Consider the following 202443-nt stretch of genomic DNA (forward strand, 5'->3'; position numbering starts at 1 on the left):
TTAGCTTTCTCACCGAATTTTGCCTTCCAATTGGACTAATTCGTGCGCTAGATTGTTCTTGCATTTTTCCGTCAATTCCTTTGGCATATTGTACAAATCTGAATTTGGGTCGCAAAACCACTTTCCAGTTTAGGATTTTCTTTGTTCTCTCTTCCCTAACTTCCATCGCACTCTTCATCTTCAAACCCTCTAAAAAAAGAGAGTGTGTTTGGATAAAGTATTATTTAAAATAATTATTATAATATTTTTTGTTATGTGATGTATTTGAAATAAAAATATAAAAAGATAGATTGAAAAATATGTTTATGGTACAAATAAAATATTATTTGGGATAATTTAGCAATCCAAACACACTAATGAAATCGTTGAACCCCCCCTCCCCCACCTCCAAAAAAAATAAAAAAAAACCCATTAAGTCTTGATCTTTTTTCTTTTTGCTTTAATTTTTGGCTCTTTTTTCTGTAATTTTGGGGACAAAATATGGGTTTTAAGTAACTAAAAAACAAACTCAAACCCCTTGTTTTGTGAGAAATAGGAGAACTGGGAACAAGACAAAAAAGCATGAAGGCGGTTGTGACTACTGTAGGTTTGGTGGAGATCGATCTAACCCCCACTTTCATTGGAACCAACCCGTAAGGATTTGATCTAGCGAACTGGAAAGAAATCAATAGCACCCCAAATATGAAAATTGGAGGAGGAGGCGGTCAAAAATCAAAATGGAACCCCGACTGGTAGGTTGAGGTTTGGCCAGTGTAGCCTTCCCGGGTAATAAAAAGGGCATGCGGAGTGAATTCTGGATTATGAATAATTAATGGGTAGCAATGACGTGGTGAGTGTTATACTGCCCGGTCTACAGGTGGCCCGTACACAGAGTCTACTCAAGTTTTTTTCCTATTGATTTATTGTGGATGCAAGAAATTTCACGCACACCTGGCTTTTGTTGGACCCTTTAGTTTTTCTTCTGCGGTCCCCAGTCCAGATATCTTTGTTTTTTTTTATTTATTAATAATGTGAATTATCCAATTCTTTTTTTTTTATCATAATAATATAATTTCTATAATCTAATCTAGCATAATCTAAGAAAGAAGGGGATTGAATGTGAGTAGAAACTCCGTCTAATTCACTCGACGCCAACTATCTAATTCACTCTAGAACAAAAGATGCAAAAGTCATGAATTTTGACACGTAACTACGTAAGTTGAATGGTGGTGCAGTGCAGAGACGCGTACGCTATGCCGCATTTCGCCATTCTTTTTTTTTTTTTTCCTAACGCATTTCGCTATTTACTGAACGGAACTTTTCAAGGGAGTATAACTAACGACATTTTTTCCCCTCGAATCAATTGCAAGAATTTTGTCCTGAATTTGATAGTGAAAATGTCTTGAATTTGCTACTAAGGCGTGGGGCCTGTTTGGAACCTTGGTTTTTTACCAAATTTGTATAAAATTAATTTTTTAACAACTTATACTACAAGAACCCAAAAAACTTATCAAAATTTTTAACATACACACCCATCTAATACACAAAAAATTTCCCTTCAATTTTTCTTCTTTTCCCTCCCTCACCCAATCTACCATGTCCTCCTGCGCAAACCACCGCCTCCACCACCGCTCCCGGCGACGGTCAACAATTCCGGCACTGCCTTCCTCTTTTTTTTTCCTCTCCTTCTCCCTCACCTCCTCTCCTCCTCCCCTCCCCTCTTCCCCTCTCCCTTCCCCTCCACTCTCCCTTTCCCGCGACCAAATCGCAAAAGTGGAAGGGAAGGGGGGCTGCAATCTGGTCGCGCGACCAGATCGTAGTTAAGGGAGAGGGAGAGAGAAGGGGAAGGGGTAACGGGCAAAAGCTAAAAAAAAAAATCCATGGCTTCTATTACTCTGGCGTGTGGCTGCTGAGGGCGACGGGGATGGGGGAGGGGGGAGAAAAACAGGTGGCGGGCAGAAAGGGGTGACGGGAGAGGGAGCGGGAGGGGAAAGGTGGCGGGGGAGGGAGAAAAGGAGTGGCGGGGGAAGGAAGGGGAAGGGGCAGAGGGGCGACGGGAGAGGGAGGGGGAGAAGGGAGGAAATGGGGTGGCAGGGAGGAAGAAGAGGAGTGGCAGGGGAAGGAAGGAGAAGGGGCAGAGGGGTGACGGGAGAGGGAGGGGGAGGGATGGCGGGGAAGAGGGGAGGAAAATGGGTGACGGGAGAGGGAGAAGAGGTGTCGCAGGGGAAGGGGAAGGAAGGAAAAGAAAAAAGAAAGAAAGAAAAAAAAGAAAAGGAAAGAAAGAAAAGAAAAAGGAAAAAAAAAATTTTATCTCACAAAAGTTTTTCTACAACTTCTACAGTAATTTACAGTAAAGTTTTATACAAACACTAAAAAAACTCACCTTCCAAACGGGTGGTTTCTCCAAATTCATATGAGTGTATAGTATGCTTGTCTAATTTGATTATGATTTTGTTTTCAATTTTTCAAATGCCGAGTTAAATTACTTTTAAAATAAGAGTAGAGTTGACGTGGCGGATTGAAAAAAAAAAGACTAATTCTAGAAAGGCTCATACAACTAATAAACCAAAAATCAGGCGAGTTGATATTATTTTGCTATGACAGACTTTAATTTGGCATGTTGCAATGGCATTGAGAGTCGCCCTATTGCGTTGCGTTTCGAGACCGCTTGCCATTCATAGTTACTAAACATGTGAATTATGACGCTCCAACATCGCTGCTTCTTACTCCAAAATGAGAAAAAAGTTTGGATGTGATAAGTTATCTTAATCTTCATGAATCAAGACAGACCTCGAGTTCGAGATGGTAGCTTATTTATGGAGTTTACAACACAGGACTTTGATTAAAAGAGTGACTCAACTTTATCAATTGATCGAATTTGGATTGGTTTAAAATTAAGTATACTTCTTCGTATCTCTAGCTATCAATAGTAAGTATACTTCTTCTTTTTTTCTTTTTTTTAACAAATGACAATATCATTAGATATATTAACATTTAAAAATATCTATATCTATATCTATATAAATTTGAGAAGGGATTTTTAGCAACAAACCTCCACGCACCTTCCCACCATCAATTTTATTTTTCTAGCATTTTAAATTTAATTTATTTCATAAAATACAACATGTCCATATGTGAAACACACCATCATGTTTCCATCAAATAAAAATTCCACTCCAACTAACATTCCTCCCCTCACATACCTTCATACTCCAATTAATACTCCTCTAATTAACAATTCCACTCCGACTAAAATTCCTCCAACCCAATAATAAAAGATAACAACATAATCGTGGACAACCATGTCAATCTCATTTTTGAAAATAGTGTATATCCATTGCAATGCGTAGTCGACACTATTGTCAAGTGATTATTTTCATATATCTTTAATTTTAATTATATTTTTTATTTTATATCACAATTTCTTCTTAACAAATACAATGTTAACATACAAGTTAGAGATCCCGGTGGTACCCTATATCTCGCTCTTCAAGACAGGCATGAATGATTCATATTTCGTTATAATTCTTCTTATCTTAGAGATTTAAAAGGGAAGGTATAAATTATTTATACGTATATATTTTTATACAATATTATTTACAAACTTTCTAAAACAAATGATAATTATAAATTCCGTATGCTCTTAATTGTTAGGAAAATGGAGGTACATTGTTTGACCAACACATTATTCATGTAAAAATCGTGCATTCTCATTTATAGTACGAGATTCACAAAATTCAACAGAATTAATTAAACCCCCAATACTGGCATTCGTACTCAGAGTTGATTAGTGCGAAGAATGTTCCTACCTTCATGAAAGATTATCAAATCAAAGGCAAGATATTTGTAAGTATTTCATTTACTTATCAAATTAAATATTCAGTTGCATTTAATTGAACCCTTATGTTGCTCAATTTATGATATAGATTTCTACTTCTTTTTTTTTCAAGATCCAACTTCCATCAATGTGGTAGTTTAAAAATAATGAGAATGTTTTTATCATTTATTGAATTATTGCTACAAAATCTCATTTTTTAACTATACTTTTGTGTACCCTAAATTATACGAACAATTACATACATTGATTACTCTTTTCAAATTCCTCCCTCGATTATAATTTTTTTCCAAAAAAATGATTTACTGTGCGTAGCACAGGTTTTTAGACTAGTTTATATAAATTTGAGAAGGGATTTTTAGTAATAAGCCTTCACAATCCTTCCCACTCTCAACTCTATTTTTCTAGCATTTTACATTTAATTTATTTTGTAAAAAATATTATGAGCACATCACATCCCCACGTTTCCCTCAAATAAGAAGTTAACTCCAACTAACACTCCCACGTTTTCCTCAAATAAGAACTTAACTCCAACTAACACTCCTCACACACCTTCACACTACAATTAAACCTCTTCCAATCCAATTCCATGATAAGATTGAGCAAGATCTCTTTTCCACTTGCTGTTGGTATCCTTATTAGCCTGCGTGAGTCAGATGATCGTCATGCCACTACTGATTCCCATAAAAGTAATTCAATTTATTTTCACTTTATTTTATTTAATTTTTATAGTTTATCAATAAATATAGCACATTGTGCAGGATCGTTACTTTATACTATTCGAGCAAGCAAATTGTATGTCAATTACTACTTGAATTTTGCTCAATACCTACACAGTTGGTAAGTTTTACAAATATCAAAATATTAAATTATTAATAATATTTCATACCCTTACGAATATGTATTTGAAAAATTTGCAGGTTTGAGAATGATAAATGTGCTCAGAAATTAGTGACGTGGCTGCGATAATGCAGTTTTACAATGTTCCAAGCATTGTTGATATCAAATGTTAAGAAAATATGGATATCCGAATATGCAGTTATATCTACGATACAATTCCTCTAAATTAATTAAGTAAAGAACAAGTATCTACATGTAGTTTCGAATTAATAATTGTAATCTATACATTCTTTGGATTGTTTTAGGTTAAATATTTTTGGATACTTGCTTACATTCAAAGTATCAACATAGACAATATGTTTCATGAGTTATGCAAAAATTGCGTACAACCATGTCAATCTCATTTTGCAAAAATGGTTTGTATCCATTGTAATGACGTAGTTGACATTATTGTCAGGTAATTATTTTCATATATTTTGAATTTTAATATAATTTGTTACATCATACATCACAATTTCTTCTTAACAGATACAATGTTAACATAGAAGTTAGAGATTTCAGTGGTAACCTATACCTCGCTCTTCAAGACAGACATGCACGATTCATGTTTCGTTATGATGTTTCATATCTTAGAGATTTAAAAATAAATGTATACATTATTTATATGTATATATTTTTATACAATATTATTTACAACCTGTCTAAAACAAAAGATAATTTTGAATTATGTATGCTTTTAATTGTCAGGAAAATGAAGGTGCATTGTTCGACCAACACATTAATTCATGCAAAAATCGTGCATTCTCATTTATAGTACGAATTCCACAAAAATCAACAGAATTAATTAAACCCCTAATACTGGCGTTCGTACTCAGAGTTGATTAGTGTGAAAAATGTTCACACCTTCGTAGAAGATTATCAAATCGAAGGCAAAATGTTTGTAAGTATTTCATTTATTTATCAAATTAAATATTCAATTATATTTAATTGGACCCTTATGTCGCTCAATTTATAATATAGATTTCTATTTTTTTCAGGATCCAGCCTTCATCAAAGTGATAGTTTATAAATAATAGAGATGTTTTTATCATATATTGAATTATTGTTACAAAGTTTCATTTTTTTAAATATACTTTCATGTGTCCGTGATTATAACATTTTACTATTTTTAAATTCCTCTATAGATTGTAATTTTTTTCAAAAATGTAATTTAGCACGGGTATTTATACTAGTAAGAGTTAATTACAAAAGGGGTATTCACTCTCTCATCCTTCCTAACTGCTTCAATCAACCAAGTTGGAAAATCATTTACTCACTCTATGTCATTAACTATTTTTATTGCAAAATGTGTAAGCATATGACTTGTTACCTGAACTGTTCTAGATACAAAAGAAATCGTGCATTGCTCGAAATATTGTGTTAAATCATCAATGTCCTCCAAGATAACCCCTTTTTTTGTAAAAATAAAAATAAAAATTTGTTATATTATAAATATATTTTTCGCTCAACTCTTTCATCTTACACAAACAACCACATTATAAAAATGTTGTTTGATTTTTTTTCTTAGAATAATCTTATATCCAAACACACATTAATACCAAAACAACCCATCATATGATTTTCTAAGTTGGAACTTTAAAGCATGCATTGTTTACATAAAACTCACTTACTAATATAGTAAGAAATTAGGATGATCTCTATTTAGAGTATAAAAAGCTAAAAGATATTTCCCGACTCTTTTTTTTTTTTTTTTTTAAAGTTTTTGAACTAAGATGTTTGATTTTTATTCTATATTTCACGAAATTTATTTTTAGATTTTGATATACTAGCTTTCATTTAAATTTTTTTTATTTTTTTGATAGTACTAAGATGTTCAATTTTAGGTGGAATTGACTTCTGAATTGTTGTCATAAGCATCCCTTTACCATTCTAACATCATGAAGTTCCATTTACTACCATTTTTAAAACAAACTTTTTCTCTCGAAACTTGAAGTTAATCCACAAAAAGCATGTAATTGATACAAAAATTAATAATCACCATGCTTTGAAAATTATTAGCCACATGATTTATAAAAATCCAAACTAGACGTGACCAAATTAAGCATCATCTCTACATGTGGAAGGGTTGGAAGGTTGTTCGGTTATACCAAAGGTTTGGGGTACGTTGATCTGATCTCTTCCTATAATTGGAACCCGGACTAGGGCACATTGATCTCTTCCAACAGGTCTCAACATTGCCCCAAAAGGGCTCTCTCTACCTCTACGCACAAGCTTTTCATTCTGATGCTTGCATTGCATCAAAGCTTCTTCTTCGGTTAGTCTTGTCAGAACATTTAAAGAATTCGATTAGCTGTTTCTCTGTTTTCATCAGTAATAATAACATTCGAGTGATTTGAACTACGAAATATGATCGTAGCTTAATGTTCTGACTATTTCAGGTGATGGGTTCCGATGGTCTTTGCTGTTTGAGGTATATTTGCTTTATTCAGACACAAGTTTTCGAAGCTTGATTTGTTTTTTGCAAGTTAATTCAAGTTTGTATTGTGGGCATTTAAGTTTGATGGAAACTGAGGGTTTGTTTAGTTGATTTTACCGTTTCCTTTTAATATGCTTGTGTTGTGTGTGGGAGCTATTACTGGAAGTTTACAGCAGTCCAGTTCGAGAAATCCGTGAAGGTTATGACTTGACTTTCTTAACTTTTAGTTTTCTTTGTTAATTGTTGTTGCTCTTTTATTATATTTGTTGAGTTCTTTGTGAATCTTGACCAGTTTTGTGGATTGATACTCAGAATTTGGCGATATGCATATTTACACGTGTATGTATTGCAGATTGCAATGTTTTATTGTCTACCATTTAGGCATATGTGGGTCTGTAGGTATGTACGTAATTGTGGTCATGTTGGTATCAACTATTTGCTTTTTGCTCCATGATTCGATTATGAATGGGGGTTTCTATACGAAATTCACTCTATCAAGGACATGGGCTTGTTTTCCTTGTTTATATATTTGTTTATTTTTTTCAAATAGCGATCAAATGAGGTTTTTGCCCCTCTCTTTTCTCCCATGTTCCTTCAGAAATGTTTTCGTCAATGTCCTTGACAATTTTGTGTTGTCTGATTCATATAGTCGTTACATCACCCATATGTAGAAATGCCATCTTTAGAGATGTGATTTAGCATGGGTAGCTTCATTGTGCAAAAATTTTTGGCCTAACATTTCTGGGACAGTTTTCCATATTAGCATACAAATGTTATTTCATAAAGTTCTGATTGTAAGTTGAATCAAGTAGTTTATGACTTTTCGGTTTATAATGCTCACTCAAATTGTCATAACATATAAATAGTTTCACTGTCCTCTTCTGCACATATTGTAGGTGAAGAGAGTTCAATCTCGTATCCAAAACTGATGTTAATCTCTGTTACTTGGAATGGATAGTTCAACTGTCCGTGAGCTCATTTTACCACTATTTATCACGTTTAGCATCTGACAAATCCAGACCCTTCTAATAGATACATGATTTAACTTTTCAGTTTTTCTTTTGCCATTAATTGTTGGCATCTGCATTTTGACTTGCTTTTTAACATCCACAGATTGTTTAGTTTATGATAGCTATAACTTCTGACCCCTATTATCTATTGAGAAATGCTGGTATCCCTAGTAGGGAACCTTGCTGTTTCATCCTTTGGCTGTATTTTCTCATCTGAAGACTTTATTTGTGACCTTAACTTTGAAAAGATTCATGCGATGAATATATCTTGCTCAGATGCGCCCATATCTGTGGTCATTATAGATTTTATTAAAAGGACAATTACTGGACTTAAAATTGTCTTTTAGTGACTTCAGTTATGCATGTGTGTTTGTCTTTCAGTGTATATATCTCATTTTTTGTTGCTGGGAGAGATCATATTTCCTGAATTGCAGAAAAGTATAATGAGGTTTGAAAATGCCATTATTATAAGTGGTGAACAAATAAAAGTACTGTTCCTCAGAAGTTCATCTGTTGAATTGCTTTTGATGCTATGATGAGGACTGTGCGATTAAGTATTTATTAAATATTATAGCTATTATACTCAATAGAACAAGGAATATTTGCTTTTGGTAGCATTGACAGTCTAATTATGTTATTTCTGATATTAGCTCCGAAAATTCACATATTGACATGCTGACAACTCAGGTTATAATTACATCCCTTTTGTGACGTTTCTAGTTTCAATTGTTCATTATTTTCAGATGAAGACATTCTCCATATCTAGGTTTCAACTATAGATGCAGGGGAATTGTGATGACATACATAAACCTGGTAAAGGGGCACAATCAACACCCACAAAATGCTGTTAGATGACTGCTCTTGCCAGAGACTACCTGTGCCTAAAAGGTGGGCATCCCAATTGGAAACCCCCTAAAAAACAAAGGTACAGACTGGAGAATGGAAAATAGTGCTTCCTCATATTAAATATTTCACTTATTCATTGTCAAAGAAAATATTTGACAAGATCTGCGTGCTTCTTTCAGTGTCAATCTTTTTCTACTACTGTATGGCACTTCATCACTCAATGTACTAGGTCTAGTTAGGAAAGGAATTATAATCAGATATTAACCACAGGAATGTCTACATATAGCTATTAAAATTCCTTAGTCTGGTCTTCTCTGATTTGTTTGCTTAGTGTCTAACGCTGAACTTCTAATGCTACTTTTTGTATAAAAATTGCATGTCTTTTTCACATTGCCCCTTGTAGTGGAAAAGAGAAAAGGTTCCTAGTAAGACAGGACAGACGTCATAACAGTAGCATGCTTGACCATCCTCTGTCCGGGAAATGAAATGATGAGGACCAAATTGTAACTGTGATAGTAAAAAATGCAAAAGGTACATTAACTAGATACAAATAAGCATTTACTTGTAAGGCTCACTCTTTGAATTTCTGTTCAAAGTCCACTTTTTGACTTTGAAATACAAACTTTTTAGTTTATATGTTCATAGGCCTTGGAATATTTTGAATTTAGCAAGTATTTATATTTTGTGTGCATGAATCTGTCCAAAAGTTCTTGGCTCGTTTTCCTCGTGAGGAGCTCTACTTGAAGTTTAACTTTAGTATACAGTCAATTTGTCTAATCCTGCATACAGTTGGTAGCGCAAGGTCATTTAAGTTCTCAGTGATTCAGGAAGCAAAAGATGTTTAAACATTCTGATAATGTTCCCCTAGTTGTTATTCCCCACTTGCAGTACTTATAATTGTCTTCCTTCTATGATAGAGGGAATGCTAGCTGCTTGATTTATAGCATTAAAGAACTCAAATACTTTTTTTAAGGAGGCTGTTCCTAAGCTGCTTGTTGGCATGATCTTTTCAATGTCAATGCAGGATCTGGGTGAGAAAACTGTATGGAGAAGTCTTTTTCTGGGAGTAAATAACAATGCCTCAAAGTTATGTGCCTTACTTAAGGTATGGAGAGTTTTTTATAAGTCAAAACTTGAGTTCTTACGTTATTTGTTTCCATTGTGTTAATATTCTAAATGCGTGATTAATTTAGTTTTTGGATTCCTTGAGTGTGTCTGTTGACCTTTATTTCATGCTAAAAGGAGATTGACTAGTGCACAGTATGTTGGGATGAAAAATGCAGTTTAAATTGGGATCATGCTCGAAAATTTTCTCCTAGCGCTCATAGTAGGAGGATGACTATCATAAAAAGACTAAAGATTACAGCCTTCTGAAGCAAGCCATAGTTTGTTTATTTAAGTGCTTAATAGCATGCAAGATTTTATGGGATTCATGTTGTAAGTCATTTCCTTGGTTCTTGAAGCAGGTTCTTGAGAAGTCTGAAGATGTATGTTCAGAGTAGCAGCATATCTGAGGCCAGATTGTGATCATGGTATCATGCTCCTTTGAAGAAGAATTACAGAGTCGTAAGATTCTCAAAGTCCTGTATAAGGTTCTGCCTGGCTAATTGAGTATTATTTCATTTGACTGTAGACCTTTTTTTTTATTGGGATAGATCATATTTCATGGTTGACTTTTCTCTTTTGGTAGGTATTCTCGTATTGGTTAACCTTATACAAATAAAATTTGACGTTGCATGCCAGCCAAGTCCATGGCCAGGTTTGCTCAAAAGGTTAGCATGTTCGGTTAGTTTGACTGAAGAATGTAATTGGAAATGGTGAGCAAAAGGTAAGGCATTCATGAACTAAATTTAACTATTGACTGTTGTTCCTCTTAAGAAGTGGGATCTATATGTATATTGCAGTAGCAATGCCTGCCGAAGCAATGGTAAATGTTCAAGGTGGATGATTTCATATTTCTCTATCTTTGTTTGAAATTGCTTTCGCATTTTTACTGGTCTTTCTGCTAAAGTTTAATCAGGAGAGCATGCAAGTTCTTAAGAATTGTCTTTTATGTAGATAAATTTTTTTTTTTTTTTGCATACAAATTATTCAAAATGTAAATATGGCATTGGTTGAGAAGAACGCAAAGTAAATCTAAGTGTCTTAATGCAAGGGGGGACAATAAATACAAGTTGTGCATTTACATCGTAAATTGTGTATTAACAAAATGCCTCTTGGATGTCCCTTTAAATTTCGTAACATTCGCATAGACCTGTCTTCTCTTACAATTCACTTATTTGATGTTCTAAATAAAACGGAATGGCAAGCCGACGAGCTTAGTAACTCCACTGTGTTGCATTCTTTTAACCTGGCCAATAACCGTTAAAAGTTTACCATTTTCATATTGTACTCGCATGGGTCCGTTCGGATTGCTATTTGTTAGGAGTGTTTTGGCAAAAAAATATACTATAGGGATTTGATGTATGTGAAGTAAAAAGGTAATTGGAAATTTTGTAGCTTCGCCTTTCTTTGGCCCTCTACGCTCACATTTGTGAAGTGTATTAGTGGTAGGAATTGATTTGATCTATTAAGTTGGATGAATGGGATGAACTCTAGACCAGAATTCAACTTGTATTGGTGGTAGAATTTGTTGTGTTTTTGTAAGTTGTTGTTGTTATAATATTTACATTTGTTATTTTGGTGGCTATATATATTGTGTTAATGCATACACTATTCTGTGCATTATGATTTGTGAATGGCAGTCAGTGGTAGAACTTCCTCATATATATATATACACATACACGCACATACATACACATATTTTTGGGGTAGGTAGGCGGGTAGGTTTACTTCTGGCAAATTAATTTAATGTTGCATAATAAAAGTAGCTCACTCTTATATGGCATATCTAATTGAAAAGAATTAACGGGTTATGGGTCACTTGGGTTTTACGCATATTAAATTCTATTTGGATTATATTATATCTATTTAGATTATATTATATGTTTAAAAATTATCTTTAATTTTAATATAACTAATCTTATCTTAATAATATTGCTTTTACAACCAACTAATCTTATCTTGATGATTCTGTTTTCTATCAAATTATTACATATAGAACTATAGTAAAACCTTTTTTAAACACAATTATTAAAATTTTACATATCCCAAATTATTTCCTATACCAAATTATTTCTTTTCATCATCATATTGTTGATTAGTATTCAAATTGTTCATCATTTCTTCCCTGAATTTTGAATTAACTTAATTCAAAAAGAGAATTAACTAATTGTTGGAAAAAGAGAATCACCGATAGATTTATGAATATTGTTGGAAATTGAATATTTATAGATGAAGAAAAATGAATTACTGGATTTTTTCTACTTAATTAAATATGAATGTATAGTTTTAAATTTATGATCATTATAACAATTTAAATTATCTAAAAAAATATTTGTAAAAAAAGAATATTTATCAAGTTTTTGATATGGGGTACATGATTTGATATATATTATCATATTATAGAGAAAATACGTAAACAAATTTTTGAAAATTAGTAAATAGTTGACGTTTAAAATACATTAATTTTTTAAAGTTAATATAGATGAATATGCAGGATTGTTGTTAATTTTTGTATTTAAATTATTTATATTTTTATAAATTCACAATAAATAAGAAAAAAGACCGTGCTAATGCAGGGGTAAAATTTTTAGTTAGGTCATGATTTAGAATACTGTTAAGTGGAGTTCGAGTTCTAATTTTTTTTTTAAAAAATAAATAAACAAATCCAAGAGGTATTCGAATGCAAGAGAAATAATGAAAGTGAGTGTATACAACATAGATCGAAAATAGTAGTACAAACCTTTTCCAAATTTTTTGTAAATTACTTTTATTTTTTTGCAAAAATTTTTCCTTTCTTGTCTATGTTGGGTGTGCCTTTGCTTTTTGATTATTTTGTGTTTTATTTCGTGATCCTGAATTCCCGGATAATGTAATATAATATGTTCCTCCCCGGTGTAGATTTTAATTCATTTCAAGAAAAGAACCAATACAATGAATTTTCGCCAACTCTATCCTTTTGGCTGAAAAAATATTTTAAAATATCCTATTTAGGCGGAGAAATTGTTGCCGCCTTTTCCACTACTGACTCCGTAACCGATTGCGCGCTCTCCCTCCCTCCCGCCCAGTCTCTCTCTCTCTCTCTCTCTCTGCTCTTTTTTTTTTTCGTTTTTCTTTTTTGGATTGGGCACGACCAATTTTAAAATAAAAGAAAACATCGGTTTCCCTTTCATAAGAAGACTCTAATCTCCTCAACCACCTAAAGGTTTAATCCCAAATATCATTTGGCGCGTCGGGACAATTTGGTCATTTTGTTATATATATATATTTGTATAGGCCAAAGAAAGTATTGAATCCTAAAATATCAGCACTTATTGGTCTTTGTTTCTCTATGTAAGAAAGAAGAAGAGGGGGAAGCTGAAACGTCCACCTACACCTATACCTGGGTCCATCCAACCTTTTTCTGGGGCGTCATCACTAAAATCTTAACCGCCTGATTTTTTAATCCAACGGTCCACACTTGCCTGCTAGTAGTTACACTTCTCTTTCAGTGGTTTATTTTGATAAACCCTAGAAACTCTCACACCCCAACTCTCCTCCTCCTCCTCCGATTCCGCCTCCGCCTCCGCCACAGCTCTACCCCTCACCCTGCAACTCAATCTGAACAGAAGAGACATCCGTTTTTTCCCCTAAATAAGAGGAAAAAATTAGCAAAAGTTCAGATCTTTAGACTTCTGTAGATCTTTAACAGATGGCGGATTGAAAAGAGTTTCACTTACTTTTCGACTCTCTTATTTCCGGGTAATATTTACTGGTTTCTCTAATTTATTTTTGTTGGTGAGGATAAAGTTTCTATCTTTTGAGCCGTTTCTGTAGATTAGATGATATTATATCTGGGTTTTGTGTGGTTTTTGGCGGTGGTGAAGACCCTCATGCAGTGAAGTATCTTGGTGTTTGGGACGAGTTAGACCGGGTTTGTAACCGAGTCTTGGGGGTTCTTGACCGAGTTTGGCTGGGGAAGAGCATTAATTGAACGGGTTTACGGGTCCCCCCCACCCTTCTTATACTACGGGGTAGCTTTGACGATTGATCTGGGTCGGATGAGTCCGTGACTGAGTTGGGGCTGGGGATACGGACTGACCTTAGTTAGGATGACTGGATTTTGCGGATTCTTGATTTTATGACTGCTAAAAGTTGTGTGGGCCTATTCAGACTGAGTGAGGAGTGAGTGGGTCAATGATTGATTTGAGTTTGGAAAACTGGATTGGAGTGGAGAAATTGCTTAGTTTTCAGTTCAAAGATAAACCTTGGTTGGGTTTTGGTTTTGGAATATCAAAGATTTAGCATGCACCTAGTCTGTATCAAGATTTGAACTTTGTGACACTCTGAAATTCTATCCTGGATATCAAGTTTAGTTGGGTGGGATAGAATACTGAGGTAGGTTTTTGGTCTTTAAAGTGCTCAGTGTTTTGGTTTTGGCCAATTTTGGTCAAAGTATCATTGAATTGGTGCAGAGAGAAGATTGATTCAGTTTTGCCTTGTAAAAATAACGTTCCGATGCCTTCTGTGGGAATGAGAAGGACTACCAGGGTTTTCGGAGCGAGGGTGTTGAGATCAGGAAGGCGTCTATGGACAGGGACAGGGACAGGGGATGGGAAGTACACGAAGAGTGCCAATGGGGACGAGTGGATTGAGCTTCTTGAAAATTCTGGGGATGGTGGAGGTGGTGCCAATCAACGCAAAGAACGTGGCAGGCATGGAAATGAGGCTGCTGCTAAGCAGGAAGTCAGGGGAATGGATGTTGACGTAAAAGTAGTGAAATCTGCTCCAGAGAAAGTTTTGCATGAGGGTTTGGATGCAGAGAACCATGTTGGCAAGAGGTGGGGAGTTGTATATACAAGAAAGCGGAAGTGTGTAGATTCTAGTCTTGTTGAATCTTCAGCTAATGGTAATAAGAAAAGGAGCATAGATGACAAGAGGTATGGGAGGCAGTTTTTTAGAAAGCAGTGGAGGAAGAAAACCATACAGACGGAGTTGGCTGAACCAGGTGATTCAAATATGGCTTTGATGGCACAAGAAGAATCACTAGATAATGCCAGAGGTCATTTCCTTTTGGTAGTTTTTGACTCTTCCTGTTGTAGCTGGTATATGGCTGCATCTTTTCTGAATTCTATTTTGAGGTATATGAGGCAGGCAAGAGTTGGTATCCAGCAGCTATTTGCATTCCTTCACTCCAAGGCAATTGCGCTTGTATACTCTTCTTGTGGCATCCGTTTTCTGCAGGTAATGTAGTATTTCCTGTTTTGCTGTTTCTCAGGTACTTGATTTGGCTAAATTCGTTCTTGCTGCAAATCTCAGAATTTCTTTACCCATTTCATTTTCTCAGGGCTCTAATGTAGTTGCTGAGCGTGGAGTTTGCGTGATATGGGGTACCAGTTGTTTGGTACCGGTTTTTGCTGTGGATTATTCTGCAGTTCCTTATTGTTTCATGTATTTGCATTCAAGAATGCTACTCCATTTTGCTCATCTGATGTATTCTGTTGAACGATGTTTAGTGGGTATAGATGATAAAAATGATAATTTATCAACACTGTCCATGCTTACTGAAAGCGTCCAAGCTTCCGATGCGTTGGCAGCCTCCAGAAATGATTACTCTGGGAAGACGGAGGTGTCAGTGTCAGTGTCAGTGTCAGTGTCAAATGTTGCTCCTACTAAATTAACTGGTCGAAACCTGCAACTGAGGAATGGTCGTAACATTCAGAGAAGTTCATTTAGATCAAAGAGGGGCAGACGGCCTTCCTCTTTTGGTGCCCGAAAAGCTAATGGAGCTTTGGCTTCTAATCTACTTAGCTTTAGACATAATAGCAATCAACTTTCCCCAATAACACCAAGACATGAGCTTAGGAGTTGGACTGTCAGGCATTCTGTCACAAATATCAAACAAGTCAAGTCTTCCCTGGGGGGATTGAAACAGGATATTGATCCCACTAGCTGTTTTGCAAATATACTGGTTATAGACTCTGACAAGTGTTATAGGGAAGGAGGAGCTATTGTCACATTAGAAGTTTCTGCTGAAAAACAGTGGCATCTTGCAATCAAGAGAGATGGAGTGAAGAGGTACAGTATCATCACTCAGAGTCTTATGAGAGCATGTAATTGTAATCGCTTCACTCATGCCATGATGTGGGGTATGGATAGTGGTTGGAAGCTAGAGTTCACTGATAAGCAGAACTGGTCGATTTTCAGAGACCTGTACAAGAAGTGTTCAGATCGCAATGCACAGGTTCCTGTGGAGAGTTTCATTCCTGTTCCTGGGGTGCATGAAGTGTCTGGTTATGTGAACAGCGGCAATTATGTAAGGCCTGCTACATATATAAGTGTAAAAGATGATGAACTGAGTAGGGCGTTAGCAAGGAGAACAGCAAACTATGATATGGACTCTGATGATGAGCAGTGGCTAAATAAGAATGAGTTTCATAAACTTTTGTCTGCGGAGGAGTTTGAGTTGGTAATTGATGCTTTTGAGAGAGGTTTTCACAGCAATCCAGATGATTTCTCTGATGAAACAACAATTCCTAACATATGCCTGAATGTGGAAAGGAGTGTTTTAGAGGCTGTGCACAGCTTCTGGGTTAATAAACGGAAGCAGAGACGCGCATCCTTGATCAGGATTTTTCAGGTATGATTAGAGGCTTCGATAAAAGCATGTAGTCAAACTATTTATATCATTTTCATATGATATTAGAATGTGGAATTGTATGTCGGAAGTTGTCATTTTGGTTTTATCATCGACTTACAGTGGAAAAGTAACTTCTACATGTATGATGATGGCTAGCAAAATATTTAGTGAGATGTTTTTGTAGCATTTCTCTTCATCTTTAGAAACTTTATGCATCATTTTGTTAAGTTTTTGGTGTTTTCTTAATCTATCATGGTAGAATTAGTCTATCTTTTTCCCACCCAAAAAAAATTACAGTTACTCTATTTTAGCAAATAAATTATTTTGATTGAATCCTGCCTCTTGTACCCTTTTTTTCCCTTTTTTTTTTGGCTCTGTTATCAGTGAGTGGATTATGTGAAGTTCCAATTCTATCTTTGCAGTTGTATCAGCCAAGGAGAACCCAAATGATACCAAATTCTGTCCTCCGCAAGAAAAGGTCATTCAAACGACAGGGAAGCCAAATTGGAAGAGGGAAACAGCGTCCTTTTCTTAAAGGTGTAAAGTCTTTAAAACCCAATGAGTTAAGATTTTGGACTTGCGATTTTCTGTGTTTATTATCTTTTAGAGAGTTTTGTCAGTGGCAGAAAGTTGTGTATGTGCAATACCCTGAGTTTGCAACATTGCTGATTGTTTTAAGTTGTCTGTCTACATTTGGAGTCAATTAGGCATGTCCTTTTGAGGGTCTGGAGGTTAAGATGAGATGCTCCAGGTGATTTGCATGGCAGCCTTGAATGTCTGTACTTGGGGTCTCTTTGTCCTCGTGCCATCATTAATTTTAAGTTGTTCCTGGATGGCATTTCAATTTTGTTGTATGGTTTAGTTAAGGCGTTTAATTGAGGACAAAGCTAAATTAATTTTTATCTGCTGAAGTAATTCTAGCTTTTCTAGTGTTTTGCTGGCTTCATATCTTTGAATTTGTAGTTCTGCTTAATTGACGGGTTGGATGAAATCTTTATTGCAAAGGGAGTTAATTGGATGTCAAAAGCATCCGCTTGAAGCTTTGTAACATGAAAGAAAGTCAGTTTTTAAATTCAGACTTGAAGAGTTTTTGAATTTGACTCTGGCAGTAATGGCGGCTGAGCAAGATGCTGAGGAACAACAAAATGCCGTTTTGAAGGTGGAAGAAGCCAAAGCTGCAGCAAACAGGTCAGAAGGGTTGGCAGTTCTTAAGCGTCAAAGAGCTCAGCAGCTCATGGAAAATGCTGATTTGGCATCTTACAAAGCTGCCATGGCACTTAAAATTGCTGAATTGGCTCAAATTGCGGAATCGACAGATAACGCTGATCTCCTTCTCCCAGTCGGGTAACTGGATTTGTTTCCGGAGACCGGAGCTCAAATTGCTGAGAGTACCCATGGCGGCCTTTTTGAGAATGCCTTGGAGGTGGTTCAACCTTTGACAGTAGTATCATTGTTGTAATTTTGTATAGATTCTGATTGGGATGTACATTCTGTATTATGACGTCATACCGGATTTCTACAAGAACTTTGAAAGTTTAAAAGAAAACGCAGGAAAATAGAGAAAATAGTGTTTTTTTTTTTAAGACTCCATTACTGCACTCGTGCTGAATCTGCACTAGTGCTTTTGTTGCTTTTAAGTGGTTTCAGGAGCGATGGAGGCCTGGATACCACAAATGAATTGCAAATGTGTTTAGGAAGTTGGAGCAGAGTCTGGGAGACGGGTTGACTCAGTGGGAAAGTGTCATGAAGTACGATACTGAGGCTTTCGTCCCCAAAAAAAAATGAAAAAAGGGTGTGGGTCTAAATGGGGTCACAGGATAGTTGGGCCGAGAATCATTCTTTGCCTGCTTGGTTCAGTCCTGTTTTTGTAGCATCTAGTATTTAGTTTAGGCACATCATTAGTGCAAAACGATCTCATTTTTTTGACCGAGTTCGTTAGTCAGGTGGCTGTGAGATTTTTGATTTGATTCTCAATTTCTTCTCCTTTAAAATGCTTAAGAGTCTACCGTTGGAGAGGAGTAAAAAAAAAAAGAAAAAGAAAAAATCTATTAGCGGTGTTTGTTCTTTACAGTCTCTTAAAGATGTTTTGAGGCAATGTATTTAGGCTTTAAGTATAGATTTAGAAAAGCTTAATTGAAATTATACCTAGACGGACGGGGTTGACCAGTTTATGTCATGGCTCAATATTTATTTATTTATTTTTCCTTTTGAGAATAAGTCAACTTCTTTGTCCAGTTTGACTTTTGAGTTAGAGGATACTTATGAGCGAATGAAGAGGAATTGGGTGCATCGTTGAATGACGGTTTTGAGTCAATTGCGGGGTAATCCAACCAAAGCTGAAATTGAAAATTAAATAACAGATAAATTATTTTTGGGTTAGTGGGTATATCAGGGAGAAGGATGAATTGGGTGGTTGGAGGAGCGAGTACAAGTGACAAGCCTGGATCGTCATATCAAAAAAAAAATTTCAAGAAATTGTGGCGTTTGAAATGCATAGCCACCGAGATTGAAGACATGTAAACGCTTTTGTTGGTCGCTACGCTCAAGTGGGCGTAGAAATTGGGAGTCCTGCGAATTTCCCATGTCACTTCTGGTCCATTGTGAAGTCAAATCCTTCTCTGCCCATCATCACAATGATCACAAATAGTAGTCGTAGTTTGTTTGCGGACATCGTGTATTTTCACAAGAAGTTAAAAGCATGATGGTGGTTAAACTCTAGAGGACTTGACAAATGAGCTTTGTGGACCAGATATAAACAGTGCACTTATAATTTGACTGCTGGGCATGTGTGTTTTTGGTACATTTCACCTTTCTTTTTGGAACGATTTTGTTAGGCGTGAGATGACCAACATTTTTCATTCAGAACAAAAAAAAGATCATGAGTGATATGTAATATTTTTCGAGGAATAGTGCATTGATCATGAGCTATAGCATGTATAAATTCTAGTAATTATATATTCAACTACATGTGCCTCCAAGATACAAGCAATATATGTTGCATAATAATTTAGTTTTTGTATTGCAATGGGTTATCTATTATTATCTTTCCAAAAGAAATTGGTATTTTTTTTTCCTACTAGTCTTTTTTGCATAGAAAAGTCTAATTTACTGCACCCCATCATTATTGTACTTGTCCATTAGAAAGATTACTTTGAAGCTTTATTATAGCATCGTGTTGTACTTTATTAGGACAGAAAGAGAAACAAAGGGAACAAAAGGCAAATGAAAAGAAAAGTGTGACTCATCTTTGTTCCCCAAAGTTTAAGAAAGGGCAAAGTGATGATAAACCACTACTAGGAGGCAAAATAATAAAAAGCATATAAATGTAAAAGGATAAGCATATAATTTATAGTTGACAACCTGGAGTTTGGTGTGCCTGAGCGTAGTTTAACTTTTCCCCTGTAAATGTCTATTGTTGAAAAAAAAACCTAGAGTTTGACAAATCTGTATGTTGAGTGACTTCTCAACATATCATCAGATCATTTTCAGTTGAATGCTTCAGTTTTGAGGTTGTTTCTCGGTTGTTTCTCTTGTTATGTGTAATGAAAACTTTTCTAAAATTTATGACTTTTTTTTCAAAATTGTTTGGTTGGGTAAAGGGATTACAAAAGTGACTCAAACCCTGTCGTATTTTTAACAAGATTATATATGATCCACAATTATAGAATCAACCACATAAATTACACCTTATTCAAACTACTACTCATCCAAAACAAATTGCGAGACTTGAAAACAAAGCCTCTGAATCCTAGAGTTTCAACGTTGACATTCGCGACTAAATCATCTCGCTTGTTGCTAAGCCATAAAAGTAGAATTAGTAGCGTACTGCAGCTTCTTCCCAAATCTGTCACTATAACAACTCCAAACCCTACTGGAGAAACCCATAATTTCTGACTTCAAAGTCACTCAAAAATACTTTGTCAGGTTTGGCGTCCTGACAATCTCAACAACCTACACCGCAGGAATTCGTTCTGTACTATACACATCTCACTGGGCATGCATGGGACGGCGTCGACTTTTTTTGGCCCTGAAGTCTTTGTTTCCCTTTGCTATACGATCACTAGCTAGCACATTTGGAGCTTTAATTTGGTAAAATGGGGACCGAGTCAAAATGGTACTACTCAATTGAGTTCATTTTAGAACGCACTATGTTCTCACAATCCGATTAGTTTGAAAGCGATTGAACAAGTAGGTACAGCACAGGAAATTCAAGCATATAACAGTTTCTGAAAATTCTTGTATAGAAAAATATACTGTAACAATTTGATATATATATAAAGTAAAAAAGTGATTGAAAAATGTGTTCACTAAAAATATAAAAAAAAAAATTCTGTGAAAAATTACAATCCAAACAAGACCGTAAGATAGAAGCAATATATAGCATACCTCGTACACACACATATATATATATATATATATATATATATATGTGGATCTTTAATGAAGTCAAAAAGAAATGAACGACTTTTTAACACATTTAACAATAACACTTAATATGGCATCTGTTATTTTACAATGGTAACAAATTTTTAAAAACATGCAAAAAAAAAAAAAACACTAACCCGAAGTCAGCGTGGACTAGTATGTCAGCATGATCGCCCTTTATTGGAAAGTCGGTGAAATCTCAGCTTCCATTATATGCATGCCTCCGAGGTTAAGACAACTCCAAGTGTTGCAAGATCATCTCGAGTGCCAACTACTCTTGCGGCTATTTTTTTAAATTTTTTTTTCTAGCGAGAGAGGAGTGGAATGGAATTTAACAAGTGGAATGGGAAAAAGGGGGGTTTGATTCCAGGACAATATCGGGGGCCTCAACTACTCTTGCGGCGACCTTTTTATCAATTCTGAACGTGTCGAAAAGCTCGCCACAAGAAGTAACAATTCTGACCCTTGAATCTATCTTGCTGTATGAATTTGTGTTTACTACATAGTTGACTTTGTTTACAATAAAAATTAAAAACATTTCAAGTTTTCACCTTCTAAAAAAGAAAAAAAAAATGACTGCTTTTGTTCTTCGCATGAATTCCTTCCACGCGGCCCTACTCTTTAATTACCCCAAGGTCAAGTAAGATAAGAAACTTACCCGGTTTAAAATTTTTTATTTTTTAAAATTTTTATAAAAACATGTACTGTATCAATTTAATGCATCTAAAATAAAAAAATAATTAAAAAATATATAGGCTTTTGTTAGAAAATTGTGATCCAAACAACACTTAATCAAGGGTAAAAGTTAGAAGACCCGAAAATATGTAATGAAGTGACGAATCAGAACTTGAACTACGCCTCCTTGATTGTACACGCCATCCTCCGTCGTAGAATCTTTGGTACTTATCCGGCATATGCCAATTTTTTGTCCCTTTTTTGTCCTCATGACGGACAAAAGACATTATCAAAATTTACGCTTTTTTTTTTTAAAAAAACCACCCGACAAGCTGATTGTTCTCTTGTATATACATGGAAACATCATACCCACAAAAACGAAGTAACAATGGTCAAAGATGAGAAAAAAAAAAAATTGCGGCCGAATTTTGGCCTGGCGCCCAGAGAACCCTGTAGCGATAATGATAAACGAATATAAAAAATAAAAATGTGAATTTTTTCTAGCGGAGGTCTATTGGACACTTATCACTCGTTAATATAATGAAATTTTACCTAACATATTAGGTATATACACGTACTAACAATTATTACCTTCTCTTGCATGTATACATATTAGGTATATCTTAACGAGTGCCTAGTAGACACCCATTAAACAGACCTAAAAATGTTATAAAATTAATGAATAATTAGTGTAGATGTCCATGCATCCCCTACAATGTTTCTACTGACTGCTCCACTATCTTCATAGGCACCTACTCTATCCTAATCCAGGGAGGAGGGGGAGCCTAAAGAGCCTGTGGTAGGGGGTTAGTAAGTATACAAACTCAACTAGATCAAGGGAGTGTTATGAGTTATGACACAACTCTTAGATTTTTTTCGCTGCAGTTGAGATTTGAATCCTCACCTACAGCTCAAAGAGGGACTTAAGCCCCTCGCTGATGGCCACTGAACCATTGGCCAAGTGATTAACTTCATTCCCTACTTGGAGCAGCTTATTTTATCAGTTTTACGACAAAAAGTTACGGTCAGCAGCGATTAGCGAGTAGTGTTATCTTCATCTTCACTTTTTCCGTTTGGGTAGGCGAATCCATTCAATCAAAAGCAAGTTCGATTAACATAATGATTGATATCGTGAATGCCACCTGGAGATTTGAATTAATCAGATGTGCCCACTGCACAAAGTTTCTTGCACGACCGGGACAGCATGAATCTATCGTAATTGCCAACCCTCGACTTCATCCTTCTACGGGGCTTGCTGAATCTTGATTGGTAGTATTTCCTTCTCAAGACTTTTAACAGAGGAGAAAGGATCGTTATTTTAGACTCCATTTTCACGGCATCTTGACGTCTTTAGCCGTTTATCGTGTCCCCCACCAGCCCTGAAAAAGAGGTGAGGTGAGCGTTTCAGAGCCAAGTCAAGTCAAATCAAATGCGACTTGGAATGGCTGAAAATTAGTGCGAATACATGTCATAGTTCCAATGTATATCAATCTTCATAACTGATAAATGCTTACTGCTTGTCTATACGCTGGATACTTCTCTGCCTACAGGTCACATTTATGCATGCACGCTTCTAGAGTTCGATCCAAGAGGTCTCTGCGTAAGGTCGACTTTTATTTTATGAAGAGGAAAAACAGACAAAAAAAAAAAAAAGAGTCACTAAAGTATTTATAGTTTATAGGGAGGTAAACGAATCTAATCAATCAAAACACATTAATGTTTAAAAATTTGTTTGATTATTTTGACGGGTTTGAAATTTTATTCAAATTTGAGTTGTTTATTTGTTAAATCGAATTTGAACGAAGCTTTTTTTTTTATCTAGTTTAAATGTTATCGAATATAAAACATTATTCAATTGTGACTTGATTGGCTGGTGAGCCGCCGAACTCAAATTAACTTTTACTAAATTGAGCTCGATTAGAATATTGAATAGCTTCTTTTTGCTATTCAATATATGAGTTTGCAATCGTATTTCGTGAACATACTTTTATATTTATTCAGCATCATTTAGCAAAACAAAACATTTTGAAAGAATAAATGGGTGAACATGGGGAAAAGAAGTTTTATTTTTGATGACGCCAGACTCTCTAGAAATAGTTATGGGATACAGGACTTGTTCTGAAACAAGTTATTTTATAATAAATAAATTTCCACGTGTTTTTTTTAAGGAACAAAAATATTATTGTTATCAAAACTTACATTTTTCCTCCTCAGATTCAACCATCTAAGCTTATACGTCCATCAAAATCGGTACAAATGCTTAATAACGAATTCAAGCCAACCCGTCTATAGAACTCAATAATTCTCTTATGTCTCGGGATTCATGCAAAGATTATACTAATTAGGAGCAAAGCATCATAATTAAATTATACAGAAATTCTAAAAATTTTTTATAACGACCCATACAAGAAAGATAATTAATTAGCCGAATAAGTGGTTTAAGAAAAATCACTTGTGAAATTCCGTACTTAATCCGGTCGCAACGCCTATTGAGATGGAAAATTGAGTACTACAATTATCGTGCCTGCCTTACCCTGCAATCGAGGATAAGAATGAATTTAAATGGCAAATTGAAATATGTAACAAAAGCTGTTTTTTTTAGGGTAAATATGTAACAAAGACACTTAAATTAGGGAAAATCGTCCAAAACGTCCCTCACATTTTGTAAAATAACTTTTTTCGTCCCTTACTTTTAAAAGTATAATTTTATGTCCCTTACATATTCACATCGGTCAAATTTAATCCCTAACTAGGTTTCAGATCATTTTTTGGCCGGAATCCATCATGTGCAAGGCACGTGATCATTTTTGAAAGGTAAATTTGTCAAATTATATATTACATAATCTGATCTATAGTCCTCCACATTTTATAAAATAAATTTTTTCGTCCCTCACATTTCACAAAATGAATTTTTCCATCCCTCACATTTCAAAAAATGAATTTTTCATTTCTCACTAATTATGTGTGTGAATACATTTTTTTTTAAACACATGTATATGTCTATTTGATTTTGCTTAATAATAATAGCATAAACACATGTATGTAATTGGGTCCAACTTGTGGGCTATCTTCTCTTTTTGTATGATTATGACTAATATTTATCAATAGAACCTTAATTTGCATATTCTTATTGTATTTTGACCGAAAATAGCTTTATTGGCTAACTTGACAATGAATGCAAGATTTTTTACTAGCTAATACCAGATAAAATCAAATGATCACGTATAATACATGGTATTCGTATTGTTAAGTGAAATCAAATAGACACATACATATATTTATATTATTCGTATTATTAAGCAAAATCAAATAGACATATACATGTGTTTAAACAAAATGTATTCACACATTTTTTTTTAGGGTTTTCCTCACACACATAATTAGTGAGGGATGGAGAAATTTAATTTTTGAAATGTGAGGGATGGAGAAATTCATTTTGTGAAATGTGAGGGACGAAAAAAATTTGTTTTATAAAATGTGGAGGACTATAGATTAGATTATGTAAAATATAATTTGACAAATTTACCCTTAAAAATGATCACGGGTCTTGCACGTGATGGATTCCGGCCAAAAAATGATCCGAAACCTAATTAGGGACTAAATGTTGACCTTGGTTGATCAGTCCTTGGTTTTGATGATTAACAAACCAAAATATAGATTTGAACTAATATTTTTATGTGAGAAATTTGTTAGAACAGGTCATTGATCCAAAAGAGAATCGAAAAGATTTGAATCAAAGAGAAGTTAAGAAATATGAAGGTTCGGACGTAGAGGATCGGACGCTCGATAGAAGATCGGTCGTCCGACTGATGACGATACTCTTCGGACGCTTGGATCGGACGCTCATTCATTGCTTCGGCCGTCCGACACAAAAAGAATGAACGTTGAACATTCTGACTTCTATCGGACGCAGGGTTCGGATGCAGAACAAATGGTTCGGACATCCGATATGTGGTTCGGACGCATGGTTCGGACGCAGAGCAAATGGTTCGGACGTCCGACAGGCCAACGGCTAGTTTCGACAACATTTAATATTTGACCGTTGGAGAGCCTTTTGGAGCCATTTCTCACCTTCTATAAATATCCCAAAGCACAAGAAGACACAGACTTTTGGCCAACACTAAATACAAGTTTACAAGTGAGATCTTTGAGTAGAAATATTCTTTGTTGGCTGTATAAGGGGTTGGAAAAGTTGGATTGTGAGGTTGCTCAAGTGACGGTTACTCTCTAGGAGGAGTAAAACCTTGGTGAAGGTGAACCTATCACTTGGAGTGGTAAAACCTTGATAAAGGTTGCCTCACTTGTATAAAGTAGTTCTTAATTGAATGGGTAAGCTTTCAATTGTAGCTAGTTGAGGGTTTACTTGGAGAGTAGTAAAATTTCTTTGCTCAACCAAAGTATGTTTGGGGTGAGTAAGGAGTGAGCCTTCACTTGTACAAGTTGGTTAGCACTACCATCAATTGAAGAAACTATTTGGTGGATTCAACTCCAAGTTTGGAAGAAGTTTGGGAGTTTGATTGGTTTGAATTTCTTTTACTTTATTGTTACTCTATTTTTGTGCTTTAAAATTGCTTATATTCTTTGTCATTATATTTACTTGACTACTTGTCTGGTTGAGTATTTTGGTTGTATTTGGTTGTATCGGGGCTTATAATTGGCATCAGAGCTTGGTCTCCTAGAGATTAAGCTTAACCGCTTAGAGTAAAGATCATGACAATCATAAATGTTTCTTTTTTAGAAGGACAATCTATTGATCGACCACCTATGTTTAATGGTTCTCATTTTAGCATGTGAAAACAAAGAATGATGATTTTCTTACAATCCGTTTATATTGAATTATGGTATGTGGTAGAAGATGGTCCTTATGAAACTAGAATAGTTGACTCTACCACTAATTTGAGTAGATTAAAGACTAGACAAGAATTGAATGAAAAAGACAAGAGATACCTTTCTTTGAATGCCAAGGCCATGTATATATTGTGCAATTCATTAGATGTAAATGAATCTAGTAGAATTAAAGGTTATAAATCAGCTAAAGATATTTGGGATAAATTGTGTGAATTTCATGAAGGTAATCAAGATATTAAAGAACAAAAGAAATCTTTGCTTGTTTCTCAATATGAATTTTTCAAAATGCATCCTCTTGAAAATGTTGATAAGATGTGTAGTAGATTTTGTGACATTATTCAAGATCTTAAATTGCTTGGAAAAGAATATTCTTTGGGTGAGAAAAATAGAAAGATTTTGAATGTCTTGCCAAAAGAATGAGAAAACAAAATAAATGTTATAGAAGAGGCAAAGGATTTAAATTCTATGTCCATTGAATCTCTTGTGAATTCCCTAACCTCTTATGAATTAAAGCTGAAATTCAAAGTGCAAGAGGAAGAAAATGCAAGAATGTATAAGAGAGGCATAGCTTTTAAAGCATCTCAAGTGGGGGATAACCCATCCTTCATAGGTAATGAAAACATGAAAGTGGACAATGATATAACTCCTCACATCAAAAGTTTCAAGAAGATCTTCAACAAGAGAAGTTCAAGAGGAGATTGTAAAATTACATGGGATGAATGCAATTCAAAAAGAGAAAAAGAAGAGTTGACCCAAATGGCACTAATGGCCTTTGGAGAAGATGAGGTAAATTATTATCACTCTTCTAGTGATGAAGATAATGAAGATGATGATGTGCAAATTCTTATGATTAAAATGCATAAAAGCTTGAGAGAATCTTATGCTAAAAATAAAGATTTGAAAACAAAAATAAATGATTTGTTGGAAGAAAACTCCAAACTTTTTCAAGAAAACAAATGTTTGAGAATGGAAAATGATGATTTAAAAAATCAAAAAGGTGTTTTTGATTGCAAAAATAATTTGAAAAGGAAGTTGGAAGAGAAAACAAAGTTTTATGAAAAAATGTTGGAGGAACAAAATTTGTTAAAGAAAAGAATTAATGACTTGAACGAGTTTCTCCAAAATGAAAAACAAAAGTTTTCTCAAACAAAAGAAAACAAATCTTTTCAAGGCACAAATAAGTTTGTTATGATAAGAAATAAGAAAATTAGTTGCATTAAATCCACTTATGTGCAAAATACTTCTATCATGTGTCACTTTTGTTGCCAATTTGGACATATGCAAAATGATTGCTATGTAAAGAAAAATATGAGAAAAGGTATGAAATCCATGTGGATTGCTAGATCCTGTTGTACTAACTCCCAAGGACCCTATAAAAAATTACAATTGATATTTTGAAAGCTTTGACATTCTATATAGTCTTGATTTGAAAAATAAAGGGGGAGTTTGCTTTTTGATTGATGCCAAAAGGGGGAGTAGGATTTATTGAAATTTCTTTGTATGTTGACATTTTCTAAGGGGGAGTTTTATTTGAATTTATATGATCAAAGAAATCTTCATTTTGTTTGTCATCATAAAAAAGGGGGAGATTGTTGACCTTGGTTGATCAGCCCTTGGTTTTGATGATTAACAAACCAAAATGTAGATTTGGACTAATGTTTTTATGTGAGAAATTTGTTAGAACCGGTCATTGATCCAAAACAGAATCGAAAAGATTTGAATCAAAGAGAAGTTAAGAAATATGAAGGTTCGGACGTAGAGGATCGGACGCTCGATAGAGGATCGGTCGTCCGACTGACGACGATACTCTTCGGACGCTTGGATCGGACGCTCATTCATTGTTTCGGCCGTCCGACACAAAAAGAATGAACGTTGAACATTCTGACTTCTATCGGACGCAGGGTTCGGATGCAGAACAAATGGTTCGGACGTCCGATAGGTGGTTCGGACGCAGAGCAAATGGTTCGGACATCCGACAGGCCAACGGCTAGTTTCGACAGCATTTAATATTTGACCGTTGGAGAGTCTTTTGGAGCCATTTCTCACATTCTATAAATACCCCAAAGCACAAGAAGACACAGACTTTTGGCCAACACTAAATACAAGCTTACAAGTGAGATCTTTGAGTAGAAATATTCTTTGTTGGCTGTATAAGGGGTTGGGAAAGTTGGGTTGTGAGGTTGCTCAAGTGAAGGTTACTCTCTAGGAGGAGTAAAACCTTGGTGAAGGTGAACCTATCACTTGGAGTGGTAAAATCTTGATAAAGGTTGCCTCACTTGTATAAAGTAGTTCTTAATTGAATGGGTAAGCTTTCAATTGTAGCTAATTGAGGGTTTACTTGGAGAGTAGTAAAATTCCTTTATTCAACCAAAAGTATGTTTGGGATGAGGAAGGAGTGAGCCTTTACTTGTACAAGTTGGTTAGCACTACCATCAATTGAAGAAACTATTTGGTGGATTCAACTCCAAGTTTGGAAGAAGCTTGGGAGTTTGATTGGTTTGAATTTCTTTTACTTTTTTGTTACTCTATTTTTGTGCTTTAAAATTGCTTATATTCTTTGTCATTGTATTTACTTGACTACTTGTCTGGTTGAGTATTTTGGTTGTATTTGGTTGTATCGGGGCTTACACTAAATTTGACCGATGTGAATATATAAGGGATATAAAATTACACTTTTAAAAATAAGGGACGAAAAAAGTCATTTTACAAAATGTGAGAGACGTTTAGGACGATTTTCCCCTTAAATTAATACAAGTCGTTCTTCTTGACTTCTCGACCAACCAATACGCTGTCACCGTTAGTATATTGTGTATGACAAAGTATCTACAGCATCATCAGTGCATAAAAGAGATTGATCCAAAACCTTTTTTCTCTTCTCCGACATTTAGTAAAGTCTTTTGACTTTATGGATGGTATCTTTAAATAAAGCCACCAATTTTCAAACGATTTAAATCCTAATCAAAGAGTGGGCAACATTAGAGAGTTGCGTTTATGAGACGTAAGAAGGTTCTAAAACCCTTTTGGTTCCGTCTACGATGACAATTTCAGAAAAAGCCGTAATCGAAATCAAGTTAGGTGGAGAAAGATAACCACACGTAAGTAGATTTTTAATGTCCTTAAATTGTCCTTTTTACTACGAGTCCAAAATACCGGTAATTCTCCTTTACGGCTTTCCGTTCAAAAACCCAACTTTTCGTATGACACTTACTGTCACTTGCGTGATAAGTATGAAAATTTATTGTCAAAATTTCATGTATTATTGCACCGTTGGACCGTTTTCACATTTTGCCACCTAATTTTTAATGTTCATTTCATGTTCAGGGGCGAGGAATTTATTCGGCAAGCAACGCCGCCGCAATTACAAGAAGCCAAAAATCATTGGGTTACCGGTCAGTTAACTGTTAGTATCTCTCCCTTTGCTGTACCTTCATTGACGGAGACTCGACGCCAACCTCATTTATGAGCCGGGACCTCCGACTGCTTTTCCTTTGGCCCTTTTCTTTCTCAATTGCTTGCTGCTCGCTCTTTACATCTCTTCTACCCAGAACTAACAGTTGAAGATATTAAAAAACCGAACTTTTTGATGGTTCTTTTTTATATGCTTGGGTTAATTTTTTTTTCTTCTTTTTAAAAAAGTTTTGTGAATTTTGACTTCACATAAGTAGTCCACAAATCAAGAAAACAAATTCTAGATAATTCAAAACCCTTTCGTGCTATCACAAATTCTAGAGCGAATATTGTATTGAAACATGAGATATAAAAAATTAATACAACAATATGCAAATATTACAATATATGTTTGCCCTTTTTCATAATTTGTACCTCAAACTCAATCTTAACCCTTTAATTTGAAATTAACCAATCTCTCGCAATGAAATTTACCTTGCAATCACTAATATTAGTAGCTCTTTTTTTTTTTTTTTAAAAAAAAAAAAATACCCCTCCAACCAGTGATGGGCATAAAAAATAATTGAATGTCTCCATCTCGGGTCCATCCATTTAATGCTTTTGAGTTCAGACGCTATCGCAATTCACCAGACGCCATTTCAGCACCATCAAGAATGATTGGTTCCCAACTCAGAACCCATTTTTTTGGATCAGCACTTCTCAAAAAATCTCAAACACTCTTTTTCCCTTTTTTTTTTTGCATTAGAAATGAGAGGTTTAAAGAGTGTTTTCCGAAAAATACTAGTGGATTGCTGCAAACATACTCGTACTTATAGTTGGGGAAACAATTTAAGGCCACAAAAAACACCACCGTTAGTGGCAAATAGGAATTACCAAAAAATGAAAAGAAAATTAATAATGAACTATATACCACCATGTCCTTGTCCTTCCAAAATAAGAGCAGTAAAAGAGTATTTAATTCCTATCTTTCTAGGCCACTCTATCAAATAGAGTAATAATTAGGTAGTGGACCACTGATAAAATATCTGTCCACCTAAAAAGTTTTGCATTTCTTGCGGATGTGATTTTTAATTAGGTCCAAACGAATTAACAGAATACTGCACGTGGTCTCTAGTTTTCCCAGCTAATTTACGTTTATTGGTTCGGAGCCAATGCACTAGAAGGCCGTATTCTTACCATTTTACCCATGGTTTAAGTAATTCCTTTTTTTTTTTTTTGGGATGATGGTTAAAGTAATTCCTAAGCAAGAAAAGTGATAGTAGTGTAATTCATAGTAGGAGTAACAATAATGTCCCCCGTTCCTTAAACTAGGGAAATACGTATACTCTTTCCAAAGTTGGGGTTTTTCTTAATTACCAAAATTAAAATATATGTTTGAATCCTAACGAAAGTTAATCTAAAAGATACATTTGAATCGACTAAGAAAATATACACTAAGAGATAAGTTTGGATCCTAAAATTAACTTTGAATCTCAACAAAATGCACCACTTCCCGTAAAACCACGCAGGTACGCATCTCTTCCTTCCCTAACGCAATACTCGTGAATACGATACATTTTGAGCGTATTCGAATTCGTTTAGATTCAAACGACAATTTGAAATTTTTATTAATTATACTTTACAAATTAAAAAATCTACTTACAAATAAATATAAATAAAAATCTACAAAAATTTAAAAAAAAGGGTTGTCGAGGTTGGAGCTCTGTAAACGGTTTAAACCAAAAATTCCATGAAGAATTTGTACATACATACATATATACATATAAATTTCTAGCAGGATCGTTTAAGTTAAGGGCGTCGACAGCACAGAATAGAAAAACAATTTTCAACCATTCTTCCTCTAGAAGCTCATGCTAGTGATGCTACTTTTTTTTTTCGGTCAAAATAGTGATGCTACTTTCGGATCACATATTTCTTTTGTTCTCATCAATTATCTAGTCGTCTGAAATCTGATACCTATTAATTTTTCTACGACTTTATAAATTAATTAAAACCTCTTAAATTGCGTTTTTGTTTGTCTTATTTATGAGGTGGTCTAAGATAGAAAAAAAAAATTGTAGTGTCAGCCACCACACCACAAATGGTATGACAATTGTCAATATTTAACACTACTATTTGTCTAATTTTAGACAAATATCAAGTTTAGAAATTAACAAAAAAAAGGGGGAAAATTTCAGTCTATTTTAGTAATTGCTCTGTAATAGCAATAATTCTCTTACACATTTTCTCATCTTTTCTGGCTAATAAAAAAATAGGTCCGGTTATTCCTTTTCATCTAATTTCCTGAGAAACTGTTTCCACAAAATACCCGTAAATGACAAAGACGCGAAACAAAATGTCAACTGCGCAGCGCGTAAACACAAAGAAAAAGTTGGCTGTACAAAAGAATTGTGTAGTATCTGAGGAAGGAAGAGTGCAAGTACAACTCTGTCCTCATCTGCTAAATCATTATCTTAATCAGTTCATCAGCAGATTCTTTGAGAGTATAAAATGAAAAAGAGAGCTTGTCGGTTTTACTAGCTGAAATTTTGTTCAAGGCCATTGTCATGTTCTAAGATTTGAAGCCATCCACCCTCCCTCCAGAGTCCCCCCAACAGGTCCGGAAGCTCTTCTGCTGCTTAAATACTACTCACTAATTGGATCGCCCCATTCGGGCAAAGAAAAAAAAAAAGGACACAAACTGGCTGTCGTCCTTGGGAGTGTCTTTTCCAACAGTTTTGCTCTGCTCCTCATAATCCACAGTTTTTGACTTGGCTTTACATATCTGCCCATCTTTCTTGCCTTTTTGGCTTTTTACGAGTATTATTCGCATGCAATTATTTGATTCAAGAAGAATCTGTGTAGTAAAAGTAATAGTAACAGTAATAGCAAGAGCAAGAGTAGTAGGAGTACTGCTTCTGCCAACCGCCTAACCATGCTTATTTATTTAGCTTAAGTCATGGTAGAGGGTCCCCAGTCGCCATAATTTCCAATATACATCTTTATCCACTACGAACTCTGCACTTGCAACTCCCTTATTCAGTTTACTCCGCTGTGAAAAACTACCAAGCTTATCAAATATGGGCTCCCTGCGGTTCTTGAATCTTCACATTGGTTGATTCAATCGAATACAATTCAATTCATTCATCTTCTCACTTTTATGTGAGTTCCTAACTCAAATCCATTAGCAATTGGTTTATGTGCTTGTGCTTATTGTTTTTCATTATCTTCTGTTTTTTTTTTTCCCTTACTTTTCCCTGCAACCATGCTGATATTTTACTTAGGACATGCATGTGCTGTTTTGGTTGATACACAAGTTATTTTGGTCATTTCATTGATCTGAATTATAAAAACTAACTCCTCCTCGTTTTTCATTTGTCTCCTTCAGTTACATCTGTGCAGACAGTTTCTCAACTGTTAGAGCAGGCAATCCCAAGAAAAATAAAGTTCCGCTTTACTGGGATTCTGATTTAATCTGTAACTATTAAAACTAATCATTAACTTGCTATGCAACTACGTTCTTTTTGTTTCTTTTCTCGGCAATTCGATTGAATGGCTGATATGGACAGGTTTATTGCATTTTATGTCTCTGAATCCTCTTCAGTTTTAGCTTAGGACTAATATTTAGAGAATTTTGGTATTTGAAGGTTTCAAGGTGGGAAGAGATCTTGGTGTGAAGGGAAGAATTAGTTGTTCTGTGTTTTAGTCTTTGCAAAGGATAGAAATGGCTACACTCGGCAGAGATGACCTTACGAGGTCCATCAGCAGAGGGTCTACGAGTAGAAGGTTGAGCTTGTCAATCAGCTCAAGAAGTTGGACTTCAGCCAGTGTTAAGGAAGTATTTGCCGGGCCTGGTGGAGATGTATTCCAGAGAAGTAGGAGGGAAGATGATGAAGAAGAGTTGAAGTGGGCTGCAATTGAGAGACTTCCGACATATGATCGATTAAGAAAAGGGATGCTGAAGCAAGTGTTAGATGATGGGACAGTCGTTCGAGAGGAGGTTGATGTTGCCAATCTTGGTATGCAAGATAGGAAGCAACTCATGGAAAGTATCCTGAAAGTTGTGGAAGAAGATAATGAGAGGTTCCTTCAAAGACTCAGAGACAGGACTGACAGGTGAGGCACTTCATACTTTCAAGTTATTAGACTTCTTAATTTGTTATTTTTTATGCTTTGAAAGTGCATGAGGAGATAGTTTATCTGTCTGTCCTACTGCTAGGTCACACATTTTAGTATAAACGAATCTCACTTTTGTTAAATAGGGTGGGTATTGACATCCCCAAAATTGAAGTACGATATGAGCATTTGTCGATTGAAGGAGATGCATATGTAGGATCCAGGGCTCTTCCTACTCTGCTAAATGCTTCATTCAATGTGGTTGAGGTAGGTAGTAACCTTCGGGGTGAGATTGTCTAATGGAATAGAGAAAATGCTAAAGTATAACATAGTGCTTTTATCATTGCAGCGTTTTGACACATATTGTGATAATATGAATTACTATTTTTACCTTAATCTTTCTCCGAATTTTTTCCCAATTAATAGGGCATTCTTGAAAAATTGAGGGTTTTTCCGTCAAAGAAAAGGGTTGTGAAGATACTTCACGATGTAAGCGGAGTTGTAAAGCCATCCAGGTTGGTCTTTGGAATTGAATTGAATGCTTAACTCTCAGTTTGGCAAAACAGTTTTATGAACGAGAATTTTTTCTCTTTGGGCACTTCTATGGAAGTGATCAGAGACCAAAAGTCTCTATATTGTTTCTGTATCAACTGTTGCATGAGAAAAATTAGAATTCTCCAACCCTGTGCACTGGGCTGGTTCATACCATCTGAAATTTAGGATTGCCAGTTATGATATGTTTTATACGTCTTATTACAGTCATCTTGTCAATTTTTTTTGTTTAGGATGACACTACTTCTTGGACCACCAGGCTCTGGGAAAACTACTTTGCTGAAGGCCCTTGCTGGAGCCCTGGACAAGGATCTTAGGGTTTGTGATTTTCATTCTTCTTGCTCCACGTTATGCAAAATTTGGATGTCTTTCTGGCGTGTAATCCAACTCAATTGTTTTCTGCAACTATTGTGGACAGGTCACTGGAAAAATCACTTATTGTGGTCATGAAATGTCAGAGTTTATTCCTCAAAGGACTTGTGCCTATATTAGCCAGCATGATCTGCATCATGGAGAGCTGACTGTCAGGGAGACATTGGACTTTTCGGGGCGATGCTTAGGTGTTGGAACCAGATTTGACCTTCTTGCAGAGCTTTCAAGGAGAGAAAAAGATGCTGGAATAAAGCCTGACCCTGAGATAGATACGTTCATGAAAGCCACAGCGGTGGCAGGCCAAGAATCTAGTCTTGTCACAGATTATGTTCTTAAGGTTTGTTTACTTGCATGCTATAATGAATTTTTAAAGTCAAATCAAATTGAACATATGAACTGATGATTGAAGTGATAAAACAGATTCTTGGATTAGATATTTGTGCCGATATTATGGTAGGTAATGAGATGAGGAGGGGCATCTCAGGTGGACAGAAAAAGCGGCTTACTACTGGTAAGTAGAATCATATCAGACAAGGTCCAAAGATCAATTCTCTAATTCTTCCTTTTCTTAATTTACCAAGGTGCCTGGGAGCCATGCTAAATTTTGCTAGTGCATTACATCAGTGCAATGACAATTGGTCTGTTGGCTAAATGCAGGAGAAATGCTTGTTGGCCCTGCAAAGGTCTTTTTCATGGATGAGATCTCAACGGGTCTTGATAGTTCCACCACTTATCAGATAGTCAAGTTCATGAGGCAGATGGTCCATATCATGGATGTGACAATGATAATTTCACTTCTCCAACCTGCTCCAGAAACTTATGATCTCTTTGATGATATCATTTTGCTTTCAGAGGGACAGATTGTCTACCAAGGTCCAACTGAGCATGTTTTAGAGTTCTTTGAGAGTGTTGGTTTTAGGTGCCCAGAAAGGAAAGGGGTCGCCGACTTTTTACAAGAGGTTACATCTATGAAGGACCAAGAGCAATACTGGTTCAGGAAAAACGAACCTTACCATTACGTTTCTGTTCCTGAATTTGTAGACCGCTTCAGTTCTTTCCATATTGGACAGAAAATTTTTGATGAAATTGCTATTCCATATGACAAAGCTAAAATTCATCCTGCTGCATTAGTCACTGAAAAGTATGGTATCTCCAGTATGGAACTTCTTAAAGCATGTTTAGCAAGGGAATGGCTACTGATGAAACGCAACTCTTTCTTATACATATTTAAGACCACTCAGATCACTATCATGTCAATCATTGCTTTTACAGTGTTTTTTAGGACAGAAATGAAGGTTGGTCAGTTTCAGGATGGAGGCAAATTTTATGGTGCCCTATTTTTCAGCCTTGTCAATGTGATGTTTAATGGTACAGCAGAGCTTGCTCTGACAATTTTCAGGCTTCCCGTGTTCTTCAAACAGAGGAATTCTCTTTTCTTTCCTGCATGGGCTTTTGCTATGCCAATCTGGATTCTCAGGATACCGCTTTCACTAATGGAATCATTGATATGGATAGTTCTTACTTATTATACTATAGGCTTCGCTCCTGCTGCTAGTAGGTATTTTCTGCAACTTACCCTAAACATATATCTGGATATTGTTGATTATATCTAGGTTTATCATAAGAGATCCAGTATTACATGCTTACTACGTGAAAGAGTTACTGACATACGTCATCTAACCCTGAAACTACTCAGGTTCTTCCGCCAATTGTTGGCCTTTTTTGCTTTGCATCAGATGGCTTTGTCACTCTTTCGATTTATTGCCGCACTTGGAAGAGTGCAAGTTGTTGCTAACACTCTTGGTACCTTCGCTTTGCTTATGGTTTTTGTTCTTGGTGGTTTTATCATTGCTAAAGGTTAGTATATTTTAGCTCATTGCAGTTTGAACGTTTTTGAACTAAAGCGAATCAATTTCCTAAAGGATCTTGATAATTTTTATGTTTAGTTAATCATTAAATAGATTTTAAAATCCATGTCACTCATGCAGATGACATCAAACCGTGGATGATATGGGGCTACTATGTATCTCCTATGTCGTATGGACAAAATGCCATAGTCATCAATGAGTTTCTGGATAAAAGATGGAGTACCGTAAGCTCTTTTGACAGTTTATTACTAACAATTTTTATCTCCTCAAACAGCTGTAATCGTCACTGCTTAGCTCAAAGTCCTTTTTCTTTTCTAGCCATACAATGGCACAGGATTTCTTGAAACCACCGTGGGGAAGGTTCTTCTCAAGTCCAGGGGCATGTATACAACAGAGTCTATGTATTGGATATGTGTTATTGCACTCTTTGCGTTCTCACTGCTCTTCAATGTCTGCTTTATTCTCGCGCTGACTTACTTGAATCGTAAGTTTGTGACTGTTTGTTTAACATGGAAGTCATTGTCCCTAATTCAACGTTTGACAACTTTCTTTAATCTGATCGCAGCTTTTGGGGATTCTAAAACTATTATTGCGGATGTGAATGATAAACAAGATAAAAAGAAGCACTCCTCTAACTTAAGAATTCCCACAGAAAGTACCTCAGCATCTACTGCTCCAGTATTTGAAGGTTTGGGATCAGACTTCTTTTCATCTTTTGCTAGTGTCAATTTATTTTTTGGAACTGTTTATTTTCATGCATGTCTATGGTGTCATTCAGGCCTCGTTCCTATCATGGAGGGAGCAATTTAAACAGTTATCTGTCCATGTTCTGCAAATATATCATTTTCTTAGAATCCAGAGTAGCTTTTCTCAGAGGAAAGTTCGGAGAGACCGTGCCTTTCAGAATCCTAGCGAGCATCTCTTTTCCCGTTACTTTCACTCTTAAATCCTGCCGCTATGCACATCTGTTCTTTGCAAAACTCACATTTCTTGAATGAACAAACTAATTGTTGCCCATCTGGATATTGTTTGTAGTGATTCTAAGATCTTTTTCTTGTCCTTAATTATGGTAAATGACGGCAATCCTTGAATTACAATTTTCTTTAGTTAACTCAAACTTGTACATAAGACTCAACATTCGCAGGGGCTAAGAAGATGCTCATTATCATTTAGATATGCAGATAGGCTGCATTTGAAACATCACTACAGTGAGTACTATCACTGTTATTGTGCCCCTGCACGACTGCCTTTAGTTTTTGTATCTCATGCTAAGGCTAAACTGATGTGCTTCCATAAGTTCCTGTTCTAGCCCCACCAAAAACAAACACAATATAACTGGTGTAGGTGAAATTGCTTGTGTAAGGGTCTTTCCTGGCATGCCAAGTGTTGGTTGGCCATGTGATGATGTTGAGTTTCCTTTAATTTTTGGCAACACATTTCTGCTAAATCCTTTAGTTTAAATAGATAATTTTGAATCCTTAAGTTTAATTATATACTTTTGAGACCTTAACTTTCTGGTAGATAATGAATTCAGTATGTAAAATATGTTCCCTCTTACTGTCAGAGAATATAATACAACAATAGCTTTTCTGTTTGGTTTCTTATGGTTTAAATGCTTACAGGTATAGATATGGCAGTAAGACCTGCACCACAGCGGAGCAACTTAAGTGTTGAAGAGAATGGAAACAAGAAGAGAGGAATGGTGCTACCATTCCAGCCCTTGTCACTTGCGTTCAATCACATCAACTATTATGTTGATATGCCAGATGTGAGTCATCTCATCTGAAACTTATGCAACACATCTCAGCGTATGTTATCCTCTACTTGTGGTGCAAAATTAGAGAAAAATCATATTACTCCTAAGGATTACTCATGCCCTGTCATCCTCTAATTGGAAAGGGTAGTTAAATCTGTGGTTGTGAAACATTAGCTATTGATCTCAGTAACCATATTCATATCTTAGTTATAGTCCATTGATATACCATTAGCTTAGGTTGTTGAACTATTTGAAACTGGCATATGCAGGCACATTCCATAAATTATCCTATCAGCATTAAGTCCTTTTAGTAATTTGGAACTGCCACTGTCAATCTGATATGAGATTATGGTTTGTCTATCAGGAAATGAAAAAGCAAGGAATTGAAGAGACGCGCCTCCAATTGTTGCGAGATGTTAGCGGTGCTTTTCGTCCTGGTGTTTTAACAGCATTGGTTGGTGTTAGTGGTGCTGGAAAGACCACTCTGATGGATGTTTTAGCAGGAAGAAAAACTGGGGGATACATTGAAGGAAGTATAAGCATTTCTGGTTACCCCAAAAACCAATCAACTTTTGCTCGCGTCAGCGGCTACTGTGAACAGAATGACATACATTCTCCACATGTTACTGTCTATGAGTCTGTTGTGTACTCGGCCTGGTTGCGTCTTTCTCCAGATATAGATAAGCAAACACGGAAGGTATGTTGTCTTTTGGCTCTTAACTTGATTTAATACCTCTTTTTGGTTGCTTTCAATGTTCTGAGGATGCGTCTATAGACTGTCCAAATGTTTTCCTCTGCTCTTTTCCTCCACCATCTTATCATCCTTGCCTTGCACAATGAGTAGAGTTGAATTTCAGTTTATGTTAAGTATTAACCGTCTTCACTTTGTTTTTTAGATGTTTGTTGATGAAGTCATGGACTTGATTGAGTTAAATTCTCTAAGGAATAGTTTAGTTGGCCTTCCTGGGGTAGACGGATTGTCAACTGAACAAAGGAAGAGGCTCACAATAGCAGTGGAACTCGTGGCTAATCCATCAATAATATTTATGGATGAGCCCACATCTGGTCTCGATGCTAGAGCTGCTGCTATTGTGATGCGCACTGTGAGGAACACCGTAGACACGGGACGAACAGTAGTCTGTACAATTCACCAACCAAGTATAGATATATTTGAAGCATTTGATGAGGTATTGCCTGGTAGTGTAACAGAGATAATTTATTGTATGATCAAGGAATTTCCCTTCTAATTTGAGGTGTTTCTTCTCAACTGAATTATCTTTGCTGTATAGCTATTGCTGATGAAGAGAGGAGGGCAAGTCATCTATGGCGGACCACTTGGCCAACGTTCTCATCTCATGATAGAATATTTTGAGGTATCAGTTTAGTGCAGATTGCTCTTTTCGCTTCCCTGCTAAAATTTTTTTTGCTGATCCAAGATTTAACAAAGAAAAAAGTAGCTTTTTCACTTTAACTAGTGCAAACGATTCATATATTAAAGCTTTCAAAGTTCCCCCATTACTAACACTACTTTATGATAACTACATCATTGGTTTGAAAAGCATTAGTAGCATTTTTGCACACGGGAGACTAGTAAATACACTATTTGTAAAAATCAACTTAAGTTGACAGTAACCATTTCAAAAACCCTTTCTTCCATTAACATATGCTATGTTTTTGCAGTCTGTACCTGGGGTAACCAAGATTAGAGAAGGATATAATCCTGCTACATGGATGTTGGATATCAGCACTCCCTCAGTCGAGGCTCAGCTCAATGTGGACTTCGCTGAAATTTATGCTAATTCTGATGTTTATAGGTACTTCAGAATGAGAATCAAATCCCATCAATCCTGATTTTTTTTTTTGTCCTATCCCCTAATTTTGCACTCTTGCATCTTGCCCCATCTCAGGAGAAATCAAGAACTTATCAAACAACTCAGCACCCCACCACCTGGGTCCCAGGATCTTTATTTCCCTACTAAATATTCTCAATCATTCTTCAACCAATGCAAGGCTTGTTTCTGGAAACACCAATTATCCTACTGGAGGAATCCAAAATACAATGCTATAAGATTTTTCATGACAACAATTATAGGTATCATATTTGGCGTTATCTTTTGGAGAAAAGGGCACAAGATGTGAGTCTCTCTGCCTTAGTTTTGGCAACATTGAGCAATGAATTCCTATTTTGTTTTTGCAATATTTGGATGCTCATCTTACATTGGATCCTCACTCTAACAGGTATAAACAGCAAGACCTATTAAACCTAGTCGGAGCTATGTATGCTGCTGTTATGTTTCTTGGTGGAACGAATACTTCTGCTGTCCAGTCCGTTGTAGCAGTGGAAAGAACGGTATTCTATCGTGAAAAAGCAGCAGGAATGTATTCAGCACTGCCTTATGCTTTTGCTCAGGTAATACAATGACAACGAGTCGCTAGTTTATTTCTCTCTTTCAATGGAAAGTAAAACTGACCCGGAAAACTAATTTCCAATTCATTATGCCTGCAGGTGGCCACTGAGGTTATCTATGTTGCTCTGCAGACTTTTATTTACAGCCTCCTCCTTTACTCGATGATTGGATTCCACTGGCAAGTTGATAAGTTCTTATTGTTCTATTACTTCGTCTTTATGTGCTTCGTCTACTTCGGATTGTACGGGATGATGCTTGTGGCACTCACCCCAAATTACCAGATAGCTGCCATCGGCATGTCCTTCTTCCTCAACTTTTGGAACTTATTCTCTGGTTTTATGATCCCTAGAACGGTAAGCATTTCAGGGAGAAATAGAAGAAATTAAGCTCTTGGTCTATCTGATGTTTATCATTCATAGATGTAAATATGCTACTAATTAAGGTCTCAATTATCATTCTTTGATTCTTGGCCGTTCCTCTACATGGGAAGAAAAGTTTGTCTAATATTCGAGAAAATATATGCAGCAAATTCCTGTATGGTGGCGGTGGTATTACTGGGGATCTCCTGTTGCATGGACAATATATGGGCTTGTGACATCTCAAGTTGGTGACATGACCGAACCTGTTGCAATACCAGGCTTGGGTGAACTACCAATGAAGGAGTACTTGAAACAATATTTGGGATACAAACATGATTTTCTTGGAGTTGTTGCTGTTGTCCATCTTGGTTGGGTAGTGCTCTTCTGCTTCGTCTTTGCCTACGCCATCAAGTTTTTGAACTTCCAGAAAAGATAATTGAGACACCAGACTTCGTTTATACAATTTTTTGTCGCTAGACAGGTTAATGTACATAACCGAAGAAGAAAAAGAGAGCTTGTTTGGAATTCATTGTAGTCAGTTATTACACAAATGTCAGATGTTAGAGAAAAAAAAGTGTCTTGCACATCAGTGAAGATGCTATGCTGTGCTTAGATCTTATTATTTTATTTTGATAAATATCTCTAATAATTTCTGCACACTACATCTCTTTTCCGATTTTTATAATTGTACTTTCCACTAGTTTCCACTGTTACTTCCAAACTGGCTGCTTCATTTTTTTCTCCTAATTATTCATGTTAATCCCATCTTTCTTTTCAATGCGTTTTTACAACTTTAAAAAATATCACTACTGTGTAAACGAAAAGTTTGAGAGTAAGCATTACACAATCTCCAAGATAATTTTTGGACAAAACAAAGAGAATAGATCCTCCGTTTTTCTAACACATGTACTATTTGGATTTTTATGGGATTTCCAAAACCATTACTAGAAAATCAACCACGAGAATTCTTGATCTCTCTCAATTCGGGATCGAACATCAATTGCTACGATTCGAAAGACAGCGCATTGAGATAGATGTAAATGAACAGGAACGGAATAAAAAGGAATAATTGCAAAGGAAAAGAAATCTTTTTTGGAATATTTATAGCATCCTTTTTATATAAACCCCCCTACTCCTCTTTACAAAATTTTTACAGAACCCTATGATTCTTAAGCTGTGAAGTTGAAATTTCTAAGTTTTCTTTTCCAGAAATTTGAAGGACTGATTTTTCAAAATCTCATGATCGATGTTCCATTGAGGTAATCTATTTTTTTTCTTTTAAATTCGTTGCTGTCTTTTGACGGATGAAGAATCAACTCTATCATGGTTAAGTAACGCTAAGTTATCATCCAATGTATGTTCAACTCAATGGTGAAGCTGCTTTCCCAACTTTGAGCCAACTTAATAACAGCATCCTGGATGACTAATCATACCACACCGCATTCTCGGAATGCAAACGATAAGTTTCATCTTCGATCAATTCGATCCACTTTGATCAAATTTTCTAGCAAAAAGAACTTGCGCAAAAATCCGCAGGAAGAAGAAAGTCTGATTACCATGCATCTTTCGGCCAACTTCTAGCCTCCTTGGTTTCTTGGAGCGGACTAAGGGACGGGTAGCACAGGAATATTCATTTGTCGTCCATTGACAATGCCTGGACTTGCCTTCCAGCTGAACCCTGATCAAGGAATCAGAGATTTAAACTCACCGGTGGCAGAGATTAAGTCAAGAGTCTTTGAAAATGATTGCACAGGAAGGTGGATAAATGAAAAGTTCTAACACATAGTTACTAATTCAGGACAACTTCACATCACCTTCAAATTCGAGATTCTATTATTAGTAAAAGAATGATGTCCGAGGCTCTGTGATTGTTGCTTTGAAATTTTGAACTCTTTTTTTTATTTGGAAATTTCGAACTTAAGGAGGGAGAATATGCGATAGATGTACATACGATCAAGTCCCCGCTGTTTGTCTCTCTTTAGCTATTTGATTTCGACTTTGCATTCAAGAATAGTTCATAATTAAGGATAGATGCCAGAATTCGGAATATAAAAGCCTGCAAGTTCTCATCTTTCCATAACTAAAACTCTAATAGGCTTTTCAACCGTTTCAAGAAGCTGGACACATGGGACAAAAGAAGGAATACTTTGTGGACTTTATCTTTAACCTGAACAGGCAGGATTATGTTGACAAAAGTTAGAATATAGTCCCTTGAAAGCTCAGTAATCCTCAATTTTGTCGCACTCTGCAAACCTATTCTGATCATCCCATGCATATATATACGTTCTGGGACCCTACACTCCTATTCAACCACTTCATATCTGTACTCGAAAAACACAGCACCTTGTAAACTCTGAAAATATAGTAGTGATAGATCTTCTTGTATATTCAACATTCTTTCTGTTCATTATTAGTTATCATTTTTCAAGATTTGAATTCGTGAGTAGACTTTTGAAAAGTTGAAGTTGTTAACATCCCGTGTGATTGATATTTGATATATCTACTGCTCCATTTGAGACTCCTGACGTTGAGGTGTTCCTGAGTTCTCTTTAGTGGTTGAAAATGGCAGCACCAGTGACACCGGATGACTTGAGGAGGTCCATGAGTAGGCGGGGGAGTATTGCATCAGCAAGCAGGAGAGGTTGGGCTTCAGCAAGTATTCGCGAGGTGTTAGCTGCACCAGGTGGTGATGTTTTTCAGAAAAGTGGGAGACATGATGATGAGGAGGAGCTCAAATGGGCTGCAATCGAAAGGCTTCCCACTTATGATCGGATGAGGAAGGGAATGCTAACACAAGTTTTGGACAATGGAAGAGTTATTCATGAAGAAGTTGATGTTGCTCATCTTGGTATTGACGACAAGAAGAATCTCATGGACAATATACTGAAAACTGTTGAAGAAGATAATGAAAGGTTCCTAATGAGGCTTCGTGATCGAACTGACAGGTGAAACAAACACTCTGATGAATTGCTGATAAATCAACAATTCTTCCTTTTATACTTATGCCATTTTATACTGAAGATCACATGCATGGAATAAGAACTCTCATAAACTTGATTTTGGTTTGATACAGGGTTGGGATCGATATCCCAAAAGTTGAAATTAGATATGAAAATTTATCTGTTGAAGGAAATGCATTTATTGGAAGTAGAGCACTTCCAACTCTTCTCAATTCTACTGTAAATTCAATTGAGGTATTTCTTGCGTTCCTTAAACTTTTGCGCTCCTCAGTATTTGATGGTTTCTAGATTCGACGTATACCTTTTGCAACTTATTTTTCTGTGCGGTAAATAGGGACTTCTTGGAGTCCTCAAGCTTTTCCCATCTAAGAAGAAGGCTGTCAAAATACTTGATGAAGCAAGTGGAATAGTAAAACCATCAAGGTACTTATATTGTTTATAGTTACTTGTATATTGACTCGAATGTTGGCATCTGACTAAGTTATATTTGTAAAAGTTCATTACTGAAAATTTTCTTAGTTCTGAGTGCCCGGTACTCTCTGTGTTATATAACATTGCTGCAATGTATTGTTATCATTGCAACTTGTTACTTTAAAAATCCCACATTTTTGCTGTATAAATTTGCCATTTTCAGGATGACACTACTTTTGGGACCTCCAGCATCAGGGAAGACTACATTGTTGAAGGCTCTAGCAGGAAAGCTGGAGGATGATCTCCAAGTACGCACTTTCACCTATTTAACAATAGCATTTTCTGAAACATGTAAGCCTTAATTCTAGAAGGCCTAAATCAACTTCAATACCTTTTAATGTTGCTTTTTGTATCAGGTAAGTGGAAAGATCACATACTGTGGTCATGAATTGAAAGAATTTATACCTCAGAGAACCTGTGCTTATATCAGCCAAAATGATCTTCACCATGGTGAGATGACCGTCAGAGAAACATTGGACTTCTCTGGGCGATGCCTAGGTGTTGGCACCAGGTATGACCTTCTGGCTGAAATGTCAAGACGAGAAATACAGGCAGGAATTAAACCAGACCCTGAGATTGATGCATTCATGAAATCCACCGCAATGGCTGGACAAAAGACTAGTTTGGTCACCGATTATGTTCTGAAGGTTTGTTTTACCTTAACACAGCAAGATGCTAATAAACCCAACTAATTATGCTTGTGAAGTAACTCCTACAATGGATGCATACAGATACTTGGAATAGATATTTGTGCTGATACATTGGTAGGTGATGACATGAGAAGGGGAATTTCTGGTGGACAAAAGAAGCGCGTTACAACTGGTATGTTAAAGGAACTGCCAGTTTTTACTTCCAAGAGATTCAATGCAGTCAATCCTAATAGCTATTCATCTTCTGTATGAATGCAGGAGAAATGTTGGTTGGTCCAGCAAAGGTTTTTTTCATGGATGAAATCTCTACTGGTCTTGACAGCTCTACCACATTTCAAATTATCAAGTACATGAGGCAGATGGTTCACATTATGGATGTTACCATGATAATATCTCTTCTCCAACCAGCACCTGAAACTTTTGATTTGTTTGATGACATCATTTTGCTATCAGAAGGACAAATTGTCTACCACGGTCCTCATGAAAATGTACTTGAGTTTTTTGAGGATGTTGGCTTCAAATGCCCAGAGAGGAAAGGAGTTGCAGATTTTCTGCAAGAGGTTACTTCCAAGAAGGATCAGGAGCAGTATTGGTTCAGAAAGAATGAACCATACAGATATGTATCAGTATCAGAGTTTGCTGACCATTTTAGATCCTTCTACATTGGACAGAAGCTTTTCAGTGAGCTTCAAGTTTCATATGACAGAACTAAAGCACATCCCGCAGCATTAGTAAGAGAGAAGTATGGAATTTCCAACAAAGATCTCTTCAAGGCATGCTTGGCAAGGGAGTGGTTATTGATGAAGAGAAATTCATTTGTTTACATATTCAAGACTGTTCAAATTACAATCATGGCTGTATTTACTTTTACCGTGTTCTTTAGAACACAGATGAAGCATGGTGAGATAGAAGATGGAGGCAAATTTTACGGTGCGCTATTCTTCAGTCTTCTAACTGTGATGTTCAATGGAATGGCTGAGCTTGCGATGACTATTTTCAGGCTCCCTGTGTTCTTTAAACAGAGAGACTCTCTATTCTACCCTGCATGGGCTTTTGCTCTCCCAATTTGGCTTCTGAGAATCCCCGTCTCAGTGATGGATTCATTAATCTGGATCATCCTTACATATTACACCATAGGATTTGCTCCATCTGCTAGTAGGTATGATCTTCAACCTCCAATTTTGGCATTTAAGAAGCTGCTGTAATGGGATTTAAAGCAGCCAGCATGGTGTTGGTTGATTCCAGCATGAAGTTTTATTGCTACAATGACCTTATACAAACGGTTTATCATTTTGTATCAGGTTCTTCATGCAGTTATTGGCATATATTGGTATACATCAGATGGCATTGGGTCTATTCCGATTTGTTGCAGCCCTTGGAAGAACACAGGTCGTGGCAAACACGTTTGGCACCTTCACTCTGCTCTTGGTTTTTGTCCTAGGTGGATTTATCATTGCTAAGAGTAAGTAGTTATCCAGTAAAATTTGATACTTCCCTACAATGCTACGCACTTTTAACCAGATCTTTTTGTATTTGCAACGTGTGATGAAAATTTCTCGTAAGCAGACATGATTGTAACATTATTCTAACTCCAATAAAATCATCATCTCTCCGCAGATGACCTTCAACCTTGGATGAAATGGGCTTATTATATCTCCCCAATGTCCTATGGTCAGAATGCCATCGTTCTTGTTGAATTTCTTGACAAAAGGTGGAATCTGGTGAGCCTTTTGAATAGTTGCAGCAAAAAATTTCTCTTCATCAATGCTTTAAGTATTTCTGTTTTATTAATACTCTTGCATGCCATGCTATCCCAGCCTAATGTTGATTCAAGATTTCCTGGAAGTACTGCTGGGAAAGAACTTCTTGCATCCAGGGGAATGTTTACAGAAGAACGTTACTACTGGATTTGTGTCATTGCGCTCTTCGCTTTTTCTCTGTTTTTCAATCTCTGCTTTGTTGCTGCTCTCACATACTTAAACCGTAAGCAGATGCCTTTTTTTTTTTACTGGTTCGACAATTTGATATTAGATAATTTGATATATCTGATCATGACGCTTTCTTGAAACTGAAATCCAGCATTTGGAGATTCCAAATCTTTAAATGCAAATGAGGAGGAAGAAGACAAGAAAAATAAACCGCCATTCTCTAATGCTAAGGCAATATCAGGTAGAAGTTCAGCATCTACCACCCAAATGGTTGAAGGTGAAAATCTTTACTCCTTCATTTTAATCTTCTTTCCATTATTCCAGAATGTTCAAAGCCTACAGATAAATTAGCCATAGTTCTGCTGATTTCATGCTTTTTTTTTCTTACACTGACGATTCTTTACAAGAGCCAAATCATCATTCACTTACAAGAGCAGAGTGATTTTGTACTGATAGGAAATGGATTTCAAAAGGAACTGAGTGATCAAACATGCTTACTAGTGGATGCACAAACCCACTTGCACTTGAATGCGTGCAATCAAAACCAAAATACAGTACAACTAACATCAAAATTCCTCCTCCCATCTATAAGAAAATAGCTATTCACATGAATCCAGTTTCTCCAGTAAGCTTGTTAAGGGTTTTTTCCTTTATAAACCAGAACCTGCCATCTCGTTCTAGTATATTTTATACAATGCTCATATTCTCTAGGCAATGCATTTAGTTTAAGGGTTCCTGATATGGTTAGATTGAAATGAGCTCTTGTGAAATATGCCATAAAATTCGTGCTTCTTTCATTAGCCACTGACAAAATTGAAATGCTTTCATGTATTGATATGACAGTGAAGGGAACTCCTCATAATCCAACTTTAACTGTTGCAGGCAAGGCAACTAATAGAAAAGGAATGGTGCTACCTTTCCAACCCTTGTCACTTACATTTGATCGAGTTAGTTACTATGTTGACATGCCTGCAGTAAGTATCTATCCCAACTACTTTAGACTATAATTGCTTGTTTTTACTTAGCATGAAGGTCTAGCATACCAAATTGTTGAAGATTAAATGTTTAAAGTCACATATATTTGTATAAAAATAAAAAATGAAACTGTCAAGGAGCGACAATGCAACCCATTCCACCAACTGGACACTTACTAAGACGAGTCACTTGAATGGTCTAGGCGTGCATGATGAAACCTGCTGCAGCTGCTTGAGTGGCATGATGAATTCTATTAGCTGTTGCAAATAGACATAAAATAAACTAGATTCTAAAGGACGTGTATTGTACTCAAAAAATGGTAATTAAAATTCCACAAAATTTCTCCCATGAAACTTGTTAATTGGCATTAATTGTTGCTCTTATATCAGGAAATGAAAAGCCAAGGAATTGAAGAAACACGACTCCAACTACTACGAGAAGTAAGTGGTGCTTTCAGGCCTGGGGTTTTGACAGCATTGATGGGGGTTAGCGGTGCTGGAAAGACTACCTTGATGGATGTTTTAGCTGGTAGAAAAACCGGTGGATACATTGAAGGAAATATCAGTATATCTGGTTACCCAAAGAATCAAGAGACTTTTGCTCGCGTGAGTGGCTACTGTGAGCAAAATGATATACACTCTCCACATGTTACTGTCTATGAGTCACTTCTTTACTCTGCCTGGTTACGTCTTCCTGCTGAAGTAAACACAGAAACACGAAAGGTGTGTTTTGTTGCTGCTGTTTTCTTTCCAGTTTTATCTTCTTCCTGTTAGAACATTATAGGCTTGCTGCTTGTCATAGAAAGGAAAACGTCTTGACTTTCTTCCACTTTAAAAAGTTCATCTTTCTTATTTATGTAGTTTAAATTATTAGAGTATCTAATGTTTTCGATGCAGATGTTTGTGGAGGAAGTTATGGAGTTGGTTGAGTTGAATGTACTGAGAGACTCTTTAGTTGGCCTTCCGGGAGTAGATGGTTTATCAACGGAACAGAGAAAAAGGCTGACCATAGCTGTTGAATTGGTTGCTAATCCTTCCATCATCTTCATGGATGAGCCGACATCAGGCCTAGATGCTAGAGCTGCTGCAATTGTTATGCGAGCGGTGAGGAACACTGTGGATACAGGTCGAACTGTTGTGTGCACAATTCACCAGCCCAGCATAGACATTTTTGAAGCATTCGATGAGGTGCTTCTCTACGTTAACTTGTGCATTTGGTAATGTGAATTCTATGGTCAAAATGGTGCCACTTGACCCTTTTTGTATCTTTTTTGCAGCTCTTTTTGATGAAGAGAGGAGGACAAACTATTTATGCTGGACCTCTAGGCCACCGATCTCAACATCTAATTGAATACTTTGAAGTGAGTTCCATTTATAACTTGGAAATTGCCTCAGAATAATACACGCTTTTATCACGACATGCTAATGGAACGGTGAGGCTCAATTAACTCGTGCTTTTTGTATGCTATAGTCTGTTCCAGGGGTTACTAAGATAAGAGATGGATTCAATCCTGCTACATGGATGCTAGAAGTTAGTTCCAATGCAATTGAAAATCAACTCGGGGTAGACTTTGGAGAAATTTATTCAACCTCTGATCTGCACAGGTGTGCCAAAAAGGCTATGCAAAATCTAGCAAGTACCTTTTCGTTCCCAGATTCCCAGTGAAGTTGATGCTAACTTCTCTTCAACACATTCCTGAATGCAGGACGAATGAAGAACTCATTAAAGAGCTAAGTAACCCAGCACCAGGATCTAAGGACTTGAACTTTCCCACCAAATACTCCCAACCCTCCATTACTCAGTTCAAGGCATGTTTCTGGAAACAGCACTGGTCTTACTGGAGGAATCCGCAATACAATGTCATCAGATTCTTTATGACAACTGTTATTGGAATTATATTTGGAGTAATTTTCTGGGACAAGGGAGGCCAAATGTAAGCCACATGCTTCCAATTTAAAATAGACTGTGCTATCTTTCCTTCTCTTCATTTGGCAAATCTTCAACGAAGTGCTTTCCAACAGGCGCAAACAACAAGATTTGAGTAATCTACTCGGAGCAATGTATGCTGCCGTTCTCTTCTTGGGAGGAACAAACACTTCTGCAGTACAATCTGTTGTTGCCATCGAAAGGACAGTCTTTTATCGCGAGAAAGCAGCAGGAATGTTTTCAGCTTTGCCTTATGCATTTGCTCAGGTAAATGAAGTTAAAAGTTCTCTCCACAATGAAGTCTTAAATGTCAATGATGCAATAACTAATTCTCAAACAATCTTAACCTTTGCAGGTGGCTGTTGAAACTATGTATGTCGGCGTCCAAACTTTTGTTTATAGTCTCCTCCTTTACTCAATGATTGGATTCCAGTGGGAAGCAGCCAAGTTCTTCTGGTTCTACTACTACGTATTTATGTGCTTCGTGTACTTTACCCTCTACGGAATGATGCTTGTAGCACTCACTCCAAGTTACGAGATAGCTGCTATTCTCATGTCATTCTTCCTAAGCTTCTGGAACCTATTCTCTGGTTTCCTCATTCCCAGAATGGTAAGCATACCTTGGAAGTTTGAGCATTCTGTACTCGTTCTTAGTATGGAACTGCATTTTCAAAATCTCCAAGGAAAGAAAGTACCTGACTTTTTGCAACACTACTCTAAATTTGTAGGCAATTCCAGTGTGGTGGAGGTGGTACTACTGGGGTTCTCCAGTGGCATGGACTATATATGGCCTCATTACATCTCAGCTTGGTGATGTAGTGGACCCCGTTCATGTCCCTGACCACGGAGATCTTCCAGTGAAAGTTTACCTCAAGGAGTATCTGGGCTATGAACATGACTTCCTTGGAGCAGTTGCTGCTGCACATCTTGGTTGGGTACTACTCTTCTTCTTTGTCTTTGTTTATGGCATCAGAGCCCTCAACTTCCAAAAGAGATAGACCAAACATCGAGCTGGAAGTTGGAAGTGAGGAAATTTTGCCATACATCAATTGCCTCAGCTCTTGGAGAATAGAGGAATTTAAAAACTGCTAATTGCATTTCTGTTTTTTCATTTAAGAACTTGTACATCAGTTTATTCTTTTCATACTTTTATAGTTTTATGATTCGTAATTCAACATTCATGAATAAAAGTTCCCTTGTTCTTTTACATTTCCATGCCTCATTCCAGTTTTCCTTTCTTTGGCTTGATCTCTACCTTTCTTTATGTCCATGTTTCTATGGGAGCGGAAGATCGGAACTTGGTCTTGTCTATTCATCTAATTTACCTTAACTAGTGAGACTTGTTGGATTCTATTTTCTGCACTAAAAAGTAAAAACGGAAGAAAAAAAATGATGGTACAAAAAAATTGACTGAATAATCCTAGCATCCTTCTATTTACCACATTTGCCACCCAACCCTTTACAGCGGCTTTTGTAAGTTCCAACCTTCTTTACTTCATAAATTTTGCATATACCTATCACCTCAGCGTGACAAACCATGTAACCTTTAACTCTATTTTTAATTACCTTAAGGTAATTGCTGACCAGCTAAATAGTTGAAACGTTGAAACTAGGCCATTATTCTTGATAGTTAAACTATAGAGCATAGCTGTTCTATTTCATTTTGGTTCCTGTGATTAGGTTTCACGATTTTTCATTCTATCAAGACAGATCTGACAATTTTTGAGGTGCACTACGAAATTTCCAAAAGCGAATTCATTGTGAAAAAATACAGCGGACAAACGCATCCAACTAGTCAAGTTTCGATGTGAAAACAAATGCAAGCACAAGCGGATACCAACCATGGAAAGAAAGAGAGAGTTCTATGTCCTTGAGAGCTCCACGAAAATAAGCATGTTGGGCTCCGAACCATCAATAGAAAATGCAACCAATGGAATTCCAAAGCTTACCAAGTAGTAATTGTTAACATTTACTACTTTCGGATATTTGTCAGATAACTTTAAACTGCTAAAAATTCCCCTGAACAAAAGCAGGCAACAAAAGATTTAAGAGAGAAAGGTGGTACATCCAATTTGCCATTATTTGCCAAATGCATCATCCGCATATTACGGAAAGTCAGCAATAACAAGGGACTTAAAGACAGCTAAAACTATACCTGATTTCTTCATCATGCAAATCGCAAGTAAGATAGCAGCAGTCATATTAGCTAAAAACCTATTTAGAGCTTGAGAGGCTCCTCAGCAATATCTTCAATCTCCCTCTTGCTCCTCACAGAACATTTTCTCTTGGTCTCAAAATCAACTTTATCCAAGTCCTCAGATATTGCCATGTAGCCGCAGAGTACATATTCCTCAAATTTGTCTGCCTGCATTATTTCCTTCTTTTTGTTGTTGTCTTTACCCTTAACCAAAGACATTTGCTCAAAATCTATTCTCCCGTGCTTGTCATCCAAAAAGTACTTGTGAAGCTTTTCAGCATCTCGCAAACCTGGAAAAGTACCCAAGAACTTTACCACCATTATGTTGTTTGCTGACATCCCCTGGCACACCTTGATTTTTCCGACACTGAAACCCTTACCTGTCAATAGAAATTTTTTAAAAAAATGGAGCAAAGATACATATTCTTGTTAACTAATTCCAAATAAGATCACAATCGCCAAAGATATAATATCATAAACCAGCTTAAGTACTTTGCAAGTAATCCATATATGGGCTTTGGATTGTCAGTGATGCAAGTTGCCAAAAGTAAGTGAACACAGTATGAAAACTTCTCTTACAGTTGATTTAGAAAAGGAAAAGACTAGTAGTTGTACACAATTAGAAATTGAAACTTATTTTAAAGGGGATTAGGAGAAGGAAGTGGAAATGAACAGCACCACTTATTAGTCAAAGTAACTCTCTCCTTTCATGATGTTCTCATGCTAAAACAACTAGGTACTTAGTAAGTCACCTCTGAGGAAATCCTCCACTGCTTCTTCAGTGAAGACCTTTTGTCCCTTTGGAAGACCAGCTGACATAGAAATGCTATGAATAATGACAACTGGTGGCCAGAGTATGAGGTCTTCCTTCTGGGCTAAAGCTTCAGAACTAGAAATAGCTTGTGGAGTGAATGTAATAACATCTGCACCCACCACAGTGCTCCAACCCAGCAGAACACAAATTGCCTTGTGAAGTCCCAGGTGCTGTGCTCTCAATCCAGCCTTTTTTGACATAAAGCAATGTGTAGCCAGGCCTTGTGTGGCCTTGAACTCTTTTGATAGACTGCACTCAAAAGGGACCATTTTAGCATTCGCAACTGAGAAACCTATGCAGGTAAAATGCTAACTGGCAACAAATTCTAAGCATTTTGCCAATTGATAAATGTAACTCCAGGGAGAGGTAGGGTGACAAAGTGCTACCTGAATACCACTAATACAAAAAATCTTAACTCAAATTACCTACGCAATTAAAATGTACATTTATCTTAGATTACATTTAACTCTTAAATAAATATTAAAAGAAGATGAACAAAAAAACTTGTCCAGCCTAGTAGATTTTGAGACTCAAAGTTTAAAATGAATACATAAGATTGAAAGGTGACCACAAAAACCACTCCATCAGAACATAGGCATGAAGAGTTAAACCATCTCAAACACCTTTTTCAAGTTTAAGTAGCCATCAAGTTTTGGCAGATATGAAAAGCATGCTTGTATTGATACCAGCCCCTTGACAGCATTCACAATCTCTTCAAGCAGCAAGTAAGAGTTGATAAATAAATAAATAAATATATATATATAATGCATCGGATTAAACTTAAAAACCTCTCAAACTAAAGATAAATGATCGTCCTGATCTCCATCGCTTTGTGAAACTATCTTTCAATACCTCAAGTGGGTAAGAGCTCAAATATAAGACACCACTCTACGTACAGAGAGTTTTAGCTGTCCTGTATCTATGAAACATATTCAACTCTCAACTGTTTAAGGATTCTCAGAAGCATGTAGAGCTGTACAATGATACAACTCCATTTGGCCGGAGAATTCCAGTTATGAAAATCTCTGTTTTTTCTCAAAAACAAGAGGAGCCACATGGCCTACTTATCCCTAGCACTTCGCAGTAGCTGTCAATGAGCAAAAGTCATCATGAAAGTTTCATCACAAGGGCTACAAGATCCTGAGCACCATGAACCAGAGCATGGAAAATCTTTCTGTTCTTAAAGCAGGCATATTCCATGGTTAACAAAACACGCCTTGGTGAAAAGAGAACCAACAAAAACAAAGCACAGATCTGCTGGCCTAACACTCCAATACAGAGAAATCCCTGCCCTATGTCCAAGTATGACATTCAGAGTTTCCAAGGGTCCTAATGCCATCTCCTAATAAGCTATCTAAACAAAAACCAACAATCATCTTAAGCGTTACAGCCAAACTCATTACATGTTAAGACCACAAAAAGTTAACTTCAATTTGTCCTTTCAAATGAAAGGATATTGTACTTTCACTTTGCTAACAAGCTGCATAGCATATAGTATTTTTTTTTTTTTTGCCCCAAACAACAAATAGCTTAGCATTTTTTTTTTTTGGTGGCAGAACAACTAAGCGTTTCATTTTACCACTAAACATACCTCAAAGTTATCATCAAACCAATGCCAAAATAATTGTAAATAGATGAAAACTGGTTATTGTACTAAAAGATAATTTGATGCTACTAATGCCAACATAATTCTTCTGGGGTCAAAGCTTCTCTTTTTATCAACAAAAAACAAATTTTATCATCCCAACAAAAAAGAAATGCCACCAGTACCTACTTTGTGAAGGCAGATTGACAATTGAATTGGTAATTTTAATTTCTCTATCCAGTATGAGCACCTTAGAAAGGTACAATGGGCGATTTCAAGCTAGACACATCCGTAACTGCTTCCTGTTTTCAAATAAAGTAACTTCCCAATAACATCTTCATAACAGGGAGAATACAGACCTTTTGCCACAAACGATGCAGAACAAGCTACCAGCCCGCCCTTGTTCTTTGTACCTATTTCGAGTACCTAATTTTTCATTCAGTATCTTACTGAAAGATAGGAAGAATGCCTGCACCAGTTCCTTAAACTCCTTGGACTCCTCTAGCGGACCAGACTCAGAAGAACTCACCCAATTTTTTGATTCCTGTGTTTCAAATGCAGACTCATCTAGCTCTTTGCTGTTCTTACCTCTTAACCAGACATTTTGTGTAAGAGAACATCTTTTGTTCAAAGTCTTTGAGTTATCAGAGTCCAAAAAACCATGTCTTGGTCGACCTTTTAGAATTCTTTTTCCAGGTTTAAATGGTTTGCCAGAATACTCTTGCTTGTAATCCACTGGATCACAATACAACCACTGATCATCAGATATCATATCTCCTCCGTAGTCTACAAAATCAACTTTTCTTCCTGCCCCTCTATAATCGTTGTGATTGTATTTCAAAGTTTTGGATGGTAATACATTCATGGCATCTTGATGATTCTGCTCTTCATCTCTTTGATTTTGATATTCTGAATTATTCTGATAATAGGTGCTACCTAATAATGTATCTCTAGTTCTATGCCTACTCCATTCTTCATCAATATCATGCTTCCGCTTCAATGACCTTCTTGGAGGGTCATAGCCATCAAGCTCATCCAAAGAGATGGCTTTCCTCCTTAAGTCCTGCATTTCCATCTGATATTGATTATCAGATGATGACCTCATGCTTTCTGCGCCATCTCTGTTAGAAGTACAAGTAGTTCTTTGTGACAAACCATCATTAGGAGCAAAATTCAGCATGGAAAATTCTGTTTCTCCTAAAAATCTATGATCAAATTCAACATTAGCACTCTCAGGTTCCACGCGAAGTCTAACTAGTTCATCTACTGCTGGTAATGATCTGTTGGGAAAACGGTACTTGGAGGCCAATTGACCTTGTGAAGATGGATTGTTCCAAGAATTGCTGCTTCTAAGGCCTCTCTGAGAATTGGCATGAACCACATCTTGCCTGTTTGGCTCCATGACACTTGAATTTATGACATCTCGTTGGTAGTAGGCCACATCAGCGTGATGACGCCTTCTTCCATACAACTCTTCTGATGGATAAATATAATCATCATTCTCTTGAAAACCATTTTTAGAATATAGGTAATCCTGTTCCCTACCCTCAACAACTGAAGGACTAAATGCAGCCCTCTTGTAGCGTAGCAAATTGTCATGATTTGCTTTAGAATTTCTTCGAGTACCTAAACTATGCCTTTGGTGGACTTCAGCAAAAGTATACTGTTCTACTGGTTGGGCTGAGCTGCTTGGGTGAACTTCCATAGGCAATGACCTGTTATCATGGTAAGAGCCCATCATATTTTCCCTTAAGCTTCTCGAAGAAGTAGCAGCAAATTCCTTAAACTGGGAGTTATCTTTGGAATGAGATGCTGATCCTTTGGAATAAGAAGCATCTTCCAGAGCCAACAACTTTTCAAGCAGAAAAGGGTCAGGATACCCAATGCTTTCATCATTAGATCTAGCATTTTCTAGATTTCTTGACGACAGTGAAGACCTTCCAGCATCTTCAGCATGTCTTGAGATGTATTCTACGTCTGACTGGGACCTATATTCTTTGTGATATGTACTCCCTAAAACCCTCGGTTTTCCACTCGATAGCTGATCACGGGCATTGTGCAAAACTCTTTCTCGATCAACATTATCTCTGAAACTACTATGGTCCAAACCAGGATCAAATTCATCTCTGTAATCCAAAACATCACAAAAATGGTAATTTCTTCTCAACTCATCCCTGCTGGAAAGCCTCTCATCATAATTGCGCCGCTCCTCATACATTCTGCCAAAACGGGGTGAGTGGGAGCCAAAATTCTCGCTTTCAGCTCCAATGTTCCAACCACCCACTTGCCAACCCAAATCCCTACCCTCCTCAAATGACCCACCTCTCCTCTCTCCACCTCCCCCCACTTTACCAGGTGGGCTTAAACTCCTCCGAGGTCGAGGGGACCTTTCCATTACCTCCCTACTAGGCATCAAATAAGGGTTGATATCCGTTGGGTCCTTCAACCTAGCTGCCCTAGATGACCTTGTTCCATGGTCTTCCTCCCTTCTAGATTGCATTTTTCCTTCCCTAAATATTTTGCAAAATAGGGCTTGACCCAGTTGTCAAGCCGCCTTCTAAATTCCAATTCCAACCTTAAAAAGTCCAAAAGACGGTAAATACTGATTATAATTAACAAAAACTAGACGGTTTCAATACTTTCTTTTTCCTGATGGCAAATACATGAATCTGCAAAGAGTATTTGAGAGAGTAAATTATAAAGTGAGATAAGAATTTTAGAAAACGCAAGAAAAGGAACCTTTTGGACGGAGGCCAACATCGATGATTTCCATCCCCAACAACAGATGTTGCCTGTCCTCTGGCTGTCTAATCTTAGTCCAAGTTGTGAGCTATAAAAAAAGAACCCTCAACGGCTGAACCCATCTAGTTCCATATATGCTCGTATTCTACAAATCCCGTACAGGAAAGTGTGAGGGTTTCAACTTTCATGCGTCAACTTTCAAGAATGCGACAAGCTTCTTGGAGAATCGGTTCGGGATAGAATTTTGTTCAACACGTAATATGGGAGACTAAATTGCTTGATGATCCAAAAAATCGCACATAGGAAATATCGAATAGTTAGTTCAATCAAAATAGTTAAGTAAAGTGTGTCGAAAATTGAATGCGTCTTTTCAAGGAGAAAAAAAATGAATGCGTCAAAATAAGAACAAGGGCTAATTATAAAAATTCTCCTAAGGTTTAACTAATTTTACACTTTCTCACCTAATATTAATTTTTTTCACTTTACCCCATAAATTGTTAATCAACTCTAACGTTATATAATAAAAATGTCAATATCTATAAGGGTTAATTACAGTAAATCTCCTTAAGTATAGCGCATTTTGTACTTTGTCTTATAATATTATTATTTTCTTAATTTATCTATTTGTCTCTATAATCGTTAGTCAACTCCAATTCATTTGTACCATTCAAGACAAATAATATTTAAAAAAAATAAATATTCCTAACAAAATAATTAAAATAATTATATATTTATGGATGTAGCTTAAATTTTATCCCTATAATTACAAGTTTTTTAGATAAAGAAAAATATCCAACTCATTTTATGTGATAAGAGGAAAAATTTACTAGTGCAAAATTAAAGTATTAAAATATTATTAAAGATCTATCGATTAGGTTGTTTGGATTGAAGATTATTTGAAATTTTTTTTTAGAATAATAGCACTTTTGCCATTTGATATTTGCAAGATAAAAAAATGATTGAAAAATAAAAAAAATGATTGAAAATATATTTATGACGTAACAAATTTTTTTCAAAAGAATTAGCAATCCACATAAATTTTAATTGCATCTAAATATGGTATATTAAAAGAATAACCCTAGAAATTTTGAAATCCAAATCAATGATGTTTCTATCTTCTTTTAGTATAACCAACAATATATATATACTAGGCTTGGTGTCCCGCGGTTCCGCGGGATGTCCATTATTGAGTATCTTGGGGTAATATAAGATTTATTTACTAACATAGACTTAGAGTATTTTGTATGATAATAGAATTGGAATAGTAGATAGAAGAGTGATATATTGGATTGATTTATTTATGAATAGATATAGTAAAATTGATGTGATTTGTATTGTGTTTTTTTAAATTAATATGATCTGAAAATTTGATAGGTAATATTGGTTTCAAAAAATTTTGTTTTTTGATTTTAATTTAGTGACAAGTAAATATTATCTAAATTAATGGAATAAATATTTTATTTTTTAAAGTTGATAGGATGAAAAATTAGGTGGAGAATTACATTAAGAGTGTTATAATTTATTGTACTTTGGGCATTGGTAGTTTATGTATTTTAGGATAATGATATTTTCATAATTTGGATAGCTAGGATGAGAGTGTGCATTGTTGCAGTGGAAAAGTCTATGGAAAGGATATAAAAGAATGAGAAGTTTGTTAAAAATTAAATGGATAATAGATATTTTTTTTGGCAAATTTTGATATAGTTTTGGTGTTGTGTGATGAGATAAATTAATAATTTGATATTATAGCTTGGTAAAATATGTGTTTATTAATTAAGTAGGTTTTTTTCGATAAGTAAAAATGATATTGATTTAGTAGTTCTGAATGAATGTGATTGAAATAGATGGAAGTTGTATTTTTTTTAATTAATAGAATCTGAATAAGTAAAGAATAATATTAATTTTGAGAGCTAGGAGATTTTATATTAATAGTTTATTGATAAATGGATATTATTGAAAGTAAGGTGATGTGTATAAATTTTTTTTATAAGAAATAGAAATGATTGAACATGAAAATTATAGAGTTTAATCACTATAATTTGCAGTAGAATTTTTAAATATTTATTGCTTGATGTTTATGTGACTTATTTTAGGTTACTCAAAGTTGTAGTGAATTTTGTATTAATATATAGATATACACATACAATATATTTTGTAATATGTATGTGTATATATATATATGCGTGTGTGTGTGTGTTTAGTATTTTATTTTACGTGACATAGTGGTTTAATTTTTTTAGTGTTTATATATTTTGTGGTTTTGTTTGTTTGTTATATTTTTATTATTTATTTATTTATATGTGGGTATATATATATGTATATTCAATATTTTATTTGAGCTTTTATGATTGTTTAATATTGTTTTAGCATGTCTATCTTTTCTAGTTTTGTTTGTTTGTTGTATTTGTGGCATTCCTATTTGTCTTGTGATTCATGTGTCAATATGATTTTTTTTTTTGAGTTGCATCATGTATATTTTTGTCTATATATATATATATATATATATATATATATATATATAGGGGTGTGGTTTTAAGTCTTTGTATGTAAATTTCTAGTTGTTTGGTTATCTTTATTATAGTTTTAGAGAAAATTTTGTCTTTTTATTTTGGTTTTAAGTGGTATATTTTCTAATTTTTTAATTTTTGAAATATTATCGAAGTAACATTTTTTAAATTTACAAAAAATATCCTATATTTTAAAAAACAATTAGTCGTATTAATGCAAGCTAATATGAAGCGTACAATTGATTTATACTTATAATCAATATTTTTGTAGATATATATATTTTGCAAAAAATGAATATATATATAAAAGGGCACACAATTAATTATCACTTTGTATTGACCACATTTATGTTATGTTGCTCAATCTTAAAATGCAAAACCTTTAAATTAATAATTCATTAGTTAACAAATATTATGGAAGTTACATTTTTTAAATAGAGGGAAATTATCCTATATTTTTAAAAACCATTGATCGTATTAATGGAAGCTAATCAAAGTGGCACAATTGATTTATATTTATTAGATACACACAAAATTTCTGTCGATATATATATTTTCTAGAAAATCATTATTTTTGTCGACATATATATTTTGGAGAAAATGAATATATATATATATATATATATATATAAAGGCACACAAATAGGATGCAAGAATATATATAGATTTGTATAGCCCAAAAAATTCGCGTCTACATTCAGGAATGTAAGGCAGCGGCTGCACAGTTACAACAAACAAAAGTAAAGAAACAATAATTAAGAGAGAATATCATCGAAGCGACATCTTTGAAATAGAGGGAAACTATCCTATATTTTTTAAAGCAAGCATCTAATTAATCGTCATTTTTATAGAGAATAAAAGTGATGTCCTAAAGAAATACTGTCAAATTAACATTTTTGAAATAGAGGAAAATTATCCTACATTTTTCAAAACAGGCATGTAATTAATCATCAGTTTTATAGAGAAGCATCCATTTTTATTCGTTTATAGACAAGTATCTAATTAACTATCACTTTGTATTCACTACATCTATGTTACATCACTCAATCTTAAAATGTAAAAGCTTTAAGGTAATAATTAAATAATTAACAAATATTGTTGAAGTAGCATTTTTATATCAATGTAAGCAAATACAAAGTGACACAATTGATTTATATTTATTAGGCACACAGGAAATTTTCGTCCATATATTTATTTTGTTGAGAAAATGAATATTTTTATAGACACAAAATTTTCGTCCATATATTTATCTTGCCGAGAAAATCAATATTTTTATTGATATATAAATTTTGCAAAAAATTAATATATATAAAAATGGACACAACTAATATATCTAGATTTGAATAGCCAAAAAAATTTGCGCGCTCATCTGGGAATTTAAGGTAGCAGCTGCGGGCCTAAAAAACAAAAGCAAAGAAACAATAATAAAGAGATAGGACAAGCTAAAGACCACAAAGTGCAAATTTGAGATATTAATTACAAAGAAACTAGGACAAAAGGGCATAATCAGAATATAAGGTGATAAAATCCAAAATGAGGACAGCAGCAACAGCGGACAATCAACTCCATAGCCGGCTCAAAAGACACAAAAGTCCAAAATCAGCCACACAATTGCATTGAAACCAGGACAATTAACTGTAGATGGAGTTTTGCAGCTTTATGTGGTTTAAGAAAGATAAGATAACACTTATTATATGTTAATACAAAGCGGTATAGTTGATTTAGATTTATTAGATATGCATAGAATTTTTGTTCATTTATATATATTACATGCACATAGGGTTTTCATTGATTTGCATGTTAATACAAAGTAGTACTATTGATTTATATTGATTAGATACACATAGAATTTTCATTGATTTGTATATATCACATTGATTGATCTATAAGGAAAATTTAAATTATGATTATTTGATATGAATAACACTTATTATACGTTAATATGAAGCAGTACAATCGATTTATATTTATCAGATACGCATAGAATTTTGTTCATTTGTATATATTACATACACATAGGATTTTCATTGATTTGCATGTTAATACAAAGTAGTACAATTGATTTATATTGATTAGATACACATAGAACTTTCATTGATTTGTATATATTAGATACACACAGAATTTTCACTTATTTGTATATTTTTTAGAAAATTTTAGAAAATCAATATTTTGGTCAATGTACACATTTTGGAGAGAGCTAATAAATATAAAAGGGTACGGAAAATTATAAACATAAAAACGCAGACAAAGAAAGTGACTGAAGATAGCAACAGCAGCAGTCAAAGATACAAGAAACAAAAGGACAAAATTGACTGCAAAATTACAACGAAACCAGGACAAGGGCACAATCGGAAGAAGGGAACAAAAGCAGAAATGAGGAAAAGCGCACCAGGAACCAAAGCCGCTGCATGGAGCCTTCCAAAAGACCAAAAAGGACGAAATGAGCCGCAAAATCACAGCGAAACCGGCACAATCAACTGTAGATGAAGCTTCCTCGCTTTATGTAGTTTAGATTTAGATATACACACACACACTCCCATATAAAAGAAATATCTAGCTATTAAAAGAAAAGTTTACCTATATGCACATTCACAAACAAAAATTGATAATATCTCAGTCATTTTTAAAATTTTAAATATATTTTATATTTTTATTTTTTTAATAACAATTTTTATTTTTCATTATTATGTCAAATTAGGGAGATATTTTCCTCAATCCAAAAAAGTGTAACTATTGAATGAAATTTAACTATGAGAAAAGAATAATGTTAAGGATGAAATGTAATAGTGACTATGCCTTAGGGAGAGTTTTTGTGAACAATGTTAGAGTTAATTAATAATTTAAAAAATAAAGTGAGAAAAAATAACATTAAAGGATGAAGTGCAAACGTCACCATACTGAGTTTTACTTACTAGCACGTTGAGCAGACTAAAACAAAACAACTATGTGTGAAAAGTTAAACTCCACAGTAACGGCAAAAAGTTCATTAATTTGATCACGAAAAATGTACCATAAACAAATGTTAGGGTGATGTGTAAATCTTTAGATCTGAAAGGGCGTCATTTTAATTAAAAACTAAAATTTCTTTTTCCTTTTACTCCCAATAAAGAAAAGAAAAGAAAAGAAAATCTCATGATCTTAATTACTACACAGTAGTGACATATAAATTCCCGGTTTTTCCTTTTTCCCCCCTCTTTCGCAAAACCCAGCAAGATTGACTCATAATTCCCTGTTTTCCACAAAGCTGAGCCATCCCACGTACATCCATGGAGACACGATCCCAGTTGAAAACCCATTACTGGGTTCGAGCTTCTCCGTCAGATTTTGGTGGCACACTTCCCCAACCCCGCAGGCAATGTTCCCTCTCTAATTTTCTTTAATGTTACATGGAATACTTGTAACACATGAATGGAAAAACTCAACTAGTCTTTGTTTGAAAATTTTTCAGTGGGCATACAGCTGTGAACATTGGGAAATCAAAGATTGTGGTGTTCGGAGGCTTAGTCGACAGGAAATTCCTCAGCGACCTCTTTGTTTATGATATCGGTATAATTACAAATTATGCTGTTCATGTTTTAGTTCAATTTCTTGATTTCCAACTGTTTCTTTGCCCCCTTTATTCTTTAAGTCTTGTGCAACTGCATAGCTAAATTGAGGCTCTCGATGATGTATATGTCTGGAATTTCCAGGGCTGTATAATGTACGAATGTATGCTTTTTAGTTCAACAAAAACTGGACGTTTATGCGAAATTTAACAAGGGTAATGGGTAAACGTGAAAGTAGTTCAAACCTCGTGTGGCTCGGCGATTGCGTGCCTATTTTATTAGTCAGGCTTTTAATGGGTTTACTAATTTATCAGTATACTTGTGGTTATACAAATTTTGATAGTTCATGTGGATGCAATGTCTGTGCACCTTTGACGCTAAATAGTAGTTTTGTGCTCGAATTTACTTGTCCAACTAAGAGTAAGATAGGGCTTTGGCTCACAAACCAATCTGGATGCGGATGCTACTGTTTGAGCTGATTAAGGCATTCATGGTTGGTGTAATTGCTTATCATGTGTATTTCAAACACTTTACATGGGGCTTTACTAGCATAGTGATGTGATGAAAGAGAGGTTTTCAAGTGTTAATGTTGAAAGATGGTCATTGTGAATATGTCAGAGAACAAATTGTGGTTTCAACCAGAGTGTACAGGCACTGGTTCTGATGGGCAAGTGGGTCCCAGACCACGAGCATTTCATATTGCCGTTGCAATTGACTGCCATATGTTCATCTTTGGTGGGAGGTCTGGAGGTAAAAGGTCAGCACCTCAATGCCTTTTTGTTGCTTGTCTATACATCTGTCTGTTGGTAAACCATATGTGGATGTAGTCTCTTAATCCATTAAATTATTGGATTTGCAGGCTGGGCGATTTTTGGGTCCTAGACACTGGTAAGTATTTTCATTTTGTAAATTTGATTGATTTTTGAGACCTATCTCTTCTTGTAACTTGTGAATGTATTCGAAAGTAAAACACCATGATTCCATATCTCTCTATTTTTTGAGTGTTGTAGATATTTGGCAATGGTCAGAACTTACCAGCTTTGGTGACTTGCCTTCGCCGAGGGATTTTGCTGCTGCTTCAGCCATTGGCAATCGTAAAATTGTAATGTTAGTTTCAGCTAACTACTTAAGTCAAGTGATTATTGTGTTAAATTGAGCTGTGGGCCTTGAGCAGGCTTAAAAAATGTGCAGGTATGGCGGCTGGGATGGTAAAAAATGGTTGTCAGACGTCTACGTTTTAGACACAAGTAATGTCTCAATTTAGCATTCTTAGTCCATTTTATTTCTTAGCATGCAAGGAGTAAGTGATGTAGCAACATGTTTAGTTCATTTGAAGGCATAAAGTGGTTTTTTTGCAGTTTCACTTGAGTGGATGGAGTTATCAGTTTCTGGAGTTTTACCCCCTCCAAGATGTGGACATACAGCCACTATGGTAGAGAAACGGTTGCTTGTCTATGGTGGCAGAGGTAATGGAGAATTGAGGACAATAGACCTTAAAACGCACATCTGGTGCTTGGAATTAGTTAATTCTTTCACTTTCACTATTTTGCATCAATTGTGTCCTATTTTGGATGTCAAATAGATTAACAATATGAGAGGGGTAATTACACAGAACTCCCCTGTGGTATAGTGACCAATAATGGAATAGTAACAATAGTGGGTTATTTAGTTTTGTTGCCTTTGATAATGTCATTAATGTGAGAAATTTATTTTAAGTTGTAGGAAGTAAAAGTTAACTCTGAAGGTCAGAGTTTTGCATCAGTTGTATCCTATTTGGATGTCAAATAGATTAACAATACGAGAGGGTAATTACACAAAACCCCCCTGTGTATAGTGACCAATAATGGAATAGTAACAATAGTGGGTTATTTAGTTTTGTTGCCTTCGACAATGTCATTAATGTGAGAAATTTATTTCAAGTTGTAGGAAGTAAAAGTTAACTCTGAAGGTCAGAGTTTAATTTTAAGTTCAAATAGTTCATCTTTAACTTCTGATACTGGCGCTGCATGCGGGTTTGCCGCTGATTTCCTTTTATTTTACCAAGTAGACTGTTAGATCAATTTCATTCTGTCCAGGTTGAGATTGTGCTTAGATGTGTATGATGTACCCATGGTCAAATGGTTATGTATTGGCTGTAATCCAACATATAGATTAGCGAACTGCTCTTATTTTTTATGCCTAGATTTTTCGTCTTGTACAATTTTATGCATTATTTTCTCATAGTGAAACAAATTCTTATCATTATACGTTTGAAAAAAGTTCCTCTACAGTCTTCTGCTTTATTTATTGTTTGAGATCTTTCGTAACATGATAGTACTGCTTTTATTCTAGCTGGGCTTGTCGATATAGTTCCTTGTTTAGTCATGCATACCAGAGTGACATCTTTGTTCTGATAACTAAGGTGTCTTCTGAACCACTTATTGGTGGTTTGTAAATGACAGTAGTCATTTTTGTCTCTGGTAGGTGGTGGAGGACCAATCATGGGTGATCTATGGGCTTTAAAGGGTCTTATTGAAGACGGTACCTCCTGTTTTCCTACTTAATGGTTTTTTTTTTCTTTTGTAGCTTTACTTTGTTGCTTCTCTTGTGAGTTAATCCTTTTCTCAGTGCTTGTGCTTTTTTTTTTCTTTTTTTTCCTTGAAGGTGGGGGGAAGATTTCCTCCATATTCTGTGTTAAGGGGCATATTTTCTGTTTTTGGTTTTTGTTATGAAATCATTGTGAAGTTTACATTCATCATTTCTGTGCCAAGTTTCTTAAATGTGATGTTACTTTCAAAATAAACAAAAATCACATTTTGGTCCCCCCTGTCCCCTTACCTTCCCCTTTTGAGTAACCGTCTTTGATGTATGGGGTCTTACTACACCACAAGCAGAGGAAATAAAATAACTATGTGACTTATCGAAGAGTTGTTCATCTTCCAACTACTTTACAAAAGGATTAGAGAGTGAGCAATTTCACATATGTGACTTAAAGTTTGTTACAGTCCAGGTTGGAGTAGGCATTTAATGCTTACACTTCTTTTAGGGGAGGAATATAAAGCATTTGCTGCAATTTACTTGAAATAAAATGCCAAATTGAAATACCTTTGCCATTTGTATCTCTTGAGTTCTTTATTTTTTCCTTTCGACTTGAATTTACTATTCATAGTATTCACAGTGTATGTTTGTTTTTCTCACATCTTGTATTCCATGCCTGTTAAGGCTTAATGGTACATAATTCCTTTGATATTGCTCTATCACTATAAGCAGTTGCAAAGAAAAGCAATCAATTAATTTATTTGGAACAATCACCTGAGCTTCTGCACTTGTCCTGCTGACACCTGGTAAACTTTACTGGGGTTTCTAGGAATAAACAAGAAGGAAGTTATAACGAGTTAGGAAAGCTTAAAAAAAAGTAGACATGGAAATGGAAGTAAATGACACATTGTCTTTTCGTGAATAAAATTTTGTTTGTCTGATGCCTTGCTATATACCATCACATGTTTGATCCGTTGTGCTTGTCAATTTAAACTGATTAATGTGGAAAACAAAAAGAAGCAAGTCTTTTTGGATGTATTCAACAATCTTTTAGTTTATAATTTATGACGTAGGCAATTGTATGTACCATTTCAGTAGATTGTTAGTTGTATTTTTGTGGCAGCATATTAATTTCTAGGTGATATAACATGTCGCCTTAGGTGGTTATTATCCCTTGTTGTATATTCTTAATCTGTAAAACGAGTCAGTGGACATATTTGTCTTTTCTTGCTTGAATTGCTTTGAAGCTGGTTTTTGGGTGTGCATCAGTGCTTGAACGTGTGTCATTTGGGCCCTTTGTATTTGAAAGATCACATTAACAGTTGCTTCTATATTGACACTGTGTTCTAGTTTTCTTGGCATTATTTAATCATCTCTGTTAGGCTTCACAGGATATATTTTGAAATTGAAGGCTTACTAAGTTGTGTTGTGTCTTTTATTGTGGAAGGAAGAGAATGAAAGTCCAGGTTGGACTCAATTGAAGCTTCCTGGTCAAGCTCCTGCAGCCAGTTGCGGGCATACTGTCACATCTGGGGGGCCTAATGTAATTACCTCTGAATATTTGAAATTGTAGACGCTCTCTTAGCCCTGGTGAACTTGCTTTATAATTTCTTTTGATGTGTAATCTGGATATGAAACAGAAATTCTATGAAGTTTGAATGATCTGTCAAGTTGCATAAATTTTCTTAGACATACCACAGCTTTTGATGCCTTCACAATTACCAAGAGAGGCTACACTTGAATATTTTAATTTTGGAGGGGATTACTTATATGATTAGTTGAAGTTAAGATAATGTCCAACATGAGGGCCTTTTGATTGATTAATATTTTCATGTTGAACTGTTGAAATAGAATCTCTCCTGTACTGTGTCAATTACCAAGGTTGATCAAGTTTGAGTCCCTAATATCTTTCCGTTTCCACTAAGTAAATGCAGAGTTTTTTTTTTTTTTTGGCCAAGTTGCTACAGCAGAATTTGCTTTACTCAGTTATTGGACATTTATATTTAATTTTTGCTTTATAAGACTATCAAATAGGCAAGCTTTTTGAAAATCAAACTCGTGCTTTTAGCTTGAAAATACAAAAGCAGTGGATGCTTTTCTTCCTTTTATATAATGTATAACTTTATAGGAGAATTGTAGAATGCTTGGTTTTTGATGTACTGCAAACATGTTCTGCTTTGGGTGTCTTAGTTAGCCAGCAAATCAAGCATTAGGCCCCAATTATTCATGCCATTTGGGTGTAAGTTATATCTGCCTCCTTAATGACCAGTTCTGGAGTTTTAGTTTCTCCAGTGTGGGAACAATAGGCATATGTTTATTTTTTTGCCTTCGAGTTGTAAATCTATGTGTAGTTTAATCTCTTGTCATCCCATAGACATTTATGTATTTATAGCCATATTACTTTAATATGAACAGTTTCTCCTTGTTTAGACATCTTGATTTGATTACTTGCTTGGCTGTCAGATTAAGGTTGTGTTTGTGGTACTTTGTTTTAAACCTAAAACATCCTCTTTGCAGCTTTTATTATTTGGAGGGCATGCAACTGGTGGCTGGTTGAGTCGCTATGACGTTTACCACAATGATTGTGTTGTTTTAGACAGGGGTTAGTTACATTTTATCAAATTTTTGGATCAGGGGAGGTTTCCATTTCCTTGCTCAACCAATTTTGAGCTTTGTTTTGTTGAATGCATCCTTGTCCTCTCTATCAATCTCTCTCTGTCTCTCATTGATGTTTGTCTTATGCTCTTCTGGCTGTCTGCTTTTAGTGTCTGTACAATGGAGACGCCTACCAACTAACAATGATCGACCAGCTGCTCGAGCGTATCATTCCATGACTTGTATTGGTTCACGATATTTACTATTTGGTGGGTTTGATGGAAAATCAACCTATGGTGATATTTGGTGGTTGGTTCCAGAAGGTACTGTGAATATTAACATCAGGAATATATCTCAGCTCAAATTGTTTAATAAACTACTCTGTTGTCTGTTTCCTGGTTCAATTGATTCAAGTCAATCACGCTGAATAAGAGAAACTTTCAAAGAGGGATATTGATTTTTTTCAAGTCCAGTTTGTAAAATGGTTTTGGTCTGTCTTGACTATTTTGACTGGTCATTGACTTGGATGATCTGAAGATCATGTTAAGTTCTAACAGCACTTTTTCTTTTAACAGTCTTTTATGGTTCAGATTTTTCTAATGCCATCCACAAAAAATTGAAAGAGGTCTATTTGGCTGCTCTATGTTTTGATAGCTGCAATTTAATTCTTTTCTGGTGGTCAGATCACAGATGATCTGGATATTTTGTGTCTTCTGTGTTAGTGTTTCTGTAGGATAATATGGATTGCTAACAAAGAAGATTGATGCTCTTTAATCCATCAAACGATATGGCATTTCTTCAGGTCCTATTTCTTCCTGGTCCGTACTCTTTCATTCAGCGAACATAGATAGGCTGGAATTAGATAACTTTTGAGTAGGTGACGGGACTTGACACTGACGTGAGTGGATTCCTTAATCATAGAAATTTGGATATAATCTGAAAAGAAAGCATCAACAAGAATGAACTGTACATGCAATAGCATAGTTGAGTCTTGACGTGGTTTTGAAAAATGAGATGAAATTGTGGAAAGAGGAATAGACTAATATTTCAGCTTCATGAGATAAATGTTCTTGATTGCCTTTTGATTATTTTCCAGTTGTTTTTATATTTGGAATTCAACTTTCCTGTTTGTTTCTGCTTTCTTTGCTTTGCAGAGGATCCTATTGCAAAGCGTTTGACAATGTCCTTGCCTGCAGTTATTCCTGAAAATAAAAATGCTTCAATAGCAAATGATAGCTTCATCTCCCAAGACAAGGTAACTATCCAAAAGTGGTGGCGTACACCATCCTTGACTATGCTCTTTATTGGTCAATTCTTTTTGCCAAGTTTCAAGTTGTAGAATCGGTTTGAGAGTTTGTTGCTTTTCAAGGATTCAATTGGACAAATGATGGAAGATATGTTCTCTATTCTTGTTTGCATCAGTTGAGAGTGCTTGATTGGCTCCAGTGCCTCATTCATCCAAAGAAGATGCCAGTATAACTCTTCTTACCATCAAGTGTAGGTTGGGGAATTGGATTGGAAAAATAGATAAAAATTAAAAAAAGCCACTGGATAGTAACAACTACGCATACATGTAAAGCCTACTTGATAAGCTCTTCTTGCATTTGGTTGGTGAGGACCATTTACATGTGATGTGTTTAAGATGTTATTTACATTAGTTGGAGTCATTTGAACTTGCTCCTATTTGAAAATGGCAAAAACTTGGGTAGACCTGGTCTTGTAGACCACGTGGCCCAAATTTTGCCACAACATCAGACCAGGTCTGCCCAAGTGTTTGCCTTTGAAAATTATGCATACTTTGCATGAAGTGGTAGAAATGCAGAGAAGGCCTTCGAGGTTCGCTGCTAAATTTGCATTACTATCTTACAAGATGCTATTGATTTTTCAAAGGAATGCGATTTCACCAACTTCCAAGCTGGAAGTTTCGTGTATCAAGCTTAAATATTGACTGTCTTGTTATTTTGGGTTTCATACAGGAAGGCCAAACTGAAGGATCTATATTCTCAGAATTGCATAGAAAGTTAGAAGTTTCTGTTTCGCTTAATCATCATAAGCTAATCATGGATGAGCTGGAGGACAGAGAATTTGCTGAACTGGCTTCACAAGTTAATGGAGAAAAGTTTCCCAGCAATGTACAGGTTAAAGATAGTTTGATTGTATGATTTGCATCATAGTTGGTTACATCTTCGAAAACATGTGTTGGCTATGCACGACTTAAACTTTGTTGGTTTGGCTGTGCAGGCACTTCGTCACCATTGGAAAATGTCCTCACCAGAGTCTATACAACTGAAAGAGCTTAGTCCCTTACTTCGTGACTACCAACGCCTAATTATCCGTCATCATCTGTAAGAATAAGCAATTGCATATTGTTACTCGTTGGTCTAACATCAATTGCAAGTCTTTAGAATGATTTGTTTCTACTTATTTTTTGCATGCTTTGCAAAGTAAATTCCTGAAAGTATTTTTCTCTTCAAAGTTCGCTGTACAACAGTACAATAACTAGTCAGAAAGGTAAAAAATGTTTAGAGAATAGGATTAAGATTTGGTTACTTTGTCTATTTTTCCCTGCTTTTGCGAGAGAGAATGCCTGCTTGGTCTACTTTGGTTGGCCTAATGAGAAATATGACTATGTCAAGAAGAGAGACCTGCTTTGCTACAGTGGGGCTAATTCATTCAATAAGAGTGATTTTTTCGTCTTTTTCATATTTTAGCTTTATGACTAGGAATAAATGCTTCAATTTACTTAAATTTAACATATTGATCTAATTGAAGTAGAACCTAGTCAATTACTTCTCCTTCTGTATTAATTCTACATGAATCAGAAGCCAGCCACTAACATATCTCTTTTGGGTACCATGCTATCTTTTGTATCCTTTTATAACTTACCAATTGGGAATTGTGAAGAACCTAAACAGACCCAAGTACAATAATAATTGGCATAATTGATCTGTCTTGCGGTAAGGGTTTACTTCATTATTCTCCTTGAAAAGCTTTCTTTTCCCTCCCCCTGATAGTGCACACCATGTAAGCTGTCCTTTTTACATGACAAAAATGCTCTTTTTTTAAATTTACTCATTAGGTTCAGGTAATAGTTGCTTTAATGATTGTGGATTTATCGAAGAGACAACTGCAGGACTTCTAAAGGAAAAGAGAGAACAATTCAGCAACTAATGATTAAATTTCTAACTACCATGTTGTCTTCATATGAGAGTTACCCTTGCTGGGTAACCATTTTTTTTATTCTTTTTTTTTTGGTGGAAAAAAAATTCTTACTTTTAAGCAATAAATAGAAAAGACGAGAAAAAATAACTTGAAGTGAAGTTGGGATGGTGATTGTTTCTGCTTGTCGATAGTAGACCCTTCATCAGGGCTGACCTTGTCATCAATTATAAACTAATGCCCCAAATCTTCTATGGACTTTTTCAACATTGTGGATTAAAAATCTGTTCTGTGAAGCTGATATAAATGCTCTGGTTCTTCACATGAATGACTGGTCTTTCTACCTTTTCTCTTTGACAGAAACAAAGTTGATTTGAAGTCACAGCCTGTGGAATCTGGCTTTCCTGAAAGAGAGACTTTCCGGTACTATCATATTAGAAATGCTATGCAGGTATTAGTTTCTTAAAGCTTTCTCCTGCTAGTCAAATTTGTCGTATGCAGCATTTGAGTCCTGATGGCTTCCATTCATTGCTGCATTTGAGGGGGGTCTGTCTTCAGCTGCCTTCCACAGAAAATCCTTCATAGGACCAGTGTTTTGTAAAGTTTTCTATGGCAAATGACTACAGTATGTATTCGTTTATAATTCCTAAGGAGGCAGAAAGCATGGGTTTAATGCACCATATTAAAAACTGAACTTCATTCCTTGTTGAAAACCAAAAAGAAAACTATGCAGATTAAGAAGAAAATTCAAGAAAGAGAAGCACCCTTAAAAGCTACACCCAGTTTTGTCCTTTGCAAAGTCTTGTGTAGTGTATGCATAGGCTCAGATAGTGTGTCTGCCTTTTGTTTAAGTATTTGAAATAGATGAAGGAGAGGACAGTGGCAAAGCCTCACAGCCGCTTAAGAAAATTGGAATATCAGGTAGGGGCACCGTGGCAAAGGTAACATAATTATTTTACTTCTGGTAAATTTCGCGGCACAATCGAACTGAAGAAATTTGATTGACATATTGTTGTCTGGCTGAAATTGATTTTTGTAAACATAGCATATTAGCACAAACCTTTTGATCCTCTCCAAATTGCAAGAAAATTGGTGAAGACCGTCCTAGTTTCAGAATTGTGGTATCTTATATTATAAGAAGTATAAAGAGTATAGTACTCCATACAGCTTCGTCTGGTTGAAGAATTACTTTGACACAGATTTGGTTTGCATGATTTATTATCTATCTATTGGAGTCTGTTTAGAAAATTTTCAAACGGAACTGGGCCCGGATCTTTTTATGGCCTTAAGGATGTTATTATCAGAAAATTGTGAATTGGAGAAATGGGTCTAAATGCCTGAAGTGATCACTTATCAACATGGAGAATATAGCTGTGAATATTATCAAGGGCCTTCGATTGAATGTGTCCTTTCTGTCTCTTTTTTCTGCTGATAGATGCTGTATTTTACTTAATCACACGCATTAAGAAGTTCACATACATGGAGTCCACAACTTACACAAGCTCACACTTTCTCAAGTTGGTGCATTCCCAGGCAATGAGCTTCTTTCTCTGCTCAGTCTCATTAATATTTTCTTTTTGAATTCTTTGCAGCTGCGCATTGATGATATCCCAAGTTTACTGGCAGAGTACAAGGAGCTGTTATCATATGTAAAAGAAAACTGAAAGCTTAAACAGAATTCTGTGAAGCATTGTGAATTGGATCTTTCATTTTCTAATTGCCTTGTTAAGGTATTAGATAGCTGTTCATTCCCAAGTGCCTGACGATGTCTGTTTTCTTCAGCTTAAACAGGCAACTACATATTATACCTATTTGTGAACTGGCGGAGCAGACTACGAGTTAATGGATCTTCTCTTTGTGCAACATTTCATTTGTTTTAGACTAGCGAGGATAGAAAAGTCAATGCAAAAGTAACGTTAAAAAAAAAAACTTGTTCTGCGAGTCTCTTTTATTTTGGATAAGGTTCTGTGACTCTGTTGAATCTCATTTTCTGGGTGGAATTCAGGATTGCAAATGCCAACTATGTATCTTGATTTGTTGGAAGTTTGTATTAGAAGCTTCAGACTGGCTTTATTTCCTTCTCCTTCACGGTGATGTGGTTCGGGCGTTGCATAGTTCACAACACTCCACTCACTTTTGGCTACAACAACCTTGAAGAAAATCAGCTTCCTCAATGTAGTTGTTGAGGCCAGATTTGCTTATGCAAAACTGGATTCGTGACTAGAATTCTTTACAGCACACAGCCTACACAAACACACATACACTGGCAGCACTCAAGCGTTTCAGTACTTGTTATTATGTACCCATTAATGCAGTGTTCTTCTAGTAATAGTTAGCAAGATGCTTCCTCATAAAACAAGAAAAGGAAAAAAGGGAACACAAGTTGGCGCCAATACATAATACTTTACAGAAACTCTTTATGGCAGAATTTGACCAGTATTAGCGGGCAGTGCTGACAAATTTGCTGAGCTCCTCAAGCTTTCTCATTCTCAGTTTCTCGCTTTCGTTCACCAGCTGCAACGTCATGAGGCGGGGAGGAAACAGCAGAAAGGAATTAGGATTAGATCAACAAGGACTTGTAAAACTGGAAAAGGGTGGATGAATATACAGTGCCTCCAAATGGAGACTGGCTCGAATTCGAAATCGATATTCACCTCCATTAACGTGGTCGTTAGTTGGGTTTTTTCGTTGCTTTTCTCTTGGAAAATATCCAAAACTTCCTTGTATTCTTTCTCCTGTTGAGCGTTTCACACCACTCGTTATATGATGCACCAAAACAATATGATGGATTATAATATATACATGGCTGATGCTCAATTTACCTTCTTTTGGCAGGCCTGTCCTAGTGATTTCAGTTCTCGATTGACCAAGTCGATTCTTTTGCGGGCAGCTGCCACTTCCTTCTTCATGGGATCCGTCAAAACCTCAAGCTCCTGCTAGTTAACAATTACCAAGAAATAGATGATTTCGTGCTAGATATTTTAAATCCAATCATGAATCACAAAAGTAGGTCGAGTTTCTTATGAGTTCTCCACATGAATTTTTTGTTACCTCCCATATCTGTGCCAAACGCCTAGTTTCTTCCTCAGCACGGTTGAGCTGAGACTCCACCCTCTCTTTCATCTCCATCTTCTTCCTCTCGATCTCTTCTTCTCTAGCTTGAAATGATGCAATTGCCATCTTCGCTATCTCCTCATCATCATGATCGTCCATCGATGACCTCCCGCTGCTTCCTATACTTGCAATGTTCTTCATTCTCCGAGTACTGTAGCACCAGTTCGGTTTCTTTCCAGGCAAACTGGACACGCCCGCAAGAATTAAGACATGAGAATCATCAGTTGGTTTCTACAGCCATGGGTTTCTTTCCTTTTGTAGAGCGTCCTCTTTATCTACTTTTGCTTTCGCTTTAAAACTTTCTATCTGTCTATCTCTGATCTCTTGCTTACACTTGAAACTATTTGGGTAAAAGCAAGCTCTTTTGTGATTCTCATCATCTTTAAAAACATTTGTAACTGTGTTGAGGAGGACCAACATGGACGCTTAATCTGCTGCCGGAGAATTATGTACAGATTTTGGAAAACCACGAGAAATACATGATTTTTTGTCCTGCTATATACTACATATTTGTTGCATAAATGAGCTTAACTATTGGCCATACCTGCAAATATATTAGTAATATCCCAAAGTTTGCTTGAAGCATGGGAAAGTTCGTTGAAGGCCAACCAGCTTGTGATTTTATCGGAATCAGTGTGACCATATATCAGGTAAAGAGGCTTTGTACCTTGGCTCAAAAGCTAAGGCAGGTTAAAGAACAAAAGAATAGGAATCCAACTTTTTATTGCGACGAACGAGTTTAACTTTGGTGCAGGAGTGGTAATACAGGGTTACTCGCACCAACTTTGTCGGTACTATTAATGTGTTCTTCCATCCTTCACAAGGCAAATTCTTTGGTGCCCCGTAAGGCATGGTTCAAAGAATCAGCCGAGTGATCATCGAAATGAAGCTTTTCATTTTGATATCGGGACAAGATGACTTCGAAATGCATGAATCGCCGAGAACTCAGTCAAGAAGTCACCGACAAGGATAAAGACGGTCGAATCGTTTCGAGTCATTTCGAATCAAGTCAAATCCAATCAAAAAAGTATATTTTACAGATTTTCTTTTGCTAATTTTTCTTATTTTTTTTAGCATATTTTTTTATATTATTCACAATTTTTAGAATATTAAATGCTTCAAAATTTACTTCTCGCTGAAATCGCAACCGATATGTCGAGACCGATGTGAAACGGTTGGGGCCGTGACCATGATTTTGAACCATGCTACGAGGGTACCTTGCTTTTCCAGTTTTTCGCATGCGCTGACTAGTAACAAAAGTTAAGAAATGAGTGTCAAAAAATGTTAAATTGGTACTCACTAAAGGATATAGTGCTTATGTGACAATTAGTGATTTAATTTCTGCATTGTCGAATTCATGTGTACTAGGACTCTTTTTGTTATACTGCTACAAGTTTGGTAGATTGGGGCGTTGGAACAATTTAGATGTAGCACTATATGGGCGCACAATCAACTTGTGTTCTAACTTGAGCAAAGCATGTACAAATGCAAGCTCACCTTGTGTGAATTGCTATTTTTTGAAAAAAGAAATTATATTTTTTGTGAATATATTTTTTAATTAATTTTTTTATTTTACATTCATTAAATTATTATAATATATTTTCTACAAAAATTTTAGAAAATAACAATTCAAGCGGGGTCCACTGCACACAAGGAAGGCGTGCAATTTTAGTTAACCTGAACCATACAAATTTGGAATTCGGATTGGTGATCCAATCGGGATAGCGAGTCAGCGATTCTCCTCTAACCGTTTAAAGAGGCGCAAATTGTTTGTGCACCTCTTCAATGGATCAACAACAATAGACTTTTGGTCCAGTGGCCCAGTATCGTACCCCTTTCAGTATTTTGTGTACATTTCAAGATTATACATGTACATTAAAATTTTATATTCAGGCCTACAAGCAATATAATTCTTTTTTTTTTTGTATTTATTTGTAAAATTATATGAATGTACGCTAAATTAAATTAAAAAATATATATAACAACAACCACGACAATGACACCTGAATCTTAATCGTACTTGCCCAAGGATGTTTGGTTAATTAACAACTTGCCTTCAGCAGAGAAAACCTATTGACATGAGTAAATTAACTTTTTTTTTTTAATCTTTTGCAGCAATAATCCCTGGTATATTGATTATCCAATACATACAAAGACATTATTTTATCGTCATCTTAGTCCAAAATTAAACAACAAATTCAGTGCAATGAATCATGAGACTAAGATTTTTGGAAAGCTTATAGAAAATTATTTTAGAAGGAAAATATTCGATGCTGTGAGTCATGACACTAAGATTTAGCAATGGTCAATGGGTTAAACGGTTTGACAAAACAACAAATAGGAGCAACTCAAGGGCAGCAGGAAGCGTCTTCCTTGTAATAGAATAGGATTTTCCTTTCTCCCGTAACTCCTCCTTGTAATAGAATAGGATTTCAAAGAAAATAAAATTGACACTAAGATTTTTGGAAAGATTATAGAAAATTATTTTAGAAGTAAAATTATTCTTTTATCAGCGACTAAACTTTCGCTGATTGTTTTAGTAAGTAAAATTCTTCCATAACCGACTAAAATTTACTGACCGTCAGCGAAGGCTACAGGGAATAGAGATAAGACATGTCAGCTAGTGCTGCACAAACGAATTTCCTGTGATGATGTTTGACAGGATAGAAATGCTAAAAAAACCCCCCCTTAGTTACTTTTTCCAAGTCTAACACAATAATGATATCCACTATTACAACTTGTAGTTTGCCCAAATTTTTACCTTCTCTAACCCAAGGGAAAAAAAAATTACAACCAAAAAAGGAAAAAATATTATTTGCAAATATCTATCTTCCTCCTACTCAAAAAGAAAAAAAATGTGAGATGTATCCTTCTAAATCTAAATATAAAAAGGGAAATTGTTCAAAATGTCACTCATATTCTATTAAATGAATTTTTTTTCGTTTTAGAAATTGTTAAGTTTACCTCCCTTCTAAATTTAAGTTAGCGAATTTTAGTTCCAACGCAAGTTTTCAACCATGTTTTAACCTGAAAGCACCAGGTGACAACATGCAGTCACATATATCATGCGACTCAAATTTTGCGTTGATTAGATGGTGTGACAAAATTTGAGTCACATGCTTCCCATAAACCGGATCTATCCTAGTATTTTCAGTGGAGTAATGGTACAAAGGTTTAAAAAAAATGGCAAAAACTTGAGTAGATTTGATCTTGTTGACCATGTGATCCAATTTTGCCACATTTTGTATACAGGGTTTATCTAAGTATTTTCAACAAGGCAATGGCACGGAGGTTTCAAAAAACGGCAAAAACTTGGGTAGACTTGGTCTTCTAGACTATGTATACCAATTTTGCAACATTTTAATTCTTGAATTGGTGACATAGTATAATAAAATTTGGGTCACATGATCTGCACCAGATTGAATTTATCCAAGTATTTTTAGTGGGATAATAACACAAAGGTTTCAAAAAATACGTACCACTGTGTTTGACCATCTAGTCATATGTTTCTCCTAGGAGATAAGAAAAAATGTAAAATAAATAAACACCTATTTTCCTGTGGCCGATGAGTGACGCCTGATCGAGTTTTGAAACCGGCATCTACCTTTCCGATAATACCCTTAGCACATTCACATATTCACCCATTTAGCCTTCTCCCAATTTACTTGTTGCACATAAGACAAACCCTATTACATTTCACAAATCCAAATAATTTTTCCTTAATTTTCTCTTTGGAGAGAGAAATTAAAATTCTCAAACAACGAATCTGCAGCTCCATCGATCAGAATATTGCTTCAATTTCAAGGTAAGGTAATCCAATTGTTTTTTTGGGGGCAAATTTCGGAGTTTTGATATTAAACCCTAATTTCTTAATTAGGTCTCGTTTGACTATCTTGTTTAAGCATTTAATTTCTTCTTCGTTAGTCTATAATGGGTGAACCATATGGGATTTTCTGGTGTTTTTCCTGTATTAAGCTCCTGCTTCTCTAGGATGAGTTCCCCTTTTAACCTTGAACATAAGTTGATAAAAATTTTAAATTGATCATTTTTTAAAATCTAAGACAAAGGGTTTTGATGGATTCTTGGAGTAAAGTTATGTGCATATGTGGAAATGGTATTCCTTTTTTATTTTGGATTTTGATTGTTGTAGGGGTTGGGGATTTGATTGTGGTTTATGTGCTGAATTTGGTAATTTTTGGCATCTACTTGAAATCTCGGTTTAATCCTTCAATATTTGGAATTGTTTACTTGAAACCCTGATCCTTGTTAGATGGAGGAAATGTTTAGAAGATAAAGATTTTAACTTCTATAGTTGGGTTTAGAAATGAAGAATGTATGGTAAGTTAGTTATTTAAGACCTTTCCCTGTTTTCGGCAGACGAAGAATCAATAGCTTTCTAGTAACTTGTCCTTTTCGCATAGTTTCAAGAAATTATGCATCAGAAGCCATTCTCTAGTCTTTTAGTCAAAGTCTTGTCATCCAAATTGTAGCTGTGGTTTGTCAAGCGATAAGGGAAAACATGTTATTAGTTACAATGTCAGATTTCTTAGTATAATAGCTTAGGGGTGATAATGATAAACAATGTCTCTGTTACTTATGTTTGACCATTATTTGACTCGCAGGGTTGTGCAACTTGTGGGCATATGAGATCTTACAGGCCATCTACTTTGAATGCTCATTATAAGATGCGTTTTGAGGCTATGCGAACGAAAGAAAAGAGTAAACCTGAGAGAAGAGTACATGGCGTAGCCATCCACGATGATGCTGGACGGAAGGACTTCTGTGATATCTCTTTGAGGATGCTGAAGAGAGCATCCCCCTATAGCTCAACTGTTTTGGATGCATATACTGGAACACAGAATGTTAATGCTGTAGGTAGGGAAGGTAAGAGACAAAGAGTGGATCAAGCCACTTTCAGGAGAAAGGTAGATGCTTTTGCTTACCCGGGAGTTAGTCCCATTGAGAAATGCACACACAATACCTTTTACAAAGGAGTAAGTGGATATTATGACTTGAACAGAGCTAAAGTCAATACTGCTGTTACTGGCTCTAATATTGCTGCGAGTTCAGAAGATAATGATTTTGATTGTGATGCTTCTTCTGTCGGGAGTTGTAGTGCTAGCAGTATGAGGGCAGATAAGTTTTCTAATTTTGCTGTAGCAGTTCCTTTCCTAGGTACAGATATGCTTTCCACTGATGCTGAATCTTATTGCCGTTCCTTTGATGAAGTGGAGAATCTCTCTCATTGTTCCGAAGAAAGTGTAGAAGTAAGTATTCATAAGTTAGAGTTGCATGCTTATCGCTGCACTCTGGAGGCATTATATGCTTCTGGCCCATTAAGTTGGGATAAAGAACTATTATTGACTAATCTCCGCATTATGCTCCATATTTCCAATGATGAACATTTGACAGAGCTGAAGAACCTTATTCCGTCTGGTAGTACTCAATAGCCTCTCCAGATATTATTCTTTCTATCGACAGAGGATCTTATATTGTCCCTTTTCTTTACTCAACTGTATGTCAAGCAAGATAACTTAATGTACTTGGTTTATCCTTCTTGGATAATCAAATTTGGTCCATCTATAGAGTTCCTGACAATGTAATTAGGTGTCAACAATTTTCAAAGAAGTGAATGTATTTAGATTGGTTCTTGTTTACTCCTTTTTTGTTTTTAGCAGGTTATGCTTGATATACTTACTGTAATTGAGATGCATATCAGGTGATGGAACAATTTTTTTAAGCTTTAAGCTTAAAGCAGTAGAAGACCTGGTGCAGGTTATTGAAATCATAGTGTCTGATCTAGTGTTACTACTGCAGATTAAACATATGATCCATGATTATTCTTGCAGATAAGATAGAATACTTTTTTAGCATTTCCATTTTTCCTTAAAGATGAATTGAATCATGCAGCTTCCAAGAACTATGTCTGTAATTCAAGTATGTTCATTTTTCTTTGAAACTAGGTTTTAGCACCTTATTTTTTGTTTGGTCCGTTGCATCCATTGTCAATGCCAATTCAGAAACTAACTGAATTGAACAGCTAGTTCAAAACTGTTCATTGGTATATTTTGGGAAAGGGAAGCTTCAGTTGACTACCGGCCTTGTGGCCTACAATTGAATAGAACTCTCAGACATTTGTTTAATAAGTTAATACTTGCTGTGTGCTAAACCTCCTTGGATTGTATTCAATGTTGAATATTGGCCACTTTTGTAAGTATGGTGAGCTTCAGAGTCTTTGCAGTCCACAGCATTTGCGGATGTTTAATAAGCATCAAATGTATGAGATATTCTGTGCAGTTTAGCTTGATTCAATCTAATTGTTTGATAATGTGTGTATGATCTTTTTGATATGTTATTGACAGTACTCTTTCCCAGGGCTGCATTCTGAAGCATGCATCCCCTGCCTAGTTGCTTCCAAAGTTTTGATGGTGATGCAGGCATTTGGCTAATCAACCTCATTAAATTGTTCTGCCCAACCTTACCTATTTTTGTGATAGCATCAACATTTTTTCTGCTGAGGGAAGTTAATGATTGTTATCTGCTACTCCTCCCTGATTGTATATATATTGTTAGTTTGGCTAATTATTGGTTTCTTTGCATGTGTTTGCTTAGATGCATTAAAGTTCATTTTGTCTTTTATTTTCATTCGACTATTGGATTTCTACTATAACACTAACGGCTTAAATTTGCTTTTGACTATTAACAAGTGAGGAAGTGACCTTGCTTCCATGTTCATGGTGCTGTGGAAAGCAATTAAACTAAGCTTTTCAGAATGGAAATGATTTGAATTGCCTTGTACATTGTCCATCGATTTTCCGGTTTTCTTCAAAGGCGAGAGAGATGAAATACTTTAGTAAATCATTTGAAATGCCTTGCATATGTTTGCTTCTATTGCTTTCAAAAGTGGTCTTTTTCAGTTGAGAGATCTATTGTGTACTGCTCGTGCTGTAGTTGAGGAGAATTTAATTCATTGTGTAATACAAAGACACGAAGTTATGTGAAACATGGGGTTAGGGTTGGGATCTTCAACTATAAGAGGTCCCCTGCACTTGCAATTTGGCCAGATTTATTATTCCATTGCAGAATCGGGCTAGTCATGTGTTTCTGTTGTTTTTGTTTTGAAATTTAAGTAGTTGGTGGTTTGCAACCATCTTTTGCAAAAATCCCTTGAATAATGTTTAAAGTGCTCTCTTTGTGAAGTGCCTAGAAACTAGGGTTGAAACGAATTGATCTTTTTGGCATACTGGTGTTCGCCTTTTCCTTTTTCTTGTTTTGTTGGCAAATGACTCGGCAGACATTTAACTATTGGTGCTGATTATGCTTCTGGAAATTGGATGCTTTTGATAACCTTGAATATGAGCAGATCTTAGCACGATTGATGTGTTTTCTAGGGGTGGAATGAATTTTTCTATCTTCTTGTTCAACTGTACTGATTAAGGGTTTCCTTATATCAGGGCAGGAAAGTTGAAAAGTTCAAAGGTTTGAATGAGGCTTATAAGGAGTTGAGCATCTCCAGTTTCTTTTTGTCCCGAACGAAGAGAACCAATGGCAGAACTGCTCAATTCTCTTGCAGCTGCTTGGTGATTTTCTGCTTTTGTTGAATAGTACAGTTTCGTGTGCCTTTAGAATTTCTTTCTATTCATACTCAACCCTCGTGCATTTGTTTTCCAGTTTTGCGATTCACTAGCACGATTAAAGTTGGAGACTTGAAGGCTGACAGCATGTTGCCTCTTGGAAGATCTGGATGTGCCCAGGTGCAATGTAGCTGTCAGTCTTCATTTGTACGACTTTTCATAGAATAATTGTTTCGCGTTCACTTTCGCAATTGTGAATATTGGCAGTTTAGTCCCCACGAAGAGCTGTGACATCCTGGACAGACATTAACCTATTAACTTCTATCTTTTAGTTCAGCAACTAATATTAGCTCTGGCTTGTATAATCAGCAAGATAGACTATCCTGATGGCTTGCAATCACAAGGAAGTTAAAAACTAATAAAGACGCCTAATTTTGGGTACCTTCATTGATAGAAAGATTATTACGTTCTTAAATTGAAGTGAGGAACTTGTGGATTTCTGCTGCTACTCTATGCCCGTGTCGAATATTCGTCCATAAGGTACCATGTGTAGTACCTGAGCAATCAAGATAGCAGAAAGCAATAAACAATAGTCAAAGATGGCTTCTCTGAGCTTTGTGCCTTTACTATTGAATAACTTCGCATAAACAGTTTCCGATGGATTGTTTCACAACTTAAAGAAGCGATCTTATACTTTGGTTCGATGATAGTCTCGAGGACTGCGTTCCTCGTATTCCAAACTAGTGTCATTTCTAGTGAACTCGATGCATTCACAGACAAGTTTTATTCGTTTTATTTATCCACAAGACAGTCGGGAATTGAGTTATTCATCATCACCACCTGTTGAATTTTCGAAGACCCGATTCCAGCGGCCCAGGGCATCCAGAAGAGAATCTGAACACACATGTAAAGGGGATGTGATCCAGTGCTAGAACAGCATATCTACTGAGTTATACCTGTCTACCCTCCTGCAAAGTTCTACCATCTCTTCAACCACATCATCTATCTCTTCTTCTTGTCCTTTTTCTCTCATTTTCTCACTCAATTCTCTTACTTTTCCTCTGAATCTTTCACCAGTGGTGCTCTTTTCGTCGACCACCTTCCTTATCACGCTTGACACCTGTTCCTTTTCAAGAATTCCTTGCTTGTTTCTCACAACCTCTTCACCTATGCCTATCTCCTCCACCAGCCTAGCATTCAGTGGCTGGTCAAGGTGCATTGGCACCGCTACTATTGGAACTCCGAACTTGATGCCTTCCATTACTGAGCTCCATCCGCAGTGGCTCACGAATCCCCCGATGCTGGGGTGCTTGAGGATCCTTCCCTGTGGTGCCCATCCCTTCAGCACCATTGCTCGGTGTCCTACTCTCTCAAGAAATCCCTTTGGCAAGGCCTCTTTGAGGCTAATATCCTCTCCTACAGGGAACCTAATAACCCATATGAAATTAACATTGCTGAGCTCCAATCCAAGAGCAATCTTTTCCATATCTTCTCTGGACAAGAAATATTCACTGCCAAAGGAAGCAAATAGTGTGGAACCACGATTCTTCTTGCTAAGCCATTCGATGATTTTCGTGGGCGCGTCTTCAATTGCTGGCGCCTGAACGAGGGGACCAACAGGGACAATCTTTTTTTTTGACAAACGGGAAAGATAGTCGATGTATTTTCCCTCTATCTCTCTGCATGTCTTGATCAAAATCATACCAGATGACTGCTCCACACAATTAATAACTCCGTCTGAATCTTTGATGCCACTAGCAGTTGCATCAGCCATTCCAGTTAGCTTATTATTTTCATATTCTCTATAATATATGGAGGAAAAAGGATACTCCGAATCCGGGTTTAACTTATAGTGGACGACGTAGGAAAATGATGCTGCACCAGTAGAAATAAACGACACAGCTGGAATATTCTGGGCTGACGCCAATGCTGGTACCCATGGCAGGAGGAAATCATACAAAACCATGTCTGGCTTTAGAGTTCTGAGGATGTTATGGAAGCTAGGTTTGGCCATATCTACAGCTTCTTTGAGAGTGGGCATGAGGTTGGGTGGGAGGCCTTTGGTTGTGTGGTGGTGAGGAGGAAGTTCTGGCAAAGTAGGAACTTGAAGCTTTACTAATTTTATGGAAATGGAGTCCTTTTCAGAAAGATTCTGTTTGAGGGAACTGTGGTTGACTGGTGTAGAACAGACATAGATGTAGAAGTTTCTCTTTGTAAGTGCTTTGGCTAGCTCTAGAAAAGGAGATATGTGACCATGAGCTAACCATGGCAGCATTAAAATCCTGAAACTTCTCCTCCTTGTATCCATGAAACTGGAAACTTTTCTCAACTCTCTCCTTTCTTCAATATAATTATGAAAACATGTGCATGGAATTGGCTGCTTGCATATGATTTTATATTAACATATTCAAGAGGTAGAACTCTATTTTGTTGTTTTCTTTCTGCATGCATCCAAGCGATGTAGGGAAACGTGGCATAGAACATAGCAAAACATGATAACGTGGTGGCCTGGCGAGGGGTAAATTGAGAAGCTGGCTAGGGATCGGGATGGATTCCTTCTGCTGACTCCAAAGCTGAGACGTGGAAGAAGAGAAGCTGGCTAGGGATCCGGATGGAGTTCTTCTGCTGACGTATTTTAAACCTATGCATCCATCATTAATAGCCTTAAAGATAAGCTAGTATTAATGGCAATCTTTAATTGCTACTCCATTTTTATCGGGAAGATCTTTAGGTGACTGCTCTTGACAAAATTTTTCACATTTTGCTAGGATATCTAGTCCAAACTGATAGGATATGGTTAATTGGTTTTCATTACAAAGCTAAAATTTATTTTTCTATGGTACAAGAGTTCAGTTCATTATTCGTCAACCTATTTATGATTCTCTTCAAGAATATTTACGAGTCCATTTTTGTTTCGAGGGTTTTATCTGCTGGATTCAGTTTCAATTGATGGGAAATGGAAGCCTTAGCCAACTCCACTGATTTCCAACTAGTTCTCAGATGGAAGCTCAGATTTTTTATCTACTCTAAATGGTGATCATATCCGAATTCATATCAACATACTCGTAACATTTGAATAACTGAGAGCATACAAATGAGAATTTTCTGGAGCGTATGCATACACAAATGTAGATTAACCTTCCCACGTACACTATTGCATCAAAATTTTATATTTATATACTTGAATCCAAAATTTGTAGATTCTTGTACGTAGAGTACATGTAAATTTTATAGTGCAAACTTTCGTTTTCTCTCTTTGCAGTATCAGCACTTGCGTATAGCTCTTGTTAAACTCCATTTACACAAGTATTCATCTCTAAAAATAAACAAAAATCAACAAATTGTTTTTTTTTACCTCACATCTCTCACATTGATGAATCGTTATAATTGAAGCAATTTTCGGAAGCCATTGACCAGCAGCATCATCAGCAATTTCTCGCATGAGCCAAGGTTACGATGCCACATTAGTTTATGCCGATCAAAATAATCTGTAAATCTGTTAGATTTTCTCCATTTGCAGTTCCAGTAAAAAATAATCCTACAAAGGGCAAGGGGACAGGACTAAAACCTACCACTACATATAGCACAACCAAAAACTATGACAAAGAAGAGAGTATTAGCTTAAGTTTGTTGGAAAATTCTACTTGTGTGCTCGACTGAAACAGAAGAGAATCATTGAATATGAATCACAAAAATATCAAGATCCTGATGTTTCCATGGCTAGCTCATGGTCACATATCTCCCTTCTTGGAGCTAGCGACGAACTTAGCAAAAAGAAACTTTAGTGTCCAATTTTGTTCCAACCCGACAAATTTGAGCTCCATCAAGAAAAAACTTGCTGTTGATGGAAGTGAAAAATTTTCACAATCTATGCAACTGGTAGAATTCCATCTCCCAAACTTGCCCGAACTTCCACCCCATTACTACACAACCAAAAGCTTTCCTCCCCGTCTCATGCCCACATTGGAAAAGGCCTTTGAGATGGCAGAGCCGGACTTCTCTAACCACCTGAAACAACTGAAGCCAGATTCAGTCATAAATGATATCATCCAACCATGGGTTCCAGAAACTGCTTTGCAGCATAACATTCCAGCAGTTGAGTTCGTAAGCACAGGTGGAGCAATGACTTCTTCCATGTTTCATGCAATAAAAAAATCCAGGTGCAGATTTCCCTTTGCCAGAAATTTATGTTCATGATTATGAGAAATCCCAGATTGCTCATTTGATGGAATCAGCTTTGGACCCGGAGAAAGACAAAGACCGTCCGATTGAATGCTTGGAAAGGTCTTGTGACATCATTTTGATCAACAATTAAAGAACTTGAAGGGAAGTATTTTGATTATCTTTCTGTTTCTGATTTACTGGAGAAAAAGATTGTACCTGTTGGATCGCTTGTAGAAGATATTGTTGTTGAAGACCATCAGGAGATCAATACAAATACTGGTAGTACCTTAGATTGGCTCAATCAGAGAGACAAATATTCGACTGTTTTTGTTTGTCTTGGAAGTGAGTTGTTTTTGTCCAAAGAGGGAATGGAAGAGGTAGCCATTGGTTTGGAGCCGAGTGATGTTAATTTTATTTGGGTGGTTAGGCTTCCAAAAGGAGAGGAAATAAGGGTTGAAGAAGTATTGCCTGAAGGTTTTCTTGAAAGGGTTGGAGAGAACGGAATGGTGGTGTGAGGATGGGCTCCTCAGGCAAAGATTTTAAAGCATGAAAATATTGGCGGTTTTGTTAGTCATTGTGGATGGAGTTCTGTGATGGAGGCTATGAAGTCTGGTGTTCCAATTATAGCTGTACCATTGGTAAATGATCAGCCTGTAAATGCTAGAGTGTTGGAGAATGTTGGTGCAGGGTTGGAGGTTGTGAAAGATGAGTATGGCAGAATTCAAAGAGAAAAGTTGGCAGAAGCAATTAAACATGTCATGGGAGAGGAAACTGGAGAAACTCTGAGGAGGAAAGCAAGATCACTGAGTCAGAAAATAAGAAGCAAAGGTGAGGAAGAAATTGATGGGGTTGTAGAGGAGTTGGCGAAGGCTTGCAATAAATGAAAGAAATAAAGAAGCCTGGTAACTTAAACTTGGCTTCCAGACTTCCCCGTTGATCTCAATCCGTGTAAGATGGCTCAAAATCTAGCAGCCAGTATGCACCAGCCTAAGAAAAATTGCAGTATCATATTAAAGTAATGACTAGGAAATTTTAGTTAGAGACTGACTTAATTATTTATAATTAGATAGTCTAGCATTGCATTTTGTACTCAGTTCGTATCTCAAATTTCTGTTAGAGATGGAAATTGTGGTAATAGTTCCAATTTCAATTCTAATTTTGAGATTCAGCGCAGAGGAAAATATGATCAAATTTTTAGAGGAGGGAAAGACAGTAGTGATTCAAGAAGGGGAAATTAACTAGTTATTTATACTATTACGGAAATACTAGTAAAACTTTTTGAGTAATAATCCATCAACTAATATCTCAAATTAGCCACTAAAAACTTCTTGAAAGCAAAACTTGGGAACCTCATATATACTACTACAAGGCCCCCATAACAACCAAAACGAATAAACTCTCGATCAATCAGAAGTTTTTTACGTCCTTCATCTTTTTCTCGAGACAAAGCTGGACCAATTCATCCACCACTACATCAATCTCTTCGTCTCCTTTCACTTCAATCTTGTTTGACAGACTTCGAGCGCGTTCCCTTACAAGTTGGCCAATTTCTTCATGCATCACTTGTTTGATGACTGCAGCAACTTTCTCTCGCCCAAGAGTTCCATCATCCTCTCTCAGAACCTCCACACCAGCACCAACCTCTTCGATCAGCCTAGCATTGACTGGTTGGTCGAGGTGCATGGGAATGGCTACAATTGGGACGCCAGATTTCATACTCTCCATGACTGAATTCCACCCACAATGGCTCACAAATCCACCAACACTAGAATGGCCCAAAATTTTTGCCTGTGGTACCCATCCATCCACAACCATTCCCCTCTCTCCTACCCTGGCCAGAAACCCTTTTGGCAACGCTTCCTCAAGTTGAAGATTCTCTCCTTTTGGATACCTAATAGCCCATATAAAGTTAACGTTGCTAAGCTCGAGCCCGTGAGCTATTTCTTCCCTGTCTTCCTTGGACAGAAAATACTCAGTTCCAAAGCAAACAAAAACTGTTGATTTCTTTTCTTTTTTGTCAAGCCATTCCATGATCTCCAAATTATCATCACTATTACCATGGGTACTACTAGGGTCCTGAACAAGTGGACCAACCGGTACTACTTTCTTGCCAGATAACAGGGAAAGATAATCAATATATTTACCCTCAATCTCCTTGAAACTCTTGATCAAAATAATTTTGGAAGAGAGTTGGAGGCTTTGGACAACACGATTTATCTCTTTAGAACGAAATTTGACATCATCGTGCAACTTGTTGGCAAGAATAGCCTCAAGATCTCCGTGGAAAATATTCGAGAAGGGAAACTTGGTACCTGGATTGTTCTTGAGGACATGCAACATGAAGGAAGTCATCGTTGTACTACTGCTAATGAACTCAACAGCAGGGATATTAAGGGCTGATGCAGCCGTTGGTGCCCATGGCTGGAGCATATCATATACGAGCAAATCAGGCTCTATGGCTTCCAAAATCTTGATGAAGTTAGGACTTGCCATGTCAAAGGCCTGTTTTAGAGTGGCCATGAGATGGCTTGGAAGACCATTGGTTGTGTGGTACTCAGGAGGAAGGCCTGGCAAAGTTGGAAGATGGAGTTCTACTAGTTGAATTGACGCAGAAAAATTTTCAGCAAGTTTTGGCTTGATTGAAACCAGGCATGCTGGCGTAGAGCACAAGTAAACCTTGAAGTTTCTCTGGCTAAGCTTTTTGGCTAGTTCTAGGAAAGGGGAGATGTGTCCATGTGCCAACCATGGGAACATGAGAACACTGAAGGAGTCTTGGTGATATTCCATGATTCGGCTAGCTGTAGAACAATAACAGGAGAAGCTTAGTTGATTTCTTCCCGAGGGTTTTCTTGCTGCAGTGGAGAAAGTAATTTCGGTGCTTCGAAGGAGAGGGAAGGGACATATTTATCAAGGCTTTGGGCATTGCATAAATGGAAGTTTCTTCATTGATGGTAGATTTTTAATTATAGGAATAGAAATATTTTGTGTAATTTTCAGAATCAGAATGTTAATGGCAATACAGTCATGAATATGTCAAGTTTCCTTCCACGCGATAGATACTAAATTCTCCCCCTATTTGTGCAAACATATGCTGAAATTGAAGAAGGTTTTGAAGAGGCCGTTACTGAGATGGAAGAGAGACTAGAGGCTGTTTTCTTTCGAAAGAAGAAATTACCATTGAAGATCTTTGGAACGTGCATGGAAGCGCCAATCTTTTCGGTTGCATTGATTTTATTTTCCATTTTGATTCTTGGTAGTTATACAGACGTTGGAATCTTTTTGCTAATGGTAATTTTCAATATGTTACACGTGGCATGAAAGTTAGGGTTTCTTTGTAGGGTAAAAAAGGCAAAAACTGTGTTAAAAATTTGATTAGCACAACCAATAATAACCAAGTACGTTTGTCGTACAAACCGGTGTTGTGAAAAAAGAGTTTTGTCCGGAATCAATTATTATTTAACAAGATCGATCGTCATTGACTAATAAAAATACTTCAGTGGCAAGGGAAGGAGCGTGGGGAGGAGTGGGAATATATATATATATATAAATGGAGTTCTTATTTGTCCAATTGATGATATTTCATTGGTCAAAAAACTAACTACTAAACTTGTCCAGTTTTTGGTTCATATCCTGATAAAATTTGCCGTGACTATTGTCATTAATTTGGAGATCAGCCCTTTTAATATATAGAACAGTAAGCCCTTTTGCTTTTTTTTCTTTTGGAGCTTAATAGAGGACATGTTTTTAAGTAGCCATGTTTAGTTTAGGAGAGGAAGTAATAATGATATATCCGAATAAATCATTTCAAATACAAAATATAATTCTTATGAAATAGAAAAAAAAAAAAAAAACTTCCTCAAGTTTGGGAGCTTTCTAGAAGACTTACATTTCATTTATGAATGTAGAGGCAGCTATCTTGATTATGAATGAAGAAGCATGCATTGAATTTGTGAAGCAGACTTGCAAAATTGTAACAGCTAGAGCGTCTATTGGTTCTCTAAAAAGTTAGAGCAATCTTACGGAAAATTGATGAAATCTTACAGAGTATTTAGGAAACTTAATTTCTGTTACAGGATATTGATGTGCATTGATTAATCAAATCTTGCACTTTTGGAACTGTCAACTTTGGAAATCTTAAAAACTATGCTGTTGCAAGTACTATTGGTAACCAACTACTTTTTTTTTTTAATAGTTGGTCACCAAAAGAGTTTTAAAATTCTACTTAGGTGTAGGTCAAGGGATCAAATCTCCTTACTTATATTCTAAAAATCCCCTCTGAATTATCCTTGGATCTCTTCAGATTCTCACTAGCTGCCAATCTTTTCATTTTCTTATTCATATCTTTCGTTTTCTCCCTCGTTACTTTCCTTGCATCTCGCGAAATACCGCATCTTCCTTAATCACTTCTGCCATCTCTGGCCCTTTGAAATTTTGATTTTTCATCTCTCATAAGTAACTTCTGCAGCAACTCCAGTATCCACCATCAACCTAGCATCGGATCCTTGAACAATTCTCCCTCCATCCTTCACTCTCTCAAGAAATCAATCCCTCAGGTAAAATCATATTAATTCCACTTGATAGTTCCTATCCTTTTGGAAACTTTAGGACCCAAATAAAGTTAGCATTACTAAGCTCCAATCCTAAAGCAATCTCTTGATCTCTTCCTTATGCAAAACACATTCACTGCCAAAAGAAACAAAAACAGTTGAACGTGCATTTTTTTTTTGGGGTAGTTGATAGAAGTAGCGAAATGATCCAGAGATATACATACATATATATATATATATGGGACAGAATTTATGATAAGACTTGCATTGAAAATGCTAAAATTTAACCGATGGAATGTTGGGAGAAGGTATTATTCCGATAGTAGTTAACGCAAAATTGCACATCACCAAATCAGGCTTTAGAGCCTGTATATATAACGCTGTCCATTTGAGGTTGGGACAATTTAAGGGCCTTCATGAGGATAGTAAAAGAGATGACGTAGTCGGGTTCGAAACCCATAGGAATGGAAAAAATGACGTTGGGAGAGTTACCCCCTATGGGACCTGACCCGGCTCGAACAGGATTAGTCGCAGACCGTAAAACGGATGCGGACACCTGTGGATTATACCAAAAAAAAAAAAGAGATGACGTAGTAAAAAGGTTGTGTGTGATTGGTAAGGTGGCAATTCAGCCAAGTTTCGCTGATGAATTCCACCAATTTAATAGATTGAGAGTTCTAGTTTGTCGATGAATTGATGATTCGACTAGTTCTAGGAGTTTTAGTTTAAAATTTTCGTTCTTTTTATTTTTACTGATCAATTAGTTAGCAAGTGAGTTATTAGTTCTTAAATTTGTTATTTAAAACTAGCTACTATTTTACATTTTTATTTTGAAACTTAATTTAGTGGACACATACATGACTAGACGTTGCTAAATTCTATCGGTAATTGAAAAAAATTCTCCAAATGTCCTGAATCTGTTTTAAATTGGATCAAATTTGTTCTTATCAAAACTTTAGTGACTAAACATTGAGATCCATATTTACTTTTGTCAAGACTTTGAGGAGAAAAATCATGCAGGGACTAAACAACGCATTTTACTTATAATAAAAGATTTTTTTAAAAAAAATGGTATGACAATATGGCACGTTCATCAAAGTATTTGTTTATTATGAGTAATGGACAAATAACGGAATCGAGTCCACAACGTCCAGGTAAAAGGAAGAGTCGCAAATTGCTGCCGCATACGTTTCTGGGTGAAGGCGACAGAGTAGGGCGACATCGCTTTCACTTTTCAGATGAAGGTGGAATTTCCTAGACGAAGACCGTCGGCAAATTCTATAAGCCCCGTATACTGGTACAATCAAGAATTTGACAAAAAAACTATTCAAATTTATGGCAAGCAGAAATAGGGAAAATAGAAGGTGCACATTTTGGACCGATTTCTTCAAAGTACTACTTTCTTCTCGTGCTTTATTATGTCATGCTTTTCTTTTGAAAATTTCATAAACATTTGAAACTACACTAGTGGAATGGCGTTTTTTTTCCACCCTTCGTGACACCATGTCATCACTAAGTGTTTCAAAGATAGTCTATGTTTTTTGGGAAGAAAGGAAAGTAGAATAATGGCATATCTTCTTTTCCTTGTAATAATGTCAACGTCAAGTATAAGATATTGATCTGACTACAAATTAAGAGTTCAAATCTCTAAACCTATGATAAAATTTAAAAAGTGTGCAGTAGTGCACTCATTTAGTTTAGAGGTAGTGTTAGTTTACTCTTCTAATCCCATTGACTTAGTTGAATCCTTTTGAACGTAAATTAAAATAGGAATAGGAGTAGGATTTGATCGATTGACCGAAAAACAAATGTAATAACGTGGATGTTACTTGGATGAAGTCTCCTCTTAGTGGGAGCTTTCGGAGACCGAATGCCATATCTACCCTTAGTACCGACTTCCTATCAACAACTTCCAATTAAGTTACTCTAAAATTTTTTTTTTTTTTTGAAGACGAAACAAAAAGGAAAAAAAGGATTTGTCATTTTTCTTGTCCTGGGAGGTGCGAGAGAGTTGATGTTCCGCGCTTTGAATATAGAGTATCACTAAAATATTGAGATCAGTAGAACTCAAATTAATAACCAGAGACGCAGTAGCTATAGTACAAGAATTTGAAGCCAATCACGTGCATTTGTCACAAAAGATGAAACTGTATGGGCTAGCAAACAAATGTAGTACTATTACTTCCCAGAGTTAGTAAATGATCGATGGTTACAATTCCCAACTTTAAACTTATCCCACGCCCCAAGAAAAATGAAAAATGAAAAGGGAGAGAAAGGAACAAACTCTAAAAATTCCATAGAGCAGTATTTTTTATTTCATATTTTGGAATTCATAGAGCAGTTCAAATATTTCCAGAAAAGTACTAGTAAAATCAATTCGAAGACTGACTATTTTCCTTCACAAGCTGAGTTAGCAATTCCGCAACTTCATCCAACTCCTGTTTCTCCTTCAATTTTATTTTCTGGAAGCATTTTCCCTCTCACATTTTCACCCATCTTCTCCGCCACCACATCTTTGATTACTCTTGCTATCTCCTTTCTATCAAACTTGCCATTCTCATCTCTCACAACTTCCATGCCTGCACCAATTTCCACCACCAACCTGGCATTGAGTGGCTGGTCAAGCTGTACGGGCATGGCTATAATTGGAACACCAAACTCTATACTTTCCACAACCGAATTCCAACCACAGTGACAAACAAAACCTGCTGTACCTGGATGTGCCAATACTTTTGCCTGTGGTGCCCATCCTTCCACAATTCTTCCCCTATCTCCCACCCTCTCCAAGAACCCCTCAGGAAGAGCCTCTTCAGGCCCTGTTTTGTGACCCAGAGGAAATCTTACAACCCATATGAAATTGACATCGCTAAGCTCCAACCCGTATGCTATCTCTTCCATCTCTTCTTTAGTCAAGAAATACTCGGTCCCAAACGAAACAAAAACAGTGGACCGCTCGCTCTTTGTCCCAAGCCATTGGATTAACTCGTCGTTGTTATCGCCTTGATCATCCTTAATAGGTTCTTCTAACAGGGTACCTACAGGCAACATCTTCAGCTTCGTAAGATCAAACAGATAATCTATATATTTCCCTTCTATTGCTCTCGAGCTTTTTGTGAGGAAGATGCGGTCACAATCTCGGTTTGGCCTTTCCGCCGCAGGATCACTTTCTTCATAATCAGCTCTTGCCTCTTGGGCTGTTATCCGAAACTTGGTCCACTCGGGATCGGACAGATAGATGGCTGGAAAAGGGAATTCAAGGTCCGGTTTCATAAACGAATGGGAGAAGTATGCCATCATGGACACAGTTGAAGTTAAAAATTTAACTGCTGGAATGTTATGGGCTGCAGTCAATGCACCGGTCCACGTCTGGGTGACATCGTAGATCACCAAATCAGGCTTCAGAGTCTTCAAGATACTGGACAGTTCCGGTTTGGCTCTGTTCAGGGCTCTTTTCAGGGTGGACATGAGATGGGGTGGGAGACCATTGGTGGTGTGGTAGTGAGAAGGGAGTTCAGGAGTGTCTGGAAGATGAAGTTCCACTGGTTTAATAGTGGCAGAGTGTTTTCCGGTGATCTTTTGCTTGATGAATCCAAGATTGATAGGAGTTGAACAGATGTATATGGCAAATCCTCTATCCGTTAGCCTCTTGGCTAGTTCCAGGCTGGGAGATATATGGCCATAAGCCAGCCATGGAAACATGAGAACCTTGACCTGAGAAGTAACAGCAACTGGTTCTGTGCCCATAAATCCTCTGTTTTCTGTAAGTGCTTTGTGTCTTGGCGTTGAGTGCTTTGGTTTTTGGGAGGGGAAAATGGAAGTGGGGGATGGGCAAAGGTTTTAGTCTTGAAAGGGAATTTTAAACGATATCTAGAAAGACAGGGGTCTGAATTTTCTAACCGAGTTTGCTGTTATCTGTCAAATACTCATATGCTTGACCTTCGACCTTGCTAATTGAAAGATCCATTGGTCGGCAGCAAGAATTAACAAATTATGAATAAATCCACCTACACCAGGACGAAATGAGATTTGAACAAAATTAATCACCTTTGCCCTGTATATTTGGGACTTGCAGTTCACGTGGACTCCTGGCGTATAGCAAAGAAAACTGTTCTTTTGCAACTGAAAAGGCCATGTGGAGATTTTTCCTAAGAATTTCATTAATTTGGACTGTATGAGTAGATTACAAACAAATTCATAGACGAAAAACCATAAACATGGGCACCCTATCAATATTTTATAGTACTATATGGAAGACAAAAAAAGCACATTGGTCAAGTTGGGTACGTGGGAGTTGCCGGAATCACGGTGCAGGGTCTAGTTTTCCACGAAACGACTTGAAACAATGATTGGTACCAGGAATTCATTCAACCATGCCGTCTGATTTTGTTGTTTGATGGAAATACCGACCGGCACATAACAGCCAGGGGACTGCTGTTTTGGTCATTGTCTTGAGACTTTCTTATAATCCCAAATAAAAAATGTCACAATTAGCAAACCATATCCAATAATACCAATTGTATTCCGTCCCTTCTAAACCAATTAGTATATGGTTTTTCTCTTCAATTGAATGCTGCAATTTTCTTTTGCTCTTACGATTATTACACGTTAGTAATTTGAATCTTCACAACACTACAATATTTCATTGCCTTTCCTGTCTAAGCTCGGAATTATATGCTGATTCATTGGATTGAAAGATTACATTATTAGAGTAGTAGAGACACTATCAATATCTCTAAACCCTCATTTATTTTAGCGCATACCACATATCTCGATTACTCAATAAACCCCTGAACACCAGCTGAGGAACGCCTTCGGAGAAGTCCAGTTTTAAGTCCCAAGTCCTCCTGCAATATTGGGATCTTGACCTGAGTTTTTCTTAGAAAGTTGGGCGATCAATGTTAAAAGTTCATCCAGATTGTCTTCTTCACTTGATTTGATCTTCTTCCTCAAATCTTTCATTTTCTGCCTCATGGTTTCCCCTGCACCCCCAATTACCACATGGTTGATCATTTTTGCTATCTCTGCCCCCTTGAGTCTACCATTTTCATCTCTCATGACTTCCACAGCCACACCATTTTCCACCAACACCCTTCCATTAAGGGGCTGTTCCAAATTCATAGGCATTGCTATTATCGGAACACCAAATTCTATGCCTTCGGATAAAGATATCCAACCACAGTGGGATAAAAATCCACCAATGCTCGAATGGCCAAGAATCATTGCCTGCGGCGCCCATCCTTGAACAATTCTCCCTCTACCTCTCACTCTCTCAAGAAATCCCGTTGGTAGAATCTCTTCAAGTCTACTTTCGTCACCGTCTGGAGATCTTAAAGCCCAGATGAAATTTACATTGCTCAGCTCCAATCCGTGAGCAATCTCTTTGATCTCTTCCTCACTTGGGAAATACATAGTGCCAAAGGAAGTAAACACAGTTGAATTTACATCCTTCTGTCCAAGCCAATTCATGAGCTCGATATCCTCCTCACCTAATTCAGCAGCAGCAATAGGACCAGTGGGAATTAGTCTTCATGTTGGTCAAACCAGCAATGTGGTCCAAGGATTTCCCTTCCATCGCTCTACTAGTATTAACCAGCATAGGAAAGGAGCAAACTTCACCAGCAACCGGAGTTTTATCTCCAGTGGCAGCAAGAAGTTTGTGAAACTCAAAATCCCAAAAATAAATGGCTGGAAAGGGATATTCTGAGCAGGAGTTGACTAACAAATGAAGTGTGTATGACAAGAAGGCTGCGCTCGTAATTTGGAACCAAACCGATGGAAAAGTGCTTAAAGGAGTTACTGAAAGCCAAGATAGTATTGTATCGTAGATCACCAAGTCTAGCTTCAGAGATTTTATGATGTTGTGTATCTCAGAGTTGGACAATTTCAGGGCTTCGAAGAGGACTGGTTGGAGATGAGCTGGGAGGCCATTGGTTGTGTGGTAGTGAGGAGGAAGTTCACGCAATTCTGGAAGATGAAACTCCACGAGTCGAATGGATTGAGAGTAGTTGCCCTTGATTTCCTTGGAAATGGAACTTAAATTGATGGCTGTAGAACAAAGACAGATGTGAATTCCTCTATCGGTGAGTTTCCTGGCTAGCTCCAGGAATGGAGATATGTGACCATGCGCCAAAAACGGTAACATGAGAACCCTTTGAGAAGTGCTACTGACTTATTCTGTACTACTAGCTTGCAATTGCATGGCCGTAGTTTGCATGGAAAGCTTGTCTCTGTAATTTGGCTTAATTAGTTCCCTTTTGTCTATATGGAGAAAAATCTTCATGTAATTCTCAACAAAGCTGATACCTATATATACATGGTAAGAAGGCAATGCTCGATTGAGCACATCGAGCAATCGAACTCCTATTTTTCTGCTCGAGCTCTAATAGAATACATAAATGAGTAGCTCAAACTCGACTCAAGTTCGATCAACAGAAAACTCGAGTCCAGTAGTTGATCCAACTACCTGTGAGTTCAAGTCGAGGAGCTTGATTCTCTTGCACCCTACTTGTGACTTTCTCAACTACAAAAAAAACTGGGGTAAAATATAGAAAAATCTCTTGAGGTTAAGTGAATATACAGAAAAATCTCCTATAATTTCAAAACATACACTCCAGTACCTCATGGTTTGAACTAATTTATAAATGCAATAAAAATCGTCTGAATTAATGGGTTTGAAATACACACGGTTCTTTTATGAATATTTGTACTACAAACAAATAAATTTTTAGTTGATATACCTATTACACCTTTAGAGTTATAATACAGAAAAGCCTCTTGTGACTAAGCAAACCTATAGAAAAAGTCCTTTACAATTTCAAATCATGCAATCCAGTACCTCATGGTTTGAACTAATGTGAAATCGACAGAAATCATTTAAATTAACGAGTTTGAGGTTGCTTGACATTGAAAATAATTTTTTAATTCAAATTTTTAGCTGATATACCGATTAAACCCCTTAGAACTCATAAAATTTCAAAAAAAATAACCCAAAACTCCCAAATACAACTCATCTTATTTCTATACATAAAATAAATAAATAAATACTTTCAAATATAACTTACCTTATTCCTATGCACAAAATAAATAAATAAAAGTAACATATAACCCTAGGGGGCTTTTCCATGTGTTGGCTTAACTATAGGGAATTTTTCCGTAAGTTTGCTTAATAGGATGGTTGTTAGAAGGTTTTTTATTGCTTATATGTATTAGGGTAATTGTGTTATTTCATATGTTTTCGATAGTTTTGATGATTTTTGTTGCGGTTTAAATTAGTTCAAACAGTGAGAAATCAAAATATATGATTTGAAACTATAAGAGACTTTTTCGTAAATTAGCTTAATCATAGGGGATTTTTTTGCACTTTACCCAAAAAACTGATGTATCTTTCTTACATGGATGAAGGGCCTCACAATTGCAGAGTTCAATGGATTGCCTGCATCTGTGCCATAGTAGCTCAAGCCTGCTATTTGAGTTATTCGATTCATTATACTTATAATTCATTTTTTTTTTGGGTTATTCAATTTATTTAGCTGGATACTTGTTAACACATCTAAAAGTCACATAATTACACATATTACAATTATTATTCTCTCTTATATTTATTTACTTTCTCTAATTAATCTTACATTTTAAAAAATATGACACATAAAATATATCTTAACATGAGACGGACCCTATTTTTTATTTATGTACCACATTAGCACGGCTATTTTGAGCCATTAATTTTAAATTGTAACTAGACTTGCTTAACGTAAAGCCTCACGATTTCCTGCCACCGGTCATGCAGAGGTGAATGTTGACAAATCATAAGAGACGTCGAATGAGTCAAGAACTACGGACGCTAAAACAGGCAATAGAAGTACCAAGTCATGGATTAGGACATTGTGTATGCCCATGATCCTCACCTTTTTTTTTTTTTTTTGGGTTTGAAGGAGAATCAAAGCTTGACAAAGAAAAGGGGGAAAACAGGAGTGCATGAAATGAAAGTCAGAACAAAGAATTTCATGCTTACTTCGATGGTATCTCTAGCTTCTAGTTGACTCAGGGTTTGAGAATATTATGGTTTCACTTAGTCTAGTACTCCTTTTGTAATGGAGCAGATTAAATGATGGATTTTCCAAGAAATGTATGTGCTCGAAACCTTCTCTAAGAGATGAAAATAGTGAAGAGCTCATTGGAAATATAGCATAGTGAACGTGAACGATATGGTCATACAATCAATCAACCAAATTACTTATAAAATGGAGACTAATTAGAATAACATCCAGCAAATTAACGAACAAATCATCTTCCTTAACCCGGAAGAACAATCAAAAGATTTAACAGCACCCGTTATTCTTTTGGCAAAGTTGTACTACCTCCTCGACAAGGTTATCAATCTCTTCCTTGTCACCTCTCATTCCCATTTGTTCACTCAATTCCTTAGCTTTCCTCCTCACATTTTTTCCACTTTCCTCCACCAAAACCTTTCTGATCACTTTGGCAATCTCCTCACTTTGAAGATTTCCCTTCTCGTCTCGCAAGGGTTCCAATCCCACTCCGACTGCTTCAATCAATCTAGCATTCAAAGGTTGGTCAATATGCATAGGCAGAGCTATCATTGGAACACCAAATTTCATACTCTCCATCATAGAACTCCATCCACAATGGCTCAAAAAAGCACCAGTATTCGCATGCTTCAAAATTCTTGCCTGAGGAGCCCATCCATCCACAAATTTTCCTCTATCTCCCACTCTCTCAAGAAACCCTTCGGGTAATGCTTTTTCCACAGTTATTTTCCCTCCGAAAGGGAACCTAATAACCCATATAAAGTTAACATTGCTGAGCTCAAGACCACGAGCAATTTCGCTTCTTTCGTCCTCAGTCAAGAAATACTCACTGCCAAAAGAGACAAACACCACTGAAGCGTTTTCCTTTTGGTCAAGCCAATTAATGATTTCCATTTCCTCATCTTGAATGTCACCAAGACTGATGTCTTGGACAAGAGGGCCAACGGGGACCACCTTTTTACCAGATGCAACAGAGAGAAAATCCATGAATCTTTCTTCAATTTCTTTGAATGACTTAACCAACAAAATCTTACACGACAGGTCCAGACCTTGTAGGAATCTTTGTCCATCACTAACATCATTAACTCGAGCGTCCCTTGACCGAACCTTGACTATCTCATAGTCCCGGATATAAATTTCTGGGTAGGGGAGTTCTTTTCCTGGATATTTGATCATGTATAGACCGAAAGCAGTCATTGATGCTCCAAACGGGAGAAATTGAACAGCTGGGATATTTTGAGAAGAAGCAATTTCTGCTGCCCAAGGCTGATTGAAGTCGTACATAACCAAGTCAGGATGCAGAGTGGTGAGGATATTAGAAAAGTTGGGAGCTGACATTTCATAGGCTGTTTTGAGGGTGGTCATGAGATGGGGTGGGAGGCCATTGGTGGTGTGGTAATGAGGAGGAAGGTCAGGCAAGCATGGAAGTTGTAACTCAACTGGTTCTATAGAATCGGAATATTTTCCAGTAATTTGGTTCTTGATGGAGCTGAGATTCACAGTGGTGGAACACAAGTAGATGTGGAAGTTTTTCTTTGCTAGTCTCTTGGCTAGCTCTAAGAAAGGGGACATGTGACCATGAGCTAACCATGGCAACATTAGTATCTTCATTCTGCTTAATTTGCTTGTTTTTTCAGTTGCATAGATTGGTGGTAATAACAAAGATGTTGAAGGTTGGCACCAAGGACTACAAAGACAAAGATGATGCGTAGATTTATGTGTTTTTAGTTAATTTATACAAAAGTCGGTTCTTCCGGCCTGGACTGATCCAATCCACCGATTGTATTCGTTGCAGTTGCATCAGCAGAACTGGTGTTCTGATGCTTACATTTTCCTAATTTCCATTTTGGGTCAAGGTGCTGCAATAAGATATTTACGTACCTCACGACTGCTAATGAAGACAATAAGACACTACTATTCTTTTTAAATAGTACATGCACAATTGGGCGGCATTATTTGTTTTTCCCCGTACGTAATCTGGGATGGATTCAGAGCTTGTAAGTTCGGGAACCACAAATTTCAGTTGCACTCGTCTTTTTGATGTAACGTACAAGTACACGACTCTGAAAGTCCAGAAGTCGCTCGGAGGAGTATATATATATATTCGAAGAAAAATAGCAAAAAGTTAAAGAGGGGTTTCAGCTTCAATTTCGATCTCTATTTCAATCATTAGTACAAGTTCGTTTATAGAAGTACTCATAAATCACCCACTGATTATACAATTTTTATATTATCCACGGACGAAATTCACACACACAATTTTTTTTTTTTCAAAAATTGATCTAAGTCTATGCCTCATTCTCCACCAGTCATATTGCATTGTGTTGTGCATACTATTATTGGCAAGCGGGCAGCTTTCTTTAACAAATTTTAGGCTCCCTCCCTCTTCCCTACCCGGTGCTCATTTGGCATGGTTGGTACTTTTTAATTATTTTTATATTTCACATACATTATATTACAAAATGCATTATAATAGTCATTCTAAATAATATTTCAAATAATCTCTATCCAAACATAGTTATTTATATTTACCATAAATACTCGAACGACCCAGAAGTCTTTCCTTTCCTTTTTTTTTTTTTTTTTTTTTGCTTTATGTCGATTATATATTTCTATCTCAACAAGTTTCGTGTTCATGCAGTTCAGGAATACTCGTTACTAGAGTCTTCGAACAAAATGACGGTGATATGTTGGCATCGACATTATTCCTAACTAACAAGCACAAAAGCACCAAAAAGGCCTAACGATTAAAAAGATCTAATCCAAGTTCTAACTTCCATTTATGTCTATGTATGCCCACTAAGATTAGGGATGGCAATGGGGCAGGGGACCCCTCCCCCGTCCCCCGCCCCGCTGCCTACAAACTTCCCCCGCCCCAGCCCCCGCCCCCGTCCCGCTTCCCCCGCAGGACTAATAAAAAATTGTTATATAATTTTATTATGGTTAAATTTTAGCAAATAATCAAGTACTAAAATATTAACACATCATCAAATTATTATTCATTGTAATTTTACAATTGAAACTTATAAAAACAATCAAATAAAAATTATTTGAATACAATCCAACGTGATGAAATAAATATAACTAAAGTAGTCAAGTTTTCACTTTTGGCACAAATACAATCACTAATTCATTATTGTGCTTGTACTTTTTTTTAAGAAAAAAATGTTATTGTATTAAGTATAATTAGGGATTTAGTATAAATGTATTAGTAAATTTAGTATAACCAATTAATAATTTACATTAGTACACATATATAATTATTAATATAATTAATAATATCAATTATATTATATATACTAATAGACATTATATAATACATATAACTAATAATATCATTATCATAAGTTTGTAACTAATTAAATTATATATTATATATATAATTATATACATATATTTTTTATATCCCCCGTTTCTAAGCGGGGGGAAAAAAATTCCCCCCGTCCCTGCCCCACCCCCCGCCCCAACCCCCTCCCCATTAGCCCCCCGCAGGGCGGGTGCTCGCGGTCACCCGCCCCCATTGCCATCCCTAACTAAGATAAAGAAAGATAATATGTCATGGACTAGAAAATTGGACATAAAGGGGAATACAACACATGGACCGTAAGTCTTATTAAGAGCTGTTAATCGAGCCGAGTATTTGACTTCCGAGCTCGATTTGAGCTTAACTCGAGCCAAGCTCGAGCTTGCTCGACTAGGGGACGAGCTTTAAAATGTGTTCGGACTCGACTCGTCAAATGGACATGTGAGCTCGAGCTCGACTCGTTTGTGACATGTGGGCTCGAACTCGACTCGTTTATCACAAACAAGTCGAGCTTGCACAAGCTCGAGCTCAAACTCGTGTAAATTAACTCTAATAAAAACCTATAATTTTCAATTTTTATACTTTTGAATTGTGAAATGACATATATAACCTTTCTTATCGAGCCTAATCGAGCTACTCGAATAACAAACGAGTCGAGCTTACTCGACTTGTTAATTAAACGAGCATATCTCAAGCTCAACCTTGACTCGTTTACCACAATTAACGAGTCGAGTTCAATCAAGTTTTCGAGCTGCTCGTTTCATTTAACAGCTCTAGTCTTATTTCATTGTTTTAATTGACGAATGGAATTCGAACAGAGCGTTTCTTAGATATTTTCACTTAGAAAGTATTTTTCAACTTTTCTTTTATTTTCTTTTAATTATGCTTATTAAAAACCGGTAATTTTTTCCTAAAATTATCCCAAAAAAGAACCATATAAACCTAGTCACGATCTTTAAATTGACATATTCTGTGCCTGGGAAAAATTCTGTATTTGGGTTCCTTATAAAATGGCTAAATTGTACGCCTAGCTTACCCCTTTGTGTGCTTTTACAGCTCACAAAGAAAGACATCTATCCACTTTTCCTTCGCTGTCTGTCGCAAAATCTAAAACCCTTGGCATCAATTGCTTATCGAGTTATATAAAAAGTTTCTTAGAAGCAAGCCCAAAATAAATACCTCATATTATGAGCATATACTCTTAAATTGAAAAAATAAGCCTTTTTTCAAATTAACCATAGTCTTAATAAAAATAAACACTCGTCACTGGATACTCATTAGACAAACCTTCTCAACTAAACTACCGAAACACGAGGTTAGGAAATTGCATTAGCGAGATGGCTCCACACCTCCACAATTAGTGGACATGGGTTGCGAACAGCTCAATAAACTTTAGCAGGCTAGAAAGCAGTGATGCACATGACATGGGTTACAAGTTTGCAACACATGCGGCCCACTAACAAGGAGTAGTCTCTAGTCAATGTAAATGGACCAGAAGAAGATGCCATGTCCATGGACAAATCCTAATTAATTCGAAATTCATGGCCGACAACATGACAGAAAAATGTGCTTGGATTAATTGCGAGGAACCATCACAACTCTAAAGTCAACGACTTGGTCTTCCCGATGAGTAATGGGCCTCTATGGAAGAGCCCATCAAATTAGAGCCGGGGCTTAGCGGCGAGACCAATTGAAGACTAAAGAGGCAAAAAATGCAACCTCAGCCCATCAGAAACTCCTACGTTTCTGCATCCAAAAATACATGTGTGTATATATTCCAAAAATATATAATTCAGAGCCCATCAGAAACTCTACGTGTGTGTATATATTCCAAAAATATATAATTAATTAGTTTTTAAAATTTTTTTTAGTGCAAATGAGAGGATTCGAACCCGATCCAAGATCTCGTACTTATACTTCCTCCTAGGGGTGAGCAAATTCGGTTCTTACCGAATTCATAACCGATTTCAAATTCAATTCGGTAATTTGAAATCGGAAATTTGGTAATTTGGTACAAATTCGGTACGTACCAAATTCACCGAATTCTAATATGGTATGAAATAGGTAATGAGATTATGAATTAGGTAATAACCGATTTTGTATTTAAATTCGGTAATTGAAATCGGGTACCGCATTACCGCATTCGAATTACCAAATTGGTATATAAAATTATATAATATATAGATAAATGCTATTTAGTATTAGTATATACTACTAATACTTTATTATATTATATAGGTAAATGCTATTAATAATAATTAGTATATGGTATTATCAATTTATCATCATATCATATACTTATAATAATAATAATATATAATAATGTACAATATATTATTTTAGTATTTGTTAATTGTTATATGACTATAATAATACAAATATATAGTAATACATAACAATATAAGATAACTATAATACTTATTATTTTATACATGAGTAACATGACTAGAATTAGAGAATAATTAACACATATATGTATAATACTAAATATTAAACAATAAACATAATTAGTAATTAAATTTAGATATTGGTAATTTGATACATCATTCATGTTTGAATTATTGAATATTTGAATGCGTAATCTCTAACTTGCAAGTATTAGTGTACTCTACATATTTAACATAAAAATTCATATTAACTATTCACTAATCTTAATTCTTAAGACTTTAAGTATAGATAAGACAACTAAGTAGTTAGCAGTGTAAGTGAATGCATATGAATTGCAAATCAATGTACTAGTGTATTGACTTTCACAATAATATATGTAAGTAAATAAGTTTTATTTTGATTTGAAATAAATTATAAGTTTGTAAGTAATATAACTTATCATTACTCATTGTAATTTGTAAGTTTGTAACTAATATTACTTATTATTAATCATTGTAAATTATAAATTCATAAATTATCACTAATCATTGTACAGTCTAAGGTTTATTCTAGTTTAAATTAATCACTTTTTATGTGTTCCTTAAATCATAGACTAATGATTTTAGGCATAAGTTATCAAATAAGTTAAAATTCATATTATCTATTTACTAATCTTAGACTAAGGATTATAGGTATAAGTGATCAAATAAATGCCAATTAAACCACAAAATGATTAGAACATAAGTAATGTGTTCAATTATGAATAAATTTGGGGATCAAATCAGTAATAATTTATAAATCATTGAGGAGTATAATGAATGTATTATAATTTAGGAGCCCCAATTTGTAAATTAAAAATTACACATTTAGGAGCATAATGAATCTAATAATTTGGATGTTGATTTCCTTTGAATTGGTGTTGTAGGCTACTAGGCTTGTAGCCTGTAAGTTTGCTATTAGAATTAGTTTGCAATTAGCCTCATAGCCTGTAAGGTGTACGGAAGCAGCGTTGCAAACTTAAGCTGATAACAGGGTATTTTTATCTTTTTTTTTTTAATAGATGAATTCGGTTAAACCGAATTCATTACTGTTTTCGAATTTGAAATCGGTTGCGAAATGAATTCGGTTATGCCCAATTCGAAATTGAAAACGGTTTAAATTTTTACAGGTAGAATAACCGAATTCACCGAATTCAGTGCACCGAATTACCGAATTTGCACCGAATGCACACCCCTACTTCCTCCTTCCAAACCATCTGACCCGTGCCCCATAATTAGTTGTTTCTTCAAAGCTATTATATGTAGAATCATGTCAGAGTGTGTGTGCTTTTTTAAAAATCTATAAATGCTTCTTTTTCTTTAGGAGGTTATTGTATACTATTTAACATCATCGTAAAGGGGATCTGAATAGTTGTACTTAAAATCATGATAATAAAATGAGGTAATTCGAGTAGTTTAAAAATTAACTTTAAAGGGTTTTTTAAGTATAACATTAAGTGACATGAATAGTTTACACCAAACAAGGTTCTCTCATTATATGTAGTATAGGAAAAAGAAATTTAGTCATGTTTGTTCTTTGTAGCTTGTTCATCTAAAGATTTAAAAGAGCCAATTTATGAAATTGGTTCCAAGTCTTTGTTGTTTTTTGCTTGCATCACACACATATTTTCCTATCTTTTTTTTATATCTTTCTAACCACTTTTGTTTTTCACATACATTATATTGAAAAAAATACTATAATAATTATTTAAATAATATTTCAAATAATCTTTTATTTTAAATGATATTTCAAATAATAGTTAAAAAATTAAGAAGGCTTTATTGCTTGGTTAATTGAACAAACATAAATGACAGTGTTTGGATAGTGTATTATTTGGAATAATTACTGTAGCACTTTTTGTGATGTGATGTATGTGAGATAAAAATGTGGTTGGAAATATAAAAAGGTGGGTTGGAAAATGTGTCTATGATACAAGCGAAATATTATTTAGGATAATTGAGATATCCAAACAAACCTGTACTACTTTCTTGAAAAAAAAAATAACTTCATTCATATACATCATAAACATATTCCTCAGTCTAATACATCACCCATTGTATTGCCTAGGACTTGACTTTTTCAATCACAAACATATTACCCCTGTTATGTCTTTGATTTACTAAGTTGGTCAATTTATTTTGCTCAAACTTAACTTCAATATTGGAAGACGTGTATTCAAACAAATTCTTTTAGTAATTAGCATTGTATAATGTATAAATTTGTCTCAAATTGTATATATCGCAATTTCCATTTTCTCACTGGTTCCAGACCTCTCAAGTCTCAACCAAGCAAAAAGAGTACAATTTTTTTTTTTAAAAAAATTTATTAGCTAAAAAAGATTTTACCGGATATGTTTTTTGAATCACTATAAAGAAACGTTTGAATAAAAAGGAACCGAACATAAAAGAATACGGTATGCCACCTTTTAGCACTTAAATGTTGATATTTTTTTTTTTTACTAGGGTAGCTTGCAAAACTACATTGCAATAGAGCTTCTACAATTATCACTAGCAACTAAACGACCCTTACACATAAAATATAGTCACTAAACTAATTAATACAGATATTAAGACATACAATTTTTGTTACTTATTGAAATTCAAGGCGATAAATGATGTGATCTAAAATTGAATGTTTGAGATTAAACGTGGTTTTAAATCACAGTAATGGTTGTGATTGCAAAGAATCTAAATTCCTACAAGCAAAATTAGGAATGGAATGGCTGTCAATTCAATCGTTTTAAAATAGTTTTGTCTAATTCAACAAAATATATATTTATTTTTTCAGAATATAAATTACTTTAAACACAAAATAAATATAGAACAAATTTTATAAACCCTACCCATAACATTAAAAATTATGTACATAGTATAATTGAGTCTCAAATAGTAGATTATTTGTAATATTATTTGAAATAATTAGTATAATATTTTTTTGTAATAATTATTGTAATAAATTATGTATATAGTATAATTTTTTTATGATGTGACGTAAGATAAAAAAATATATTAAAAAATATGTTTGTAATGCAAATAAATAAATTTTGAACAAACAATTTATTGTAGTAACCGTCCCTGTTCCGTTCAGACCCGAGGCTGGAACGGTTGCTTCTGGACCTTACATACGGCGTAACTCTTTTTGTTTCAATCACGTATAATTTTAGAATAAGATTTTATGAGTCCCATACATATTAAAATCTAAACCTTACAATTTTTTTTTATCAAATCTTGACCGTAAACTGCCAGGAACCGTCCCTGCCCCTCCTCCGTTCCGTTCTCCCCAGAAGCTGAGCCTGCTCAGACCCGGATCAGGATCGGTTTAGCTTGTTTTGATATAAAAATTGTGTACTAGAATGGAAGCCTCCTATTTCATCAATCCCCAAGCTACCCTCCACTGAATCTCACACACACACCTAGTAGGAGTATTACACAGAACGCCAAAGAAGAATGAAAAGAAGACTGAAGACCCACTCTTTATTTCAACTCAAGTCAAGTCAGCGTACTTCTTAAGGTAGAAACTTCTTGAAGCTTATCCTTTAGTCTTTTTCTGCCCCATTTTTTATGGTTTTTGTTTAGTTTTGTTGAATTTTAGCGGGTTATTATTAATCTGCTGGCTTAGTATGGAACTCTTGATCGTTTCTACTTCTGGGGCTTCTTGTTTTTGTGGCGATTGTTTTTAGCTTTGATGTTTAATACTGTTGCAGAATCTGGGATTTTGAACTTTTGGGAAAAAAATTGAAAATGTCGAGTTCAGTCAATGAAGATCAAGATCAGAGGTACTTCTGCTTATCGGTTTTTGTGAATTTTGTAATTTGAGAACAAAAGGTTCTGATTTTTGTTTAATTCCGATATTCTTGGAGCATTTCTATGCTAGTTTAGCTTCAATTGCATTGGATTTATTGTGAGTAATAGCCGTTGAGAGAAGAAGAAGAAGAAAAGAAGGAGCCTTTGATTGGGTGGTACAGTATGGCTAAGTGAAGAATATAGGTACCTAGCAGGATACTAGATGTGGCGGTTTCTATTGTTGAAATAATTGTATGCTTGCTTGCAGTGCGGCATCAAACTGATCAGTCATCTGGAGATATGGTTAAAATTTAAACATCATGTTCGAATTGGTTATTTATGTCAATTTGGGAAGTTAGTGAAATGACTCGAATTTAAGGTACGACTTTTTGGGCCTCTACAAGATATCTAAAAGATCTGGAATAGACTTTGGCGAAACACTGCATCTTCCTAATTGATTTAATGTAACAATTTTTCTTGCTTGTTGGAACACTGTTGTCATCAGATATTCTTATTGGGTGTCTAGTAGTTAATGTAAAAGTGAATAAGCTCGGCCTGGTACGGTAATACTCCACTAGAGTGCATATCTTAGCAAAAGTTCACAATTTTACTTTCACTGGTTCTGAATAGAATGTGAAAGTTGTCAACTTTCTTATTTCATGATAAAGTACACAATCATTCTGAGGTATAAGAAGATCTTGCTGTGCTTGGGCTTATGATGGGATCACACCCCCATGGAAAAATGGTAGGAGGTAGAAAAAATTATAGTGTTGTTTTGTTTTGACATTTATACCACTGGTCATCATATTGCTCAATGATGTATAATTTTGGACCAAGTTCTAAATGATACAGATCAATTTTCTGGTCTTTTTTATGATGGTGAAGCAATGGACAATGAGAGAAATTCTTTGTCAGTGACATGGCAAATAAAAGGCTACGTTAGAAAATTCATCAAAGTGTGATGACATGAAGAAAATAACTAGCTGGAAAAGGAGACATTTTTATTCAAAAATATTGTTGATGACTTGGCTCTTCTAGCCATATCTACATTCTGCAGTAAGACTTGAGACTTCTATCAAATTTGAGGACAGTTAGTTACATCTTACAGGAGCAGCAGAAACTAGCAAAAGATCTTTAGATCTGTATTGTGTTTACTGGCTGCTTTTTAACTTCTTACCCTTGAGCATCCTCTGTCAGTCCCTCTTGCTATGCAGCGTGTACTAAAAATCCTTAAGGAGCCATGCAGAAGTTTGATCCCATTTAGCTTGAGAATATTTGAGGAACACCAATAAAATAGAGCATAGGCTGTTAGAGTAATATATCTGAGCCTTAGTCAAAGAAGTTAGTTCAAAGTTATCTGTACCCTTGTTGTGTCAGGAGTTTATTCGTTATTCTAGTGTTGGACATGTTATAAAGAATTTGGCCCATTTGGGATACTGAATTAACATAATCTTTTTATATTATTCAAACAACTTAACTTCCGGCGATGGATGTCACATTTGATTGATTCTGATTTTTTGTTTGAATGTTAAATAACCAGAAATAATGGCGGCCTGGAAGATTTGACTTCAATGACTATTGAATCTCTGAGGGCAAGATTGCTGTCTGAGAGGGCTATGTCAAAAACATCAAGGCAGAGGGCTGATGAGCTTGCAAAGAGGGTAAGCCTGCATATGTTACAAAATTTGCCCCCTCTCTCACACTCTCACACATGCACCCTTTTACCCTTATTCTTGATCATTTTAAATTTTGGTTTTTTGTCTAAATATCATGAATGTATAGGTATTAGAACTGGAAGAGCAGTTAAAGCTAGTGTCTTTGCAAAGGAAGAAAGCTGAGAAGGCCACGGCAGATGTTCTTGCCATTTTGGAGAGCAATGGGATAAGTGATGCTTCAGAGGCCTTTGATTCAAACTCTGACCAAGAAACCGTCATCAGTGATTCCAAGGCTAGTAATGATTCAGAAAAGATGAAAGAAACCTTGAGCAATTTTCAAGTGAGAAGACGTGATATGGACTCGTGTTCAAGTTCTGAGATTGACTCTTCTCGTTCTACTGGTCCAAGTTTGTCTTGGAAAAGTAGTAAGGATTCTCTGCATTCTCTTGAAAGGAAGAAATACACAGAGACTGTCAGGAGAAGATGTTCTACTTTTGCTTCAAATAGTTCTTTGCCAAAACGCATTGGTAAATCATGTCGACGGATAAGACGGAGGGAAGCAAGGTTAGTCTCCATCCCTCTCTTTATTTCTTAATTAAATTTCTGAGATTCCTTGGATTTTGTATCTGAAGAAGCCAGAGATCTTGGGCCTTTTGTTAAGCTTAAAGATCTATGTTGCTAGTCAGATGTGTTAGTAAAACAGTAATAACTACAACAACAGAAAACGGCTTTGACGTGAAAATTCACTTTCTTTAAGGAAATTTGCCCCCACTATTCTACTACCGGGTTTGCAGCAATTCCCTCTAGGAATAATAAAGCCAACCAGAATTTCGACACAGTAGTATGCAGAAATTCTCCCAAAAAACAGTTTAGAGAATATTGTTTTGAACAAAGTAGAAGAATAGGAAAATCAGAAGTAAAAAAGTGAGTTTTCTGTTATCTGGGCATTCTTATTTATAACGTTCAGATACCCCAAAAGAAATGTCATGTCTTTTGGAAACATATTTCTTCATGAATAGGTACCTTTTAAAAATGAATGGACACTTAACGGTTGTATGCGTTGTATCATCAGATACAACCCTTAAAAGGAAACCGTTTAGTTAAGAAGAAATATTAAAATGAAATTAATTAAAAATCTTTTGACCATTAAATTTATATTTTAATTTAATTGTCAACATGACAAATGCATGTGCAATTTTGAAGTTTCCCTCCAAAATTTCCTACCATCCAAATTGATTTGAATAGGTGTGCACTTGATTATAAACCTCTTCCATACTTCACATGCTTTCAATGTGGGATTTATCACTGACTATTTCCAACAAGATGTCCCATTGAAAAATTTGCATGTCAAAGAGTAATAAAACTCTTCCCTAAGCCTTGGTAAACAGTTCTTGCTGTGAGTTAACTTGCTTTACTTTGACAAAAAATTTCACCAAATGAAAAGGCTGAAAAACAACGTTTTGAAACTTTTAACTTTTTAACTATGGTAGTCTTGACTTTGAATTATGTGTTCGTGAAACTTCCAACATTATCCAGTGGCTTCTGAATGATCAAAACCAATGAAATACAGGTGGATCTTCTTACTTTTACTCTTGTATTTTTAGATCTGTGGCTGAGGACTCACATGATGATGATAATACGCATGGTTCTCAAGGAAAAACAGTAGATACAAGCTCCCAAGCCTGTCCAAATTGTGCTGATATTAAACAACCTATAAACAATGGTGCAAAAGATATAAAGGAGACTCTAGTTTCAGGGTTGTCAGAAAATAGAATTGCAGATGACTATTCTAGTAGAAGTGGACAAGATGATGACTTCAAAAGTGTCTTACAACATCAAGCACAACTTGAAGAGCAATATGAAGAAGACACAGCCCAGGGAGAGTGGGAAGAGAAGGTCAGAGAGAACAGCAGCTGTGTGGTGGTATATCTTATAAATTTTGATCAGGATACAAAGTTCTTTTTAAACCATCCTTGAAATGTTCTGTTTGTGTTGCTATCTGGCACATGCCAACAATGCTACTAATTGATATCTGTATGGATGTCAACTGCTAACATCTTCCAAAAAGGGTGCTGATCATGGTACCACTTTCCAATAAAACTTCTATTCCACTCAAGTAAAACAGACTGTGCTGTACCTTCAAGTTTGGCTGTGTATCAACCAAGCATCTTTTCTTGTCAAATATGAATCTTGTTGAAAGTAACTTGTTGGATCTATAAGATTGATTAGGTACTTGGAACACTTTGTTGCTTCTCTTTCAAAAACTAATTGAAGCTGGTAGCATTATTTAGCTGTTAGACTAGCTCTGAAAATGTTTAGAATTGTGAACCGTGCCAACTCTGGGTCTAGGGGTTTCATGGTGTGCTTTACTCCCATTATATTATTAATTGTTTTCTATTATTTTTGGTCAATTTAATGTGCTTCTTCACAGAGCTGATATGTATAAATTAATTTGAACCATTTTCCATAATATTTTGGTGTATTTCTGAGCTCTAATCCTTTTGATGACCCATCAGGACTCCTGTGACCCTGGGAACCGCTCAGATGTAACTGAGGAAAGAGAAGAGGTGAAGGCATCAGGGCAATCATCTCCTGCCGGAATAAGAAATTCTGTAAACCAACAATCAGACTTGGAAGTTGCCAAAACTTGCTTCACTTCGGAGACGGAACCAAAAGTTTCCAAAGATTTGCTAATCCCTCCGCATTCTGAGACTGGATATGTACAGGAGCAAAAAACCAGCAGCTTGGTTGCTCATGGATCCTCGTCATCAGAATATGCATTTCCTACGTCAAAGGGGTCTCTTAGCCAAGGGGTTCCGGGAAATGTTGATACCACACCTTCAAGAAGCAGCCGTACATATTTGTCTGATGGTTCTTATGGGAATCCCTCTGTCCATGTTCCTTTCCCATCTCCAAACCATGGAGAAAGTTCAGGGAGCCACAAGGAACTTGCTTTGATGCCCCAAAAGTCCTCCAGTGACTTAGAATCTGTCCTTGAGGCACTTCAACAAGCTAAGTCATCATTAAACCAGAAGCTTCATGGTATGCCACTATTAGAAGGTGGACCGTCTGGCAATGGTGTTGAACCCTCTTTTCCTGGCAACAATTTAACTGGGGGAAAAGTGGATGTTCCCGTTGGATGTCCTGGGCTTTTTCGGTTGCCAACTGATTTTCAACTTGAAGGAAGTGCAAAAGTAAACTACCTGAGTTCAAATACAGCACTCAGTTTAGCAAATTCTTATCCTGAACCTGTTCCTGGGTGGTTCGCGAACAGCTCTCTTGCAGAATCTAGATCAATTGCATTTGTTGGCAATCACTTTGACACTACCCCTTATTCGGACAGCAGTTCTGGAGCTCATAGACCCACTCCCTCGTACACGCTGGGTGCATCAGGTTTACATGCTTCAGCAATGCCATTTACAGAGATCCGACCAGGAGTTCCTGCATCTGGGCCAGTGTTTGAACCAGCTTTGGAAGCCGGTCTATCCTCTTCTGGTAGATCCAACTATCTTGATCCTCAAACGAATGGAGCACTTCTCATTCCCAGTAGATACGCCTATCCAACCTACCCATTCTACCAAGAGGTGCGTCCACAAGTACCTGGTAATGAAAGACTTTCAAGATATGTTCCAAGCGTGGAATTGGGGACGCCTTCTCCTGCTCGCTTTTCCTTTTATGATGATCATATTAGACCAAATATGTACAAATAGCAATGCAATGTTAAGGGGCAATATGGGATCTGATTCTTCAGGACCTCAACTACTCTACCGATTTTACGTGGGGTAGTTTGGTGTATGAATTTTTATTGTAGATCTCTTGTTTAATGTTTATTTCATGCTTTTACATGCTTTTTAACTTTTTGGTTAAGGTTCCTTCAAAAAAAATAAAAAAAAAAAACTTTTTCGCTAAGGTCTCTCCACCTGTCACGATGGTTTGGGTATACAGTACATTACATGGCTTGCCGTAGAGGTGAACTTCTCATTGAGGAGCAACTCTGAAGCATGCGGCCTCTATGCTTTAGGTACACGTTAAAATTAAGGTTAAAAAAAAGTGAAATAAACGGTCAATTTCATCCCTAAACTTTTTTATAGTGTCAATTTGATCCTTGCTTAATTTTTTTGGCCAATTTAATTTCTATACTTATTTTTCGGTTCAAATTGAAGAATGTTGCGACGGCGTCACCATGTAATTTCGATGAAGTTTCTAATTGAACACCTAAGCAGGGGTATTTCGAGTACTTCATTGATGGGGTTGAAAGATAAGAAGTAAAATTCGAAACGAAAATTTACCGGTACATTTTATCAGTGAGAAACACCCAAACCCGAAACATCAAATTTTTCTTTCAAAAACCCAGAGCTTTAGTGAATGATGTGTTGAACAAAATCGACTGAAATCATGATGAATAAGGAAATGTAACGGCGTAGGAAATCAAAGGATGGAGGTAGTAAGCGACGAAAGGCACGAAAGAAGAAATTTTGAGAAAGAGGGGTCAAGCAAATTGAGTAAGTTGAACCACTTAAATCTCTTTGATTTGCTATGTTAATAGCACAATTTTGTCTCCATTATAATATTCGTCATTTCCTTCGTAAATTAGGCATTCTAATTTTGAACCATTCAACCCGACGCCAACGCTCTTCAGGACTTGATCATTACATCGTGAGCTTGAGGATGCTTTGTCCCAACTCCTCCTTGGATGCATTTCACTGCAATGATTTTGTACACCACTTTGGAAAATTTGGGATACCGAGCAGATATTTCTTTTTATCAAAAACACTAGGATTACAATTGAATTCTCCCTTCGATTTTTACTTCTTATCTTACAACCCTATCAGTGAAGTATTCAAAATACACCTGCATAGGTGCTCAATTAGAAGTTTGATCGAAATTACATGGTGGCGCCGCCGTAACGTTCGTCAATTGGAGTCGACAAATAAATATAGGGATTAAATTGGCCAAAAAATTAAGTAGGGATCAAATTGATACTATTAAAAAGTTTAGGGACGAAATTGGTCATTTTTCCACAAAAAAAAAAAAAAAAAAATTCTCCATTCCTAATTTTTCTGATGACAAGAAAATCTTCCCTCCTCGATTTCCTAAATTTCCCTAGTCAATGCATGGCATTAGCACCTTCTTTGCAACCTGATTTGGCAGGACTTCTTACTCAGCGACGAAGACAAATCAAACAAATTGAAAAGTTCTTTTTTTTTTATTCGGTAAGTTAAAATTAAAAGGAAAAAATCCTAGATAGTATGACTGTCTGCTAGGATGCTTCTTACCCTTTTCTGCAAAATTCTATTCTACGTTTCCTCTATCGTTTATACGGGTTACCATGGTTCTTGGTTTTCGTGAAAGCAACAAGAAGTTATACTTGGTCAAGCAATAAAACCACAAGTTTAGTTTAGAATGGGTCCGATTACTTGATAAAATGTACAAAATTGGCAAAACGGCTGATTGAATTGAATGGTTCAAACTCGCCAACCCAAACCAATACCTTAAATGGAATGTAGTAAATTACAGGAAGCTACCTTCCTCAGTTCTTAGTTATAATAGTCAGCCACGCGTCAAAGCTCAGCGGTATGACCACCCAGTCAGCGCAGGCTTTTGAATGTTCTTGTACTACAACGACAAGTATTCCATTACATATAAATACCCCATCTCAGCTCCCAATTTATTTCTCAAATATTTCTCCATCCCTACAAAGTACAAACACACACAGACGCAATCACTAACCGAGTCTCCATTCCAATCCCATCTTCAACATTTTTTTTGTGGATTAAATCCAGCGGAAAAAACAAAATGTTGAGGGACGAAAGAGGAGCTGGCTGCTCTTCATCATCATCATCATCAAGTTCAAGGCCATCCCAATTGATTCAACCTCCTAATTCTTCCATCTATGGTTTCGGGTACCCTCGTCCACAAAACGAATGCGCTAGCCCCGTGGCCTACAACATGGTATCAAACGCCGGCAGTTTTTCATATTCCAGATTCGGGAATGGTGATGATTCTGCCCAACAAAGCGGCTGGGATCACGGTGGGGATTTCGACGGCGGCGACGGGGATAGTACTAGACCTTACATGATAAGGTGGAAGTCTGGGAAAAGGGTTGATCAAAGACTGATGATGCTGCTGGAATCGTTCTACCAGGAAATCTACGTGAAACGAGAGGATTTCTTCGAGAAAATCTTCCCCGAGAAGCACGAGGAATTCACCGATGTATTTGATAAGATTGGGGCGATGTTGCGGAAGAACAAGGATAAAGCCAAGCATCGAACCATGCAGAGAAGCTTGAGCGTCGGGTCGCCAAGGCGGCCTCAGCGGTTCAAAGTCAAGACCCCGAATGTTATCGTGAGTGGCTCCGATGGCCAAGGCGGCCAAACTTGCCCGGGTGCCACCGCCTGGAAATAATTGTTATTAATTAGTTGCACGTCCACATTTGTTGACTTGGAAAGTTATTTTATTTAGTTGCCTTGATTATAATTATATGCATGCATGGGTCACTGTGCAGATATTCTTTTATTCAATATTAATTTTTTTGAATAAAAAAAATTTAATTTGGCTGTGAGTTATTCTTGTATCCATATTTTTTATTCTTACTTTTTCTCATCAATATGACATGAGTGATTGAAGGCATAAAATTGGAGATTTCTAAGGGCCATAATGTTAATTTCTCTTTAAGATTGAAAGGACAATTTAAAATCTAAAACCTCTCTACTTTTTAAGATCGAGTTGGATATGTATTGATTTAATGTTCTTAGGATTTTAATCGTTTAACTAATTAATGGAGAGTTAATTAGAGAGAAGCAAGTAATTAGAGAAATCCGCTAAATTAAAACTTGGAATTGAAGAATGAAGAGTTCCACTAAATTAAATGGTCGATCTTGCCGGCAGAATCGGATTGATAAAATGTACTAATTGTTGGTCAAACTGCAGGCTGCTAATTGCATTTGACAAAACTTGGAATTGAACCAATCATCCATGCCACGAGGCTACATCTTACAAATTTTTGGTGACTTACGTGCAATACCCTTCCTTTATTGACTTCGACATATATTATATTATAAGTGGCAATTTCCAGTGTCAAACGAATCCCTTGCACGGCATTGAATAATTGACTAAAATTCTGTCAGAATTTCCCCTCTTTAGCTTCGATTTCAAGATATTAGCATCTAAAAAAATAAATAAAATTGAGACATTCCATGTCTTGTCTTGCTTTAGAAGGAAGGATGGACCGTCCTAATTTTTTTTTTTTTTTTTGAGAGAGCCCATATCATTTACTACACCAAAAGTTATAGCGGAAGAAACTAATTTCGTAGACAAGTAAGTACCTAATCGTCATCGGATAGACAGATAGTGAAGTTGGTGTTTTGGATTGCAGTCTTTTATCAAAAAAAATTTATATTTTTCATAAATATATATTTTAATTATTTTTTTACTCCACATATATTAAATTACCATAATACATTTTCTACAAAAATTTCAAAAAATAGCGCAATCCTAACTCACCGTTGAAGAAAGTTTTTTCTTGCACACATCACCTTGACTTAGCCTCTCACCGCATTCGTCAAATTCCAATTGTTCGATGATAGAGCATTTCTCGTAGCCTAGATTTTCAAACCCCATCGAATCATTTGACACAGAATTGAAAAAGATTAATCAAATGGAGAGGCATACGAACAAAGTTTCCCAAGATATTCAAGTTTGGATGTAATTAGCCCAAGCAATTTAGATCTTTTTTTTAAAAAATACATAACTCATGAATTCGTTGCATTCCAATTAAATTAAATTATCAATATTTGTATTTTCTAACGTCGCATCTTGAGATCTTGATGCTCACTTTGCACGTCTCCATGTGTATCTAAAAGAGTAAAATAGTATACCAGAATAAATCCTTTAAGCTAATTCAGCTATGCCACATCAGCAAATCCCCACTCAATTATTCTCCAATGAAAATATGAAGACATGAGTTAAAACTTCTTCCATCCCACATCGGAAGATTGTGGGGTATTTATCCTGGGTTTAAAGTCTCCAGGCTTCTCGACCAGTTACTAATTAGCTGGACGTGGAAGTTTGGTGGGTCCCCTTAGATTGTTTAGGCCAGTCTTTCCTGAGGGTGTGCTAATTAATTATCTATCTTTGAAAAAAAAAAAAAGAGTTAAAACTTCTTGGATTGGCCTTTTCTGCTTTTGACAAAACTTGATTACTTGGATTGGGCTTCTCCAGGTTTCAACTGGCATTATGGGAGTACACTGCTTTTCTAGCCAGACTGACTAAATTGAAAAGGTTCCTTCAATCCCCTTTGATGCATTAAATGAGCCCAACAAATAATTTTAAGGAAACTCAGCCCAATACAAGTTGCTCCAATATGTACTTTTCAAGGGCTCAGAATGCTTACAATGGAGTCAAAGAAAGACGAGAAGGGGTATGAATATGATCAAGTAAAAATTTTAAAAAAAAGGGAAAAAAGCAAGATAAAACCAAAAATGCAGTTTAGTTTAGTTTTTCCTTTATGACTTTTATCTGTTAATGAATGCGAAATTAGAAGATGTACTTGTGTAAAATCTATTTTGCACTAGCAAGGAGTACAAATTGGTTGTTATTAAAAAGTGAATTATTAACTTAAGTATTTTATAAACCAGTCTTCTTGGATGCTAAGTAATAGAAATGAAGGAATCTTGTGGGTGAGTTTAATATCACGGTTTGACTAAGATTTAAGAAATATTTTGATTGTTATACTATTGATAATGAATAAGAACAGCATGTAGGGCAGAAGGATGAATCAAACTAATCGATATTTGAATCGAGTTCAACTTTGTAGGAGTTCGTTCAAATTTGGTTGGCCAATTAGTCACACCAGGGTTGAATAGTAGTTTATGTTCAATAATTTTTAAACTTGATAAAAATAAACTCATTCAAATTCAATTCATTAAATAAATAAGTCAAATTTGAGCAAAATTTTAAACTCATATAAAATAATCAAACAAAATTAAACACTAAGTATTTGATTTGATTAATCTCGATTACGCCCCTACAGCCATATGAATCTACTACCCAATTTAAATCCTTCATTTTTATAATTTTCATTCATCCACTTGCTTTTTTTTTTTTTGTTGAGTGGATGCGGATAATGGGTTGACTAAATACATTTTATAGTGGTCACCGTGTAAATAAATATGGCTTTGTCTATCCCACTTTTGGCCACTACTAATTTGATTTTTCAACCAACTAATCATGACCTCAAACTAACTTTAAAGATTCTCTTAGGAGAAAATTGAGAAACCCAAAGTAGCCCTAGGCAAGCAACAACACTAGTTTGATCTTGAAGGGAAGCGCCACCATTGTTTTCACGTCACTTCTTCAAGTATTACGATGGTTTGACTTTTTTTTTTCTTTTTTAAATATAAAGTAAGAGATATCTTTAATTAATTAATAGATAAAACTATTTGCAGGTCACCATGGGTGATTTGAAGTTTTCTCATTTATTCTCTTCTTAGTTAATTACTTCCATCAAGATCATCACGTAATGGCACCTTTGATTATGCCAAATGCAGCTGAGTTTTCTTCTTTTTTTTTGGACAAGATATACCTATTCCTATTCTATACTATGGAGAGCCTATTTCTACTTTGTACTATAAGGAGGGGGGCGATCCAACGGAATCAGAAGGAAGATCCAGGGGACTGAATCACTACTGGTCCAGATAGGTGTCTACACATCCATTGGCAAAATATTCCAGGAAGCTCTGGATTTTGGAATACAGGGCAATAAATTCGATTCCTTGACCTACACCTAAATAGAGTGTTAAGCCTCTCTTGGTATCTAGATACTCTAAGAATCGTTGGTTGCAGCTGAGCTTTACTTGCATATTGCACACTGTTACAATATTAATTAAAGGTTCCAGTTTCAAAGTTCGAACTAGGGAAGACTTTGAAAGTGAAATGTGCGAAGTTATGCCCTTCGTCAATGCTACATCAGTTTTCTTATCCATATAGGCAGTTGTCACATTGTTGGTTAGTCATTATGGTGCTTAAAAGTGTAATAATGGTTTATCTACTCCATAAAGGCGTAATAATGGTGTAACTATTGAAAAAGAAAAGGAAACAAAAAACAGCCTGAGTGCGATTGGATAGACAAATCCATTGTCAAACAAGATTAACAACAAATAATTAAAAAAATTTGTAACCAAAATATTACTAAGAGCAAACTTTAATATTATAAAAATCTTAACAACTAATTTTAATCCCTAATAATAAACAACACATTTTAGTGTTTTTCTTTAATGTGTGGTTTGGTATTGAATTAATTAAATAATGTAGTAAAATAGGGCTAATGATGGAATCATTTTATTTTCTCTCTTCTAATATCACTTGTTAATTATTGATTGGATCTAAATGTTACAAGATAATTAATCTCAAGTAATGTTAGTGTAAATTTTGAAATTTTGAAGGAGGTCAATGATATAATCGGAAATTTGGGGAGGTTTGGTTTATGAAAAGGGAAAATCGTTCAAAATATCACTTATATTTTGTAAAATGACTTTTTTTGTCCTTCAGTTTTAAAAGTATAATTTTATGTCCCTTATAAATTCACATTGATCAAATTTGGTCCCTATCTAGGTTTCTGACTAGTTTTTGGCCGGAATTTATTACGTGCCTTACATGTGATTATTTTTTAGGGGTAAAATTATCAAATTAAAATTTACATAATCCATCCATAGTGCCTTAAATTTCACAAAATGAATTGTTTCGTCTCTTACATTTTACAAAATAAATTTTTTCATTCCTCATATTTCACAAAATAAATTTTTTCATCTCTTATTGACCATGTATACGAATAGTTTTTTTTTAAAATTTATGTATATATCTATTTAATTTCACCTGAACAGTACTAATAGTATGTAATATATCTCTATTTGATTTCACCTAAACAGACTAATTGTAGTTGTAAATCTAATAATTTTATTTTAAACCCATATATATATATATTAATATTTGATTTCACCATGTAAATTTATTCAATATTATAACCTTTTCTATTTTGGTAATAATTCATTTATTAAGTTGTGTAATAAGACCATCTAATTGATCGGTGTTAATTCGAATTCTATAGTCATGCAAATAAATTACAATTTAAATCTGAAATTTTTACTCACTACCGTTAAGACAAACAATTGAATTTTTTACCTTATGATTATCTTAAAATTTAAAAGTGTCAATCACTTACTTCATTTTGTTATACTTTTCCTTTGTTTATTTTTTCTGTCCAAGTTTAATTTGATATAAATGCTTGATAATATTTAGAATTAAATATTTTATTTGTTTTCAATTTTTTAGTAAAAAGAATGAACATGAGTAAAAAACTAATAATTTTTTTAAATCTTTATATATATCTATTTTAATTTCACTTGAACAATATGTCCAGGCGAAATCAAACAGAGATATGTTACATGCTATTCATATTGTTCAGGTGAAATCAAATAGATATATATATTAGTTTTAAAAAAAAGTTATTCATACACATAATCAATGAGAGATGAAAAATTTTATTTTGCAAAATATGAGGGATGAAAAAAATTCATTTTGTGAAATGTGAGAGACTATGTATCGGATTATGTAAACTTTGATTTGACAATTTTGCCCTTAAAAAATGATTACAAGCCAGGAACGTGGTGAATTTCACCAAAAACTAGTCGGAAACCTAAATAGGGATCAAATTTAACTAATGAAAGTTCGTAAGGGACATAAAAGTATATTTTTAAAAGTAAGGGATGTAAAAAGTAATTTTCTAAAATGTGAGGATTGTTTCGAACGAATTTTCCATTATGAAAATATTCCGATTATCTAAGCCAAACTGCCATATTTTGTTGCATAAGCAAAGCCATGCCATCAAAAGTTCCTGGACGGTTGCCCTTGTTCAATCCTGAACTTACATTGTCAGGACTGCAGCGCTGCACTTTCTGTTCCCCCCTCGTGTACCAGGACGGCATCACCTGTGGCCCAGTCCTCCCTTCCCAGCAATATGACGAGACAAAACTAATCATATTGTACTGAAAATATCTCGAAATTGGATGCTTTTAGATCTGAAGATGGGATCATTGCTTACCCGAGGAAACTCCAGTCCAGAGTGCAGCATGCACTTTTTTGTCATCAAAATGTAATAAGAAAAAAGCAACTTGCACCCTATTATCATCATGTTTCATCCTCCTTTTTTATCTTGCTCATCATATCACTTTCCATCTTCTTCTTAATACGATCTTTAGATCTTTATCACTACCATCATTACTGGTAATGACAAATTTTGTTTTGTTAGCAATATATATAGTCTTGATTAAGTGATCAATAACCATATATATATATATATATATATATATAGCGTACACAAAGTACTGTCTCCCTCCAAGGAAGTAAACATCATAATCTGCATCAGCAAGTTTCGTATTTTAATGACTAGTGGTACCAAATTTCTAAGCTTTTTAGTACAGTGTTTTTCCTTAATCTAGGCCCTGTCATTGACAGGCCAACTTTTGTGTGAATCCATTGCAGTTTGGGATGAAGATTAATATATACATTTGTGTAAAAAAATCCTGCAACATGACCTGTTGGGGGAGGATTTAAAACTCGAAACCATCATATACTAACAAGTTTGATATCCTTTTTGGTGGCAAAAGGCAAAGGCAATCTCGATCATCATACTCTCTTCTCGCGCGCGCGTGGTGTCGTCCTACCAATTAATTGAGGCGTGGATTTAAGAAAGAGAATTTGCATCAAACGTACTTCATATTTATTGACATGAAATTTTTAGTTCTTCAAAAGTGAAACCAGGGATTTTAATTCCTAATAAATAACAAAAAAAAATTGCTCGTTTTTGTTCCCTAGTCAGCTTCCTTCCGAGTCAAATTTTGTCGATTTAGTCAAATGCGTCATCTTTCCTGTTGGTTTCTAGCCTAACTTTTCAGAAAGTTATTTCTAGCCAAACTTCAAATCGAACCCAAAATCACCACCTCCACGTAAACACAAATCAAAGGATTGAATAAACAAATCCAAAACCTCAAATTCCCTACTCTAATTTTACCACAATGCTCAAACAAAGTTGCAGTCAAATTACACTTACAATAATGATTTCTTAGATCCTATAGATCAAAACCCATCATAAATTTGAACCAGATTTCTCACAAATAAGAGAATGTCATTTTCAATCGAAGCATACACTCAAAAGAGTGAAATATGACAAAATATGCAACGAAAGCCCATTCATCTTGCAAAAAGTTTCATAACAGCAACATGAACATTTCCCCAACCCATTACACCGTAAAATTAACTAGAAAAAAAAAAAAACTCCCAGAACGGCTTTTGATAATTAAGCCCGATTCTTTCCTCAAAACTCAACCAAAATCAAATTAAATAGATTAAACATGTTCCCACTCCTACAAAGAATCACATGCACGATAGATGTGCAACCACAAAGTTCTCCACAGAGATTCACCGTTGTTAACTAAAGCAAATTTTTGAAATTAGGGTTTCGGTGGAGAAGGATTAGAGGAAATGGTGAATTAAGTGAGATTTTGGAACAATAATTAAGTGATTTTTTCAGATTTATCCTTTACAAATTCGTCACATGATGCGTCCATGATTTATTCTAGTCAAAATTCAACAGCAAAGATTGCCAAAGATCAAAAGTTGGCCTTTTTTTTAATGTATTAGGAACTAAAATCGCTCATTTCGATTTTGAAGGACTAAAATTTCATATCAGTAATATGTGATGTGCAATTGACGCAATTTTTTCAATTTAAAAAAAAAAAAAGAAATTTAGTTGAGGCACAAAAATGTTGAGGATATATCTTTTGCGACTGTACGATGAAAGTCCAAATGTATTACAATAGTTGGTTATGGTACTCATATCCAGTTGAGATCTCTGTTATGTAACCATTGACTTGGATGTCGGTAAGACCTGAAAGTTACCAGCGAGATAGAACTGAAAACAACATTATTATTACTTCATTGTAATCACGTTTGAGCAATCGGAGACGCCAAGAAAATTGGGTCTTTGTCGTTGAAGTCATCTGATAAACTAACTGTCGCCCACCTGTTGATCAAACTCGTCACAAAGAAGAAAGTACTTGTCCCAGAAAAGGATATAGAGGAAGAATGAAGAAAAAGTAGAAAAGTAGTAGGTGCGCTAGTAAAACATTCACGTCACCCAATTTATCTTCTTCTTCTTCTTCTTCTTTTCTCGGGCAAGCAACGTGCATAATAAAGAAATAATAATTTCTCCAGTCGTAAATATTTAGGTTTTTACGTAGGATTAATTGCATGACAGAGAAATGCAGAGTTAAAATTGTTATCCCGGGGAAAGCAGGGGATGAACAGACTCGGCAGGAATTATATACAACAAAAAATATCAGAACCGTTGGTTACCAAATACGCGTGTCTCAACGTTGTTTTTCATGTAACTTGTAAGCACACAAAATGAGGAAGGCTCTATTTATTTATTATTATTGTTTTGGCAACAAGGCTTGTACAGGATTTGGAGATGAACTCGCACATCAAACAAGTACGCTAACTAACGTAGTCTCTCTAAAATTTTCAAACAAAGGAAGTGCTTTCTGGTAATTCATTACATGGGATTTGAACTCTCGACCTAATTATCTAGTAGTGGACGAGTGAACTCTAAGCGGATTCTCCCTAGTCGTTGAATCAATGTTCAATGGTTAAATTAGAGGACGGCAAGACCAATCCTTAATATAAATTCATCATAAGTTTTCCAAAAGGTATTCAAATAGAGCAATTACCGACGAGGAAGAGGTTATAAGCAAAAAGTTTTGAATTCAGCTCCTCACCTACACCAAAAAAAAAAGAAAAATGTTTGAAAAAAAAATAGTGTCAAACAAAGTCATTTTCGCCGAACTTAATCGCTCTTATACCCTGTAAATTGAAACAGATGCGTAACATTTACACCGCCTCAAATTCCTTCGCCCAAAAGGGGTCGGTTCGTGGCATGTTTTCTTTAGTTAATTAATCTAAAAAGAAGGCATGATGCTTCCACGAATGCCAGACAACAAATATCAGGGTGCATTTGTTTAGCATTATTCTATATTCCGGTTAATTACATTAACCCCTCCGCAAGAGAATTAATAGCGTCAAGTGCAAAATGCGTCCCTTTTAATTTATGATACTAGGTGATATCCGAGGTTTATACCAATATACCATACGAGTATATATTTGTAATAGTAGTAATAATAATAATAATCAAAATATCTATAAATTAAGAGAATATATTTATTTATCTCTAGATGTACCTTTTCTTCACAAAGTATTCGGTTTCATTACATCATAAATAGATACACAACTCGAAGGATGAACAGCTTGAAAAAGTTGCGAAAAAAGTATGGATTTAGTCTGAGAGTAAGAGGGAACACCATGAAATTAGGTTGAACATTATATATATATATATATATGATCTTTATAGACACACAACTCAAAGGGATGAACAGGTTGAAAAAGTTGTGAAAAAAGTATGAATTTAATCTGAAAGTAAAAGGGACCACAATGAAATTAGGCTGACCTATATATATATATATATATATATATATATATATAATCGTTATAGACACACAACTCGAAAGGATGACTAGCTTGAAAAATTGTGAAAAAGTATGGATTTAATTTGAAGGTAAGAGGGAACCCTATGAAATTAGGTTGAAATTTGTATATAAAAAATTGTTACTTTAAAATACATAACAAAAATGTTAGTATACTTTTAATATCGACAGCGTATTTATTAGCATTCTTAATGCTTGCCATATCATCATAATTTAATTCTAAAATCAAATCATTAGTATATAAATTGTATGTAAAAAACATTTAATCCTAACAAATAGGGTAAGAAAAAAGTCGTAAAAAAGGGGTGGGGGTAGTTTTGGGTTATACATAGCTTATAATTTATAAGGTCCACCCAATCAATCGTATCCTTTAAGTGTTACTGCGCTGCCGTTGGGTGCGTGACAGTGATTTTGGATCTTAGATCTCTCTAGTGTCCTTTTAATCACATGATCTAATCTAACGGAGTATATGTGGCAACCGAAATACCGTCTCTCTCTCTCTCTCTTACCGTCTCTCACACACATAATACTAAACTCTCACGCACATTTCTCTCCTGTTCCCGTGGTTTCTACACCCGGGCTTAGTGAACTGAAGACTCTTGTCGCCTAATTCCACAAGGCCACGCACCAGCTTCTACAGGCACATCTCCCCCCTCCACCCCATCCCTCTCTTAAACCACCGCTTTCAGTACCAAATGCACAGCTCTACAATGCATATCCCTGTTGGATTTACCTGTACATATGCAGGGAGTTAGAAGAGGAGGTGGCGCAAATCATGTAGAGGAAGAAAGGTAAAAGAGTATTTCTCAGTTCGAAAGTGAGAAGAACAAGGTGGATTTTTATTCAAAGCGAGAAAGTGGTTGAAATCAAATGATTTTGAGTGTGAAGTTGGGTTTGCTTGATGTTCTGAGGGAACTCTAGTAGGTGGTGAGGTGCAGTGTAGAATTACGCTTGTTTGGCTGTGAAGTACGAGGCAAGATTTGAACTTTCTTCAAGGGTTCGTTATAGTTTTTCTTGAACAGTGGGGAAGACTAAGAAACGAGAATTAAAGTGACTCTCAATAGGAAAGCTAAGTAAAGAAATGATGTCTTCAGGGACAAATTTAGTGATGACAGTGATTGGATTTGCTGTGAGTACCATGTTCATTGTGTTTGTCTGCACAAGGCTTATTTGTGCTAGAATTCAATTGAATGCATCAAGGCGTTCTTTTGCTAGAGCCCATAGATCTGATCTTAGCATTGTAAGCCCTTTACACTCATTTCTCTTTGAATATCTCCTTCACGATTCAGTATTTGAGATGCCCTATTTTGTTGCTCTGGATACATCATTGCATTTGATCATTGTCTTTGATGTTCCTTTGGACGGTCTGCTGGTAAAGCCTGGCCTATACTGAATTAGTTGATTGTCTTGTGTGTAATTTGTTTAATTAAGAGATTAAAAGAAAAATGAGAAAATTCAAACGAGTTTTGTTGTGTATATATGTTTGTTCTGTTCATCCGTTTTGAGGGGAACACTTACCTATGGATTGGTATTGCTGTAGGATTTCCTTATCTGTTGTCTTAAAACATCTTCTGCTTTCCTTGTGTTTTAGCTTTTAGGTCTCCTTCCTGCACACCCCTTTTGACTGCCTAGCTAAAGCTAGTTGTTTTATATTGGTAGGTGTACCCAAATTGTACTTGTACTATTGTACTTATGCCTTTTGTCTCGTTTAATTCCCTTTTTTAGTGTAATATTGTTTGTTTTTTCTTCCTTCCTTTTTTTTTCCCTATCACTCGTACTTTGGTGTGGATAATGCTTTTTTTTTTTCAATCATCTCGTGCTCTTTGAAATGAGGAAATGTTGCTGCTTTTCTTGTACAGTTGGAACGAGGGCTTCATGGGCTTGAACCTGTAATTTTTGCCAACTTCCCGACAAAGAAGTATGGTGATAACTTTTTCTCCTCGGGAGAAAATAATCAGTAAGTTAAACTTTTCATGTTTCCTATGGTGTATGGTATATATAGTTTCCGTATGCTTACAAGGCTTTAGCATGCCCGCTACAACTTGGAAAGTTCTTTCAACTGTTGTAGTTTTGTTTTTATTTGTTTCTTTGCCTTTTCAATAGCTGAGCCTTCTTCTTCTGTTTTCTTTCTTTCTTTATTTCTTTCTTTTTCTTTTTCTTTTACTTTAACCAAAAGTGGTGAGGGCAGAAGAAAGCATGGGGAATAAAGAAATTTGTTTTGAGTGTCGCCTGTTTTATACCAAACTTTAGAACAAGACAACTAGATAGGAACTGTTTGAATGTGTACAAAGATTGGTGTCATTTCTTAAGATTTTGTCTTCATTTTGAGCAGTATAACTCTGACATTGCTGATATGACTTTATGATTTTCAAATTGAGATGCAATGTAAACAGTTTTTGGGGTACATATACAATGACCAAAGGTAGCATTGGAAAAGTCAGATTTGGCCCTATTATTAACAAGTTGTGACTTTCCTATAATTTGATTACTGCTTCTTATCTGCCATTGGATGTTGTAAATGCTGAGAAAAGTGCAACAGATTGATTCAAGTTTGTGACCTAAAGTATATAAAAATCTTTGTGACCTAAAGTTCAATAATTATGATGGCAGTAGTTGCTATTTTAAATTCTGGTATAATTAAGAGAATATACATAAATTGTGAAGGAAAAAAAATTATTAGGAAAAGTTCAATTTTTTATTTGGGGGGCTAGTAAGAGACTGGCACCATCTTTCTCCATCTGGGTTCATGGTGTTGTCAAAGGCATGGTTTTCTGCTTTACTGCTGGTGGAAGTCAGATCATTCTCGTGGGGTGGAGATGAGTGTCTAGTCCACAGCTGAAACGGTTATGAATTCTCCTTTTATTATACTTTTATCTATTCCAATATGACAGTTCCAGTCAAGGACTTGCTGGAAATTTAAAGGAGGGTGGCTAGAGTGCTTCTAGAAGTTGCTTGCATATTCATAGTTACTCTTTCTTCTCTTCTTTTTCAACTGTTTTCTGGTTATTATATGGCAACTCTTGATCACATTTGTCTTTTTGCACTTAATTTTGTGTTCTTTAGATTATGTTTCTGCACCAGCCTTAATTCACACAAGTTGCCTTAGAAGCGGTGAGCAGGTCTCTATACCAAGCGCGTTTTTGTGTTTGAGATTCCCCTGCACTGTCCAACTAAGCCTTGTTAAAACTCAGGAGCATGCTTTGTCATGTAAATTCTCCCGAACTGCCTATCTATTCTCAACTGGTTAACTAGTTCATCCATTTCCAAATTGATAGACATAGGTCTGTAACTTCTTGTCATATCAAATTGTGAAACTCGTTGGTAGCGGATTGTCTGTACAACTTGATCCACAATTTGTACCCTTTCTTGGTGCCCAAGCTTTTGCTGAAATTATCTCAATTTGCAACTCCTTATAGTTAACAGAACAAGAAACTATTATGAAGATTCCCCAATAAATCTTGAAATTGGTTCTCTTCTTGTTTTTGATTCCTTTGCATAATGATTATAAATATTTCTGAGGAATTTATCTTACACAAGATGAGTTACTAGGATATCCTTTTGTAGGTTGTTTTCCTAATGTCTTGTCGTATTAGTATTATAACTATGCAAGACAATATCCTTTGGAATATTGTCATGGAAAACTGGGAAAGTGACCTCAGTGGTGACAGAAATGCTGCAAAAGGGAAATTTGGTTGATGTTACAGTTAATCGAGCTTTTCCATGAAAGTAGGAAGATTTATCTGGAATGATCCTCATATAATTTTGCTTCCTATATTCTAATTTGTAGAAGAGATTCAAGTTCTTCCTGTTAATGCATAAAAACATTAATTTGAACAGAAGTGTAGCATGCTAGCAAAAGTAAGCAACAAGTTCTGTGATAATCTATAGAAAAAGGTCAATGTTGAGCTTGTGTGGCAACTATTCTCCTGAAAATATGAGTGATCTTTTAGGTGGTTTGGCTGCTCCCTGATAATTTCAAACTTATGAGCGGAGCACATTTAATCTTCTTCTTTGCCAGCTGAACTTTTCAAAAGATTGTTAATCAAAAGCTACAACGCTGATTAATTTCTCAGTTAGGGCTGGAAGGAACTTGTTAACAGGATTTAGATATCCTTTTATTTTCCCCTTCTGTAGGAGGGGTCCTGGGTTATAAAAATAGAATTCTTTTTCAGTTTCTGTATCTTGTATTAGGCCACCTCATAGGGCACTGGGCTGCTTGATTCTGTACAATTTCTTAATTTTTGTTTAGTAACACTAAAAATTGCTTGACTGTAAGAGTTGGTCCAGAATTTATCATAGAGTCTGTGGTGAAAGGGAATTTATTCTGTCCTTCATTATCAATTTTGAGATTCTCTATGATGTTTTAAGCAATCAAACATGATTGTTTGCACGACAAGGTAATCAGACAGGGCATTGTGAGTTTCCAGGAAATGAAAATTACAGAAACTGTTGATGATAACTCATGGGTGATCCTCACCTCAGTAGTGAAGTTGAGCAGAATGTGAAGTTTGAGGTGGTCTGTGGTCTTCTTCCCCTTGCTGCACCTCTTGACTAGAGTCATTTGGATTGACAAATTGAATTTGGTGGGCAATGGGCATCAGTAATTTTTAATTTTTATTAGGAGTCATTGTGTAAACGCCTTATAATTGTCCTACATGTATTACTTAAGTGGCTGTTGAAATGTGGTAGACAACAATTAATGTGCCATATGTGGTTTCGTGAAAACACTACTTCAGTTCAATATACAGAAGTGAAATCTCTACTTGGTTGGTTATTTCTGGAAAGCTTAGCAAGGCTCAAGCTTGTTTCTTGTCAACCACTGTAATTAGATTTAACTCTGCATAACTGTAATCATATGAAACTGGCTACAGTCGGGGATATCATGCCTACAACTCTGCAGAAATTAAAATGTAAGGGTCATATCGTTGAGAACTTAAGATATTTACAAGATAGCAAGTGTCTTGTGTCCTGAAGGAAAAGCATCAAACAAGCTGTTAATTAACTTTCTTGTTTATCTTTTGGAAAGGGTTCCTTACTGCTTTTCTACTTGTTATTGACCTTATCATATTTATTCTATCAGCAATTCAAATGTTAGCATTACTTATCCCTAATATTATCTGCAGTGTCTTGCTTAATTTATATACTGACAATATTTTGGATTCAGCTCTGTATCGTTTGTTTCTTTGGACAAAATTACATGGGTCTTCTCAATAGAAGAGGAATTATTATATGGTTGCTTCAACAAGAATAAAATTGATGCACCGTTTCATAGGTTGGAATTAGATTTACATGGTCTCTCTGTAGCTCCCTTGTTACTTAGGTTTCTTCCCTTAAAGCAGATAATTATCAAAACAACAATATTTACTGGTCTGCTTAACTTCAACGCTCAACATTAATCTTGAGAATACGTCAGTTTAATCAACTCCTGAATTAACTCTCTTAAGCCCCAAAAGTAATAGTAGTTAAACCACTTTTGTATTGTTGGTGTGTAAATTGTTCCTTAGTAGCAAGTCATGTACTCCCAATGAATTAACTTAGTAAAGTTAACGTTTTAGACCATCTTGGACGGTTACCTTTTCTTGCATGGAATGGTTTTTGGAAACTTAAATGTGTTTTTTCCTTCCCGAGGGTAAATTTGGTTTTGTGCTCTGGATGTGGTGTGTTTGCTACTCAGTAATCGATCTCCTGAGACCATTAACAACTTTGAGCATTCTTTTTGTAATCCAGGTGCACAGTTTGCCTTGCTGATTATCACAAGGAAGACACATTACGGATATTGCCCTCATGTGGACATTTTTTCCATGCCGCATGCATTGACATATGGCTGCATCAGCATTCCACATGTCCAGTTTGTCGCGTTTCTCTGCGCGAACTTACTGAGAGAAAACGTTTTATGCAACCTTTGTTCAGTTCAGCCATCAGAGCTCAGCATACCATCCAACCTGCAAATCTAAATACTCACCATTCGTCAAACAGCCATAGACTATCATCGACGCCACGTGAGAGCCAGAGGATGCAACCCAGCCAGGACGGGTGTCGTCATTCTGAGAGAGCTGGGGTAGAAGATAGACAAAGCAACCCCATCTTGAATGATGATCGTCAAATAACTAAAAAGTCAGGAAACAAAGAGATGGAGAGCCCATCAAATGCTTAGAATCCCTCCTCTGCTCCTTAACATCATTACTTCAATTTTCACGGAGTTACAGAGAGATTTTATTCAGCAAGTTTGCTTCAGCAGGCATGCGGATTGTGTGCCCAGGAAGTGGAACGATTTCCTTGTGGCCTTTTTCTTATCTTTTTGTGTATATAATAAGGTGTTGTATCTATTTTTTTTTTCCTTTTTCTTGTCTGTCTCTTTTTTAGCCCTTTGATAGAAGCTGTTTCACTCTGTTGGCTTAGGTATAGTTGGAGATGTTACTTCTGTAGTACAGTTGAGTTCCTGGTTTGCTCGATTAGCAATGTATATGTTTTGAAAGTATGTGTATGGCATTCTTGTGACAACCTGGACCATAGTTGGGCACAAAAGGAAGCAGAGTCCTTCGTTGGGCGTACTATTTTAGACATTCTTGCCTTTTGGTTTAGGAGGGATTTTACGGTGACTTCGTTAACGTCTGATAAGTTTGGTCTTGGGGACGTTACATTCTTTCTAAACCTGCATATCTAAAGCTTATAAAGCTTGGACGAGTATATTGGCAAAATATGGGATTCTGTGCCCATGCCACTCCCATCTTTGGAACGTTCTTACCTTCTTTGGAAATGCTAGCTTATCAAAAGTAAAAAGGGTTTAATCATGCTACACAAAAGCACGTGATAGAGCACCACTAAAGCAATCATAAATAAGAATCTACTGGTTTATTAAACCGAAATTTTATGAGAAGGCGGAATACTTTTTGAGAAATTTCATTTTGGACCGAATCAATTATTTTGACAAGTCTAGTGGTTGGTTTTTAGCTCGTATGGTGTTGCCAATTAGACAAATAAGGGTTCTATTATCTAATTTGAGTTGTATTTTATGTGAAATTAATTGGTTTCACCATTTTTTTTTAATTATTATTAGTCATGAGCAGTCAAAAATCAATTATTGAGTTAGCTAAATAGTTGATCCGAACAGAGATAATAATGTTGTACTAAAAATGCCTTTTAAAGTCAGTTTTTAAACTATTTAAGTTATCTCTTTTTTATCATCATGATCTTAAGTACAACGATTCACATCCCTTTTACCACGACGTTAAATACAACAACTTCCTAAAGAAAAAAAGAAGCATTTATAGATTTTTGAAAAGAGCACTCGCACTCTAACATGCTTCTAGTTCTACATATAATAGTTGATTTGAAAAAATAACTAATTAATTATATAGTTTGGGAATATGTACACCCGTAGAGTGTGCCAAAAGCACTAGTTTCATAAAGACCGGACTTCGAATGCAGAAACGTAGGAGTTTCTGATGGGCCTCTGAAATCACATTTTTTGCCTTAGTCTTCAATTTGGTCTCGCCGCTAAGCCCCGGCTCTAATTTGATGGCCTCTTGCACAGAGGCCCATTGCTCATCGGGATAGCCAGGTCGCTGGCTCTGGAGTTGTCGTCCTTACTCGCAATTAATACAAGCACATTTTTTGTCATGTTGGCCATGAATTTCGAATTGAATAGGATTTGTCCCTGGACATGGCATCTTCATCTGGTCCATTGACATTGACTAGTGACTACTCCTTGCTGGTTCGACATTCTCTACAACAAATCAGAGAAAATGGGTGATTAAATGCAGTGGTCTCCACCGAAATAAAGAGCCGCACGGTAGTGGGCCGTGTTTCTTGCAAACTTGAAACCGATGTCACGTGCAGCATGACTGCTGTCTAGCCTGCTAATGTTTATTGAGCTGTTCGCAACCACGTCCACTAATTGCCACGTCGTCACGCAAATGCAACCCCCTAACTTCATGTTTCGGTAACTTAGTTGAGGAGGTTTGTCTAAGGAGCACTCAATGACGAGTGTTTCCTTTTTTTTTTTTTTTGTAAGAGTACAGTTAAATTGAAAAAGCATTCAAATTAAATGTATTAATAAGTGTCTAATAAGAATAACAGAATTAATTTGGACGATAATGAATGTAAGTGTGTGCATCCACTTGCAGTTATTTTAAATATACTGCCGAGTATCCAATAAGAACCCGAGCATTAGTGACTAAGCAAACAAGATGGGATTAATTGAGCTCTAGTTATTTCCTTGTCCCGTAAGATGTGATTCCCCAATTAGGGTTCTCGTAACAAATTAGTTTTCAAATGTTACCCCTCCTACACCATTGGTTCGTGCTTCCATTTTTGGCACAAAGGTCAGAGAAAGTGATGGATCTTTGAACAAATTTAGACATCTGTGAAGTACGAGAACCGCTCTCCTCAACTCAACTCAAGTGCGTTGAATTGCAGTCCGTTCATTAATAGCTTGCCTTCAAAGTACGGTGACACACTTATTTGAGCCAGTGAGTTTGGGAGAGGACACTACTTTTGTCACCCAATAGCTTTTAAACGTGTTTGATCAATTTTTCCTCCGTATTCCAATCCAAGAAATAAGAAGATAGTAGATACTTTTGCTGCACAGCCCTCAACCGTTCAACTTCAATGGCATGCCAATTCCTCAAATTTTATGAAAACGATTAAAATTAACATAGAGAAGTTTATGTCAAACCCCTATCAATAGACTCCCAAAATAAATACAGTATTAAAAGATATATATATATATTTTTTTTAAAAAAAAAGGAGAAAGGAAAATCCAACTTTCAGCAGAAGTATGAAGAAATATATGTAGTAGTAGATAATTATATATCTATATAAACCCTAACATCTCATGGCAGAAAACCTCTCTTACATTAGATCCTTGGCTTGACGTGGGCTCTTAGAGTATTCTTCATCACCACTGTAAATTCCAATTTCTCACTAAAATCCACCTTACTGTCTTTCGGGTAAGCAGTCCACTCGAATTCTTGAACCATCCGGGCCAACATCAAATTGACATGCACCGTAGCCATGGCCAACCCGGGACAAATCCTCCGGCCAACTCCAAACGGCACCATCTTCACTCCGGTGACACCGGTTATGTCGGCATCGTCCCGACCGCTGAGGAATCGGTCCGGGTCAAACTTCGCTGGGTCGGACCACAATTTTGGATCCTCCGCGATGGTCGGCAAGAAAATTTCCACATTTGTATCTGTTGGAATGTCATACCCACCTAATTTGGCCGGCTCAATTACTGCATGGGTTAGGGAAAAGTACGTGGGAGGATGCTTACGTAACAACTCTTTAACGACGGCGTTTAAGTACGGCATGCGCTCCATGTCCTTCTCCTCAACCTTCCTATCACCGACTACACCTTTAATCTCTTTGTATAATTTTGTCTGAATATCAGGATTTTCGACCATCCTAGCTATGGCCCACTCAATTGCCGTCCCGGTAGTGTCGGTTCCGCCATTCAAGAACTCGGAGCAAAGTGTGACGAGCTCAGGATTAGAAGGAGCCGATTTTCTACCCTCAATTTTAAGATCAAATAATGTATCAAGGTAGGAAAATGAAGCTGCAGTTTTATCTGATCCTGGATTCTTAATAGCATTTCTCCTCTTTTCAATGAATGGGACGAGTAGCTCAATTTGCTCTCTTCTGACCTCTTGAACTCTTTTTCTTTGCTTGGAGAAAAATGGGCTTAGAAGTGGGAGATAATCGTCTAACCTTGGATCAAGAACAAGCAACACAGTCTTCATCATCTGATCGATCGTATCAATCATCTTTTCGTCCATTTCAATCCCAAAACACATAGATAATAGTATGCAGAAGACCGCGAATCGGGCATTTTTCAGCACCCAAACAGCACCGTCGGTGGCTTCAGCCTCGGATTTAATTCTTTCAATCAGTTTATCCATTGCGCTATCTCTTGCATCCTTGAACCCCTTAAGCCGCGTTGCACTCAACATATTCTGGACCATGTTTCGCCGCAGGGATCGCCAAACAGGGCCGTAAAGGGCAGCATTGACCGTGAATTTGTTGCAGCTGAAGATGGTCCTGGTAGGATTCTCTCGAGGCCGGCTAGAAAAGATTTGACCCTTTTCGATGAGTGCTTCGTATACCAAGTCAGCACTGGTGATGATTATCATGGTTCTAGTGCCCATCTTGAGAGTGAAAATTGGACCGTATTTAGGCAAAAGATCTCTCACGTACTGAAAAAAAGGTTTCCCTGATCGAGCAACTTGGAAGAGGTTGCCAACCACAGGCCATCCAGGCGGTCCTGGAGGCAAATTCAACCTTTTGGATTTTGATTTGCTTGATAACAAGAAAACCAGGCCCGATAAAAAGAAAGCTAGTGCTGTGAAAATGGTGTTATAGTAAGGTGAAAGTGATGAGGATGATAGGGGGGGATCCATTTCGGGGACAGGAGAAAGCTTAAAGGTTATTCAACGAAAATCCACTGGTGTTTGAAAGAGAAGAATGAGGGAAGTTGGAAGACATAAAGGGGTATAAGAATGTAGGAGAGCTGGAAATTACAGGTGAAGTCAATTATTGTAGCCATTGAAATTTAAAAAAACTGTGGGTGTTTTTAATGCTGTTAGTACAAAATACACCATTGCCAGAGCCATATATGGCAATGGCATTATGGCACTGGAAAACTAGAATTGGATGACAAGTTGACAACAGGTGAAATCAGGAATGGCAAGTGAGTGAAAAAGGAGACGGTGGGCAATCATGCAGGGGCCGGGACAGTTGAGTGTCTCAGTCAAGTCAACTACTCGTTTTTCCCCCCATTAAATTCTAACTGGAAAAGTTAGAGAAAACATGACTTGCATAGTTGCCTCCTGACTCTTTGAACTATAAAAGACAACAGCAACATTAATCCTGTCCATAGATACAACGTTGAAAACATCGCGCGGGGCGGGGCCTAATCACGTTGAGTATTGATTCGCATTCATTGCGATATGTTAGAAAAAGTAGTTAGGAGTTGTTTAGTGGTTCGGAGTGCTTAAATAAATGACACATTAGTAGTAATTCCAGATTTTCCACCGCAAAAGCAAACTAATAAGAAGTTTGAAATTTTCGTTCTAATAATAGTAGGAAGTGTACCTTTTTTGATTTGATTGAATCGGCAACATTTACATTACTCTAAAGATTTGGAAGAGATACACACACTCTGGATTGGATTTAATTGCATGTGTAAAGGTTTGAACCTTGAATTTTCATTAAGAATGTAATTTATATACTTTACTTGATGACCAATTCACTAAGAAATAATAGCAGAATAATTTGAAGTTCATTCTTTAATTTTATGCCCAAAACAAAAAATAAGTAGGTCTAGTTTGCTTGTCAAATTTTAAACTTCTTATGCTAAATTATTGTGGATAATAATTTTATAACTTTGCATTTTTTTAAAGTATTTATCCTATGACAGGACAATCGAGAGAAAGTTGTCAAACGTATTCGAGTATATTTGTTTTGAATGATTAAAATAGATCTCAGTTAGGGATTGAGTATCTATGCAGTTAGTTATCAGACAAATTCATGATCTGGATATGTTTAATCTGAATTTGAATGAATGAAATTGTGGGATTTAAGGAATCACAAGATTTGTTATATATATATATATTATTGCATAAATATCTAAATTTATTGTGTTAGTATTTATATTTTGTGTGTTGATGTATATAGTGTGTGGTGCAATTGAAACTGTCAATTATGAAAGCCCCGAATCCATCAAGTAGGAAAAAATGACTGTTGTCAAAAGATTGAAACCAACAGCTCTTGGGCTCTTGACCACCACAAAACCTTGAGGTCAAGATTTTATCCCTATCTCTTGTCATTTGCTATTAATATATGACTTCTTCAAATTTAAATGGGTGCACGGTACATCATTGTGATTTAATGATGGTTAATTTCCTTGATTTAGTTGGACCCTCCCCTTAGATGAATTATCGGCTCTCCCGACCTAATTGGGCCCTTCACTTAAATAGATTAGTGTAGAAGGAGGAATTACAGTGGTGTAGGAATTGTCGATTAACAAAAAAAAAAAAAAAATTGTGCTAATAGATGTCGTCACGAGGAAGGACGATAAGCGGTAAAAAAATTACTGAAGAAACAAGGGATGGATGTGCCTCTCACCGTCCAATGGACCAGAAGGTCGAGAAAACAGGAGGATTAGTAAGGGACTTGGGGCAGGAGTAAATGAGAAAAGGAGCAACTGAAGTTGGTAGCCAGTAAACGCTGGTGGAATAAAATTGCGGCCATTAAATTCGAGTTGTACTTGTAAATGTGATAGCTGCATCACCATGGCTCCACGACGACGTTGTTAAAGAATGAAGGTGTTTCCCATTTCTCCTTTTCTTTGAAACAAGAATAAAAGCTTTCAATTGACTGCACAATTCCCAATAAATCAATTTGAACCGGACGAAACTCAACCTGCGACAGTACTCCGATCTGCTTGTTGGACTGCACTTACTGTTGCTATCCGTTTTCCCGCATGCAGCAAAGGTGTCCGAAGCCAACCAAGAGGCATAAATGTAGCATGTTACCGAAAAGCCATTCCTTGTGTCACGGGCTGCTTGTTTTTCCTACAAACCGCCATCCCGTGCGGCACTAACGTACGTTCAAGTCTTAAGCCATGAACGCCTAGCTAGTTCACCTTTAACATTCAATGCGCAGTTTAAAGTGCGGAAGCGCAAAAGTAGAACGTAAAAATATGTTGGTGTGACAAAGGAAAGCTTATATTACACACAAAACTTCTTTACAGGTTGCCAACCATTTCCCATACAAAGGGCTTGACCTACTTATAGGCAAGCCCAAAATACTACATGATCCTGAAATTCTCTACACAAGTCTAAATCTTATCTACATGGTCAAAACTTATCCACAAGGTTCATGCTTATCTTCAAGGTGCATGCTATCCATAAGGTTCATGAGTATTCCACAAGGTTCTAGAATCTTCTCCACAATTCTAGCATCTTGTGGAATAACCCTAGCCAACTAGGCACAGTCGCGCGCGACCATGTGCGGATGGGCAAAGTCACGTGTGCGGGAGCACGCACAAGCACAGTCGTGCGCGCGACTAGGCACGAGCGCGCGTGGATGCCCGTGCGGAAAGGCACGGCCGCACACAACTTAGGCGCAGCCCGTGTCACTAGGATAGGCGGAATTCTGGTGTCCATTATTTTTCGAAAAGGTTATACAATATGCAAGCCATGTTACATCTTTCTCATGAGATGGTTACCAAGAACCATCTGGATTTTGGGCTTTCTCTATGAATTGTATTGCCGTCTTTATAGACGCTTTAATGTCTTTCTGTCGATACATTGGATATGAACGATTGAAACATACTAGAGCTTGAACAATAGAAGAAGTGCATTCGATCCATATATCTAACCATCACAAAAATGTATTTTGGTAGAGGAATGTCAACTAAAACTTGCAACCATCTTGTTACATGACATTGGTTTTTATCCAACAAGACAACTCAACATTGGTTTTTATTCAGTAAGACAACTCAACTTCTTGATACGTAAAAGTAGACTGTTGATTTCAATCTTCATACATGCAACATTAGAATTTAGAATCGAAGACTTATCAAGTAACACAAGCACAAAGTTGTTCAGCTCACTCTCGGCAAACCGAAAACAGAAGTGGCCGTTTCCATTTCGGCTTTGTAGAAGTAAGATTTGGTATTTGCTTGTAAATGTCCTCCAACTTGAAACCATCATGACCTTTCCCCTTCACCTCTGGCTTTGTTGCTTCTGCATTCTCCTGTAACTGCAGTGCAAACTCTAGTTTCTCAACGACTGTGTCCATTGATGGCCGTCTTGCTGCCTGAACTTGCAAACAGCTAAATGCAATTTTCAAATATTCAGCCAGACATGCTGTTGCAACTTCACCTTCCAGATAGTTTACTATCTGATGAAGTGTTTTGGTTCTAATGCTTCTTCTAACTGAGTCTCGAAGACTGTTTTTGCTCAATGACCTTCGGCAGCATAGTACTTCCAACAACACCAAACCAAATGAGTACACATCTGATTTTTCCGTTAAACATTGTACACCAAGGCTTATATCTTCAGGACACATATGATCCAGTGTCTCTGAGACCACCCCAGCTGCTGACTGCTTTGCCCAGGGATCGATGTGACCTATTTTAGACAGCCCAAAATTAGAAACTTTTGGGACGCAATTGATGTCCAGCAGAATGGTTGCTGGCCTGAGGTCCATATGAATTACTGTCTTCTGGGTACCATTGTGAAGGTAATCTAGAGCTTTTGCTACACCAATGCAAATTTGTAGTTTACACTTCCAGTTCAGTGGACCTTTTTCTCTACTCCTGTATAGATTGCTGGAGAGAGTTCTATTGCCAACGTAATCAAACACAAGGTACATCTCATTTTCATGGTAACAATACCCAAGCAAGGAAAGCAAATTGGGGTGTCTCAGTTGGGATAGCATCTCCATCTGTTCGCCGAATTTTAGAACTTCCTCTTCTTCTACCTTTTGCTTAAACCAGTAAATGCAAACTTCTCTTTGCATATTTTGCAGAAAACCTCGATGCACCTTCCTGAATGCATCTTGCATGATGACAGTACGATCACTGAAGTTGTCTGTTGCTGCTCGGATGTCATCAATTGGAAAATGATAGCAAGGTTCTTTTTTCTTTATTGGCTTCCCTATGTCCCAATGTGCATCCCCTGGAATGGTTGCCATTTCTGCCACAGAAACATTAGTACTCTCTTGCCTTTTCAGTGCATCTTCCAAGCTTACCACCACTTGAGCCATTGTAGGTCTTTCTTTGGGGTCGTTGTGCAAGCAATTTTGAATAGATTTCACAAAGATCTTTAAACTTTTTGGTGAAACTTTACCCTGAAGAAAACGATCAATAATCTCATCAATTTCTCCTTTGCTGATGCATTCTTGGAAGCAAGATAGAAGACTCCGTTGCTCCAGATTTTCTGTATCCATTGCTGGTCTCCCACATAAAACTACCAGCAAAACGATGCCAAAGGCAAATACATCGCTTTTCCTTGTCAGTTGATGGGTCCTAAAATAGTATGGATCCAAATAACCCAATGTGCCTTTTACTCGGGTGCTCACATAGCTCTTTGATTGGCTCGTCTTTTCGAGTTTGGACAGCCCGAAATCAGAAATCTTAGCTACAAAGTTCTCATCCAAGAGGATGTTTGTATCCTTTACATCTCGGTGTATGACCCCATATTCTGTTCCAGTGTGAAGATAGTCAAGTCCACGAGCAGCACCAATGCAGATTCTGAGCCTTTGTTCCCAACATAGAGGAACAAAAGCTGTCTTGTTTCTACGATTTTTATACAGGTTATCAGCAAGAGTTCCGCACGGCACGTACTCGTACACTAGGATCATCTTTTGGGATTCGTTACAGTAACCAATCAAAGAGACAAGATGTATGTGCCGGAGTTTGGAAAGTGTTCCAACTTCAGTCCAGAACTCATGAGCTCCTTGTTTGGATTTTGATTTCAACCGCTTTATGGCAACCACCTCAGAAGTCTCATGGATGACTCCTCTGTACACTTTACCAAATCCACCCTGTCCAATAACAAATGCCTCGTTAAAGTTTTGGGTTGCTGATTCGATCTCGGAGAGTGAAAAGCAACGGTAGGATGCTTCAGTTGTCGTCGTTTGTGTGTCCTTTCCCTGGTGAAATTCCTCTTTCCACATCTGCCTCAAGTTAAAGACGGCTATATTGACTAGAATAATGAGGATTGTCATACTACTAGTCACTGGGAAGTTGCCTTGGCCAAGAGCTAAGAAAACATATTGCTTTTTCAGGTTCCAAGAGGGCAAGACTCTTTCTGGAAATGTAGGGATTGGAGTTGCAAGGCTGTTTTCAAGGTTGCTCAACTTGAAGATCTCTACTCCATTGAGAAGTCCAAAAACAAACACATCAAATGACTCTAGGGAAATCAAGAGATCACAATTCCTTCCTTCTGTCTCTCCTTTCACCTTGACTAGATAATCCCTGTATGCTGGGATCGCAGCGCCACCACTCCATTCGATCACATTAGCCTTAGCCTCAGCTATATGATTGTTTATGACGACTCTGAATTCCCTTTGCTCGTTTGTTGACATCTCTGCTCCAAACTGGGAAAAATGAAGCCTGACCAAGTATCCAAAGCCTAAATCTGCCGGTATTCTCCATGTAAGCTTGTGCATCTTGTTTGCTCTTGCATCTCTTTCTATTTTCCAGGAGGTTTGGTAAAGTTTTGGTGGTGCAATGAACGCTGGCATGTTTGTGTATTTAATCCTCTTTGCCAAATGACTCACTTGGTGAACTCCAGCAGGTTCTAGCAAGTAATTAGCATCCTCACTCCATCTTCGAAACATGCCAAAATCCTCTATTGGTGAGATAGAGTTCCCGCCAATGTTCAACCTCTGAATCACTTCAAGTGCAGTGCTATTGTCGATGACATGGAATCGATTCATCAGATTAACAATGCGGGCACCCAAATCACCGTCAAGTGTGTGGTAAAGACCAGTCGGTATTGAAATTAACTCGATACCATTCACAAAAGCATATGTGTTTCTTGACTTGCTACTCAGAGAGGGGGAAAAAACGATGTTCAATTCCCTATTTTCTTCTACATTCACGCAGAATTCCTTTACAAGGTACTTGACACTTGAAGTATCAGCGGCATACGAAGCACTAAAGTCCCTTAGGAGGGTGAATGGACCAGCTTTAACAGTGAAAAAGTCCATAGACTTTTCAAAGCCTCGATAGGAAGCAGGGTAAAAATGGAGGCGAATAAATTTCTGACCTGGACTGACCTGAAATGTATAGTAGAATGGAGTGGCAGAGATTCTTGCTGTCGTGTAGGGAACTGGATCAACAGACAATGACGATTCTTGAAGTGCAGTTGAGCTTCTTGATTTGCCCCTTGGTTGCAGTGAAGGCATGAACTTCGAGGATGCTTCTCCAATCCATTCACGGCCGTCAAGTGCAGCTGAGTTGCCAACAGAGCCACAGTTTATAGCTACATCACCTATGTCATAGGTGGCAGTTGCTGGGGTTTTGTAACCGCCATTAACGAAAACTATAACATGATGATCACAAAAACTGAGCAAGATGTAGGAGTACAAGTATAAAGTAACCCCAAAAACTGGATTCAAGTACATGGGTTCAACTTCAAACAGGCTGGAGTTTCTTCCTTCTGTTCTTTTTGGCCGGGCAATTACTTGGCCAACAATATCTCAAATGCAGGTGGTGATTTGCAAGTAAACATAAAAGACGAGAGATTCAATTGGTTGACCTGAAAGCCAACATGAAAAATTTCTTGAATCAAGAACTAGCAAGAAAATTAGATGTGAGACAAATGAAGAGTGGAAAATTCAACGAAGGACCACAGAGAAGACAATGACAATGGCCAGAGAGTGGGTTCTGCTTAGAATTTGATTGAAACCTCGAAATTTCAAAGAAATGCCATAAAGAAGACAATGACAATGACCCACTAGTGAGCTCGCACTTTTTTTTTTTTTTTAAAAAAAAAGAAATAAAATAAAAAACAATGGGAAGTGGGTGACTTTTGCCAACGACGGAGTCATACGCGGTCTGCGTCAAAATTTGTGAAATTGATCGAACGAACCATACAAAAGAAGAAGAAGTATACAAAAGAAAAGCCAGTGAAATTACGTACTTTTTCATTAAATCACGAGAAACTGGAAGTTACTGATCTTCAGCAGCTCCAGAATAGGTCACGGTTGTTCACCTATAAGAACAATTTCCAAGAAATGAGAGCAGATTTTCCTTTTCTCATTTTTGCATTTCACATTAGAGGACATCGAGTTGTAAGGACCGTGTAGGACCAAAACCACATCTTCCCTTCACTTCTGGCACTTAATAGTCTTCGGTTTTAAGTTGGCAAATGTTCAAACTCTATCATTGAAAAAGTAACTTTTTAGGATCAATCCGGCAAGAAAAAACTTTGAGGGGTACAAACAAGCATCAAGAAATATCATACACATCAACAAACACGATAGCACAAAATTAGGCTCTGCTCCAAAAAAGAAAAAAAAAACACTCTACAACTGCCATCTATCTATAACAAAGGAAAATCTGGACTGAAACCCAAAGGACTTGACATTCAATGGTCTGTTTATTTATTTCTACAGCACCCTTTGGGAAAGTGGACTAAGAAAGAATGCTGTTGGAAAACTCCTAGTCATACGCCAGATATGGTGTGTCCTGGTAAATATCCTCCAAGTTGAAACGACTATCAAGACCTTGTCCCTTGTAATCTTGGAATCTTGTTTCTGCTTTCTCCTGTAGTTGCAGTGCAAACTTTAGCTTTTCAATGGCAAAACTCATCGAGGGCCTTTCTGCTTTCCGAACACGCAAGCAGTTAAAAGCAATCTTCAAGAATTCAGCTAAGCATGCTGATGCAATTTCCCATTCCACACTCGGGTCGATAATCTCATCCAGTGTCTTTGTTTTTATGTGATTTTTGACCCAATGTTTGAGATACCTTTCATCGTTTCCAACACAGAGATGGAAATCCTTTGTTTTTTGACAGCACAGAAGCTCCAGTAACACCAAACCGAATGAGTACACATCTGATTTTTCCGACGCTTGCAATCCGGAGGTTATTACTTCAGGAGACAAATACTCCAGCCACGGTAGTTCACTCTTCGAGGGGGCCTTCTCAAGATGAGCAACAGGGCTTAGTTTGGACAACCCGGAATTCAATATCTTAGGACGCAAATCCTCATTCAATAGGATATTTTCCAGCCTTACGTCGTGATGGACAATTGTGCTTCTGGTTCCTTTATGGAGGTAATCCAGTCCCTGCGCCACCCCAATGCCAATCTGGAGCCTGTTCTTCCACTGGAGATGATTAGTTGTTTTGCTGCCATACAGATAGCTTTGGAGGGTTGCAAAGCCAATGTGATCGTAGATAAGGAGGATCTGATCCTGAAGTTTATCGTGACAGTACCCAATCAAGGACAGCAAGTTTGGGTGCCTCAGTCGAGATAGCCTCTCAATCTCATGAGTGCAAACGTCTAAAACCTCCTTGTGACGTCTACCGATTGGAAGCTGGTATATGGAGAACGCGAGTTCTGGGTGCTGTTTCATATGTCCGATGTATACCTTCCTGAGTTCCCCATCTATGATAAAATGATGATGATCAACAGAGATGTCCATAGCTGCTTGGATATCCTTGAGCGAGAACCGAGGACCAGAGACATTGGGTAAAATGAAATGCGTTCTCTTCGTTTGCTTACCTATGTTCCAACCTGCTTTCCACAGCCAACCTTTTGATGGCCTTCGTATCAGAGAAGAGTCTTTTTTACTCGACTGCAAGTCTTTTCCATTTGATGTTGAGGCAGTTTTTTGAAGCGGTTTGCTGGTTGTGACCTCATTTGGACGAGAAATGACACTCTCCTCCAGTATTGGAGGTTCCTCATGCTGACTGAGTTGAAAAGACTCGGTAGCTCCCTTCTCAAAAAGCTGGCCCCCTGCTGTCTCAACCCCTGATACAGAAAACATCGGAGAAAAAATAGGGCTCTCCTGCTGCTCCAGTGCATACTCCAGGTTTGCCACCACTTGAGTCATTGATGGTCGTTTTTTGGGATTGTACTTCAAGCAGTTCTCAACACATTTAACAAATTCTTTAAGACTGTTTGATGGTATTTTCCCCTGTAGACTAGGATCAATTATCTTATCAAGCTCACCTCCTTCGATACATTCTCGGAAAAATGACAGAAGACTTCGATGTTCTTCTGGAGTTCCAGTGCTAATGGCACGTCTCCCAGACAAAACTACCAACAGCACAATACCAAAGGAGAATACATCGCTTTTTCTTGTTACCCTGTGAGTCGTACAGTAGTCAGGATCCAGATAACCAAGCGTGCCTTTAACATTTGTGCTAATATAGCTCTTTGATAGGGGAATGCTTTCAAGTCTTGATAGTCCCAAATCTGCAATCTTGGCTACAAAGTTCTCATCCAGCAGGATGTTTGAATCCTTTACATCCCGGTGTATGATTCCCTCTTCACTACTAGTGTGAAGGTATTCCAGTCCACGAGCAGCACCAATGCAGATTCTAAGCCTCTTCTTCCAATCAAGAGGTGCACGATCCTTCACCTTGTTGCCAACTTTATAGAGATTATCAGCAAGTGTGCCATGAACCATGTACTCGTACACAAGGATCATCTCTTGGGCCTCATTGCAATAGCCGATCAAAGAGACAAGATGAATGTGCCGGTGCTTGGACAGTATTTCTATTTCAGCCCAAAACTCTTGAGCTCCTTGCTTGGAGCTAGACTTAAACCTTTTTATGGCAACCAACTGTGAAATACCTTGAATGCACCCTTTATAAACTTTACCGAAGCCTCCCTTACCAATTATTAGTGCATCACTAAAGTTTTGGGTTGCTGACATGATTTCTGCAAGTGAGAAGCGAGTAAAAGATGGCTCAGTTGTGGCTGCTACTATATCTTTTCTTCTCTTATAAAGATGGAACTTCTCTTCCCAAATTTGCCGGAACCTATAGACTATTACATCGACTAAAATGATTACGATGGTCAGACCAGTCACAACATTATTGCTTCGGCCGAAAGCTAAGAACGTGCTATGAATCTTTAGGCTTGAAGCAGCAGAAACTCTTTTTGGAATTGCAGGATTTGGAGTTGCAAGACTGTTCTTAAGGTTGCTCAACTTGAACACCTCTACTCCATTAAGGAGTCCAAGGACTAACTCATCAGGTGACTGTAGGGAAATCAAGAGATCACACTTGCTGCCTTCTCTGTCTCCTTTCATTATCACCACGTAGTCCCTGTACACTGGAGTACCTGTGCCACCGCTCCATTTGATCACATCAGCTTGAGTTTCTGCCATCTGATCATTGATGAGGATAGTGAACTCGGATTGCTCTTTATCTGCCATCCCGGCATCAAGCACACAGAAATGAAACCTGACTAAATATCCAAAGCCCATATATATGGGCAACTTCCATGTAAAGTTGTACGTCTGGTCTACTTTCAACTTTCCTCCTGCTTTCCAGGATGTCTGGTAAAGTTTCAGTGGCGCAACGAATGGTGGCATGTTTGGGTGCTTAATACTAAGCACCGGATGGTTCATGCGATAAACTCTGGATTCTAGCAAGAAGTTACTGTCCTCATCCCATCTACGAAACATTCCAAAATCTTCTACTGATGAGATGAAGCTCCCTCCGATGTTCAACCTTTTTATCATTTCAAGCGCAGTGGTATTATCAACACTATAAAATCGGTTTTTCTGACCAACAATAGGAGCACCTAAATCGCCATCAGGAGTGTAATAAAGACCAGCTGCCATGGAAATGATCTCAATTCCATTTACAAAAGCATATGGGTTATCTTTTGACTCGGTAATAAAAGAGGGTGAAAACGATATACTCAATTTTTTGTTCTCTTCAACATTCAAACAAAATTCCTTGACAATAATATATTTTTCACCAGAACCATCAGCAGTAAGTGAAGGACTGAAGTCCTCAAGGAGGGTGAAAAGACCAGCTTTGACGCTAAACAAGTCAAAAGAATTTTCAAACCCACGATAGGAAGCGGGATAAAAATGCAGGCGGATGATCTTCTGACCTGGGCTGACTTGAAATGTGTAGTGGAATGGAGTTGCAGAGATTCTTGAAATCATGTATGGAATTGGGTCAGCATAGAATGATTTATCGAGTGCAGTTGAGGTTCTTGACTTGCCGGACAGGAATTGTGAGGCTGCTTCTCCAATCCATTCACGGCCATCAAGTGCGGCTGAGTTGCCAACAGAACCACAGTTGATAGCAATATCATCACCTACGTAATATGGAGCCGCTGGGCCTGGAGTACTATAGCCCTGAACAGAAGCTATAAAGCGATGGTGACTGAAGCCAAGTAGGATGTGTGAAGAAAAAGTGACGAGTAAAATTGGCTCAAGATACATAATAGCTTCGTAACTATTGATTCTGCTGAGCTGCTGGACACTGAAGGTTAGATATGTTCCCCTGGTTTCTTCTTCTTCTTCTTCTTCTGAATGATGATTTGGAAACGTGTAGTTAGTGTCTTGGGTGGTGAGTTTGCTATATTATGGACAGTAAAGAGGGACACTTGTTTTCCGTTGAGAGGAGAAAGAGCAAAACAAGCCCGGTCAAGATGAATCTGCCAATGCCATCTAAGACGCGTATTGGTTTCTGGTTTGCTACTCGACTTGACATCAAGAAAACAGACGTTTCTGACGAGTGAAAGGCAGGAAAATATAAAGAAAGGCCATGATGAATGGTATTGAGCTGACATTTGGTTCAATCTGAAAACGAGAATTTCTTGGAATGTCTTCTTGTACTAGTTGGATTAGGTGACTGGTATCGTATGCAGGGAAAGAAGGACTGCGTGGTTATAAGAATATTTTAAAGATTCCTCCAAATATATATGGTGAAAGGTTATCAGAGAGGTAGAAAAAGTTACACCACAAGCCTACTGAGGCGTAGAGGAGTTTGATTTGAAAAATCAAAATTTCTAGAAGCTCCATTGTATATTTGAGCGCAAAAATGCAAGCATGTATTCGGTCAGATTTAAACAAGAAGGTCAAACTTCAAAAATAATTTGACCTCTTCTGGTCATACGCCAGATATGGTAAATTTCCTCCAAGTTGAAACCACTATCAAGTCCTTGTCCCTTGAAATCTTGGAATCTTGCTTCTGCTTTCTCCGGTAGTCGCAGTGCAAACTTGAGGCTCTTTCATTTGTGAGACTTTTGCTTATCACTTGTGATTATGGAATTCTCTACTGAGAGGCTGTCAGAACTTGTTCCTTACTCTATGAATGAGCATATTGGATCCTTTTGGTAAATGGTTTGGTAAATCACCTTATATGGTTTTTACTTTAAGGTGCATGCTGGGTTGTATTGTTCATTTTGACGACTGCTGAAACGGCCCCTCAATTTCTGTGTCTCCTCTTGCTTTTGGTTGGCAATCACATATTGGTCTTATTTCCAGTATTCTCTATCCCATGGCCATGGTTCGAGCTTTGTTTGAAGGGACAAACTATGGTAAATAATGGTTCTGCGTAAAAAAAAAATGTGTAAACTATAGACTACTTTCGAATTATGGGGTGTGAAAGCTGGAGATTACGGGTAATAAGCACTAGAACTCGAAACCTGAGACACACACACACACACACACACACACATGCAGAAGCATCTCCATTGACATTTAAAAAAAAAAGAAGAAGGCAGCATCATCCCCATAACACCTAAATTTACTAGGACTGCGACCTAAAAAGTAATCAACAAACCACCATAACATCCTAAACTAAAATACCTGAACTTACAAGTAGCAGGTTCTAAAGAACTTGTTTCACATTACCTTTCACATAGCACTCGATATCAGGCAGCATGTCTAATGACTGCTAATGCAACGGAGGCAAAACGCTTGCTGGCTGGAAATTTCTGCACGAGCGAATTGACAACTCCTCTCACAGCACCGCCTTGAACCTCCAATGCTTTTGGAAAGCCAGTACAATAGCTGGCTTTACTGTCTTTTGATGTCCAAAATGCACGAAAAGACTGGGCACCAGATGGCAAATTAAAGCACTCCCTTGGATATCGTGTGAAAAGAAAGTTCCTCATGTCATTGGGCCTACCACCACATGAACCCTTTCATCCGTCCGAATTAACGTGCAAAAGGCAAAATGACTCGAATCAGTTGGTTCCTTAATAGAGACATACTCAAAAGGGGCAAAATGATATATTTTACTGCTATTGAATGAGATTTGATGATCTCAAGAGATGAAACCACCACCATCCCCTTCCCCTCGACAGAATACATGAAGCATACATAGCCTACATGCAACTGTGCTGCCATGCCACAACTCAAAGGTGATAGATAATAAATTCAAATTCACACATGGATTCCCATAAAAACCTATGCCCAATTTACTTACACACATGGTGGTTCGGCAATATTGATGTACACATAAAAGTCATCAATACTTCTGACAGTAATATGCCACTTAAGAGAGGTGATCGTTCTAGTTTTCCTTACATGTGTCTCAACAAAACCACACGGAAACACATAAGACAGCCTTGTAAGGTGTTGCATTTGACATCCTCTTTCTGTAGCCATTTCTGCATACAGTGAAAAATTTAGACAATATGAGAACCATCACATACTCCGGGCCTATAAACATGGTAGCGCAACATGGCAGCCTACTATTTGACTAGACTAAATAAATCAACATACCATCAACTGTTAACATACCGGAACTCGTGTGTGGATCTTGTAGTGCCTCATTCTGTTGTTCAACCTCCATCCAACTTTGAATACATGAATACAAATGTATGTTATCACAATTACGCATACTTACATCACATATGTATGTCTCAACTTTTCATTCATTCATAAACTCCAAAGGTCTTACAAAGTGTGCTATAAAAGAATTGATTCTATTTAAATGCAATTGACAAATTTTACATAGATGAGGAATGAAGCAACAGGAGCTAGGGGTGGGTAAAAAAATCCGAAAATCCGAAAAATCGAGAGATCCGATCCGATTCGCACCGAAAAATCGGATACCCGATCCGATTTCAATCAGCGGATCAGATAGGGTCGGGTACCCTAAATATTCGGATACGGATACGGATCGTGAAAGTGAAAACCCGCGGGTACCCGACCCGGGGGTATAATATATAAATATTAAAAATATAGGGGTAATTGTATAATATTTTAAGTTTTTAACCCTAAGTTCCTAAGCTAAATCAATCCATCAGTCATCCATTCAGAGTTTAGCCTCAGCTTCAGCCGACACTCTTCCGTCTTCACTCATTTCATTTTCTTCTTCTGCTTCTCGACCTCCTTTCTCCATCTCTTCAATTTTGTCAAGTTGAACTCAAGCCTGCAAGCCTCAGCCCTCAAGTAGATGATTCAACAGAGTGTTTCGATTTCGATTTCTCAAGCCTCAAGCAGAAGCTGTAAAACGCCGACCTTCTTTATCTGCAGGTTTGGACCTTCTTTAATTGATGGCTATCCAGCTCCTTCAGGTGATGGTGTATATTACGTGTAGGTTTGGACCTTATTAAAATTTTGGTTGGAGTGATTACAGTACACTACTCCTTGCTCGATGCTAGGAGGTAGGAAATTGTTGTTACAATACCTCTTTTGGTGGCTTTCTATATTCTTGGCACTTCCACTCCTTGTGTTAATACTGCTTTGACACAATACCTCTATTTAGGTCCTTGTTATGTGTTTGGCAATTCTCCAGCTTCTCTCAGCTCCTTACACAATCAATCTGTTTTGTTAATCATTTTGGTTACGCACTTCAGGCAGTTGCTTTTGGTTTTTGATAGGGTACTCCGTGACTCTGGCCTTCCTACTTAATACTACTGTGCCATAATACAGAGTGGTCAGGGGTTGAAGTACCATTCCCTAATGATGCAATTATCTTTTCTTTAATTTGTTTGTGTTTACTTTTGCTAGCTATCCAGTGATTGCAAAATGCAAAGCATACTACAGATATGTATGCGTATCAAACCCAAACGAGCTAGTATATAACCAGAGAATGAATAAGGTTTTCCTATTGGAATTGTGGAATTGGTTTAAAGCAATTTATAGATTGAAAATAGGGGCGGGTACCCTATGACCCGCCCCTATTTTTCGGGTATCCAAGGATCGGGTACCCGAGGGAGATCGGAGCGGATTAGGGTCAAAAAAATAGTGACCCGACATGTTAGGGTCGGGTCAGTCAATTACCATTCGGGGCGGGTACCCAACCCATGCCCACCCCTAACAGGAGCAACCAAATCCTGAGTTCAAGGAACAGTAAGAACAGACCTGTCAACTGGATCATGCAGTTCAATGTCTTCTTTTAAGTTGAAACCAGCTTCTGATAGCAGCACGGAGACCTCTTTAATAACTTTTTCCTTTTGCACCTGAAAATAAACACCATATAAGGCAGTGTAAATGTAACAAACCAGAGAAGATGCAAATCTTTTTGGTTCAAGGGGAAACCCTATGCCTTGCAAAGGGGAAGGGGAAAGGGAAGACGCAAATTCTAATGCACTCAAACATAACTCAAGCACAACAAGTGCAAATCATCAACCAAAAAATTAATTAAAAAAAAAGAATAAAAACTTCAAGAACCTACACAAAAACCAGTGCCAGTAGATGAGAATTTTACAGACATCTTAAAGCAAGCTAAACAAAACTAAAAGGATGAAATTAAAAAGCAAACCTACATTTCCTCTCTCTGACCAAAAGTATGTTTGAAAGGCAGCACCAGCCTTCTCAAAAATTTCTAGCAGCCCAAGAGCAGACATCATAACCAACTTCCTTTGTTTGCATAGCTTTTTCAGCTCTTCTTCTAGCTTTGTCTTTCTTCCAGTTAATCTGCACTCCAGATCAATTGCTTGGGCCAATTCACTATTGACGAACTGTAGAAATGTCATGGACCTATGAGATTTCTCGCCCCTAATCTGAAAGACAATTGGGCGCATGACCTTCTCCCTTGCCACCATTAGTATAATAGATAACTCAATCAGTTTACCCTCCTTGGCATAGCAGCAAGCAATCTCATTTATTTTCTCTGAGCTCTGTGCAAGTGAGCTAGCAATCCCCCAAGTTTCTTTCTGCCACAGGTGCAGTCAGTTTAACACAACTGATGCTAAAATTAGCTCTTTCTCAATACATTGGTAAAAAAGTAACATGTCAAAAGCAGAATTAGCAGAAGAACATACCATTTTCAGAAGGAAAAGCATCATAACCAACTTAAATATGGATTTAACACAACTGATGCTAAAATTAGCTCTTTCTCAATACATTGGTAAAAAAGTAACATGTCAAAAGCAGAATTAGCAGAAGAACATACCATTTTCAGAAGGAAAAGCATCATAACCAACTTAAATATGGATTCGCTTGGTTTCCATTGCCATACACTTGCAGCAGAACTAAGAAAAATGGGAAGAAAAAGTCAGACTGGACAAAATGCATGGATTCAAAAGAAAGCACAAGAAAGATCCACAGATGCACATGGCAAAGATACAAACCAGGGGATGGGAGGACAAGGACACAAAATCCGTGTAACATCCCATCTAAAAGAGCCAAGAATTTTTTTTAAGGCCCCCACCAGGGGGTTTTTTTTTGTGTTGGGGGGGGGGGGTTGTCATAGTGTAGATTATATTCCAAGTGAGACTTAGCGCTAAGGACATACATATTTCCTACCTTAACTTTTCAATTACAGTGCGCATCGGAAGCAGCTTCTGATGCTCAGGATCAGTTTCATCCCACCCAAAATTAGGCTGTTAAAGATGGCAAGTTAAATTAGGTAAGCAATGAGATGGCAGAAAAAGCTGACAAATAATGAGGAGCCTATAACTACTTGGAGTACATGGATACATAAAATAATTTGCTCCAGGCAGGTATTCGCATCAGCAAATCAGAACAAGAGCTTTTTGTTGATAAATTACAAGACTGAGCACAGGCCTAAACAAATAGATGACAGAGCAACCACCATTGCATTCAGAAGTAGACATTGGAAAAGCATCTAACACAACTTGATGACCATCACCTAGATGTCTAAAGAACCTAGATTTTGTCTAATATAAAGTTTATATACCAAAAACTGAGTTGTAATTCTAAAATGGGAAAGCTCCCAGTTGATCAAAGCCATCAACACATTTTGCAATAAAAGACAAATCTACCGGAAATACACACATATTGGAAGTTAAATTGAGTTCTTGTAAAACAACCACATATAATGCTTCAAAGCCATGTTGCATGGACTCAGGCGAGGTGCTCAGATGACTCAAATTCATCCTATGTGATGTATGTGTGCATCCGCATATGTGTGTCCAACTCATGCACATAGAGTTGTATAAACAACAATAAAAACTTTGAACCCTCCCCCCTGATTTTCTCTTGGGTTCATTCCACCCGTGTCACCACCAACAGAGCTACTGTCCAGGAGAAGAGTCCACCATTCATAGTAAAAGAGAAGAAGAGACCACCATTCATGGTAAAAGAGAAGAGAAAGGAACACCACACATAATTTGTAATCCAAACTCTCCATCCTACCTTGGTATGATATGAAAACAGAACAATATTTGACAGGACAAGCTCATTGACCATATAAATGAAGCCCAAAATGTTGATTAATGAAATCACAAAATCTAATTAACTTTTAAAGACAAACTTGAAGTGATGTTTTTCAGCTCATAAAACAGAGGCTTACTGATACTTTTCGCCTCTTGACATGTTCAAATGCCAAAAAGCAAACCTAAATGTAATAGGAAATAACCATTCAAAGCAAACATCTAGAACAGACTTCTTGTCAGTAAGCCACAAGAACAGATGTTCCCATGAGAACAGTTCATAAGTTACAATACCATTGTCTCAAAGGAATCTAGCTCTGGTATGCCAGACTGGGAATAACTATGGAGTCCAGGTAGGCTCTCCTCTGCATGGCTGGAAGCAGACATTGAAAATAATCTGTTAACGAATTGAAAAACAAGCAACATCAATTTATAAAAGAGGATCAGGCAAAAAACCTGAAATAGGTTGCACTCTATCTGCAGGTAGATCCAACTTAACTTTTATGACCACGAAAGAAACCAAGAAACACAATTCAAGTGTCAGTATTGCTGATCAAGATGAAGCACCATCTAATAATCAGAAAAGAAAGATAGAAACTAAGGAAAACGAAATGACGAAGAGTTAAGAGTTCAGGGCATGAAATTGGCGTACAGCTTGACTTCAAAAGATAGGAAGTCTCTTGGCTGCTCAATTTAAAGTCTGAACATTCAAACACACGTCCAATAGCATCAGCTGTTGAGGGATACTGCAGTCATCAGAATTGGTGCAAAAAGAAAATTAAGGACTTTCTGTTGGTCAGTAATGGAGAAAAATGCTGAGATAGTGAACTGATTACGCAATAAAACATCAACAAACCAGAAGCCCAACAAAAGCATAGATCAGACAGCAGCACCAAAACGTCTAGTTTAGACTAAAAGGGAAAGACTAGCTTATTGCTAAGGAATGGAAAGAGATATATCCATCAAATATGATGCATCGGGAGGGTATCAGCCATTACATAAAATATATTAAATTTTTTTTCTTTTTTCCAGAAAAAAAATTAAAAAAGTTAATTAATCGTCAGGGAAGTTGAACTTAAGTCTTCAAAGATTGGCCTACCTCTTTATACTTGCTACATCCCTCTTGAGACGATTACAAGACTAAGGACTAATCCCTCTTCTCGTTGTTTTCCTTTAAAGGATCATAAATTATGCACAAAGATCCTATCTTTTGTTTCAGGCATTCGTACTGTATGCAATTATACATGTGTATATCTGTCCAGGAGATGCAAAACAGATGGAGAGAACCCTAAAGGGTAAACAGCAATCGGGAAGATACTATTCCCCAAAGAACACTTCAAAATCGCAGAATGAAATTAGGTAAGCTAAATTCTTCAATTATCCAAAGGACACGACTTTGTTTTTCAATGGTAGCCAAGCACGTTGAGCTCAAACACAACTGTACAAGCTAAGGATACAACTTTGTTTTCCACGGGAAGCCAAACAGTCATGTTCCAGCACAACTTTACAAGCTAAACACCATTTCGCACCAAGCTAAACAGAACTAGTAGCAACACTTACTTTAGCCATCGCCGCTTAAACGGAGTGCAGGGAAAATTCAACAGCGACCGTGAAAAGGTGGGCTGGTCTCGGCGTTAACCTGAGCTCCACTTCACAAATAACTAGTTTGGGAGATGAGATTTGAGCCGAAAAAAAAAAAGGAGGGAAGAGGAACCTTCTTTTAAAGGAAGGTGCGTGGCACGGCGGTTCAGTTTTCTCCGAATTACTTTTAGACTTTCTTAAATTTTTAGCACATGATAGATTAGGTTACAAAATAATTATTGTCTTAAAAAAAAAACGAAGAAGCGAAACCTCCTTTCCTATTTCTTTTCTTTTATTTTGGCTAAAAGTATTTTGTAGTAATAATCAATTAGTCATACCTTACCCACTTATTTTTTTTTCTTTATTTTTTTGTAATTTGGATCAAAAATTATTTTGTAGCAATAGGCTAATAGGCAAGCCGACGCATGGTATGAATTATTTCTACCACAATACTGGTTATCCAGCCCTTTACCCGTTTCTTGAATGGGATTATGTATAGCTTGTTATGTTAAATTGGGAAATCACAAATCACATTGTGCGTGAAGAAAACAAATATTACACTATTAATAAATTTGAATTTCCATAATGTAATAGCTTGAAATTCAAAGCACACTATAAAATTCTGAGCATGTGAAAATGTGCTCATTGAAGATGAGCCAGAAGGAGGGGAATTAATTCCAAATTGAATCTCAAGAACATTTTTGATAAACTGTAAAGTTAACTTGTCCCAAAAAGAAAAAAAAAATTTTGTGTATAAAAATAATTAAATAGAAGAACATACTCGTACATGTGGTAGTGATTGGTTTTAAAAATGCTGTAGCCTTTTGAGTAATATGTTAAGATTAAATTTTCCAAACTTTTGTAAGTAAAAATAAATTACTAAGCCAAATTGTACATTGAAATGGAAACATTGAAGGTATAGTACTATAGTGCCCCGGCAATAGCAATTTTTTTCAAAAAAAGGGACAATTGCTTATGAATTAAAAAGCAAACTTTCATACATTTAATTAAAGCAGTACAGAACATAGGAAGGAAGTTTAGAAGATTAGAGAAAACTAAAACAAGAAACACACTTGAAAAAAAAAAAAAGAGACCAATGGGTGAAAGGAAAATATATATTATTCTTCTAAAAAATAACAGAAAAATATTATATTGTACATATTAATCATGGCTCTAATTGGTAATCTGTGACGCTAAAAGGGAAAATCTACAACAATCGGCTGGGCATCAACAACTAACAACTTACTACATGAAATTGCCCCTCAATCTAGAATTTGCAAAGCTTGAGTGAAGTGATGGTGGCTTAAACACTTCAATTGTCCGCAAGATTTGATATTGATATGTCATGGTAAATATCCTCCAGATTGAAACCATCTGCACAGCCTTTTCCCTTAAAATCTTGCTTCATAGCTTCTGCTTGCTCTTGCAACTTCAATGCGGACTCTAATTTCTTGATAACATCATCCATCGATGGCCGTTCAGTTTCGCAGACCAGCAAGCAGCTAAAAGCAACCCTCAGAAATTCAGCTAAACATGCTGCTGCAATTTCCCTTTTGGAATTGAAGTCAAGAATCTGATGAAGCTTCTTGGTTTTGATGTTATTTTTGACCCAATGTTTAAGGTACCTGTCATCGTTATCGTGATCTAGCTCAGAATCTATTGGTCTTCGACAACATAGAACTTCCAGCAACAACAACCCAAATGAGCACACATCAGATTTTTCAAATGATTGTGAATCAGTGGTCTTGGTGTCAGGAGACAAATACTCCCCGCCCGTTGCTTGAGCTTTGGTTGAGGGCTTAGCAAGCTGATGCACATGGCTTACTTTGTACAAGCCGATTAGAGAAATCTTTGGATTCCCGTCCCCGTCCAAGAGTATGTTTGCCGCCCTCAAGTCGTGATGGATAGTAGCTTGCCCCAGACTCCTATGCAGGTGACCTAGCCCTTGTGCTACACCGAGGCAAATGCGGAGTTTGCACTTCCATGGAAGAACATTTCTGGTTCCATAGAGATGTTTGTCGAGGCTGATGGAGCCAATATGATCATAGACGATGAATATCTTATTCTCATCTTCATGGTAACAATACCCAATCAAAGACAGCAAGTTGGGGTGTCTCAATCGTGATAGTCTCTCAATCTCACGGCATAGTTCTAAAACCTGCCCACCAAATATTTCAAAATGAGACTGGTAAATGGAAACTGTCATCTTTAGTTGCTGGATAAATCCTATGCAAAATTTCCATGATCCATTATTTGTGATAGCAAAGCCATCAACGAGATTGTCAGTGGCTGCTCGGATGTCTTCAATTGAAAAGCGAGGACCAGAATCACTTGGTGGAACCAAATCATTTGGTGAGACTAATTCTGTTGTTTTCATTGCCTTCCCTCTATGCCGAGCTGCTTTCCATGGCCACCCACTCCAAGTTGGTTTTCCTCTAACTGGAAAGGCAAGATTCTGGCTGTGCTTACTTTTAGTTTCTTCATTTGGAGGAGCCATGGCACTCAACTCATCTATTTGGGCTACCTTACTCTGATTACGCTCCTCATCTGTATGAGCCACCTCGCTCTTGACAAACTTTAGTGACTCGGGAGTTCCAATCTGCGAAGACTGGCCAACTAAAGGAGCTGAATTTCTTAAAGAAAATATGGTGCTATCCTGCTGCTCCAATGCAGACTCGAGGTTTGCAACCACTTGAGCCATTGTAGGTCGTTTCTTGGGCTGATGCTGCAGGCAGTTTTCCACAGATTTCACAAATTCTCTTAAGCTATTGGATGGTATTTTCCCCCGTAAACTTGTGTCAACAATCCTATCAACTTCCCCTTCTGCAATGCATTCTCTGAAGCATGATAGCAAACTCCGTGGTTCCTCTGGATTTCTGGAGTCCACTGCTGGTCTCCCGCTTAAAGCAACCAACATCACAATGCCGAAGGCATAGACATCTGTTTTTCTAGTCAAATTTTGAGTCATGAAATAATCTGGATCCAAGTAACCAAAAGTTCCTTTTATTTTTGTGCTAACGTAGCTCCTTGATTGGGTAAACTTTTCCAATTTGGATAGACCAAAGTCTGAAATCTTGGCCACGAGATTCTCATCCAACAGGATGTTTGTGTCCTTGACATCACGGTGTATGACTCCATATTCAGAGCCCGTGTGAAGATAGTCAAGTCCACGAGCAGCACCAATGCAGATTCTAAGCCTTTGCTCCCATCGGAGTGGAACACAGGCCTTCCCGTTTCTGGCAGCTTTATAAAGATTGTCAGCAAGTGTGCCGCTAGACATGTAGTCGTATACAAGGATCATCTCCTTGCGTTCATTGCAGTATCCTATCAAAGAGACGAGATGTATGTGGCGGAGCTTGGAAAGTGTTTCAACTTCTGCCCAAAACTCACGAGCCCCTTGCCTGGAATTTGGATTCAACCTCTTTATGGCAACAGTCTTTGAAATGCCAGGAATGGATCCTTTGTATACACTACCAAATCCCCCCTTTCCAATAAAAAATGCATCGCTAAAGTTTTGGGTTACTGCCGTGATCTCAGCAAGTGAAAATTGACGACAAGATGATTCATCTTGGGCTGACAGACTGTTTTTCTCTTCAATGAAGCTCTGTTCCCAACTTTCCTTCAAGTTATAGAGTATTATGCTTAGCAAGATAATTATGATTGTCATACCTGTTGAAACAGCAGTGCTCTGGCCAAAAGCTGAGAACAAGTTTGGAATCTTCAGGTTCCAAATTTTGGACGCTCGTCTGGGAAATAAAGGATTTGGAGTCGCAAGACTGTTGTCAGGATTGCTCAACTTGAAGACCTCTAGTCCATTAAGGAGTCCAAAAACCAACTCATCCACTGATTGTAGGGAAATCAAGAGATCATAATTCCTGACTTCTTTCTCTCCTTTCACCATCACCAAATAGTCCCTGTATACTGGGATCTCAGTGCCGCCACTCCATCTGATCCAGTTAGCCTTATTCTCAGCTACGTGATTATTTATGTGGATGGTGAATTCCCTTTGCCTGCTTTCTGCCATACCAGCATCGAAGTCGCAGAAATGAAGCCTGACTAAGTATCCAAAGCCTAGATCTATAGGTATTTTCCATGTAAACTTGTAAATCTCATTTCCTCTTAAACATCTTCCAATTTTCCAAGCAGTGTGGTAAAGCCTTGGTGGAGGAACAAATGCTGGCATGTTTGTGTACTTAATCCTGTTAGTCAGATGACTCACTCGATGAACTCCGGATTCCTGCAAGTATTTAGAATCCTCACTCCATCTTCGAAACATGCCAAAATCTTCTATTGGTGAGATAGAGCCCCCTCCAATATTCAACCTTTGAACCACTTCAAGTGCAGTGCTGTTTTCGATAATATAGAACCGATTGTTCAGACCAACCATGCGGGCACCTAACTCACCATCAGACGTGTAATAGAGACCGGCCGGTATGGAAATGATCTCAATTCCATTGACGAAAGCATGCACTTTCTTTAACTTGCTGCTCTTAGAGGGAGAGAACGTTATGTTCAATTTTGCATTTACTTCTACATTCAAACAAAATTCCTTGACAATATATTTTTCACCAGAACCATCAGCAGTAAGTGAAGCACTGAAGTCCCTTAGGAGGGTGAAAGGACCAGCTTTTACAGTGAAAAAGTCCAGAGAATTTTCAAAACCTCGGTAAGAAGCAGGGTAAAAGTGCAGGCGCAAGAATATCTGACCTGGGGTGACCCGAAAGGTGTACTGGAATGGAGTTGCAGAAATTCTTGAAGTTCTGTACGGAACACGGTCGACGGAGGATAATTTGTCAGCAGCAATTGAGCTCCTTGTTTTGCCTCTTGGTTGCAGTGAAGACATCAAGTCTGAGCCTGTATCTCCGATCCATTCACGCCCATCAAGTGCCGTTGAGTTGCCAATAGAGCCACAGTCAACAGCAACGTCGCCCAAGTAATGCGGCTCTGCTGGGGGATTTCCGGCACCAAAAAAGGCGACCATAGACCGATCAGGACGGAGTAAGATGCATGAAAATAGAATAACTAGTAGAAGTGGCTTCAGATACATGATGGTTTCTTGATGGACGGAAACAGGCAAGAATTGTCGATCTCTTTTTCTCGGGCAATTAATTGGCCATGCAATCCAATCCAGGTGGTGGTGGTTTTGCTGAGAATAAACCGTGGATGGAAAAGCTAGCTGCTATTCTCAGCGTCTTGGATTGGATTGGATGTCTTGTTTGGTTACATTTTCCTTTGGTTTAGACTAATTAATTAATTAACAGGAAACTCTACCACCATCAGGCATCAACCAAACAAGAGCAGCCGCTAGTGCCATCGTAGACTCACGGGTTGGCTGTCGTTGACTTCAAAGTCGCCGATTTATATAAATATATAAAATAAAATAATATATCATAACCGCAGGAAGTTATTAAAAGGAATCTTAAGAAATGTCCATCGAGAATACCAACTGACTTTGGCTTTAATTTGAATGTGGAAAAATATTAAAAACATCTATGATTGGTTAAGAAAAACATTTATAATTGGTTAGATCGTATAATGCTTAATCTGGTTGGTATTCAAAGAAAATAAATGTCTGATGAACCCACCCTGTCTATCTTATTAGATGGCTAAATAGGAGGAGGGTACACAATCTGCAAAATATATATGAGGTTTCACTCTGCCCACAACTTCGTGTAGTGAACATAGATAGATTTTGTTGGACAACTGGGAAACCAGAAATTAGGAAAGGTTATTATTCATGGCTCTATCTTCCTTCGATGTCTGTTAAACTGAAATCATTATCAGAACTCGGTATAATAATAGTCTTCTGGAGAGATGAGCTTCTTGATAGACCCCGTGCTGTATTATAAGACGGAGCCTTGGGCCGAGGAAGCTCTGCAATTTCATCGTCATTAAGCATTGAAAGAACAGTAGAGACATTCGGCCTATCTTCTGGAGACTCTTGCACACACAATAAACCAACATGTACGTATCTCAACATCTCCGTTTCAGTGGGTGGACCAAGCAATGCTGGGTCAACCAAATTCATTGCTTTATTTTCATTCCAGGCCTGCAAATGTTGTGAACACAGTGAAAGTATTGAATGTGGTGATATAAATAGAAGCGGAACTGGACTTCTTCAAGAGAAAATTCACAACCAACCCAATTAAACTTACACATTCTATTAAGTCACAGCCAACAAGCTGCCAATTTTTCTTTCCACTTACAATCTCCAGTAACAAGACTCCATAGTTGTAGATATCTGTCTTTTCAGAAAATATTCCATGTTTGAAATATTCTGGGGGGAAATATCCACTGCATCACAGCATGTAAGGATAAAGAGGTGAAATTTATTTTCCAAGAACAGCGTTTGAATCATCAGGATGATAGGAAAAGTGACGGGAGAAGGAATTAATGTCTGCTTACCATGTCCCTCTAATCGTACTGGTCACATCCTCATCTAGGTCGCCTCCTAGAATTTTTGCTAGGATGAAATTTGATATTTTTGGATTCAGCCCATTATCTAAGAGGACGTGACTTGCATTCAGATTTCTATGAATAATCCTCTGTCCTGAATCCCTCCCATGAAGGTAAAGGAGGGCTCTGCCAATCCCTTGGACGATGATTGCACGTCTACTCCAATCAAGTTCTTTTGAATCTGACAAAGAGTCACAGTGACTTATAGTGCCATACCTATTCAAACTAATTCTCTGAACTTAATAATTATGCGAATAAAAGAGAATAAAGACAAAAAAAAAAAAAAGAACAAATAAATAAACTTTTTTGAAACGCACCAAATAAGTAGGCCTTCAGGCTTTTATTTGGCATGTACTCATAAACTAGCATTTTTTCTTCCTCTCTTTGAGCACAGCATCCGAGCAGTCTAACAATATTTGGATGTTGCAGTTTAGAAGCAACTGCAACTTCATTCTCAAACTCTCCAAATATATGACGGTTTGAAATCCTTTTCACTGCAATCTCCTGACCATTTGATAGAATTCCCTGCAGATACATACAGTTTAATATGATTAGTAATCAGTTTCCCGTACACAATACACGCAGTTCCTGAGTAATTTGTATTACCTTGTACACTCGGCCAAAACCACCATGCCCTATCATATTCCTTGAATGAAAATGATCTGTTGCATTAGCCAGTGCCTTGTAACTGTAAAGCGGCAGCACTTCAGCTAGTGATGAAATTTCACCCTTTTGCCTTTTCCCTGATTTGATTATGAACGAAGTCTATGTGAGTTAAAGTTCTATTAAGAATACCCTCCTTTGGTAGTGAGTGCCATCGTCTCAAAATTACAGGATGAATTTAAATGAGATGCTTAGTAACAACTGACTTATTTAACATCTTTTTTCTCCATCCCTATTACATTAATATCATTAAAACATAAAAATGATACTACCAGTTCCACGAGAATGCAAAAGTAAAGTGCATGACTTGCATAACCTTTCATAATTAAAGTACTAACAAAATAACTAATGTCAAACCGTGCTGAACGCGTAAATTCAACAGGTCACATCATATAAGCACGCGTGCTGAACGCTTCAGCAGAAAATTATGCTGCAAATCTGAACGGAATTTTAAGACTTCTAACCATAATAAGAATGCTGAGCTGTGTTCGGCTTGCCAAATTTCTAATCAAGTACATTGAATGGATATCAGTCGAAATCATGGTTTATGTGCAAGAATCAAGAATGCAGGCAGGATATCAGTCAAAATCATGGTTTATGTGTAAGAATGTAGTTAGTTGCATCAAACTCATATTATGCGTGACTTATTAATCAAAAAGAATGCAGATGTGAACAAGTGGATGCTGAATAGATATGGAGTTTTAGCACTTGTCTATGATAGTAAGACCGTGAAATGAGGAAGCTAGGACTAGATTTTTCATCAAATGTCTAGCTAGGTCTACGTTCATCAATTAAGGTGTGAGGACCAGAATTATGTTGCAATACCAAACCTTCCCTGTTCATAGGCTTACCTCTATTAAGCAATGCTTTCCATGGCCAGCCCCATAACAATTTTCGGGCTGGAGGATAGACTTGTCCTCTAATAGGTGAGCCAAGAAATTCAGCTGATGTACTTGTGATTCCTTCGGTCGGTGGAGATTGGGCACTCCCCTCAAGTACTTGCAGTGACTCAAGAGTTCCTTCCTGGAAATGCTGGCCAACTACCCTGGCGCTTGAAGCAGAAATCATAGTGCTCTCCTGCTGCTGCAATGCCTGCTCGAGACTCGCCACCACTTGAGCCATTGTAGGTCTTTTCTTGGGCTGGTGGTGCAAGCAGTTTTCAATAGATTTCACAAATTCTTTTAAACTGTTTGATGAGAACTTCCCCTGTAGACTAGGATCAACAATTCTATCCACGTTTTCTTCTGCAATACATTCACGGAAATATGATACAAGATTGTGCTGCTCTTCTGGAGTTCCATTGTCCACTGCAGGCCTCCCTGCCAAAACTACCAACAAGACAACCGCAAAGGCATATACGTCACTCTTTCTCGTCAATCTATGAGTTGCAATATAGTCTGGATCACAAAAACCACGAGTGCCTTTAACTTTTGTGCTAACATAGCTCTTCGATTGGGTTAACCTTTCAAGTTTGGACAGTCCGAAATCGGAAATCTTTGCCACAAAATTCTCGTCCAACAGAATGTTTGAATCCTTCACATCGCGGTGTATGACTCCATATTCAGTGCCATTGTGGAGGTATTCCAGCCCACGAGCAGCACCAATGCAGATTCTAAGCCTTTGCTCCCAACCAAGAGGAGCAATATCATTTCCCTTTCTGCTCATTTTGTAGAGATTATCAGCAAGTGTACCACGAGGGATATACTCATAAACTAGGATCATCTCCTGGCTCTCATTGCAATAGCCGATCAAAGAGACAAGATGTATGTGCCGGAGCTTCGAAAGTGTTTCAATTTCAGTCCAAAACTCGTGAGCTCCTTGTCGGGAGCTCCAGTGCAATCTTTTCAAGGCCACAATTTCTTGAATGGCAGGGATGTAAGCTTTATACACTTTGCCAAATCCCCCCCTTCCAATAACAAATGCATCGCTAAAGTTTTGTGTTGCCGAAACTATCTCAGCGAGTGAGAAGCAACGACAAGCCCGCTCAGCTGTGGCTGCCACTGTGTCATTTTCCAGGCAAAATTTTGCTTCCCAAATTCTTCTGAGGTAGTACACTAGGACATTGACTAAAATAACCAGGAGTGTCATACCAGTCGTGGCAACATTGCTATGGCCAAAGGCTAAAAACAAGTTTCTAATCTTCACGCCTGAATGGGTAGAAACTGTCATTGGAGTCGTAGGATTTGAAATTGCTAGACTGTTTTCGAGGTTGCTCAACTTGAAGATCTCGAGTCCATTAAGGAGTCCAAAAACCAATTCATTAGCTGATTGTAGGGCAATCAAGAGATCACAACTGCTACCACCTTGGTCACCTTTCATTTTGACCATGTAATCCCGGTATACTGGAACCCCATGGCCGCCACTCCATCTAATCACATCAGCCTTTGTCTCTGCTATCTGATTATTTATAAGGAGACTGAATTCCCTTAACTCACGCTGTGCCATTTCATCATCAAGATCACAGAAGTGAAGCCTTATTAAGTATCCAAAGCCCAATTCTACGGGTATTTTCCATGTAAAGTAATATATCTGGTCTACTTTCAAGTTTCCTCCTGTTTTCCAAGAGGTCTGGTAAAGTTTTGCCGGGGCAACAAATGCTGGCATGTTTGTAGTATATTTAATCCTAAGTGCTGGATGATGAACTCGATGAGCACTGGATTCTACCAGGTACTTAGTGTCCTCATTCCATCTTCGAAACATTCCAAAATCTTCTGCTGATGACACAGAGCTCCCTCCAATGTTCAACCTCTGTATGACTTCAAGCGCAGTGCTATTGTCAATACTAAAGAATCGATTTTTCTGACCAACTATAGGGGCTCCTGAGTCACGATCAGAGGTGTAATAAAGTCCAGCTGGCATTGAAATGATCTCAATGCCATTTACAAAAGCATATGTACTTTTTGACTTGCTATTCAGATTCAGAGAAGGAGAAAATGTTATGTTCAATTTTGTATTTTCTTCTACATTCAGACAGAACTCCTTAATAAGGTACTTGACACCTGAAGTTTCAGCAGTAATTGAAGCACTGAAATCCCTGAGGAGGGTAAAAGGGCCAGCTTTGACAGTGAAAGAATCTATAGAATTTTCAAAACCGCGATATGAGGCAGGGTAAAGATGTAGGCGAATGAATTTCTGACCTGGACTGACTTCAAATGAATAGCCGAATTCAGTTGCAGAGACTCTTGAAGTCTTGTACGGAACAGGGTCAATTGGGAATGGTTTTTCAGCTGCAGTTGAGATTCTTGATTTGCCAGACAGGAACTTTAAGGGGGCATCTCCAATCCATTCACGGCCATCAAGTGCGGTTGAATTGCCATTAAAGCCACAGTTAATAGCAGCATCACTTATGTAATGTACAGCAGCTGCTGGAGGATTAGCACTCCTCATGAAAGCTATAAAATGGTGATGACAGAGCAAGAAGACGAACGACGTAAACAAACTAGCAACCAAAACTAGTTTAAGATGCATAGCTTCTCGTGGTTGATCAATAGCTCTCCTTTCACCTTTTTTGTTATCTGTCCAGACGATGATTTCGCTGAGAGTAAAGAGGAAATCTTGCTGCTGTGGTGGCTTTTCCAATTTCTTCTTGGTTGATTATTTCACAGCAGTCAAGACTTCATTGGGAAAATTTAGCACAATTGGCCAGTCGCAGGATCCATTAATGCTGGCATAGACTCGGTTGACCTGAAGGTCAATGATGAAGAAGATCATAAACACAAAAATATTACTAGAAAGGAAAAGTGAGACAAAACGTAATAATAGACATTACAGAAGAAAGATATTGAATTCTGAACGATGTTAGTCAATGTGAATCAAGGTAAACATATATGGAATAACTATTGGAAATTTTCTTGGTGTGTGTCTGTATTCCTTGTATTCTACTAGTCATTTGAACGTTAAATGGCGAGACTCAGCCCATCAAAATACAGGAGTTTATTATTCTACGAGGGACACATATGCGCAGCTTGGATGGAAGAAGTGTAGAAATATTAGAGTAGACCATAATACATATTTGGAACTGGTCAAAGAAAAGATGAAGAAATGGTTAAACAAATACAAAGTCGACTTTCAAGTCCAAGAAAGGATCCCCACATGAATTAGAGGGTTGTATAACGACATTTGTCAATTTTGAATACAAAAATTACAAAACATAGTCTATAATCTAGTTAGATATTAGTAATTTTTTTTTTGATAAATTATCTGTTATCCCTAGTGATTTAGTACTTTACTATATAATTTCTTATGATTTAAAAACCCATATATAATCTTCTCTTAGTTTAGGTTAAAATATCACCTTTTAACTTTTCCATTAAAACTAACAGCCAACAATAAAAATTCAAAGTTAAACTATTAAATTAATAAATTCACCCTTTCACTATTTTTTTCCTTTTATTTCTCTCTTTCTTTTGGAAAAGAAAATATGATTTTGAAAAATTATATTTTGACCTACAAAATCTTAATTTTCTCCAAATATAAAAGAGATAAAAGGGAAATAATACAGCAATTTAGGAATTAGGCTCCATTTGGATTAGCCTTTTTTTAAAAAACAAGTTTTTCAAATATAATGTTATGGCAATACACAATAACTCAAAAAACATCTCATCTATACAATATATCAAATATTTCAAAAAATTTTATAATAAAAATTTTTCATATACACTGCTACAGTAAAAATTTTTCAAAAAACACCCCCTAGAAAATCAAGAAGGAAATTATAAACTTGAGTTGCGGACGCATTTGTAGGTAATTAGGACTATAAATTCATGAATCCATGCACAAAATTAACGCCTGTTTTATCTTTTACTTTTTGTTAGCTTCAATTACTCATTTAGAATTCTCTTGTTCAACGCTTTAGCAATGGTAATTTTAGTTTACTAACATTAAAAGAGGGAAGGGACAACGCCAGCCACAGCCACTTGCCATTAGTAGAATTTACCGAGTGCGTGTCTGCCTGCTGATTTCATTCAATTTGTCCGACCATTGAACAAGTTTCAGTGCTGCTTTTTGTTATCTAACCAAATGATACAGGCTGGGAGGAGGAAGAACTGAGAGCAGAATAGCCAGATGATGAAATCAGTTGACGGGCTCGCCTCTTTCTTGCCCCCGCTAACGCTAACCCCAGCCTCCACTCTCTCCTCCTCCAAACCATCTTGTATTACGCCCTCTTCTTCTACTACTGTTCTTCCCTTTAATTTCCGCAACTCCTTTCCCTTAAAATCCCACAGCCCACAATTTAATCTCCGCAAGAAATTCTTGCTTTTGATCCGGGCGTCAGATGACAACAAAAGTAATAACGGGGAAGACAGTAGCAATCCATTGAGCAAGGAAGGGTTGAGCAAGGAAGGGCTCAAAGATGATAATAATACTAACAGCAACGGAATCGATGGTGATAATGGCGGTGAGAATGGGAAGAACGGGAATGGGAATGGACGGGGGCCGAGATTGAATCTGAAATGGGTTGATCTGCTGTTGAACCCAGACCCGGATAACGTCGTGGCGGTTGGATTGACTGGGGTGTTAGCCTGGGCAAGCGTGCAGGTGCTGTGGCAGCTGTTTGTGATTTCAATAGCAATCGTGCTGGCAGCTCTCAAGTACTCCTTCATTGCTGCCCTCCTCATCTTCATCCTCATTACCCTCCTTTAGTACTATTAGTGTACCCTTCTTCTCCTCCAGAAGTTTTCATTTCTCGCTTCGGCTTTTGCACTTCTTTTTGTGGATATAACAGATTGTTGATTAACGTATTTTGCAGATGTAATGTTGAAAAACTACCTTTTCTGTTCCCTTGTTCTTACTTAGACCAATGCGTATGTAAAAGATCTGAATGAACTTGCAAATGAATTGCCAATCCTGTAGTGGATTTTTTTTTTTTTTTTTTTTAGATGTGTTGTACACCTGTACTAGTTGTATAAAGTAGGGTAATCAACCATATACAGATACACTGCTACTAGCTAATTCTTTTGCAGTTTCGATCACTATATCAAGTTCAGTTAACCTTAATAAATGTAGAATAGAACTATTGATAATGTATCAGAAAAGACATGAATATGAAACCACCGAGGCAAACAGAAAAATACTGCAGATGCAAAAAGAGATTTTGCATTTGCATAACAGGAGAACTCAAACTATAACACTGGTCCTATACAGGGTCATGCTACTCCAAGTTACATACCAAAAAGCCAGTATGCAACTTATTTCACATCAAAAGGGATATCTCTATATGAAGTTCATTCTCTAAAGGTCAGTGATGCATTATCTTCCCCATGCCCTCTCCTTCCGAAAGTACCATAGCAGTTTGCTCTTGAAATGCCAGATAATGCACCCTTTAAGAAAAATATAAAACCCAAGGAGAACATTCTATTACCATAAAGCAAAGTTTTGGAAGCTGAAAGTGCCTTCACTGCACTCTGAAAAGAATCAGTTGTATTATCATCAAATATGGAATTCAATTGATACATTCTGTGCCTTGAAGTCGGTCTCCTTTGGCATTTCTGCACCTATTAAAATGCACCGAAACACCTCCTGTCCACACTTACAACGACCAAGGCAGGAAATAATCATGAAGCTTTCGTCACTTCCACAATTGTAAAGAAAATGAGGAATCCCAAGTCAGTTCTTGAATCTGGTTTATCTTGAAGGACTAGTTAGATAGAAGCTTCAAAGTGCTATCTTAACTACAAATTAGCAGCAACCTTTTGTAATTTCCTTGAGAATCACCATTGATTCTTGAACCTTGCTGTCCTCAATGACTAAATACAAAGTGTCGATATATCTTAATCATATAGCTACCCAAACCTTTTAGATTTTCCTGACAGAATTCATATAAGATCCGTGGATACTCGCTTCTAGCTTCTGGTGGAAAGAGTTCTCAAAATCACTAGGAGCTGTCCTCATTTTCGACAACCGCGAGGCAGCAAGAACCATATTCTCCCCATTTCCAACGTCAATTTCATATAACTCCTCAAAAACCTCATGAAACTCAGTAACCACCCTCGCATAGAATGACTTGCTGGCAGGAATCACATTAATAATGAGAACACCACGCTGACAGATAATTTCTTTAGCCACCAAAAGAACAGACTTTCTGACAAAATCCAAAGGCGGTGCGCTAGTGCCCATTCTAGCATCACTTGAATCCAAATCAACCATAGCCACATCAAACTTACTATCAACATCACCTTGTCCTTTCAATGCAAGCCTCTGCATCAATTCCATTCCATCACCAACGCATAAATGAACCGATTCACTGTGTCTCAACCCAAAATACTTCTTCGCGACGCTTAAGACAACCTCATCTTCCTCCACACCCACAACGTCAAAACCTAATTGATCACTCAAAAATCTGAGCAAGGCCCCTCCTCCAACCCCCAAACACAGAGCTCTAGGCCTAATCCCGCATCGGATTTGCTCATCCAAATACGAACTAATCACCACCAGACCTGCCACCATTGGATTCAGATAAGGTTGGACCAATACTCCATTATCCACCGTAAACTCTACCCCCTCCAATTCATCACCCACGACACCCAATTCACTGATCGGATGAATCCTGACCTGGCTTTGAATTAAATTCGGCATCCTCTTAAACCTCAACCTTCTTCTAAACTCCCTACCCTTGTTATTTTTGTTACTTTCCGAGTCCAGCACAACATTTTCTATTAGCATTTCACCTACACAAGGCCCAACACAAATTTCTAACACTAGACTACTTATCACCTCATCTTCGTAACTCAAGAAGGGTATTTCTGGAAAGCCATTGCTCCGGTCAAAGGCCGATTTGGGTGTCAAAGCCAGTAGCAGTGGCAATAGATTTTCTTCAATTGTTGTTGTTGTTGATGGGTTTTCGGTGGTTGTGGACAAGGGTGGAGCTTTATAGGAGGTGGGGTGGGAGGGATTATTAATATCATTGTTGGAGATTAAAATGAGGCGGGAAAGATAGGGAAAGGAGAGGAGGAGCTGGAGGTGGCCGGTTTCGGTAGAGAACGTCCAGTCTTGTTCGCGTCTGGGTGGGACTAACATGGCCGCAACTCGAGGGGTAGTGCTTATGGGGGAGGGGGAGTCGAGGACGGCGATGCGGAGGAGAGAGGTGTGGAGAAGATGGCTGCAATGGGGAAGAGCGGGAAGGAAGAGTGGGTTGGGAAAAGTGAAGGTGATGTATCGAGAAGGGACTATGGTTTGGAAGGTGGTTGGGTCCAGCACAGACATTTTTGATGCAGAGAAATTTCCCAGACTTTAATCAGGCGGTCTTTGGGAGAATCTGGGTCCGTTCGCGAGAGAGAGAGAGAGAGAGAGAGAGAAGGCGGACTTCCTTTTTGCAGTTGGACCAATTTTCACTCCAACAACAGTTGATGAATTGTCATCTAGATGTTTTCATATTCAGCAACAAGCAGATTCTTGTTTCTCGTTTTTCAGTATCAGATGTGAAAAATTTGACAAGCCATGGTAATTCGTTGGCGTCCCTAACTCAGGCTAGACCCGGTAATAATTCTGACAAACCGAAATTAGAAATTTTTGCAGTGTTTAGCGTTTGATCTCTAGCCGGGACATTTACTGAAGTAATATCTACGCTGTGTTTGCCTACACCAGTGCAAACATGAAGCCTGTGCTTATGTTTATTTGCGGAAATGATTTCACAATCCAAGATTTGTCACATAAACTGATGTTATGTAACTGTTGTAGAAGTTATCATTCGAAGAAAGCCAAGTAACTAACATTGGACAGGAAATTATTAGAGATATTTTTTTGGAAAATACTATAGCTGAAAAAGGGGCTCTACTATTAACGGGCGAGGTAACCCCCAAAACTGGAGGCTGGCAAATTCGGGGGTGACCGATCTTAGGGTGGCGTTTTATGTACCGTGAATGACACACTTCAATTATTGCCGATGATCCGTCCAAACAAACAAGTATGACAAAGGCATCCCTACACATGCCACTCGTGGTCAGAATAGAGCCTGGATCCTAAAAATAATAATAACAGTAGTGTATTTGGATAGCTCAAATTTGTTAAATAATATTTTAAATAACACACTCTATCCAAATAAGTAAATAATCATATGAAATAAAGCACTTCAATAAGATCCCATACCTAGAGCTATTGAATTTCATTCGCCTTTTTTCTTATTTTAGATGAAAATAAATTTTGAATCATTAATAAATTCATATATTCTATTTTAGAATCGAAATAATTTTATATTTCAATTTAGGGTTCATCAACCCTTTTTTTTTTCGAAAAAGGGGGATATCACAACAAATGACGAGAAGACATTGGAACTTCAATTTAGTCGAGATGATGGAGGCTGAGGTTCATTTTGGCCATGGTACTAAAATGAAATCCTAAAATGATATATGTGAGATAAAAATATATTGATGATACAAGCAAATCAATGTATGTGAATAAGATGTAAATAATGTCAATAGAGATGAATCTATGCCAAAATCGTGGTGCTCAAATTCAGCAACCAAAATCACCATAGGGGTAATCACTTGTAGCAACGAAATTAGAACTACAAAATTCTGACTTCAGTCCCTTCAGCATGAAACATAAATTTGTCAAGACTCTCTTGTTGAAAACAAAAAAATACTTATTTTAATAGAGACACATAAAACTCCACATCCGTATTTTGCGACTTGGGCCATCCTATGCCAGAAGCCCCTCAGCATAAGCACCTACCATGCCAAAATTCAGCAGCCAACCAACCTCAAAGCTCAAACTTAGGCTTCATTTTCGATCAAAAGAATGAAATATGCTTGCAAAGGCACACCTCATTCTGCACAAAGCCCTACTCTACGTCAAATCTAATCTTCTTTGGAGCTGACTGGTTGCCACCAACCTTCAATGAACAGAAAATCAAAGCAAATTATACAGTCGAGAAATTTGGCAATACAAGACATCAGCTTTGTTCAGGTTTGGGTACAAGACTCAAGCCGCTTGATGCCATCAAAATTTCATATTTGCAAAAGTGCCCGAAAAGCCACAAGGATAACAATCCTTCACCATATAGAATTTCTACAAAAGGCTCATTCTTAACAATTTTCATAACTTCTACTTGTGGTAAAGCATTAAACATGATCCGCAGCAGTATACTAGATAACAAATGGATGTATATTCTTACAATTTCTGGGCACTCGTAATCAATACCAGCTGCTTCAATCCTCTTCCGCCTTCTCTGGTCCCGTTTCATTATACCTTCAACCAACTTCCTGTGCTCTGCCAACGTTCTTTCCTGAGTAAACATAATAGAGCTGTGGGGTTATCCTTAAAAAATGAAACCAAAATACAAATTAATGCAGAATTGCAATCTCATTTTACCCATTTATCGAACATTTCAAAAATATTCCTAATAACTGTATGCCCACACATGCTTTACCTTGTCATGGTGCTTCCGCTCAACTCTAACCCAATCCAAGGGCTTGTACCAGCGGTTGACACCTTTCCACCTAGAAATCAGAAAATGATTATTGTCCATTAGGGAATCATAGTTCCCAGTTAAAGCACATCCCCATTCCTAAATGGTCTTTGGATATACAGGTGCTCAAGGACCTCAGAACCATGAATGTTCCACAAAATACAATCATAATTTCATCAAATTTGAAACTTGTTTAAAGGTCATTAAAGACAAGCTAAAAAGTACATGGCATTACTTTCACATAAAAGAAAAGAAATAGAAAAAACAAAAATCTCTGTCACTCATCCATAAAAGAAATGGCATGAATTACAGGTAACAGACAAAAAGCCCTCATACTCACTTCTCCCTGGTGTGTTTCAGATTTTTTTTTTTTTGGGGGTTAAAACTAATCTGCAGATGATATTCATCCTCAAACCAAACATCTAAATCTCTTCCTGCAGGAATCAGTCTAACCACAGATTTAACCATATTAAATTTCCCCCAAAGCAAGAGTAGTGCATTTACACTGGATTAAAATCCAAAAGCAACATGAACCTAAAAGTTCTGGCTCGTGTCATACATAAGGAGTGATGAGGCAGGACCCCCTAGCAAGGTTACAAAGAAAGAAAAGAGGAGAATAAACAATAAAACTTAGAAAAGAACACAAATTTTGACTTTTCAAAGCATCATGGAGCTCATTATCTATAGGTCTCAAAAGATGCTGCAACTCAATTCTTTACTTTAAACTGAATGCATAAATTGCAAAAACTGAGGATATCTAAACTTACAGTATAGAGCAAAAACTATAACTCACAATAACACTCCTACCAATGTTTATTCAACTCACAATTAGAACGTGTCCTAGACATCACCCACCGTCAACCAAAGCAAACATGTAGTCCAGTTGACACCTCATTTATGTCCTCAAAACATTTTTGCCAGAATAACACCCCCCCCCAGCGCACCTAGCGCAGGGATCTTCTTGTTGTGACAGCACCAAGTCCTATGATATTGAACCGTAATAACCACCAGATTAGTCATTCTAGGGTGGAATCCACAACAGATAAATGATCTCCAAACTATATATTTGTGGTATTTACCGAGGCACACGTGTGAAAACGTAACTGTTTTTGAAGCAACACACCCATATTGCCCACTTCTTCCTCCAATTACTTCTTGCCTCTAAAGTTTATCACCTCACCTAGTATGGGCTTCTACCATCCGATGCAAATCACGGGTTCTGTCATATAAGCTTCAGATAACATCTACTCATGTGCATTCATATGTTCCCTCACATCTTGAAAGCAATTATAATAATAGGAGAACATGGTTTCCATCAATTCATCTCCTCAAAGGAGGAAAACAAGATGCTCTAACAGATACTCCACTACAATCAAAGGTTTACATAACTATGAACAAAACATGTTACATAAGTATATGAGGGTACAAGAAAGAAAATAGGTAGCTTACAGCCGTGGATGGACGCGTTCTGCAGGAATGAGATGAACTTGTAGCAAGTGCTCAAATAAAAGATAGTTATGCATACAGTCAGCCACAACTTTTGCAACCTGCTTATGTGAAAATTCACCCAAAATGCGAACATATTAGAAGAAAATCCTAATTCAATTAACATTTGCTAATCATATAAAAAGAGTAGGACCTCTGGAGACTCGAACTCTATGAACCCAAAATGTTTTGATTTTCCTGTCTGTCAAGCAGAACGAGAAAGGCTCAGATCAGCAAAATCATATCAAAAGAAAAATAAAATCTGATTTCAAATTCATTGTGTAGAAATAAACATGCTTAGAGCTACAATTGCTTTTTTTCAAGACTTTACAAGGTAGCATCAAGTTTGTAAACCTTTCTAGGTAAACATTTAGACTTCATTATCACAGGTAATGAAGATTGTATTTTGCCCTATCATCAAGCAGAATAGGATGCATGAGTTGTGAATGCATATCAATGCTCAAACCACAAAATCTAGATAGCTTTATTCAAACAATCATGTCAATAACTGCACATATGGTCCTTATGGGACTTGTTGAAAATTTTGACTACTACTTGTCCCCAGACAGATCAAATTCCCAAAGAGAGCCCGAAAACAGTACCCAGCAGAGAGAAAAAGGAGGAAAGGGGGAGAGAGCTGTGGATGCTGCAGGCAAATTTGACATGGTTTATCTTGTCTCTGATAAGTTACCACTCTACTTTAACCACAGTTAAAAATTAGTGCTGTCATTTGCCATTGATTGCTCATATGTCAAGCTTAGGCAGCATTACAACTATTAATAGCTCTTCGAACTACACAAGTTCACTCTAATTTACCTAGTCTAAGATTTCATTGCAACGTTGAGATGCTTAAATTTGTTTTCCACTATGAATCGCATTTTCTTGCACAAGTTCAGCTATCAGCTTTTTAAAATCAAGCTTCAGATCAACATCCAATATCACTGAAAAAAATAAAAGAAAATGGCAAAAACTACATAATTTAGCAGCCTAACCTTCTTATTTCGAGCAATTCTCAGCCTCTTTATTGCACCAAATTGCTTGAAAAAACCTGCAGATCATCAGCAACATCCCCACACAAAAACAAATTAATCCCTTCATACTTTAGCAATATTTCGTACATATGCAAAGCATACACAGTTCAAACTAGGAAACCAACGTGTAGAAGAACAACATAGATTACATACCTTCCATTTCATTCTCATAGAAACCATGTGGAATTCTCCCAATATACAAGACTGTAGCTTTATTTTCCCTTACTTCACCTTGCGGAATCCTCCGCCCTGGGCCACCTTCCAATGGCTATTTTCCAAACAAATACAATCATACATATGCACAAAATAAACAAGCAACACATATTTACATAACTACATATTCCATAAAAACAGAGTTGAAGTTAAGTTTTATACCAAAAAATCAGGAGCTTCATCATTGGAGAGCGAAGAAGCAGCAGGTAATTGAGCTGAACCCTTCTTCAGCTTCTTCACCATAGCTTTCTTCTTTGCTGCCTTTGCCCCCATCTCACTGTTAATATACCAATGAACCAAGTTAATCAACACCGCAAACAACAGTAGAACCCTATCCTTCTACAACTAATATCTATTTATAGGCAAACGAGTAATTGAAGTAGAATCAAATATTACTATAATAGCGCCAGAGAGAGAGAACTAAAAATTCAAAAATTTTACCGCTTGGAGATTGGCAAATACCTTTACTTCTGCTCACGGAGGAAGAGAGTGGCGTGGTGGTAGGAGGAGGTGGTGGTGGTGGCTGATGTCTGATGTCTGAACAGACGCGGCGGGAGAGGCCAGGGCTTAGGTTGCAGGGTGTATATTCGAATGGGAGTACAAACTATAAAGGTTAATTGCCCAGAAGACCTCGGCCCGGCTCAAGAGCCCCGGGCCTGGCTCAGGAGCCCCACTTTCAGGTGTTTCCATCTTTTTCCCCATATGTTCTGCAAAAATCCAAATTAGCCCTTTATTTTTTGTTTATTTTATGATTGTGTTGTGATCTATGTTTTAGCTCCGTTTGGATTAACCCTTTTTATGTATTTTTTTAAATATTTTTCTGTACCAGTGTATATGAAAAACTTTTATTATAAATGCTTATTATTGTTTTTGAAAGAGTTTTTGGAATATATTTTGGAATAATTTTTAAAATTAAAATATTTTTAGAGTACTAATACCACCCCAACCACTACCCCTCCTTCCTCCTCCCTCGCCTGCCTCCTCCTCTCCCCCCTCAATATGGTCGCAGCCAAATCGCTACCAAAATGTAGCAACCAGATTGCGACCAAAGGCCTCGATCTAGTCTTGACCAAATCGAGGAAGGGCGACGGGAGGGCCAAAAGGTGGGAGGGAAGGGGAGGAGACAAAGAAGAGAGGAGGAAAAGGGAAGGAAAGAGGGAGGAGAGGAAGGAGCAAGAGGGACGGAGAAAAGAAAGGAGGAGGGAAGGGGTGGTGACAGTGGTGGATGGGGGTAGTGGCAGTAGTGGTGAGTGGTGGTGGTGATAGATGGAAAATATTGTAAAATTTATTTTTTAAAAATTTTTTTGGTATATTTGTGAGTTATTTTTGATATATTGTATGAATGAGATGTTTTTTAAGTTAATTTTGTTTGTGTATTAGGGAGGGAAAAGAGAAAAAATGAGGAAAGGGGCGGTGGCTGTGGTGGGTAAGGGTAGTGGTGGTGGTGGTGATAGATGGAAAATGTTGTAAATTTTATTTTTTTTGTTTATATTTGTGAGTTGCTTTTGATATATTGTATGAATTAGTTTTTTTTAAAAATTATTTTTATTTGTGTATTACTGTAACATTGTATTTGAAAATTTTATTTTTGAAAAATAGGCCAATCCAAATAGAGAGAAAATAAAAAAAAATAGTTAGAAATTTAGAATCGTATTATAATGTAATAAGTAAAATTTTTTTAATAATACTGTATTCAAACACCCTTATATATGTAATCGCAATGAATAGGTTTGGTTATTAGTCAATGAAATTAGTCATTTCTGGATATATTATCAAGCAAAAAGCTCTAAAATCTTTCTGTTTTTCCCTTCTAGCAAATTTTGGAATTTTTGCTTAATATGATAACGTGTTCAAGTTTAAAGATACGTGTTACTGTATTTATTATAGTTTCCATCTTCATGACAAGTTGCAAGGAAAGCCTAGTTTTTGATATGGCTATGGTGGCTAAAAAATTTAGAAGAAGCCTAGTTTTTTATTTTCTCATTTAAACAAAAAATTTTCAGCTCAATATATATATATTTTTTGTTGTGTTGGGGGGGGGGGGGGGGGGGGGAATCTTTCGTCTGTTCAACCACGTTTATCAAGAAAAGGTACTCAAATATTCCAGCTATAAGTAGAGTTTGATGATCAAAATTACCAATCATCCTCATAACTTGCTATTACGTGTTAACCATCTGCTATTCTTTTGATCATCCACATTGACTTGCACACTTCTAACACATTCATAAGGCTAAATTTTACTCTTGAGATTTGATGTACAATTGGTTCCACCGTCAAGAAACACATACAACAATTTATGCAGCATAAGCACACGTCTTGCTTCAATTATATACTGATGATTTCCTATGTTTAGGGCAACAAAATTTGGTGAACATATTACATATTTATGGAGTAATACAAAATATATGGTAACCTCATTGCATTACCATATATTTTTGGTAATCGCATGGATAAAAATTGAGGAAAAACGTTTGTATCTCATATGAGTTGAGCAGGTGTTTCTGTCGAGGTCAAGCCAGAGTATATTAATCTTTGATTTCTTATTTGGTGATCTCAACGCATCAAATACTATACATATTTACCTATGCCCTTTGCCTGTAATTTGATTCCACATTTCAGGTACTTTTTAATTAAACAAAAATCAGGTATATTTAATCTTTGGTTTCTTAACTCAGGTACCTTTTTTCTAGTATCTATATGTTGTTTGAATGTACTTTTTCTTTATTATTTATAGTTACTGTGCTCTATTAGTTTCGTTGACATCAAATCCTTGATTCATTTCAATCCGAATATGTAGCTCTTTGGGGAGAAAAAAAAAACTACAATTTTTCCCTGTGCTTTAGTTGTTCATAATAATGCTAAATAGAGGGCTGCACAGAACCGATTTTTATCCGCTGATTTTAGAGGAAATGCTATCCAGTTACCCTCCTCGTAGTCAGTAGCATGGAAAGCCAAGCCAATGCATGGAAAAATCAAAGGAGCCGATTAGTAGCTGCTGATAGAAATCATATATAACCAACTTTTCTTAGATTTGACTCAAAGATGATCTAACAAAAATCAAAATCAAGGTTGATTGGCTCGCAAATAAACAATCATTTTGAGGAAAATCATGGAGACAAATTGGTATGTGGTTTGTGTTGCTTAGTTTGTAGTTGTTAGTGGATGATCTTTCAATTCTTGATTGTGGAACAGCACAAAGCACTAGTAATTAGTTCCAACACCATCACTCTTGATGAAGGCAGTACTAAGTACTTGTACAGAAACTGACTTGATCATATGATTCATGTCCTATCAAACATCTCAACATTTACTTGAATCCACAGTGATTCCGATATAGCTGTATGGGGATCTGATCGGAAAAATGGGCATGATCAACTGTTCAGTTCTAACAATTTTGAAGGTAGATAGTGGGGTTTGGACCACCAAGGCAAGTTTTTTCTAGATCAATTTTCAAACAGAAATCCAAGAAACATATGGCTCTTGCATAATTTTGTAACGAATTTGGCATGTTAAATTCTGTAGCGAAGATCAATCGTTATAGTGTCCCAGAAGCACTAACAAAATGTATAACCTAAGTCGGTGTTGTTTTAATTAAAACTGTGTGTATTTCTGCAAGCAAAAAAGAAACAATAGTAACCCACCTTCTTGTGAGTTTCCTAGATTTGCATAATCAATAATGTTTGTGAAGATAATTAAATTAGTAGTGCCACCTCAACTTGGATTGTTCATTGCATCTCATGTACAGTCATTCCTTTTTAAAAAAAAAAAAAAAAATCTATTGAGAAACACAGAAAACAAAAAAAAATGTAATAAATACAGCAATATCGTGAATTCTAATATTAAATTGAGCTTTCATTTGAGAGGAGAAGCCAAATCTAGAACTAAATCTCAAAATCTTGAATTCTAATGTTAAATTGAGCTTTCATTCAAGAGGGGAAGCCAAATCTAGAACTAAATCTCCAGTCCTACCATGCAACGCAATGACCCGAAAACATTCAAGAACACATGTATTAAAAATGTTGGAATTGATATGGTGTATCATAAAAATTTTGTGCTAAATGAATTAAGGGTATACATTCAAGAAACCGGCGAGCACTTTTCTGCACCGAAAAACAAGCACTTTTGTCTTGAGTACCTGAATTTTGTCATCTGATTAAGGTAGGGAATCTGGTTATTAATGGAGGAAATTTATGGTCAGTTGGCAATATAGGAAATCCAATTTGCAGCAGTTCTTTCCTGTATTCGGTACATGGTTTTATTCATGACTTGGATTGTCTATAAAATCTGCCCACCATAATTTGCTGTTTCGTGGGACAAGGAAGAAGGGAAAACTTTAGAAGGGGCAGCCCCCTTTCCCCCCTTCCCCACCAGGGGGATGGATGGACAGGAAAAAAAATGAAAAAAAAAAAGGACCCCAAAAAATGAAAAATCAGTTCTGAGTTCTTCGAACGCAAAATTACTCGGTAAATTTCCAATTTTCTGTTGTCTACATGATACAATTACCGCTTAAAGTTTGTAGTGCACGTAGTGTTTTCCACTAGATTTTTAATTTTTGTCAGTAATTTTTTTTGGTCTGGATTGTAACTTCAAGCATGCGGAGGTTTCAACAATTTGAATCTTGCAGTGAAAAATTGTTATTTCTTGAAGGTGTCTACATTATGAACAAATCCTAAAATTTTTTTTTTTCCCGAAGTAAGAAATCCTAAACTCTTGTTCACGGACCTTGGAGATTCCTGCATAAAGTACAGAAATTTCATCAAGCGTGGTTTTATGCCAACTTTGTAATTGGTAGATACTATAGTGGGGGATTTGGCCGGGTGCATACGTTGGCACTACTTGAATTCTGATTGACCCTACTAAATTCATGTCATGCCGAAAGTATGTATATTTTCTTGGCTGTTGGTTATGTCTTGTGCAGATGAACAGATAATAGTTGGTCTAACATTTAGTTCTTGTACCTCTTGCCACTGATATTTCTTGAGAAAAATTGGCTCATTTAATTGGAGCACTATATTGAGAAAATTGAGTTGTGACTACATCTAATACCCTTGCTTCAAGGGATTCTCGCCAAGTTTGGAAAATTCTTTATGCCGCCTCAGTTGCATCTGAAGCTGCATCTCCCACATAGAGATGAAACAATTGAATGTACAAACAATGGTTATGGACTGTAATCCTACTTAGCTGTATTCCTCTGCTTTCTATGGACAAGTTTTGGTTAGTTTCCGAACTGGTATCTTTTGCAGTACCCTTCCTTTTATTTGCCTTTGTCCTTATTCTTGGTGATTTTACTTGCAGTTTCATGTAATCTGCGCTGGAGAGGTCGAGGTGCTCTAGATTTCCGGTCAAATCCCCTGACACAAACAAATCCTGCAAAATGATACTTGAATGATATTAGGAAAAAGGGGATGACAGGCCTTGATATCTTCATCAAAGGTAATCAATGAGCAATGGCATAGATTCTTGATGAAAATGTGAATGAGACTTGATCAGCTCCTCTGACTTGACCATTAACTTGTAGCAGATCAGACATGAACAAGTTTAATGGCACATGTTAAATCCTGACTAAACACAATCGCTAAATCAAAGAGAATGTTTAGTACTCATTACGTGGCATATATTCGTGATAAAAGTGTGAATGAGACTTGATAAGCTCCTCTGACTTGTCCATTAACTAATCTTGTAGCAGATCAGACATGAACAAGTTTAACTGCACATGTTAAATGATCTCTAGACACAATTGCTAAATGAAAGAGAATATTAGTACTCATTACATGGCCGTTTAGTTTGTAGCTGATTCCTTCTATAAGCATACTGTCAAGTTGTATTGACTAGACAGAGGAGTTTCTGAGCATTATTATATCTGTTCTTAGCATTTAAGAAGCAATCATACCTTTCCAGAAGCATTGCTGAATTACAGGAGTTGACAAGCCTGGAAAACATGAGAAAATCCTTTTGTGAGTCTTTTTTTGCTTTTCACCATTCCAAAGCTTGGTATTGGACCAGTGATTAATTCATATCGGATCAATAATATTCCATTATACCTCTAAATATGCTCGTGACAGATGTCCCAAAGTACACAGTGCGCCTTGGAAGTTGCCATAGCCAGTCTCTTGGAACATCAATTGGATTCATACTGGATTCATGATCAGCAAACATCTGAAAATAATAAATCATGTGACTTGTAATTTTACTTGCTCACGGTGCTCTTGGTCCTGATATTGTATGTACCATCTTTAGATAACACGAAAAAATTTAAGGACTCCATTGGCAGGTATGAACTCCCTACTATGGCATGCAAGATGTTGATGAGCAGGCAACAAGTGTAACTACTCTCTATCAATAGTTTAGTTACCTCATTAACTTGGAAGTATGTTCCATTTAGTGGGAAGCTACCCCTCATTGCTGTCCTGCATGGTATCTGTAAAAAGGCAGGTATCTTTAGCTAAAAGTAGCACTTGAATCACTTCTCTGTTGGTAGTTACTCTGGTTACTTGTCTAGCACATTTTTTTGCTCACCAGAAGTGTGCCTCTCACTGTCTCTGATTTTGCCTCCTTTGTACTATGGCACATAAAACAACTCTTCTCATTGCAAAGTCTGCCTGATCCTTGGAGGCTGCATTTACTTGCAGGAGGTTGAGTTGAATTTGCAGTTTCACCTAATTGAGTGGTTCACAGAATAAAAGATCAAATCATCAATTATGTCAGAGTCAAAAGATGAATTTCAATATCAATTTGGTCTTTTTGAACCCTTGCTTCCTGTTCATCTTGTCCATTTTCTTCTTGTTTTCTATGCATCTTTTTTCTTTGAGATATGTAGGATTAGTTTAGTCTCTTTTCCTGGAGCAGTTTTAGGACCCTCCATCGACATTCTTTATGACAACATGAGTCTAAGTTAAAATTTATTGGTAAGGTACATTCTACCTGGACTCCATATTGCCAAAAGGTATGGACTTGGATCATCACGTTCTCGTCTATCCATCTGAAGGTTTAAGAGAGTGGGTCAATACAAATCAAGTTTAGTTGCTGTGGGCAATATTTAAATGAAGAAACAAAAGAGATAGCCGCTAACCCCTTCTAGTAGTGGATGTGTATCTGGAAGTTCATACCTGCAGCAAATTGGAAGGGTCATACATATTTATATGCAATAAACACCATCAAAGAATTTTTTTTATTCTATTATCTACTAAATTTGAAACAAGAAAGACTCCTTTAACTGTTTAATGAATTTGTCTACTTTGTGCTAATTTATCAGAGTCGGCAGTTGCAATGGCAAGCAGGCAAAAGAGATATAAGCATATGTAGAATCTGATTTTAGGAAGGAAAAAAAAGAAGAAAAAATAAATGTTCTGATGCTTCTAGAGCTAGGTTTTATTTCCCAGAAACTTACACTTGGTGCTCCGTTCGTAGTCGACTCACACTCTTTAATTTTGGTCCAGGAATTGAAGCTGCTGATGGATCCAAAGCAACTAAAGCTCTGGACACATCACCCGGTTGAAGTTCCATATTCTGCTCTTGCAAGACACTCTCCACATTCATTTTTAATTCTTCAAAGCTGAGTTTGATTGTAGGGATTTCATCAGGGTCTTCATAGAACATGTCTTCGATGTCACTTTCTGACACTTCAGAGGATGGTTCTGGTGTGGTTGGTTCTTCAATAATTGGTTCACAGCTGGTCCTAATGTACTGTGATTCCAAACCCTCACTAGTTTCAATAGGAGCCAACAGCATGGGCTTCACTACTATAGATGCATTTCCATTGGCAACAGAAGTAGTTGAACTGTCTATGCTTCTTTCTTCTGGCGCTGGGAGGGCTAGCCTTGCGCTGCAGTCACATTATTGTTTATGTCATATATTAAATGCATGTGAGGACGTGTGCTGGACTATAGAGCATGGTTGAGTGGTTCCTACCCTCCATTGAAGATGCACAACTATTGAGGTATTTCATGTTTCACTTTTCTCTCTAGAAAGTTGCTTAATTAAAGTTCCATAGTAGGTGATCATTATTGGAAACACTTGATAAGTTACCTTGCAAAGGCGCTTGCGAAGTGCCTACATTCTGGTCGTAATGGACATGCATTGCAGTTTGGCTTGGTCTTTGTGCAGAAAACCTATGTCAAATTTATAAGTAGACACTTAGTCTTTGCAAACGTTAAGAGTCTAACAAACTTTGAAACAAATGTTTTAAATACCTTTCCAAATGTAATCATCTGATAGTGTAATTCATACCTGCAGGTTGACCAAAAACTATATTAGTCAAGGGAAATCTGTGGTGGGAAAGTCCCAAGAATGGTTTCATTGATGTGAGGATAATTTCAAAGTGACAAATGTTTCAGGAAAAGATTAAGGAACTTACAAAGTTCTCTGATCCAGCTTACAAAGTCTGGGCCAAAGATATTTCTGGATTGACTCTAGTACGGGGTATCTGCACAAAAACGCAGTTGGTATCCTTCATAATAATTCATTGTGGATATTGATTGGCAGCATCACTTACAGCTCGAGAAGATGCAGCTGCAATGACTCAGGAAGTGGTTGAAGAGGGACCCATCCTAGACGCACAGCAATTCGTCCAACATTTGTATCAACCTAAGAAACCCAAGATCAAGGTTCTTTGTGATAAATTTATAATGCCCTATCAGAAGTAAAATTCATGAATAGTGGATGAATGAACCTTACCGGGAAAGCAATTTGATGGAGTGTTAGTAATCGCACACACTCCACACTCTTCAGTCCCAGACCGCGTATACTCAATAAATAATCCCTGAAGTTTGGTACAATTGAGAAAGCAAGAAAACATGATTGTCTATATCAATTACTACCAAATACTGAAGCTATCAGGATGAATATTGGTCCTTGTCATTCTGTGCTCTTAGTGGATTCTTTGAAGAACTTACTTTGCTTGGTCTGCTGGAACATCCCTCAACCATTCCAGGTCAATGCTGCCATGTTCTGTGACCAGTCTATTGAGGAAATCCTGCAGCATATGGACACAATATCGTCATTGTAAATGTATCAATTCTAATCAAGTAAGCTACAAGAATACATTGGGTTTTATCCCTACCTTGATTCTCTCAGCTAGCATGTTGTTCATTCCTCTTTCCCTGATAGTCTCAGAAATTTTCTGAACATCAGCATTTTGTAGAGCTTCATAGTCCAGCGAGTCCATGGTGTCCTTGTTTCTTTCTTTTTTTCCACCCTTTGACAATACCTTCTTTCTCAAGCTATCCCAATCAAATGACTTTGTCTTTTCTAGTTCTTGCTTTTTCTTTCTTGCATTTGAGCTCTTAGTGCCAATACTGCCGAGCAGCTCACTGGAAGAACCTAAATGGCCTGCAACATTGATACGCAACTAAGTTCCCTATCGCTGCAAATATCAAAAGGTACTGAATGAAAAATTTTTAAAAAAAAAGGCATCAGGAGGTCTATAAACTTTACCAGTTTGCCTTTGGGCATCTGCTTCACCAGGGACTTTGGGCTCCATCATAGACCTACCATCCAGCTCAAAGCTCTTGGATGCTTCTACTTGGTTACTGCTGATGGATTGTTGGCTACTTAAAAAGTGAGATCCTGGTTGCAAATCATCTTTATGTTGCTGGTTCTGGGATACAGTTTGGTCTATTGCTATTGCATGCTTAGTTACACTTCCTGTTTCTTGGATAGTTGAACTGCTTGTTCTTCCTTCCGCACCTCCCATCTTCTTGGGTAAATGGGCCACACCTGCATTATTGGCGATTTCAACCGATCTGTGGGGAAAAGAAGACATGCTTTTTTGTCCCAAAGATCCAACTGAGCAAGGTCCATGAACCCCAGCAACTGATGCCTTGTTCAACCAAGGACCACTAGAAGAAGAAAATGTTCTTTGCTGATACAGGACATCAGAAATTAAAGGGTTAGCATGCGCTTTCTTGCCATCATTTGAACTAGGGTATTGCGTGATGCATGGTGGATTTTCTTGTTGCTGGTACACAGGCATGGAGCTCTGATCCAGAAATGAATTTGTAATTCCATGACATTGATATTGCTTGAACTTAGAAGCTCTTTCGGTTTTAGGAACAGTTCCTGAACTACAATTCTTGTTGGAGTTGCACCTGATTTTTTGATCTTCGACTTCTGACTCTGAACTGGATCGTATATCTTCAGTGGCTTGAAGAAAAGAGTCACAAGAATTTTGTGAAGAAACCACCTCTTCCTCTGTTCCACTGGTATTGTCATTTGCCAAATGACTTACTGTTTCTGAAATGAGATTATCTGATCTTCGTTCAGAAGACTCGCTTAATGTCATGGAGTTTCGCTTGTAAAGTGGCTGGCTAAACATTCTCCCATGATATGTGATGGTGCCATCTGGATCTATTATTTGAACCTCTGGTTCTTCAATCCAAGTAATTGCCCCATTCTGACAGCAATTTGCATTGAAGGTTGTTAATGGTAGAGGGAATTTGGCTGCTAGAGACATGAAAGCCGAGCTGCAGAAGATGACAAGGAATTATTGTTCATGGCACTTGTCTCTGGTTTTGGTATTGGTGTCTCAGATTTTATTAGGATGTCAGCTTACCTAGAAAGATGGTCTGAAACATTCTGTGTGAGGAATACACCAATCACCGAATCAACAACTGATCCTTTCCATTGTGAGAAGCGCCGATCTCCTGTGAAAGAAATGCTTTTGTCTCATGTCTTATGACCATAACTTTGCAGATGAGCAAGGTAAATCATGTTTTTGTCTTTGAATAATGCAACATTTCTATGATATGACAAGGAACACCAAAAAGCTTGTTAAGTTTAAAGATGTTGAAATGCACCCATTAATACAACATACAGTATCGCATAAATTGGTGTCCCTGTACACTACAGGTATCTATTGGATAAATGCTCCCTGTTGGCCTAATATGTGGTGACAAGTCTTCTAACCTCAATTGAGCTATGTCAAGTAAAATGCAAAAACAATTGGATGCTTGAAGGTGGTAATATCAGTTACAGCCTTTTTCTTGTTCCTTCTGTTAATCTTCTTGTTGAAGTCAATTTTATCTTGCCAGTATTTTGCATTGGCACCTCTTAAATATCATATTTGAAACATTTTAAGTTTCTATGACTAACGAGCTTTAGTTCTATGCTACAGCATCTGGCTATGATTAAAGAACCATTTGAAGAAACGAGTGGAGAATGAAAGTGACTTATTGTACTTAGCAGTTAAGATATATACGTATGATCTCAGAGCATAGTTTTTCAAAGACTTTGATACCTTGAACAAGATGCATTCGCGCTATGAAGGAGTCTACTCGACCACGGACCACTTGCCTTTCGTTTGCCCACCATTTTTCCTTTTCCATGTCCGTTGGTTCCGTGCTTTCACTTCCAGCCTTTCCCATTAGCAGGTTCCAAACTCTATTTGTTTCTGGGTCAAGATCAACTTTGGGCCGTGGCCTGCGCCTTTTTATAGGATCTTCAAAGCTAACAATTGCACCATCTCCTTTGTAAGGAACAATAGCATTTTGCTCTTTTGCAACTACATTGCCACTGTTACTGATTTCTAGCGCTTCCAATAGGTGAGTAATTTCCTCAACTGCAGCTGCATAATTCTGTTCTTCCTTTTGGCCTACACCAGATACCACAGACGTCTGCTATTTAGAGTTAAATATTTATAAATTATTGGAAATATGTGCAGCTCATTAAAATAGCTTAATACCTTTTGCTTTCCTGGAGGAACGCTGAGAACCTATCTCTTCCTTATTCTCTTCTGGATGCACCTTTTTCTTCCTGAATGCTTGGATGGAAGATGTAATTACCCCAGTCTGTTTTTTCATTGAGGAAGCAACTGGAGAAGTTCTAGTTTCATCTCCTGGAGTTCTGAAGACTCCTTGCGTTGGATGCAGAAGACAGTCGGTTGTGTTGCTTGCGGTCTTTTCTTGAAACTTGGGTCTTATATTCAAAAGTCTAAGACATACACTTGACTGAGATTCTTCCTCCTGGAAACCATTAGCAACTGCTGTGTTAGTATTGCATCCATCACTGGCAATCCCATTGCAACCACTGTCTTGTTTCTGGAAACTTTTCTGCATTTCAAGGTCAGGATTTGGGAGTCTACCAAATTGACACGATGAAGAACAGCTTGCATGGGTATAGTTGCTGCCTCTAGATTCAACTTGTCTTGAACAATCTTGAACAGATTTCACAGAGGGAGAAATGCTGGATGCAACTCCAAGACATTCATTTTCTAATTTCTTCCTCTTCTGAAGTTCCAAAGTACCCAAGCCATTTTTGCTGCTATCCTTCTTCTGCTTGCTAATCTTTGATATATCTTGACTCAAAAGTTGAGAATGCATTGTGTCAACTAATTGGGGATTCGTCATCTCAGAAATATGGCAGTAATCTCTTTTGGATCCTCTAGTCTCGTAGATCTGTGATGTATCCTTGAGAGATGTAGTTAATGTCTGCCACATCAGCTGCCGAGCTGCATCAAACTTAGCTGAAGCAGTATTTTCTTGAAGGATCATCTGGCCTGTTCCATCTCCAAGTTTGTGTTGATGGCCTTGACTGTGCCCAGACTCGTCATTGTTTTGGCCTGCAGCATTTTGCAGGTTTAGACTCCTTGCAATGACATTTAGAGTATGATCCCTTGCAGCAGGTGACGATGCTTCAGGGAAAAGAAGCAATGATTTCTCAGCAGGTTTTTGATTGTTGGAATTAGTCAGATTAGATATGCTTTTGCCATGTTGGTTTTCTGGACTGCATCCAATTTGTTGCCTTTCCTTTGCAGATGACATTCCTGATACTGGGTCGCATCCTGCAGACCATGCTGTCTCTTGACAAGTTAAGTTCAAATCAAAAGGCTTGCTCTTAAGAAGTGCATCTGTCTGGTTGTGACCTGTCCAGTTCTGACTTTGGTTATGCATCTTGTCTTCTAAGTCGAAGTTCAGCACTCTACGGCATGATTTTGCTGCAGAACTTACACCAGAATCCTCAATGCCATTTGATACATTTTCCGTTCCCGAATTTGAGGCATCAGTTCCTTTTCTGCGCACATACCTCCTTTTTCCTGATGGATTTTCACTGGAGGTATTAGCTTTTGAGGCAGTAGGCTTTGGGGTCCTTTTGGGTTTTTTTTCAACTACCACCTTTGGCCGGTGCTTTTTCCTTCTGGGGGGTCTCTGCTGGGGTGTCTTGTTCAGGTCAATACCTCCATGAACATTATCTTCAGAAATACCCTTTTCCGTCAGTATCTTTGAATTGGAAGCAGAAGGCGATGTTATCACATTGTGCAAAAGTCCATTGCAGTAGCTACCAACTTCAGTATCTGTCGATATCATCTCGTGCTTGTCTTTTCCTTGTAGTAAGCTCTCATCTACTGAGAAATTCTGTATATGAGACTGTTGGTGGTTTTTCAAATTTCCCTGATCCGGAGTGACTGGTGCAAAATGAAAGCAACTGGTTGCACGTGATGATGCAGCAGTATCTTCTCTTGGTGGTGAGTTCAAGTTGCATATGGGCCGGTAAGGGACTGGAAATCCATCTGTGAGATTATATGATTTAGTCCATCCCTTAGATGATTCCCAAGTCCATTCATTGGTGACTTTGAATCATATGTGCCATTGTTATGGTAATTGTCTTTTTGAAAAATGAAATAAAGATTTCTGTTCTAAACAATGTTAAAGTGCATGCTTAGGTGATGCCTTTTTATTTATTCATTTTTCCTTCAATAAAATTGTCAGCTTTTTGCAAATGTAAGATAAGATAAGATTAATATACTACTGAACAACCAAAACAATCTACTCTCTTTTGTTCTTTTATTTTCCGTGAATCTCTTCACAATAGAAAATGATCTTTTTTTATTCTTTATTTTTTATAATTAAAAGGCCAATTTCTATATTAGTTGGGCAAAAGTAGTTGCTGCAGCAATAAGAAATAAATATATTGGTAGAAAGTCAATATGTGATTTTGTTTTCTGAAATTCATGAAACTGTATCTTGATCGCTTGTCAGAAAAAGTATGTAGAATTATGTCGTATGACCAGGCAGTTAATTTGTTTCCATTACATTTACTAAAATTCTGAAATGATTCAGTTACTAACCACTTGGCATCTGTTGTAGGCTGGAACTCATTAACCCCCGGTTTGGTGGAAGGGCGCTCTTTTGCTGCAGGAGCATTGAGTTAACAGATGGATAGTTTGTCCACTTGTTTTGATTTGGAGGATCTGAACTGGTAAAGGGGAACTTGTCTGTGCCATGAATGCTTCTGCTTGGAGTTCCATCAATAGGGAGAATGGCTGGCGCATTCTTGATCCCGAGCAACTGCATCAAAGAACTATTATTCCTAGCAGGAATATCTTTGGCCATATTTTGTGTATAAGAACCAGCATTCTGATTGAAGCATCCATTGGTCCTGACTGCAGCACCATCCTGTATGTTATGCTCACCACGACCCAGCAAACCTGCACCATTGAAATTCTGAAGTGCCTCATTTTTTGGTGTCTCTTGTAAAACTCCACTGTAGATTCCAAGCAATTCCAACCAGTTGTTGCCCTCTACTTGATCACCCTGCATTTCACAAGCAATTGGATAAGTTGTTTGTTTAACTGCCTTTTCTGAGGAAAATCGATTCTGAATTCCAAGCTGTTCCTGCCAATTTGTGGCCTTTGTCAGGCTCCCTTGCATTTCAGCCAGAACAGTATTCCGCATCTGCATTGCTGGCTTTTCTGGAGTCACAGGAATACAAGGATCCCCATTGTTGATGACTCCATTCTCTTGGGGAATCAGAAAACCCTTCCCCAAGTCCATCTTGAAAATTGACAAACCGCGAAAAGTTTTGAAACTTCGCCCTATTTGTACTCCAATGTATGAATTTCTAGCATCAAAATTTTACTTTTGACTGTCAAGAATGTGAAAATTTCTCAGTAAAATCACTAGATTGTTGTGATTTTTTCTGCCAACCTCGTCCAGTCATGTGTTCACTGTCCGAGTGTCTGAACCCAACCTGCCAAATCAGCCACTAACATTCTCAGAACCTAAGTAATCTCACCTAACATGAAAAACACATGTTAAACATTTGACTCAATTAAACATGCAAACGAACGCTAATTTCTCTTTTGTTTTTCCAAAGAAAAAATCCATAATAAATGACTGCAAATTCAGTTTCCAGACTCTTTTTTTTTTTTGCAGAAACCCACACAAAGGGGGAAAAAAGAAGGAAAACAGGAAAGAAACAAGAAAGCGATATGTCCCATTTCTCAATTTGTAACTAATTTGCTAGCAAAATAAAAAGGAAAGCAAAGCAAACAAGAAAGACAATGAGAATGAAGAATCAATCAAGGCAAGCAAATCAGAGATCATGGAAATTTCAAAAAAATTCAATACCAAATTCAAAATGGGATATCAATGAAATGCAGCAAAAAGGAATAAAACCCGGCAAACAATCTGGATAAAGAATCTTTTCAGGTGATTAATTGGTAAATGCAATTCACCTATTTAAGTGGGTTCTTTAATCATTTCACACCATATATGAAGAAGAAAAGCATGAGGAAATTAAGCTAAAAATGCAGCAGAGCAAAATTAGGAAACATTTATCAGGTGGAGCTTAGCTAACCGATCTCAAGCAGAGATATGTTGCCCCCAGTGACGCGCGCTGGGAACGAGTCAATGCCGGAGAGCTAAGTCCAGTCAGTCTTTCTTTCGTTAAAACTGAAGATACTAAAAACAAACGCAAATGAGAGAGAGAAACCTTGGTAGGAAACAAACTAACAGCTGACTGCACTTTATCGTTTAAAAGTTAAAAACACCACCCAACTGTGTGTGCTCACGGAGGCTGCTAAGTCCGGTTTTTATAACCGGGCACATCCCTTGGGTGATTTTACTGAATCAGTATTTTGGGAAACTGAATTTATGACAAAATTTCAAATTTATATAAAATGGGATGTTATTAAGTCTAGGGCATATTTTTCGCGGGAAAATCATCGTTCCATCGTGATATTGTAGGTTACTTACTCGTTTTATTGTTTCACGGTTCTAATATTCATTGAATTGACAATTGTATAAAGCCAAAATTTAGTATACTAAGCACATCGTCTTAGATTGTTTCTCTATATTTATAGATAAATATTGACAATCCACTTATCATATAACAATTTTTTAAATTGAAGCAATTATATTATTCTCAACTGTTATGTCTTGTAGACTATGTTGTTTGTGATTGTGACAATGAAAAACAAAATGATAAAAGCGATTGTATCAATTATAAATAATTTGCCATTTTGAAAGGATTGTGTCAATTGGTGTGTTAAGTCAGGTTTTTGTAACGGGGGCACATCCCTTTAGTAATTTTACTGAATCGATATTTTGGGAAACTCAATTTATGACGAGATTTCAAATTTATGTAAAATGGGATGTAATTAATTCTAGGGCATATTTCTCGTGGGAAAATCATCGTTCCATCGTCATATTGTAAGTTACTTACTTATTTCATTATTTGACGGTTCAGATGTTCATTGAACTGATAATTGTATAAGGCCAAAACTTAGTACTAGACACGATATCTTATATTGTTTCTGCATATTTATAGTCATATTATAAATTCCTTACTCGTTTCATTGTTTGGCGGTTCAGATGTTCATTGAATTGATAATTGTATAAAGCCAAAACCTAGTACTAAACACAATATCTTATATTGTTCATATTTATAGATAAGTATTGACAGTTCACTTACCATACAACAATTTTTTAAATTGGAGAAATTATATTATTCTGAGCTATTATCTCTTGTGGACTATGTTGTTTGTGTAATTGTGATAACGAGAAACAGAATGATAAATGCTTTTGTATCAATTATAAATAATTTGCTATTTTGAAAGGATTGTGTTAATTGGATATAAGAAAGTTATGAACTAGATTTACGTATTTATAAGTTAGATATCCCGTAAAAAATAGGATATGATGATTGCCATCTATTTGTTTGGTCGATTATTAATTTGTTTCGCTATTTAGATTTATTGAAAATATATTGATGAACTCACTATTTGGTATTGTTTTCATTGTTATAACTATCAAACATTCACTACACAAAAAAAAGGAGAGAATTATAAAATAAATTTTATAATGCTTGTATAACAATGAATATTGAAGTAGCATATACATGAACACATCAATATTGAGCATCTTATTAGAGTTATATCAATGCTAAGTGGCTATAGGTCAGTACAAGGATTAGAAAAAAATTATTTACTCATATTTTTACTATGTTAAAAATATATGTTGTAAATGAGGTAAATGCCTAATATGTTAACTGTGCATGCAACGAATGTATTGATAAACAAAGGGCGTGCTTGATAAAACTGAAATCTAAAATCTAACTTCTGAAATATGAATTTGTTAAATTACTGAATTGTTAAGTGATAAAATCTTAACATTTGAGCAAACATTTGAGCATATTCTACATTAAATTATAAGTGAACAATTTATTACTAATTATTTTTAATAAATTTTGCATAAACAAGTTTATTCAGACCCGCATAATTGATTACTACGGTCTATTTTTTATTATCACACATTAGTTACTTATTGGTAGAAACTTTTGGCAGTATTTACAGTATAGTCATCTAGAGAATATGAACACTATTACTGCATGAAGATTCTTCTATTAAAATAAAATAATCTGCATGAAGATTTTAAGGAAACCATTTTGGCTGATTGAATTTGAAGACACAAAAAAACATGGCTCACTAAGAGAAGGCCTCGTACCTCTTACTCACATTGCTACGGAAGGGCATTTTCGTCCTGTAGGAGTGCCCCAAATTCACCCTTCGGGAGTGGTTAAATAACTTTGCCAACTGCCTTGTGTTGAAAGAGACTTAACAGTTAACGCTACTACCAAGGATACAAGTAACGTCATTTTAGTCCGCCTAACATTTAAGAGTTTTCCAAAGTATTGACCAAAGATACGAGTGAAATTATAATTAAGAGTTTTTGAAATATCGAATTAACAAATTCAATTAAAAAAATACTAAATGAGAGATATAAACTGTTTCATAGTCAGCATTATTACTATTAACTCATCCTAGGCATTCCTAATAAGGGCGGGCGCCTCCAAGATTCAAAAGGTGTAAAAATTAAGAAAAATAAAAAATTATTTTTCTTTTTTTTTATAATAACAATTATTTTTCTTCGTTGCCGAATATTCTTATGCACTATACAGTCATAAAATTAGACACACTGCAGCGCCTATGTAAATTATGGTGGACTCTCCTTACATTTATTCACAATTACAGGAACATTATTTTTTTTAATTACACTAAAAGTAACTCTCATCAAACTTACCACATGAATTAAATTTTAAAATTAATCTTATATACGTTGATAGTATATATACCATCATTATTAAATGCATGATATATATATATAATTTAAATTTTAAATACAAATTTTATTTATTAGTTATTATATATTCAATGATGATAATTTATACACTGTTAGTGTACAAAAAATTAATCAAAAAATTATGATGTCAAAAAACAAAGGAAAATCTCAAAGAATTACAATAATAATCGTGGGACATCTGTAGGTCATTAGTACCCGTACAGCCGTACTGCAGAGATTTCAGTAAACAAAAAAATAAATAAAGAAAACAGGTCCAGATGGACCAGAAACCGGACCCTATTTGTTACCGGGGCGGCAGGTTAGACAAAGCTAGAGTGCTCCGTTACCGTTAGTAGTATCCCCGTTTTAGTTATGTAGCGCCAATGGTGGGGCCGGGAGTGGGGACATGGACATTTATTCAAAGCATTGTGGCCGTGACAAATGAATAAAAAGTAAAAACACCACCCAATGGCGAGGAAAAACGCTCAACCGCACGTCTGTTAGGGCACTGAAACATATGTTACATGTGACTGTGTTTGGATGTTTTTGGGATTTGGAGTGTGATACACATGAGCACATAGGTTTTATAGGTACTCCATAGTTTTGAAATTGTCCTGATTTTTTCCTTCAAAAAAAATATCTTGATTTTAGTAGTTAGTACCAAATATTCACAAAGATTTAGAAATATAAACTAATAATATGTAATTTTCACAATAATTAGAAAACTTAGGAACTTCAGTAATATTTGATAATTGGAATTGATATTTAGAATAGTAAGTCATTACTTTTTCAAGTGTATATAGTATTTATAATTCGGAGGGTTTCAAATTTCAAAGTTATTATTTTGAGCCAAACTGAGTACACGAATAAAAATTATTGGTTAGAGAAGGACAAAGGAAACTCTCTGTTTGATGAATTGTAAGAAGAGTGACTAATTTCTTCTATCATGTGATATTGATGCATGAAAGAAACTACAGGTTTAGAAGTCAAGGAAAATAATTATTCACAATGGAATAATTACTACAAAAGTCAAATGTAACTAATAGTAATTACTAGAATGAACAGTATGTTATACCTATATTTAAATGTAACTTCATGATTGATTGCCTAAATCTTTGTGCTATATAAATGTGTTTCAAGGTCTTTAAGAATGAGTGATTTCGTACATATTTATTTTTATTTCCTCCATCCCATAAAAATATACTTCATCCGTCCCACTTTGATAGTCCTATTTTCCTTTTTCGTCTGTCCCAAATTGTAGTCTACTTTCCAATTGAAGAATGTAGTTGTATTTTAATTTTTCTAAAATATCCTTATTCAATGTAAGTTGTTGTTACTATAAACTTACCCTATTTAACGAGAATTGATTCTTTTTTTACCATCAATTCAAGTTCCCATAAAGTTGTACTCTAATTAATGTGAGGGTATTTTAGAAAAATAGTTACCTAAATTGATTGTTCCAACAAAGTTAACTACTTTCTCTTAAACTGTGTGAAAAAAGAACTAGAACTATCAAAGTGGGACGGAGGGAGTACTCACTTTCCTTTTGTGTTTGTCTCTAATTATAGGCCTGCTTACTTTTTTAAAGAATAGTTAGTTTATCAATTTACTACCATGCCCATATTTAATGCACATCTTTATCAACAAATAAATCATTTTATTGGTGAACAATTCTGGGAATAATAAATACTACACCAAAACTCGTATTAATGGAAGGGTATATGAGGAAAAAAACACAGAAAAGAATATGATGGAGCATAATTGTTCCAAAACAAAAGAAAAAAAACTTAATGAAATGGATAATCTTTCCTACTTTAGTATCATATAAGAAATGACACTCAAGGCAAAAGCGTTACATTTGTCAAAGATCTTTGTAGCCCTGGATTATGCTATGTCGTGCAAGTAGTGACTACATTTAATCTTTTTTTTTTTTTTTTTGCAACGATAACATTTGTATAATCTAATCTATCATACTCTACAGGAATGGGGAGTCTAAAAAGACTCTATCAGGGATTAGCAAGTTTACAGAGTCGACTAGACTAAAAGGGTGTTCTGACATCTCCTTTAGATATTTTCACTACAAATGGAGTTTGAACCCTCGACCTACAATCTAAAGAGTGATTTACTCTCTTTTTTATGGCTACTGAATCAAAGCTCGGTGGTTTAGTGCCTACATTTTACTGGTTGGTGCATTTTTATTGGTTGGGCTTTTTTCTTTAAAATGTCTTTTCCAATTAAATTGATTCCATATAATTATCATTATTACTGTCATCATTCATTTCCTTTTCTCAAAGAAAAAGTATGTACTTTTCTGATTCTTATACATTAATCTTTTAATGCTTGCCTTCTTGAGAGAGAGAGAGGCAAAAAAATTACTTCTCTTAGTTGTTTCATTTATGACCATTTCTTGAAAAAAAGTGACTAGACAATAGTGAAATTATTTGCAACAGATTAATTTGTTTAAAATTTCGAGCACCTAAGTAAGACGTTTCGGTTCAAAACCCCTACTTACACTTAAAAAAGAAAGGTTCCGAGCACCTTTTATTTATTTATTTAGTCATGTTTTCGCTCTCAAGTCACGTCTTAAGAAGGTTTGCATAACATTACTCAAGTATATTCTCTAGAAAATTTTTTCCATATATATATTTCTTGAGAATATGACAAATTAATATACAAAATGGCGAATGCAATAACTCATATGTTTGGACTTTGATGGTTACATGTCTTGCATAATCAATTCTGAAGAACAAATGAGAAGGGGCCAACCCATTTCTAGAATTAGTTTTATTATATATTTATCTAGAGGTAACAGACGAGAGGACATATTCAATTTCATTTGAAAAAAAAAATTAGCAGGTGAGGAGTGAAACTTAACAAGTCAAAAGAGATAGAGAGATTTGAACCAAAGACTCCTAGCACTTGAGGTCTTGCATTACTCAGAAATATCAGTGTGAAAAAGTTATGTGATGGTTTTTGGCATATGAGTCTTGAATTGGTACCATCCACCTAATTCTTGACAGCTACGAATAGTTCAATTGGAGTAGGAATCTACTCTTATAATACATAAAACATACATAATGTACTACAACACTATATTACTTTTTATCTACAAAAAGAAAAAGAAAAAGAAGTGCGTGATTTTATAAAATTGTACCTCAAAATTTGTTGCTAAGGCCGCGTCGTACGCATGCATTCACTTTCCATAACAAAAAATTCGTTGCTAAAGACAAGGTCATTGACCAGCCATACCCACAAATTTTCGAGAATTTAATGAATTGGAATATTGCATACCTTTACTTTTGACTACTAATGAATTATGATGTGACCAAGCAAAAGGGTCTTCTAGAAAAATTATTTTCCTATAGTTTTTCTAAGTTAGCATTTTTTTCTTCTTTGGTCCTTAATTTGCATAGGTACCTTGCCACGGGAAGAACATGTTTTATGAGATTTTTTTTTAATTCTTTAATCTTGAAACTCCGTAATTTACGTTGAATTTTTTTACATCAATACGTCTCTCACCTTAACGATGCCTAGTCAACCAAGACCCATTTTTTGCCCTACAATCAATGCATCAACATTCGTATGCTACTAGCTGACCTATAAACTTGGTAGAAAGCCACTAGTGTCGGAGACACAATGTGGCAATAGGGGTGAATTTGGAGATTAAAGAGCCATATATAAGTGGTTTTACAATATGAAATCGATAGTTTTTTTTTTGTAATTAAAAATGTTAATTAAGAAATAAAATTTTGAATATTTATTCCTATGTACAATAGCTGCAAACTAAACTTATTGAATCAAATAGAGTACTATTTTTTCTGAGAACGAAGAAAAAATAGCACAATGATTACACCTATTATACAATGCTACATATAAAAGCACAAAAATTACTTCTACGGTATGGTGCTACATATGGCTAGAAGAAGAAATTAATAAAAAATAAAATTAAAGATGAGAAAGAACTGTGATATTTTTGCGATGGAAGGCAACAAAGTTAAACAAATTTCGGAGAGGGGTGACAAATAAGGAGTTAAAATCAAATTTTAAAAATTGTTATACGTAAAACAGTAATTTTTCAGAAGTTAGGGCGGGGAGGGGGGAGCACCCCTATCCTCAGCCCCTTTTCTCGCGCCAAGAATAAAATTACTATCAACCCTGATACAAAAGAGTCCACCTACAATCACATAAAAAATATAAATGTAAACAAAATACAAGTACTAAGGAATTTTAATATAAATGAAAACAAAATACAAGTACTAGGGAGAAAAATTCTTGACTAAGGGTCTGTTTGGTTGGAAGTAAAATGTTTTCCTTGGGAAAATATTTTCCGTGGAAGTAATTTTCGATGAAAATCATTTCCCTTTCATCATTTTCAGGTGTTTGGTTAGCTTATTGAAAATATTTTCTTACTTCATTTTTCTGGTGTTTGTTTAACTTTTGAAATATTTTCACTTTTATCTCTATGTTTAGTTTCTACACATTATAACTACATACTTCTTCCCATGCAAAATAAGAAAATTTATCTCATTGTTTAACTTTAAAAAATCTTGGAGAAATGTATATATGAATAAAAAATATCTCCTTAAGCAATAAACAAATTACTGGCCATTTAGTGTCAAATATCAATCACATGCAATGCTTATTGTGACATATATCTTGCACTCTCATTGCTGAAAGTTTCTCTAGAAAAGAATGTCCCTATTATACATAATTAATTACTAACATAAGATGAGCAGGATGATGTTTTTTTTTTATTTTGAATATACTAGGGGGAGGGTTGGGTTGGATTGGGTGGTACGGGGGAGGGAGTGTAAGGAAGAGGTTTTGGGTTCGAGTCCTCCTATTTACACTAAAAAAAAAAAAAACATACTACAAGATATTTTCAGTAAGTTTGGAACATACTACAGGCGGGATGCATGCATTTCGGAAAACAACTTCAGTAAGTTTGGAAGGGAAGTTGTTTTCCATAAGATGAGTGAAAATATTTTACATAGGAAAATGTTTTCAATAACTTTTGTGCAACCAAACACGGGAAATTAGGAAAATATTTTCCTGGAAAACATTTTCACCCGAAACAAACGGACCCTAAATGAGGGAGAATCTCAAAAGCAAAATGGTGAGGACCATTTGGGGTTCGTAACAAGGTTAGGATGCGAAGCAAACTTACGCAAATTATTCCTTTCTTAAGAAAGGTGAGGCATGGGACTCGCGCCATGCAGACTTCTTGAAGAAGAAAAAAAAAAATGATGGCCCAAACCCTGTAAATGTGTTTCCACTTTATTGAAATGATGAAGAGGTCCTTTTCTTTTCTTTTTCTTTTTCGGTGGTATACAATGAAAGATTACTCAACTGTCACACGAAAAGATTCACGAGCATATTGGAACCTTATACTTAGTGCAAGGTTTGCCACCATGATTTCCACAAACCTTTCACTTTTTTTGAAATCAAGAAATCTACCCCCTTTTTTTTGTTTTTGTTTTTGGTTTTCCCCTCTCTCTCGACCACGGTCACATCATTTAGAGTTACATAGTTGGAAAAGAATAATTGGATGAATTCGAGATTGGTCCTTCCAGAAGGAGTTATACTATACATGAAGGTATAGTTGGTCACTTCAAAAAAAATTATGAATGGAATGACCCGAAAAGAATGCTCCAATATGGTACTTTAAACTTTTTAAATGTCTCTATCATGTCTGTCTGCGAAAAAGTACAAAGGTGAATCTAGGGTTTGTCGTCATCATATGTTCAATTAGCATAACATTGTCAATCATCAGGTACTTTTCTTATTTTGAAAGAATATAAATAATATATTCATTTAAAGCACGTGTGAACATGACAATAATACTCTATATAATATTTGTTGGGCCTTAGCATTGATAACAACCAAATTGACCTTCCACTTCTGTAGTTGACTTTTTACCTCTTAATTGGGGGAAAAACAAAAAAGTTTATAAAGAGAGAAAAAACTCACTCCTTTCCAAGATCATGGCATGCTATTAGCATGCTAGCCGATTTATAGTAACTCTTACAGATCACTTTCAAAGTCGCTCACTTAGCTATATAAAATGTATAGAACTTAAGGGAGCTCTTAACTTAGAGGCTACACAAAGATTAGGATTTGACACTCTCGCTAAGTACTTAAATGAACAAGGGCCAAAAACAAAGAAATAATGTGAGAATATTGCCACTTGAACTACTATTATCAAGATTTTATTATTCTTAAAGTCTTTAAAAATAAATCCAAGACAAATGAAGTGTTGATAATTTAAAAAAAAAAATGATTTTTCAAAGCATGTACATAAATGATGATCTTTGTCCCACAAAAATGCTATAGTCCCTTAAGGTAGAGATGGCAAATGGGCGGCGGGACTTAATTGTGATTGCAAAATATGGGTTAGACCCATTTTAATAACACCAAAATATTCAATAAATTATATTTTATTTTTTTAAACTCTTTTTTTTCCCTTAATCAAATGCCTCAATATTGCTTTTTTCTCTAATATCATTAATGAGTCTGTTTGTTTAAATTTGTAAAAGTTTTACACTTCTCTTTATATATACATATGACAATTCTTCAAACTAAACAAAATTTACTAGATGTCAAATTCATAAAAGACCAACTCTCATACAAATAAAAGTACATAGATGTGAGCTAATCAGTACTTTATATCAATAAACGACCAGTTTTCTAGTCTTAACATGAGGAAGCAAACCCAAACTCACACACGTTCACAAGTGCAATAGCAGTACTTTTGTCTTTAATTCCACCATCAAATACACACACAAACAACAGTGCACTGGTACTACTAGACGCACACACTATTGTCGACTGTTTTTGGGTGGCTTTCAACTTGTAGGCAAATCAACCTAATTAAATAGGTTTTAGGGGGAAAGAAAGACCTCTCAGAGTTCCAACTAAGTCATAATTAGATCCATATTTTAGATGGGTATATTTCCCCCGATTAGGTCCAGTCACATATTTTACATATTGATTCCACTCAAATTAAGTTTGGGTATGGGGTTCCGCTGGATTTTGGGACTCATTGCCACCTCTACTTTTGGGGTACCAGTCCCTCGATATATATACAAGGATAATAGTTTAAATTTTAAAGTTTAGAAGTTGTTAAGGGCTGAATTAAAAGGAATTACCCTTAGGGCCCGTACTCCTTCTGTAAAGTTTCATGGCCAACCCTCACTTAAACCCATTACGTGGGCTAATCCAAACCATGCAAAGGCCAATCCAGTCTTTTACCGATTTCATGTTAGTTGGACTTTTGAACGAAATCACCAAGACTGCTGTAAACTTTTGCATGCAGCAAAGCAAAGATGTACATTCAAAAAGCTTAAGTTATGGGTGAAAGTCCACCTTAGGAGGTTAAAAAAAAAAGAAAACAAACAAGAAATGTAGGCCTGGGCCTGATTCGCCTGAAAGAAGAACAACCAACCAATCACATATGAGAGAATCAAGCCAATCAACAGAATAAGCATCCAAATTACAATAATGCAAATTGTGGGTGGGGGGGAAAATTTCTGTACGGTCCGCCACTACATGGAGGAGCTGTAAAGTAGCGGTTCATCTGGAAAAAAAAAAAAAAGAAGAAGCCTTGGCTCGTGAAAGCTGTGAAAATCAATAATAATAAATACAAATCAAAGGCGTGATATCAGCCGTTGTTCATCGATTTAATTGGGAAGTTTTTCTTGTCAACATCTACATCGACTAGGCTAATATATACTTATATAATACTCCTACTTTTTGGGATTTCTTCCACAACACAGACTCGTCTTCGTGGATTTTGCTGTCCCGAATTTTCCACGTAAAAAGCCAGCATTCGATGCGTGAACGTTAGCTCTACGTAGGTGATGGTGGAGACGGACACGTACCATTCTGTTTTGGAATTTCCACCTCTTATTCCCCGGACCCGGCAAAATATGCCATTTGCTTGCGTTCAGAATATTCGGCCAACTTGGCGAATTGGC

General features: G+C 36.6%; 21 protein-coding genes, 2 long non-coding RNA genes and 2 pseudogenes across 42 annotated transcripts; 10 read left to right on the forward strand and 15 right to left on the reverse strand.

The window, feature by feature from the left end:
• Window positions 1-12310: 12310 nt before the first annotated feature.
• LOC113730693 (uncharacterized) lies at window positions 12311-18289 on the forward strand. The gene is made up of 4 exons (XM_027255553.2): window positions 12311-15310; window positions 15414-16706; window positions 17129-17243; window positions 17816-18289. Exons 1-4 carry the CDS (start codon window positions 14585-14587, stop codon window positions 18052-18054), a joined length of 2373 nt encoding a protein of 790 aa, XP_027111354.1. The 5' UTR covers window positions 12311-14584; the 3' UTR covers window positions 18055-18289.
• Window positions 18290-32360: 14071 nt separating this feature from the next.
• On the forward strand, window positions 32361-42129 carry LOC113730694 (pleiotropic drug resistance protein 2). Of its 3 annotated transcripts, none has more exons than XM_072078702.1 (21): window positions 32361-32659; window positions 33689-34157; window positions 34304-34424; window positions 34584-34672; window positions 34943-35027; window positions 35128-35418; window positions 35502-35592; window positions 35739-36639; window positions 36778-36938; window positions 37070-37173; window positions 37268-37433; window positions 37515-37637; window positions 38572-38717; window positions 39070-39402; window positions 39602-39892; window positions 39995-40078; window positions 40386-40519; window positions 40613-40840; window positions 40944-41115; window positions 41212-41466; window positions 41639-42129. In XM_072078702.1, the coding sequence occupies exons 2-21, from the start codon at window positions 33766-33768 to the stop codon at window positions 41906-41908; spliced, it is 4437 nt and encodes a 1478-aa protein (XP_071934803.1). In that variant the 5' UTR covers window positions 32361-32659; window positions 33689-33765; the 3' UTR covers window positions 41909-42129. The 3 variants fall into 3 exon arrangements, with proteins under 3 accessions (XP_071934803.1, XP_027111355.2, XP_071934804.1); XM_027255554.2 differs by having other exon boundaries at window positions 32581-33203; XM_072078703.1 differs by lacking the exon at window positions 32361-32659 and adding an exon at window positions 33396-33518.
• Window positions 42130-43705: 1576 nt separating this feature from the next.
• Window positions 43706-51591, forward strand: LOC113733474 (pleiotropic drug resistance protein 2-like). Its single transcript, XM_072078704.1, has 20 exons — window positions 43706-44417; window positions 44546-44666; window positions 44767-44855; window positions 45067-45151; window positions 45260-45550; window positions 45635-45725; window positions 45812-46712; window positions 46855-47015; window positions 47171-47274; window positions 47371-47536; window positions 47633-47758; window positions 48364-48455; window positions 48846-49178; window positions 49353-49643; window positions 49733-49816; window positions 49927-50060; window positions 50162-50389; window positions 50478-50649; window positions 50738-50992; window positions 51111-51591. The coding sequence occupies exons 1-20, from the start codon at window positions 44035-44037 to the stop codon at window positions 51378-51380; spliced, it is 4377 nt and encodes a 1458-aa protein (XP_071934805.1). The 5' UTR covers window positions 43706-44034; the 3' UTR covers window positions 51381-51591.
• Window positions 51592-52426: 835 nt separating this feature from the next.
• LOC113730697 (uncharacterized) lies at window positions 52427-58148 on the reverse strand. Its single transcript, XM_027255557.2, has 3 exons — window positions 55338-58148; window positions 53332-53642; window positions 52427-52959 (listed from the first exon to the last, which is right to left on the reverse strand). Exons 1-3 carry the CDS (start codon window positions 57476-57478, stop codon window positions 52601-52603), a joined length of 2811 nt encoding a protein of 936 aa, XP_027111358.1. The 5' UTR covers window positions 57479-58148; the 3' UTR covers window positions 52427-52600.
• A 5250-nt stretch (window positions 58149-63398) lies between these two features.
• LOC113730698 (protein GLUTELIN PRECURSOR ACCUMULATION 3) lies at window positions 63399-73911 on the forward strand. 3 transcript variants are annotated; one of them, XM_027255562.2, is made up of 16 exons: window positions 63399-63582; window positions 63679-63776; window positions 64394-64532; window positions 64635-64663; window positions 64786-64882; window positions 64967-65022; window positions 65134-65241; window positions 66239-66295; window positions 67744-67835; window positions 68810-68894; window positions 69058-69210; window positions 70042-70142; window positions 70864-71019; window positions 71129-71232; window positions 72407-72497; window positions 73639-73911. In XM_027255562.2, the coding sequence occupies exons 1-16, from the start codon at window positions 63497-63499 to the stop codon at window positions 73708-73710; spliced, it is 1524 nt and encodes a 507-aa protein (XP_027111363.1). In that variant the 5' UTR covers window positions 63399-63496; the 3' UTR covers window positions 73711-73911. The 3 variants fall into 3 exon arrangements, with proteins under 3 accessions (XP_027111363.1, XP_071934806.1, XP_027111361.1); XM_072078705.1 differs by having other exon boundaries at window positions 63400-63582; window positions 70084-70142; window positions 70864-71025; XM_027255560.2 differs by having other exon boundaries at window positions 63401-63582; window positions 70864-71025.
• A 399-nt stretch (window positions 73912-74310) lies between these two features.
• LOC113730699 (uncharacterized) lies at window positions 74311-75987 on the reverse strand. Of its 2 annotated transcripts, XM_072078706.1 has the most exons (5): window positions 75705-75987; window positions 75098-75344; window positions 74869-74979; window positions 74701-74781; window positions 74311-74560 (listed from the first exon to the last, which is right to left on the reverse strand). In XM_072078706.1, exons 2-5 carry the CDS (start codon window positions 75299-75301, stop codon window positions 74486-74488), a joined length of 471 nt encoding a protein of 156 aa, XP_071934807.1. In that variant the 5' UTR covers window positions 75302-75344; window positions 75705-75987; the 3' UTR covers window positions 74311-74485. The 2 variants fall into 2 exon arrangements, with proteins under 2 accessions (XP_071934807.1, XP_027111365.1); XM_027255564.2 differs by lacking the exon at window positions 75705-75987 and having other exon boundaries at window positions 75098-75684.
• Window positions 75988-78679: 2692 nt separating this feature from the next.
• On the forward strand, window positions 78680-83191 carry LOC113730700 (uncharacterized). 4 transcript variants are annotated; one of them, XR_003458387.2, is made up of 4 exons: window positions 78680-78965; window positions 79783-80085; window positions 80181-82740; window positions 82832-83191. XR_003458387.2 is itself a non-coding variant. In XM_072078710.1 (4 exons), exons 2-3 carry the CDS (start codon window positions 79804-79806, stop codon window positions 81566-81568), a joined length of 657 nt encoding a protein of 218 aa, XP_071934811.1. In that variant the 5' UTR covers window positions 78713-78965; window positions 79783-79803; the 3' UTR covers window positions 81569-82740; window positions 82832-83191. The 4 variants fall into 4 exon arrangements, 3 of the variants coding, with proteins under 3 accessions (XP_071934809.1, XP_071934811.1, XP_071934808.1); XM_072078710.1 differs by having other exon boundaries at window positions 78713-78965; window positions 79783-80427; window positions 81536-82740; XM_072078708.1 differs by having other exon boundaries at window positions 78703-78970; window positions 79783-82740.
• Window positions 83192-83324: 133 nt separating this feature from the next.
• LOC113729684 (UDP-glucosyltransferase 29-like) lies at window positions 83325-85135 on the reverse strand. Its single transcript, XM_027253937.2, has one exon. It carries the CDS (start codon window positions 85040-85042, stop codon window positions 83663-83665), a length of 1380 nt encoding a protein of 459 aa, XP_027109738.1. The 5' UTR covers window positions 85043-85135; the 3' UTR covers window positions 83325-83662.
• Window positions 85136-86154: 1019 nt separating this feature from the next.
• LOC140037183 (UDP-glucosyltransferase 29-like) lies at window positions 86155-88033 on the forward strand (annotated as a pseudogene).
• A 272-nt stretch (window positions 88034-88305) lies between these two features.
• LOC113728503 (UDP-glucosyltransferase 29-like) lies at window positions 88306-89685 on the reverse strand. The gene has a single exon (XM_027252904.1). It carries the CDS (start codon window positions 89683-89685, stop codon window positions 88306-88308), a length of 1380 nt encoding a protein of 459 aa, XP_027108705.1.
• A 4052-nt stretch (window positions 89686-93737) lies between these two features.
• On the reverse strand, window positions 93738-95649 carry LOC113730701 (beta-D-glucosyl crocetin beta-1,6-glucosyltransferase-like; annotated as a pseudogene).
• Window positions 95650-96272: 623 nt separating this feature from the next.
• Window positions 96273-97587, reverse strand: LOC113728504 (beta-D-glucosyl crocetin beta-1,6-glucosyltransferase-like). The gene is made up of 2 exons (XM_027252905.2): window positions 96987-97587; window positions 96273-96931 (listed from the first exon to the last, which is right to left on the reverse strand). The coding sequence occupies exons 1-2, from the start codon at window positions 97585-97587 to the stop codon at window positions 96273-96275; spliced, it is 1260 nt and encodes a 419-aa protein (XP_027108706.1).
• A 2017-nt stretch (window positions 97588-99604) lies between these two features.
• On the reverse strand, window positions 99605-101350 carry LOC113731482 (UDP-glucosyltransferase 29-like). The gene has a single exon (XM_027256781.2). It carries the CDS (start codon window positions 101102-101104, stop codon window positions 99764-99766), a length of 1341 nt encoding a protein of 446 aa, XP_027112582.1. The 5' UTR covers window positions 101105-101350; the 3' UTR covers window positions 99605-99763.
• A 7222-nt stretch (window positions 101351-108572) lies between these two features.
• Window positions 108573-114495, forward strand: LOC113730702 (uncharacterized). Of its 2 annotated transcripts, none has more exons than XM_027255568.2 (6): window positions 108573-108713; window positions 108907-108978; window positions 110526-110646; window positions 110768-111204; window positions 112245-112563; window positions 113157-114495. In XM_027255568.2, exons 2-6 carry the CDS (start codon window positions 108944-108946, stop codon window positions 114348-114350), a joined length of 2106 nt encoding a protein of 701 aa, XP_027111369.1. In that variant the 5' UTR covers window positions 108573-108713; window positions 108907-108943; the 3' UTR covers window positions 114351-114495. The 2 variants fall into 2 exon arrangements, with proteins under 2 accessions (XP_027111369.1, XP_027111371.1); XM_027255570.2 differs by having other exon boundaries at window positions 112245-112536.
• Window positions 114496-126733: 12238 nt separating this feature from the next.
• LOC113730703 (RING-H2 finger protein ATL38) lies at window positions 126734-132711 on the forward strand. Its single transcript, XM_027255571.2, has 3 exons — window positions 126734-127473; window positions 128093-128190; window positions 131961-132711. The coding sequence occupies exons 1-3, from the start codon at window positions 127315-127317 to the stop codon at window positions 132385-132387; spliced, it is 684 nt and encodes a 227-aa protein (XP_027111372.1). The 5' UTR covers window positions 126734-127314; the 3' UTR covers window positions 132388-132711.
• Window positions 132712-134932: 2221 nt separating this feature from the next.
• Window positions 134933-136811, reverse strand: LOC113730704 (cytochrome P450 77A2). The gene has a single exon (XM_027255572.2). It carries the CDS (start codon window positions 136631-136633, stop codon window positions 135092-135094), a length of 1542 nt encoding a protein of 513 aa, XP_027111373.1. The 5' UTR covers window positions 136634-136811; the 3' UTR covers window positions 134933-135091.
• A 2821-nt stretch (window positions 136812-139632) lies between these two features.
• Window positions 139633-143565, reverse strand: LOC113730705 (receptor-like protein kinase FERONIA). The gene has a single exon (XM_027255573.2). It carries the CDS (start codon window positions 143373-143375, stop codon window positions 139848-139850), a length of 3528 nt encoding a protein of 1175 aa, XP_027111374.1. The 5' UTR covers window positions 143376-143565; the 3' UTR covers window positions 139633-139847.
• Window positions 143566-148713: 5148 nt separating this feature from the next.
• LOC113730708 (uncharacterized) lies at window positions 148714-156089 on the reverse strand. 10 transcript variants are annotated; one of them, XM_072078715.1, is made up of 12 exons: window positions 155862-156087; window positions 154954-155047; window positions 154758-154799; window positions 154596-154674; window positions 153599-153693; window positions 153433-153509; window positions 153080-153158; window positions 152451-152840; window positions 152047-152144; window positions 150460-150533; window positions 150262-150344; window positions 149408-149873 (listed from the first exon to the last, which is right to left on the reverse strand). In XM_072078715.1, the coding sequence occupies exons 6-12, from the start codon at window positions 153456-153458 to the stop codon at window positions 149604-149606; spliced, it is 1020 nt and encodes a 339-aa protein (XP_071934816.1). In that variant the 5' UTR covers window positions 153459-153509; window positions 153599-153693; window positions 154596-154674; window positions 154758-154799; window positions 154954-155047; window positions 155862-156087; the 3' UTR covers window positions 149408-149603. The 10 variants fall into 10 exon arrangements, with proteins under 10 accessions (XP_071934813.1, XP_071934816.1, XP_027111378.1 ...); XM_072078712.1 differs by lacking the exons at window positions 153599-153693; window positions 154758-154799 and adding an exon at window positions 148714-149280 and having other exon boundaries at window positions 149584-149873; window positions 154596-154698; window positions 155862-156088; XM_027255577.2 differs by lacking the exon at window positions 153599-153693 and having other exon boundaries at window positions 154954-155034; window positions 155862-156086.
• Window positions 156090-156979: 890 nt separating this feature from the next.
• Window positions 156980-161227, reverse strand: LOC113730709 (receptor-like protein kinase FERONIA). The gene has a single exon (XM_027255583.2). It carries the CDS (start codon window positions 160927-160929, stop codon window positions 157195-157197), a length of 3735 nt encoding a protein of 1244 aa, XP_027111384.1. The 5' UTR covers window positions 160930-161227; the 3' UTR covers window positions 156980-157194.
• Window positions 161228-161415: 188 nt separating this feature from the next.
• On the reverse strand, window positions 161416-166934 carry LOC113730710 (receptor-like protein kinase FERONIA). Its single transcript, XM_027255584.2, has 7 exons — window positions 166771-166934; window positions 163853-166685; window positions 162945-163081; window positions 162656-162863; window positions 162288-162519; window positions 162038-162176; window positions 161416-161931 (listed from the first exon to the last, which is right to left on the reverse strand). The coding sequence occupies exons 2-7, from the start codon at window positions 166467-166469 to the stop codon at window positions 161626-161628; spliced, it is 3639 nt and encodes a 1212-aa protein (XP_027111385.2). The 5' UTR covers window positions 166470-166685; window positions 166771-166934; the 3' UTR covers window positions 161416-161625.
• A 2030-nt stretch (window positions 166935-168964) lies between these two features.
• LOC113730711 (uncharacterized) lies at window positions 168965-171646 on the reverse strand. The gene has a single exon (XM_027255585.2). The coding sequence runs from the start codon at window positions 171201-171203 to the stop codon at window positions 169797-169799; it is 1407 nt and encodes a 468-aa protein (XP_027111386.1). The 5' UTR covers window positions 171204-171646; the 3' UTR covers window positions 168965-169796.
• Window positions 171647-172426: 780 nt separating this feature from the next.
• On the reverse strand, window positions 172427-176755 carry LOC113730713 (uncharacterized RNA-binding protein C1827.05c). Of its 2 annotated transcripts, none has more exons than XM_027255587.2 (9): window positions 176598-176755; window positions 176298-176412; window positions 176076-176190; window positions 175884-175939; window positions 175046-175093; window positions 174856-174953; window positions 173368-173437; window positions 173113-173223; window positions 172427-172830 (listed from the first exon to the last, which is right to left on the reverse strand). In XM_027255587.2, exons 2-9 carry the CDS (start codon window positions 176406-176408, stop codon window positions 172780-172782), a joined length of 660 nt encoding a protein of 219 aa, XP_027111388.1. In that variant the 5' UTR covers window positions 176409-176412; window positions 176598-176755; the 3' UTR covers window positions 172427-172779. The 2 variants fall into 2 exon arrangements, with proteins under 2 accessions (XP_027111388.1, XP_071934817.1); XM_072078716.1 differs by having other exon boundaries at window positions 176577-176736.
• A 3704-nt stretch (window positions 176756-180459) lies between these two features.
• LOC140036623 (uncharacterized) lies at window positions 180460-181556 on the forward strand. The gene is made up of 2 exons (XR_011840175.1): window positions 180460-180598; window positions 181431-181556. It is a non-coding gene; the product is annotated as an uncharacterized lncRNA (long non-coding RNA).
• Window positions 181109-190900, reverse strand: LOC113730716 (transcriptional activator DEMETER-like). Its single transcript, XM_027255588.2, has 20 exons — window positions 190195-190900; window positions 187813-189636; window positions 187369-187722; window positions 186685-186775; window positions 185568-186595; window positions 185194-185462; window positions 185027-185106; window positions 184809-184893; window positions 184627-184718; window positions 184489-184557; window positions 184325-184361; window positions 184161-184243; window positions 183523-183957; window positions 183205-183241; window positions 183057-183114; window positions 182652-182791; window positions 182488-182553; window positions 182177-182291; window positions 182026-182064; window positions 181109-181502 (listed from the first exon to the last, which is right to left on the reverse strand). Exons 1-20 carry the CDS (start codon window positions 190898-190900, stop codon window positions 181390-181392), a joined length of 5721 nt encoding a protein of 1906 aa, XP_027111389.1. The 3' UTR covers window positions 181109-181389.
• On the forward strand, window positions 183939-191044 carry LOC140036622 (uncharacterized). The gene is made up of 7 exons (XR_011840174.1): window positions 183939-184071; window positions 184368-186833; window positions 186981-187087; window positions 187246-187672; window positions 187792-188793; window positions 188884-189616; window positions 190214-191044. It is a non-coding gene; the product is annotated as an uncharacterized lncRNA (long non-coding RNA).
• Window positions 191045-202443: the final 11399 nt, after the last annotated feature.

The sequence above is a fragment of the Coffea arabica genome, chromosome 2e (genome assembly GCF_036785885.1).
Source record: "Coffea arabica cultivar ET-39 chromosome 2e, Coffea Arabica ET-39 HiFi, whole genome shotgun sequence".
Classification (NCBI taxonomy): domain Eukaryota; kingdom Viridiplantae; phylum Streptophyta; class Magnoliopsida; order Gentianales; family Rubiaceae; genus Coffea; species Coffea arabica.

Coding starts and splice junctions, on each gene's coding strand:
- LOC113730702 (XM_027255568.2), top strand. CDS start 108,944: ATGTCGAGTTCAGTCAATGAAGATCAAGATCAGAG. Junction 108,979..110,525: donor AATGAAGATCAAGATCAGAG/GTACTTCTGCTT, acceptor TTAAATAACCAG/AAATAATGGCGGCCTGGAAG. Junction 111,205..112,244: donor ATAAGACGGAGGGAAGCAAG/GTTAGTCTCCAT, acceptor TTGTATTTTTAG/ATCTGTGGCTGAGGACTCAC.
- LOC113729684 (XM_027253937.2), bottom strand. CDS start 85,042: ATGGATACAAGGAGGAGAAGTTTCAGGATTTTAATGCTGCCATGGTTA.
- LOC113731482 (XM_027256781.2), bottom strand. CDS start 101,104: ATGAAGATACTAATGTTGCCATGGTTAGCTCATGGTCACATGTCCCCT.
- LOC113730703 (XM_027255571.2), top strand. CDS start 127,315: ATGATGTCTTCAGGGACAAATTTAGTGATGACAGTGATTGGATTTGCT. Junction 127,474..128,092: donor ATAGATCTGATCTTAGCATT/GTAAGCCCTTTA, acceptor TTTCTTGTACAG/TTGGAACGAGGGCTTCATGG. Junction 128,191..131,960: donor TCCTCGGGAGAAAATAATCA/GTAAGTTAAACT, acceptor TTTGTAATCCAG/GTGCACAGTTTGCCTTGCTG.
- LOC113730716 (XM_027255588.2), bottom strand. CDS start 190,900: ATGGACTTGGGGAAGGGTTTTCTGATTCCCCAAGAGAATGGAGTCATC. Junction 186,776..187,368: donor GCGAATGCATCTTGTTCAAG/GTATCAAAGTCT, acceptor TTTCTTTCACAG/GAGATCGGCGCTTCTCACAA. Junction 186,596..186,684: donor GTTTCAGACCATCTTTCTAG/GTAAGCTGACAT, acceptor CATCTTCTGCAG/CTCGGCTTTCATGTCTCTAG.
- LOC113730711 (XM_027255585.2), bottom strand. CDS start 171,203: ATGTCTGTGCTGGACCCAACCACCTTCCAAACCATAGTCCCTTCTCGA.
- LOC113730697 (XM_027255557.2), bottom strand. CDS start 57,478: ATGCAATCTAGAAGGGAGGAAGACCATGGAACAAGGTCATCTAGGGCA. Junction 53,643..55,337: donor TGCATCGTTTGTGGCAAAAG/GTCTGTATTCTC, acceptor TTTTGAGTGCAG/TCTATCAAAAGAGTTCAAGG. Junction 52,960..53,331: donor AGTGGAGGATTTCCTCAGAG/GTGACTTACTAA, acceptor TTCTATTGACAG/GTAAGGGTTTCAGTGTCGGA.
- LOC113733474 (XM_072078704.1), top strand. CDS start 44,035: ATGGCAGCACCAGTGACACCGGATGACTTGAGGAGGTCCATGAGTAGG. Junction 45,726..45,811: donor AAAGAAGCGCGTTACAACTG/GTATGTTAAAGG, acceptor GTATGAATGCAG/GAGAAATGTTGGTTGGTCCA. Junction 47,537..47,632: donor TGCTCTCACATACTTAAACC/GTAAGCAGATGC, acceptor ACTGAAATCCAG/CATTTGGAGATTCCAAATCT.
- LOC113730694 (XM_072078702.1), top strand. CDS start 33,766: ATGGCTACACTCGGCAGAGATGACCTTACGAGGTCCATCAGCAGAGGG. Junction 36,939..37,069: donor TGGTTTTATCATTGCTAAAG/GTTAGTATATTT, acceptor TCACTCATGCAG/ATGACATCAAACCGTGGATG. Junction 41,467..41,638: donor GTTTTATGATCCCTAGAACG/GTAAGCATTTCA, acceptor AAATATATGCAG/CAAATTCCTGTATGGTGGCG.
- LOC113730698 (XM_027255560.2), top strand. CDS start 63,497: ATGGAGACACGATCCCAGTTGAAAACCCATTACTGGGTTCGAGCTTCT. Junction 64,883..64,966: donor GGCAATCGTAAAATTGTAAT/GTTAGTTTCAGC, acceptor AAAAATGTGCAG/GTATGGCGGCTGGGATGGTA. Junction 65,242..66,238: donor GCTTGTCTATGGTGGCAGAG/GTAATGGAGAAT, acceptor TGTCTCTGGTAG/GTGGTGGAGGACCAATCATG.
- LOC113730699 (XM_072078706.1), bottom strand. CDS start 75,301: ATGAAGAACATTGCAAGTATAGGAAGCAGCGGGAGGTCATCGATGGAC. Junction 74,980..75,097: donor GTTTGGCACAGATATGGGAG/GTAACAAAAAAT, acceptor GTTAACTAGCAG/GAGCTTGAGGTTTTGACGGA. Junction 74,561..74,700: donor TAACGACCACGTTAATGGAG/GTGAATATCGAT, acceptor ATGACGTTGCAG/CTGGTGAACGAAAGCGAGAA.
- LOC113730708 (XM_072078712.1), bottom strand. CDS start 154,688: ATGTCTGCTTCCAGCCATGCAGAGGAGAGCCTACCTGGACTCCATAGT. Junction 152,145..152,450: donor TTTGGTCAGAGAGAGGAAAT/GTAGGTTTGCTT, acceptor GTTTATTTTCAG/GTGCAAAAGGAAAAAGTTAT. Junction 150,534..152,046: donor CTGCATGATCCAGTTGACAG/GTCTGTTCTTAC, acceptor ATGTATTCAAAG/TTGGATGGAGGTTGAACAAC.
- LOC113730705 (XM_027255573.2), bottom strand. CDS start 143,375: ATGTACTTGAATCCAGTTTTTGGGGTTACTTTATACTTGTACTCCTAC.
- LOC113730710 (XM_027255584.2), bottom strand. CDS start 166,469: ATGCATCTTAAACTAGTTTTGGTTGCTAGTTTGTTTACGTCGTTCGTC. Junction 162,520..162,655: donor CCTGAAGGCCTACTTATTTG/GTGCGTTTCAAA, acceptor ACTCTTTGTCAG/ATTCAAAAGAACTTGATTGG. Junction 162,177..162,287: donor AGTACGATTAGAGGGACATG/GTAAGCAGACAT, acceptor GCTGTGATGCAG/TGGATATTTCCCCCCAGAAT.
- LOC113730700 (XM_072078708.1), top strand. CDS start 79,804: ATGAGATCTTACAGGCCATCTACTTTGAATGCTCATTATAAGATGCGT.
- LOC113730693 (XM_027255553.2), top strand. CDS start 14,585: ATGCCTTCTGTGGGAATGAGAAGGACTACCAGGGTTTTCGGAGCGAGG. Junction 15,311..15,413: donor GTGGCATCCGTTTTCTGCAG/GTAATGTAGTAT, acceptor TCATTTTCTCAG/GGCTCTAATGTAGTTGCTGA. Junction 17,244..17,815: donor ACAGCGTCCTTTTCTTAAAG/GTGTAAAGTCTT, acceptor TGACTCTGGCAG/TAATGGCGGCTGAGCAAGAT.
- LOC113730709 (XM_027255583.2), bottom strand. CDS start 160,929: ATGTATCTGAAGCCACTTCTACTAGTTATTCTATTTTCATGCATCTTA.
- LOC113728503 (XM_027252904.1), bottom strand. CDS start 89,685: ATGGAATATCACCAAGACTCCTTCAGTGTTCTCATGTTCCCATGGTTG.
- LOC113730713 (XM_027255587.2), bottom strand. CDS start 176,408: ATGGGGGCAAAGGCAGCAAAGAAGAAAGCTATGGTGAAGAAGCTGAAG. Junction 176,191..176,297: donor ATGAAGCTCCTGATTTTTTG/GTATAAAACTTA, acceptor TTTGGAAAATAG/CCATTGGAAGGTGGCCCAGG. Junction 175,094..175,883: donor GAATTGCTCGAAATAAGAAG/GTTAGGCTGCTA, acceptor TCTGCTTGACAG/ACAGGAAAATCAAAACATTT.
- LOC113728504 (XM_027252905.2), bottom strand. CDS start 97,587: ATGTTACCGTTTTTGGCGCATGGTCACATATCTCCATTCCTGGAGCTA. Junction 96,932..96,986: donor ATCCTTGGACCACATTGCTG/GTTTGACCAACA, acceptor CTGCTGAATTAG/GTGAGGAGGATATCGAGCTC.
- LOC113730704 (XM_027255572.2), bottom strand. CDS start 136,633: ATGGATCCCCCCCTATCATCCTCATCACTTTCACCTTACTATAACACC.